The sequence below is a fragment of the Sorex fumeus genome, unplaced genomic scaffold (assembly GCF_029834395.1).
Source record: "Sorex fumeus unplaced genomic scaffold, SorFum_2.1 ptg000002l, whole genome shotgun sequence".
Taxonomy (NCBI): Eukaryota; Metazoa; Chordata; class Mammalia; order Eulipotyphla; family Soricidae; genus Sorex; species Sorex fumeus.
Window position 1 is genome coordinate 21,805,475 of NW_026606059.1, and position 288,358 is coordinate 22,093,832.

A 288,358-nucleotide genomic window follows, 5' to 3' on the forward strand; every position below is an offset into this window, starting at 1 on the left:
ATGGGTTTCTTTAATAATCTCCATTTTTAATTTCCTCTCCTAGCAACTTTCTCTAGATATCACACCCAGCTCAATAGCAGTTACTCACTCTCACATCTCTCCCAAGCGTGGGCTGCTTTTCCTAGGAGTTCAAGGATAGTACATGACCTTTCCATTTTAAGATAACCATTAGAAAAATGTTTTAAGAACTGCTAGTTACCTCTAAAAATTCACATTTTCTGACTTTTCTTGGAATTTTTGTTCAACTCTTGATCTTAGCACTTCAGTTAGTGTTATTGTAAAAGGTCTTTGTTGAGGAAACTCAAATTTATAGTCATCTGTTTGAAAATGTTTTTCACTATTTATTGATTTGGAGGGCGTCCATGCAGTGCTCAGGGTGCCTGGATACCATTCTTTAAATTGTCCTTCAACTGGATTGCCAATTTACTATGAGATGCCAAGGATATGACACTGATGGTCCACCTTGAAATACTTGGGCAACCATGTGGTGTGAGGGATCAATCCCAGATTAGCTGAATATAATGCACATATGCCTTAGCCCCTATACTATCTTGTTGGCTCTCTCTATGCATTCTTTTTATCTTTTCTTTTTTTGTTGTTTTTTGGGGTCTCACGTGGCTATACTAGAGGCTTATTCCTGGCTCTGTACTCATGAATCACTCCTGGCAGTGCTCAAGGGAACATATGGCGTTCTAGGGATTGAACATGGGTAGGTCATGTGAAAGGCAACCACTCGACCCTCTTAAATATTGCTCTGGCTCAATACCAACTCTATTCCATTTCTCCCTATGCATTCTTTTTTTTATATAATTTTTGTTAGTGAGATACCATGAGGTGCAGTTGTAGATTTACAAATTTTTGTCCTTGGGTTTCAATTATACAATGATCAAATACCAATCCCTCCACCAGTGTCCATTTCCCATTGGAAACTTTGTTGTTACTGTGTTTGGCATATCAAATACGTCATGGGGAGCTTGCCGGGCTCTCCCAGAGGGGCGGAGGAATAGAACTCGGGTCGGCCATGTTGGCTGCGTGCAAGGCAAACACCCTACCATTGTGTTATCGCTCCAGCCCAGTAATGATCTTTGCTGGAGTTTAGAAAGGTTCCTGTAAACTTGATTATGATGGTGACCGTTATTTTTTCCAAAGTAGTTATGGTTATTGCAGTAGCCTAATTATAATGCCTTCTTGGCATTCTTTATAGTTTTCTTATTCTTACTGTACTATCTTTCCTATATTGTCTTTTTCCAATTTCATACATGTGCCTGTCAAAGTAATTTTCTTAAAACACAAATACTTGCTAAGTGTCATTACTTCACTAAAGTTCTCATAGACTGTTCTCTGTTGTTCTTAGACTGACATTTAAATACTTAAACTTCACTTTTAAGAATGAATTTTGGGTCCATGGATGTCGCTCAAGTGACAGGACATGTATGGTGTGACAGTGAGGCTGGGAGGTATATCCCTAGCACCTATGGTCTTTGAGTCCAACCTAATGTACATACCTCCAGCCCATCACCACTATTGCTGTTTGGTATAGCCCCAGGTTCACCAGTCCAGTCCAAGAATGCAACAGACTGCATTACTGCATTACAGATACTATATTTTTTACCACAATACTTTGGTGCTTATTTCCATTTGTTTTAGAACTTCTTTGTTGAATCTTTTGTCCAAATCACTCCTTATCACCAACTCAATCTGGATGTGGTTCAATAAGTCACTCCATTTTTACAACCACCTCCAATTTCATTTGATCCTTCAAGTTTCAAATAAAAAATTATATTTTCTTTAAGAAGTTGTTTCTGAATCTGAATGGAGAAATTTGCATAAGATAATATAATAATCTGCTTCCCAGAAATCCTATATTTCGTTTTACAAAGACTTTTTTACCTCCATCTTTCTATTTTTCTTTTTTAAACGTCAGGCATTAGGCTATGATAAACATATGTATGTACATCAACATTTGAAATCTGGAAGGACTCACATGAGCATGTAGTCTGTTACAAAATAAGGCATTATCATGTGCCATCTTAAGAAAAATTAATTAATTTAACCAAGTTAATTTAGAAGCTTCTTCTCTCAAAACACAAACAACATTGAGAAGAAATGGTTAAAAAAATCTTAAAACACTGGTGTAGATATTGGTATAGTAGTTCTTCAATTGTAAAACAACAATATCAATAGTATTACAAACTTTTGCATCTCAATAAATAAATTTGAGATCATAAACAAAAGACAAAAACCGATATTAAAGAATCAAGGTAAACTTGTTTTCAAAATTCATAATTAAGAATTATCTAACAATTAAGAGAAAATAAAGAATGATCAGATTAAGAAGAGAATATTTACTTTCATACCTTGCCATAATTTGACATTAGGTTTTTTAAGAATGCTTAATCGTTTTATAAGACAAGATGCACTAGAGGTTCTGGAGAAACTGTAGGCTATGTGAGAAGTATAGCATAGAGTTATTTAGAGATATAGCTGACTGTAGCAAATAAATACCTCTTAATATTTTATACATTGAGGTACAAGACAGATGGAAAATGTGTATTATTATATTTTGACTACTGGCTATTTTATTGAATTGAACTTATATTGGTTAACAAGGATTTCTGGGTTTCTTTTTTCATTCATTCACATTGTTTACATAAAATGATCTTTCTGTATTGCTATTTTTAACTGCATATTTTATTTATATATAACCTACTATACTAGGCCGAAGATCAGAGGCAGAGCAAAGAAAGAACCTTGGTTTTGTACTGGTTCTTTCAGTGAAGATGAGTTGACAATCTCTCAAAGGGATCAAGACTCAGAACATATAAAATTATTATAGAAGGTTATTACTATTCTATTTTGCTTTAAAAATAGCCATTCAGTAATACAGGTTAACTAATAAAGCACCTAAACTTTTTGTACACTGAATATGCACAGTACTTGATATTTCTAAAACTCCAATAGGATTAAAGAAGGAAGCTATAAAATAAAGCACGTAAGCGAAATCCTTATATCTGGTCAAATATTCACTACAAGGAGAATATTTATAAATATTTTATATAAATTCCATTGAGAAAAAATTTCTGAAGAAAAGAATAGTGTACTCTAAATCAAAATAAATTAAATTTAAAAATGCATAAATTTCTCTGGCCATTCTCCTTATTTTATTTGCTGTTTTCTGCTTTCCTTTAGTAAATATAGAATATTTTTATGCATTTTTATACACATGCACACTTGCTCTCACACTACTTTTTTTTCTAAAATTACAAATAATTTTGGATTTTAATATTACCATTATCCATATCCAGTCCCACAATTTGAAGATTAACAGCTTGTTTGTATTAGCATAATTTTACTGGTGGTGAGGGCTCAAAATTAAAATAATGCATAATCCCTTTAAATCTATTTAATTTTTGTTTGACTGTATGTATGCCTATATTAATGGTCAATCTACCAACGCGCCCACCCCCCAAAAAAAATCGTCTTAACTAATGTGGGAATGGAAATCTGCAGCATTTAATTCAGTCATAAAGCCCTAGATCAGGGTAGTAATTATATCTGTGAAATTATGCCATGTGGTTGGCAGCCACAAGAAAATAACACACACCCTTTATCCTTAGATAGCCTGGAATAGAGTGTCTCTGATGTCTATTTTTTAAGAAAAGTTAATGGGTAAAATCAGAAAGTAAATTTTGGACTGGAAGTTATACTAAGAACTACTAAGTTCTGTTTCTCTCCAAATAATTAACATAAAATAAGAGTCAAGTATCAGTTTTCAAAGCTTATTATTAGCAAGATCAAAAACTCACCCAACTGTCCTTCTAAATGGCTGTTCTCTCTCCTACAGGGCCCTGAAATCCACAGGTCTCTGAATGTTGCTTACATGAGGTACTAAGAGTTTAAATTACTGGCTGAGTCATCAGGTCACACAGACCTCAGACAGAAATTTCTGTTATTTATTTAGGAAATGAAAGAGATTTGTAGAAATATGGAAATTACAGCCTGTCATTTGCAGCAAAATCTCTTTGTTTTAGGCATTCTGGAGAAATATGCATGTGCTATAAACAACCCAACACTAAAATTTTTTTCAATGCCACAATTCAGAGAAATAATAAAATGTAATTGATAGTCTTAGACAACATGAAGGAACTGTTGTTTGTTAAGGTTTTTTTTTTTTTTGTACCACAGTTTTCTATTACTGAAATAATTTACTTTTATTTCTGGTGCTGATATTGGAATCTGTATATTCTTCGGTTCAAAATAACTGTAGGCATTTTAAATATATTTTATGTTCAAGTGAAATCCAGATAAGAAAGCGTTGGTAGTCCTAAGCTACCCTTTATTTCTTGTATTTCCTTCTGCTCAAAGATTATACCACAATCATTCATGAGGCAAGGAAAGAAATCTTGACTCAAACATTGTTAGGCGGTGGTGAGAACACACAGCCAAGCTGAATGGCTTCCCAGATCTGAGTGGTTTGCTGTGCTTCCCGGACTGATGGATAGGAGACACACTGCTCCCTAAATCACCGCTGCTTTAATACTCGGGTCCTGCTGGATAGCCTGGGTTGATGTGAGTCTAAATCTAAGTCTGCCGCTGCTGGAACACATAAAAGTCCCTGGGAATGAGCTCCTGCTTCCTGGGATATCTTGCCAGTCACTGATTTAACTACAATGACTTTTTTCTCCAACACTATAAAGACTGCGAAGAACTTGGCATTGTTGGAATGGGTGGGAAAACAAAAACAAAATGAAAATTTAAAAAATCCCCAAAAAAGTTTTCAGATTTTGGTTACCAAATGCAAGTTACTGAAATCATATGATTTTTACAGCAGTAGGCTAAGGTTCTAATCCTGCTTTCGTAAGAATACTTCTATTCTGACGCATGTGTACCTTTGCGGGGTGGAGAATATTTTTGATCTTGGTCATCACCTGCTAGCATGTTCACACATTTATTCTAAGCCAACACGTCTAAAAACCCCACATTTAACACTGATAGGTACACTTCTCTTTATGATGCTTTCAGGTTGTTGAAGTACGGACTGTTCCGGTTAACCAATTGTTAATCTGTGGTCTTCCAATAGTTTTCAAGTGTATTATCTGTGAAAAAAAGAAAACTTACAAGGAGTTAGCACATAAGTACAAGAATGAATGCTTTCATGCTTGTCTGAACTTTACAACAGAGTACAAACGAAGGCTCGTTTTAACTGGAATTGAGTTCTCATTTGGTTCCTGGTTCACTCTATAGACCATGAAACAAAATCATTATATCCTAAAGCAAATTGAGGATTTGTGTGCAAAAACTGAGATAAGAGACAAGAATATGTATCATTTCTTATCACTATTCTGAAATTTTCAGTTTCGACTGTAATAGTTGAATTTATACAAACATCAGTTTGAGAATCCCCTGTATTTTCAGTTATCTTAAGACCACTAGATAAAATCAAAAAACATTTTTAGAAAAGAGATATTTGCTATTGCTATACCACAAAATAAAAGTCATACCACTTAGAAATGATATAAAAGTCCGGTTGCTATTTTCCTGGGAGGAAGTATTCTATTTCTCAGTATTCATTTATTACAAAATTAGTTTCAATCATTACCTAGAATCCAGAATTATTTGCAATTTCAGGGGAGAATATTTCTTCAAAGAAGTTTGTTCTTCTGTCAGTTTGCTACACAAATGTCTTCTAATCTTGCTTGGTAAGATTTGAAATATCTTTTTACCTGTTGTGGTAGAAAAAGGAGGCATGCTTTCTCATTATTTTATCTGATGGCTCTATTCATGCTCATTTAAGATGCTTTGGGTAGAAAGATGGAATACAATGGTTCTAACATATTTCAGGTGCAGGTTAATTGACAAGTTCATAACATTAGTCTTGATACCACTGTAGAGAAAGCAGTCTCCAGTAATAAGACAATACACAGACTTGCAGATAAATTTATACAATTAAAACACCTATTTTTCTGTCAACTGGGTGATATGTCTCACATAAAGTAGCTAATCAGTTACAAAGTGAATTAAACCTTCAAATATTGCAGATATTTTTCTGCTAACACAACCTAATATCAAGATTATAAAGTATTTCTGAAATGTACCTATATTATTAACCTCCAATAGACGTAGCGATTTTTATTCACATAGGGAAATAGAATCCTCCTAACTCAATGACCAATAAACATTGGTGGACAAATCAATAGGTCAATGGAAACCAGACTCAAAATAGAACAGTCCTCACATCTGTGTAAAAGTCTTAGGTAGATGTTGACAGCAATGCACTTTTCATATAGAAAGCAATATCCTGCCTGATTCCATATCAGACCAGTTTTTAATGATAATGAGTTGACCTGTGATGAAGAATCAAAAATTAATGTGATGGTTTTTACCTTAGGTCCCTTCATGTGACATCTACATGAAAACAGATGAATAATAGTCAAGCACTCTGTATGGGAGGGGAGTTGGATTTAAAAGTGATAATGTCTTAATTGTCAAGATTGAGGACTTAAATTTAGCAATGACAAGCTTAAGAGAGAATAACATTTTAGGATTAATGCTTTAAATGAACAACTCACAACTTTGTAGACTCCACTTCAGTCTATCCTGTTCAAGATAGGCAAAGTTTATATTCAGAATACCTCTTACATTTTCTAGGATTCCTTGGTCTTATTAATTCAAATCTTCCTCTCAATGCATGCATGTAGCCAAGATAATTACTAGAAGGCAAGATCAAAGCCAGCATATTATAGTCCTATTCCATTTTCTGCTGATGTGAGTGATCTGCCTTTCCTTTGATGTTGTATGCTTCTACAGCAAAAGTACAGAGGATAAAAATGCTACACCATGTAATCTGGCATTTATCCCATGAGAGCAGAATTCCAAATTGTGACACATGTCAAGAAGTTAAAAAAATGACTTAAAAGAGTCTTATGCTTTATAAAGTGACATACTCTGCATTTAAACACCATCAAACATCATTTTCTATTATAAATTTAGTTCCTGGTATAAAATTCAAAGAATTTTTGTAACCTTAGTAGAAGAAAATAGTTACCATATTTACTAGCAATTACATTAAACATGTGCCTGAGCCTTTATCCCACCTAATGAGGGCAGCTGAGAGGAAGCAGACACACAGCACACATACACACACACACACACACTCACACACATACTCACACATATGCACACGCACACGCACATGAACACGCACACATCAAGGATGTCTATATTCAGTCAGGGATTTAGAGTTAGTGCAGAGCACACATATATTCAAGTATTTTCTTTTTTTTGTTTTGTTTTGTTTTGGAGGGGGGTCACACCCTGGGTTATTCCTGGCTCTGCACTCAGGAATTACCCCTGGCAGTGTTCAGGGGACCATTTAGGATGCTGGGAATCGAACCTGGGTCAGCCGTGTGTAAGGCAAACGCCTTACCCGCTGTGCTATTGCTCCAGCCCCTCAAGTATTTTCTGTTTGCTATGCATTTTATCTACTTCAGTCACAAAACTGAGAAACTAGATTTCTTAATTGCTTGCTAACTAGAGTTGTTGTCTATCACAATATCTTTAACTTAAGTATATCCCTTTCTATCTATGGTAATACTTTGTTGCATTCTAAATGTTGTTAATCTGATCTTGCTTTGTCTTATTGTAATATTTTCTTCAAGGTTTATCTTTAAGAAAACTGTATCAAATACATATGTGTGCTTGCATGTACTCATGTGTTATGTATGTGTTTGCATATGAGTGTTTTGTCTATGTAAACATGGAGGTTAAAATATTACTGAATTCCTTCTCCTCATGAAACAAATAGAAGTCTTCCCTATCTGAAGAGAAATAATATTTTCTAATCATTCCTATGGCAACTAGTTGTTTCTGATTTGATCCTTTTTTCACTGGTGTTCTCCAAATTACCATGGTCAGACATAAATGTTTTGTCAGAAAAATAGAAAATTATTTGGGCTATATGCTGTCATCTCTAAAGCATAGCACTCAGTGTTGTGAAAGTTGGTCTAACAAACTATGACTTAACCCATACCTTTCCAATAAAAACAAATTTTTTTTGCTTTGTAAAATAATGTTTTTTCTTTTCTCACAAATCAAATTTTCAAGAGCATCCAAGTGTAAGAATAATTGTGATATAAGACTATATCAGTATGTAGAATTTTTAATTTATATTTATGTATTTATTGATTCTGCTTTCAATATTGATAAGAATGCACTTCTAAAAGTAAGGCAAAATACAATAAAGTATAGACAAGTACTAACTGAATGCCTACGTATACATAGAGAAATACTCTAATGATATTTGATATGCTGTAGAAAATAGTGGTATTAGAACACAAAATATGAATTTATGTCACAATGACTTTTTGAAAATATAAAAATGTAACCTTGATGTTGATCTAGGACAAAATTTTAAAGTACACTATCAACAAGAAGCTTTTCACTTGCTGTTAACATTAAGGGTGCCAGTCAAATTTTGCCAATTCAGTTAGTCTGTGTTATTTCGATTTTTTTAACTTGAGTGCTATAGTAAGAAAGACCATTTACTTTATGATTTTAATCTTGTATTTTTTGTTCCTCCACCGGATGCTTTCTGTAATTTTCTTTGAATAGGTTCTTATGCTTTTCATCACTTGTAAACAATAGATTTCTCTAGTTACCAAACAGTTGAACTACTTTGCTTTCTATCTATACTTACTCCTTATGTTAAATCATATATCCCTTCAATTAAATGCTATTCAGACACAAAAGGTTTCCAATTTACTTGCATAGTCTTAAAACTTCCTTTAGATATATTTTTTTTCATTAGCCTGCCCTTCTTTGGACATTTATGTTGTTTCTTCTCATCCTTCTTAATCCTATTAAATTATTACTATGATTTAGACTTCGAACACTGTATATGTTTTTGTCTAATTAAATTCTGAATGATTAAGCTATGTTTGGCATTTATAAGTTTTCAATAAACAGGTGATTGAATAAATTAGCTCATGTAATGGTAGCTTACATGTTGAGAAAATACTTAAAAATACTAATATTTTGTAGGGTAATAATTTTACATTTGCATGTGGTTATTAATATTTGTGAAGCTATTTAATTCTGTATATAGATTTGTTCTGAATTATGGTCTTATTATACTGCTTATAGTCATTTTACTTTTAACACCATTAAGAATGTTTTTTCTTGTGTGTTTTTTTTTTTTTGTAGGAGTACTGCTATTTATTCAGTCACTCATTAGCTGATTGAATTGTGCATGAACTCCACCTTACTACTTTTTTCCTTTTTCCATTTTTTATAATTTTATTTATTGAATCACCATGAGAGCAGTTACAAAGCTTTTGGGTCTAAGTCTCAGTCATACAATGAAACACCCGTACCTTCACCAAAGCCCATTCTCCACCACCAAAAATCCCAGTATACCCCCATCCCACACCCTCCCCCTGACTGTGGGGCAGATGATTTCTACATTACTCTCTCTCTACTTTGATCACATTCACTGTTTCGACACCAGACCCACCATTATTTGAGATTTTACCCCAACACTCAGATCTGCTGAAAAGGCAACAATAGACAATTTGTGTTCTATTGCTGGTTATGAATAACATATGATGTCGTGTCACTGCAGTAAGGCCATGTGGTTTTTGAAATTCTGAAATTTTAACACTTAAATCTGGAGGGATTTCTGCCAAAAGCCACTGGGTTTAGAGATCTGCTCCTGAGTCTCTGGGATCATGGCCATTGAGCAGCTTGATGAGGAGCCAAAGAGGCCGTTCGTGGGCGATGACTTGGGGTCTTGTTAGGATGGGGAGGACAGGCCCGGCTCCACCTCCTCCCCCATCCCGTGAGACCCAACAAGTTTTGTCACTGCAGGCCCAAGCCTGACTGTCCAATGGCCTCTGGAGGATGACAGCCACCAAGTCGCCAAGAGGGAGCAGGCGGAGGGACAGCACCCATTCCCTCCTGGGGTAGCCCGATGACAGTAACCTACTGCGGGATCTTGTGTGTTTTTTAAATTAAAAGTAATATTCCTTGGGACTAGAGCAATAGCACAGCAGGTAGGATGTTTGCCTTGCACGCAGACGACTTTAGGTTTGATTCCCAGCATCCCATATGTTCCTATGAGTACCACCAGGTGTAATTCCTGAGTGCATGAGCAAGCAGTAACTCCTGTGCATCGCCGGGTGTGACCTAAAAAGCAAAAAAAAAAAAGTTACATTCCTTGACATTCATTTTTATAATTTACTGTAAAATAATTTCAAATTTCTTATTCTGTATCTACTAGAATGCAATTTTTTTCTTTAATTTCCTTGTAGCTGTTCTCAAGAGAGGCTGTATTCCTCCATCTCCTTTTAAGTAAGTGAAGGCATATGCATATATGTTCCATTAGACATAAGTAGTATATATGTCTATCATATATGTCTTCATTTTTTATTTTATTGTTTTGGTTTGGAGCCATAGTCAACTGTACTCATGGATTACTCTTAGCTCTGAGTTCAGGAACTCACTCCTGGCAGACCTCAGAGACCATATAAAGTGCTGGAAACCAATCCAGCTTGGTTACATGCTAGGCAACCTTCTTTCCTGCTGTACTATTTCTTCTGCCATTATCATATACGTCTTTTAATCCTGACTTGGAACTTTAAAATACAATCTGAGAGACAATGTTTGGAAAATGCCTCAAAATGCGTTCCAATTTATAATAAATTCCTATAATCACAGTCAAGAAATACATATTATAAATTAAGAGTTGGACTACCCTTATTTTTTAAATGATCTATCAAAAGAAAGATTTTGATTTGTTTCAATAGTATTCAGCAATTATTGAATGACATTTTGAAAATAACTGTGATAATATTGATTTATTACAATAGTTTAACCTAATGTTTAAACAACAGTTTTAATAAATGTATTCTAGCACAAAATAGTTTATTTTGTTTTATATAATTTTGGTCTGGAGCAATAGCACAGCAGGTAAGGCATTTGCCTTGCACGAGGCCAACCCGGCAGACCCAGGTTCGATTCCTCCACCCCTCTTCGAGAGCTGGGCAAGCTACCGAGAGCATCTCACCCGCACGGTAAAGCCTGGAAAGCTACCCATGACATATTTGCTATGCCAAAAACTGCAACAAGTGTCACAATGGAGACGTTACTGGGCCCACTCGAGCAAGTTGATGAACAACGGGAGGACAGTGACAATGATATAATTTTTGATTTTGGGTCCATATCTGGCTGTGCAAGAAATTATTCCTGGCTCTCCAATCAGGGATTATTCCTGGCCCTATTTGGGGGACAGTATTTGGTGCTGGGGATTAAACCCAGGTCAACCACACTGAATTACCTTACCCACTGCACTGTTGCTCCAGCCCAGAAGGAAATTTTAAAAGGGAACTTTGAAGCAACTCGAAAATCACCGCAAATGTATGAAAAATATGTACTTATTTCCTTTTCCTAAGTAAATTGCACAGGGAAACTTACATAAATGGTGCATAAAGCTTTCATGACTTAGGCCCTAGGCAACATATTTAAGTGGTCCCTATTGCATTCACATATAAATATCAGCACTGTATGTTAAGAATAGCAATAATAGCAAAATAACTATAACATTCTTTCTGTGGTGTTATTTTTAATTTTATGGTTTTCTGACTAGTTTGACAACTACCTGGCTTTTAGAAAATTCCTAAAATGCTAGTTACACATGCTTTATGTCAGAGAAGATAGACAGCTTTCATTTTCCTCATGGGATTATCCATGCGAAAATGTCTCAGACAAAATTTTGGAGGCTCATTACAATGAATATTCCATATACAGGCTTCCTTGTTATCAATTAATTCAACTTACTTCTTCATCAATTTTTTTCGCCTTCAGTCTTGATGGTTTTATGACCGAGACACAGGCAATACCCTCCGGCACTCCATGTGATAATTGACACATTTTCTAACACGGTATAGTGATGCCCAAGTCACTGCTTTCAGGCCATGACTTGAGCTTATTGGAGTCTGCAGCAGGGGCTCCTTTTATCCTCATACATCAGAATACACTGACAGCTCTCCCATGCAGGAACCATGCAGATTTCTCCCCAAGGAAAATATATGCAAACACCTCCAGAACATTGTAATGGTTGCTAGGCATCACAATGGTGACATCTTTATGATAAACACAGTATGCAGAAGAAGGCCTAATAAAAGAATAACAAATTATTACATCCAGCGGGCAATTTCACAAGATTAACGGGTATAATAAATTAATACTGGAGTCAGAATGCCATGTTACCTTTTAAGGTATTTCACATGAAGACAAAATGAACTGGCCTATAAAAACCCGGAGAACATAAGGGAGAATGACAAACTGCTTTTGCACATTTGATAGTCATGATACTTTCCTTATAGTGACTGAGTTCAATAAGTAAATATTATACAAATTTAAAAGGATTACGTATGTGTTTCATGCTAATATGTTTACCTTTATACTTCTGATTAAACTGATTATATGTTTTCTAACATTGCAACCTATAAACTCTCAAATTAATTAAAACTTAGTAGTATTTTATTATTTTTGAATGAAAATGAATTTATTTATAAAATTATGGAAGAAAGAGAAAGGGAGAGAGAGAGAGGACAGAGAGAGAGACTGGAGAACAATTTGAACTGTGAGAAGTAAGGAAGGCACTGCAGTTAGTCCAGAAAAATTTATAGTTTATCCTTTTCATGGGGAGAAAAACAAAGAAAAAAGAAGCCAATAAACTCACATAATAATTTATGTCTATTTATGGAGTAATTTTTATATGAGTGCGAGTCATCATTCATTCTTTATTAATATGGATTGCCTTAAAATTATCATGTAGGAAATGCCTTTATATTTATTCCATTTATTTTATTTATTAAGTAGATACAAGTTTTGACTTAGGTTGTAAAACTTTCTACAAAACTGAACTTGCAACTAAGAGACAAACACTAAATTTATCTCAAAAATTTATATTGTTTTTTGTTTGTTTCTTTAGGACTAGACTTGGCACTCTTGGGCTTACTCCTGGCTATATGAGACAATATGAGGTATCAGGCATTGAACCCAGGTCAGCCATATGCATAGTAAGCACCTTGCTTACAATGCTGATCTCTACAGTCACTAAATTTATCTCTATAGTACCTAAATTTATGTTTAATCTTACCTTGATTTGCATATTTCTCTATGAGAGGGCTGTGTGCCTGATCATAAAGGCTCTAACTGGAAAATCCACCTTTTAGGATTCACCTTTAAGAGAAAATTTTTGCTCTATTTTCATATTCATCTTGTGACTTGGGTGAGTTCACTTGGATGTCCTGATTTCCTCATCTGTGAAAGTGGGAATAATAGTTTATTTCTCTAGGATGTGTGAAGATTAAGCACATTGATACATTTCATGAACTTAAACAGCTCTGGGCATATCTTAAGCTTTGTATGACCTAAATATTATCTCCAAAAAGCCCAGAAATGTTCTTTATGACAGTTATATCCTGCCTTCAAATTCAGCTACTATAGCATTGATTTCAAAATTGGGGTCAAAAATTGGCCCATTAATTTATAACATTGTCTACAAGAACAAGAGAACAGTGTCTATAAGAGCAAGAGAAAAGCATTTTTATATAGTAAATGAATATACTGGTAAGACATAAACTTATGCTGATACAGTTTTTGTTGTAATATAACAATTCTATTTAAAAGCGATTTGGCTTAGCGGGAGCAGTCAATATCAAAAAGACTGCCTGTATATACATTTTTTTATTCACTCAAACTTTTGTTCTGGGTATGTCAGTTTATTGATACAACCTCTTATTTTTCTTATGATATATATGTAAGAGGATTAGATGCATAAAATGTTTGTAAGAGGATTAGATACCTCTAATGTATACATTATGTACTTAATCCTCTTACATTGTATGCTAGATGCATATTAATAATTTTGATTACTTATTCATTATAAGTATTTAAAATCATATTTTCCTTCACTTTCTATAATTTATTTAATCATTGTCTTGAATTTCCATTAATTGCCTAGAGACACTGGCCAAAAATAAAGAATTAAAATACATCAATGACTAAATTATGCTTTTGGAGTAACTACTTCTCCTAGATTTAAAATCACCTTTTATTCGGTTGACATGGTTTCAATTTACAATCCATTAAGTCATTCAATTATTTACTCTTCTACATAAATTATCCTGGGCTCTATTCGCTTGGTTTATTAATTTTTTGTTTTGTTTATTTGAGCCACACCTGATGTTGCTCAGGGTTTACTCCTGGCTCTGAACTCAGGAATCACTCCTGGAAGAGTTTAGGGGGCAGTATGGGGTGCTGGCAACCTAACTCAGGTCAGCTGCCTGCAAAGCAAGTGTCCTAACTGCTGTACCATCTTTCCTATGATATGTACTATCCTATGATATGTACTATATACTATCCGCGAAGACTCAGCTTATTTTTTTTTTCAAACTCAATCCTGAGAATCTGCAACAGTACAGACAGTCTTTTACATCCCTCCGTTAAGTTCACTGATGTTAATGACCGTGATTCCCATGGTACTTGCTCTGCTGTTGCAGAGTCGGTCAGCGAACGCTATGCGACTCATTGGGAATACATTCCCTGACTCCACCTTCTTCAATTTTGTTTACTGCAGTTATTGAACTTCAGCTGCATAGATGGAAAAGGCTCTTAGAAAAAAAAAGACCGTGAACTGATACGGTTTTCCTGGGACTCAGAGGAGAGCATTGTTCGCTGAAGTCTATGTCACTATATTCCTCATTAGTCATATACTGAGTTGCCCTCTGTGTAGACTTCTGCCCCCCTGTCACAACCCAGTTTTTTTTTATTGAGTTCAAACATTATTTGAGCAAAAGGAAGGTATATTTGAAGACAGCTCTCACATTACTTCATTATGAGATGAATATTATATAATCTTTCCTAATTTTTTTTTACTGTAGTGTAATAGTTCTACATTTAAAACAAATGGAAGGGGGAGAGAGTGAGAGAGCAAGTGAGAAAAAGAATGAGAAGGAGGGAGAATGAGAGAGAGAGAGAGAGAGAGAGAGAGAGTAAGAGAACTACATGTTTAGGAGAAAATACTGGCTCCTCCAGATGTTTAAAACATTATACAAAAAATTTCTTCACTGATATTTACTAATTACATTCTAATATCTGCTATGTGATTATCTTGTTCTTTGGGCAGGAATCCGTTACATACTGCTGAAGTCTACAGTGTCATGGCATGACATTCTACTTTTTTGTCTTCCACTCTTCCAAATTTCACATTTTGTCTCTTTCCAATGGCACACAGGACTCCTGGAATCATCTGCGTTACCATTTTTGATGTTGCAAAAACAACTGGGATTAAAATTTTTCAGTATAAATCAAGAGAGTGATACTAATCTGTGATAGAAGTTATTTTATTCTTCACCAGAGGAAACTGATATTTTACAAGTGACTACTAATAAAATACAAGATTAAAATTCCCAAATTAGAATAGATCAATTGGTGTAATACCAACACTTAAGAAACTAGTACTTGCTGATTATTTGCATAATATCATAGAGAAATATTTGCCATCATCTTTTAGAACATCAGTCGTCTTAGTGTTATTTAATATCCGAGTGTGCCAGACATCCCTCAATTACAATAATGTATCTTAAAAGATAAATTTTCGACTGGTGGGGTAACAACTGCCGTTGTTCATCGATTTGCTTGAGCAAGAACCAGTAACCTCTCCATTGAGAGACTTGTTGTTACTGTTTTTGGCATATCAAATGCGCCACTGGAAGCTTGTCAGGCTCTGCTGTGCGGGTGGGATACTCTTGGTAGCTTGCCGGGCTCTCTGAGAGTGATGGAGGAATTGAAACCAGGTTGGCTGCGTGTAAGGCAAACACCCTACCTGCTGTGCTATCTCTCCAGCCTGGACTGGTGGGGTAGGCATAGAAAACAAGCTATTCAAACAAGTTAGAAAAATAAAAATCAATAGATCTACTTTTTTGTCTTTATTATATAAATACAATGTTTCTGCAATTTTTGCTCATGTAAGCATTAAACTATTTGTATGAAATTCTAATATAGTATACATATTATCAGAAATATATATGTACATGATGACTTTCTAAATTCTTGTTATTTTTAAAAGTAGAAAGTGAACCTGATATCAAGGAAGAGAAAATCTCTTTTTCAAACACCACACAAGCAGGGGTACTTTTGGTGCTTTCCCAAATAATCTTGGCTAAAATATGCATTTTGTCAATTAATTTCATTCTGTACTTAACAGGCACTCTATTGTCCTAAGAAGTCAAAATATCTTTTGCTTATTAGCATTTTCTTTGATATCCATCTCCAACCCTACACACAAACACACATTTGTAGTTTTAACTCATCTTTTTGTGTTTTCAGGATGCACTCCTCATCTCACTTCCTTGTTTCACAAAGCAGAATACAAGCACGTCTATAATACCTTTTTATATTGTCTGAGAAACAAAATTTTTAAGATTATTAATGTATAAAGTAGTTTTGAAAGTTTACTTTGGAACCTAAATTTAAAAAAGAAACAATGATCTTCATTATTCTGTCATTTCTGCATACTCTCTCTTGGGTAATAGGACTTACACATTCAACCATTCTTAATGGTTGAATAATTAAAGGCGATAAATAAGTCTATGCAAATATTTATACACACAGTTTAAATAAAAAAATTAAATGAGTTTTTTGATACTTAACAATTTTAATCAACAAAAATTGGGTTTTCAATGCATGTTCAATTCAAACACAATTGTACAACAGCTATGATTTTTTTCTCTGTGATAACACATAATTCCTTGATTTATGAAATGTTTTCACTTAAGAATTTTTAGATTGAGCACTATTTTTGGCCATATTTTGTGCCACTATACTTTATGTGTAAATTCCAAAAGTGAAGTACTTCAAAATGTGACTATATATAGTGATAGGGCCTTCAAAAAGTTAGTTAAGGTAAATTAGGATATTAGGGTGAATGTAATATTATATGTTTGTGTCCTAATTAGAAGATAATATCTTTCAAGAAGAGAACTATATTTTCAATACATTGGACCAATATTATCATTGCAAGTAAACGAAGAATTTTGCTTCTTTAATAAAAAATAGCTATTTCAATCATAAAAGGGACACTGTGTTCATGAAAGATGATAAATTTTAATATATGTTCTCTTAATCAATTCTGGGTGAGAAATGCATCTCAATGGTAGAACACATGCCTTGCATGTGTGAAGCTCTTCGTAATATCTGCAGGACTGAAAGAAGAAAAGTCTACATTTTTGATGGAATACTAATTAGTATTCAATAAACCCCTGTGGTTGTTCATTTGTATAGTCGTCTGTCCTTATTACTGTTTTTGATTTATCTACTTTCCAATTTTTGTGAACACAAGTTGTGTAAGTTTTGTTGTTCAACACACAAATTAATTTTTTTTTCTGGTAGAAATGAAAAAATGCTTTAATTTCAACCTCTTAGGTCAGAAAGTAATTTGGAACACTGAAAGTTAAAAATTTCTCTTTATTAAGCATTTGTATATCTACTGTAAATTAACAGCTTTCCTGATTATATATGTTTCCTCAAATTAAAGCAAGTGAATGCATATGCTTTAACATCAAACTAATTTCTTTACTTATTAATGAGCTAAATCTGATATACTTTTAGCTCATTTCTGTAAGAGCATTATATTTACTTTATAAAAATCATTATCTATTGAGGGTTTTATCATGAATGGATAGGCTGGAGCGATAGCACAGCAGGTAGGGCGTTTGCCATGCAAGCAGCCGACATGGCCAACCCGAGTTCGATTCCTCCACCCCTCTCAGAGAGCCCGGCAAGCTACCGAGAGTATTTCGCCTGCATGGCAAAGCCTGGCAAGCTACCTGTGATGTATTCTATATGCCAAACACAGTAACAACAAAGTCTCACAATGGAGACGTTACTGGGCCCGCTCAAGCAAATCGATGAACAATGGGAGGACAGTGACAGTGACAGTAATTATGAATGGATATTGGATTTTGTCAAAAGTTTTCTCTGCAATGATTGCCATGATCATATTATTTTATCCTTTATATAAGGATAAAATATATATTATGTGGTATATTATATTAATTGATTTGTGTATGTTGAACCATCCTTGCATCCCTGGAATGAATCCCACATGCTCATTGTGTGTATGTTTAGACCCCAAAGGGGTCTTTGATGATACAATGCCCCTAACAATGAAAACAACAAAAAGTAAACAGTTGGGATTGCATCCACTTAAATAGTCTCACATAGGAAAATGGGCACTGGTGGAGGGATGGGTACTTGATCATTGTATAATTGAAACCCAAGCACAAAAATTTGTAAGTCTACAACTGTACCTCATGGTGTTTCACTAATAAAAATGTTTAATAAAATGGGATAAAACTAAAAGACACCCAAATGAATTAGAGAAAATATTTGCACTATACACATCAGATGAAGACTTAAATCCAGGATAGATAAAGGACTCACAAAGATCAATAATTTTTAAAAATCCTATAAAAGCGGGGAGAGCAAATGAAATGTAGAGAGGTACATCTTGGAAGAAGACACATAGATGGCCAATAGGCACACAGAAAAATGATCCATATCATTTGTTATTAGGGAAATCCAATTCAAATAATAATGAGAAGTTATCTCTCACCAGCAAGAATAATAGATTAAAAAATTCAGAGAACATCTGTGTTGGCAGGGATGGGGAGAAAGAGGAACTCTTCATCTACTGCTGGTGGAAATGTTGTCTTGTTGAACCCCATGGAAAACCATTCAGAGTTTTCTCCATAAATTATTTTTTGTGTATAAATTTCTGGCAAACCTATGTCTATATTAGCAAATTCCCCTTACTTTTATATTATTCCCTATGGCTATCATATTCCAAGTTTGAGTTTTTCATAATGTTTATAATAGGCAATTATTCTATTGGAACAAATAGTTCATGTGCTATTTAGTAAGTAAACATAATGTGTTAGTCAATTTTCTAATTACTTGTTTGTCTATCGGAAAAATTCTTTCTACAGGTGATAACTATTTGCTCTCTAATCTGAGATTTAATATGCTTGTCATAAAAAATCATTAATTTAGAGAGTATGCTTCTTCATAAGCATCCTCATAAAAGACCTAGATGTTTAAAAGTGCCGAAAGTATTATATATTCTATTCATCTTCAGTCACAGCGGGTAGGGCATTCGCCTTACAAGCGGCCAACATGGCCGACCCGAGTTCGATTCCTCCGCCCCTCTCGGAGAGCCCGGCAAGCTACCGAGAGTATTCCATATGCCAGACACAGTAACAACAAAGTCTCCAATGGAGACGTTACTGGGCCCGCTCGAGCAAATCGACGATCAACGGGAGGGCCTTTACCTTTACCTTTACCTTACCATCTTCAGTCATTAATTATATAATTTTTCTAAAACTTAGTTGGCATCACTGTCAATAGGTATAGCATTTTTCTACTCTTACAAATTCATCTTAGTGTTGTTAAGTGTGATGAAATTCTCTACAAATGATCTATTTTTCTAAACCTAATAAAAGAAACTCTTTGTTTTCCTATTATAACATCAGCCAAGACAATTCTATTTTGAAACACTTTATGTATCTTGTTATTTTAAGTTATGTTTATTTCATAATCAAGTATTATTTTCAGTGTCTCTTATTAATATAATTTATACCATAGAGAAAGTAAGTCTTTATTTTATCATCTAAATAGTCACCATGATCCAAAGATTTGTTAATGTTAAAAATTAGAAAGAACATATCTGGTACCTAGTTTTCAAAACTGCCTAAAGCATGCTCAAACAAATAAACATTGATAGTGGTATTTCAAAGACTCTAGTTTGTAATAAAGTGTAGTGGCTATATAAAATGCAATATGTTACCATTTTTACATTAATATTTAACATAACTATTTCATGTGTTTATAATTTTTTATAATTGGGGTAAAATGACAATATAAACTCAGTTTAACAACTTTGTAAATTGCACTTATGATTGCAGTAATAAATAATGCAACTTGAATTGTAAAAAAAATTAATGATCCTTTTAATGTTTATTTTTAATCTTGCTTATGACTGAGGTCAAAATTTCTGCTCACTATCTTAAAAAATGCCATAAAATATGGGGAAAAATGGTTATACTTTTATTAGACTCCAATGCTAGGGTTTCTTAAAACCAAACTGCTTTAAATTATCAAGTCTTTATTGCATACTTACTGTATAATTAGTTGTCACTATTTTTTTTTTTTTGCTTTTTGGGTCACACCCAGTGATGCACAGGGATTATTTCTGGTTTATCATTCAGGAATTACTCCTAGGAGTGCTCAGGGGAACACATGGGATGCTGGGAATCAAACCCGGGTTTGCCGCGTGTAAGCCAAACACCTTACCCACTGTACTATTGCTCCAGGCCCAAGTTATAAAATATTAAATAATTAAGTGATCATGCTGCTCGCTAAACCAAGGCTCCTGCCCAGTTCCAGCCACAGCTATGCTTAAGACCACTCTCCACATGTTCAGAAGAGCCTCACACATGAAGGAACTGACAGAGAAACCCAGGTGTGTGGGACCTGGGGCGTAGATCTCAAAGCCTGCTCGGTTTGGGACTGGGCTTCTTCCACCCAGACCCCCCATCCTCCAGTATGTAGGCATTGCACCCACCAACTAACCCTGGCGCCATGTAATCCCATCAACGGCCAACACCCAGAGACTATAAAACCCAGCTCCCGGAAGCAACATCTTATTATCTAGTTCTTACTCTGGAGAACCTGGCAGGCTACCAAAATTATCCTGCCCACAGCACATGCCTTGCATGCAGGAGTCCTGGGTTTGATCCCATTCAACTCATGATTCCTGAGGGCCACTGTAAATGTCTGTCCAGCTCAGAGCCAGAAACAACCAGATGTGGTTCTTTCAAACAAGAACAAGACCAAGAACAACATTTCTTCATTATAATAAACACCTTGAATTGTGCATATTTTGAAGAAATATTAATAAGCACTTCTTTAAGAATATTGAATCCTTGTGACAAAAGTTTAATTTTTTTGCCACCTGCATGAGGTCCTCTGAATACTGCCAGGCATGATCTCTGGGCATACAGACAGGGGTAAACACCGAACACCACTGAATTGGCCCACCATCCCCCCAAATAATAATGGTAAAGTTTGGGCAAATAATAATAAAGTTAGGATAAAGCAGAGTTAAGCAAAAATTTTATTTGGGGACAATACATTGAGCAAAAATGTTACTCTAAAATTGTAGGATTAAAGAGGTCGACAGGAGGTAGGATGCTTGCCTTGAGTATGACCCAGATTAGATCCCTGGTGCCAACCACAGTTCCTTGAGTTCTTCCAGAAGTGAGCCCTGCATACAAAGAGAAGAGGAAGTCTTGAGCACTGCCAGCTATGGCTCCAAACCAGTAAGTAAATTAATAAATAATAAAATGACATAGTAAGTCAACATTTTAATTTCTCCTTTCCTCTAGTTTTTGCCTTCAAATTTCTTCTACTTATTCGATAGCATTGCCCAAGTATTCAAGAAAATTGGCAAGGTTTGTACCTTAGTGTCACTGAAGATCCAATGTTTTGTAATTAACAACAGATGTTTGAATTTTTAATTTTCTAAAATATATTGATAAAATTGTAATGCAGTTAGATAGTTAAAATAATAATTAAAATAAAATTAATACTCTCCTAAGGTTTTACACATCGATATATGAACTTTTACAGACTAAAATAAAGGGTAGTATTCAACATTTGTTTTTAATCATTCACTTATATCCAAACTAAATTAACAGCAACCTTTTTATGCAAGAGAAACTCACATGTAAAAAAACTTCAGCAAAATAGTCCTATCCTAGTTTCTTCTTTATTTAAATAACTAAATCCATATATATTATGCATATGTGGTAGAATAGAAAATGAATAAAAGGACTGGAGACTGACAGTGTAAGAATTTACAGTAATACATGTGACAGGTGATGAATCTAAACTAGGACCGTTAGTTGGGTAGATGGAAAAGTGAAGGTGGATTGAGAAAGCTTTAGGAAAAAGTTGACCTGACTTGATTAATTGGATGTAGAGGTTGTAAGAGGAAGTGGATAGACTGACATTGCTTCTAGGGGTGTAACTCAGGTAGTGGCATTAGAGTTGATGATAGACAATGCCAACACAGTAAGGAAATGGGTGCTGGGGGATGTGATGATTTTTAGCTGGAGTGTAATGACTGTTTGGGTAAGAACTTTTGGGGTCTCTAACAGGTAGGATAAATTCTGCAAACTGATGAGTTTTTAAGACCTTACAATGTTGGCAAACCAGAATTATAGACATTTCTCTTTGTGTTGCTTTGGAGGCCATACCTTTGGTATTCAGAAATTTCTCCTGGCTTTGTGTTAAGGATTTATTCCTCAGTGAACCCGCCTGAAAGGGTTCCAGTGACCATCTGTAGTGCTGGAATTGAATCGGGGCTGGTCATGTGCAAGGCAAGTACACTGTTATATCTCTTTGGCCCTTCATTAATACTTCTTTATGGGACTAAATAATGTAAAATATGAATAATCTTCTACATTGACTATGTTGTCAATTTTGGGGCTATGATGAAATGCAGAGGGTGTGTGATTTGAAATTTAAATATCAGTTAACTTGTTCACTGCCATTTTCCTGAAATATGATTTTTAAAATGTTGCTTCCCTCTTAATTTGTTTCCTCACAGGATTATCATAAAGAGTAAATTAATAAATATATCAAAATATTTTGTGAAATATGACAAATGCAATGTAATGTTAGTCTCTATTGAAAACCTTCAATATCCTAATAAAAATGTCTGTCATCTTTTTTCTTTTTATTGCACTTGAACAGTATTTTGACATCATGTTCCCATTTACTCATTTTGTTTACATAAAAACTGCGCTTAGCAAGCCCTTAAATAAACACAGCTTTACACATTGGACATATAGTAGTAATTCCTCCAATTTCCCATTTAAACACAATAGCTATTATTTTAAATGTTAGAGTTGATTTCTGTCACATAATATTAACTAGCTCCTATGTCTCCATAGTGCCTACAAGTTAAAATTTAAATGGCCTTAACTGGATAGAAAAGGTTTCATAATTTGTCTTCAGTCTTTCTGACTGACCTTTTTAGTAACTCATTCTCAAATCTCCAGGTATCATTTCTAAACTTAAGGTATTCTATTCTGTCCTTTGGTGTCATTCTTCAGCTCACAGCTTTTATCTTTTTACTATTCCTTCTGCTGAGCATTTTTGCTATTTTATAGTGTTTCTTTTATTTATAATGTCTGAGATTCCATTAGTTTTCAACATTTATTAGTTCATTTTTAGTGTTCCCTGACATGACTCTTTACTAGGAGTCATTATTTATTTTAGATATGCTTTTGCAGAATATGTAATGCCAAACTCTTGTAGCATATCATCTACCTTGTAAAACAGTATTGAGCAGCAAATGTAAACATTCGCTTCCTGCTGGCAACAAACTTTCTAAGAGAAACAAGAACTGAAGACAGAATTTACATTAAACGATCCAGTTAATGAAGATATTTTCCTTTCTGGAGAATATGTTATGCTAATAGATGTGTCTCCCCTTGGAAATAGCCGTGGTGGTTGAACAAGTATTTTCCCATTGGTATCCAGCTGTAGGTAGCTATTAAAGATTAAGGTACAAATGTTTAGTAGGGGCTCAGAAATGCATTCAATGAGGATATTTGGTAGTCAAATAAGGATCCCATTTGTGTTGATTTGGAAACAATATTTGAAACTAGAAAAGAGTTAATAGAAGAGTAAGAAGGAACTTTCTCTGTTAGGCAAGTTAGTAAAGAAAATAAAAAGAATATTTAGAAACTTAAAAGATCATAGCATCTTAGAAGCTAGACGTGATTTCAAAAGGAAACATGGTCAATATTATTAAATGCTCTGCGAATTATATAGTAATTTATTTAAATGCTCTGTGAATTATATAACAATTTCTTTTGAGTTGTAAACACCACAATATACAATATTACTGATGACAGGTTTTCATATATACAATGTTCCAACACTATATCTCCCAGAGTGCTCGGCCCAAACTATGGTTGCACCCACCTTAAGTCACTCATCATTGTAAGCTTAGTTCTATAGATCAATTCTCGGGATTTTTGTCTTTGATCATTTGTTATCTTTTTCTGTTTCTTTATATTCCATTGTGAGAGAGGTCACTATGTATCTCTGTATCTGTCCCCCTTCTTTTGACTGGAACAATAATAAAATATTACCAGTCTCACATACACACATACACACACTCATACACACAAACAAAAACAACCAGTGATGGTAGTGATGTGGGGAGAAGGAAACTTTATCACTGCTGATAGAAATATCAACTGATTAAAATTTTTTAGAAAATAATATGTACACTTCTTTAAAAAAAGTACGAATTGAGTTTTCATATATGCCTCATTTCCACTTCTTAGGATCGACCTGAAGAGCTCAAAGCTCTGTATCCAGAAAAAGTACTTTACACTCGTATGTTTATTAAGGTGCTGCTCACAGTAGTCAGAAAAACAAAGGGACACAAATTAAATGTCCAAGAACAGATTATTGCATAAAGAAACAAAGGACTTTCATAGTCAAGAGAAAGCAGGCACAAAACTCATTTTAAAGAAAAAGAAAGAGGCATTATAAGAGAAAAGGGGGGAAATATGTATGCCTAATATTAGGAGGCAATAGGAAAGGAGTCTGTATAATCAATTTACTTTGGGAAGGAATAGGAAGACAAGAAATAATTAAACCCAAATGAAGAGATACCAGTGTTTGGCAGGGACCTTAAGAAAGTGCATGTTCTTGTCTGCACTTCCTTTCGCTGTGTCAGTATATGGGTCACATGCTAAGTTAAAGGGTGTTAGACTGAAGAGAGCTTGTGAACAGTCTTGAAACAGCTGTGGTGAATGGAAGAGACAGTCAATGGTACTGAAAGTTTGTGAATGCTGATTGTCAGGTAAACGGGAAGGCTTATATGTCTCCCTATGTCATTTAAATGTTAAGGCAATTTGCAGAAGTGTGATGCTCAGCAACTTCTGTATAAAACAGACCTGGGATTTTCTTTCCTATATTTTTAACCCATATTTTAATAAAGAACAAACAAAAACCTTATTTCTGAATTGTCCCAGTCTTTACCCTTAAAAATCTCTGGGTTCTGCAGAATTTTGTAAGGCTTTAGTCAAACATCTGTTTTTTATTTATCTTTGTTTATTTAAGTACCACTTTATTATTTTATAAACAGTAGCACAGATAACGAAATTATGAATGGTTATTTTTGTTGGAGAATGGTTTTAAACAGTGCTCAGCAAGAATAAAATATTTCAGTTGTCAGGAAAAGATTCAAATTCTCCTCTTTTGAGAAAACACTTTTATTTGCTTCGGTAGAAAAAAATATTTCCAACATTGACTTAGTAATATGTCAGTAGAAAGTTGTGAAATATTTCTTTTAATTAAGCATTTTGTGAGGCATATTTTGTGATAGCATAGTGTAAAAAACATTACTGTGCTGACGTCATGCAAAGACATCAACTACAGTATGGGAAGGGATGCTACTTCTATAAGGCAGTGTTTAAAGGTTTCTAGGAACATACTGGGAGTTCCAGTTAAGTCCATCCACTTCCATTTTCGAAATGTCAACATACCTCTTCCTGGTCCTTTGTTTAAATTTTCTGTTCCTATAGTTTAAACAAAGATGGCTGATCTCCAATATTTCCTAGTCTTTGACTACTTCCCTATTTCTTTCAAGGAGGTTCGAAAAATGACCTCACTGATGAAAATGGAAGAGAAATTAGCATGGGTGCCTTAGCACTTAGTTCTCACTTTTTTTTTTTTTGAGACCTAGCCACACATCCAAGCTATACCTTTTTATTGTTAAGAACAATATATAATCTGGTCACCAGTTTTTCTCTTAGTGCAACTAAGCAAACATGTGAGTCTAATTCTAAGATCTAGTATTAGCATCATTTCTTATCATACACTCTCAAATTTAGAATTTTTCAAGAATAAAAATACATTTTTACTATTATTTACTGATATACGTTTCCCTCTTACTAAACTCAAAACTGAGTTGGAGGGAGATTTGTCAATTGAGGATTGAGGATTACCCTTGAATATGAAAATTCAATGCTCTGGGGATGAACCAGGAAAATGACATTCATATAGTACATACAATAATGTCATAACTGTGGTTTTGAATTACTTTTTCACATATCAACAATATTATTTGTCTCATCAAAATGTTACATTAATTTATTTCCTGTTTATTAGTTTAGTGATATATACAAATTAACAGCTGAGTAAATGTGATAATATTAAGTATTATGGAACTTTTCTGTATAATTTTTCACATCATAAAGGATAAGCATTTTAAATACTTGGTGTGAACCTGAATTCAAAAAAAGGTATATTAATTAGATACATTCCTTATGAAGTTGTATGGATAGAAAAATCATTTTATTAATTCCAAAATAAAAAAAAATCACCAATTGTTGAATTCAAAATGTTAAATAAATCATGAAGCCTTTCTGATTAAAGTCAATCCCTTACTGAAAAACTTTGTTTTGGTTGTAAGATAAGATGAAGTGTGCCTCAGGGGACCAACCTCATTTCTAAAAATGTGCTCCCCAATTCTTTTCTTCTAAAAACTACTTCTTGATGACACTCGCTATAACCATGCCACCAGATGCCATGCCAGGATATTTCACTCAGGCACCCCCAAGGGGGACTGGTGAGACCCCTCCCCACCCCAAGAGACCCACAACCGGCAGCCAAAAACCTCCAGAATGCTGCCATGCTCAAGGCCACTCTCCACATGCTCCGGAAGAGCTTCACCCACGAGTCAATCTATTCCTGGACAGTGTGGTTGCACTTGGAGCCTAGCGACACTTCAAACCACACACCCTACGCATTCTCCAAGATTACCGCACCATATTTACCACATTTGATAGGGCCTAAAGTAGGAGGCAACCGATCTTAGAGGGGGATATACATTTTTCTACATCCATACATACATACATGCATACATGCATACATACATATAGTATATATACACATATATATGAAGCACACAATGTTCAACCTTTAACGACATGTAAATGATCTCTTATAGAAGGTCTTAATGGCCCCTGGTTGAAATACAACCATCTCCACACTCTGTCCTCTACAAAAACATTTTTGTAGCATTTTCATAACAAACAATACAAAATATAATATTTCGGTTGTACTTTGAAGCAGGGTTTGGGGTTCAGATGGAAACATCCTAAATGTGATGGGAAGATGTAATGGCGGTGGGATTGGTGTTTGAATATTAAATGTAATAAAATATTGTGTACTACTTATAAAATAAAAATAAATGAATAAATAAATAAATAAATAAAACTACTTCTATTTCACATGAAGACAAGGTGGTTACTTTGAAGACCTGAGTTCACCAGCTTATACTTGGCAGCCTATTGCCAATAAAGTTCTTTCTTGACCCATCATCATATCTCTCAATTAATGGGCTCATCAAGAGAAAGTAGAATAGTACATTTGCAGATATAAAATTGCATGATCAAGAACCAAAGCATCAGATAGACATAATCATATAACAATCATATAACAATAATAGTAGTAGTAACTTTTCATTATAACTTTTCATCATTTTGACAAAGGCATAATAACTGACAAAATAAGATATTTTAAAATATAGAGTTTTACTCAGATTTATAGATAGAAATTGCCATTGAAATTATAACTATAATATATTTGGAAAAAAAACTCAAAAGATTTACAGTAATTTAAAAACACAAACAGGGGCCGGAGAGATAGCACAGCGGTTAGGGTGTTTGCCTTGCACGCAGCCGACCCAGGTTCAATTCCCAGCATCCCATACGGTCCCCTGAGCACCGCCAGGAGTAACTCCTGAGTGAAGAGCCAGGAGTGACCAAAAATAAAAAAATATATAATTTGTACATTGCCAGGTGTGACCAAAAATCAAAAAATATATAAATAAACAGAAACACAAACAATATGGGGCTGGAGAGGTAGCACAGCAGGTAGGGTGTTTGTTTTGTATACTGCTGACTTGGGTTCAATCTTTGGCACCCACATGGTCCTCCAAGAGCCACCAGAAGTAATTCCTGAGTACAGAGCCAGGGTAAAAATCTGAAACTCCAGCAGCTGTGACTCCCAAACAATAAATAAACAAACAAACAAACAATAAATTTCAAGTCATTTTATTTAGAGGACTAGCTGGCTTTCAATGAAAGCTGCACTTCATACTCACACACTATTTAAACAAGGGGCATCTGAATTTACACACAGATACCTGGGTACTATGTAATTAGCACAAGGCAACTCAATTTGCATATCCTTAAAGTAATGGTAAAGGAAAGGATGTTTTGTATTAGTCAAATATGACACTCATTTTATGCATTACCTTTGAGACATATATACACTAGACAAAGTTTCTCAGTACTAAGATCTAGCATTTAGAGTTTATGTTTTACTAAACTATATCCTTCTCAAAAATCAATGTGAGGAATAAAGGATTAGCTGTACTGTGATCAAGAATTATTGAAGCAATGAATTCTCATCATGAATACAACTTTTGATATATAACAATATTTTATTTTTGGTACTTCGCGAGTGGATCCCAGGGGCTCTGGAGGCAGCTTCCATTGATACCAGACTTGATTGTGCAAGAGGGAGAGTCAATGTTTGCCTTACCACGAAGTCTACTCCAGCTTGTGGTAATGTGAGCAATAAACGGTTCTCAGGGACTATAAGACTGCTCCGGTAGTACTTACAGATTCATGCAGGGCCAGACATTGAGCCTGTGGAATCTGCATGCTAGCCGTGCGCTTTAGTTCGTAATTTATCTCCCCAATCCCACAACTTATTTTTCATGTAACTATTCACAATTCACCTGGCTAGTATTTATTCTAAATGACTTGTTACTGGGCTGGAATGATAGCACAGCAGGTAGGGTGTTTGTTTTGCACACGGTTGACCCAGGTTCTATTCCCAGCATCCCATATTGTCCCCGAAGCACTGCCAGGAATGATTCCTGAGTGCAGAGCCAGGAGTAATCCCTGAGCATTGTCAGGTGTGACCCCCAAAATAATAATAATAATAATAAAAAAATTAATTACTTGTTACTTTTATTAAGGGAAATACTGAGGAGAAAAACATTTAGACACCAAACATGTTATGAATGAGAATATTGTTTTAATATTCAGCATGATTTTGGTGAACTAATAAGGTAAGCTCTTTGGTATGTGCAGTTTACCAGCTTCTCGTATAATACTCATGTCTTTCATATATCAACAAAACATTTAATGGCTTAACTGTATAGCTAAGTTCTACTAAATAGATTTATTCATTTAGTGAAATAGTATGAATATGATCTAGTATCCTTGGTGTCAAATACTTAAGAAGCCGCCAGTGGAATAGTGATTATTTTCCCCCAACACTTCAAATAGCTATTACAACTCATATTGTCAGATTCCAGGAAAAGACTGGACATTTCAAAATCAATTTGCAAGATTAATAACTAAGTGAATTACATCATAAAATATAAAATTACATGGTAAAACAAAAGAGAAAAATGTGACATAGCATTAAGGGCTGTTGAAGGGAATGAATATTTACTTCCAATACTCATAGCAAATCCATGCTTTTATTTTTTATAATATATTGTTCAACCTTTCTGATGTTCAAGAGGCATTCAAAGCATATTGATACAAAGAATTTTTGCAATCTTATTTGGGATGCTGTCTGGATTTGGCAGAGTTTTAAGGTCTGAAGCAGTTTAATCATCTAGTCTTAACCAATGAAATTTGATTGTTTATGTGACAACGTCCATATTGATAGTGTGCTTTGTTTCCCATAATGAAAGCTTCAGATCTACCGTTATCTTCCTTAGCAGTTTAATATTTGATGAAAAAGAGTTACAGAGTTATATTTTGTCTTTAAAAAAGTCAAAACTTCTGAAATTTCAAACTACTATTTTATTTAAAATTCATATATGACATTATGAAAATTTGGTAGCAGAGTATATTTTAATAACAGTTTCACATAGAATTAAAAATGTTATTGTGAATTCTTTAAGACGATTTTACTAAGTCATAGAAAATATTTGTTTATCAACATGTAATCTGGGTGAGTGCTAAGCACATTATCTCTTCTGTAGTTGACATAAGTTAAATAAGAAAAAACATTCAACTTGTTTTCCTTCTTTTATATTTTTTAGTTACAGTAGCATTGTAGCACTGTCCTCCCATTGTTCAATGATTTGCTCAAGTGGGCAACAGTAGTGTCTCCATTGTGAGACTTGTTACTGTTTTTGGCATATCAAATATGTCACGGGGAGCTTGCCAGCTTTGCCATGTGGGTGAAATACTCTTGGTAGCTTGTCAGGCTCTCCGAGAGGAGCGGAGGAATCAAACCTGGGTCAGCCAAGGCAAACGCCCTACCCACTTTAGTTACAGGAGTTGGTAAAATTCAGATTAAAACAATGTGATTGTTTGGGTCTATCTCCTTTAAAAGGTTCCTCTCAGACCAGAGAGACAGCACAGGGTTAAGATGCTTGCTTTGCATAAGGTCAATATTGGTTTGATCCCTGGCAACACATATGGTCTCAAATCACCACCAGTTCTTATCCCTGAATGCAACGTCAGTGTGAGCACAGAACTAGGATTGTCTGAGTATGCCCTCCCTCAAAGACGTAAAAAAGAAAAGAAGTAAATCTATTTTCTATCATTAATATAGATGGAAATCTTCTACAACCTAGAATTATGTTTCTCCAGAAACTGGGACTATCCCTATGAAATAGAATAATAAATAATACTAAATCCCACTTATTAGGGAAATGCAAATCAAAACCATGATGAACTACCACTTCAAGTTTGTGAATGCCCTTTATCAAGAATACTTAAAGCAATAAAAGTTGCTGAGGGTGTAAAGATAAAGAATCCCAGAGAATTATTGGTAGGAATAAATTCATATGACTCTAAGAAATATGAAAACGAGATTGTTTAAAATAATTAGAATGGAAATTCCATATGATCCAATACTATCACAGTAGGCATTGATACAAAAACCACTAATTCAGAAAAGGTATGTGTATTCCTATGTTCATATCAGCATTATTTACAATTGCCAAAAATACGCAATCAACCTAAACGCTGATCAACAGATCACTTGATAAAGAAACCATGGTTTACTCAACTGATTGCTATTCTGCCATTAAGAAGATGAAATGCTGCCCTTTGAGATAACAGAATGGAACTTCAGGTGATTATTCTAAGTAAAGAAAGGGACTAAAGGCCAGTCAGAGGACAGTTCTGCTTATATGTGGAATATGAATAATTGAAACAACAAAACTGGCAAGAAACAACAAAATTAACTCCGACAGTGAAAACTATGGTGATTACAGGAAAGAACGGCTAGCAGGGGCTACAAGATACTAGCAGGGTTCTTTTTGTTTGTGAGATGCCCTGGAACTTTGGTGGTGAGAATAGTGATAGTAACACACAGTGGATTGAAGCTGAACACCTGTATTTCATCATATTATAAACCAAGTGATAAAATAAACAGAAAGAAACCCAAGGTCACTGTTCTTAATCTCTGTGGGAATGTGAAAGCCTTGTTTCCGAAGGCAACAATTAGCAAACACATAAGTCTTATTCACATTGAGAAGCCTGCCCTCTGCGTTCCTACTCTATTTCTCCATCAGCCCACCTTCGGGTTTAAATATCATCAGTCACACTTCAGTTCAATAGAGTTGAAGACTGTGTCTCTATCCTATTGCAATTCCTCTCTCCCTTATTACAACAGTCTTCACTAACATCTTTGCCTATTTAACTGGTTCAACCCGACTTTGCTTTTATACTGATAAACAGACCCGGTGACCTGAAATGCTGTAGGAATTGAGGCTTATTATGATGAGTTAATTTGTTCTCAGTCTCATTTCCTGGAAACTCACATAAGATCTTGTAATTTAGATGTATAATAACTCTACAGATGTTGTTGGGCAAATGAAAGCATCTTATACATATAGAGCTTTGTTTCTAGTTAGTTGTATACCTGGAGAAGAGAGATATAAATAGCTCAGGCTTGAAGAAATATTGCCCAATTGATAACAAAGAAAGTAGAAAGTCTGAGTTCAAAGATAAGAATCAAATTTTCTATCTTTTATCTCTTAGTAAATAGTGAGTTTGGTCATGATGCATTATGAATGGAGCTTTATTTTATCCTTGTAGCCTATGGAAAAAGTGAAGTTTAATTGTGGTGATATGGAAATTGAAAACTAAGAGTACTCCTGCCTCTTTTCACTAGTGTTATTTCTTTTGCCCTTTTATTGAAATTGACTCAATGGATTTCAAAGTTTAGATAGGAATTCAGTATATTATGAATTTGAAAGTATAACGTATCATAGAAAAGAACTTTCAATATATCCTTGTATCTCTGATTTATCATTTCAACTTTTAGAATATGTTTTTAATTTAGGCTTTAGATTTATTTACACACGAGCACTAAGATATATGTCTCAAATTCCTATGACAAGATTCTTTAGAATATATGTTGTTGATGCAAGACTACATCACACAATTCCTTGTATATTACATATCAGAAGCAATAGAGGAACATTTAATTAAAATATAAACTTATAAAATGTTTAGCAGAGAACAAAGTAATAAAATAGATTATATGTGTCATTGTCACAACCAACCCTGTCCTCCCATTGTTCATCAATTTGCTTGAGCCGTCCCAGTAACGTCTACATTGTGACAATTGTTACTGTGTTTGGCATATCAAATACAACACAGGTAGCTTGCCAGGCTTTGCCATATGGTCGAGATACTCTTGGTAGCTTGCCGGGCTCTCTGAGAGGGGTGGAGGAATCGAACTTGGGTAGGCCATGTTGGCCACTTGCAAGGCAAACGTCCTACCTGCTATGCTATTCCTTCAAGATTATATATGATGATATATTTTAAAATAAAAAACAGTGTATTTGTGACCTTGACATTTACATATATGTGTATATAGGACATGTATATGTCCATGAAAAGCTCTGAGAGATATATAACACATATTCATGATATTTCTTCTTGGAGATGTTCTTAGTGAACCAAGAGTTGACATTTTATCTTTATTTTTATATATCCTGCCAAATCGATTTGATAGCAGATGGTGCTGGGTTTACACCCAGTGGTGCTAGGGTCAATCCTAGCTCTTTTCCCAGGGGGTACTTTTAGTGGCACTCAAAGGACCAGAGGCAGGATGAAAGACTGAGCAGAGGTCAGATGCATGAAAGACAATCATCTAAACCCCTGTTTTGTCTATGTACCCCCATTTTGTACTCAGTCAAAAAAGAAAAAGTTTGTGTTTATGTATTGATGGGAGTTAAAACTTGAAATTGTTTATGAAACATATATGACTTTGTCTATGACTTATCAAATGCTGAGATGATGATTTTAGGAGAAACATGTCTATATTTACAAATAGTCTAAGAACAAAAGATAGAACATATTCCTACTAAAATTTTGATAAATTAAAGTCACTACCTTTTCTTATTAGAAAAATTTGAAAGATAGAGATCATTTGGAGTTCATGACAAAGGCAAACCTAGCAGAAAAAAATTCTTACATAATTTAAACTGGGTTCCTGAAATTTCTTCTTCTATCATAATGCATTCATTTTTGAGCCAGGAATACCTACCGAATAATATAAGTGATCTTGAATTTTTAAATTAAATAGAAATATAGATATTCTATTTTCTGGCATTGCTGGAGTAGAGTCCTATTTACATGGAATTGCCAGAAAGTAACAATTAGATAAAGCCAGTTAAATATTCGCATCTTCTATTACTGATTTAAACATTCAGTATGGCTTAAGGCAATTACCTTTGCACATTTGGAGGGAATAGAAAGTGTTGTGTCTTGGGAAGGGCAGTGTGGGCTTGTTAAAGAATCCATGACATATGAAGAGAGTTAACCTAAGTCATATGCACTGAGCGTGAAATAGGAAATGCAGCTCTCAGAGACACCCGTTAAGATCCTCTTATCTCCCTGCAGAAGGAAACTGAACTTTATATGTTACTGGTGCTAGGGAGGCAGCCTACTATGTTTATCACAAATGGGGGCTGGGAGTCTAGTTAAAAGGATTTTATACTCTTTTGGCTTGACAGCAAAACCAGCTGCAGAAGTAACTACCCCCAACACCACCATCACCAAAAAAAAAATCTATTAAGTACCCACATCCACATGGATTCAATCAGAGCCAGGCTAATGGAATCAACCCCAAACCCAGCCAGCACATGGCAAATGAACATTTTATTATTTAATCCTGTGTTCCAATTTTTCTTAAAATATCATATTTTTAATGGATATACTCTATTGTTTGTTCTTATATTTCATTCGGAAATGGTTGCAACTCTCCTAAGGAATTAGGAATATTAAGCCAAATACAGAAAGATTTAGTTATGGTCATCAGCATTTCAAAGTCAAGAGACAAGTCAGCCATCTGTGTGTCTCAGTCAGGTTGGCTTATTTTAGGTGATATTCTATTAAAGTCACAGCAATATCAAAATTTTCTCACCTTTGTCTTCACCTTTCACAGAGATACATCTACTTAATAGAAATATACACGTACTTAATAGAAATATTTTCTTCCTGATGGCAACTTTTTAAAAAAGATTTTCTGGGCGTAGGCAATATGTTTAGGCTGACTCAAATTTGTTTTTCCTACAACTTATAATCCTCTTATTCCAGTGCATCTTAGCCAGGAGCATACTCTTCAAATAGCAAGACTGAAGCTTAAATGTCTATTGTCCCTTTGAAGTATGCTACAGATGGGTGGACACTACAATTAAAATAAAGCCAGATCAATGTCTGCAAGAGGAAGGTCGATTTATACTAAGCTCACTTGACAGTTCATGACATCATATGAGTCATTTCTACTCATTTGCATAATGAGTGGATAACTGTCTTTGAATTATGTACTTCAAGTGTCATTCCAGATGCAACTCCAACTTATTGGGGAAACCTGGTATGTAAGAAACAGACCACTTTCTGTATATTCTTAAGATAATGGGGAAAAACACAGAAAGCTTTTTGCATATTTTTCAGCATATCCATTTCCTTTTTTGTTTCTTTGTTTTTGGTTCACAACTGACTGTGCTCAGGGCTTACTACTGGTGGACTTAGGGGGCCATCTGCAGTGTTGGGGACAAAACCCCATCAGACACATGCAAAGCAAGTGTCCTATATACTACACTATTACTCGGCCCCAATGTAAGCATTTCTAAAATACATGGAGATAACCGAGTATTCTGAGATAATGGTTTTGATATTAGATGATTCTATATAGAAGTACCTTTTAGAAAACAGATTATAATTCTATTAATCAGAGAAGAAAAAGTAGGCAATTCAAATCATTTTAATAAGCATGCCCTATTAGAAAGAAAAATGAATTCAAATTGAGTGAATCCTCCTTCTTTAATGTGCACCGATTTTCACAGACTAAATATTAATCAAAACCCTAGAAAATCAGTTTGCTGAACTTGACACATTTAGATAAATTGTTGGTTTTCAGAATTTTTTTGTGTTTCTTAAAAATGAACTGCCAGAAGTTCTTGAGATTATACTCTTAGAGATTTTGTAACAGTATTTCCCCTTCAGTAATTACTAAGAATTTTGATAAACTCCAGACATTCTAAATTATATAAGTCATGTCTAAGATTGTGAACAATGCTGGTAAAATATTAATTGAATTACATAAGGTAACAGAATGAACTGAGATTAATAATAGGAGATACAGAGTAAGGAAATAATTCACAAGGATCCCCACTATATTTTCATTAACCAAAGATTAAGAGATATCACTGAAAATCCAATAGTCTTGTATAGGAAAGAATGAGAAATTATTGTGGTCCTATCTTTGATCTCTTTTTTTTTTACCCCTGACTCTTTAGCAACTCCACGTGTATTTTTTTTCCTAAAAGTTACTCTACAGTTTAAAAACCTTCTGTGTTTCACACAGAGGAACTTTGACCAGATGTAGGTAACTTTGACCAGATGTACAGATATATCAGTCTTATATATCATCACTGTTTTCAGTTTAAACCTAAACCTCAAATTTAAAATCAGAACAAATAAACGTGTAATTTATCTCTGGAAGACAAAGAGAGCCAGAAGCTAGAAGACTTGATGTTGTCGTAGTTTGGGGGTCACAGACTAGTGGTGCTCAGGGTTTATTTGAAACTTTCTGCTCAGGGCCTTTATGAAGGTCAAACTGGAAGTCAGCTGATTAGAAGGCAAATGCCTTACATCTTCTACTATCTATCCATCTATCTAGACCTTCTTGGTTTAGTCGTTTCCTCCCTGTTAGAACCCAAGTATCAGGGAAACTTCTTTGCTAAAATGACCACGAAGCAAGAAAAGTAAAGCCAAAATGTCATCCCTTCTGAGATGGCACAGGGAAGGCTGCACAGAACAAGACACCTGAAGCTGTCGTGAGCTACTGAATTAATCCTGGCAGAACTGCCCTCCACACTTCCATTGTCCAAAATAAAAATCATCAGACCCACTGATATCTATGTTTTCTGCTTCTTTTAATCAGATACATATTTAACTGACATAAGCAGTTTACAGGCTAAATAAATTAATTGTTTACATGGTAGAGAAGTCTGCCCATGGTAGAGACCTGACTACTGCATTTCCTGCTATTCTTTATATCCAGAAAAACATTGTCTTTTAAAAAAAATCTCTCTTTATAAATGTTATTTCAATGTATGTTATAATCTCATTTTATCAAGTTCATTGCAGCATTGTCTTCTCAATTGTCTAACCAGTCAGTATTAGTTTACATACCCCACATAAGAGGTCATTTATCTTATTATTTTGTATTCGTTTCTTTGATTTTTAAAAGCAGGAATTTAACTCCTGCTTTTTGACCCCTGGAATTTTTACAGCAGTTGTTATATACTTCTGGTCCTTTAGTGATATAGTCCTACACAGTCATTACCATGAGAGCAGGAGAAAGAGAGTGTGTTTTAATTATGTGTGATAGATATAACTGGCTCCAAAACAAGGATTCTGTAGCAGTATCAAGTCCTTGTTGAATATTTGTGCACTAGATAGATCATAACTGTGCTGATTGTGCTTCAAAGTAACACATGCATATACTGTCACTGTCACTGTCACTGTCATCCTGTTGATCATCGAATTACTCGAGCGGGCACCAGTAACATCTCTATTCCTTCCAGACCTGAGATTTTAGCAGCCTCTTCTTACTCGTCTTTTCCCAACAATTGGAGGCTCTTTCAGGGTCAGGGGAATGAGACCTATTAACCTGTTATTGTTATTGTTTTTGGCATATCAAGTATGCCACGGGAAGCTTGCCAGGTTCTTCCCGTGCAGGCAGGATACTCTCAGTAGCTTGCCAGGCTCCCCAAGAGGCATAAATGGGTAGGAAATGTCATATAATGTGTCGTGCACTGTCTGGAAAGTGGCCTGAAGAGTAGTGATGGTTGGACAGTGGAAGTCAGTTGCCTGGGCTGGGTCCCTTGGAGTGGGGAAGGCTCTCACCCACCCCACAGCCTGGCGCAGAGTCCGGTGGCATGATTCTGTGAGTCTTCCCCGATACTCCCGTCTGGGAGGAGCATCTGTGAGTTCTGGATGGTAGCCAATGAGGGCATCATCTGGTGCTGGAAGAGTGTGGCTTATGGGTGTGATCCCTGAGGTACCAGAAACTGGGGGAAGCAGGCAGAGGATCTGGGGAAGGCTCCCAGAATCTGCAACTGTGCCAGGCTGTGGGGTGTGTGGGAGCCCTCCCCACCCCAAGGACCCAGTCCCGGCAGCCGACCTCCACTGCCCAACTACCATCATGCTCCAGGCTGCTTTTTGGATACTCAGACCGAGCCTCACATGCATAGACTGCACCATATAAACTGTTTAGTGTTTTGGAAAAACAGACACCAGGGTAACGAGATATGACTTGAAAGTTGAAGTGAAGAAGCTTAATACTTCTTCCATATTATTGCTTGTGTAATAGCGCTGTAGTTAAATCAGTAAGGTTCTATGACATTAGTATTATGTATTTTTATGTGCTTTGAGCATTTTGATATGTATATATTACTTATACTAGCAAGGGAACTTGAGCCACTATAGCTGATTGAAATTTCCATTTCAATTGTGAGCTGAACAAAGAAGACTGATTCATTTCAGTACCATTGTTGTGAATGTCCCCTTTGTTAATTTGTAATTTTCTTAGGAAGCAGTAGGCTATCTTTTGATTATATTTTATTAAAAAAGGTAAATGCTTTCATAATAATGAGGTGAAAAGAATCATCAGAATTTTCAAAATGGTGTTGTATGAGAAAATTATTCAAGTAACACTATGGAAAAGAACAATATGCAATAAAAGCAGATTTGATGACATTTACAGATTGGATTTCATTATTAAGTATATCAGTTAGAATTCAAATTTAGCTTCAAGTAAAGGAGAAGCAAATATAGTATCACAATCAATCTGAGTTTTATTTTTACCATATAACAAAATATAGATAGCTAGTTTCTATTGATCCAGAGACACATGGATATTTAAGAACAGGATATAGGGTTTCTTTAACCTTTGGCTTATGATGATTTTGTGATCACAGGAAGAATGTTGAAATGCATCTTCACTTCTTAAAAGTAAAGGAGCCACATATAATGCATCATTCTTAGGTTCCTTTTATGATTATATCATTGGCCAAAACTGGACCTTGTGACTTTGTCTTGACACAGGATTTTTTTTTAAAGGCCCTCCCGTTGTTCATCGATTTGCTAGAGCAGGTCCAGTAACGTCTCCACTGGAGATTTTGTTGTTACTGTGTTTGGCATATCGAATACATCGCGGGTGGCTTGCCAGGCTCTGCCGTGCGGGCGAGATACTCTCGGTAGCTTGTCGGGCTCTCCGAGAGGGATGGAGGAATCGAACTCAGGTCGGCCATGTTGGCTGCGTGCAAGGCAAACGCCCTATTTCTTGTGGAATAGCTAGGGAAATCTAGATTATGTTCATTACAAAGAAGGGAAAAAACCTACTTGTTAGATAAATTATAATTTTGTGGAAAGAGTTGCTTCTAGGAATTATAGAATGAGTATGTATTCTTTATGGTCTTTTCACTAGTGCCATATTGAAGTTGGCTCTGCAATGTGAGAATATTTTTCATAATGTAATGTTCAGGTCACATTCTATCCAAGGGATCATTGTACAAAGGAATGGAGAAAGAATTTCCAAATCTACTTCCCACCAAAGAACGCCTTTTTCTATGAAATATATCTAGATAAATTTTTATGGAAGCAAAACCAGGTTTAGAATTTGTCACTTCCATAAACTGCAACTGAAAATAGGAAGAAGTACTTTTATCCAAGACTGAGAATCAAGATTTCACTATTCCTTATTCTTTTGTGTGTGGATATTCATTTGTTCCTGTACTATTTGTTGAAAATACAAAGTTCCCTCACCATTTATGTTAGCTTGGCTTTCTTGCAAAGATTAATTGATCTCAGATGTGCAAGTTTACATCTCGGCTTTCAATTCTAAGCCATTTATCTTTATCTCTATCCTTACACTAGTACCACCATCTTGACTTGTGTAACCTTTAGTAAGATTTGAATTCAAGGAAGGAAACGTATTTCCATTTTCTTTTTTTTTTTTGAAAGCTGATTGGGCTACTTTGAATCTTTTATATTTCCATTAGTATTTAAAATGTTATTTGAGTATCTTGAGAAGTATTTTGTGACTAGAATTGTGTAATGATTTTTTATAGCATGTGATCAGTGTTTCAGAGGCATTATGACAGACATTAGAGAATTCTGTGAAATTTTTGAACATTTAAGTGATAGTTCCTACAACAAAGGGTGAGAGAACCAGATTCAGTTCCCATGATCACATGGAGTCCTCTGGGGAGGACTGTCTTGTGTGCTAGCTGGGGTGGGAAGGATGGAAAAAATATCCTAAAAAAAAATCCAGAACCAAATGATTTTTCCTGTTTTTATTTATGGAATTGAGTCTAATTATCTAATTAAAAATGTCAAATTGGAATCCAAAATACGAGTTATGTGACTTATGATTCAATCTTTAACAGTTATACAGCTTTCAAATCTGGACCTACATTTTCTCATTTACAAAATTCTGCTCTGCTGCCTACTGTGTTCATTTGTGTAAAAATTATAGATTAAGAGCTAGAACAAAGCAAGGTCCTAGTAGTGTTAATGTTAATGTTGTGCTCGTCACAAAACTTGATTGCCAACTTTTGCAAACTTGCCAACTTTTGCCAGATCACTAGCAAGATATTAGTTGATTAATTTAAGGCACTTACACTCTAGAAATTTACATTTTTATTTGGTGAATCCTGAAGTTTAGAAATATTCAATGTATGTCAAAGCGACAGAATAATAGTGTAATTTCAGACACTTTGTATCTGAGCCCAGGAAGATTGTGGGGTTGGTGGAGGGCGGGGTAGCAGGGGGAAAGAGTAGCTATTGTCACCGTTTGCCATGGCTTGCACCTGTTGAATTATTGTGTGTGGATAAACATTCAGCCCATATGTCTTTAATGGAAGTTCAGAAAAAATAATCTAGAGAGGAAACACCACCTGTACTGCGGGTGGAAATGAATCATGACTAGAGAAAGACGAGAGAAATAGTTGTTCATGAAGAGATATATATATATGTGTATATATATATATATACATATACATATTAATCACTTAAATCACTTAACTTCCTGTTAGTCGTCGATTTGCTTGAGCGGGCGCCAGTAACGTCTCCATTTGTCCCTGTCGTGTCTAGTGTAGCGATCTGTTCGCTCTGGGATCATGAAGAGCCTCAAACCGATCGTTCATGATCTTCACGAAGAAGTCTGACCACCTGGTAGGTGGGCGGTCACATGGTCTTTTGACATCCCGTGGAATCCAGTCAGTAACAGCTCTAGTCCAGCGGTCATCTTTAAATCTCATTATATATATTTATATATATATATATATATATATATATATATCTGTCTTGGTGTCTTAGATGCTTAATGGGATGAAGTTGAACTAAAAATATAAAACTGTTAAAATGACCTTGATTTGTAATTCCACATTGGTTCTGTATGATTCAACTTGAAGATATGTAAATGAATGATTCACATTTGGTAAATCTGTGTGTGTGTGTGTGTGTGTGTGTGTGTGTGTGTGTGTGTGTGTAGTGCACTGTAGAGACTTACTGATCTTTGGCTATTTATAAGAAAATTATTTTAATTCATGTGAATAACTAAAACGTCAACAAGTAAAAAATGATAAAAAATTAAGATAAAGCAGCACTTTTATTCCTTCAATATATCTAGAATAGCAAATTTGTGTCTTAATGAATGCTTGCAATTAGAAACAATTAAAAGGAAAATAGAAAGAAGGGTGAGAAGGAAGGAGGAAGCGAATGAGAAGAATGAAAATACAACAGCATTAAAAATACAAAGATTATAGAAAATAAACACATGCATAAGAAAATTATAGTGGGGCTATTAATTAACTCTAAAATTCTGTATTTAAAGCATTTACTTAATCTGATGAAATGACTAAGGTTGGGTCAATCAGAGAGGTAAAGGCTTGACTATTGCTCCTTGCCCTTGGATGGCAAAGGTACTGCCCTCATCTTTTGAATTGTTTCCTGCTATTTTCTCCTGATATATGAGCCATTTTATTCCAATAACTTTGACAGAATCACTATATAAGGATTCCTGCCCAAGTCCCAATTATTGGTCACCATTTTCTTCTTACTTCTCCCTGATAAACCCTTCCTGAATGCCTGAGAGAAACATGCTATCCCCACCTGTAACAGTGCCCATGGCTAGGTCTTAAATAGATATTAAATGTTTTCTCTTTTGTTATTGTTATTTTGATTTGGGGTTCGACCCCAGAGTTGCTCAGAGGCTGCTCTTGGCTCTGCATTCAGGAATCACTTCTGGAGGGTCCAGGGACCATAATGGGATGTCAGGGGTCAAAGATCAAATCTGGATCGGCCACACGCAAGGCCAATGCTGTATCTCTCCAGAACCACAGGTCTTAATATATCTTGGAGTTCAACTTAAACTCATCAGATGTAAAGACACCTTGTTCAAGGGTGCCCCTAATTAGTTTATCATTGACTATTTAGACAAAACATTTGGATTCTCAGTGCCTCGTGGTTATTAAGTGAGCTACTGTTACTGGGATCATGATCACGACCATCCTGTTCGTCAATTGCCTCGAGCAGGCCCCAGTAACGTCTCCTTCCTCCTAGCCCTGAGATTTTTTAAAAAGTGCCATATTCAAGGCTCTTTCATGGTTAGGAGAATGAGACCCATCATTGTTACTGGTATTTGGCATACTAGGTACGCCACAGAGAGTTTGCCAGACTCTGCCGTGTGGGCAGGTTACATTCAGTAGCGTGCCAGTTTGTCCAAAGTTACTGGGAATGAGTGTATTTTTTCTTTGACGTCATTAATGCATTTATTTGTCCTTTTTTAAAATTTATTTTTGGGCCACACCCGGCATTGCGCAGGGGTTACTCCTGGCTCATGCACTCAGGAATTACTTCTGGCGGTGCTCGGGAGACCATATGGGATGCTGGAAATTGAAGCTGGGTTGGCCACATGCAAGGCAAACGCCCTACCGACTGTACTATCACTCCAGCCCCCATTTATTTGTCTTTATAGCAAGCTGTTTCTTATAAAACACAGTTGGGTTTGAGAGAGAGAAGAGATGGCGGGAGAGAGTGGGGGAGTGGGGAGGGGTGAGAGAAGATAGACTTAGGAAAAGAAAGTTTTATATGTATGTACCCCTGTAGTTTATTAAAAGTTTCAGTGGCTGCTCCAAGACCAAGGTGTCTGTGCCTTTAATCATTTTCGTTTTAAAAACAGAGTCTTGCATTTCCACATCTTCAGCTGTCCCACAGGGCAGCAAGGCCAACTTTAACAACATTAATTTCTCTTTATGACAGGACTAGTGCTGCCCCAGGTCCTCAGAACTGCCTAAAATGTCTGGAAAAGTAGATAATGAAGAGGATATTAGAATTGTAAACAAGAACAATTTTGTAATAAAAACCATATATTTTCTCCATTGGACTTTGGGCTTAATACTGCGGCAGCAAAAGTGTCACGAGTCATAATTTGTTGATGGCTACTGAGCATTAGTTCCAGTCAGAGCTTTTGCAGAAAGGGCAAGTCCTCCTGGCATCCCATTAAAGGAGATCTCGGATGGGTAATTGCAATTCCGTTGTTCTAATGTGTCTCTTTTATTTGATTTTTCATTTTGCTACCTGATGAAAAGAACTTATGTGTTACAACTTCCCGGGCTGCTCGTGGAGACTTTTGCCCTTATGCAGAGGTATTTTCCACAAGTTTAAAGGGTTTATTAATAGCGACTGTGAAAGGATCTCTTACTAAAAGTTAAAGCCGACCCATGTCTAGCCCTGGCCTACCTTCAAAAGGTTTGGGGAAGAATTTTGATTGGAACATTGATAAAAGCAGTACTTTCCTCACTGCTCTGCATTTCTCCGCCAGCCCATCCCTATGTCTGTCTATTCATCCTTCTTGCTGACAGGTTTTATGAGTCTGATACAACGGAATAAGACTAGATTTTTCCCTCAGAAACAGAGAGCTTCTCTTTGTCTGCGTGGAACATGGGAGCAGCGGATAAAATGTAAGCATCATTGTCGTAATATCATAACAGGTCTAGCTTCTGGTCACCTGAAGGTGCCTGGCAGCTGAGGAAGTTCATACTGTGCTTCATGTTTTGTTTTTCTCTAATCCTATGCAGACCTGCCTCCCGCAAAAGAAATCTGCACCTAGGACCATTTCTTGCATTTTTCATCTACTTTTGTTATACTCAATGGCCCCTGTTCCATAATCTGTTCAGTGAATAGGTTAGAGATGCAAGACAATGAGGCACAAATCCTCTCCTTCTCTATTGGATCTTATCCGACTGGAGGTAATAATGACACTATTGATGTTTTCAATTAGTTAAGTCTTATTTGTGCACGTTTCTGTGGTGTTTTTGGCCAAATTGACAATGGGGTGATAGCATATGTTTCAAAGAACACAACGCTTATTAATGAGTCAGACCACCAATACTTTAATTTCCAGGTGAAAAGACTAAGGCCCTCTGCTTAACCAACTCCCTTTTAAATATTTCCATGTATTTACAAATAAGGACAGGCAACTTTGATTTGCATAGTTTAGCATCTCATTCTCTGTTTGGGGCCAAGAGATGTAGGGAAGGAACCTGATGCCCTGTAGGGCCATGGGGTTAGTTTGGGGTATCTTTTAGATGAGCTGGTGAGTGGTATCCAGTTGTGCAGTGAGCCTCACTTAGATTTGACACAGAGTAAAAGTCAGAAAGCAGCACTCTTCTCCTACCTAGGCATCCTTCCAGAGGTCGAGGGAAATACATTTCCTTGTGTAGATTTAGCCTAAGAGAACAGAGATAACCACCTTGCCTTCTGTGGTTAATAAGACGTGAAAGGGGGCAGAAATAATGAGTATTACATTGTATTTTTCATGTAAAAGCCCGAGAAACAAAAAGTCCTGAGTACTGGCAGCGATTCCAGTCATTTTCAAATGAAAAGGGCTATTTGTTTCCAAATTACAGCAGCCACTGGAATGCATACGTTTATGGCTCAGAAATCCTCATTTTGTGAAGTAAAATTACCTTTCAGTAATTTAGTCACTGCAGGCTTTCTCCTGCTGACTGGTCAGAAGCTATCAGATAGCTTGCAGCTGCAGGCTGAGGCCGGACCATTTTTTTTTTCCCTAGGACAGGCAGTTAGTTAGTAGAGCCATCAGTGCAGCATCTGTCATCCTGCTAGGCCCAAATTGTTTTCTATGATGGATGTCACAGTCTGTATGATCAAAATAGAAGCCCTGCTGCTTTTAATTGCAAAATCGGAGTACTTGCACATTTGTTATTATGCCGAGGTTATTACCTCACACAAAATGAATTAACAGGTGAAAATAATTGATGAGAGGAGTCTAGGGATTTTTAGCCTCTTCAAAGAGACTTTGTAATTATGGCATAATGAATGTTCTGAGACATATCTGTGGGGGGCAGCATGAGACCACCAAAGATCGCTTCCAATTGATGATAAATTCGACCAATTCCTACTGTAATACTGCCTAAATTTACTTAGCAATTAGTTTAATAGGCCTACATGATTCATGATAACATACTGAGAATTTTTAAATAAGTTTGTCTCATCAATCTATAAATTAAGCTACTTACCTCAATTCTTTCCCCAAGGTGAGAAAATGTGAACGAATCAGACTTTCTGAAACCAAGCTGACACAGGATAGGGGACTGGGACTTCAGAAGGACCTGGCTCAATGCTGCTGGTGTTTGAATTAATTTCTCTTCCCTTTTTCTGATAGCTTGTGAAAAGAGCCTCATCAAATTTTGTCTAAATATAGTTTTAAGAGTTTCCCAGCACATGAAGACTTTGCATTTGTTCTGCGAAGCAAATCGTTTAAACATTTTGCAAGCTGAAGTAATTGCTCTTGGCTTTCTGACCGTTCTTCCATTCAGACTTGGTCATATTTCAAATTCATTCAGCCTCTTGAGTGAATCCAGAGTGATGGAGTCCAGCCATCTTTTCCCTTCCTTGTGACATCCTGAAACTGCAGAGGGGGTATCTCTGTCACCATGAACTCGCTTCCAACATTGCTTACACAGAAGGCACTTTCCCTGAATTCACCCAACACTGCCAACTGGCTGAGATATTGCTTTTTATTTGTGCCTAGCTAGGTACAGCACAGAAGATGTAACCAAGACAACTTAAAGGTTGCAAGGATAGTAAAATATTATGAAATCCTATAGGGAACCACTTAAAGCAAAGAAAAAGAAACTATAACTGGACAAATAAATAATGAGCATACTTCTTTTCCATACACACATATTATCTACATGATATGTGCATTCAAACCTCAAGGCAATTCTTTGACTAAAGCTGAAAATTGCATTAATTGTGAGTTATGGTTTTGAGACATACGCATACAGGAAATCTTGAGACTAAGATAAACTTGAGTTGAATACAACAACAATAAAATTAATGGAGAACAGGATTAACTAAGTTCTGAGGAATTATAAACTCAATAAAGGAGTCAACATGTTTAAAATCATCTATATTCATTTTTTACGTGACAGAGAGCTTTATCACAGTTTCTAACTACATTGATTAATCCATATTTCTACAAGACATGCATTATTTACTACTGTTTTATTTCTTTGACACAAACACACATACGCTTTCCCTGCCCCAAAAGTCAGTAGCATCTTTGTAAACTATTGGAAGTAGTTTACTAATGACTGTTCATTGTTATTCTTAATATGAGTTTAAATAAAATGCATATTTGAGACATGCAGTTGATATTGAAGTATGAAGCTAAGATTGAGGTCACTATGTGTATGCCTTTATATATCAATCATTCTTTCAGTTTTACTGTCAGCATTTTGAATTTAAGATTATGTAACATTAGACTCATACCAGAAAAAAATACATGGCATAAAATTATAATGATTGCAAGGCAAGTACTAGATTTCCCACACATGGGGCAGGTTGCAGTAACTCGTATCAGGCTGCTTGTCATTTGTGGGGCATTTTTCATAAACCTTTCCTTGCCTTGCATTTATCTTCAGTATAAACCCTAAGATGAATTGTCCAAAGACATTAACTCTAGATAAATGTTCTTAGAAAATAGTGTATTTTAAGAATATTTACAAAGTAACGGAGTACTATAAACTTAGACTTCAATTATGTCATAAACTTTTGTACTTTCTTATGATATTACATTATTGCAATCTAAACTTGAATTGAGAACAAATAATCTAAAATTCAGAGATCAGTGGCTATCAAATTTTGATAGCTGTTTCTTTTACATTGAAGTGTATTCCTCTTATAAAACACCAGGAAAAATGCTCAAAAATCTCTAAATAAGAAAAAAAGTACAGGTAGAAAAGCAAATTTCTAAAAAAAAAATGTTTATGCTCCTAGAATTTTGAAATTTGATTATTAAAAAATTAAAAATATATGCACAACACCTACCAAAAGCAATAGATCATGAAATTCAAATTTCATAGTAACCTCTACTCGTACAATTATATGTCTTACATAGAAATTAAGAACAGAGGGATTGAGTGTGCTTTGTGATAGCTTTGTTACAAATGACACATACACAGAGTGCAGTATAACTGACTCTAAAGCAAATTTAGCTGTATTTTTCTCTTCTTTTTTTCTGCATATAATTTTTGTAGAAGTACAGACATTTAGACGGTGTCTATTGCAAAGAAACTCAATGTAGTATATATGTTTACCAAAGAAATTGTGTTCTAGATAAGAAAAATCCAATGTTCTTTTTAATGACTATAAAACGTGAAGTAGTAAAGCTAGGAAGAATATATTTGTTTTATTCATGGGCTGTTGCAAAATAATTCTTGGGTGTCGTAGGTTATGGTGAGCTCATATAGTCTGAATCACTGATTTACCAGACAGATCCTTTCCAGGAAAGATTAAGATTTTGTTGGTAATTTAATAAGAATGCAAATAATTTTTTTTGATGATGCCAGAATTTGGTAATGTTAATCTGCTCCTAGCAGGCTTCAAACTCTTTGTAATTAAATGGAATTGAGTTTTGGACCTGGCTTTATGTATAAGGCACTGTTTCTGAGTAATACTCCATTCAAACACCTCACTCTGATGTATTGCATTAATAGATCATCAGAAGCAGTTGTCATTCCAATGATGTATTAGTGTAATACATGAGAATGAGACTCACTGATGATGTATTTAGTACTCACAAGATGGCAGTGTCCAAAGAAGAAATGGGTCCAGTAAAGAAGCCATTATGATTTCAGGATGAAGTCAGTCTCTACAGCATTATACAAGCTTTGGGAGAGCTAAATTGGCATATTGGTGTTGAAGCTACTTTGAACACTCCTGCTAGTACAATAAGAAATTCCTAATCCCTGTTCAAAATAATTTCCACTGGTGACATGCAAGAAGATATATACATGTCTGATTACTCTTCAATATTTAGTGCATCAAAATGCATGTATTGGCAGAAAGTCTTGTATACTTTTCGGACTGGCTTGTATGGAAAAAAATTCTTAAGAAGGATTTTCTGTGATGATACTCAAATATATTATCGTAACAGCAGTTTTCCAACTGATAGTTTCTGCCAAAGGGGAAGCTTTGCTAGTAAGTGACTATATGCCACCAATCATGGGCACAGCTTCTGGCATTAGCTAGAGAGGCAGATATTTTAAGTAAAACATTAAACTTAGGTCTGACTGTCATACATTTTCTGCTAATAGAGCTTGCAACACCTACTATAAATGTAGATGAATTAGAGACTCCCAGTGACCTCTATCTACCTCCTGCTGTGCTTTTTCCTAAAAGGGTAAAAGAGAGACTTTTAAATGTTTATAACATAGGGATAAAAAGGCTTTTTTATGCAATGGAAGAGCAGTTACTGTTCACCTTCTTAAAGCAGCTGATTGCATCATAAATAAAACAGTAGGACTAGTCATCCCAGTGAAAGAATGAATGCATCCAAATAGCAGTCAAAGGGCTATCTACTGGTGAGGGATAGGCAGTTTGCTTTTCAGGATTTGAACCGGGAAGGATTGTAAGGACATCAGAAGGGACATGAATGTTCCTTACAGGGGTCAATGACAGAGAAAGCAGAGGAGGAAGTAGAAGGGATAGCTATGCAGGGCATATTTCTCCATGAATAAATAATAACTATAGCAGTTTCTAAAAAAAGTTTTCTTACCTATCTAGGATGACAGAGCAATAGAGGAAGAGAAGGATTAACCAGAGAAATAGAAAATGCTAGAGCGATACTTTATTTCCAAGTTTCCTAGCCAGGCTTGTGGGGACTTTCTTAGACTACAATATGCAATTAGGTTAAGCACATAGAATAAATCTGAAGAGAAAGTGGGTTAGTTTTTAAAGTGACGTATCTACTTAGATATACTTTACTTTCTTAAACTTGAAACAGAAATTACTTTATGATTTGAAAAAAAATAGCCTGGAAGGTGAGAATAAAGAGCTGCAGGAGCCTAATTATCTTTCAAAATTTTAATGAAGTAATAACAAAGTCTAATGCTATAAAATTTTCAGGTATAGAATCTTATAATGTGGCATCACTTTATACTACGTTGCTTATCACCAAAAGTCTAGCTTTATCTACCACTGCACAGTTGAATTCCTTTGGGCAATTTACTAAAAATGCAAAACAAAACAAGACAAAGCATTTTTCTTTCTTCTGCATTGACCACCATTTTGATTTTATGGAAAATGATTGCCTTGGTTTTCTTGTTTTGCTTCTTTATTTGTTGAATTTTGGGAGTCACACCCAGCAGTTCTCAAGTTTACTCCTGCTCCGTGCTCAGACATCATTCCTGGTGGTGCTTAGGGAACTGTAGTGATGCCAAGAATCAAAACTGGGTCAGCCATATACAAGAAAGTATTTAACCTCTGTATGCTATATATATATACACATAAATATATATGTATATATAAAGTTGTAGGAGCAAGGTTTTTCATGTTGGCATCCATATACCACATAGACCACATTATGATCATCCCTGGAATTTTATTTTCCGTCCAACATCATACAATTGACCTTCATTACCATTTTACTCAACTGTAACTCCCATATCTTCCCACTTCCCTTATTATAGCCATCAATATTTTGTCAGAATCTAAGGATTTTAAAAACATATTTTTAAGTCTATAAAGCACTAAAAGAATTATTATGAACATAAACTCAAGACTGCTGTACTACTATTAGTTACCAAAATTTTTTATGTGAAATAAAAATAATTTTTCACATTAAGGGATTATAATCTTATTAGACATATATTTTTTCATTACTTCAAACATGTTTGCATAAAAAATGTAATTGTGTAGTTTTAAAATTCTTTACATGGAAATGTACATGATTAATAGAGCAAATGTTTGTTAAAGACTTCCACATTATTAAGTAATGCGTGTTATCCTATTTGCACAAATGTAGCAATAGTGCTAACAACAGCTGAAAGGAAAAACCTACCTTGGGCAGAAAAAAAGTGACTCTATGGCTTTGATTGTTTCTTTCCTTTCCCCTTCCACCACCCTTTCTTTTCCTTCCTCCTTCCCTCCTTCCCTCCCTCCCTCCCTCCCTCCCTCCCTCCCTCCCTCCTTCCCTTCCTTCCTTCCTTCCTCCCTCCCTCCCTCCCTCCCTCCCTCCCTCCCTCCCTTCCTTCCTTCCTTCCTTCCTTCCTTCCTTCCTTCCTTTCTTTTTTCCTTCCTTCCTATGTTAACAGAGATACATTAGAGAACAGGAACATGTAGTATCATTTTCACGATAACTATAAAACAGTCATTAACTCAGTGTGTATACTATATCTAAAATGCTAGAAATAATGCTAAAAGTAGATAAAGGGATATATATGATAAGCCTTCAACACCTGTACTGCAAACTATAATGCTGAGAGAGAGATACAGAGACAGAAAGATAGAGAGAGAGAGAGAGAGAGAGAGAGAGAGAGAGAGAGAGAGATATGTAAGACTGATTTCTGAGTGTGTCTAAGGAGCCAAGCTGGGAACATTGGTGGTGGGAAATGTACATTGGTGAAGGCATTTGGACATTGTAAGTCTGAAACCCAATCATGAACAACTTTGTAATTGTGCACCTCATGATGATTTAATAAAAAAATTTTTAATTTTAAAAAAGTGCTGGGTACAAGGGACTGAAGCTATAGCACAGTGGGGAGGGTGTTTGACTTGCATACGACCGTCCCAGGTTCGATTCCTCTGTCCCTCTTGGAGAGCCTGGCAAGCTACCGAGAATATCCCACCTGCACGGCAGAGCCTGGTAAGCTACCCATGGAATATTGAATTTGCCAAAAACAGTAACTATAAGTCTCACAATGGAGATTTTACTGGTGCCTGCTAGAGCAAATCGATGAACAATGGGACGACAGTACTACTAGTGCTACAGTGCTAGGTACAAGAGTATTTGAATATTTTCCATATGATAGATGTTTCTTTATATATGCTGATATAATTGTAGCAAATGATTAACAGGGCTGTGGATTAATTATATTAGTGATAGGAAATTCACTATTGGAACACAAGACCTCTGAGTAATCCTTTCAATAATACAAACAAAAACAACAAACAAATACTGTCCTCCTGTTGTTCATCGATTTGCTCGAGCAGGTCCAGTAACGTCTCCATTGTGAGACTTATTACTGTGTTTGGCATATTGAATACATCACGGGTAGCTTGCCAGGCTTTGCCATGTGGGCGAGATACTCTCAGTAGCTTGCTGGACTCTTCGAGAGGGGCAGAGGAATCGAACCCGGCTCTGCCGGGCCAGCTGTGCACAAGGCAAACACCCTACCACTATGCTATCGCTCCTTCGGTTCAATAATAGACAAAAAAAAAAAATTCAAAAAAGGTAAGTATTCATTCATTCATTTGAGTGCATAGAGAAACAAGACAAATGAATTTAGCAAAAGAAACATGAGTTTTTCGGTAATAAGACTAAATCAAACTGTTACTGAAGGGGAAGGTTGGCATACCTGCTAAGAAGGTAAAACTGGATTTTTAGTGGTGATCTTAATGTATTTTACATAGATACTGATTTGTAATGATACTCATCTAAAAACTGCTTAATGTTATAAATCAATGATACTTTTTCACACACACACATGCACACACAAAATATTGAAAAGGGTGAGTAGATGAGAATAGAAAAAAAGTAAACTAATCTAGTTATGTTGAAAAGTTTGAGGTTTTGAATCTCTTAGTCTAAGCATGATTTCATCTCAAGTTTAGTAATACAAAAAAACTACAAAATTGTATGTTTTACATTATAATAGGCAAAATCAAGAAACAATTCTAACAAAAGAATTAATTTCTGTCTTTTAAACACTGTGATTGGTTCAACGTTAAGGTAGTATCTAATCTAAGCATAATCTTGATAGATAATATAAGAACTAACAACAGCAAAATCGCTTAAATGCTGTTGGAGGCAAACAGTGATCAAAGTCATTTAAAATATCTTATGTTTTCTTAAAAAAAATTCTATGTAAACAATGTGCATTGAAATGTTTTTTTTTTCCCTAGGTAAAAACTTTAGCACTGTCTGTAGCACTGTCCTCCCATTGTTCATCGATTTGCTCGAGCGGGCCCAGTAAAGTCTCCATTGTGAGACTTGTTACTGTGTTTGGCATATCGAATACATCACGGTAGCTTGCCAGGCTTTGCCATGTGGGCGAGATACTGTTGGTAGCTTGCCTGGCTCTCTGAGAGTGGTGGAATCGAACCTGGGCTGACTATGTCAGGTGTGTGCAAGGCAAACTCCCTACCCACTGTGCTATTGCTCCAGCCTTTAATTATTAATATTGACATGATTGTAGGTAAGGATCCATCACAATTTTACCTAGAGGTCATGGTTTGTGGAAAGTCGCCATACACTCATTCGGGAGGAAGCCAAGTTGTGGTTTAGCAGAATACGCAGCTCACACTTGCACCTAATCTCAAACTGAAACTTCATCAGTGAAGTCATAATTCGAAGGATTTTTCTAAAATTCCAGCTAGTGCTGCAACAGACAGTGCAAGTTTCTTTCTTCTTTTTTTTTTTTTTTAAGTTAAAACCTTGGCATGTTGTTTTGGGTTTTTTAATTGTCTCCAAGGGTATTTTTACTTGTAAACCTATCTCACTATTTCATACTAGCTTAAGAACTATAACTCTTTTTTACTGTGTTATATGTGGCAGTTCTCTGATGATCAAGCTAAGGTCTTAACTCATTTCAGTCCGATACCTTTTCTTGTTTCTGTGTTTTTCTGTTTTACCCTATTTTACCCTCTTTGTCTCTGTTGGTCTGTCTATCTCCCTTATTTACATATAAAAACAATCTAGGTTCCATTCTTTTTTCAGCTACAAAAATGTTGCTCTTTCACTTAATGAAAATTCACTTCACCCACTTCGTCCTTTACTTCGTCTTTTCAAGCTATCTGATCATCTCATTCTAGAAATGACTATTTCTTGCACTTTTTACAGAAGAAGTTATTTTTCCCATTACTATCCTTAACCTTCGCACATAGAAAAAACTTAATTGTGCACTGTGGTACAAATGAAATCCAAAATTATCAAGTGCAAAATTAGCATTAAAAAATCATAAGACAACAAACAATAGGGCTTTTATGCGATTTTTGTAATTGCATGAAACTAGTTACTCTAGCAATAATTGTTTGTGCTTCATTAACATGCAAAATCGTTTTATAGACTAACCCACACACAAAAGAAACCACTTTTGATGAGAACTGTGCTTTGTTTAATGTTAGACACCATTGTATTTGCTTTCCTAATATAACAGTCCTAATTAGTACCTAGCACTCATTCTGAGTTTTTCAGCTTGAACACTCTGAAGGTGACAATCGAGTCACAATTCCATGACATTCTATGTCAGTACCTGTCAAAATATAGCTAAGCCTTTAGGAATTGTGATCTAAATACTGAAAAAAAAGTTAATAGTCCAGAAACAATATGTGTCTAGGTAATTTTTAAAAATAAAATTGCTCATTAGCGTTTGCTTAAAAACATAATGCCATTAATGGTTTCCCATTAGATGTGGCCCTGGCAATGTTAGATCTAGCCTAATCATTTCTTAGCCTTTTAAAAAAATTTATCTGACCTTTATATATCCTCCTGACTAATTTGATTTTTTAACCTACTCGAGGTAACCTAGATAGATAAATAGCAGCACTTCTAATCAATTTATGCATGCACTCTTTTAAGAGGTGATTAGCTGTTCATTTTAAATGCATGTTTTAAATATATATGTATATATATATGTATTTATGGGGGTGTGTGCACACACAGAAAAGAGAGAGAGAGAGAGGGAGAGAGAGAAAGAAAGAGAGAGAGAGAGACTCAATAATTAGATTTTATAGTGGGGAGGTTTGTGGTTTCTCCAGCAAGGACACCTTGTAGATTCAAAGGTTTGGGATTGGATTTTTGTGCTGTAGATGTCTTTCCCCTTGAGTACTGAAACTGGGAGATTACAGGTCTGTAAAGAACTAAGTTAGGTATGGATTCCACCATTCACATTCCTTACCACCAAACCCACAAAAGTTTAAGATTGATACTTTGGGAACAATGGCACAAAACAAATACCAAATAAATAAAATTTTTTCTCATGATTGTACTGTAATAAGTTTGGGAGCTACAGGTGCCAAATTGACATCATTTCCCCCCTCAGATTTCTGAAGTTTATCTATAGATTTTCCAACATAGTTTAGATTTTTTTTAAAAAGTTGAAGTTTTCATTAAAGAACTTCCTTCTCATGCAGCTGAACCTACTTCAATCCTAGACAACATAGGTATACCCAGAGCAATCTTTGAACACAGCGGGAGACAGGGGTAAGCCCTGAGAACTCCAGGGTGTGCACCCACCCCCCAAAAAAGAAACCCAAATAAAAATGAATGAAGATAAAAGTTTATCACTGTATCACTGTCCTCCCATTGTTCATCGATTTGTTCTAGCAGGCCCAGTAACGTCTCCATTGGAGACTTTGTTGTTACTGTGTTTGGCATATCGAATACTCTCGGTAGCTTGCCGGGCTCTCTGAGAGGGGCGGAGGAATCGAACTCAGGTCGGCCATGTTGGCCACTTGTAAGGCGAACGCCCTACCTCATATTTGCAAAATTTGTAAAACTCATTTATTAAATTATTAATTTTGAAGGGTTGACCAATAGAGCAGAGATTATAGGAAATTAGAAAAGGTTTCTTTTATAGTGAAGCAAGATAGTTTTTTTTTAAATTTATTTAGATGTAAGAAAAGGGATGTATTCAAGTGAGAATACAAGCAGCAAAGAAACATTCAAGGAAGCAAGAAGTATGTTCAAGGAGAACATAGGCTTGATGAGCAAGTAAAAAATGTATTTTTCTAGAGTAAAATTGTTTGAATTTTATCATTAAAATCCAAAAGAAGTAGACTGTGTTAAGACCATGGAATCTTTGAAAATGAAAAATAAATATGAATTGACAATTATCCAGTTTCTGATTTATTCAGACCCCCAGGCCACCCCAGGTAGGAATAGGTTTCATGCCTTGGCCTATTTCCCCTGGCAGCTCAGTCACCACCGCCATCTTCCAGAGGCCTAGGGACAGCCAGGGAGGGGCCCACAGTGATGAGGAACTTGGGACCTCACAGGATGGGGGCGGAACTGGCCCTTTCCTCCCACCCAAGATGATGCCCTTTCCCATGACCCTGAGATACTGCCCACGATCAAATCCTCTGGCTACTGATCGAGCTACTTATCAGACATGATCTCAGAGACTCAGAAACAAAGCTCAGAACACAGCGGCTTTGGGCAGAAATCCCTCCAGATTTAATTATTAAAACTTCAGAATTCCAAAATCGCCAATCATCATCATGTACAATTCATAGTCAGCAATAGAAAACAAATTGTCTAATGTTGCTTTTTCGGCAGATCTGAGTGTTGGGGTAAAATCCCCAATCTTTCTTTTTTTTGTTTTGTTTTGTTTTTTGGGTCACACCCAGAGATGTTCAAGGGTTACTCCTGGTTCTGCACTCAGAAATCACTCCTGGCGGTGCTCAGGGCACCATATGGGATGTCAGGGAACCTGGGTCGTCTGCGTGCAAGGCAAATGCCCCCTGTTGTCCTATCACTCTGGCCCCAATGGTTGCATTTTTTGTTTTGTCAGCCTACAGCATGTGCTTCCTTGGGGTAACATGGATTCTCACACAGACCAGAGCCCAGCTGCCTGCTTTTTCCAGGGCAGACTGGAAACCACAGCTTGAGGCTGTCAGACCCACGAGGGCCCATCTTTGTGTGATTCTGCTGACTTGAACTTCCTGGAGAACCCTGTGGCCCTGGGGAGCTGACTGTTCTGGTCTCTTGAGAGACTGAGCAAACCTTTGAACTCTCGGTGGATGGAGTAGTTCTCTCTTCTACAACACCTACCTCATAAAAAGTCTGGACAAATCTATAGTAAGACTTTCACTCATGCTTATTATATAACATGACCGACCCAAGTTCGATTCCTCCGCCCCTCTCGGAGAGCCTGGCAAGCTACCGAGAGTATCTTGCCCCCACGGCAAAGCCTGGCAAGCTACCTGTGACGTATTCGATAGGCCAAACACAGTAACAATTGTCACAGTGGGCCCGCTCAAGCAAATTGATGAACAACGAGAGGACAGTTACAGGACAGGTTTGGTGTCGAATATTGAATGTAATCAAAGTAGAGAGAGAGTAATGTGGAAATCATCTGCCACACAAGTAGGGGGAGGGTGTGAGGTGAGGGGGATACTGGGTTTTATGGTGGTGGAAAACGTGCACTGGAGAAGGGTCAGGTGTTTCATCATTGTATGACCGAGACTTAAACCGAAAACTTTATAACTGCTCTCATGGCGTTTCAATAAATAATAGTAATAATAATAATAATAATAATAATCACGGTCACGGTCCTCCTGTTGTTCATCGATTTGCTTGAGCGGGCCCAGTAATGTCTCCATCATGAGACTTGTTGTTACTGTGTTTGGCATATCGAATACGTCACGGGTAGCTTGCCAGGCTCGGCCGTGTGGGTGAGATACTCTCGGTAGCTTGCCGGGCTCTCCGAGAGGGGCGGAGGAATCGAACTCGGGTCGGCCATGTTGGCCGCTTGTAACGCAAACGCCCTACCACTGTGCTATCGCTCCAGCCCTACCTGTGATGTATTCAATATGCCAAACACAGTAACAACAAAGTCTCCAATGGAGACGTTACTGGGCCCGCTCGAGCAAATCAATGAACAACGGGAGGACCAGATTGTGACAGTGTTTTAAATGCAATAACATTGATTAACATCATGTAGATTTCAGGTGCCCAGACTTAAAAAATCAGCTTCTCTGCTTCTAATAATAATAATAATATATTAAAATATATGATTATTTAAGTAAAAAAATAAGCAAAAAGAAATTCTTAAGAAACATGTAATTCTTCTAGTCTATCTAAGTATCTAACCCCAGTCCTTCAATATTCATACATCACATGTTAACTCTGCTTAGTTATTCATTATCTTGAAATCCACTCTCATGTTCTGGTTTTTATAAACATGATGACACCGAAAGGCTTCATCTCCCCTTTCATGTATTGGAAATATACAACTGTTGAAAATCTTCCAAAGTCTTTTAATTTTTACAACACTGCCCAAAAACACAATTAAGATTAATATCTTGGAATACATTTTTTGGAGCAAAAAATAAAAAATTAGTAAAGTTTTTCTTAGGCAAAAATTGACAAATGGAGACTGATTCCAGAGACTAGAAAGTTGGAAGCTATCTTGCTAGTCTTCTATTCATCTTCTAAATAAAATAATTATCACAAATCACAAATCACAAATCATCCTGTTATTCGTCAATTGCCTCGAGCAAGCCCCAGTAACATCTCCTTCATCCTGGCCCTGAGGTTATGTTCATGGCTCTTTAGGAGAATGAGACCCATCATTGTTACTGGTATTTGGCATATTGGGTACGCCACGGGGAGTTTGCCAGACTCTGCCGTGTGGGCAGAGTAGGAATGAGATGTCATAATAAGATGTCACGCGGCCGCGAATGCTCCTCCGGGAGCTGGTTTTTATAGTCTCAGAGTCTTGGCCGCTGATGGGATTACACGGCGCCAGGGGGCCAGTTGGGGGGTGTGACCCCCGCCTACTGGAATTTGGAGGATCTGGGTGGAGGATGCTCGACTCCAATCCGAGTAGGCTTGGAGATCTCGGCCCCGGAACCCACGTGGCTTTGTCCCTCTGCCGGTACCTTCAGGTGTGCGGAGAGTGGTCTCAGCATGGTGGTGGCTGGTCCTGGAGGTCTTCGGCTGCCAGGGCCCTGGCCAGGGCGGGGAGGAAAGCTCAACCCGATCCCCTCCAAGGGGCCCCGGCGAGGAATAGCCAGGCGCGGGGCAGGAGACTGCGCTCTTCTCCTCCGGGAGCTGGTTTTTATATATTATATAAAATAATTATACGTTCAAGATTATTTGATGGAGAGTTAATATGTCTCTCTTTGAGGAAATCTAAAGATCGGAAGTGTTCCTTTACTTTAAAGAATACTTTAACTTTGTGTCAGAATTTGACAGTTAAGTGTTTTTCACAAAGATCTCTCTGTGCTTTCTACGTATTTCTTCTAATTTGTTTCTTCTAGCAAAATCATTTTCCGTAGCATATTTCACATAGTAAAACTATTTGTGCAAGGGCTGGGGTTTAATCTTTTTTGCTTTCAGATGACTATGCATGCTAAAGAAACATGCAGAATGTGTGCTCTAGTCCTCTGGTCTGTTTGTGGTTAAAAAAAAATTTTTTTTGTTGTTGTTTTAAGCCACACCTACCTGTGCTCAGGTCTTTCTCCTGGCTCTGTACTAAGGAATTATTCCTGGAGGGGTTTAGAGGACCATATGGGGTACCAGGGATTGAACCTGGATTGACAACAGGCAAGGCAATCAATTTATCCTGGAATAACTGCATTAATAAAGTAAAAAGTAAAGGCCCTCCCATTGATCATCGATTTGCTCAAGCAGGCCCAGTAATGTCTCCATTAAAGACTTTGTTGTTACTGTGTCTGGCATATCGAACACGTCACGGGGAGCTTGCCAGGCTCTGCCCTGTGGGCGAGATACTCTCGGTAGCTTGCCGGGCTCTCCGAGAGGGGCGGAGGAATCGAACTCAGGTCGGCCATGTTGGCTGTGTCCAAGGCAAATGCCCTACTGCTGTGCTATTAACTGCATTAATAAAAAGAGGTATTCTAAATATCTGAGGGTATCATCCTCCAACTTCATAAAACCATGCCAATCTGTTATTGAAACATAATGATACAATTACAGAATAGCCCCATTAAGAGTGACTATAAAATCTTCACCTTATGGAGAGTTATGATACCATTTCAGGACATGCAAAATAAGTAAAGGCATGATGACCAACTACTTGTGTGCAAATAATCAAGGACTTCTACAGGCCTTTACATCAAACTTGGAGATTCTCCTTCTATAAAATATTCAGAAAGTCTAATTGGGTCCTGTCTGTTTTCAGAATTTCTTCGTTTGAGTAAACAGCTATTTCAATACGAGCCTTACTTTTGTGCTACATTACTGCTTTATGATTTCCATTCTTAGAAAGCATAATAAGTTTTGAGTCTTGGGGCACCCTTAGAGTTTCTGGTCTGCAATAATATGATTCCCAATATTTTCTTTTATTATTTTCTTCTACATATTTCATAGCTTTTCAAATACTCTGTTTTAAAAAGTGACATCTATCTCTAGATAGCTCTCATCTAATATATGCCATATCTCTCAGTTTGTTACTTTCTCTCTAATCTCTCTTTCCTCTCTCTCTCTCACACACACACACAAATACACACACACATCTGTCCTCCAACTAACTATCATACTTCGTTGGATGTAAAAAATACTGGAATCATTGCTGATATATTATTATAGACTTGAGCCTATATTATAGAAATTTTAACTGAAGAAACCTAAAGTAATAATTTCACTAACAAAGATGAATAAAAACTCTATTGTTTAATTATAGTGGTGAGCAATAGATTGTTAAATCAATTTTTTAAGCAGAAATCTGACCAATGGTAGTGAAAAAGAGAATTAGGGGAAATTAGGGTAAAGAAAATGGTTCCTCTTTAAAAGAAATTTTTTAGGACTGAATTATTTAAGGATTAAGGTAAAGGCCCTCCCGTTGATCATCGATTTGCTCGAGAGGGCCCAGTAACGTCTCCATCGGAGACTTTGTTGTTACTGTGTCTGGCATATCGAATACGTCACGGGGAACTTGCCAGGCTCTACCGTGCGGGCGAGATACTCTCGGTAGCTTGCCAGGCTCTCCGAGAGGGGCGGAGGAATCGAACTCAGGTCGGCCATGTTGGCTGCATGCAAGGCAAATGCCCTACCGCTGTGCTATTGCTCCAGCCCATTTGAGGATTAAAACAAATTATACAATATTGTATGTAGAACTATGAGTTAAGTTGTAGCATTCTTAGTATAAGAGATTCACCTCAAGCTGTCTAATAGAATTGGGATTTAGAACTTCTTTTTACCTTTTTTCCCCACTCTTTCCTTATTTCAGTGTGTACTCATTAGATCCTTTAGAGTTTCTAAAATCCTTAAGAGCAAATAATATAGTGTTATCAGAACATATTCTAAAATGTGTATATAAGAACATCTTCAAAAACAAGATGAAAACATATAGTTGCTTCTATTGGAATAGATTATACTCAGTCACTAATAACATTCTCTTCTCAAAATTTGTATTCCAATTTCACAACATGGCAAAAGACACTGAATAGTTTTTAGATGATAAGGAGGAGGAATCAGAGCTAACTTAGTCCTCCTGGAACCCACTGACAAAAATAATGACATTCAAACAGCCTTCTATTCCTCATTCCAGCAATATTCAGACCGCGTCATTAACTAAATCCAAGCAATGTCTGTGTTTGGGCAGGGGAGGTGGTTTGCAACCGGGCAAATAATCAAAGCAGAGGAATGAATACAACCATCAGTATGGAAATTGGTAAAGTGCAAATTGGTCCCCTAACTGGGATTAGGGAAAATACATGTTTTCCCCAGCTCTGTTTCTTTCTCAGAATTTCACATACATCAATAACAATGGCTTTAACTTCCTTCAGCTGAAGATGGAAAGAGAGATGCTTTAAAGTTATCAATGTCAGAGAGGGTTTGCCCTGCATAGTTATAAGCCCATTATTTAAAAGTATGAAATGAAGGCTCATTTCCTACAGTGAGTTTAATACTTTTCTGCTCTATATTATGGTGACAGTGCTGAAAAGTAGAATAAGAAAAAAATTTTAAAGAAAAACCAGAATGAATTTTTTAAACTTAAAATCCAACTGTAACCCTTTCTTCTGTGACGATTGTGCTGAAACAGATAATATTAACATTTAAAGGTACTGTTTTATTTAAAGAGTATTTAATAGTATTCTTTCTTCTTATATTTAGAAAAGTCGGTTTTGGGGGGTTTCCAAGCACAAAAAAAATAGGTATTATATGTGCACTGACATTGAGGATGCATTGTTAACATCCATGAAAAGATAAATAAAAAAAGAAGCAAAAAAACCAAAACAGAACAACAAATAATCTAGTCTGAAAGACTAAAATTAATTATTAAAATTGTTACATATTTTAACCTCAAACTTTGAGTTTGCTTCTGAGATCAGAAAAGTTTTACAGCTGTTAATCGTGAACAGCACCAGACACAATATAAAATAATCCAAAAAGGTGAATTTGTCTATTTAATAATTTAAAATGTGTGTATTTAAAAAATCTCCAAATATGTTTTTTGGTCATTTCTCATTATAAAGTATGGGCTTGGGTAGGAAAGATAGATTTTTGAGTAGTACATTTGATTCCCTGAGTACCCCAGGAGTAATTCCTGAGCACTGAGTGCCGCTTGGTGTGCCACCCCTAACACAACTGCATACACACACACACACACACAAATACATGCACACACACACAAAATATATATATAATTTAAAAAAAGAAAAGAGTCAGGAAAATTATTAGTATTTCAATTTTTTTTCTTCCCACAAGTGTGGATGTCTCTGAAATCATTAGAGTAATATATGGACATCATATTGTGGGACACCATGTTAATACTCATTGTGGTGTGTTGAATAGTGACTTCTCAAAAAAGACACTTCTAAATTTTAGGCCTGTGAATGTAGTTTTTGTATAAAAAAATAGGAAAAAAAGTTTATAGATACGAGAAGTTCCCAAATTGAATCAGAAGGGTCCAAGTAGGAAAGAAAAACAGAAACATACAAAAAAGGCCATGAGAAACTGAAAGAAATATTGAAGGAAACATATCCCCAACATGTCAAAATCGGCAGAAGAAAGAATAAATTATCTTTTGGTATCTCCAAAAGGAACCAACCCAGCTATCAAGACTTACTTACTTATGGCTTTTGGCTTCTGGAACCTTTAAGAAAAAAATATTATGTTGATTTAAATGATCAAGTTTGTGGCAATTTGTCGTCTCACACCTAGAAAATTAAAACACTCATTTACAAAATACTAACATTCAGGTATCATAGTATCATGCACAGCTTTCAATGTACAAATTAAGAACAGTCATTTTTCATTACCTTACGTGTTACTGAAAACAACAGAGCAAAACTGTAAAGGAAAACAAAACTAACAAGCAAAATGATAGCTCCATCTGCATAATTAGAGTGAGGCATAGAGAGGAATGAAAAAGGAGCCAGAATACATAAATTTTCTCTGACACTTGAGTTCTGATTATCTTTTAAAAAATAGACATTTTATGAAAAGTTTTCGGTTCATAATTTCAGAGATAATAACCAAAAGTTACATAGATTTATCACATATGCCCTAATCCCACATTTATATAGCATCTTTGCTTACTAACATCAACGCCACGCAAATCTATTCCTTATAACCCATTAACTTACATCCACATGCCATTTTCATATACACTGTGTAGTTTATATTAGGGTTCAATTGTTGGTGTGTAGTCTATGGGTTTTGACTATTGCATAATGATCTGTATCCATCATTATAGGATCATAGGAAGTATAATAGAAATTCTCCATATTGTATCCATCCTTCCTGTCTCCCCACTCAATCCTAGAAACTACTGATAGTTTACTATTTGCATAAATTTGCCTTTTTGAGAATGTCAGGTAGTTAAGTGATATAGTAGGTACCATTTTTCAAATTATCTACTTTTATTTAGCATATATACTGGAGTGCATTCTCTGATTGTGCAAAAAATTATGACTTATTTGTTTTAATTACTTTTTCATCTTCACTGTCTGAATATTATATATTCCCTATGTACTACGGTTTTCTTATTCACATACTAAAAATCATTTCAGTTGTTCCCAATTTTTGATACTTATGAGTAAGACAACGAAAAAGTTTTGACTTTTTCAAATACGGTTAATTTTATTAAATTTTAATAGATACGGGCTTTATTATTTGGATCAATATAAGAGAAATTAAGAATCTAAGCTTATTTTGTAAATTCCTTCTTGCCATATTCGAAATAACAAATCTTATGGATTGTAGAGGTAGTACAGTGGGTAAACACTTGCCTTGCATGTGGCAAATCCTAGTTCAATCTTTGAAGGCACATATGGGTCCCTGGGCCTCCCTGAGCTAGGAGCAAGCCCCAAGAATTGCTCTCTCCTTCAATAAACTGTGCATAGACACATGCATAGACACATGCCTATCTTTTTAGATGAGTTAAAATTTTGTAACAGGAAATAACAGTAGTTTGGAACTCTCCATCATTAAAAATAATAAGCATAAAAATAAAATTTCTCTATTTTTACAAGGACTTTCATCTGTTCTATTTTTTAAAGGCTTATGAGCCCTATGTGATTGCTTAGTGAATTTTTTGAATCATTACAACAAATTTAGTCCCTATATACTTCTTTTTATCTGAAGCAACAAGTTAGAAATGCTAAACTGAAATGCAAAATATAAACCACATTTTTTTCTTTCACTGGGTAGCTATACCCAGTTATATAGTGAAGAAAATACCTATTCATAAAGCATAAACCAATTGCTTCACTGATAGCAAATGTCAGTTAAGCATGTAACTTTAAGGTAACTTTAATATTTTTGCATATTTGAACATTAGGAAAAAGATAATCAAGCTCTCTTTCTGAAATAAAATAAAAATAGTTAGTGAATCTAGGTCCATTATTCCTTACATACCATTTTGGGTTAAATATATATTATATATAAAATATAATAATTATTAAATATAATAACTATTTAATAGTTAACTATAGTTAACTAGTTAAATATAATTTATCATCAAATAGTTAAATAAAGCCATTTGCAATACATCATTAAATATTTATATTAATATCATATATTGAATACACAACGGATAGCTTGCCAGGCTCTGCCGTGCGGGCAAAATACTCTCGGTATCTTGCCAGTCTTTCCGAGAGGGATAGAGGCTTTTGGGGCAACCTCTAATCGCCCTCGTAGGTGTTACCATATTTGGACCCTATAAAATATGGTATGACCATTTGGAAGATGGGCATTTAGTGTCTTATGATATGTTGCTTTGCGGCCGCGCGGGTCCGGAAAGCATCCTGGAGTGTGGCAGCAGCTGGGTAGTGGAGGTAGTGTTGGTAGTGGAGGTCTGCCAGTGGGGTATTTACCAGATGGTCAGACTTCTTCATCAAGATCATGAAAGATTGGTTTGAGGCTCTTCATGTTCCTAGAGTGAACAGACGCCATTGGACTACACTAGCACGCGACAGGGGAAAATGGAGACATTACTGGCGCCCGCTCGAGCAAATCGACGATTAACGGGAAGTTAAGTGATTAAGTGATCATATCGGGCAGGAGCGATAGCACAGAGGCTACGGTGTTTGCCTTGCATGTGGCTAACCTGGGTTCAATTCCTCGGCCCCTCTCAGAGAGCCCAGCAAGCTACCGAGAGTATCCTGCCTGGCAAGCTCCCCGTGGCGTATTTGATTTGCCAAAACAGTAGCAATAAGTCTCACAATGGAGACGTTACTGGTGTCCGCTAGAGCAAGTAGATGAACAACGGGAGGACAGTGCTACAGTGTGGTGCTACAATATCATATGGGCCTGAAACTGTGAAGGAGGTGTTATTAGGACTTGTTCATATAGGGGCCAGGGAGGGAGTACAGTAGGGAAGGTTTTTGCCTTGTAGACAAGCCATCTGGGTGTGACTATCAGCAACATTTACAGTCTTCGGAAACCCTACCAGGAGTGATCACTGAGTGCAGAGCACTGCCAGGTGAGGTCTCCCAAATACCAAAACAAACCAAAAGAAATTAATATGGACACATGGAACTTCAGTTTAGTAGAAACATTTCTGAAAATATCATATAAGTAAATTTTTGTTGTTGTTTTTTGTTTGTTCATTTGTTTGTTTGTTTTTTGGGTCACACCTGGCGATGCACAGGGGTTACTCCTGGCTCTGCACTCAAGAATTACTCCTGGCGGTGCTCAGGCTACCATATGGGATGCTGGGAATCGAACCTCGGTCAGCGGCGTGCAAGGCAAACGCCCTATCCACTGTGCTATTGCTCCAGACCCATATACATAAATTTTTGTTACTAGATATAGACGTTACTAGATATAGATATAGACATTTTCACTACACATGAAGATGTAGAGATTATTCCCATGAGGAAATAAAGTTTTCTAAAGAATCGCAACACCTTCAGAGTGTGGTGCTGGTAATATTTTCTCCAGGTTTTTTTACAGAAGCTATAGCATAGAGAAAATTTACTCATGGTATTAAAATTTGAGGAGACCAAAAAAGAAACACAAAATATTAATGTTTAAGGCTCTGAGTTTCTCAGAGAAGAAATTTAGGGGGAAAAAATGAGCCTTGGGTCACATACTGAGCCTGAGTCAAGTCCCTTGCATATTTTAGAAAGCAACAGAAGTCCAAGAGTGTGTAGAGAGGCAGGACAATAGGTATAGTCAGAGAGGTGAGAAGAGTACCAGAAGTCTCTTCGGACTATTATGAAGAACTTTTCTTTTTCTCTGTTGATGTAGGCAGACTCTTAACAAGAAATGAATAAAGTACAAAACTGATTGGATTTGTGATGCGATCGGATGGCTCAAATTTGGATTTAAAATATAGTACAATTCTTTGTTGCAATGTAATATCTGTGACTCCCTGAGAAATTAGATGTCAGTGAATGACTAGTTCTCATGCTTTGTAGATAAGTGAGACTGAGGTGCAATCAGGACTTGCTGAATAGAGCTGATGGGTTGCAACAACCACTCTGGTGGTGCGCATGGCCTGCTTTACCACCCAGATACTCCTCAAATTACTTAGGTGGGTATAAAGGAACGTGGTAAACTTCAAGAACCAGTCTACTCTCTCTCTTCTCCAAAATTTTCATATATCACCCACAAAATGTCCTTAATTGCTTTCTCTGATGACCTGCTCATAGACTTCCCTTGTATGGCTTTCATTCTTACTTTACCTATTTCTTGCTTTTCTTGGCATAATTTTCCAATTGATTAACTTGTTTTAATAATTTAATTCTGTGAGAATTTGCACAAGAATAAAAGTTCATATAATAAAGATTTCATTAATTCATTCAGCCACCATTTGTTAAATAGTTTCAGTCCCCTAGGCAGTTTGCACAAGATAAACATGTTGTTTGTCCCCAGTAAACTAACACTTCAGTTGAGAGAATTGATGTTTAAGTGTAAATTCTTTGTTAACAGACCAACAACAAACTATGAATTCTGAAAGATAGGAATTGTTGTTTGTCTCTACTATAAAATGTCCAACATCAAGAAACTTTTGTGGCATGTGGTTGTGAAATAATGAATGAATACTTGGAAATATTTAAACAATCACAATCACAACAGACTGACTTCATGGGAAGGAATCACAAGTGGAAGAGATTAGGAAATTGAATTGGAAAGTCAGTTTAATTTTCCTATATGTTGCTGACCCAAGGGAAGAAATGTACACAATGTGAGGAATTAACTTTTCAGGAGGGGAGACTATGATGTGGTAAAGGTAAAGGTAAAGGCCCTCCCGTTGATCGTCGATTTGCTCGAGCGGGCCCAGTAATGTCTCCATTGGAGACTTTGTTGTTACTGGAATAAAATTAAGGGATTTTAAGAGAAAGGAAAAGTCATTTTTTAAGTATGGTAGGAGTCCTAAGGCATGTGTCATATGTGTGTGAAGAACAAAAGTGTGTGTGAATGCAGGAGTTTGAGAATTACTTAATGTGAGAAAGTCTATGCATATGCAACTGTAGAAACTGGTCTCGAGGTGTCCTCCAGAGTTGTTATCAAGTAAGGTCCAGGTCCACTGTTGCTGAATAGACTACTCAAGTGTCAAGAGGCAAGGTCAAGAAAGAGCTTTAATTCATTAATAAGTTGCATGTCAGAAGAAAGTACACTCAGATTCTCAAGGGAACAATCCTATCTATGTAGTTGTAGACAGTTTACATCTGAAGACAACAGAGAATCATCTTTAGAAAGTGTTGTTTCGGAGCTAGTTCAGTAGAAATGTATCTGATTTGCAGTGTGAGATTGAGTTTGAAACCAGGTAAACCCACATACCCTGAGTTTGGACATCAGTAGTGCTAGAGCATCCCACCATAGTGAGACATTGGTGCCATGACAGTGCACAATCTACAGAGTATCAGAGCCATTTGTGTATAAACACTACATTGAAAAGTATACAACCTCTAATGAACATCATAGCAGAGTGTCTGAACTGGAACCAAGTATGTTTGTGCATGTGCTTGCGTGAATGTGTGTGTGTGTGTGTGTGTGTGTGTGTGTGTGTGTGTGTGTGTACCAGATACTACAATAACAAAGATAACCACAGCAAAAGGAAGACAAAGAGGTAAGAACAAAGGTTATATTGTGGGCTGGTTACTACTAGAGTGATGAATAAATTCCCTCTGCCTTGACCCCCTGAGACATATTCCATTTTATGCAACGCCAAACAAAGAGCTCCCTTTTTTTGCCAAGGACCTCAGATAAGGGGGTCATCAGGAACAACTTTTGTATGCTGTACTGGGGTTTAAGCTCATGGCCTCACATTTGCTCTGAGAACTTCCTAAAGCCACTAAGCCATTTTTTAAGAACCCTTTCTTGTTAGGGATCTTTTTAAGGCTCTTTAAGGCACTGAACTATCTTTCTAGCCACCAAAGATTTCTGATTAAGAATTCATCCACATATTCTCTTTTTTCCCTTCTTTCTTTCTAATTTTTTGACCAGACTCAGCAGTGCTCAGGGATTATACGTGGTTCCATGCTAGACATCACTCTTGGCAGTGCAAAAGGAGTGACATGCAATGCTAGGTATTAAACTGAGGTCAGCAGTATGCAAACCAAATGCTTTAATCTCTGTACTGGCTCTCTTGCCCTGCACATTATCGAAGGGTCCAGCATCCAGGTCCACTGTTCTTTATCGAAGATAAAGAATTCTTTCTCTGCATTTTGAACAATCCCTGCCTAGGGAGTTTCTGGCATTTTAATTTAGAATTCACCTCAATTTTCTTTTCAGTTTTCAAGATTCGCTAAAAATTTGCTGGGATCTCATAAATGATGTATTCTGGAAAGAGAAAAAGTAGAGAAAACTTTGATCCCTGAGTAGACTTATGGTGGCCTGTGGGATAAAACTGAAATGACACTAAAATCAGTGAACTAAACTCAATTAAAGTTACCAACAAAATTTAGAGGTGAAACTATTGGGATACAGACAAAGGAAATCATCCTGTACTTGCTCCAGAGTTTCAGAGTCTCGATGATTGAATGTTAAAAAATGCATAATACAATTTGAAAAGAGAAAAACTTCAAGTTTAATGATAGCATGGATGTAGGTGGGCCCCACTGATGACTTATGTGAAGTGGGGAGAAGTAAGATGATAACTTTCTCCTGAAGTGCCTCGGCCACCTGGGACCCCGGGTTACTGGGTTCTTGTCTCACCTCATAGAATAGAATTTCAGGAGTAGACAAGCAGTAAATAAAAAAAGATTTTACTTGGAGGGTTTTTGAAGGTATGGAGGGAGAGGGAGAGAGAGAGAGAAAGAGAGAGAGAGATAGAGAAAGAGGAGAAAGAGAGAGAAACAGACAGAGACAGAGGAAGAGAGAAAGAGAGGAGAGAGAGAGAGAAAGAGAAAGAGAGAGAGAGAGAGTGTTAGGAAGCGGATCGTGATCTCCCTTTAACGACAAAGAAACTCCAGAGACTGCAAACAGCAAGCAAGGTTTATTGTAAGACTGGCTAGCCAGGGTCAAGCCATCAGGCAAGACCCCGAACTTCTTCAAAGGGGATCTTATATAGGCCTTCACTGGCCGTTACAGCAAAGCCGGCACATTTCATAGCCAATAGATTTGTAACAGCATATACTTTCTTAACCAATCCATTTAAAAGTACATCACTCCTTAGCCTATAGATTCAAAGATCAGCATTTACGTACATAGGCATTGTGGCTACTGGGTATCTGGTAACTCAGACATTTGGTAATCTTCTATGTTTACCTGGCTCCCTTTGAATCTCAGCTCAAGGCTCCTGCATTCAGGTGAAGGTGGATAAGGGAAAAGTTCCTAACAGAGCTAATAGATAAGGAAAGGCCAACAAATGGTTTCAGAATTTACATCCCAATAAGGAAGGGTCAACAAATGGAGACAGAATTTACATCTCAAGGCTTTACCAGGGAGGAGACAGGTAAGGAAGAGATACTAATTAGCAGAGTTTAGCTCTGGAATTTCCCTGGCATCCCAGGAGACCTTACAAGAGCGATGCAAGCTTCTCCAAGGGTGGAGAGAGCCCCTACACATATCCCAGTATTAGATATGGCAGCATGAAAGTACACATCTCAAGAGGGGAAATGCAGGCGAGACGTGCTCAGGAACCACATGTGCTGAGCCACATGGGCGCACACAGCACAGGGGCTCAGGCAGAATATGTGCTCCCTTCTTTTGTTCAAGGTGGCTTTTATAGGAATTCTCCAACCTACATCCCCCTACCCCCCGGGTGGGGTTTCTACCTAGGTCAAAATCCATTGCTAAGGAGGTTACCAAGATGGCTTGGGAATGATGATGGTCTTCTTTGAAATTCCTTTCCTGGCCTTTTGTTTCTGCAGGAGCTTCTCTGGGTCTGTAGCTATAGATAGGTGAGGGTCTTACCTGGGCTAAATTCCTGTTTTTCTGCAAGGTTGACCTTTGCAACTTCAGAGCTATTACTTCCCAGGAAATTTACTGCCATTGCTTGGGGCGGAGGCCTTCCCCACCTGCCTGCCTGCCTACATCTGCATGAGTATCTTCTGAATGCCTGGAAGAGACCCTGAATACAGCACCTTGACATTTGGTTGAGTTGTGGGTAGAGGGTCCTGGGATAACTTATGTGAAATGGGGCCAAGTGAAGTGGCAGCCCTGAGAAAGAAATCCTCCACTTTCTGTCTATCCACCTCTGTCTTCTGGGGAAGCCTGGGATATGTAGGACTGGTGAAAGTTTGCTGAGAGCTCTTGCTTGCACGGATAACCCAATTTTATGGGGAAAACTGTGGATTCAGGTTGGAGTGAAGAATTGTCCTTTGCAGAAAAGCAAAGGCAGTTTCTGGGTCACCTTACCCAGGCTGTCTAGGTAGGGTTTCTTTGCCCCTCCCAGAAAAGAATTTCAAGAGTAGATGAATAGTGAAGGATAACAAGTTTATCAGGAAATAAAGGGAAGTAGGGAAGGATGAGTTCTTAATGTGCTCAAGAGAGAATACAGGCTTCTCCAGAGTGGAGAGAGCCCAAAGTGCTTATCTCCAAAGGGGTGATGCGGGCAGCTTATGCATGGGAAGCATGTGCTGGGCAGCAGGTCTCTGCCAACACATGTGCAAGTGGCACTTGTGCTCAGGTAGCACTTGTGTTGGCAATGCCTGCTTGAATTTTCTTTATCAAAGTAATTTATACTCACTTTCCCAAACTGCCCTGCAACCCCATTCTTCTGTCAGTTCTGTAGCCAAGGGGGAGAGCTGGGAGCCATTGATGGCTTCTTTTGATATTCTTTCTGCAGTCTTTGTTCTAGCCATAGAGCCTTTGCTCCAAGGGAATCCAGCTGCCTCTCCTCTTTGGAAGCCTCCTTGCTCTTGGCCTGTTCTGCATCTCAATAGCTTTCCAGGCTCCTGAGATGGGTCCCTTGTGTCCAAGGCCCCCATGCCTTCTGGCTGGTTAAGAATGTTTTGTAATAAAAGAACAGGAAATTAGATCTTTCCTTCCTAAGTCTTTATGTAGAGGACTTTATACATAAATTATTTCTTCAATGGCCACTTCCATTCTATATTCAAGGTCCCGTAACATAAAATTAATGTATTTCCAAAGGATATTTTGATGGAACTGGAGATGTGCTCAGATGAGTTGTAACAGAGACCTGGGTTTGTTGCCCTGCATAAAATACACACACACACACACACACACACACACACACACACACACACACACACACACATAGAGACACACACACACACCATTACCACCACCATCACCACCACAGATTTTTTCAGAGTTTTTGAAGGGGAACAGGGAGAGAAAGTGGGAACACAAGTCAAGAGATAGTGGCTTCCCCAAAGATGAGAAGTCTTGAATGATCCTGAAGGCTGATTTTTATATGCATAATCTCAGGGATACCTTGTTCTGAAATTTTCTGCCTGAGCTGGGGGTTTGATCAGATATCATCACAATGGGACAGCTTTGAAGTTTTCTGTGAATCTCCTCTAAGACTTTCATTGCAGTTTTTGTCCCTGGTGAAGTCTGTCACCTCTGTAGTTGTCAGGCCTTCTCTGGATCTGCTACTGACACCAGATGAGGCAGGTGACACCTCAGATCCTGTTCTCAGCAAAGTTGGCTTTTGTGACTTCAGAGCTATCAGATATTATTTCCCAGGAAATTCACTGCCATTGCCTTGGTAGGGGGCCTTCCTGCCGCCTCCACCAATACCACTACCATCACCAACAACAAAAGCACAGCGACATATTTTGGGATGACATACTTTTGCTTCTGTATAAGCTAGTTCCAACTCTGAGAATTAGCTGATTTGAGAAATTAGAAAAAATGCATATTAGTCAAAGAAAAGCTAATATGCACTGCCCATTCTTCTCCCCTGTTATTTCTATTTGTTAAAAATAAAGTCCCGAGACAGATCATGATGCTGAATCAGGCACAGGTCAAAGTAGAAAGAGACAAAGAGAATATATCTAAGACCTGTGGTCACTAGGAAAAAAAATCTTTATGGGCAAAGAGCAAGTCTTAGAAACTACCTAAACCAGAGGATAAGTGACTTAATTCCCATTTCTAAAATCATTTCTGATAGTCACTAGTGTGTAGACAGTCTTGGTTCGGCTTAGTGTAGAATGACAAAGGTTGTTTAGGACAATGCAGGATGAGCAATCAGAGATGGGAATAATAGATTCAGGCACTGAGGTGGTCATTCCAGATGGAACAGCCAGCTTGGTGGCCTAGGAAATCAGCCATTGTGTTTATCCCGAAAAGGGAACTGTTTGAATCCTACCTTAAAATTGAGGAACATTCCAATTTAAACAGTTGCATTTCAAAGCAAGCCCTATTGAATTTTAACTTTATGATGACTGGCTGTTTGCTCCTTGGATTCACACATAAATCAGATCATTGTAAATGATGTGATTGAATTCCTTGTTTACAGAATACTCCATGTAACTTTATTGTTGTTAAGTAGAAAAAACTATATGGGAAGCCATATCCAGGATATATATTGCTTTCCCTCATGGGTCTCACTAATGTTAATAAAAACATCAAGTTAATTAACAAAATAATGGAAAGAGGCCATGGGCAAGAGTCCAGGGACTTTTCCCAAAAAAGGTGGAGACATGCAAATGACTGTTGAGAAAAGAGGCAAATAAGGCAAATATGAAAAGAGGAAAAACAAGGAGCATTCAGAATGGAGTCATAAAACTTATCCCAGGAGGGTGGAAATCTCTAGGTGGTTATGAAAAGATGAAATGACAGTACAGTGAGTAAGCTGTTTGCCTTGCAAACAACTGAGCAAGGTTTGATCCACAGCACTCTATAAGGTTTTCCACATAATCTCAAGATGACCTCTGAACACAGAGTGAGGATGAAGCTCTGACCACTATTGGGTGTGGCCCAAAATGTAAGAAAGGAAAAAAAATAAAAAAGAAAGATGAATTGAAAATAATGGACATTGTTGGTGCTAAAGGAAGGTTATAACAACATTACTAAGTGCCAAGGCAACTAGAAGCTGCCTAATTATCCTTGACTATTAGAGGACCTCAAATAATGCTGCTCTATTAAAGACTGTTTTGGGAAATTAAAAAAAAACAATTATAGGTAGATAATTGAGAAATCTAAGCAGTGACTGTCTGATTGACCATTTAATCAGACTGCAGACTGACAGAAAACTGGGTTCCATGGCTTCACCACTCTCTGGGACCTAAAGTTTTTTGCTCTGGCGTGGATAAAATAGTCAGGAGGTAGAGAAAATGAGTTGCAGGACTCCTAAATATAGGATTCTTATGACAAACATAGTGCCAAAGTCTGTCAGTAAAGCTAGAATTACACCAGCTGTTATTAAATTTTTAAAAATTGAAAATACAGATTAGGGGTAGAGGTGATAGCTCAATAGTAGATCATAACTTGTGTTCAATCCCCAGGACTGTGGGGGAGAAAAAAAGAAAACAGGATGTAAGAATTGATTGCATGCAAACTGAGATATTTAAGCAGGTATTATATATAGAAGCCGTATAAACTTTACCTGACTACATTATGACGATGGGAATAGCTTCAACTGGAGAACATTTTCTCAACCCTGTATTATAAAAGAAAAGGCATGCAAATCTATCTTTCAAGCAATATTTGCAGGACATGCTAAGTGTGAATTAATAAGAGTGCCTGAGTCTACATAGAAAGGAATAAAACTAGAATTACTGTGAGAGAAAAATTCTTTGTGCAATATCCCAATATGGTGTATAAATTGGAATTTATGGGAGAATCTGCACATGCCTCCTGGTGATAAATGCTATTTTTTTAACCAGAGACTTAAACATTCTAATGTACATAATATTTTCCAGAACAGTTCCATGAACAAAAAGAAATTTTTATATATACCACACTGCTTGGGCAATGCAAGAAGGAGATATTCAAGAACAAACACTATCTTTTCCCTTAGAATTGACTTTGGAATTGCATGAGGGGTTGCTACATTATTCTCATATGCAGAGTTTTCTCTGAATAGCTCTCAACTGACCAACAACGTTCTGTGGTTTGTAGACAGCAAGGTTTTTGGGTTGTTGTTTTGTTTAATTTTTTTTCTGGTTTTGGTTTGGGGATAAACACTTGGCAGTGCTCCCACTTATTTGTGGCTCTCTGCTCAGGAATCAATCTTGGTGGAGCTTAGGGTATTATAATCAGCACCACTGATCCAGCACGGCTTGGAAACTTGCAAGGCAAGCACTGAAACCCCTGTACCATCCCTCTAGGCCCACTGGATATCACTTTGATGGTGAGTAAACAATATGCTGTTAAAAAGCCACCACTGGGGTGGGAGAAGATAAAAACAAATCTTTGTTCTGGGCATGCTGTTCCACTCGAGTCACAGGTAAATGTTAGAGCCTTCTGTCTGCTTTTCCTCTGATTCATAGACAATCATAATGTCAGAATAATTTATAGACAGATTGGATAGACAGAATTTTGTGCTGAAAGGAATCCTAGACTCCTGGTTGGGCATTCTGGTCTATAGAGGGAAGCTTCACAGGGGAGCTCACTTCTGCAGCTATCCTTCTCATCATTACTGCCTAAAAAATTGTATCCATACATCCCTGATGACACTTCTTTGTTTTCTGTTTAAGCAATGTATAATTAAGCATGTTCAATTCTGCATTCCTCAACCACCTTCCCCACTCATAAATATTCTTTTACTTGAAAAATTTATAAATATGCAAAAATTGTTACATCACCCCAGCTCCAGTTGGAATAAAGCCACACCCTCAGTTCCCTTTGCTGAGCCTTGCTCTACAGCCAGGGCTGATTAGACATACTTTCCAATGTAAGATACTTTCTAGCCACTAATGCCCTTTTTCCTGTTTTAGTCTTCCTGCGGTTTTTGTATGATAGAGCAAACCCACAGAAGCTAAGATAGAAGCCTGGAACACGTTACTTACCCCTTGCACCTTCTGAAGGAAATAGGCCACTGATACTTTGATTTTGGACTTAATCTTAGTCTAGTCTCCAGGAACTTGAACTGATTAATTATTGTGGTGTAAGCTATTCAGTTTGTGATATTTTTAATAGTAGTTCTTAGGAAACACACAAGGGGATATTATCCCTAGTAAATCATAAAAATACCCACTGGAAGTATTTTGTGCCAACAAAACTTATTTTCTGAATGGACCCACTCTAATTTCCTTTCCCAAGGCCAACGAATGTACAGAAGTTTCCTCAAAGATACATAAATTTTTTTTGGGGGGGAGATGGGGTGTTTTGGACCCACACCCTCTGGGGTTGTTCCTGGTTCTGCACTTAAGAATCACTCCTGGCAGGCTTAGGGAACCGTATAGAATGCCAGCGATTGAATCAGGGCTAGTGAATTCTAGGACAATGCCCTAGCAACTATACGAATGCTTCAGCCCACCAAAGCATTTCTAAAATATCATCATTATGTCCAGGATTTCAGTTAAACTATAACACTGTTTACTCAGAGAGAGGTTGATTTCTGAGATCCAAGGCTTAGTTTCCAAAGATGGCTCTCCACTTCAGAATCCTATAAATCCCAGCAGTTACTTGTGATTCTGGCTCCTGATTGGAAGTATTCATGTATAACCTCAGTCTTCAGGAACCAGTCACAAACATGGGATGGGACCAGTGCTTCTGACTGAATAGCTGCAAATCAGAGGGTTCCATTTTTAGATATTAGTTGTAGAATGACTTTCAGAACCATAAAACTAATTTATTCACTGCATTACCTTATGTTAAGATCAAGTGCTCAAGCACTTGAAGGATAGTGTCAAGAGACAAGTAAGAAAGTAAGTAAAGGCCCTCTCGTTGATCATCGATTTGCTCAAGCAGGCCCAGTAACGTTTCCATTGGAGACTTTGTTGTTACTGTGTCTGGCATATCGAATACTCTCGGTAGCTTGCCGGGCTCTCCGAGAGGGGTGGAGGAATCGAACTCGGGTCAGCCATATTGGCTGCGTGCAAGGCAGACGCCCTACCCGCTGTGCTATCAAGAATAAACACAAAAACAGAAACAAACAAAACTATGTTTTTCATGTTCTACTAGCAACTTGAAAAGATGGCATATTCATGACCCCTTTCTAACCCCACATCCCTGCAAAAAATAAAAAATAAAAACAAAAACCCCCCACAAAGTCCTCCATCTTATCTGCATGGTCACAGAAGCTAATATATATAGAGTCTCTGCCCCCGCCCTTAGCTGTCCTCACCGGGGCCCCTTGGAGGAGGGCGGGTTGAGTTTCCCTCCCCACTCTGAGCAGAGCCCCAGCAGCCGAAGACCTCTAGAACCAGCCACACCCATTCTGAGACTACTCTCCACACGTCCATATAAGCCTCATGCATGAAGAAACTTGCAGAGGAACCCAGGCATGCGGGTCCCAGGGCTGAGATCTCCAAGCCTGCTCGGATCGGGACTGGGCTTTCACCACCCAGATCCCCCATCTTCCAGTAGGTAGGCATTACAGCAACCAGCTGTTGCTGGCAACAGATGGTCCCATCAACGGCCAAGACCCAGAGACTATAAAACCCAGCTCCCGGAAGCACGTGGCCGCATTCTTATTATCTTGTTTTTACTTTGGAGAACCTGGCAGGCTACTGAAATTATCCTGCCCACATGGCAGAGTCTGACAAACTTCCCGTATGCCAATATGCCAAATAGCAGTAATGATGATAGGTCTCATTCTCCTAGCCCTGAAAGAGCATTGAATATGGCTCTTTTTAAATCTCAAAGGGCTAGGAAGAAGGAGACGTTACTGGTGCCTACTTGAGGCTTGTGATATAATATATATATATATGTTTATATGTATATATGAACTCTCTAATCTTTCCCTAAAGAGATCATATGTATATATTTATTTATGTATCTCTCTCTCTTTCTCTCTCTCTCTCTCTCTCTCTCTCTCTCTCTGGGAAGGGTCATCTACAAACTTGTGGGCACTAGTTGATCAATAAATTCCTCAATGGGTTATTCCATTGAGGCACTCTGTTGGTGTAACTGCAAAAAAAAAATTCTGATTATCTTTCTGTTCTCATCATATTCAATAAAATAATGAGACATTCTCAACATTTTCAACCACCCTGGCCAGACATGCTTTCTGTTTTCTAATATTCAACTTCATCTTCTTACTCACATATTTTACCTATGTTTTACTCCAAACTTACCTTTAATTATAAGAACATTAATCATTTGGGATTCTTGAACTGTCCTATGCCAGACTGACCTTATTTTTAATGAATTACATCAGTTACAACCCCATTTCCAAATTAGGTCATGTTCTATAGTACTGGGAATGAATACTTCAATATATGTATTTGAGGAAATACAATTTAACACAGAGCATGCCTATTTACTCCAACCTTTGAACCTGTTAAGAGAAGAGTATATGGTGCATAGCAGATGAGATGAGATTGCTATTACTAAACATAGTTTCATCATGTTGATGTGGCTTCTGGGTATTTTTTTTCTATATGGGTATGTGTAATAGCAATAAAGAGACAATATTTACTGAAGCAGAGTCATGAATGGCTCTTACTATTCTGTGGAAGACAGTTTGCATAACAAAGAAGCCTATATTAAGCTTCTAAATTATCCAGTATCCAAAATTCCAGACACCTGAATAATATTAAATTTATGACAAGTAAAACTCATGTACTCTTAGAGTCTAGTTACAAATAGAGAAAGTTTTCATTCCATGACTAGCAAAATTAAAATATGGTGTTAATTCAGTTCCTCACTGTATTCTACATTCATTTTTCATCAGTTTGCTTTTAGTATTCTTTTATCTACCTTTATTTTAACATTTGCTTCCATAGAATTTTGGAAATATCATTTGTTGCACCAATTTTCAACCAAAATTAAATGTTCTAGAACAGAGTACAAGGGCCAGTCAAGTTAAAATTACAGATGCTCTTCCAGACATTTAAAAACTAGCAAATAATAAATGTAAATAAAAAGAGGACAATAGAAGCTAAATATTGCAAAATTATATACATGAATATGATATTGATAAGAATTTAAAAACATTGTATCTATTCTACAAATCAAAATCAAAGTAAACTCTTGCATACAATTTGTTCTTTATTACTAAAATATGATTAGATATATCAAATTAACTGATAATTGGCTATAGTATTTTTTAAAAAATATTTCCCTTTTTAGGGAGAGAGCTATACATCCAAGAATATATAATATGATTAATTACAAAGATTTTTGATATTTCACTTTTAGACAAATACTTATTTTGATTTTTTTCTTTACAATTCTTTCAAACAATACTTATTAAAAGAAAGTGACTTGTTGAAACAATGTCCCAGAAAGCAGTTCATTATAAAAACTTCAGAAATTGCGGTGCTCTTGAGAATGATTTTTTTGACCTAGAATCAGTTGAAAATCAAAGTACGAATCAGCATAAATTAAAAAAAAAGAAAGTCACAGAAAATGATATTTGTAGCAACAACAAGATGAAGAAGAGTCCTATGACAGTACGCAAAGGACAGGATCCAGACTTAAGGTCTCCTAGTCTTGGCCTCTCTCTGATCTATTGTACTCCATTCCGTGTTCAATTATCTAAGCCTTAGAAGAAGGGTCATTTTTATCCCCTTAAAATTTAGACTCTTAAACCTCAGTCTATCTTCATTTTTGTTCACGTTGTAGTCTCAATTTATCTCTCCTGGTCTATTGTCATCCAACATTCACAACGTAGTGATGGGTAGACAAATAATTCTTTGCAGGAAAACCAAGTCAAAGACTTATTGTTCATTGTCATTGTCATTGTTCAAACTTTCATGGATATTGCAGCATGCAGAGAATATTTCCATTCCCAACTTCATCTCTATTTAACTCAATGACTATTTAATAGCTTAACTTTTCTTTAGCTTTAATATATGAAACTTAATATGCAAAGTCTTTATTTTGTATTATGCATGGTATTCTTCCTCATTACTAACGAGTAGGTGCTGTGGAATACCTATGGAAGCTACTATGATTTTGATAATCGAAAGGAAAATAGCCATGCTTCTTTACATATTAGGTTTATATTGAGATGATGTTTATATCATCTTTTATAAATACAGCTCATATTTAGTTAGCAAATAAATGTTTCTACATGTGCAGTCGGTGTGAATTGAAACTTGATAAAATACTCTAACAATGAACATATGCATTTTCTGACATTAACTCTTGTGGTGAATAGACAGAACTAGGCCTACATATGTTGTCTAATCAGTAGTAATGAAATACATTGTTAAAAAAAGATATAAATGAGAAACCATTAATACCAAAAGGGAGGATTAAATGACGGTTAAACAAAAAGTGGCCGTCTATTGAAAGTAGGTTTTGGAAATAGTTCTCACCTATTTCTTTCTTTCCCCCATTCACACACATATTCATACCCACACACATTCCACACACACTCCACAACACATGCGTGCGTGCACACACACATACACACACACATATACTCAATCCAAGTGTGTATTTCTTTGTTTTCCCACAAAGTAAAATAGAGATGAAAGTGAGAGTGATATGAACTAGATAATGGCCCAGAATGGAAATAAAGTTCAAATTTTCAGCTAGCAAAAAAAAAGAGAGACAGAGAAAGAAAAAGAAAATAACACTAAATGGCATAATATGACCATGGCAATTTACAACAATTGAAATGGTGGAAGAAGTAAAAAAAATGTAAGATTTAGTACCATGGTACCATGGAGGCAGCTATTATGTTGAGTTGACACAATTTTTATCCAATTTCTTGTCAAAGGACTTCTGCAGTTTCCCCTGAATGAATTACTTTCAATAATTTTTAAGTACCAACCAACTTGTTACATTTTGGATGTATTTTGAGATTGATAAAAATGTCTTTTCATCACTTGTCATCTTGTCCCTTCAGCTCTCTTGCTTGTATTTTCAGCCCTGAAAGTCTCAAATTACTTCTAATTCCCAGAAGATATCTTACTCTCTAAAATATTATTATTTTGCATTCCTCTCTGAAATATTTTAGATTAGCCTTAAAATTCTGTTTAAAGACTGGATCCATGTATAAAGTTATTTTAATTTCTTCAGGTAGATCAAATACTTATCTCTTTATATGTAAGTACATGCACCTATAAATCTGTAATTTATTATATTATAATTGAAGTTTATTGCTCCTGCAATATACCTCTCATCTCCTTTATAATCTACAAATTAACATATTGCTTTGATACAGTGTTTACTAAATGATGACTAGAGAAGGGAGATAATTGTCAATCTTGACTGGACATCATTTTTGGTTATGATAAACATTCATTTCATGCATAATATTGCAGAGCACAAAGCAAGTCACCCATAGAAGTGACTTTGCTTCCACCCCCAAAACCCAGGCTGTGATCCTTTAGCAATAAATATATAACTAAATGTAACTCAATATGAAAAGAAAATACATTATAATGCCTTGCACTGAAGTATTCCATAACTGTCTTTCGCCTGATCCATGACATGAATACATAAAAATGAATTAATGAAGAATTCATTGTCTCATCCGTAAAAAGCAAATGGCTTTTACTTTCCTTTCAGTCCTGAGTTTAAATTGTAAATCCTGGAGTCATAGAACTACTAAAAGTAATTTTAAGCCTGCAATCCTATTAATTTGGGGTGCTTTACTTTGCACAGATAATCTTTAAAAAATATTCCTGATCTGTTGATAAGAAAACATTTTCTGTGTGATAGCATTTTTTTTTTTTTTGCAAATTTCCATAGAAGCTTCCACCTGAACTCTCAATCTTAATCTCCTTTTCTTTTTTCCCTCCAGGGAGGCATTCTTCTTAAAGACCTACTTCTTGGAAAGAACAATTACATTTAACAAAGGACAAGGACTAATGCTATTACTATGTATATCCCTATGCATTGGCAACTAAAAAAAATCATAGTAGATAGATTTATAAAAATTATTGCTATTTTATATTGTAGGAAAGTTGCATTTGGTGAAGATCTGCATTTAATTCCTGTCTTTATGTTTCAATCTCAGTTTTATTTTCTCCTTGGCATTGATAAAAGCTCTTTTACACTAAAATCTTCTATTACTAAAGAATCTATCAGCTTTTATAGTTTACATTGCTTTAGATAGGTAAAGAGGTAGGAAACACCATAGATAAATAAAAGATATAATAGCATTTTATCACATTATTTGTTATTACATTGAAGATTATATTTTGTAATTTATTAGAGTGAAGTTTAAATGACTTCCAAGGTTATAACCTATGCTGATAAAAATTATACCCAATGCAAGTGTTCTCACTCTGTTTCTGTAATAAAATATTCTTTTATGACAATAAAATATTAACTTATGCCTCTTATATTTTTAAAAAGCCTGCTATGATTATTTATATGTACATTGAGCAGAATGCTTGCATGAATAATATATATTTCTTTTTTCACTACTGGATGTTATATTCAAACATCTTGATGAATGATTAAACTTTTGAACATACGTACTTTTCTGTCAGAAGTAGTTCGAAAGCACAGTTGATGAAGTGAATTTTTATAAAAACACTTTCATTTAGTGATGCACAACTTTCAGTCTATAAATATAGACTTACAGCACATTCAAGGAATCAAAAGTTGTTATACAGAAAACCCAAGAGTCACCATTGTGAAAACTACAGAATGCTATAAGAAATCTAAATTTAATTTGTTGCCTCAAATTATAAATAAATATGCATCCTTGTATAATAAGCGTCAGATGGAGCGATAGCACAGCGGGTAGGGCGTTCGCCTTACAAGCGGCCAACATGGCCGACCCGAGTTCGATTCCTCCGCCCCTCTCGGAGAGCCCGGCAAGCTACCGAGAGTATTCGATATGCCAGACACAGTAACAACAAAGGCTCCAATGGAGACGTTACTGGGCCCGCTCGAGCAAATTGACGATCAACGGGAGGGCCTTTACCTTTACCTTTACCTATGGAGGTGCGAATACAGAAGATTTATAGATTGCCTTCTTGCTTTTTTTAAAATTTTGTTTGGGATGGACACATTTAGTGGTGCTCAGGGATGATTATTGCCTCTAAACTCAGGGATCACTCCTGTGGTGTTCAGGGGATCAAATGGAGTGCTAGATACCCAGCAGTTGTGCTGTCTCTCAGATCCCTTTCTTGGTATTTTACAATGTGATCTAGTCCTTAGAGTCTACGCTTTGGTATATTCCTCAACAGGGATTGTAAATAGTTGTCTACTATCTAATGAAAAATGGGTCAAAGCAATGATGTTCAAGTCTTGATTTTTGCTGAAAAAAAAAAACTTATAAAACTTCTCCATCCCTGCCAAATGACACTCCAATCATTTTATTTTTTTATTTTATTTTATTTTATTTTATTTTGCTTTTTGAGTCACACCCAGCGATAATCAAGGATTACTCCTGGTTTTGCACTCAGAATTTACTCCTGGTAGTGCTTGGGAGTAATATGTCATCTAAGCTGGTTTATTAGAAGAATTTTCTAATAGTTTGGGGCTGGAAAGACAGTACTGGGTTAGATGCTTGCATTGTATACATCTGGCCCTGGTTTGAGTCCCTAATACTGCTTACTGTCCCAGAGCACTGCCATAGTGGGTCGTGAGCCAAGGGAGTAATCCATGAGCACTGCTGAGTATGGTCCCGAGCACCTCTCCACCCCTGCCAAATGACACTCCAATTATTTTTTTTATTTATTTAATTTTATTTTTTGAATCACACCCAGCGATGCTCAGGGATTACTCCTGGCGGTTCTTGGGGGAGCTCATGGAATGCCGAGTATTGAACCCTGGTCAGCTGCATGCAAGGCAAACACCCTAACCCCTGTGCTATCGCTCTGGCCCCAGAAACTCCAATCATTTAAAGCATTCTTTTATTCTTATTTTGCCTTGCTTGTCTAGAAGCTGAAGAAAATTCTGTACTGAATGTTGTTAATAGTGTTTGAGTTCCAGGATAAAAATCATATATTAGCCATTTCCCATTTTATGGTTGAAATTAAAAGTTTTAGGTAATAGGGGAATGTGGAATTCCTGAGGGAGCTAACACAGATAATGCACCACAACAGGAAGTGAAAAGGTCTATGATGAGACGACTTATGGCTTACACCTCAAAGAAATGATAATCTACGGCAATGACAGAATAGGTACACGCTGATAAAACTCCACCCCTCAACATCTCATTCCAATTCTGTCTCAATTGCCACTTAGCTTGAAACTTCTAAGAAAAAGCCTCCAATTAGTGACCAAGAAGTTGCAGATAACAAGCTATGCAAGGCCAGTGGAAACCTGTTTGAGTGTCTCAAGGCTGGTAATGTGTTGAAGAATTATTGGTTAATCCTTGCTTTGTCCCCAGGAAGTTTCCTGATTAACCAAATTTGCTGGTGAAAGGGGCACGCTTCAGCTTTTTAACTGTGACAGTAGCTGGCAGCATGCTACAAAGGACCTATGCAGTAATCACCAACTTGCTCTGTGAAGGCCAAAGGAAAAGTCTTTAGATGGAGCCCTGGAGGGTTCTGTGCCTCAGAACTGCTGAGATTTTTGCAGTTGGAATGATTTTAGAGAAATTTACAAGGAAAACTTCATTATGAATCTCTCATACACAATGTCCCCTGAGAAGCTTATCACTGTTTGTCAACTGAAACAGAAGTCAGAATGCTTTTTTATTAATAGGGTTCACTTTTTTTCCAAAGGGATTGTTGTAAAATACCATGATTAATTGAAGATTTCTTCTTTCTTCTGATTTGCCTGATTGACACAAGTAACCCTTATTAATTTCCCCAGATGCCTTACAGCAGCAGTGGCAAAGAAACACAAGATGATGCATTATTTATGGTGATATTCAATGGTCATTTTAATCCTTATCACAAGTATTAATTTAATGAGGTCATATTACCATGTTGCTATGCTGGCATGTGGAGTATTGGTAAAACTCATTAGGGTCTCTACATTAAGATGTTTATTATGTTGTCACCGTAGTCAGATACCTAAAACTATTTCTATGTATTATATGCTGTGTAGAATATGTCTACACTACTATAATTGCACTCAAATTTATGGAACCAAATAACTTATTTCAAAAGTTAAAAAGCCATCCCAAATATGCCATATCTCCATAAAAAATATAAAAAAGGGTTTTAAGTGTAATGGCCTTGAGATTTTCCTTCACTCATCTGTTTAGATAAAGCACCTAGTAACACTTATTATTTCTTAGAGAAATTAGCCCTGTGATACTCAGAATCATAAAACTGTAGAGTATTTTGTAACATATCTGTCAATGTTGTAAGTCCTAGTTAATGCTATTTACCTTAAATATATGGTTATTTTAACTTCTGTGACATAATTTCTAGATCTCTTTCATCATTCACACAAGCCTTCATTTTCAATTAATGTTTTAATACACGAATAAGATAGTTTTACAGCGATCATAAATACTTGTGAAAAAATAAACTAAATATTTTATAAAAGATATACACTGTTGAAATATGAAGACTAAAATATTTTTTACTTATTCCTTTTCATTGTTCAAGTAAAAGCTTGAAAATACGTGTTTCAAATTGTCAGAATTATTAATGATAAATGAATATTCTCAGAAAGTTTAAAGTTATTGTAAGAGTTTATTCTCATCGTAATAAATGCATAACATATCTTAAGTAATTATAATACTTTACATAAATAATATACTAACAACATTATATATTGTTTTGAGGCCACATATTTTGGTGCTGAGGGGATATCTCTGGCTCAGTGCTAGGGGTTGCTCCTTCCATGCTTGGCTGACCATTTGGTGACAGGGATCAAACTGGGCCTTATGTTTAAAAAGCAGTGAACCCACTGGGCTCTTTCTCTGGACCCTGATTCTTTTATTTTCAGAAAATTGGAAATATCACCTGTAATACTTTAACTGTATACTTCCTTCATGGGCTGGAACAACAGCACAGCAGGTAGGGTGTTTGCCTTGCATGCGGCCGACCCAGATTTGATTTCTCCACCCCTTTTGGAGAGCCTGGCAAGCTACCGAGAGTATCCCGCCTGCATGGCAAAGCCTAGGAAGCTACCCGTGATGTATTCGATATGCCAAAAACAGTAACAAGTCTCACAATGGACTGGTGCCCATTTGAGCAAATCGATGAACAATGGGAGGACAGTGCTACAGTGCTACATATTTCTTTCATGTAACTCACAAAAGTGCTTGCTTAATATATTCAAACATACTGCTTAGTTCTTATACAATATTAATAGAATTTTTGCCTATAAAATAATTCCTTCCAGATATAACTTTTTCATATGACATTGTTTGTGCAATTTTAGTTTACTCTCTGAACAGAGCTGGGTTTTTTAGCTTTTGTGAATCAGCTGAGGATAGCTCATTTATAACCTTATAACCTCTTTTGTGACCTCCCACGTTCTTATCTCTGATCAGAGCTTTACAAACATTGAATATAGCTTTAAATTATATAACATGCCATTGTAATATGATTCTTTGTTGGTTAACTGACACTGGGATTTTCCTCATTGCAGTACTTGATGTCTTAAAGAATTATTTCTGCTGTTATCAAAACTTAGCCCAATACAGGTGGACATATGCATAAAATACATATATAATTTACATATGTATATAAGCATATTTTATTTGTATATATAAATAAATTTGTCTACGCCACTGAGTTTTAACAAAAATAATGATACCTCTGAGAGTAGGTACTAGAATTTGGTAAAATATCGTCAGAATAGCACACAATGTACGGAATGAAAAGCCTGGTCATCAGTATGAGTTAGCAGTCAACAACTGCTTCATCTAGAAAGCTGTAACCTACCCATTATTAAAAAAAAAATTGGTTTTAAACTTCCTTGAATAGTCCAGATAAGAGAAACCCTAGGCTGTCAATCAGTAAGGAAGAACAAGTCAAGAGGGATATTGAGGCCAGGGGTCTGGAACTATGAGCTACACTGGAAAATCCACTGAGACCCCAAAGCTCAAAGGCAGAGTAAAAGTGCAAGATTTCTTTGCTCCCACAACTATATGCTTTAGCTTTCTCTTTGAGAGCTCAATGAAATCGAACAGGACCCTAGCTTTACAAGTGTGCCTGTCTCACTACACTTCACACGCCATAAAGACCAGAAGCATGTTTCTTTCCATAACTATTTCTCTGACCCTAGATAGAATCCTTATGTACAACAGGGACTCATGAGCTTGCTGAAAAGTTATACGTGGAACATTCTCTAAGTGCTAGGCACTGATAATATTCTCCTTTACACAATCCTCATAACTCACAAGCAGCATTTGGAATGACCACCTTTTCCTGGTCTTTGTATGAAACTACGGTGTGTGTGTGTGTGTGTGTGTGTGTGTGTGTGTGTGTGTGTGTGTGTGTTTGTGTCTCACACCCCTAGCTCTAGGTTTGGAGGGCCACACAGTACCAACAAGATCATACCAGAGTCTGCTATATTCAAGGTAAGCACCTTAATACCCTACATAACCTAGCCAGTCTTAGAACTTGAGTGAAGGGAAGAAAGAACGAGAATCTTGTCATTGTATTCTCTGTATTTTCTCAACTCAATAGCCGTGCTTTAAGATCTTGGAGTTGAAACTGAAGAAAATTTTATCAAACCTTTACAGAAAATCTTAAGCCTGTTTTTCTCAGGCTTTTACCAAAAATGGAGGAAGTAACACTTACAAAAACATTTTAAAGATAAATATTAGTGATACCAAACTTAGAAAATAACAGCACACGCAAAAGAAACTAGAGGTTAATACCTCTGGTAAGGATAGATGAAAATATTATTAATAAAGTATTAGCAAATCAAATTCAATAATGCCGCTAAAGAATCACACATTTAAAATCAAATGAGGTTTATTTTAGGCACACAAATGTGGTTTAACGGATGCAAACAAATTAATGTACAATCACTCTATATGAGGAAATAAAGAAATCATATAAAAACCATTGCATTAAATAAAGTTTATCACCTTCTTATACTTCTGATACAAGCTTTCTAATAAAATAAGGATTGAAGGAATGTATTTTAACATAATAAAATCCATATAATTTAAATATATGTAACTCATATACAAATGACAAAATAGTTTTTTCATGCAAATTCTGTCATTTCTATTTATTATAACTATTAGCTAAATATTGTAGACAAGAGCAAGGTAAAGGCCCTCCCGTTGATCGTCGATTTGCTCGAGCGGGCCCAGTAACGTCTCCATTGGAGACTTTGTTGTTACTGTGTCTGGCATATCCAATACTCTCGGTAGCTTGCCGGGCTCTCCGAGAGGGGCGGAGGAATTGAACTCGGGTCAGCCATTTTGGCCGCATATTTGAAAATAAATGAAACTCATTATTTTTAGATGTAAGATAAGATAGATGGGGGGATTACTGGGGACATTGGTGGAGGAAAATATGCACTGGCGGAGGGATAGATGGAGGAGTGTTTGATCATTGTATGACTGAAACTCAAATATGAAAGCTTTGTAGCTATCTCATAGTGATTCAATATAAAAATTCAATTAAAAAAGATAAAATAGGAAACTAAGTTCTCCATTAAAGTATACTAAAAATTATAACAGCAAGATGCCAAATTATAAATGTAGCACAGAAATCTGTTGCACTTTCATATACAAAAAATGAACAAAAATAAGAATAAATTAAGAAATCAATACTGTTTATAATTGCACTCAAAGTATTTAAATATTTTATTAATAAAAAATAAGGTAAAAGGTCCATATGAACTGTATAATACACCATTAAAAGACATAGACCAATATATTGAGAAATAGAGCCATCTCATGCACATGAACACAGTGAATTAATATGGTGAATGTGTCCATTTTACCAAAAGGTAAATGCAAACTTATTAGGGCCAATGCAATCCTAATCAAATTCGAAGACATTTTAAAAGAACTAGAACAAAAATTTTTACCACTTAGAGTTATAAAATACTTTGAATAGCTAAGAAAGTGTTGAAGGAGAGAAAGATCAAGAAAAGAACCATGTTATCTGACTCAAAGTATAGGACAAAACAGAATTAGTAAAAAGAATATGGCATCAGTATAAAAATAGAAGCAAAAACACACCAATGAAATAGAACTTAAATCCCAGAACTAGATATCAAAATTTACAACAAAAGATTATAATATACAATGGATAATGGAGAGTCAAACATGTTGAAGCAACTGTACCACTAGCCACATGAAAAACAAAACAAAAGAAATAACAGAAGAAGAACAAAAGAAGAAACTTTAAGTATTTCTACAGAGTTATACCAAGTTACAGAAGAAAGTCCTGCAACTTAACAACAAAAGAACATATTTTAAAAATAGGTAAATTTGACATACATTTCTCCTACAAGAACATACAGATGGCATATAGGAAAAATGTTCATCATCAGGGAAATTCAAACTGAACCACAGCAAGATATTTACTACCTGACTTCTGAAAGAGTGGCTTACATTAAAAGTTGCAATATCAAGTGTCAAGGAGTATATGGAACAGCCAGAGAGATAGTTTATTGGGCTTGACCTTGTATTGCATAGGGACCAAGCAGGGTTTGACCCCTGAGGCTTTATATGGTTCTCCATGATCCCTAAACAGAGTCAAGTGTAAGCCCTGAGCACCACTGTCTGTGGTAGCAAAAGAAAATAAAATAAAGCAAACAACAACCAAAAAAAGAACACAGGGTGGAAAAGGAACAATACGTTTTGTGAATGAAAATTAGTGCAGGTTTTAGAAAAGGCTCTGGGACTTTCATAGATAGAGATACCATACAATCCAGTTGTTTCACTTTGGGCATTTTTCCAAAGAACACAGAAACATTAATATAAAAAAATCACATCCACTTCTATACTTATTGTAGAAATGTTTATGATAATTAATATAACAAAACAACCAAAGTGTCTTTGACATATGATTGGATAAAAATGGAACATACATTACTATACAACTCATAAAAGATGGAATTTTACCATTTGTCACAAAATGGATTTTTTTCCCCATATTAGGGAATCCCTGGTGCATATCAGCATCAAAAGTTGCAATATCACCAATTTTCAAAGATCAGGATCAAGGAGTGAGCTCATGATCTCATGCTTGCCCGGTACAATGTTCAAGCCACTGAACTATCTTCTGAGAGCCCTCAAAATGGAAATTTCTTGATGAATTAATGCAAATGCACAAAGTAAAAAGGAAAAATAATAGTGTCAGATAATTTTCTTATGAGACCAATATTAGAATATAAAATACTATAAAAATAAAAAATTGTAGATATTTAATAATAGAACTAAAGTTACATAAGGAGGTGGAAGAACAAGATAAAGTTTTGGGGTGGAAATGTAAGGTTATAGGGGAATAAAATTTAGAAATACTAAAAATGTTTTTGTTTTCCAAATATAGTCACTTATCAATAGCAGTGATAACAGATCCTTATATAACTTTGTACATTAAAATGTAGACACATATAGATATATATGCAGATACAGATATAGCTACAGATAAGATAAAGACATAAAATATATAAAATCATACAAATACTATTAACTGATTTTTAACATGAAAGAGAGGTGACATATATATCCTGTTTCTTTTGAACCAAAATGAAAAATAGTTGCCCAAAGTATATCAACTGACTTTGTCAAAAGTCAGTGTACACACACACACAAAAGAGAATATATGGATTCTGAGCATTGAGATTCAAGTCCTAAAGTCTATAAAACAGTTTTTGACCTTGAGCCATCTAATCTATTTCTTGGTGTGTAATATAGATAATTAAGTACAAAGATTTCTTTGCAATGGCCATTTAATCTTTAAAATATTCAGTCTCTTCATATGTATAATATGATAAATATTGAGATGCTATTTATATTTAGTTCATTTTATTCAATAAAATAATTTGAGGTGGCTTTACATTTGTAATTAAATTATAATTAAAGTTATAAATATTCATTGTGTTATAAATGGAAAATAGAAAAGAAAAGTTAAACACACAATCCAAAAGGAGGTAATAGGTAGGAAAAAATGAACCACCCCTATTTAATAGCTACTTAATATCTCATAAATATGATAATGCAGGTAAGAGTAATAATTTTCACATGTTACACATACTTTTTCAGAATGAGTAATATAGAGTAAATTAATTTATGAGAAAGGACATTTGAAAGAGAAAACACTATTGCTAGCATTACATAATGTTTTCTTGGAAGGTCTTCCCATATATTTTGTTTTCTTACATTATATTATCAATAGTTATCTATATTTTTATTTTTCTTACTGTGTGATCATTTTAAGGAAATTTTGAATCTCTTGAGAAAGTGGGATTCCCATTTATTTACTCCCAGCATATCTTTAAAGAAGTTTTTCTCTTATAAGACAATTCTCATGTTAAGATGTGGTAGACAAAAACCTAAGAGGTATCTATAATTACATTTACAATCAAAATGACTGAGAATTATGAAAGGATCTTGGACAATTTAAGATATTAAAGACATAATTTATGGCTCAGAGATCCTTGGCTTTTCAGAATTGACTCCTCCCTCTGGTTTGGTGGAATATATTAATTTTTTGTTTCAATTTTGTAAGCTATCTGACAGTACTGTGATGAGCCCGAGGCTCACACATCTGCACAAGAACACATTCCTGTTATCAAAAAAGGTCATTTTTTCATAGTCTTCCCTTTTGGATCTGATCAATGGATCTTGTGACTCAGAAAACCGTCAATAGTATGAGGACAAAAACAAAACAAACAATAAAAAAGAGACACATTTTCATAATGAATTCTACATGTAGAACATTGAATACTTTTATCTCAATTATCTGGTTAAAAGGAAATGGAAAAAATTCTGTCATAAATTTTCCCATAAAATAAATGAGTTTTTATATCTACAAACCATGGTTTTAGGAAAAGTAGTCAAACAGATTTAAGATAATTTCTTCTATTATAAAGCAATGAATCTTAAATCTATTTGAGTACTAAAATGATTGCCATAACAAAAACTGAAAAGAAAATTTTAGAAAATAAGTTAGAAAGTCAGTTCTGTTGTGAGCAGAAAGTGTCATTCAAGATGCAAAATACCTTTCTTTATTTTTTGCCAGTGGCAATCAATCTTCACTGTACAAACTAAGATATCTCTGTGGAATTTTCTTCAATATTCCCCAGCAGGAAACATCATTCTCTATAGATATATTATAAACCAGTTAATGAAATATTTATCAAAAAGCTTATAAAGGTAGACCTGGTAAAATGACTGATGTAAAATAAGAATAATCCAACATATTGTAGCAACATAAATAAATCCTAAACATGCTTCTTTGCATCAATTTTTTAAAAGGAGAAAATTTCCTATTTGAAGCAATTATGGGGGACACAGTTTTAGAAAAACGTTATTAAAATCAACTAGCAACCCAGGCTAAAATTGTAGATATACTGTTAAATACATCTAAGTAATAGATTTCTTGTAATGTCTCCAAACTTTATTTTTTATTTGCTTAGACAAACCTGTTTTTTTTAATTCATATTCAATTTTTTACTGGAGACAATTGTGTCCAATATACTTAACTGTTTTCATTATATGTAAACAGAACTTTTGCATATTTTGGAGGATATCGTAATGGTTCGAAATACTAAGCACTGCAGCCCAAAGTAATTTAGGTTGAGCTTCCTTTGGGGGCATTGGGAATATCCTAACCCCCCCACAAAATTCTTTCTTTTACAATTACAATTAGTTTGTGATTTTACAAAGATATAATTTTTCCCCAAGCAGTCAGTATAAACATCTGGAGGAAAAAATTATAAAATAATCATGCTTCTCCCATTTTCTTCGACTTGAGATATTGTTTGTGACATGCTGTGAGTGCCTTACTCACTGTTGTCCATGAAGGTTAGCCTTGTTTACATGGAGTAGGTTTGAGAAACAATGGAATGTGTATTCAATGTTGACTAATTAATATGCAATAGACAATCCTATAGTAACTACAATAGGGCAAAACATATAAATATCTTGCCTCAGTAATACCTCCATTGGGTGAGCATATAATGCAATACTTGAACTGGAACCTTTCAGTGGTGACTGAAAGAGGCTTGAATCAGCATTATCTCAGACCAAATGGAATACATATTCACCTTGTTCTATGAACACTTTTGGACCATTTTCTCTCTTGCCCCTACATCACCCCTTTCTCTCTCATTATCGTAACTTCTAAGTTGTACTATGATTTTTATGGTTTTCTTTTATCCAGTTGTTGATTTTTCACTTTTATTTTGCTTTATACCAGTTGAATTTAAAATACATTTATTTTCTAGGTATGTTCAGATAAAGTTAATTTATGATTTGCAGTTAAACTGACTGCAGAGCACAGTGATCTTCCTCGGAGTAATTACCATCCAAGATTACCAATTGCAGAAAAGGGGTCATAAGAAGCTTTATTACAGTACCATATAAGATATGGACCTTTTGATCCTTTTATCTCTAAAGCACATAATGTACTTTTTTTTTACATTAAGGACTGAAATTGCAGCCCATTAAAATTAAGCATTTAAAATAATCATTTGTAGTCATTTGTAAAGGATAACAGTACCTACATGCATTTCAAGACTATTTGATTTATGAATTTTGTCATACATTCACTGCATGTAGAAAGTGAATATATTTAGTGATTAAACTATAAGAAAACTAACAAAAAATATATTTCTTGAAATTCAACATGGCTATATTATCCTTTTGTTACTAAATATTTATTCTTGGATGGGTCCCTCAAATTTCACATAATTTTGCCTTTTTTGTTTTTTTCAATTTTAGCTTATATCTTTTATTCATCTTTTAAAGTTTTGCTTTTTTAATTTTACTTTATTGAGATTATTGATATTTAACAATGTGTAAACTTAAGAGAGCAGCCTGGTTATTTGATGCACTATGTATTGTGAAATGATTGTAATAAAGGGTTTACTAATACATTATTATCTTTTGAGGGGGTGATGAGAATGTATTTCAAATTTCAAGATATAATACAGTACAATAAAAATACTCATTCTGATGTACATTATCTCCCAATATTTTATGACTCGTTCTCTAGTATTATTTTAATCCTTAAAACATCATATAAATTCTTAAGTACTTATAAAGATAAGTTCTCAAGTGGGTAGTGATGTGTGCACTCAATGTTTTACAGGGATATCAGTATGTAGCCAATTATAAATAAAATAAAATTTTGTTCATGGATATCTTGATAAATAAAAACATACTATTCCTTTATTTCTAAAGGATAACTAAAAATTGAGGTATTTTAATACCCAGAATCCATTTTAATACAACAAACATATTTTTATTTCTAAAAAAATCTTATTCCTAAATAAAACTTAATGATAGCTAAAGTCTTTCTGAGAGCTATGAAGATGGAAACATAGTATTCTTTGAATTCCAATTATTCTGTAAAGTTGTATTCATCGAAGTCATGTTGAATAAAAAACATACTTTTAGATCTGTAGCACTGTAGCACTGTCCTCGCATCGTTCATTCATAGATTTGCTCTAGTGGGCCCAGTAATGTCTCCATTGTGAGATTTGTTGTTACTGTGTTTGGCATCTCGAATACGTCATGGGGAGCTTGCCAGGCTTTGCCATGCAGGAAAGATACTCTCAGTAGCTTGCCAGACTCTTCGAGAGGGACGAAAGAATTGAACCTGGGCCGACTGGGTTGACCGTGTGCAAAGCAAATGCCCTACTTGCTGTGCTATCACTCCAGATCAGTGGAATAAAATTGAGAATCAGAACTCAGCTAGATGGACAGTTAGTAAATCTATATCAATGGAGCAAATAAAGGGCTTTGTAGCAACTAGTCAGAAAAATGGATAGCATATAGAGGAAGGAAGGAAGGAAGGAAGGAAGGAAGGAAGGAAGGAAGGAGGGAGGGAGGGAGGGAGGGAGGGAGGGAGGGAGGGAAGGAAGGAGAGGGCCTCTCTTCACACCACACACAAAAGATAATTAAAGGTGGAATAAAAACCATTACCTGAATCAGGGAAAAACTTAAACAGAACTCTCCAATATTTGTACAAAATAAGCAAATGGATATCAGGCAAGTAAAATATTTTCAATGGTAGGGTAGTGGTCAATATATATTCATACATTTGTCACATACATTTGGGATGTACAGCACAACAAAATGAGCCCTATATGATCTATTGACTTTAGTAAATAATATGTCGGTATGGAATCATTTCTTAAAAAAATTGTCTAACTAAATTTTTACTTGTATACTAAAATATAAGATTTTAGCATAGAAGAAATGTAGAGGAATTTGCTTGTGGGAAAGCAATTTTGTTCAATTCTTCTATTAACCACATACAAAATTTAGTGTGCATATGTTCCGGGTTATGTAAACACATATATCCATACATTTGTATACACATACACATATACATTATGTTTTGTGAAAGGAGATCAAATTGATCATTAAGTGATTTTAGTGAAGAGAAAAATCAGTGTTTATTCTGAAAATTATTCCAAGGTACAGGCCACAGTTGCTTTTAGGGCTGGAGCGATAGCACAGTGGTAGGGCATTTGCCTTGCACGCAGCCAACATGGCTGACCCGAGTTCGATTCCTCCGTCCCTCTCGGAGAGCCCGGCAAGCTACCGAGAGTATTCGATATGCCAGACACAGTAACAACAAAGTCTCCTATGGAGACGTTACTGGGCCCGCTCGAGCAAATCGATGATCAACGGGAGGGCCTTTACTTTAGTAATATGAAACTGAATATATGTTATCTCATATTACTTCTATTTTTAAATTTTTATTACTGTGGCTTAAGTCACACGTCTTCAACACTGTTCCTGCTTATTATTTTGTTTTATAGAGTGACTCACCTTGCCACCAACTTAAGTGTCCAAGACCCTCCTTCCGTGTTGTTATGTCGCTTCTACTCCATATAAGGATTTTTCCCTACATATCACCCCACTCTCACTTAATATTCTTAGTTCTGTACTCCAGGACCAAAGGTTTGTAATATACAAAGCACACACAAATCTTTGTAACAAAAACACTAACAACCATTAAAATTTGGAAAGGAAGGGACCAGAGAGATAGTACACCTAGTAAGACACTTGTCTTGCTTGTGGCTGATCTAGAGTCAATCCCTGGCATCCCACATGATGTATTGAGCGCCACTAGGAGTTATTCCTGAATGCAGTGATAGGATTAACCCTTGAGCACTTCAGGTTTTGAGGGCTAGAGTGATAGTGAGGGCTGGAGCGATAGCTCAGGGATAGGGCGCTTGCCTTGCATGTGGCCCACCCGGCCGACATGGGTTCAATTCCTCCGCCCCTCTCGGAGAGCCTGGCAAGCTACTGAGAGTATCTCGTCTGCACGGCAAAGCCTGGCAAGCTACCCATGGTGTATTCGATTTACCAAACACAGTAACAATAAGTCTCACAATGGAGATGTTACTGGGCCCCCTCGAGCAAATGGATGAACAATGGGAGGACAGTGCTACAGTGCTACAAAGCAGAAAAAACTGAAGATGATATGAACAGAAAATTCCACAATGAGTATATACGGGGGATTGAGGGGGCTGATAGCATATAAGAAAATGTTCACTATTACTTTCAGGGAAACCCACAAATCAAAATGACAATAAGATACCACCTTCCATCAGTGAGTATGGAACACACCAGAAAGACTGGAAACAATCAGTATTGGTGAGGATGTGGTGAAAAGGGAATTCTTTCACTGTTGGTAAAAATGTCTGGTTCAGATTTAGTGGAAAACAACATGGACATTTCTCACTACAGAAAAACCAGGGTTCCCATATGACTCACTGATACCACTTTTGGCATCTACTTCCAAAACACTAAAACTTTAATTTGAAAAAATATGTGCATTGTTTTATTCTTTGCAGTGCTATGTATATAAGATAGGATGTGGAAACAACATAACTATCAAAGCATAGATTAATGAGCAAAGAAATTGTCATACATATACATAATAGAATATTATATGACCACAAACTACTATATAAAGAAGAAAGTTGTATAAGTCTGGAGAATATCATATTCAGTGAAATGACCCAGAGAAAGAAGAACAACCACTAGGTTCACTCACTCATAAGTAGCATGTGATTTCTATTTTCCCATTATTTTTTAAGACCAGGAACTACAAAGAAGCTTAACTTGGTAATTGTAGATCAGTGTATCTTGTGACGTAGTCTAGCTGTCAGTCAGAGTGTCTCCCTGAAAATTAAAACAAAAAGCCAACATAGAATCCATTTCCTAAGAGAATCTTCCTGCAAGGATCACTCAAATGGATTTAGTTGTGGACTTTCATTCTTTGCTGGTATTAGTGTGAAGTTCAGCTCTCCACTACATATTTTCACCCTTTAAGGTAACTCAGTATAGGACAATTTGTTTTATTTAGAATAAGTGATTCAAGAGAGAGGAAGAAAAACCAAGATGGAAACCACAATATTCTCTCCATGTTAATTGCGGAAGTGGCATATTATCAATTAAAAATATACTAGTCACACACACCAAACTTGATTCACTCAATATATTTTTAAATACTATGGCACAGTATTATAAAAGAACACCCTGGAAGATGATCACCAGAGTCCAGAGGGAGAGTAGACTCTCTTTAAAACAAACAGCATAAGAGTATATTAAATGGGGCTGGAACTATAGTACTGCAGGTAGGGTGTGTGCCTTGCATGTGGCCAACCTGGGTTCTATCCACAGCATACCATATGGTCCCCCGAGAACTGCCAGGAGTAATTCCTGAGTGCAGAGTCAAGAGTAACCCTGAGCATCACCGTGTGTGACCCCAAATAGGAAAAAAAAATTAAAAAGAGCATATTAAATATGCTAGGATGGGCTATGAGCTAAATTATGCCCACCTTCCATCAATTCATAGGTTCAAACTCTAATTTCCAGTGAATTGTTATTTAGTAATAGGCTCTTAGATGAAGTAATAGAGACGAAATGAAGTAATAAGAATCTAGAATCCCACAGAGGTGGTATTTTTACAGAAAGACACTCTCTCTGCTGTTTGTAGACAGTGGGAAGGGAGCCATCTGTATTGGAGGATATAATCCTCACCAGATACAATTCCTATCGGTGGCATTTTTATCTTGGATCTTGATAATATTACTCTAATTTGAGTGGTTCTTTGTGACTTCAGCCCAGGCCACTTGACTTGATCTCAGATGGAGCTCAATACTGAAAGATTGCCGAGAGGGATGTCATGAACACAAAATAGGAAGAAAAAAAATTTCCAGAGAAAGAGAACCATGTCAATTGAATTCTGAAGTGACTATGGAGCTTGGGTGATAGAATCCTTGACTTGCATGAAGATAACACCCCCAGTTCAATTCTTGGCATCACATATGGTCCCTGGAGACCTGCAAGGAGTGATCCCTGAGTGCAGAGCCAGAAGTATGCCCTAAATATAGTCATCTGAAGCCCCCAAATATAAAAAATAATAAATAAAAGAGAAGTGAATAAATACATTACTTAAATAAAATTACAATTTTGGTATTGTAGTCACAGTCTTTGTTACTCAAAGATACAAGTATTTTGTAAATGGTAGACCCATTTGATTTCTTACAAAAATGTGGGATTCCTTGAATCTTTTTCTCCAGATCTTATGTTCTTTTCCCCTTTACTACATAATGAGCTTATACTAAATCTGAAATTCTTATTTATTCATACAAACAGTATCTTCTCTGGAAATCTATAGCTCTATTAAGATTGTTAATTTTCTCTCATTTATTCTGGCAGAAACGATCTTAATCATTTATCAGTTTAATGAAACATTCTCTTCACATATTATTCAGTGAATATATTAGCCAGATTTTTAATTATAAACAACAGGATACCTTTTGAAAATGAGATCTAAATATTAAGCCTATACAGCATTTCTTTGATTACCTTTTTTCAAACTGATAAAAATGGCCAATTTTACACATTATAAAGTCTTCAAACACCCTAGTTGAAAAGTTTAAACACTTTGATTATAATTAGATAGTTTTATTCTTCAGCTTACTGAAAAGAGGAAAAAGCTACAAACCATGTCACTCTGCTTAACAGCAGGTGTCATTCTAAGAGTTTTTGATAATAGTTTATGTTTTTAGTTAATAAAAGTCTTTAGAAAATATTTGAATCCTACTGATTTGTTTTGTGAAGCACCTCCTGTATTTCTATTTACTGCCATGAATTACCTTCCAAGAGAAAACTATTTCCCAATTTCCCTGGCATCCCAGTAATTCAATGTTAACCTTTCCTAGTTTTTCATTCACAATAAATAAGCGTTCTGTTTCCTGACTCAGGAATTACATCATTTGAAACATCCTGAAATTAGCTTGGCTGCTTTGTAAATTTCACTTATCTCAAAGTAACAGCATATCTCAAAGATACAGCATATCTCAAAGATACAGCATATCAAATATCCTAATGCTTCATACACAGGTCTACATCAAATATAATCGTGATTTTTTTCTCAGAAATATATTAAGTTGTGTAAATTGAACTGAATGAAGAATTAAATGCTATGAATTTTATCTGCAACAATGTACACAAAAACAGTGGAGGTGACTAAATCTTGTCTTGTGTAAATCCAACTAGACACGAATTTCTAAAGGTAATTTGCTTAAGGTGTACATTGAACCTAATGTTTTCTTATGCCACATTCTTAGCCCTTTCTAAAAGAAATGAACAAAAGATGAAATAACGACCAGACTTTCATGTGGGTGTTTGGCTGTTGTGCTCAAGTTGATACCTGTACTGGTATCTCAACTTTAAATTAATTACTTAATTGGGCTGGAGCGATAGCCCAGCAGGTAGGGTGTTTGCCTTGTATGCGGCCGACCCAGCTGGCCTGGGTTTGATTCCTCCACCCCTCTCGGAGATCCTGGCAAGCTACCAAGACTATTTCACCTACATGGCAAAGCCTGGCAAGCTACCCATGACGTATTCGATATGCCAAACATAGTAATAACAAGTCTCTCAATGGAGATGTTACTGTGCCTGCTCGAGCAAATCGATGAACAACAGGAGGACAGTACTACAGTGCTACTCAGTTAATTTTATTTTTGATCTATAACTGGTGGTGCTTAGGCTTATACCTGGCTCTGCACCTTGGCATATACTATATGAAAGTGAATTTGTGGCAGGGATGTTTAACTTGTATTAAAAATTGAAAAATTTAGGGCCATGTGACATACAGCAGGTTGGGTCCTTGGCACTACGTATGGTCCCAACAGTGCACCAGGAGTGATTCCTGAGTGCAGCACCAGGAGTAAGTCCTGAGAAGTGCTGAATGGGACCCAACAATGATACTACAAAACAACAACAAACTCAAAGTTTTAATAATAATTTTGAAATTTTAGGTAAATCACATAAATTCTTCAATTAGAAGAGTTGAGGCTTCAGGTCTAACCAATCACTCTTCTCATAGGTGAAAAATGTAATGAAACCTTTGGACAATCAAAGTATAGGGCCAGAGAGATAGTTCATGCAGGTGGCTGGATTCCAACCCCCATATGTCCTCTGAAACCAGCAAGAGTGACCCCTAAGCAAAGAGCCAAGAGTAAGCCCTGAGCACAGCCAGGCGTGCCCTTCTCCAAAAATTTAAATGAAAAGTATGATAATAAAACTCCGGTAATATTTTTGAACAAAACATGTCCTCCTCTAACCAGCTCATTCCCAACTAATTTATATTTTCCATACAAATAATGGAAATTAAGGTGGGGAAACTTTATTGATTAATTTACTTTGGTTTTCGAAGGGGTTGGTGTCCAATTGGAAGAACTCAAAGATTATTTGAAGGGTGTTCAAAGCACCAAGTGGTGCCTGAGAGTTGAACTGCCTTAAGCACCTTTATAATGTAGCACTGAATCTGGGCTTGAACGATATCACAGCCGGTAAGGCGTTTGCCTTGCACGTGGCCGATCCGGGTTCGAGTCCTCTGCCCCTCTCAGAGAGCCCTGCAAGCTACTGAGAGTAGCCCACCCACACAGCAAAGCCTGAAAAGTTACTCATGATATATTTGATATGCCAAAAAACAGTAATAACAAGTCTCACAATGGAGACATAACTGGTGCCCACTCAAGCAAATAGATGAACAACGGGAGGACAGTGCTATAGTGCACTGGATCTTAAAATTTCATCATTCTTAGCTCATTCTTATGGGTTTTGAAAGACTTCTTGAGGCAAGGTGAAAATAGAAATGGTTCATTGGTTAAAACAATTAAGAAGCAGGAACCTGAGAGAAAACGCAGGTGTCAAGGTGCCTTGCATACTGACAACTCTGGTTCAACTATCATTACTGCATATGGGCTCTCTAAGCACTGTCATGAGTCATCTCCAAACACAGAGCAATGAATTAGCTCTGAACACCACAGGACTCTGAAACAAAATGACACCTAAAAGCCTCAGGAAACTAAAGTTTTCTGAAAGACCAAAATTCTGCTCGATATTAGTTGACTAAAGTTTTAACTTAGAATATAAGTATGAGATACAGACATCGGCCTGCCTATTCCTACCTCAATTGACACAGCAAAGTTAGAGCGACAAAAGCCAACTTTCTGGTTTATGAAAAGTACACTTGATTCTTATTCATATGAAGTTTCATGTGGTCACATTTTTGCTATATACTTGTTATAAATTAGAATTATTTTTATCATCCCTTCTATCCTTTTATATTTTCTACATTCTCTCCCTCCTTAGATGATAGCACTTACTTTTGTCATAAGGTAAAAAGGTAAAGGCCCTCCCGTTGATCGTCGATTTGCTCGAGCGGGCCCAGTAACGTCTCCATTGGAGACTTTGTTGTTACTGTGTCTGGCATATCGAATACTCTCGGTAGCTTGCCGGGCTCTCCGAGAGGGGCGGAGGAATCGAACTCGGGTCGGCCATGTTGGCCGCTTGTAAGGCAAACGCCCTACCCGCTGTGCTATCGCTCCAGCTCCAGTCATATACATATTAAATATAAATGCTTATTTCTCTTCTACACAACTTTAGCTCATATAAGAAATATCAATAGGATATATTTGCCATAGTCAAGGGAAAAAACCAAGGGACTTGCAATTGCTTATTATAGCATCTGAAAAAGTTCAGTGAATTTTGTAGCTCAGGAAGCTGAAGATTTGGAGGAATGTACAATACACAATCCTACAGGCAAGAAAAATAGAAAATGGAGGACGATATCTAAATACACTTGCTGAGATACAGGTTCTTTCTTATAGGCTTTTGGAACATTTCAATGATTAAAACATACTAATGAGACTAGCGAAAATAAGAAAACACATAGACTATTTCAGACATATAGCCAATTAATTTTCACTCATACACACAGTTTGCTCCTCCAATAGATGATTAAGCCACTGCTTGATCCAAAAGCAACAATTTTTCTCTGAAATTCCACACACATATTTTAGAATATGTTTCTGTCTTATCTTGAGGAATTGCCTTGCAACATCTTTTCTGCCATCATCAAAACACTTAGTTTTCCAAAACTTAATTTCCTTTCCTGAATTAATTGGTAAGTTCTTTGAGAGTGAGCTTTTGTTCTTTTTAATTTCTTTAACCCATTTATTTTATTAAAACCAGCTGGTATTTATTTGCTGTGAATAAAATTTATGGTATTCTTTTCATGTACTCATAATTTGATAATACAAGTAAACTTATATAAAATAATATATTATTATAATATATTATAATACATGAACATTATATTAGTTATAGTTTACATAGAGTACTGAGTATTAAAAATATGGACTTAAGTATATCTTACTTAACATGATACCTGACACATAATGGAAGCTCAGTCAAAGTTTTGCTTAATCTCACATTCCAAATATTTGCAGGTAATAAAGAAATAACAATGAATCAGTGCATATGTTGCCTGAGCCCATGTGCTGCTTGTGCCTACATGGCCGAGCACATGTGGTGCCTGAGTAAAGTGTTGCCCGTATCTCTTCTCTTGAGATGTGTACTTTCATGCTTTCATGTCTAATGCTGGGATGTGTGTCGGGGCTCTCACTTGCCCTTGGAGAAGACGGGGTTCTCTCTTGAGCACATTACTCTCCACTCTCTCCCACTTTCTCTTCCTCCTTCCCTTCAAAACCTCCAAATAAAATATGTTTTACTTAAAAAAAAAGAAAAGAAATAACAATGAATCAAGGTGTGCTTCTCACATGTGACATACCTTTTTTGGCTTGATTATCATTTTGTTCAGAAGGAACAACCCTGGTGGGAGGACAAGTTCATGTTCATCTGAAAAAGTTTTTTACTAAAGATAGTTTACACTCTTTTTAATCATTTCCTAAATTCCATCCCCATTATCAGGATAATGCTGTATCTTTCTGGTGTCATTTATAGCCCCTGTGACTGGGGTATTGACAATTTCCAATGGTAATGTATGGTTTTGTAAGACAAAAATAAAATAAATTATTTTTATTTTTAAAACAAAATTTAAGAAAAGAAAGATATGGGTCAGAGAGATATTAGCAGGCATAGTGCTTATCTTTCATGCTCCTGACCTTGTTTGGGTCCCTACCCACACATGGTCCTTGGAGCACTGCTGTGAGTGATCCCTAATAATAGTTTCAGGAGTAAGAGTTAAGCACTGCTGAGTGTGACCTAAAAACAAAACAAAGAAACAACAACAAAAAAAAAAAGAGAAGAAGAAAGGAGAGATATTATGAAAGCACCTTACTAACATGAGGAACCAGTAGTTCAAAGTAATTATGGAACAAAGCTTTATCCGGCAATTTTACTCACAGTTGAGAAAATTGCACCTAAATAGGTTATGTAAGTTGTGTAAGGTCCCACTAAGAATGAGTACATAGGTACAGTAAAATTAGATATCTTCAAGTCCGGTGATATTTAAGCTGCATTAAGCTGTCATTTTATTTAATTAACCACAACCCAAATTTTGCATGGTTAAGAAAGTTATTTAAAACAGCATCCACCTGAAACAGAGTAAATGTCAAAAGAACTATATGTCATAGATTTTTAAAATATTTTACCTCTTCCTCATTACTGGGAAAAAAGGAAAGGATAAGGTGTTCAACATAAATCTTGATGCATAATTTTATTTGATTTTACACTAGGTATGTGGCAAGTATGTGAAATTAATATGAGCCTTAATTTTACCTGGGTGTTGATTAAAACTAGGAAATGGAACAAATATATTTGGAACATAGTATATTTAGAACTCTTCTTAATATAGGATTGATACAACTATATTTGGCTTCCAAAATATTCATTGGCATTTATTTTAAACTAATAACTGCAATTTGACTAAGAATTATTTCCACTATTAATTTTAAACTGGAATACTGTTGATAGTATTTAATATTAAAATTCTCTGTGCTTCAGATTCATAAGAAACAAATAAAATGTGCAGTTCTGTTTCCAAGACAGTTTCATTTGCATTTCATTACACTTTTAACCCTCAATTTTTATTCTTTTAGAGGCTATTATAGAAACTGGTAATCATACCTTATATATTATAAACAACACTTGGGTCATCAGAAAGATCATGTGATTCATTCCTCTGATTCTAACCATGACAACCTTAGATCATTCAAAACTACACTTATGCCTCTAATTTTTTCTGATACCAGGTGTGAAGCTTAAATCCAATACATTTCTTAAAATGTATATCTCCTTAGAGGCTGATATGTAAAAGAAATTGAACTATATTGTGGTAGGAATAAAATAATTAGTATTTGATATCCAGCTCACAATCAAAGAATGAACTAAAAACACAATATAAGATGCAAAATAGCATTTTAATAAAGCAATAGCGAAGTCATAAAGTGATGTTCAATTTATTCTCCAATGATTGATTCAGGCATTACATGCTGTTAGAGTTCAGAGAAGAGAGAAATACATCCTGACATTCAATAGAAATTCTCTCTTGCTGTAACTAAAGGCAATTTTATTTGACTTAGTCTTTTGTGATTACTGGAACTGACAAGTTGTAAGTATTCCTTTTTAATTCTTATGTTAGACGTTAGTCATGACTTCTAAGACTTCTTTTAAACTTTTTCTCCAGGTTTCAGTCAGCTATCTGCTAAATAATCTATATTCATTGATAATTATTCTTTCCATAAATTTCTGTGATATATCAACTTTAATGGAAAGCTTACTTTCTTTCTCCTATGAATACACAGCAGAGTTAAATCCATACTGTCATCTTCTTTATGATTTCCAAATCAGTTTCAGTTTTACTCGAGTTTAGTAGGACTTTCTCATCTTAAATATATGAAGTACTTTCTCGAAATAATATGTGCTCTGACCTTATAACTGTATCTTTTTTTAAAGCAACTTGATTTGATTTTGCTCAAGTATATTAATATTGTCATTGCAAATAACTCACTTGCAGGGACAAAAAAGTTCACATGTCAATGTGATTAGAAAAAAGGGTGAAGCTCTAGAATAAGTGAGAGGCATTTTGGAATTAATCAAGATAAGAGTACCAACAGCTCATATTTTACTTAAACAAAAGCACATCTTATGTGCAATGTAGATTTTACTTTGGCCTTATTATTTTTCTTTGCCCTGTTATTTATAAATCATTCATTCAATTAGTGGATTCTATTAAGGTAAATGTTTTTATTCAATATTTTAGCCTAAATTTCTAAATATAAATTCTGTTCTATCAGAAATAAAAATGATTAAGTTCTGGGTAGAAGGCAAATACTAAAATTGGAGTATAAACAATATATTTTATCAACATTTTATCATTATATATATATATACATACAGTATTCACTATAAAATCTTTAATACAGCAATCACAAACCTGAAAGAAATGTCTGTGTTATGATTTGAAGTGATTCTCTAGTGTTAAAATACTTATAGATTCAGAGATGTATACCATTGTTTTAATGACTAGTAGATGAGATTGCCTTTATTTTTATAACACTCTAACTAACTTCAGTAAAATTGTCGTCAGTAGCACAACCAAATTTTCTCTGGCTATTCTTCCTAGCAAAGAATATTATTGAAAGTTCTCTGTCAGGACATGCACAGAAGGGAATTCACACTTGAAAAATGTTGTTCTCTAAATAAACTCTATTTCTTGTTTCTTGTTTCTCACAAAGGAGATCTGGTGTGGAACAGAGAAGTCTAGCAAAGCTGCATAAGGAGAGACTTATATGCTCTCTTCTCACAGGGCTGATATTTAGTCTCCCCAGAAGAAATGGTAGTTCTTTTGAGGACACTGTAAAGACTATCTAGCTGTTTACATAAGAGATAGTTAATTAAAAAAATGACATCAATATTTAGATAATATTTCATTTTAATTAAACCTCCTCTATGTTTTTAAATAACTCTCAAAATAGAATGTGTGCCAGGAAAATAAAATGGTAGTTGATATTATTAACTACTAAATACTTGGGTGCCAATGGTCAAAAAAGTGACTACATACCTGTCTTATGTCATAGATAATTTTTTTGATTTTAACATTCCTGAAAGAAGAACAGGTCCTAGGAAAGTTCTCAGGACCATAATCTGTAGTTATGTCTGGGAAAATCAGAAGTTGACCCATCCATTCTCACCGATGTTAATATTGACTTATATTCAAATTGTCTATGTACTTCTAATGTGTTACACGATAGTAGGGCATTTAGTCTCTCAGTCAATAGTTAACTAGCATTGATTTAATTCTCTTCATGTCACAGATAATAAAATATAAATTTCAGTGTAAATGTCAATTCTCTTCTTTTCTCTATTCTTTTCATTTCAGAGAAATAGACAAGTTTTAGACCTATCAAATGTATATCTAAACTATGGCTCTCTGCCACCACTACCATAACACAAATGAAATTAAAGCAAAATTTTGCAAAAGATATGCTATTTACCACAAGAACATAAAATAGTCATTTCCATAAATGCTGCCTTAAAAACCATAAGACCATTTTTTTCTACATTGCAGTTAAATGACTGCAGTAAAGATTCCTTGAAGTTGGGAGGGGGAAAGAGAGATTCCTTGAAAATAATTCATGACCTCCTTAGTGTTTAACAATTGACACTGGTAATTTGATCAGAGTATAATGACATATTATTGATATTCTTCACAAATCATATTATCATATCTCAAAACATTATGAGTATACAAACTATGAGCATAGTTTTATATGCAGAAAAGCTATAGAAATATATTTTATATTCATACCTATGCATATATTTAGAAAATGTACTATCCATAATTTTAAAAAGAATAAAATGGGCATTAATGAGTAAATTATATACTTTATCAAATGCAAACATTTTATTATAAACCCAGTTATCAGAAAATTCCACATGTTGAGGATATATTTTGAAAGCATATTGCCAGAATCATAAGCTTTCCTCTTAGCATTACTCTTAGACCAAGGAGCTTATGAGTCATTTCCTTGGGTTCCATTTTAGGAAGGTTTCAATTTTTCAGTCAAAAAGCATAATGGCAGTTGGAAAATGAAAGTTCTTTGTCACCACTACCACATTCTTGCAAGAAAACTAAAAATATTTGAGTAGGTCTTCTTAATCTAGAAATAAACTTTGTGCCTTTCACTTTTCTAGACCTATGGAAAGTTGCCTTCATTTACTTGAATAATTCTCATTGATTCCAAGAAAATATTTAATTGTATAATAAAAATAAGAAGCTATTTCTCTGGTTATGTTCTAGGAGGATTATTTCTTCTCCTTAAAATGCAAGACCTTTACCTAGTATGACTCTACTACAATGAATGGCATAATTTGACATAGACATAACAATTTTCTAAATGGATTTGCTTATAAGGAAATGTTTTAATCAGAGATAAAAAACTTAGGAATCATCATAATGCATACTCTCATTCACACACATACTAGCACACACAAACATACTAACCTAGTTTTCCATATGCTTCTTTGAGTGATTGATCCCAACCACATATACTGAATGACTGCGCTGATTAAATTCTGTGATCTTTTCTCAACATTTAATTCATCTTGTCAGGTACAGAAGACCAATGGCTTCATTTCAAAAGAAAAAAAAACTTACAGAGCTTTGTTCCTTGACCTTTTAGTTCTGTGAAAAAATACTAAAATACTGAAACACACCCATTCAAGTGAAAAACATTGATAGCTAATTTCTACGTTATGAAGGAGAGTAAGGCATTTTCAAGTTTTAAAATGAGCCTGTGTTTTGGAGTCAAGGCGTTTTTTCTCCTATACCTTGGACAATTGTAGGGGAAGTGGTCTTCCATATTGTCAGATATATCCCCACCACACCACCACCACCAAATACGGCCTATTCTAGTGTCCCTTGGTCCAGACTGGTTATCTTACAATCAGTAAGAGCGCCAATGACTAATTTATACCTGGCATGAGGGGATAAGAGAAACACACCCATTTTGTCTAAAATACTATGAAGGAATCAAGATGGCCAAGCTGCAGGGTAAGGGATAGCTCGGCTGTTGGGAACCAAAGTGTGTCTGAAAAGAAGCTGCTGTAAAGAAAATGAAATGTAATGAGATACTCTTTCATGCATAATTCATCGCCAAAAACATGACTGCATAAAAAGCCATGGATTTTAACAAGGCAAGCCTGCAATCATGCACATTATCTTCCCAGAGGAACTTTATATAATACTGGTCAAAAAAGGAGAGAATTCTGAATACCTGTACAAAATAAAGCTGACAGATTTTCAAAGGCAGCAGAATTTACTTTAATGTGAAATGCCTGTAAGAGAAACTATTCCTATTTACAACTAAAATACTGCTTAGTCAAAATTTTATTTTAAAACATTTGCTATCCTTTACATGAAAAAGAGAGTAAGAGAAGAATACAAGAAGCATTTTGATAAATATAACTAAAACGTATAAGCAGTTATGGTTTTCTAACCTCTAACCTGAACTTGGCAGGCATTTTCACTCTTCGGGTAATAAAAGTTTTCATAGAAATGTAGCCAATGGAGACACTTAAAAATGATAATACGTTATCTACTGTCAACATAAAATTTAATTTGCTTATGTTTGTAAGATCAAATATTATAATGTAGCTCTGAAGACAAGTTTAGGGGCTAATGCATGCCTGATTTGAAATGGTGTTTAGCACATTAGGTTTTTCATGGATGGATTAAAGAGGAATGTTGATTAAAGCTTGGGGTGTCTTAAATTTATCACCACTGAATTCTAACATAGCCTCAGTTTGAAAGAATTGGTAGGGTAGAGGGGTTGGGGTGGGGTAGTGTGGTGTGGTTTAGGGAAGACTTTGTTCACATTTAGGAGGTACGTGGGTCTACCGGGAAAACAAAAGGAGTGAAAGCATATGCAGAACATACAAAATGGAGCTTGTAAAAGTGTGGGCTTGTCTGTTTGGTCTATGATATGTAATGTCTATATTTGAAGGTAAAGCATAGCTACACTGCTATCCCATTACAATTTTGTGTCACTAGTGTCCAGTTGAAGAAACAGATGAAGTGTTTAGAAAGAATAACACATTAGGATCAAAGAGATTGACTACCACAGGACTTTATTTATTTGTTTTGTTTACTTGATTTAAGAAACATATGTTATAAAGAACATCAGGTTGCAGTGATTTAGATGCTAAATAATCTATTGCATATTAAAAATATTGCTAAAGCTTCTTTTTGATTTTGCTTAGTTGTACTTCAAATGTGTAAAGCAGTTTAATAATGTGAACTTTGTATATTAGATCATGCTATAATTATGAAATATGAACTTTTAAGTTTTATGATTTAGTGGCAGAAACAAGCATAACTGTGCATGGGGCCTGGTCATAAGAAGTTCTTCTAATACTATAGGACTTTAACCCAAGGTGATTGGTTAGTTGATTGGCTCAAAGGACTGGAGTATTTGCTTTGTGCGCTGAAATACTGGTTTAATACCCTGCACCCTCAAGCATATTAGTCCAGGACAGTGCTCAGAGATAGGCCCCCAAACAAAGCCATAACCAAATTCACTTTCTAGTATTATATATGGCGACTTGGGGCAACTCAGATTCTGTCTACTTATATTCACCTTAATATGACTGTGATAATTTCTTGACCTTGTTTTTGCTTTTGAAGATATTTATAGTCCTTTGTACTCTTACAGCCTTGGTCGCAAGAAGCTACAGTTCCTAGGCATCCAGAATTAGCAAGCTAGTTTCACTTATTGAACTCTAACAATAGAGTTTAATACTCTATTTCATCTACCTTTCTTCCCTTTGCTCCTTCTCATCTGTCTTCCCTCCCTCCCTTCCTCCCTTCCTTCCTTCCTTCCTTCCTTCCTTCCTTCCTTCCTTCCTTCCTTCCTTCCTTCCTTCCTCCCTCCCTCCCTCCCTCTCTCCCTCCTTCCTTTCTTCTTTACCTACCTTCCTTCTTCCTTCCTTCCTTCCTTCCTTCCTTCCTTCCTTCCTTCCTTCCTTCTTTCTTTCCATCCTCTCCTCCTCCTCCATTTTTTCTGTGTTAGCCCCCATTTAAAAATAGGACTGATATATTTATGCTTTTACTAAATCCAAGTTGTAATGTAGCTTCAAAAAAGACAGTCCAGGCTGACAATATGTATGTGCCCTAGTGTTTCTAGATGGAGAGAAAAGGTGCTTACATCTGTTTTCCTCCACCTGACAGATGTGAGTTCTTCCACCTCTTCTTGCCAGTACAGCCTGCCGCTGAGAAGTTTGCTATAGTGAAGGATCAATTTTCAAACACTGAAAGAATTTGTTTGCTTGTACACCTGTGCTCTAAAGGAAGTTTTCCTATTGCTTCTGCCAGTTGGATGACTCGCTGAATTCTTTAGCATATATAAAAATGCAAAGTGCCTGAAATGGGAATCAAATGATAACATTATTAGAATTCTCTCTTGGGGTCAGATGAGACAGACAGCTGCATTAGAAGGATGTGCCTGGGTACAGATTCTCTAGTATAAATTTGTTTCCTATTTGTTTCCCTTTCTGTGAAAACCATGCACACACTAAATATATAGAATACAAAGCACATTTGAAATAATGGGACTGCAGAATGATCCATGCATATCAAGACTCCCTGACTTTTATGTGCTGCATGGGTAAAGGCCTTCACAAGTCTTTGAGACTCCACATTTCCTCTGATTATGTTCTCTTATATAATCTCAATATGATTAATGTTTGTCATGATTGTCTTCTATAAATCAATCTGATTGAATGAGTTGCTCAACCTTCTTTGCACTTTCTAACCTTTCACATCATTCAACTGGTTATACAATTACACGGCTGTTCTGTAACTTTTTTTAGGTATTGAAAATTTTTTCCTTATATAGAATTGATATATATTCCTTACATAGAATTGATTTTTTCCTTATATAAAATTGTCTTGCATCTTACAGCACACAGAAGTGAAGAAGAAAACCAGCTGGTTGGATCCTCAACTCCCGGAGAATTCTCCGGGCCTCGTACTGAGCCGATATCACCAGGAAGTCCCAGATGGGGTAGGTGCTGTCTCCCCGCATTCTCCCGATGGAATCCCAGTGACCATGAGCTTCTATAAGCATGGTTCTCTATGTGGGCACCAAGGCAATTTTCTGAACCGTGTGGCCGCTTACACAACTGTGAGACATTTCCTGATATGCAAAGTGATCGATGGAAAGTAAATGATCTAGTGTTTGTCCCTGAAAAACAGGCTTGAATGGTGGTGGGAAAATCTGAGCAAAACATAATGCCCAATCGAAATGCATCTGGACTGTGCATTTAACGATGGTGCTATGCTGCCCTGGGAGGGAAAAGGTGTCTGTCTCTCCGCCTGTCCACCCTTGTGGCAGCGGTATGGTGGCCTGCATCTTTTAGAGCCTAATGAACAGCCAGGTATGAGAATGCATTGATGAGGCACATGGGGCCTCGTGGGATGGGGGGGGGTGGAATCAGCCCTGCTCCCTGCCATGATAATGGCCCGGGTTGCCACCCTCAAACGCCTCCTCTGGCTTCTGAACGACCATGATCCCAGAGGCATACAAAACAATCTTGAACCCAGGGACTTTTGACAGTAAAAGTAAAGTAAGGCCCTCCCGTTGATCATCGATTTGCTCGAGCGGGCCCAGTAACGTCTCCATTGGAGACTTTGATGTTACTGTGTCTGGCATATCGAATACTCTCGGTAGCTTGCCGGGCTCTCCAAGAGGGGTGGAGGAATCGAACTCGGGTCGGCCATGTTGGCTGCGTGCAAGGCAGACGCCCTATCCGCTGTGCTATCGCTCCAGCGATAGCACAGCGGTAGGGCGTCGGCCTTACAAGCGGCCAACATGGCCGACCCGAGTTCGATTCCTCCACCCCTCTCGGAGAGCCCAGCAAGCTACTGAGAGTATTCAATATGCCAGACACAGTAACAACAAATTTGACAGTAATACCTCAAATTTATTAGTAAAATATTCACGATCATGATCACGATCACGACCATCCTGTTGTTCGTTTGCCAGACTCTGCTGTGTGGGCAGGTTACATTCGGAAGCCTGCAGGTTTATCCAAAGTAAGAATAATAAGATGTCGCATGGCCGCAAATGTGGCCATGTGCTTCCTGGAGCTGGGTTTTATAGTCTCTGGGTCTTGGCTGTTGATGGGATTACACGGCGCCAGGGTGCCAGTTGGTGAGTGTGACCCCTGCCTACTGGAAGGTGGAGGATCTGGGTGGAGTAAAATATTAGAAATCCAAATTCGCATGGCTGCTATTGTAGCCACACGACATCTTATGATCTTCATAATCTGTAATAGAAAACAAATTATCTAATCACTTTTTGGCAGGTCTGAATGTTGGGGAAAATGCCAAATAATAATGTTTGGTCTTTTGTCGTAATATTGTATGTGATCAACGTAGAGAGAGTAAAGTGGAAATATGCCACAAAGGTGGGGGGTGGTTGGGAGGGGGCGTATACTGGGGTTCTTGTGGTGGAATATGTGTACTGATGAAGGGACAGTGTTTCATCATTCTATGATTGACCAAGACTTGAACTGAAAGGCTTTATGACTGTTCTCACAGTGATTCAATTAAAAAATAAATTTAAAAAAAAGCACTCGGTACTTTGACACTTAGAAAGCTCTCAGCTAATGGTGACTCAGTAATGGTGGCAGTTGCAGTATTACATCTAATGGGAAAGTTAAAAAAGAAAAAAGAAATAAAATTGTCCTGGGTTCTGGGACAGGGGAAGGCAAAGGATCGGAGTCTAGGGTCTCCCACTAGCAATCTACCAATGAGTCAGGGGAAGAAGCAGACATCGCACAGACTCTGTTCCAGGCTGTTTCCACTCGGGGCATCCCAGAGATGGGTGGATGAGAGCCCTCCATGCCCCACGGGACCCAGCTCCGATAGCCAACCTCCAGTACCAAACTGCTGCCACTCTCCAGGCCACTTTCCAGACTGTGTGGCCGCTTCTTGGCTGAATGACACATCATTAGACCATTTTCCATAATCACCATACCATATTTGACGGTATGCAACAAAATCATAGAGAGAGAGAGAAAATACTCTCTGTAGTTTACCGGGCTTTCTGAGAGGCTTTCATATATGCCTCTCAGAAAGCCCGGTAGCTACCGAAGTATACCACCCACACAGGCACAGCCTAGCAAGCTCCCCATGGTGTATTCAATATGCCCAAAACAGTAACAATAACAGGTCTCATTCCCATGATCCTGAAAGAGCCTCCAATCGTTGGGAAAGATGAGTAAGGAGAGGATGCTAAAAGCTAAGGCTGGGAGGAATAGAGAAGTTACTGGTGCCCGCTCGAGTAAATCGGCGAACAAGGGGATAACAATGATATAGTGATGCATTGACATAATCTAAAAAAAAGATCATATAAAAAGGAAGCTACAATCCTTGAATTAAGGAAGGTATATTTTCATCATCAAATCAAGCAAAATCTGATTATATCACTACTTGCTTACTTTTTAAAGTCTCTTTTGTGACACTAAGCAATAGTTCACTTTAGAGACTGACTTTGAAATGTATATCAAATTTGACTTCTTGCAACTACACTTTCTCATTTGGCATCAGTCACTCTGGATTCCATCACACTAAGAAAGAGGAAGAAATTTAGAAGCAAATGTAAAGAAGTAGAATTCAAAGAAAAAAATTATTTGTTAAAGTTTAGGCTACATTTTTACAATAATGCTAACATTTTTGGTTTTGGTGTACACAGCTACCATACTTTAACCACCACCAAAATTTCCAGGACCCTCCACCAGTTTTTCTCTGTTAACAAATTAGATGCTTAAGGTAAGAATGATATTCTATTGTATGCATCAATAAATCTAGGTATAGAACCAGTAGAAAACTTAGGAAACGCTCTTATGATATCTTTTTAGAGTTAACACAAAAGAAAAAGAAAACTTTAAAGAAATGTTTTATATTTTCTCCTAAAATGATGTAGATATATCAGCATCATTACTTTCATCAAGAAAAGGAAGTGATAACTAGAAACCTGCATGGGTTGATTAGTAATAACAGTTTTTAGAAAATTTAATTTCTTTCTAGAAGGTATTATTAGATGAGGAGATTAAGGTATAGTAATAGTATTTGGCAAGATTCATTGTGATGAAAATCCTGAAATTCATGGTTAAAATTTGATAGATTGGGAACAGTGAAAATGATTTTATCTAAAGCTGCTGACCAATAGCAATCTAGAAAGAGGAATCCAATTGTAAGTCACAATATTTTAACATCCTGACTTCCATTCAAAATGCGTGAATAATTTGTATGAAAAACCAACTGCAAGGTCCTTTGGTCAAATCTGTGGGTAACTTGAAGGGGATATAGAAGAAGATAAATTGAATACAAAGTGAGTACCAAAAATTAAAAAGCCAAAGCATTTGCTTGAATCTTAAATTATTAATTTTGCTTCTGTTTAATTTTATTTAAAAAACCTAAAATTAAAATGTAAATGAATTATTTTAATAACGAGGGTTGTGGTGTGACTGGGTAAAATAATTCTAAATGACTGTAAAGTAGTACAATGTGATAGTATTTTTAAAAATATGAAAACAGAGATGGTCAAAACTAGTTCCTTTCTGTAAGAGAGAGGTCTAATTGTCTGTGGTGCTCATTTGGCTGGAATGTATTTCAAATTAGCATTTACAACCACTTCATGATTGTTTCTGTTTTAATTCTGTCCCAGAGACCAATATTATCTAAGAGAGTAACAACTGATCTGAACATTTTAGATTACTCCTAGAAGGATCTAATGATTTGCGAGGGAGGGATCAGATATATTTAGAGCAATTTTGAAGAAACTGAGCTCATTTGCCACAAATAGACTCTTTTAAAAAATAATTTAGAAATATATACATTTATCACATTTTTCTCAGTTCAAAAGACAAGTTTCTATCAATTGACCTGTGCTCTGAAAATTTATAATTACTATTCACAATAATAGATTATATAATGCATTTTTAATGCTACTGAATTTATTTTGCAATGGTACCTTATAACCATTGCCAATTTATGGGATACTTAAATTAAGATGAACAAGAATGGGATGGTAGTTGTGTGCTGAAAGTAGATAAAGGACCAAACACAATGGCTGCTCGGTATCTGTATTGCAAGCCACAATGCCAAAAAGCAAAGAGATCCAAAGAAGGAAATTGTCTGTTTTAGAGGCAGGGGTTGGGGTCAGGTAGGGGAGGCAGGAGGGATACTGGGGACATTGGTGGTGGAAAATGTGCACGGGTAGAGGGATGGGTGTTCGATTATTTTATGACTGAAATCAACCATGAAAGCTTTGTTATTGTATCTCACAGTGATTCAATTAAAAAAAGAAAAAGAGTGGCCCCTTAACCCTCTGAGTACTGCTTCCAAAATACCCACAAATTTAAAGGTATCTTGATACATCAAATGAAAATAATAAAGTTCAGATTATAGAAAGAGAAGGAAGTACAAGTTTTGATTCAATCCACTAAAATCCCATATATTTGAAGTATAGAACTGTGATTTTACTTTCAGGTTGTGTAGTCTGGATAAATTCCATAATATGAAATATACATATATATAATGTGTGTATATACATATATACCCATATGTACGTGCATGTATATGTATGTACGTGTATATGTATGAAAGTTTATACTTTCACTTTGTTTTTGAATAATCTGTTATGTTACAATCCCACTCAGCTTGATTAAACAAAATAAAATTAGGGATAAACATAATAAAGATTTCTTGTTACTAAAGTTCAAAATGTTAAGCTTAATTTCTAAATCTTAGATTTACTTTTGTAAATGTTTTTGATCAACAATATATTATGATTTCACTATAGTTTTCTTTGAAGTTCTCTATTGCTAACTTATTCAACTTTTTCTTTATTCACCCAAGGGGATAATTGAGACCAACATTTGAAACATGTATAAAGAACAAAAGTTCCCTAGGAGTTAAAGAATCATATCTATGATCGTGTTAAAAATAAGCAAAGGGGGGCTAGAGCAACAGCACAGCGGGCAGGGCATTTGCCTTGCACGCGGCCAACCCAGGTTTGATTCCCAGCATCCCATATGGTCCCCTGAGCACTGCCAGGAGTAATTCCTGAGTGCGTGAGCCAAGAGTAACCCCTGTGCATCATTGGGTGTGACCCAAAAAGCATAAACAAAACAAAAGAAGAATAAGCAAAGGCTAGTTAGTAAACACCAAATAACTATACTCTTACGAGCACATAAGATGTTGGGATGTTAATTCTGGATCTCTCTTCTCTCCGTCATGTTTGGCAAAATTTCTTTATCCAGTCATCTGTTCTTCTCAATAGGTTTGTTTCCAACATTGACTATTTTGAATAGTGCTGCATTGAACATAGTGACACAAATGTCTTTTCAAAATAGTGTTTTTGCATTCTTGGTGTAGATGCCAAGAAGTGAAATTGTTAGGTTGTATGGAAGTTCAGTTGATTGTTTTAGGGGGTGGACACACCTTCTGTTGTTTGAAATTTACTCCTGGCTCTTTATTCTGAGGTCACTCCTGATGGTGCTCAGGAGGTCTTATGTGGTGCTTGGGATTGAACCGAGGCATGCCTCATGCAAAGTAAGCTTCTTACCCTCATGCTATCTGTCACGTCAATTAATTTTTTTTCAGTTGAGGGTGGGGGCAAGGGGCATGGCAGGGTTGAGGTGCTCAGGGATTACTCCAGGGTGTGCGTGCACTCAGGAATCATTCCTGGCAGTGATCAGGGAAACATCTGGGTGTGACAGAGACCAAACCTGGTTGACCATGTACAAGGCAACTGTCCTACTTGCTCTTCTAGGACTCTGGCCTTTTCTAAGGGGGCTGGAACAATAGAACATCCTTTCCTGAAAGATAAAGGTCAACAATTGCATGCATCACTTTATATGTATAAATATGTCATTGCAGAGCCTGGCAAGCTACCCTTGGCGTATTCGATATGCCAAAAATTGTAACAATAATGGGTCTCATTTTCCTGATCCTGAAAGAGCCTTCACTATGGCAATGTTGGGAAAGACGAGTAAGGAGAGGCTGCTAAAATCTCAGAGCTGGGATGAATGGATTCATTACTGGTGCCCGCTCAAGTAAATCAATTAACAATGGTATGACAGTGATACAGTGATACAGTGATACAGTATAACTATGTAAATCATATGAGGTTTAGGTTTGATTTACTAGCATGTAGAAATAACTAAATTCTAACAAAAATAAAGTTTAATCTTTTGTTTTAAAGTAGCATTAGCAGAGTTTGGTTCTTGTTTTGAACTAATTGGTAACATTTAAAAAATATTTATAACTTTTTACATAAATTAAATCCATTTATTATAGCCTAGCAATGCTTCAGATGGCAGATCTACTGGTCTTTCAATTCCTTCAGTCTTCTGATGGCAGATTTGACTGTGGTGTTGTAGTTCCAGGCGCCCCCGTCCCCCCATGACGGTTTTCATGCAGGAACCACAGTGCCAAATGCCCACCGCCCGTCTCTTCATCTTGGTCTTTCTGCAGAAAAAGCATGTGTACTTGGCATACTGGCTGATCTTGATTTTCTTCACCATCTTCCGGAGGGAGGTGCGTTAAAGTGTCCCGTGTTTACCCACATTCCCACCTTCTTGGTGAGTTTAGCCATCACGTCATCACTCAGCTCAGGACACAGAGAGACTAACTGGTAACTTTTTTTTTTTAAATTTTTTTTTATTAGTGAAACACCATGAGGTACAGTTGTAGATTTACAATTTTTTGTGCTTGGGTTTGATTATACAATGATCAGATACCCATCCCTCCGCCAGTGCCCATTTTCCACCACCATGGATAATATCCCCCCCACCCCCATCCCCCCATCCCCCCCTGCCTCTGTGGCAGGGCAATCCCCTGTGTTCTCTCTCTCCTTTTGGGTGTTGTGGTCTGCAAAAGAGGCATTGAGTGGCAAACATGTTCAGTCCATAGTCTACTTTCGACATGCATCTCCTCTCCTGGGAGGATCCTCCAAACACCCTTTATTTGGTGCTCCCTTCTCTATCTGAGCTGCCCTTTCCTCTAGAATGCCCGACTGGCCACTAAGCTATGGAGTAATCCTCCTGGTGCTGATCTCAGCTATTCTTGGGTATTAATCTCATATTTTGTTACTTTATGTCCCCCAGATGAATGCAATCTTTCTATGTCTATCCCTCTCTTTCTGACTCATTTCGCTTAGCATGATACTTTCCATGTTGTACCACTTGTATGTAAATTTCATGACTTCATCTTTTCTAACAGCTACATAGTACTCCATTGTGTAGATGTACCAAAGTTTCTTTAACCAGTCATCTGTTCTTGGGCATTCAGGTTTCTTTTAACTGGTAACTTTTAATAAATTAGGTAAAATAGTCTGTAGTTCCTTTTTCAGAAAATAAAAGAAATAGAATGTTACTTGGATTAAAATGAAATTATTTTGTAATATATTTTTGGGCTTGGGGCTCCATAGCGAGTGATTCCCACGCATACCCTGCATCTCCCAGTATGATTCGCAAATGCACAAAAGTGTGTGACCAACTGCACAACACAATCAAGTGTGTAAGATAGGTGTGTAATTGAGCATGCAACCCCCAGCACTCATACAAGAATATGAGCGCCTTAGGGTTCATAAGGTGATTCAGAGGGTGACTCCCACAATAAGAAGTGTAGCCCTATGTATAATCCAGGCTCACCATAATGACAACTATGCCAGAAAAATATACCAGTAGCACCAAGGTTTAAAACCAAAGAGACACAGGCCTATAGTCCAGTGACTAATTGACAGAATAAATTCTGAAAAATTGTATAACCATGTGTTAGATTTGTAATGGTCTATGTCACAGTGGTTCAACAACAAAAAATATTTATATAGTGGTAAGGGCAAGTATGATATTATTACAGCATATGTTCATTTTAGTTTTTCTTTTTTTTTTCTTTTCGGGTCACACGCAGCGATGCACAGGGGTTACTCCTGGCTTTGCACTCAGGAATTACTCCTGGTAGTGCTCGGGGCACCATATGGGATGCTGGGAATTGAACCTGGGTCAGCTGCATGCAAGGCAAACACTGTACCTGCTGTGCTATCGCTCCATCCCCCATCTGTTCATTTTGTATGGCTACCTTCAAATTGTTTTTTTTTTTGAATGACTCTTTAAGAAGATTAAATTTAACAATTTTTGGTCATACATAAACTGTTTTAAACCCCTTAGAGAATATTAAAAATCTGAGAATAACACATGGAAATCATATGTATTGATGTTTCTTATGGATGTACTCAAGGTAAATGGCCTGGGCATTGGTATTATTGTTGTTTCAGTTACCTGGTATGATGTGTACCAATGTACTTTTAAAATACTTCAGTTTTCAATTTATTGTGTTTCATTATTCTTGAGATGTTATCTTTGTTGATAAGTTAATAGCAAATGTGGGAAACAATTACCCTTGTATCATTTAATTTAAATCTTAATGAAAATGGGCTCATAAGGTCTCTTGAGCATATCAGGGTCATCATTGAGTCTGTGTAATTCAAAAGAAGGTATTTAATCAGCACTGGATTTGTTATGAGGAATAGGATGGTTCTCTGCAATTTTGCAATTCTCTGCAATTTATTTGCAAAATTATGCTCTTTTTAACTTTCAATATTTTAGTTGATCAATTGGCAGGATTAAATGGAGACAAAATATTTGATGCATAATTTTAGTCATATGTAAAGTATCTGGAAATTAATCTGTATTAAGAAAAATTATTTTATAAAATATAATTTAATTTATGACAGTTTTATTTTTTTCAACTCTTAATTTCTTTTTGAATTACAATAAATATGTTTATATGAAAAGGTTTGATCTTATATTGAACCAAAAGGAAGAAAGTTCAAGTATTCCTTTACAAGTATTCATTACATTTGTATCATTTAAATATTTTTCTACAATTCTATATGCTCTTTTGTTCAGAAATTGAAACATTAAAAATATATGTATTATAAAAGTCACAGTAATTCCAGTCTTTTTGTTATACTGCTGCTGAAGTAAGGCTATATTACTAAATCATAAAATATGGGAGGGAAAAATAAATCCAATAATTGGGAGTAAGAGAATAGAAGATGATGAATAAAGGAATTTTATAAAAAAAAAAGAAAAAAGAAATGAAAGAGCATTCTGAGTATATAAATTCAGAGCTACAAATTTAAATATGTGTTGAAGAGCAAGACTAATGCTAGCCTGTGAAAACCTGAGAAGTTGCCACATTTAAAAGGAGGTTGATTATAGGCAAGTAGGCAAGCCTTTGCAAAGCTTTGAAATAACTAGAAATAACTCTTTTAAAGACAGAAATATAAACTTTTAGAAATCTCTCTTTTTATAGAATACTTTAATGATATATAATTAACACATCATAGAATTAATTCTTTTAAAGCGTAAGATTCAATGCTTTATGGTATATTCACTGTACATCCATCAGCACCAATTTTAATACATTTTTACCATAACTAAAGAAACCTTGTACTTATTAGCAATCAAACTCATTTCTCTATTCATACAATGATTACCACTAATTTACTATATGTCGGTGTATTTGCATACTATGGGGGCATTTTATATAGTGAAATGCTATAAGATGGAGTTTTTTGCCACTGAGTCCTATCCTAGTGTAACATAAAATAGCCCCAAGTGCAATCCGTATGACTAGTATTAATTTGCTTAATGAATAGTTACTAACTGCTAGATCCAAAACTTATCGACCGCTGCTAGGTCCAGAAATTATTGGCTGCAAACTCAAATTGTTATGTATTTATTTGTACATGTAGTTGTGTGTACATATTTATGTATGTGTATAGGTAGGTAGAAGAGAGAGAGAGAGAGAGAGAGAGAGAGAGATTTAATTATTTAATTTTCAGTCATTTAGAGCTAAATAAATGTCTGTCTGCTTTGCATACCTGGTGAAACAATATATTATATCTGCTAGTCATAGTTTCAATAAGTTCTTGGTTCATCTTGAGCCCTCAAGTCACTGTTTTTTTCTCTTACCCCATTTTAATTTTTTTACATTTCTCATATGAATGAAATCACTATGTTCATTGAAGAGTGAGCTTATATTTCATTTGCCATTCATTTTGTTTTCTGTTAAGAAATGTGGTATCCCTGCATTTCTATGAACTTCCCCTTTAGTAGAGCCTTTGTTCCACCCCATATGTGCTAAAGTGATTATATCTTCACTTTCATTAATCTCAGATGACTTTTTGTTTCACTTTAGTTTTCCTAATTCACACAATTCAGTAGTAGGCTATTTATCCTCCACAAGTTAGTAGTTCCCCTCCCATTTTCTTTTGGTTAATTTCTAGGTTTGCAGTATTCTGGTTTTTTTGTGGGTTTTTTCTTTTGGGGTCACACCTGGTGGTGCACAGGGGTTACTCCTGGCTCATGCACTCAGGAATTACTCTTGGCAGTACTCAGGGGGACCATATGGGATGTTTGGAATCGAACCTGGGTCGGCCGCATGCAGGGCAAACTCCCTACCTGCTGTGCTGTCACTCCAGCCTCTGCAGTATTCTGATGTGAAAAGATGCTAGAGATAGTTTCAGTTCATGGATTGTGTTCCAATATGGACTATCCTGGAGAATTTTCTATGACCATCTGAAAAATGCATATTTTCTCTTTTGAGATGGGAAGTGAAATGTAATTTTCTCTTAAGTCTATTAAGATCATATAATCTAGGGGATAGAGAGATAGTAAAGCAGATAGGGTGCTTGTCTTGCAGCCAAATTGATTCAAAATTTTGTGTCCCAAATGATCCCTGAGCCTACAAGGAATAATTCTTGCATTGTACAGCCAGAAGTAATCTCTGAGAATTGCCAGGTATGCCAATCCCTCCAAACAAAACAAAACAAAACAAAACAAAAAAAAACACATCATATCATCTTTTTTTTGGTTGTTATTTAAAACCTTTGTTTCCTGGTTTTCTCCGGAAGATGTGCTTACAGCTCTAAGTGGTACATCAAAACTTTGTAGTCCTTTTTTGTGGCTGTCAATGTCTCCTTCCAGGTCTGCCATGTTTTCTTTATAGACTTCTGAGTTCCCACATTAGGTGCATAAGCATTAAAAATTGATATTTGTTATTATTTAATTTATCCCTTTATCATCATATAATGTCCATCTTTGCTTTTTTTGCCAGTTGTCTATTTTAATCTACATGAGTAAGTCTTTAGCACTTTTAAAAATATTTCTGAGAACATCTGTGGAGGTATACTGAAATGGGTGTTAGGGTTGGAGGTGGAACATTATATGTCTGAAATTCTGTTGCTGACAACTTTGTAAGTCATGGTGCTTAAACTTTTAAAAAATATGTTTTTATAACTAGTTTTTATTCCATTATTTTGTCTATATCTATCTCTATTTTTAATGGCTTTCTTATAAACAGATTGTTGTTGGTTTTTGAGTTTTAACACATGTAGTTATTCTTTGTTTTTCACTGATGATTTTCAGTATTTTTTAATTAAGGGTGATTATTTGTTATGAGATTTGCTACTGTAATTATGACTTTTGTGTTTTTGTGACTATTATCTTGCTTGATATTTTCATAACTTTACTTTTGTACTTTAGTTTTAATTAATAGGGAACTTTTTGTAACATTACTAAGAATATCTAATTGTTAAGTATCTAACACACCAAATTCCTTCATCAGTTGTTTTTGCTTGACTTATATTTACTTTTTAAGTGACAAAATCATTTAATCAATTTTTAGAATTCTAAAATATTAATTTCAAAATTTTTCCATAAGTCTATTTCAATGGTTTTGACATTTTTGACCAAATGAACAGTTCTTAGTCTATCATAATAATAAGGTAAAAAGGTAAAGGCCCTCCCGTTGATCGTCGATTTGCTCGAGCGGGCCCAGTAACATCTCCATTGGAGACTTTGTTGTTACTGTGTCTGGCATATCAAATACTCTCGGTAGCTTGCCGGGCTCTCCGAGAGGGGCGGAGGAATCTAACTCGGGTCGGCCATGTTGGCCGCTTGTAAGGCGGACGCCCTACCCGCTGTGCTATCGCTCCAGCCCTATAATAATGCTTTTTTATTTAAAATGTTGTATAACATAGTTATTTTAAAAAATTTAATGTGCTTCAAACTTAACATCTTTGAGGATACAACATAAGCACATGAAAAACAGCAATTTCTAATATAAATTTATGCAATTTTAGTCAATGTTAGTAAATAAAAAATACAAGATGATAGAAATATTAGTAAGGAATCTATGAATTATAGCATTTTACTATAGTAATAACAATAAGATATTTTATAAACAGTAAATATTAAAATTATAATTACTTAATAAATTCAGAAAAAATAGATTTTGTGAAAATAGTAAAGAAAGCAGAGAGTAAAGAATTTATACCCATAGAGTTTAGGGTCATATTTCATTCTACATATATTTTGGTATTAAATAGTTTTGGGTTTTTTTTGCATTTTGGGTCACACCCGGCGATGCTCAGGGGTTACTCCTAGCTTTGCACTCAGGAATCATTCGTGGCGGTGCTCAGGGGACCATATGGGATGCTGGGAATCGAACCTGGGTTGGCTGCATGCAAGGCAAACGCCCTACCCGCTGTGCTATTGCTCCAGCACCTTGAATAGTTATTGAATAGTTTTGTGGTCTATATTATCTTTCTTGAAGATGTGACACTATTCTGGAATCACAAAACACTTTTATGACATCCTATTAACTAATGTAGATTTCCAGCTTCTTTCAAAGAAGTGGGAGAATTTTTTAAATATATAAATAGTTCCATATCTGATTATGTATTAGAAATACTGTGAATACTTCATACAACAGCACACTGGGTTTACATACTGACTAATCCATTGTGTGGTGGTGAACTGGTACTTTCTATTGACTTTGCTAAGAAAGTCTGGAGACAAATAACAGAAAGAATATGAGAGAAAATTTAAGTAGTCAATGTATGTTGATTACACTCTGAGAAATAACTAAGCAAATATTTGTAGAGACAGTGTGTCTGTTTTAAATAGGCTTAATATTTCAAGCCTATAACCCTATAGGCTACCTTGACACTTTAATTTCTTTTCATTCTGATGAACTTGTAGGGGGTCTACTGCTTCATCCAACCTTCAGTTTTCTTCAATCTTTAGTTTCATATCTGCCATCATGGCAATGTAAACTAACTCCTTGGTATGAAGATTACACACTGTCTACTTCAAGGATACATTGCAGCATACGATGCAAATAGACCATAGTAATCAGGCTGACATTGTCAAAATACACCTGAAGCAGTTTATTTGTTAGAACTGATTTATTGTTTGAAGCATATATGTTTCTGAAAGTTCTGTTTACTGTTCCCTCCATAAAATAGTCTTGTCCATAGGTGAATTGCTTATCTAAATAACTGGCCCACTGATTCTCGAAGATGTTTTGATCATCAATTAGAGGAAATCTGGCCAGTATCTACTGATTTAGTTCGACATGTACACTACTTCACACAAAGTTATACTGGTAGATTCAGCTTCTCTCCTTAAAATTTCTTACAAAGATTAGAAAAATTTTAAGCTTATTCCTGTGATGAGTTTCAACTAAATATGCATAGAAGCAGCACAGGATATTTTCTGCTTGAAATAAAAACTTTAGAGTTTGTTTCTGTTTCTATTCCATCAACCAACAATTTGTACTAGTCATTATGTTCTTCTATTTCAAAGTGTTTATAATAAAGTTTGTAATGACTTTTTAACATTTATATGATAAATTATTTTCCTTCCCTCTCACTAATACTTCACTCTCTCTTGTGTGTATATCTCTCTCTATATGCATTATATGTATATATACACATGATATATATAACATTTTTGATCTGTGATACCTTTGGGAAAAAAAAGGTATAACAGAAATATTAGCAATTTTTAATAGACTAGTAGAGTAGGTGGAGCACATTAAAATCTTTATTTTGGTCACCTATTCTAAAAGATTAGGTAAAGATAAAAGACCAAATATTTATCACATAGTATCAATTATGCCAAAATGTAATAACTATTTGGTCTCTTATCTTCATTATAGAAACTTAGTATTCTATCATTTTTTCATTCTCCTCCTAATTCCATCATTGAATTGTCACAAATATTTTGTCATCTGTGCTTATCACATTGCTTATAAGAAAAAATAAGTTTTTAAACTTGTTAAAGTTTTTTAAGATTATAATATAGATGTTTTATGGGAGAAAATAAAGCATATTGAATACAATCAGAAATCTAACTAGACTTCCTTTAAAATAAGACGTGTCAGCATTTTGTGATGTTGAGCAAATGATTAAATTTATATGTGTTATTGCTATTATTACCACAGTTATGAGAAAACCAAATTTCTTGCTTTTATTGAGAACATATGTTTTAACCCAGTATAATACAGTGATTTTTAATTGGAATTGACTTGCAATAATCACATTTTACTTTGTAACACAGTGAATATTCTAGCATTCATTAAACAATCGGTTCATTACACAAACAAAACTGATGGCTTATTTCATAGTAGCCTCTTCAGGCACAGTATATTTAATTTCTGAATGATCTCATAAAACCCACCTAAGTGCTGTGATAAACCAGATTTAACTAGATGGTCTTCTGAGTTCCATTCTGGATTAGAAACCTGCAAGATTGATAATTGGTCTGAGAAAATGAGTACCACATAAAATTTAAATATACTAATATGATTCACTGCACAAATATTATGAAGTTGAAAGGAGATAATATTAGCATTAGTGACTCTGACATTCCATATTGATGGGGAAATTAATTCACAGTCGACTTAGTTTTCCTGCCACTCTTCATTCTCTGCAGACTAATATCTAACTCTCTACTTCTGCTAACCTACCACCTGTTCCCTAGTCATTGTGCAAGTAGAACATTGTGGTTCTCAGCCATGGCTGGATTTCAGGACTTTTTTGCTCATTCACATATTTGTTAATATATATTTTTAGATGATTTATATACTTTGCAATTCTCAGGTAACACTTGCTTGAGATCTCTCTATGAAATGATACTATTACTAAAAATCAGATTAATGGTTCTCATATTTGGGCAGCTTTACATGTCTCTTACCAAATCCCCATTTAAAGTAAATTTTTGTTCCAAAAATCAAAGAATCAAATAGAATTACAGTAAAACACTTTAGCATATAGAGATCTTTTAATATTGTATTAATGTTAGAATTAGCATTAATTTAGTAAATAGGACTATGCATGTAATCTTCAATTTCAAGTTGAGCAGATTGAATCTACCACTTGTCTCTCTGATACCCTGGAAATAATGTTTCTTTTTTTAACTTTGATTTTAACTGGACAGCAACTGCTCTCCCTAGGGAAATATTCTCAGCAGAAAATCCAGGAGTCTGATAGTCAATAATAAAAGAAAAAAATATGAGAAATGGGAAAAAGATCTTCTGAATAAATACATAGGTCAAAAAAGAATGATATACTTAGCAGCGTTTTTATGGTATCAGTACATCCTCTTTTCATAGCTGGGTTTATCAGGGAAATGTCCTGCAATGCATGACTTGGTGTGATGCTCTGGCATTCAAAAGGATACAAATTTTTGAGCAAGGTTGTAAATGATATAAAATATCTCCTTTTAAATCTGAGCTTATACAGTTATATCAACTCTGTAGTTGTAGCACATGGTAAAGTAACTATAAACAATAATGTTTTCAACTAATAATATCTGGAATAGTATTTTTTTATCTTGTAATAGGTAAGTTCAGATCACCTCATAACCAGAGTGTAATGAAATTGTCAACATTTTCTTCATTTCTTCTTTTCCTGACAAATGGTGTGAACATATCACCTTTTTCTCTTAATGGAAAACCTAACTGGAATACATCAAAATGCTATTAGGTTTTTCATTTTCTTCTACAATGCAATGCTGGAGAATGCATACAGCCTTCATCTGGGCACCACTGTGGAATATTCCTTGTCCCTGATAAAATGACTGCAAAAGAAAATCAAGTCGAATTGTTCTCTGGTTTGTATTGCTGCTCCTTTGTTACAGTCTTTCTGAGAATGTGTGCAGGGGGATTATCTGTGCTGCAGAAATACACATGGGTTATGTTAACCAAAATGTGTTTAAAATTTTACCCAAGTAATTTTAATGTGCAAACATGTTTAATGAAAAAGTCTTCATGTCCAACACTACTTATGCATATGCTGTATTTTGGAATAAAAGAAAGAAAAGCTACATAGACTGTCTGCCATAAGTTTCAAAGACGCTTATTGCAATATTATGTAGGAAACGGGGAAAATAAAATCAAGTGCCCCTACCCCCTGGGAAATATCCATAGCCTATTCATTGTTTAATTTATTTTGTCTTGAACTAAACCAATAATGGGATATAAAATAAATCCAAGCAACATACATGAAACATGGAAGTCAGTATAGAAACCATTTCCATTTCTTCCACCTATAAAATTTTACTTATGGATTATAATGATTAAAATATAAAGTAGCATTTTGTTCTACTGGAAACCAAACATTAAGAAAACATGAAGTAAGGTTTTTTTTTGTTGACCTCAGAAACAATTTGATTACTTTGAGACAAATTAAATTAAATATTACTTAAAATGGAGTGTGCATCTATATACTTTCCTTTATGATATAAATTTCTGAAGAAGTAATCATATGGCATATTGACCTACAGCATTTTGGGTAATTAAACTAAATTCCAGTGTTATTCTTAGAAAGGTTTTCTGGTGTGACACAAGTAATCTTATAACTTAAGAAAATATAATTGGCAGGAGAATCATTTACAGTTAATTTGAACACAATATTAAGTTCAAAAAACAATTTCTTCATACTTTTAAAAACCAATTCTAAATATCCTAAATCATTCTTAAATTAAAAAAATTAAATTTTTTCCAGGTATATTACCCTGGATAATGCTTTAATGATTCTTCCTGTGGTATCTGAGCAGTAGTATCTTGATTCACTCTGAATGACAGTTCAGACCAAGCATTTCTCCTAATGCTTGGAAGGAACAATAAATATTTTCTTGGAGTTCTTGTTGTGATTTATTTTTAAAATCCTAACGAGAGTTATGAGAAGACTTCATAGTGAAACATTTTCATTTTATTTTTACTTCAACAAGAATGCACCAGCTGTGTAGTGAAACTCATTTCAACTACAGAAATGATGCCACAATATTCAATAACTGAACTTCCTAGAACAAATGGCTATTAAGAATACACAATGCAGTCATTTCAATCACCAAATAATTTACTACTAAATGTGGGATGGACACGCTAGCGTATTTATGCCTACCTCTTTTTTCTTTTCAGTGTCTAAATAATTTAATGGCCCAAACTAAATATTTATATACCCCATTTTCTTAGATGGATGATTTTAAGCAAATTTATCTTAAAATTGAACTAATAATTTAATATTGTACTGATATACACCCAGTATATATTATGTATATATCATTTAGAATGATCTGGGGACTGCACATCTGCTATATCCAAATTTAGTTGATTTAATGTACAATAGTTACTATGGAGAACTTCACACTTTATTCAGACTCATCAGTGTGGTAAAGCTACAGTTTCAGAAAGATATATTTTCAAATCAGGGAAAAATAAAATAAAATGCACCTAGAAATCAAATGTCCATGTCATTAACTACTACCATTTGGTATTGCTGTAATAACATCCCAATTGTATGCATGGCAATTTACATCGCAATACCCATTATGCTCTGTTCTGCAATTTGGCTTTCAGAGGTCACTGTACCTTGATTTACTTTGTTAAAAGAGAACATTTCCTAGGCATCAAAGCCGTGCTGTTTAGGGCCCACTATATCTTTGCTGGCAGCTTCCTTACAGGGGAGAGGGATTGCAATGATGAGTTAAACTGGAAATCCTGAAATTTAACCACAAAAATCCTTCGCAAAAAATAATTTCATCATTTTCCATGTTTTAAAAAATATCAAAAAAAGAGGAAAGCTGAAATTGAACTAGTGCAAGTTTTATCCTCTGGTGCATTTTGTAACCATGACATCGTTTTCCCAGGCTTCCATGATTTGTATGGCATTTATTTCTTTTATTTTTAATTATAGGTGTGAAGTAGCTGCCTTGCTGATTCATTTACTTCAGTATTAGCTGCTCATGGTAGATGCTCGATTCACTAGATATCTGTCACAATTTTGGATTGGATACCCATTATCGAGATTGATAGCAGTTATCAAACCTCAAAATACGTGTGTGTTCTCTTTTAAATATTAGCTGTCAGAGTGTGATAAGTTGTGTTGGGTTGTATGGAATGAGGTTGAGCATACGACACAGTGAGGCTTAGTTTTAAAGACGAACACACTTTATAGCTGAAATCCATGACAAAAGAGAAAGGCAGGCAGAATGCCAATGTATGTAGAAGACAAATGCCAGGGTTCAGTGACCATTCCAGATAAAGGAAAACTATCTGACCTTCCTACTTTTGTCTTACAAAATGATTTGTTTAACTTTTAGCTTTAAAAAGCAGAAAGAGAGAGAAGAGCATAAAATGGCTCTGGTGCAATGGAGAATGTGAGCTTTATTGTGACATCTCAGGGAGGTAGTTCTGCCAAAGAATTACAAAATTTTTGAAATAGGTATTCCTTATAAAGCTACACTTCATAAAAATACTTCCATTTTGGAAAACTAATTGAAATGGATACATGGAATTTTTTTTAGGTCATTCAAAAAAAAAGGTTCTAGAGTATATTTTAGTTCATATATTTAGTATCTCTGTGTTAAACACTACCAGCTTAGATACACCACAGAGTGACATTATCAAGGCTAGAGCATATTCATTGTTTGACCAATTTCATTTTTCCCATTGCTAAATTGTCTTCAAACATTTTGCCTACATATTTTTTTCTGCAAAATTTTGTACGTTAATTCTATCTAATTGGCTAGTAGATCGCCTTTATGGCATCCTTGCTGTAGACGAAAGCTCTGACACCGTGTTTTCTCTTTAATGGGTACTTTTAAAGTACATAATTGTGTCTTTGTCCATATGGTCTAACAAATATGGTTTTCTTCTAACAAAGGCTTACTGCTAATTTTATTACTATTGTGTTTTATATCTTTAAAATACACTAGCGAAGCATTCACTTTTAACCAACTCAATGCAGGGTTTTAATTAAGCGGAAACCTTGAAAAAGACGGCTTTTGCAAAGAGGCTCAATGGCTTCCTCAACCTTTTTGAAAAGGGCAGGGTGTTAAAACAAACCTGCCACTTGTATTTTCAAAGGCAAAAAAAAATCAGAGCTAAAGATAATCTCTCCATTAGTATTATTAATTCTGTTCCGTTTTCTTGACATGCTTTAAAAGCAGACAGACTTGTCATGAGCATCACATTTGCAAGCACTGTCACAGCTCCTGAAGGCTCTGGTGGAAGCACGAAGTGTGTTAACAGTAACTGCGAACGGCCTTTGGGGAACAATAGGTTTACCTGAGACCGTGCCTGGCTTTGCAAAGAACAAGTTGCTATATTATACTCCATCCTCACGTTAGTGCTCATATAATACTTGACCCAGCATCATTTTCTGAAGTACCGTTTCCAATTTTAAATTCCTTTCTCATCCCTTTTGGATCATCTAATTTGAGTGTTACACCATTTACCGACAAAACAGTGATTCCAGCATGCATGTCCAATGGTTTCCTGCGCCAGGGCCTCGGTATTCAATTGCTTGATAAATGTCTTCTATTCTCTCCAAAATATTTGACTTTCTTAGTTCAGCTATATTTCCTAGCACTCAGGTGTCATAAATAATTATCTAATAAAACTTATTGCATTCAGCTAGTGGCTATAGTTGATCCCAAGATTTTCAGAACAATTGTGCCATGAAACCCTTCAAGCATATCAGAAGCACCCAGAACAATATAAAATTCCTTCAGAAATCTGTGTAAGTCGCAGATGATTTCTGTTTTAGTATTTTGCCTTATAATTAATCTGCTCTATGTTGCTGGTATCATTGAAGAAAACTACTTTGTAGTGGCAATTTCTTACTGCAGGCTGACCAAGAGAATGGCTAAGTTCATATCACTGCATTTTCTTGCAATAGAACAGTGGCTACAGCATAATCATTTTGAATAAGTAATCGGAATGGATATTGTTTTGATATTTGTTTTTTCCTTAGGTCAAGTAAGTCCGCAACTGACATACTTTTATAGAATTAGGCAAGGACTAACTGAATTTGGCATCTAATCTGTTTTAGCCAGAAGTTCATTTTATCCATTGTCTACATCCATTGGGAGTTCAAGCTGCCCATCACATAAACAATGTAGGTTCTATTTCTTTGGTATAAAATTCTGTTAAAAAATTAAATGCAGTGAAATGTTTCTTCTAGTCACATGAAATAAACAAACTACAAAAGAATCTCTAAGGAGAAAAGAGGTGCCCAAAACTATCAAATAGACATATATCGAAATAGCAATACATGAAAACATACATCTATTGTAGTTTTAAAGGGTGCTGTATAATACCTTTTAATTTCTGATACTTGGAAGGTACATTTAGTATATATTACAATATACCATGGGTATGCATTTTTCCCTTAAAGTTTTTAAACTCACAGTATATAAATTTACTGTAAAATAGGGTTTTTACCAGGTATATTTTTATTTAGCTTAGCTAAGACTATCATAGACATGTATGTAATTCATCCAAAATGTGGATTTTTACTTTAACTATGACATTAGAATGTTGCAATCCTAACATATTGTGGGATACATAGAAATAAGTAGATCCACTATTATGGTCATCAAAATCTGACTATGTTAAAAATTATATCAGAAGATAAAATAGAAAATATGCTTGGACTATTATTTTCTATATACATAAAGGGGTAAAATAAATTCTGAGTTGTTATAATCTTGCAATTATAAAAAATTGCAATTATGTCAATCTAGGATAAAAATGTATGCAATATATTACAGATTAAATTTATATAAAATTATATCTGAAGATATACACATGCAAACAAAAACATGCATATGTTCAACTTATATGCAGTTGTGAGTACTTTTATATGTACATTAATATGTCACTATGTAACTTTTTCTTCAGTCATGAATTTGTTATTTCTTTTTACATTTATTAAATATAAAGATATTTTTAAATAATAAACATTAAATCAGTCATATCTATGATAAAATGGATGTCGGATAAATACACAGCTATTGAGGGAATTAGAAAATGTAACTTTTCATCCTTAAAAAAATACAGAGGTGTACTATGGCTTCCTCTGTTATTTTTCTCCCACTGAGCAGACCTCTTCAACTCTCAGTTCTTATGTTCAAGGAAAGCAAAGCACAGAAGCTGAATTTCACCCACTCACACTCCACCTGACTTGTGGATAAAGATAACAGTTCTGGTCCTTGTTGCTTTCAGTTCTTTCTTCAGGATGATTTAATTCATCACTAACAAAATCAAGAAGTTAAAAATAAGGTTGAAGCCTCGGCATTAGTATGAACATAAGTTGTGCCTTATATATGTATTCAAATTCATTCCTTGTTGGAGGAAATTTTCATGATTAATATTAAACTAAGGCTAGAATTAGCCAAAATGCAACAGACATATATTGAAGTGAGCATTTTATTATGTGCCACGTCAGTCAGATTAAAGAAAAGACTGCATGACACTGAGAGGATATTGCATGTATATCAAGCAATCTATTTATATGTGACAGGGAAGGTTTGATTTCTGGAAAGAATGACAACCCAGTGAAATAACTACTCGCCTTCAAAATTACTATAGTACAAATGTACATCTTTTAAGATGGAATTTTAAATTGCAATTAAAAATGTAGATAAATATGTTTAGGAATGAATAGTGACATATAGGAAAAAATAATGTGATGAAGAAATCAAAATAAATGCAAAGCTTTTCAGGCCATCACTATTAGTATACCAACTCAGAATATTGGTACAATAATGCCTTGTTTCTCACAACCTAAGATGCAAGAAATTTCAAACAAGATATTATTTTTCCTATTCTGAGGAGGGTACAGCACGATTAGTTGAAGAAGGCTATAATGCAAACTATAAATATGCCTGGTATTGGTAATAGCTAAGCATCAGGAAATTGCCAGATTTATGTGTTAGTGTGCGTCTGATATTGGCATATTTTTAAGTAAAAAAATCCGAATTTTACTCTGTAGGAAGGATGCTTTTCATTCTCTAATCCTTGCTCTTATTTTTTTTTATTAAGTGCTAAGGACTAAACGGAGGCAGAAAATTGATTAGTATACAGTAATTACTCTTTGTCTTCCAAAGAAGTAGCTTTTGAAGAGGGAGAGAAAGAGACAGTGTAAGAGAGAGAGACTGAGTCTAAAACCACTAACTTCATTACCAGCAAAGATAAAGTGCAGTGAAACAGAAACTCTTTGAGTTCACATCATTACACTTGGATGCTCTTACCAGGTACTGGGATAAGAGGAAAGAACAATCAATGGTCAATTGACTTTATTTCCTTTCTTAAATTATAATTTGTATGACTTATACATGTTTCTCGGATTAGCTAAGCAAACCGCCCAGAGACCACCTGACAAGCAGTCCATAAAGCACATGAAATGAGAAAAACAGAGGATGGTTGCGATGTTCCTCAAGCCTGGTTCACAAAACAGCTGCAGGAAGAACTCCGACTCAAGCTCCTTTTCAATTTCAGCGATTTAGGCAATATCCAGGCAGTGCGTGTGGGGGAGCTACAGGACAGATGCAATCAGAGCTGGCTTTGTACATCAATAATGGCAAACTGTATTTTCTCATAACCCTTCCTTCTTTGTTCGAAAGGGGGCTTCCATTTTCAACTGTAATCTGCGACTTTTGAAACGGACATTAAGGGATCTTGCCGACAAATAGTTCTGGCTGATTTTCTTTTTCTCTTTTCCCTGGCTGTTTTTAAAAGAAAATCATCATGGCAGCCTGATGTGCAGGCCTTCAGGAGAAAAACTCTCCTCATGCCAAGATTTCTGTTGAAATGATATTTTTAGGTAATGTGAAGAGAGTTGTTGATCAGTATTACAGTACCCTGAATTTAGGACGCAAATACTCAGAGAAGTCATTTCCACAATACGCAACTCAGATCTCGTTTTAAGTATTTTTATGCTCAATTCATATTTTACTTTTCTGTAACTTTTCAATGTCTTGCTAATTTCATCCTGAATATACTTAAACATTTGTCAGTGTCACAACTCAAACAACAAAGGATTATCAGAAACTAAAACAGAAAGGCAGACATAAGGCAATTTTGTCATCAGGGAATTAGTGTTACATAGTCCTTAAAATCTCAATTTGGACAATTTTTACAGTGATAATTTAGCCCCACCCCGTGTTTTATCTCCTTCCTGTTCCTGAGATCATGAACTGCAGCACAGATAGTTGTGTAGCACAAAGGGGAAAGCAAGTCTTGCAGAAAAAAACTCCCATTGTCAGGAAAGGTAGCACATTTTGACCCTATGCGATGCGTCACCTGCCATTAAAAAGATATATATCTTACATGAACACTTTTTATCAGTCAACTCCAAATAACTCTAATCTCAAACCCTTTGGGGAAATATCAATAACTTCAAATTTTATTAAATACAGAAAAGAAGGAGAAATAAACAGTTTTATTCTTTGAGGTTGAATTCTGAATTGGTCCTCACTACTTTCTGTTGGATAGGTTTACAGTTTTCAATGCCATGTGCTATGGTCACAGTTTAACCACATCCGGTGTGTGTACTTTTTAAATGAAAAGCAGGAGGCAGTTAGTCATCTGGTGAAGCAATTTCAGTGTATTGCATTTACAATTAATTGCCGGGCAAAGCATCTTTGAGTAAGAAACAGAAAAGTGGTTGGTTTTACAAAGTTTTCCTTGCAAATTAGAAGATAAGGAAATCTTTAAAGTTGAAAATTATTATAAATTTCCCAAAAAGCCACACACATCTGCAATGCTGGGGGTTGTGAAAGAGCAACCAGATCATCTGTTCCAATAACTTGGTTAGTTTAGGGGAATGAGCAAATGTTTGTGAGCACTATGAACAAATTCTAAGTGCGTTTATGCTGCTATTGCTACCCGTCTTCCCATGTTATACTATTGCAGTCAGAAGAAAAGCTTTCCCTGAGTTTTGTTCCTTTGTCTTCTCAATATGTTGAAGTCTGACTTCTGAAGAAGTGATTACTATTCAGAGCTCTGCCTCTGTGCTTCTCCGTATGTACAGATGCATAGGTGCTATCCGTTATCTTATAGGAATTGGATGTGCAGGGTGGGGTAGGAAGTAGTACATGTAAGAATATATTACTGCAGAAGCAACATCAAAAGTTCTTATTAAAATAAATGCCTTTTGTTGTTTGTATAAGGTACCAGTCATTGGACAATAAGAATGTCTAAAAACTAATGGAAAGGAAAGAAAGCTATGTAGTTGCATGGAAATTTGGTCATTAAGTCTAGTGATTCCTAAAAAATACTGATATGAAAGTTTTAGCTAGTTTTCCCCCTGATATGCTCTAATAATGTTTTATATACTATTTATGTTCTAATTTATTTTCAATTTATGTGCTAATTGTATATGTCACTGAATTTGCTAAGAGCTTTACAATGTTTGCAATCATTTTGAACCACATAGGAATTAAATGACTAGACCAAAAAATGAAGAAAATGTGGCAAAATATTAGTTCGCATTTGTCTTCCAATAATCAAAACATTGTTCAATTCTTGTTTCACAGAAATGTTTCAAAAATTGTTTAGTAGATGAGTGAAGAAATAAATAACTACACAAATGGATGAACATGGTAACTTCAATTGCAAGTGAATAAAATAAAATGTCAAAATCTAACTTAACTCACAGTAAATATTAAATGATCATATCAATTATTATTATTGTTACTATTATCATTATTATTTCTAAAAGCAAAGTACTATGTGGCCAAATAAGTTTTTTGCGAATTGTTTGATGTTTTGTTTATGTTGAAATTATACAAAGTGAAGTCTAGCACTGTAGCACTGTCCTCCCGTTGTTCATTGATTGCTCAGGTGGGCACCAGTAATGTCTCCATTGTAAGACTTGTTGTTACTGTGTTTGGCATATTGAATACGTCCTGGGGAGCTTGCCAGCTTTGCTGTGCAGGCAAGATACTCTCAGTCGCTTGCAAAGTGAAAGTATAAACAAAACATTTTCTAAGATGTTTAATTATGTTATTCCTACTGCAGCGTTCCAATAAATACCCTATGTGCAAATGGTGTAATGTATTCTACGGTCCTGCATTTGAACATATAAACCACTGTACCTAACTCTGCTTTCTTAGCTACATGTAACCTTCCTACCTGTAACACACAGTACATGCATTATTCTATGTAATGATGAAAGATGTAGCATTTGAAAACATTACCTCCCCTCTAGTTGGCAATATTTAAGTAACTTCCCAAATACTCAAAGAATAATACACATATCTCTGTTATATGTTCAGAATGATGGATTCAGTATGGTTGTGAATTCCAACCGTATACTCTTGAGTTGGTGCAGTTTTATTCATTTTTTAAACATTTAACATAGGTAAAGGTAAAGGTAAAGGCCCTCCCGTTGATCGTCGATTTGCTCGAGCGGGCCCAGTAACGTCTCCATTGGAGACTTTGTTGTTACTGTGTCTGGCATATCGAATACTCTCGGTAGCTTGCCGGGCTCTCCGAGAGGGGTGGAGGAATCATAGAGGCTGATAAAAATCGGCACTCAGTACATGTTTGGTTAATACTGGTAGGATTATGTGGACAATAAATATAGAACAATCCTGACAATATGACACAAAATCTACTTTTAGGAATGCAAGATAATAGGTGTTATGCTAGTAAGTAAGTCAGAAATAAATTAATTATATTGATAAATGCACTTGAAGAGAATAGGGACATAAAAACAAAATGGACTTATCCATACTTGAGGAATTGATTGTTAAATTCATATAAACAAATATTGTTTTCCAATTTGAAGACAATTTGAGTATTCTCACTAATAAATTACATATATTAACCTATAATCCTCACCTTTTGGGGGATGTGGGCAGCAGATCCAGCTATGCACAGGACTTACTCCTGACTCTGTGCTCAGGGATCACTCCTACTGGGGCTCGGGGGACCACATGGGATATCAGGAATAGAACCTGTGTCATCTGCATGCAAGCGAGGCAAGTGCCCTAGCTACTTCAGTCCCATAGAGCCTCACTTCTTAAAAATACCCTGAAATGATCATGTTTGACAAGAAGTGTTAAAAGTAGATAAAGCCATATACCAGGTCACATTTCCGTATACGTATTGCCAACCACAATGCCCAAAATGGGGTGGGGGGGAAAGAAAGAGAGAGACAGACAGGCAGAGATAGAGAGAAACAGAGACAGAGACAGAGAGAAACAGAGGCAGAGAGACAGAGAGACAGAAAGAGAAAAAGAGAGAGAAGAAAAGCACCAGCCATAGAGCCAGGCTGGGAGTAAGGAGTGGGGAGTGATGGGAGGAGAACGGAGGACTTTGGTGCTGGGAAATGTACACTGGTGGAGGAATGAGTGTTGGAGCACTGTATGACTTAAACTTAATCATGGACAATGTTGAAGGTCTATCTCACAGTGATTCAATTAAAAATATCAATAATAAAATTAATTAAGTAAGTAAATAATGTTATCTTATGCATTGCATAAAGAAAGACCTGGACATTAAAGAAATGTTTTTGTTTTATGTGTGAAAAATGTTACTGACGCCAGTGATAATTTAAAAAGTGTGATAGAATCAAGAACATAAAAATAAAACCTGAACCACATGGTCAATTAATTTACCTCTAGTGATCTAAAAGCATAAGATTGAAAACAAAATTTCTTCAATAGAAGATACTATGAAAGACAGATAATACACATTCAAAAGAATAAAATGACTTTTCACACAAGGTACAACAATTAATTCAAAGTGGATTTAAGACTTAGATTCCATTATATAAGATATTTTATTTTATTTTATTATATACAATATTTTATTAAAATGATGCATCAGAACGTGATTAAATTTACTATAGTAATAATGAATGCTGCAATCATTGTGAAACCATCTAGAAGTGTTTTGTTGATATTTTGATTTTATGCACCATAACATTATCTATAAAACATTATATATAAATATTGTTTAATCTATTAATTTCCTATGTATACCTTTAATATTATTATTATGTTAACTAGAACTTCCCTTACAATGTTAAAATGAGATTTAAAATGCCATTAAAATTAATATTATATTATATTAATGCTTGAATTATTAAAAAATCTGAAGTATGACGTTAGCTACAGAATTCTTTCTAGATAATTAAATTGGGGAAGATTTTATTCATACTTTACTGAGTTTTAATAAAACATCAAATGAAAGAGCACTGTATTTTGCATATAGTTAACTTAGTTAATGACATTAACTTATTTATTAAATCACCATTATTTATAATAGAATTAATATTAATATTTTAGGCATATACTGTTACTGAACACCCATCACCAGAGTTTCTATCTCTAACAACCTGTATTTCTTATAAGACCCCTTCTTATTCACTGACACCCCATCTTAATTTGGCAAGCTCAGTTATGTAAACAGAATTGGATATATTGATTTCATTCATCTTTTCAAGATGACACTTTATCCAGGTTTTATCTATTGATTTCCTGTTTTTATTATTTTTTTTTTAGTCAATGTATGTTCTTGTTTTTACCTTGCTTTGTTTGGATCTTATTTTGATGCTTTTTTGAGTAAAATTTTGAATCATTAATTTTACATGTATTTTCTTGTCCATTTGGTAACCCTTTCCCCTATTATGTCTTTTTATATTCCTCATCAAATCACTTAATCTGCCACTAAGTGGAAAGAAATAAAAGGTATCATGTTGAGTAATGTCAATCACAGAAATGGGACGGATCCAAAACAATCACATTCATTTGTATTATAAATAAAACATAGTAGAGGAGTAAGAAATAGTCGAAGATGACAGATCCTTGGAATAAGTCTACAGAACTGAGCTTTCCAAGGGTAGAGGAAGCGGGAGAGGGAAGGAGACCCTGAGACAATGTTGGAAGGAATAGAAAGAATAATCTAGTGAAGGATGTGGTCTTGGGACATGTATGCAAAAAACCCTATCATTTATGATATTCTAAATTACAGTAATTCAAGTACAATAGTATGCTTTAATGCACTGTAGCACTGTTCTCCCGTTGTTCATTGGTTTGCTTGAGTGGGCACCGGTAACATCTCCATTGTGAGACTTGTTACTGTTTTTGGCATATCCAATATACCACGGGGAGCTTGCCAGGCTCTGCCATGTGGGCAGGATACTCTCGGTACCTTGCCGGGATCTCTGAGAGGGATGGAGAAATTGAACCCGGGTCAGCTGCATGCAAGGTAGATGCCCTATCTGCGTCTCATTCCCCTGACCCCTTAATAGAATTAAAGCATAGTGCTATTGCTCCAGCCCTATGCTTTAACACTACGAATTTTCCTATGAACACTGATTTTCAGACGCTTATATTTTAGTAAGTTGGATTTTAATTTAGTTCAAGCTATTTTTAAGTTTCCTGAGATTTTTAATTGATATATACATATATATATATTCCTTCTCATATATTATGAACACAGGTGAGCATATATGTGTGTGAGATGACATTGCAAGAAATATTGTAATCCCTATAGACACATATAAAATTATATAAACCTTTACAGTATCACTGTATCCCTGTCATCCCATTGTTCATCGATTTCCTTGAGCAGGCACCAGTGATGTCACCGTTCGTTCTAGTCCTGAGACTTTAGCAAGAGTCACATTGGAGGCTCTTTCAGGGGAATGACACCCATCATTGTTACTAGGTTTTGGCATATCGAATATGCCACGGGGAGCTTGCCAAACTCTGCTATGCGGGCAGGATACTCTCAGTAACCTGCTGGGTTCTCTGAGAGTGAGAACTAGACAATAAGAGGTTGCGTAGCCGCAAATGTGGCCGAGCACTATCAGGAGCTTGGTTTTCTAGTCTCTGGAACTTGGTCGGAAGTCACACTCAGCTATGCTTAAAACCACTCTCCACACGCTCAGACGAGTCTCACACATGGAGGAACTGGCAGAGGAACCCAGGTGTGTGGGACCCGGGGCTGAAATCTCCAAGCATACTCGAATTGGGACTGGGCCTCCTCCACCCATATCGCCCATCTTCCAGTAGCTAGACAGTTACACCCACCAACTGCCCCTGGTGCTGTGTAATCCAGAGACTATATAAACCTTAATCTATGTAATTACATCTCTAGAGAAATATTTCTTGCAATTCTATCATGTTAATAATAAATTATATCATTTTTCACTTTCTTTAAAAATATTTATTTTTTCTCAATATTTGAATGATAGCTTCCAAGAAAAAATAACTTGATGATGTGCATTTTTTTCTCTCAAACTTCTAAATATTTCAATCATTCTTTTCTTATTTACATGGCTTCTAAGAAGTCCAATTGGATAGCTAGTTTCAGTTATTTAACTGACTAGTCTAAAACTTTAGAACTTTAAAATGATCTTAGCATTTAAGAAAAACAACAATCTAAAAAAATTGATTATTAGAAGTTTATCAGTGTGAACAGAAAGGTTATTTATTGAAATCTCTCTTTTCCCTAATGAACTCCTGACTCAAACTTGTCGCTCCCTACTATACTTTGGGTAAGAAGTACTATCTGTATAACTAAAATTTAATTTTGGACATTTAGTGTACAAAATTTTAAGCAACTACTTAAAACTTCCTTTGCTTTTTGTATCTACAATTCAACAAATCAGGATTATGTCTGGAAACTATCACTGTTAGATTGTTTTTCTCAAAAGCGTTATCTTGCTTATGCCAGAGGTCTTTTAAAATTCTCTTCATGTCTTTTCCCCATGTTCTATAGGCGTATGTATGTGTGTGTGTTTGTGTGTATGTGTTAACTTTTAACATTGCTTTACATATTTTAAATATTAATCCTTTATCCAGTAGTTGGTAGGCAATTATTTTATTTCAGTCTATGTGATGTCTTTCTAGTCTGGGAAACATTTCTTTTGTGGTATGAAAACTTCTAAATTTGATATCACTTTACTTATTCATATTTGCCTCCATTTGCACGGTCAATGGCATTGAATCATAGAAAACACCTCTAGATTCAATGTTATAGAGGGTTCTGCCAATATTTCAAAATAATTTATAGATTCAAGCCTGATCATCAAATTTTTAACCTATTTGAGTTGACTTTTCTATATGGCATGAGGTTTTAGTTCACTTTTTCACTTTTGTGTGTGCGCTATGTATGTTTTACATGTTTTTCCAGCACCGTTGGTGAAGAGGCTTCTCTTGATCTGCTTCATGCTTTAATCTCTTCTGTCAAAGATTAGCTGACTGTATACTTAAGGATCTGCATCTGCCCTCTAAATTCTTTTCCATTGGTCTGAGAGTCTCTCTTTATTCCAGTACCACACTTTCTTGATTAACATAGCTTTATAGTATAATTTCAAATTAATTTGAGTGCCTGTTTCTTTGGCTTTCTAAAAGAGATGAAAACTAATTGGAAGTAGGTTTTCTTTCGTCTTAAGGCTTTATTAAATGAATGTTGTTTCTTATAAATGCCAGTCTCCAATATTAAACCAAGTTAATCTCCAGATTCAATTTATTAAAGGAATGTAAATGTTAGTCATTCTGGAACTAACAATTATATGAAAAACTCTAAGAAACAGAAAAAAATTTGTTACTGTATTATATTTTTCTTACACTTAAAGGTTGATATATCCTCTTTTTTTCAGAGTATGGATAAACTTTGTTTTACAAACAAAACTTTGGAAAAAGCAAGAAATTATTTTTTCATTAAAATATTTAGAGAGCCTATTTTTATAAAGCACGTTTATCTGCCCAAATTGTTGTTAATATAAATAATATTTATAATATGACATTTCAATACTATAAGTAGCATGTTTTCCATTGTGTTAGTCTGTATGGTTGTAATGTACACATGTACACAAGTACTGCAACTCAATGCCATTATAGTTCCAAAATTCCGAAGACCTTCCACCACTATCCTATGTTGCTCTTAGTCCACCTCTCCCAGAGTCATATCATCTTCCCCCCAGTACTTGATAACCTGAGTTTTTTTAATCCAAGGTCAATGGTTTGTTGTTTACAGTTATCTATCTCCCACCTTTTTTCCCTACATAGCAGGGACAAATTATATTTTCCAATATTTTTACTTATTCTTCTGATTTAAATTGCTTAACATGACTGTCCAGACTCAAGTTTCAGAAATCAGCAAGATTTGATCTATTTATATAGTTACATAGCATTCATTATGTATATATGACACAACATTGTTTAGACTGCATGTATAAAACCTTCGGACAAGTTTCTCTTCTATTTGTCTATCACTTGATCACTTGATTACTTGACTTCCTGCTAATCGTTGATTTGCTTGAGCGGGTGCTAGTAACATCTCCATTTGTCCCTGTCTCGTGATAGTGTAGCCCAATGGCGTCTGTTTGCTCTAGGAATATGAAGAGCCAATCGTTCATGATCTGGATGAATAAGTCTGAACATTTGGTAGGAGGGTGGCCATGCGGTCTTTTGACATCTCGTGGAATCCAGTCCGTAACAGCTCTAGTCCAGCGGTCGTCTTTAAATCTCACTACGTGACTAGCCCATCTGATTTTTGATGCCTTGGCAAACAAGATAGCGTCCCTGATTCTTGATTGTCGACAGAGGTCGGAACTCCAGGTTTCTTTCTCTCATTTCAATGAAACGTGATATTCCAAGTATAGCTCTTTCAGTTCCTCTTTGAGAGACCCCAATAGCATTCTCATCCTGTTTGCATATGTCCCTGGTCTCTGAGGCATATGTTAATGCGGGAAGAACAGTGGAATCAAAGAGATGTGCCCGGAGCTGGAGGTTCTTTGTCTACTTAGCTATTTCTTTGACACTCTTGAAGGCATTCCAAGCTGCTCTCTTCCTCCTGCACAGCTCGGGTACCAGGTCATTTGTCATGTTGACTTCTCGACCTAAGGTACACATAGCTGTTGCATTCGGAGATTGAGAGCGAATGAGGCATCAGGAACGAGGCTGTTTCTCATAAACATTGTCTTCGTAAGATTCAGCTGTAGTCCGACCTTTCCACACTCACGATCAAAGTCGGCCAGCATTTGTGCCGCTTGGCTAATGTTTGGTGTTATTAGAACAATGTCATCAACTAGAGGAGGTGGAGTAGTTGGCGACCATCTATCTTCACTCCCATTCCTTCCCATTCCAGTTGCCTCATGATGTTCTCGAGGGTGGCACTGAAGAGTTTTTGTGAAATGGTATCACCCTGCTGAACCCCACTCTTGACATCAATGATTACTTCTTTGTAGAATGGTGAGATCCTGGTAGTGAATCCATAATATAGCTCACGGAGGACCTTGATGTATTGAGCTTGAATGCCCTGATTGGCTAGAGCTTCAGTGACCACTTCCGTCTCAACAGAATCAAAGGCCTTCTTTAAATCAATGAACATTAGACAGAACGGCATCTTGATCTCCCTAGAAATCTCAAAGAACTTGGTTATCGTGTGGATATGGTTGATGGTGCTGAATCCTTTGTGGAACCTGGCTTGCTCGCATGGTTGTTCTTCATCTAGTGTTCTGCCAATCCTATTTAGGATGACTCGAGTGAACAACCTGTAGATGACAGACAATAGGCAGATTGGGCGACAGTTACCAATGTCATGGATGTCTCCCTTCTTGAACAGTAGTACAGTCCTGCTGGTTTTCCATTGGGACAGAATCTTGTATTCAAACAGGTAGCATGTGAAGAGCCGAGCCAATGTATTGATGAGTACTGACCGCAGGTTCTTCAGGTGTTCAGGTCTGACATTGTCTGGGCCGGGTGCTTTTCGTTTCTTTACTGACGAAATGGCGTGTGGGATTTTGGAAGGGAGAACATTGGGAACGACATATCCATCCTGTGGAATTTGGTATGTCGGCAAGTGGACATGGTTATCAAAGAGATTTGAGTAGAAGTCATGGATAATCTTCTCCATTGCCCTTCTGGAGGATGTGATAGGTCCATCAGGACATCAGAGAGCAGTCATCTTGGTCTTGTAGTTGGCGAAGGACAGGCAGGCGTTATGAATACTTTTCTGGACCACTGTGTCCTTCGTGCAAAATTCTACTTCACAGAGCAGGGAGAAAGTGCTACAAAGTTTAAAAAGAGAACTCCCAGAACGACCACCAACTGGGAGCTCTTTGGCACTATTGTGGCAACATGGGAAGATGCCGCTGTTGACAACATTAACGAGGAATACGATCGACTGGTTCAGCACCTCCATGATTGTGCAAGGAATGCCAAGAGAGAGATAGCTACAAAAAAAAAGGCCTCTCTTCGAAAACTCTTGAGCTTATTCGCCAATGTGGTTTGGTGCATGCCTCAGGCAACCGCAAGCGAACGTCTGAGCTCGCAAAGCAGTGCAGAGATGTGATCCAGGAAGACCTCAAAGAGAGAAAGTATTTGTCTATAAGGAAAAGTTTTATTTTAGCCTTATCATATAAAATTTCTATAATTATAAGGTCAGAGTTGTAATACAGTGGGTAAGATGCTTGTTTTTCACTCAGAAAATGCAGTTTCAACTACTGGCACCGTATATGGTTTCCCAAGCTTATCCGAAGTTATCCATGAGCACCAAGATTAAGTCTTGAGCATACCTGGAGTACTGCCCCCAAACAAATATACTAAACTCATTCTGTAATTCTAAATACATTGATTTTCTAAGTGAAAAAAATTACACAAACATAAGATATTTTGCAACCCCAAAAATTAGAATAATAAAGATTAAAATAATGTAAACATTAACAAGTCAGGAGGTATACGTTAAAGATCAACAGGAACAAAGTACTGATATATAATTGTGGCACTCATTGTAAGAGAAATTATTGACATTAGATTCTTGGTTTGGAGTGAAAGTACAGTCACGAGTAAACCTGCCTTACATGTAGATCACTGTAGTTCTGTCCCTGGAACCACCAAGGGTCACTTGAGCCTTATAAGAAGTGATTTCTGAACATAGGGCTAGAAATAAGTCTTCAGTACAGCTGAATGTGGTCCCAAATTTTATATACGCATATATATATTATTGATGTTTCCATTCCTATGATGAACAAATTGAAGATAAAACTTTGAGTAAAGTGTTTCAACATGGGAACAAAAGTCAACACTTTATGAGCAGTAAGTCATATGCACATGTTGTCTTTTCTATAGTGCTATAGAAAGTAGAGACTAGAAAATGTTTATCAGAACATAATAACAAAAACTATATAACAAAAATAATAAAAAGCAATATAAGGTGGTTCAACTAATTTCTAAAATATCCTAAACACAGACACACAAAATATTTTCACATGGAGAGGAATAATTTGTCCTCCCAGAAGGGACTAAATAAAATAGTTTTATTACAATGAACATTTTAATGTCCTTGCTTATATATTTCATTATGTATAAAATATATCAGGATGCACACATTTATATTCATGGCCAGATGCATACACACACTGACCATATACATATAGTAAATATGCATGTAAATATGTACAAATAGATTTATTGTATACATATTTTATAGTGATAGAGATAGTTATAGATAAAACCTATTCACTTATCAGTATTGTCTAATTTTTTTAAATTAAAACTTCAGCAGTTATTTTTTATGTGTTTAGAGTGGCCTATTCCTCTATCACAAGAGATAAAATTTGTATTCTTAAAGCAGAAGAGTTTCATATCAGTATATTATAAATTTCCTATAATTTAGAGATTCACTTCTTTCTTCTTAAATATAGAACTTGTATAACTTCTCAAACCTGTAACAGATTCTCTGTCATAATAATAAGCATTTGATGATTATAGTTTCTATTTTCTCATGATCAAAAATCAGCTCATTTTTCTGTAGATGATCTGTGATAGGTTATTAGGACAATAAAAAATGATGGACTCAATTTTTTCCATAAAGACTACACTAAAAACACAATGTGATATAATGAAGGATGAACACATTTGTTATGTGGCATCACACATAGATAATTTGTAAATCCAAGTTTTGAATCTTTTTTAAGATTACATATACATATTCCTATTTCTAGAAGGACCATACTTTCATATCTATTATGCATATTTTTGTGTTTTTGAATACACAGTTTTCATTAGAAGCAAGGAGAAATAACACTTAAATGGATTGAATGAATATGAAGACATTATTTCTCACTGAACATATGTTTAACTTGTTTGAATTCCAACATCTTTATACAGAAGTTGGATCAACTGTGTAAAGCCCTGCCTTGAATATTGCCTAAACTGTCTGCATTTTATTAATATGTGATCAAATAAATGGTGACTGACCTAGGACTGACTGGAAGAATTTCAGTGAAATGAAAAGGACACCAAATATGGTGTAAGTAACAGAACTAAACTAAACACATTTAGTTTTCTAGAGGTTAATGCACAGGATTTTGAAGAAGAAAGCCATCTAATAGTGTAAGGCCTACTTCCTGGTTTTATTATAAATTGAAATTGCCCTGGATAGATTCAGTATTCAAAGAATTTCCTGTGACATGAACATGACTGGAAAAATAATTTTCAACATTGAATTTGGTGAACTACTGAACTTTGTTAATATTTTTTGCAGTGTTCAATTTAATTTTAATAAATTGCATAGCTCTGGCAGCACAGTGGAGTCAAAAGATTGAAAGCTTGAATAGGTCAAAGGAAAAGTTGCCAATGCAAGCCTGTTAAAACACTAACTAGAAAATTAGGCAGGAAAAACAGTCTAAAAAAATATTGTGAGTATCTTTGATCATCAGCTGGTTGAAAAGAAGTAATATGACAAACAGGAAATTGCAAAGAATAACTATTTTGACTATAGTGGAAATAGCAACTTAGGTAACCACATTTCAAACCAAATGCAGAGTATTTTCCTGGAATTTAAAGAAAAAGTATCCAGATGTCTAAACATTCTAGTCAATGCAGCTTTTATTTGGAATTTGGCAGACCTTCAGAAAACTAGTAGTCAAGTTGGGAAAACTTTTCCCAACCTATTTACATAATTTCATATGTGTTTTATGATTTTGCTTTAAATTTTTCTAACAGTGGTGTATTTATGTTTATGTTTTCTGCAAATGTTTTATTTGTTGGACTTATTTTTATTACTTCCCAACTAAATGTGTTGTGAATAAATGCAATGCTGTGAACAATTATTGTAAGACATGATGAAGATAAACTGTCATAATGTTATTGTTAATTCTTCAAATCTCTCATGTACTTGTATGCTTCATTTTGCTCTCTCATATAGGAATAGTTGTATCCTAAAAATGAAAACACACGTTTTTTATTTATATATTTTATAGAAATTGTGTCTCTTTTAAGATTAAGATTATTTTTAAATAAAATTTGTATTATGTATGCATCATAGCATATTGGACATTTTGTTTAGTGTAATTGCATAAATAAATATCCTCTATAAAATTTGAAATTTGAGCATGAAAATTTGAGCATGAGTATTTTCAGAAGCTCAAAAATATTTTGTGTATTATTTGATTAAAGTATAATAACTGGTTGACCTTTGTACTAGATGCTACGATTATGCTGAGTTTTAATATGAAAATGATTGAACATAAGGCGTTTTTGGCCGTGTGCCTAAGTTCAGAAAGAAATAATAATTGGGCACAAATATTTAAATCCATATTGTATAAAGCTTTATATTTTATCAGTCTACTCAAATATAAAGCAATCAATAAAACCAGTTGAAAATAAGTAAATAAAAATATCAGCAAGCAAGCTAAATTACTGAGGGATATGATATCAACCATAGGAACTGTATGTAATATATACTAAAGGATGCATGCAAGAAGTATTTCTTCACTAATAATAGAAAGGGACCCCCAAATAGCAGAACAATAGTTTCTTATCTTAAGGAATTGAATCTGAGTGGCAAGGATACCAGTCTGCATTCTTAACCATAAGCAGTAGAAACTTATGGTCTATTTAGTAAGAAGAGAAATTATGTTAAAAGTATATATCAGGCAGTTCACTGATACTTTCAGAACATTAGAGTACTGGGTGGAAAATGGTGAAGAACAAAAAAATGTCCAAGTACAGATATTCCACAGAACAACCACACTGAGTACATTTCTTTCTTCACTCTACACCCATTAAGCTGCATCATACATCTTACATTAAAAGAGTACTGGATGCTGGATTCATGCTCAGACTCTACTAAATTCGAGGGTTTCTAGTGTCCATGCTAAAAAAAAGAAACTCCACTGAATCTGTTTCTTTGAATCACTACTCTAATGCATATGACTAGATATCTGATCCTTGCTATCATGCAAATATTAGATATTTACAAAGAAATCAGGAAATTGAATATATCAAGCATACATTTCAGTCAGGGCTTCACTATAGAATCAGAATTAGTAGCCGATATATGCTGTATGTACACATGTATGTAAACGTATGTATATACACAGATATATATACATATATATGCATATGTATATATAATATGTGTGTTCTGTTAGGCTGGAGCAATAGCATAGCAGGTAGGGCATTTGCCTTGCATGTGGCTGACCCAGCAGGTTAGATTCCTCTGCCTCTCTTGGAGAGTATTTCGACCGCATGGCAAAGCCTGGCAAGCTACCCGTGACATATTCAATATGCCAAACATAGTAACAAGTGTCACAATGGAGACTTTGCTGGGCCAGCTCTAGCAAATCGATGAGCAATGGGAGGACAGTGACAGTGACAGTGTTTTGTTAATTTATCACAGGTTTGCAAGCTAAGTAAACCAAAAATTTATAGGCAAGCACTTAGATGGGAAGTACAAGGTATCTAAGGAAGAAATATTAGTTGTCTCAATTGTGTTTGAAGTCCCAAATTTTCAGAGGAGCCACAATTTTCCTTTTAAAGATTCATAACAAATTTATTCAAATTCGTCCATCATGTTTTTCTTATTTTTTGTTATTTCAAAATCAAGCAACTCAAACCTTTATATCTATATATTTTCCCCACTGAAACATGGACTCTAATGAATGATGAAGTAGCTTTGAAAATCTGCATAGATGCTATAGTGTCTATTTGCTTCCAACATTCACATTTTTTTTTCTTTTTTGGGTCACACCCGACAATGTACAGGGGTAACTCCTGGCTCTGCACTCAGGATTTACCCTTGGCGGTGCTCATGGGACCATATGGGATGCTGGGAATTAAGCCCAGGTGGGCCGCATGCAAAGCAAATGCCCTACCTGCTGTTCTATCACTCCAGTCCCCAACATTCACATTTTTACTGATAAAAATTCTATATTCTACTTCGACTGGAAACAAATTGAAAAAAAAAATTTGAGAAAAAAATTCAGTCTACCCATGTTAACATATCACTACGTGTCTACGGTTCTATCTTTGTGAACCTGGTAAAAGTGTATGTTTTTTAATCAGATTTAGTATTCAAATAAAATGTGACAAAAACATTATCACTTAATATACCTTCTCTATATGCAACTAATAACACACTGAATTTAACTGCAGAAAATATGAAAAGTCCTTGATAAAAATATTCATTCGCTTTTTTCATTAATTTAATAACACTCCCTTGATATTTTATAACACGTACTGAAAAATAAAAATAGTATCTTATTAACAGTGTTTTAAGTCAAGAGTAAGAGCAGTGAAATGTAAAATAGTTGTCTAACACATACATATAATTGCAACTATTGCATATGCCTAAGCAATATATATGCTTATGTTTCATAGAGCAATGAAACACTTCTAAGCAATAACTAGCAATTGCTGCCAATCTTGCAGAAAATTTACTCCTCAGCCAGGATCAGGAATCAGCAAATGTGTATGCTGAGTGGCACCACTGATCTGTCCATCCTCAGCATTATAGCTGACACAGTAAGCTTGTCATGACAAAGTCCCGCAGGGTCTAGAGCAACAGAAAATTAGTGTGACGTATCTGAATGGAATTTCTTGTGAGAGTGATACACAAGCATCCAGGCTTGCATAAAGCCAAACCCTCTCTCTTAACTCTCATGCTGTTCCAGAAAGTGAAGAAACAGGAGCTTAACCTGCACTAATACACAAATTAAAAAGGCTGGTAGTGCTTACAAGCACACAAGATATCTCTAATCTCTGCCTTAAAACATCAAAGTGACAAAGGGAAGGATGTGGCCCTAATTGATAAACAACAGAAGGAAAGTCTATCCAGAAAACAAAGTGTAAGTAATGTTCAACTAAAGTAAACTGAGAGCACAGTAGGTGCACCAAAAAACAATGGATGGAGAAGTTTAGCTGCAGAATGACTGAAACCAAGCGATGGAGCAATGAATTAGTAATACATGTGCCTGAGGATTATGTACCTAAACTCATTAAAAAATACAGTAAAAAAATCAAGAAACTGGAAAAATCACATGGAATTGATTGGACAAGAGAAATAAAGTACACTTTGACCAGTTTCAGAAGAGAGAATTGACAGCAATTCTCAGTGAAAGAAATTCCAACCAAGAACTTTCCCAGTCTATGGATGCCATCATAGAGCCAGATCTAAAAATCAACGAGTTCTGAACAAAATAAATCCAAATTAAAGGACACCAAAATATAATGCATTCAAAATTGTAATATAATAATAACACAAATGATGATACATTTGTATTAATTAAAATAAATGATAGGAACAAATAACACACTACTGAATGTGAGAAAATGGTGTAAAATAATAATCAAACATTCAAATATTCTATCAAGCTTGAATGTTTCCTCAAATTCGAATATATGACTCAATTTATAGATCAGCAACAGCTAAATGAGTTCATGGTCACTAGAGATCTGCAAGACACACTAAATGATCTCCACAAAAGACAATGAAGCACTACTCAGAAATAATCAGTGATTTTAAACACAAATGTGGGGAAGGAGTAGTCTAACCATGGAGTTCCAGGCAGGCACTCAATTTACTTGCTTTGAAATTTAAAGTTGATGTAGTTTTAGAGGTAAATTGCTCTGTATTCTCAAGACAAACACAGGTATGAGACAGAAATAAGAAACAAATGAAACCTGATTACTTCCTAAAAGGCAGATATCAAAGAACAGGAGTGAAAGTGGGAGAGACAGGGCAGCAGGTATGGTGATCACCTTGCACACCGTGCTGCTGATAAGTATGTGATTCCAGGCACCCCCAGATTTCCCCTTGAGCACTATCAGAAGTGATTGCTGAATGCAGAGCAAGGAGTAAACCCTGAGCACCTAAGGGTGTGCCCCGAGGCCACCAAAATGCATAAATGAAATTGGGACTGGGCAAAGTACAGTGGCAAAGATGAATTTAAGTAAATAAAATTTTAAGAGTACATGGTGGGGACAAAGAAAATAAAACTAATTTCATAGACTCAGAATCCTATGAATCCATGGCAATGATTATTTTATTTCAATATTTTTTCTTTTGTGAATGACCTACACTCACTAATCACATGACAATTTTATTAGGTGAATCAGAAAACTAAATAGAGTCTTTTGCTGCTTACAAAACCACACTTGAACATCATTATTAATTTGGATTCAAAGTAAAATGCTGGAAAACAATCATATTGGCAGATAGTTGTCCAAAAATGTACTGCAACAGTAATAGTTGTGTATATAGACAATATGTCATGATTAAAGGATCTCTGCGTAAAAAAGGTTTACTTTCATTAAGGTAAAAATATAAAGTGAAAACCAAATGAAGGCATAAAAGTATTTTTTTAAAAAACCAAATAAGATTACTGTAGAAACATATCAACGATGCCACAATTTGTAGTAAATTTTAATATTTCACTTTCATCTTGGATTGAATAGTCAGAATATTAATAAGAAAATAGCCTTAAAGAGAAAAAAACTGAGCATAATAGACATGTATAGGGTTCTCCATTTCCTAAAAGTTGAGCACATATTTTTTCTCCAATACAGATATGCCAATTTCTAAGTTAGATTCATGCTGGGACACTAAAAGAAGTGTTCACAAAAAATAAGAAAACAGAAAACATAAGTATCAAGTATATCTCCAGATCACATTTCTTTGGAGGTAGATATAAATTTTTAAAAAAAGGCAAGTGCATGGAAAAGCAAACAAAATGTTTTTGAATAATCTGTGGTTCAAAATAAAATCATAAAACTAATAAAATGATCACTGGACACAAGGGAGAAAATAAAGATATAATCTAACAGAACACATGGAACCCAGCAAAAACTACACTAAGAGGGAAGTTTATAGCAAGATAAGTATTAATCTAGAAAAAAAAAGAAAAAAGACTGAAATAAATATCCTTATCTTAAAGCTTGGGCTGGAGCAATAGCACAGTGGGTAAGGCGTTTGCCTTGCATGCGGCCGACATGATCGGCCTAGGTTCAATTCCTTCATCCCTCTCAGAAAGCCCAGCAAGCTACCGAGAGTATCTCACCCGCATGGCAAAGCCTGGCAAGATACCCATAATGTATTTGATATGACAAACACAGTAACAAGTCTCACAATGGAGACCTTACTGGGCCCGCTCGAGCAAATCGATGAACAACAGGAGGACAGTGCTACTGTGCAGTGCAATCTTGAAGCTTAAGAAACAAACAAAAGTCAATGGAAACCTAATATTGGAAAAAAAAAAGATCTATAAGAAGTAAACTCTTAAACATGCTTTACCTAATAATGTAATCTTTTAAACAGAATTTAAGATATAAACTAATTATTTTTCTTCTGCATTGAACTTTAATAAATTAGCCCGGCCTTATTCATTTATTTAACAAAGACCATAACATTTAGACTAGCATATCCTGAGAGTAGAAAAAAGGTAAGAAAAGAAAAGAAAGTGAATAAAAGGGATGTACTTAAAAATTAGAACAGAAGTTAGTGACAGAAGCCGTTTAAAATATCAGGACCGAACTGATAGTACAGTTTGTAGAGAACTTGCCTTGCATACAACTGACCAGAGTTCAATTCCCGATTTTCCATATCGCACCTCAAGCACCACCAGGTGTGATCCCTGAGTGCAAAGCCAGAAGTAAACCCTAAGTATTGCTGGATGTAAACAAAACAAAACAAAATAAGCAAAAAAAATTGTTTATAAACATACTAAAGATCAATAAAACCAAGAGATTTATTTCTTTTTTTTTTAATTTATTTCTTTTTTTAAAAATTTTTTAAAAATTTTTTTCTTTTTTTATTAGTGAAAAACCATGAGGTACAGTTATAGGCTTACAAATTTTGTGCTTGGGTTTCAGTTATACAATGATCAAGTGCCCATCCCTCCACCAGTGCCCGTCATCCATCCCCACGGGTCCCAGCATCCCCCCCCAACCCTCATCCGCGCCCCCCGTCCCATCCTGCCTCTGTGGCAGGGTATTCCCCCTTGTTCTCTCTCTCTTCTTTTGGGTACTGTGTTTTGCAAGAGAGGCTTTAAGTGGCAATCATGTTTGGTCTATCGACTACTTTTAGCATGCTTCTCCCACCGTGGGAGGGCCCTCACAACACCCTTCATTTGGTACTCTCTTCTCTATCTGAGCTTCCTTTTCACCTAGAGCCTGTGGCTGGCCTTCCATTCATGGAGCAAAATTCCTGGTACTAATCTCAGCCATTCCTGGGTGTTAATCTCCCTTTTTGTTGCTTTATGTTCCCCAGGTGAATGCAATCTTTCTGTGTCTATCCCGCTCTTTCTGACTCATTTCGCTTAACATGATACTTTCCATGTAGTACCACTTGTATGTAAATTTCATAACTTCATCTTTTCTAACAGCTACATAGTACTCCATTGTGTAAATGTACCAAAGTTTCTTTAACCAGTCATCTGTTCTTGGGCACTCAGGTTTTTTCCAGATTCTGGCTATTGTAAAGAGTGCTGCAATGAACAAACAATTGCAGATGTCACTTCGACTATACCTTTTTGCCTCTCTGGGATATATTCCCAGGAGTGCTATAGCTGGGTCAAATGGCAGATCAAATTCTAATTTTTTGAGAGTCGTCCATACTGTTTTCCAAAAGGGTTGGACCAGCTGGCATTCCCACCAGCAGTGAAGGAGGGTCCCTTTCTCGCCACATCTGCGCCAGCACCGGTTGCTTTTGTTCCTGTGGATGTGGGCCAGTCTCTGTGGTGTGAAATGATATCTCATTGTGGTTTTGATCTGCATCTCTCTGATGATTAGTGATGTAGAGCATTTTCTCATGTGCCTTTTTGCCATTCGAATTTCTTCTTTGCGAAAGTTTCTGTTCATTTCCTCACCCCATTTTTTGATGGGGTTGGGTGATTTCTTCTTGTGGACTTTAACCAGTACCTTGTATATCCTTGATATCAACCCCTTGTCGGATGTGTACTTGGTGAATATCCTTTCCCATTCTGTAGGCTGTCTTTGTATTTTGGTCAATGTTTCTTTTGAGGTGCAGAAGCTTCTTAGTTTAAGATAGTCCCATTTGTCTATCTCTGTTTTCACTTGCTCGGCCAGTGGCGTGACATCTTTGAAGATACCATTAGCTTCAATATCATGGAGAGTTCTGCCGACTTTGTCTTCAATAAACATTATGGATTCTGGTCTGATGTTGAGGTCATAAATCCATTTTGATCTTACTTTTGTGCGTGGTGTTAGGCAGAGATCTGAGCCCACTTTTTTGCATGTAGCCGTCCAATTTTGCCAGCACAGCTTATTGAAGAGGCTTTCCCTGCTCCATTTCACTTTTCTTGCCCCCTTATCAAAAATTAGATGATTATATGTTTGGGAGGAAATGTCAGTATATTCAACTCTGTTCCATTGGTCTGCAGCTCTGCTTTTGTTCCAGTACCATGCTGTTTTAATTATTACTGCCTTGTAGTAGAGTTTGAAGTTAAGGAGGTTGATTCCTCCCATTTTCTTTTTCCCAAGAATTGCTTTAGCTATTCGTGGGGGCTTATTGTTCCATATAAATTTCAGGAGTGTTTGCTCCATTTCTTTGAAGAATGTCATGGGTATCCTTATAGGGATTGCATTGAATTTGTACAGTGCTTTGGGAAGTATTGCCATTTTAATGATGTTGATTCTCCCCATCCATGAACAGGGGATATTTTTCCATTTCCTCGTGTCCTCTTTTATTTCCTGAAGTAGCGTTTTGTAGTTTTCTTTGTACAGGTCCTTTACTTCCTTAGTTAAGCTGATTCCTAGATACTTGATTTTCTGGGGCACAATTGTGAATGGGATTGTTTTCTTGATGTCACTTGCTTCTCTTTCACTATTTGCGTATAGAAATGCCATGGATTTTTGTGTATTGATTTTATAGCCTGCCACTTTACTATACAAGCCTATTGTTTCTAGGAGTTTCCTGGTAGAGGTTTTAGGGTTCTCTAAGTATAGTATCATGTCATCTGCGAATAGTGAGAGCTTAATTTCTTCTTTCCCTCTCTGGATGCCCTTAATATCTTTTTCTTGCCTAATCGCTATTGCATGTACTTCCAGTACTATATTGAACAGTAGTGGAGAGAGTGGGCATCCTTGTCTCGTCCCTGACCTTAGGGGGAAGGGTCTCAGTTTTTCCCCATTGAGGATGATGTTTGCTGTAGGTTTGTGGTAGATGGCTTTAACTATATTGAGGAAAGTCCCCTCTATCCCCATTTTGGCAAGGGTTTTCATCATGAATGGGTACTGGATCTTGTCAAAAGCTTTCTCTGCGTCTATTGATATGATCATATGATTTTTATCTTTTCTTTTGTTGATATGATGGATTATGTTGATTGATTTCCGAATGTTGAACCATCCTTGCATCCCTGGGATGAATCCCACTTGGTCATGATGTATAATCTTTTTGATGAGTTGTTGTATTCTATTGGCTAGTATTTTGTTGAGAATCTTCGCATCCGTGTTCATCAGGGATACTGGCCTGTAGTTTTCTTTTCTTGTGGTGTCTTTGTTTCCTTTTGGTATTAGAGAGATATGGGCTTCATAGAAGCTGTTTGGGAGAGTTTCTGTTTTTTCAATTTCCTTGAAAAGCTTGAGAAAAATTGGCAATAGGTCCTGTTTAAATGTTTGGAAAAATTCGCTAGTAAATCCGTCTGGGCCTGGGCTTTTGTTTTTGGGAAGACTTTTGATTACAGTTTCAATTTCCTTGATGTAAATAGGTCTATTCAGGTACTCTATGTCTTCTTGATTCATCTTTGGGAGATGGTAGGAATCCAGGAATTTTTCCATTTCTTCCAGGTTCTCGTGTTTCGTGGCATATAGACTTTCAAAGTAGTCTCTGATGATCTCTTGAATTTCTTTAGTTTCTGTTGTGATATCCCCATTCTTATTTCTGATTCGATTTATTAGGGTTCTCTCTCTCTGTTTCTTTGTGAGTGTTGCTAGTGGTTTATCTATCTTATTTATTTTTAAAGAACCAGCTCTTGGTTTCATTGATCTTTCGGATTGTTTCTTTGTTTTCCATGTCGTTGATTTCTGCTCTAAGTTTTATGATCTCTTTCCTTCTGCCTGATTTAGGCTCTTTCTGTTGATCCTTTTCTAAGGTCTTGAGCTGTGAGGTCAAATTGTTTATGTGCATTGTTTCTATCGACTTAAGATAGGCTTGCAGAGCTATAAATTTTCCCCTAAATACAGCTTTCGCTGCATCCCATAAGTTCTGGTAGTTTGTGTCTTCATTCTCATTTGTTTCCAGGTATCTTTTGATTTCATCCTTGACTTCGTTCCTGACCCACTCATTGTTCAGCATCGAGTTGTTTAATTTCCAGGTGTTTGATTTGGTTCTCCGTGTCTGTGTGTGATTCACTTCTATCCTCAGTGCATCATGGTCTGAAAAGATGGCTGATACTATTTCTATCTTCTTGATTCTGTTGAGGTATGTTTTGTGTCCTAGCACATGGTCTATTTTGGAAAATGTTCCGTGCGCGCTGGAGAAGAATGTGTATTCTTTCTTTTTGGGGTGTAAAGCCCTGTATATGTCCATAAGCCCTTTCACTTCTATTACTTCTTTCAAAGCCAATAATTCCTTGCTGGGGTTTGTTCTTGTTGATCTATCCAGAGGTGATAAGGCGATGTTGAAGTCCCCAAGTACTATTGTGTTGGTAGTGATGTCCTCCTTAAAATCTGTTAGCAGTTGTTTTAAATATTTAGCTGTTCCCTCATTAGGTGCGTATACATTTAAGAGTGTGATTTCTTCCTGTTGTACGTATCCCTTGATGAAGAGAAAATAGCCTTCACTGTCCCTTCTAATTTTTTTCAAGGTGAAATTAATGTTGTCAGATACTAGTATGGCCACCCCAGCGTTTTTGAGGGAGTTGTGTGCTTGCAGGATTGTTTTCCATCCTTTGACTTTGAGTCTGTGTTTGCTCTGGCTGTTGAGGTGAGTTTCTTGTAGGCAGCAGAATGTTGGATTCTGTCTCTGTATCCATTCTGCCACTCCGTGTCTCTTAACTGGTGAATTTAGACCGTTGACATTGAGAGAGAGAATGGTTATGGGGTTTTGTGTCATCTTTCTGTGCGGGTGTGTTGTGGTTGTAGGGTTTGTCTTTTCTTATAGTAGCCCCTTTAGGCCTTGCTTTAGGTTTGGTTTTGAGTCTATGAAGTTCCTGAGCTGCTGTTTATCTATAAAATAGTGTATTGTTCCTTCGATTTTGAGGGAGAGTTTAGCCGGGTAGTGTATTCTTGGGGAAGCATTCATTTCCGTGAGTTTTTTTTACTATATCTCGCCACTGCCTTCGGGCTTGTAGGGTTTCCTCTGATAGGTCTGCTGTGAATCTAAGGGATGCTCCTTTGTATGTGATTTCCTTCTTTGCTATTGCTGCTTGCAGTATTGTGTCTCTATCGGCAGTATCGATCATTCTAACTATGATATGACTTGGAGTGTTTTTGTTGGGGTCTCTTTTAGCCGGCACCCTTCGGGCTCCTTGAACCTGAATGGCTGCATTGTGCAGCTCTGGGAAGTTTTCAGCAATGATTTGTTTGACGGTGTTTTTTTCGTTGGGATTGTTTCCCTGAGGTTCAGGTAGTCCCATGATTCTAATATTGTTCCTCTTGGAATCATCTGCTAGGACTCTGATTCTCTGTAGAGCCATTTTGAGGTCCCTTGCCACTGTTTGTTGTTGCGTGTTGGCTTGTTGCAGCTGATCTTCCAGGTCACTGATTCTCTCTTCAGCTGCGGTCATTCTATTTTTAAGAGAAGAAACTGAGTTTCTCATTTCATCTATGGAATCTTTTAATAGTGACATTTCTGCCCTCATTTCTTGTAATTTGTCGATTTTTTCTGTGGTGTTACTGGCTGTCTGTCTGACTGTTTCATTGAGTTGATTGAACATCTTGATGACTTCGTATCTGAATTCTATGTCAGAGAGGTCCCTTAGGTGAGCTGTATTGACAGAATGGTCTAGATTGTTTTCGTTGTTCTCCCCTTGTGTTGGAGATTTTCTTTGTTTCTTCATATTGCTGAGTAGGTTGGGTTACTAGATTCCTTGGGGACTAGGTTCCTTAGTATGGGAAAACAACCTGCAGCCGCACGCGGCTGCCCACCGGAAATTAAGCCACGCCCACTTTGAGGCCACGCCCACTTTTGAGGAGGCCACGCTTCTACAGAACCCTGGGTTTGGGATGAGATGGGTGCCGTGGTCAGGTCAGGAGTGAAGAGGGCAGGGCAGACGCTCAAAACTGCTTCTCTTCAGGCATCTCGGGGGACACCTGGGGTCCTGCAGGGAAAGATGGAGGTCCCAGGGTCGCGAGCCGGCAGCTGTGCTGACCTGGAATTCGAGATTTATTTCTTAAAAAAAAAAGAGGATAGATATGTATGGTAAACAATTATATAGAATACAAAGGACAAAGAGGGGGGAAAAACTAATCAATCAGCCAAAATTAAAAGGGGAGAGTAAAATAAAGCAATACAAAATATTGCACAAGATTTTTGAATAATTCTATTTCAGTAAATTAGAGAAGCTAGAAGAAATTGATAATTTCCTTAGGTTCCTAAAGTCTCCCAAGATTGGATCAGGAGGAAATTGAAAACCACAATAAATCAAATAGTAACTTGAAGATCAAAACGGTAATCAAGTCTGCACAAAAGCAAATGCCTAGGTAGAGACAGGATTACTCGAGAATTATTTCCACCCCTCAGTGTGATACCAATCAAAATCACCTTGCACATTTCAAAAACAGAACAAACACTGCTAAAATTATATAGAACCATACAATTCTGTAAATAATATGGCAATTCTGAGAAAAATAAAGGTGGGAAGCAACAAAGTGAATGATTTTAAAGTATACTATAAAACAATAATAACCAAAACTGTATGGAATTAGCCCAAAGGAAGATTCTTAGGTAAATGGAATAGATTTGCACTAGTCAAAAATTTTTAAGTATGGTATTGCTTTAATATCACGATCACGATCATCTTGTTGTTCGTCGATTTCCTCGAGCATGCACCAGTAACGTCTCCTTCTTCCTAGCGCTGAGATTTTAAAAGAGCCATTTCAATGCTCTTTCAGGATTAGGAGAATGAGACCCATCATTGTTACTGGTATTTGGCATATTGAGTATGACACGTGAAGTTTGCCAGACTCTGCCGTGCGGGCAGGATACTTTTGGTAGCCTATCAGGTTCTCCAAAGGGAAAATAAGATAATAAGATGTCTGGGAGCTAGGTTTTATAGTCTCTGCGTCTTGGCCATTGATGGGACCAACCTGGCGCTGGCAGCAGTTGGTGGGTGTGACGCCTACCTACTGGAAGATGGGGGGGGGTCTGGTTGGAGTAGGCCCAGTCCCAATCCGAGTAGGCTTGGAGACCTCATCCCCAGGACTCGCATGCCTGGGTTCTTCTGCCAATTCTTTCATGCATTAATATAATAAGTATTTTTTAGGGAAGTTATAACTAAATGGAGAAATATTCAAAATGGAGGACTTGGGGTCTTGAGCGATAGTACAGTGGTTAGGACTTTTGTCTTGCAAGTGACCAACCTGGGTTTGATTCCTGGCATCCCATATAGTCCTCCAAGCACTGCCAGGAATAATTCCTGAGTGCAGAGCCAGGAGCAACCCATGATCATTGATGGGTGTGACTTAAAGCGAGGAGAGAGTGAGAGAGAGAGAGAGAGAGGCAGAGACAGAGACAGAGAGACAGAGAGAGACAGAGAGTTTTATATTTTGAGAGACTCTCTGAAACTTATTTTCTTATATAGTGGAATCTGAAAAAAGTCTTTTGCCTTTTCCCCTCCTGCTTTCTACTTGATTGCTTCTTAGAAATTAAGCGTGTTTTTTCCCTAATTTTAACTTTCTTTTTAATTAATTAATTTATTTTTAATTTAAGCACCATGATTCACAAAGTTATTCACAGTTAGGCTTTAGACATACAGTATTCCAGCACTGATCCACTACCAGTACCAAGTGTTCTCCACTAACATCCCAGTTTCCCACCCATATGCCCATAACAACCCAGCCTGCCATCTTGATGGGCATCTTTTTTTTTAAGTCTGATCACTAAAGTTTAGGTCTCATGATTTCAGTTTTGTTGATTCTGGATAGTTAGCTCTGTCATTCCTTAATGCCATCAATGTACCTAGATCTTTTTGAACCCTGCCCTTATTGTTTCTCATCTGTCTCCTCTATTTCTTTCCTTATCCTCCTTATATTCTGGAGCTAAGAGTGACCTAGGCATCATTAACCTTTTAGGCCATTGAATTCCCTCATTCAGCTATTCCAAATTCCACATATAAGTGATGCCATCCAGTGAAAATCCTTCTTTTTCTAGCTTACTTCATTTAACATGCTATTTTCCAGCCTGACCCATGTTATTGCAAATTGCATGATTCCATCTTATAGTTGCATAATACTCTACTGTGTATATATGCCACATATTCAAGATCCATTTATCTGCCCTAGGAATGCTAGGATATTTCCAAATCTTAGCTATTTTACTGAGTGCTGCAATGAAGTATGGTGTGTGTAGGTCCTTTTGAATGAATGTTTTATGTCCTGGGCATAGATACCCAAAAGTGAAATTCCTGGGTCATCTGGAAGCTCAATACTGAGTTTACTGAGAAGCCTCATACTGTTTTTCATAGAGGTTGGACCAGACAATATTCCTCTAGCAGTGGACGAGGTTTTCTTTTTCACCACATCTCACCAGCGCAGAATATTCTTAGTATTTTTGATATGTGCCATTCTTACTGGTGTAAGGTGATATCTCTCTATCATCTTGATTTGGATTTCCCCAGTAGTAATTAATGAGTTTTTTTCCCATGTGTCTGTTGGCCATCCATTGGTCTTCCTCAGAGAAGTGTTTGTTCATTTCCTCATCATGTTTCTTGATAGGAATTTTAGATTTTTTTTGGTTTATTTTTGAGAGTACTTTACATTTGCCTGATATTCATTCTTTATCTTATGTGTTGAGTCGATTTTAACTTTTTATCGGGTTCATAATGTAATATAGTCCAGGAAAACCAAGAGAAACTAGAGAAATTCATCACCATCAAATACAGAGTACCTTTTCATTTTTATTATGTCAGGATATCTTATGTGTATCAACAGATTTTCTTTAAAATGGGAGCACTCAAATTAGTTACATCTACCAAATCCTTTATCTGTGACACTTCGTTTTGTAGCTTTTTTGTTTCTGCTCTCATTTCTTCCTGTATTTTCCTCTAATAACCTTTCTATTGTTTCTTTCATTTCTTCTTTTAGTTTTCTGGATATCTTTTCCATTGATTCTTTGAGTAGCTCCTTGAACATCCTCTGCATTTCGTCCGGAGTTCTTCATCGGAGAGAGCATATTTGTAGGTGACCCTGGTTGAGGGTTCGGGAGTCTTTTCTTCATCTTCATCTTGTATTGGAGATTTGTGTTGTTTCTTCATGTTGTTTTGTTTGTCTAGTGGCAAAACCCTGGAATTCACTAGCACTGTTCACTCTTATTGTGGGAAAGGATTCTGGATAATGCCAGTCGATGGTGGACACCCTTCTCTCTTTATAGGGTCTGAGCATCTTTTCTGGCATTTTTTCTTTGGCTTATGGCAGGCATCTAGTGAAGGTTTGTAGGAGTTGTTCTCTTAGTATTGGGTTTATACAGCTTCTATTGCGTATTGGTCTTTTGTTAGAATTGGAGTAGGCCAGTGGATTATTATTGTAGTGCAGGTGGCCGGAATTTTTTCCCACAGAATAGATGGCAAGGGCTGGGGGGAGGGTCCAGATTGCTGGGGGTGGGAAATATAAGTGTGGCTGTCTTCGCGTTTGCCTGCACCGGAGGAGACCATGCCCACATTGGGGAGACCACACCCATTTTCAATGGAGGCTATGCCCCTACAGTAATGTCCACATCCCCAGCCAGTCCAGATGCTAGTCCACAGACCTGTTGGGTGGTGGGGGGGGGCGATTACATGGACCGGTGCTCCCTGCAGAAGTGGCTGAAGCTGCTGGAGCTGCCCCTGTCCGGGGGGGTTGGCCAGGAGCACTCAAATCAGTAATGGTATTAAAATATATGTGACACCAAGGAATTAGTTTATAACAAATTAAAAACACTAACATATTCAAATTCTCATCTATAAACCTATGAATAATATTTTTCAGGCTTTTACAGTTTGAAAGTTCAAAGCTGTATGGTTTTCTGGTTCAAATTTTTGTTGTTCTCTTTCCTTAATATCAACAAAATAATGTTAATTTCATGATTTGTTGGGCAAGTTATGACTTTTTCTTGGGGGGGGGCTTTTTATTTCACACTCTGCAATGCACAGGCGTTACTCCTGGCTCTGCACTCAGGAATTACTCCTGATAGTTCCCAGGGGACCATATGGGATGCTGGGAATTGAACCCTGGTCGGCCACCTGGAAGGCAAATGCTCTACCTGCCATGCTCCAGCCCTGGTTATGTCTTTTTTAAATTAATGTTTGTTAAGTAAAGTGTAGAAAGTAAAATATACTTGAGCGTGAGTCACAGTTTAGGACCTAAAGAATGCAAGTCTTGAAGTTCGCAACAGCGTACTGAGGAGGGCAAGGCAGATGAGGCAGAGGGAGAGACTGGACTTGAAGACACATTTTTATTAGGTTCCTAGGTAGAACACTTTGGTATTCTGGCTGTAGCTTATCAAAATAAAATTTAAAATGTAGAAACTGAGGTTTGTCCCCAATACTGTGCCCAGTCTTCTTCTATCCACAGTTCAGTCACTCAAACCCCGGACTTGGCTTTTGCTGCTAACCTCCCTCAGGTGTCCTCCAGTACCCTGGGATGCTCATCATCCCTGAGCCTCTTTCTGTTCATCCCCAATGCTGTGCCTGGTCTTCAGTCATCCCTGGGTCAGTCACTCGAACCTGGGACTTGGCTCCTCCCAACCCCCCGGAAAAAGCCCCGGACGTCCTCTAGGATGTCCTCTAGGACCTGGGACACTCACCATCCCTGAGCCTCTTCCTGTTCGTCCCCAACGCTGAGCCAGATCTTCTTTCACCCTCAGACAACAGGTACCCACATTCTTCAGAAGTGGGCGAGGCCTCTGTAGAAGTGGGCATGGTCTAATTATGGGCTGGCCAACACTCACGAGACAGCAGGTAGTTTACCCATACCCAGAAATCTCGCGTAACATCTCAGTCTCAATACATCCACACCAACATGAAGAAACAATGGAAATCCTCACCATGAGGGAAGGACAAACAAAAAGATTCCTGAAGCATCAGTAGGTACTAATCACCTTAGGGATCTCTCTGAGAAAAAAATTCAGATATGAAGTAATGAAGATGTTCAATGAACACAATGAAACAGTGAGACCATTATCCAGTAAATTAAAGGAGGACATGAGAGAAATAATTGAGAAATTACGGGAAGAAATGAGAGCAGAACTTGGAAAGCTACCCACAGAAATGTGAAGAATAAAAGGTTCGGTAGATGAAATAAAAAACTCAGTCTGCACCCTCAACAGCAGAATGGCCATAGCTGAATACAGAATCAGTGTGATGAAGGATAAGCTGCACCAAGCCTACAGGAATCAACAAACAATGGCAAAGAACCTCAAAATAGCTCTAGAATGAATCAAAGTCCTAGGATATGATTCCTAGAGGAGCAACATTAGAATCATTGGAGTACCAGAAGGTCAAGGATACAATCCTAATGAAAAAGCCACAGTTAAACAAATAATTGCTGAAAAGTTCCCAGGGCTGGACAATGTAGCCATCCAGATTCAAGGAGCCTGAAGGGTGCCAGCTAAAAGAGACCCTAACAAAAACACTCTAAGACATATCATAGAATGATGGATGCAGCGAATAGAGACACAATACTGAAAGCAGCAATGTCAAAGAAGGGAATCACATACAAAGGATCACCCCTTAGATTCACAGCAGACCTATCAGAGGAAACCCTCCAAGCCCAAAAGTAATGGTGGGATATAGTGAAAACACCCACTGAAATAAATGCTTCACTAAGAATACTGTATCTGTCTAGACTCTCAGTCAAACTTAATGGAACAGTACAAATTTTGTGGATAAAAGCAGCTCAGGAACTTCATAGACTCAAAACCAAACCCTAAAGAAGGGCTAAAGGGGCTACTATGAGACAAAACAAACCCTACAAGCACAACAAACCCTTACAGACAGATGACACAAAACCCCATAACAATAATCTCTCTCAACGTCAACGGTCTAAATTCACCAATTAAGAGACACAGAGTGGCAAAATGGATTCAGAGACAGAACCCACCACTCTGCTGCCTACAAGAAACTCATCTCAACAGTTAGAGCAAACACAGACTCAAAGTTAAAGGATAGAAAACAATCCTGCATGCAAACAGCTCCTTCAAAAAAAGCTGGGGTAGCCATACTAGTATCTGAAAACATAAATTTCAGGTTGAAAAATATTAGAAGGGCCAGAAAAGGCCATTTTCTGATCATCAAAGGATACGTACAACATGAAGAAATCACACACTTAAATATATACACACGTAATAGGGAATAGCTAAATATTTAAAACAACTGCTAACAGATTATAAGGAGAACATTTCTAGTAACACAATAATAGCTGGAGACTTCAACATCACCTTATCACCTCTGGGTAGATCTACAAGAACAAAAATCAGCAAGAAAACATTGGCTTTGAAGGAAGAAATAGAAGAGAGAGGGCTTATAGACCTATACAGGGCTTTACAGCCAAAACAGAAAGAATAGACATTCTTCTCCAGTGCACATGAAACATTTTTCAAAATAGACTATGTGCTAGGCAAAAGAAATACATCAATAGAATAAGGAAGATAGAAATAGTATCAACAATCTTTTCAGACCTTGATGCACTGAAGATAGAAGTGAATCACAAACAGACACAGAGAACCAAATCAAACACCTGGAAATTAAACAAATCCATGTTGAACAACGAGTGGGTCAGTAAAAAAGTCAAGAATAAAATCAAAAGATTCCTGGAAACAAATGAAAATGAAGACACAAGCTACCAGAACCTACGGGATGCAGCTAAAGTCATGGTAAGGGGAAAATTTATAGCTCTGCATGTATTTCTAAGGAAGGAAGAAAGGACCCACATAAACAACTTCACTTCACAGCTCAAGATCTTAGAAAAGGACCAACAAAAGGACCTTCTTCCCAAACTAAGCAGAAGGAAAGAGATCATAAAACTTAGAGCATACTGTTTTCCAGAAGGGCTGAACCAGTGGACATTCCCACCAACAGTGAAGGAGTGTCCCTTTCTCGCCACATCCACGCCAGCATCGGTTGCTTTTGTTCTTTTGAATGTGGGCCAGTCTCTGAGGTGTGAGATGGTATCTCATTGTGGTTTTGATCTGCATCTCCCTGATGATTAATGATGTAGAGCATTTTCTCATGTGCTTTTTTGCCATTCGGATTTCTTCTTTGAGAAAGTTTCTGTTCATTTCATTGCCCCATTTTTGGATGGGGTTGGATGTTTTCTTCTTGTGGAGTTTAACCAGTATTTTGTATATCCTGGATATCAAGCCCTTGGCAGATGTGTATTCGGTGAATATCCTTTCCCATTCTGTAGACTGTCTTTGTATTTTGGTCACTGTTTCTTTGGAGGTGCAGAAGCTTCTTAGTTTAAGATAGTCCCATTTATCTATCTCTGTTTTCACTTGCTCGGCCAGTGGCGTGGCATCTTTGCGATTCTCAAAAAATTAGAAATTGAGCTCCCATTTGACCCAGCAATACCACTCCTGGGAATATATCCCAGAGAGGCAAAAATGTATAGTCGAAGTGACATCTGCACTTGATTGTTCATTGCAGCACTCTTTACAATAGCCAGAAACTGGAAGAAACCTGAATGCCCAAGAACAGATGACTGGTTAAAGAAACTTTGGTACATCTACACAATGGAGTACTATGTAGCTCTTAGAAAAGATGAAGTCATGAAATTTAGTGGTACAATATGGAAAGTATCATGCTAAGCGAAATGAGTCAGAAAGAGAGGGATAGACATAGAAAGATTGCATTCATCTGGGGGATATAAAGTAACAAAGTATGAGATTAATACCCAAGAATAGCTGAGATCAGCACCAGGAGGATTACTCCATAACTTAGAGGCCAGCCGGGTATCCTAGAGGAAAGGGCTGTTCAGATAGAGAAGGGAGCACCAAATAAAGGATGTTTGGAGGATCCTCCCAGGAGGGGAGATGCATGTCGAAAGTAGACTATGGACTGAACATGTTTGCCACTCAATGCCTCTTTTGCAGACCACAACACCCAAAAGGAGAGAGAGAACACAGGGGATTGCCCTGCCACAGAGACAGGGGGGATGGGGGGATGGGGGTGGGAGGGATATTATCCATGGTGGTGGAAAATGGGCACTGGTGGAGGGATGGGTATCTGATCATTGTATAATTGAAACCAAAGCACAAAAAAATGTAAATCTACAACTTTAAAAAAAAAATAAAATAAAATAAAGGGAAAAAAAAAAACTTAGAGCAGAAATCAATGACATGGAAACCCAAAAAACAATCCAAAAGATCAATGAAACCAAGAGCTGGTTTTTTGAGAAAATAAACAAGATAGATAAACCACTAGCAACACTCACAAATAAAGAGAGAGCGAACCCTAATATACAGAATCAGAAATGAGAAGGGGGATATCACAACAGAAACCAAAGACATTCAAAAGATCATCAGAGACTACTTTGAAAGTCTGTATGCCATAAAACAAGAGAATCTAGAAGAAATGGATAAATTCCTGGATTCCTATAGTCTCCCAAGGCTGAATCAAGAAGATTTAGAGTACCTGCATAGTCCTATTAACGTCAAGGAAATTGAAACTGTAATCAAAAGTCTTCCCAAAAACAAAAGCCCAGGTCCAGATGGATTCACTACCGAATTTTTCCAAACATTTAAAGAGGACCTATTGCCAGTTCTTCACAAGCTTTCCTAGGAAATTGAAGAAACAGAAACTCTCTCAGTTTTTATGAAGCTCATATCTCTCTAATACCAAAAGGAAACAAAGACAACACATGAAAAAAAAACTGGAGGCCGATATCCCTGATGAAGATGGATGAGGAGATTATCAACAAAATACTAGCAAATAGAATTCAACAACTCACAAAAATGTCATACAACATGACCAAGTGGGATTCATCCCAGGGATGGAAGGATGATTTAACATTCAGAAACCAGTCAACATAATTCATTATATCAACAAAAGAAAAAATAAAAACCATATGATCATATCAATAGATGCAGAGAAAGCTTTTGACAAGATCCAGCAACCGTTTATAATAAAACCCTCGCCAAAATGGGTATAGGAGGGACTTTCCTCAATATAACTAAAGCCATCTACCACAAGAATATGGCTAACATCATCCTCAATGGGGAAAACATGAGAGCCTTCCTCTAAGATCAGGGATGAGACAAGGATGCCCTCTCTCTCCACTGCTGTTCAGTATAATACTGGAAGTACTTGCAATAGTGGTTAGGCAGGAAAAAGTTATTAAGGGCATTCAGGTAGGAAAGGAAGAAATCAATCTCTCACTATTCACAGATGACATGATACTATACTTAGAGAACCCTAAAACCTCTACCAGGAAACTCCTAGAGACAATAGACTTGTATAGTAAAGTTGCAGGCTATAAAATCAATACCCAAAATTCCATGACTTTCCTATACGCAAATAATGAGAGAGAAGAAAGTGACACACACAAAAAAATCCCGTGCACAATTGTACCCCAGAAAATCAAGTACCTAGGAATCAGCTTAACTAAGGATGTAAAAGACCTGTATAAAGAAAACTACAAGATACTACTTCAGGAAATAAAAGAGGACAGGAGGAAATGGAAAGATATCCCCGTGCTCATGAATTGGGAGAATTAACATTGTCAAAATGACAATATTTCCCAAAGCAGTGTACAAATTCAGTGCAATTTCTATAACGATGCCCATGACATTCTTCAAAGAAATGGAGCAAACACTCCTTAAATTCATATGAAACAATAAGCCCCAACGAATAGCTAAAGCAATTCTTGGGAAAAAGAAAATGAGAGGAATCAACCTCCTTAACTTCAAATTCTACTACAAAGCAGTAAAATTAAAACAGAATGGCACTGCAACAGGATTAAATGTACTGACATCGCCCCCCAAACATATGATCATCTAATATTTGATAAGGGAGCAAGTATTTGTGAAGTGGATCAAGAAAAGCCTCTTTATTTAGACAGGAAATCAAAGAGGAAATCAAAAGATTCCTACAAACGAATGAAAATGAGGAAACGAGTTACCGAAACTTATGGGACACAGCAAAAGCTGTCTTAAGAGGTAAGTTTATAGCTCTACAAGCATTGCTCAGAAAGGAGGAGCGATCCCACATAAATAAACTCACCTCACAGCTTAAGAGCTTGGAGAAGGACCAACAAAAGGAGCACAACCCGAACAGGAGGAAGGAAATAATAAAACTCAGAGCAGAGATTAACGAGATGGAAACCCAAAAAACAATCCGAAAGATCAATGAAACCAAGAGCTGGTTCTTTGAGAAAATTAACAAGATTGATAAGCCTCTAGCAAAACTCACAAAGAAAGGGAGAGAGAAAACCCTAATAAAACGAATCAGAAATGAAAAGGGGGTCATCACAACAGAAACTACAGAAATTCGAATGATCCTCAGGGAGTACTTTGAGAAGCTTTATGCCACGGAACATCAAAATCTCGAGGAAATGGATAAATTCCTAGACTCCTACAGACTCCCAAGGCTGAACCAAGAAGACCTGGAATACCTGAACAGACCTATCACCACCAAGGAAATTGAAATGGTAATAAAAAGTCTCCCCAAGCACAAAAGCCCTGGCCCGGATGGATTCAATAGTGAATTCTTCCAAATCTTTAAAGAAGACTTACTCCCAATCCTCTTTAAGCTTTTCCATGAAATTGAAATATCAAAAACACTTCCGAATAGTTTCTACGAAGCGAATATCACACTGATACCAAAAGCAGACAGAGATAACACAAAGAAAGAGAATTACAGGCCGATATCCCTGATGAACACAGATGCAAAGATCCTCAACAAACTACTAGCAAATAGAATCCAACTACTCATCAAAAAGATCATACACCATGACCAAGTAGGATTCATCCCAGGGATGCAAGGATGGTTTAACATTCGGAAATCAATCAACATAATCCATCATATCAACAAAAGAAAAGATAAAAAGCATATGATCATATCAAAAGATGCAGAGAAAGCATTTGACAAGATCCAACACCCCTTTATGATGAAAACCCTAGCCAAATTGGGTATAGAGGGGACTTTCCTCAACATAGTTAAAGCCATCTACCACAAGCCTACAGCAAGCATCATCCTCAATGGTGAAAAACTGAGAGCCTTCCCTCTAAGTTCAGGGACGAGATAAGGATGCCCACTCTCTCCACTGCTGTTCAATATAGTACTGGAAGTACTTGCAATAGCGATTAGGCAAGAAAAAGATATTAAGGGAGCGATAGCACAGCGGGTAGGGCGTTTGCCTTGCACGCAGCCAACATGGCCGACCCGAGTTCGATTCCTCCACCTCTCCCGGAGAGCCCGGCAAGCTACTGAGAGTATTCGATATGCCAGACACAGTAACAACAAAGTCTCCAATGGAGACATTACTGGGCCTGCTCGAGCAAATCGATGATCAACGGGAGGACCTTTACCTTTACCTTTACCAGGAAGGAAAGGAAGAAATCAAGCTCTCACTATTCGCAGATGATATGATTCTATACTTAGAGAACCCAATAACCTCCACCAAAAATCTCCTAGAAACAATAGACTCGTATAGTAAAGTTGCAGGCTATAAATTCAATACCCAAAAGTCCATGGCTTTCCTATACGCAAACAGTGAGAGAGAAGAAAGCGACATGAAAATACAATCCTGTTCACAATTGTGCCCCAGAAAATCAAGTACCTAAGAATCAGCTTAACTAAGGAAGTAAAGGACCTGTACAAAGAAAACTACAAAACACTACTTCAGGAAATAAAAGAGGACATGAGGAAATGGAAAGATATCCCCTGCTCATGGGTCGGGAGACTTAACATTGTCAAAATGGCAATACTACCGAAAGCATTGTATAAATTCAATGCAATGCCTATAAGGATACCCATGACATTCTTCAAAGAAATGGAGCAAACACTCCTGAAATTTATATGGAATAATAAGCCCCCACGAATAGCTAAAGCAATTCTTGGGAAAAAGAAAATGGGAGGAATCAACCTCCCTAACTTCAAACTGTACTACAAAGCAGTAATAATTAAAACAGCATGGTACTGGAACAAAGGCAGAACTGCAGACCAATGGAACAGGATTGAATACACTGACATCTCCCCTCAATCATATGATCATCTAATCTTTGATAAAGTTGCAAGTAATGTGAAGTGGAGTAAGGAAAGCCTCTTTAACAAATTCTGTTGGCATCACTGGACAGGTACATGCAAAAAAATGGGCTCAGAACTCTGCCTAACACCATGTACAAAAGTAAGATCAAAATGGATTAAAGACCTCAACATCAGACCAGAAACCATAAGGTACATTGAAGACAAAGTCGGCAAAACCCTCCATGATATTGAGGCTAATGGTACTTTCAAAGATGCCACGCCACTGGCCGAGCAAGTAAAACAGAGATAGATAAATGGGACTATCTTAAACTAAGAAGCTTCTGCACCTCCAAAGAAACAGTGACCAAAATACAAAGACAGTCTACAGAATGGGAAAGGATATTCACCGAGTACACATCTGACAAGGGGTTGATATCAAGGATATACAAAGTACTGGCTGAACTCCACAGGAAGAAAACATCCAACCCCATCAAAAAATGGGGCAATGAAATGAACAGAAGCTTTCTCAAAGAATAAATCCGAATGGCAAAAAGCACATGAGAAAATGCTCTACATCATTAATCATCAGGGAGATGCAGATCAAAACCACAATGAGGTACTATCTCACACCTCAGAGACTGGCCCACATTCAAAAGAACAAAAGCAACCGATGCTGGCGTGGATGTGGCGAGAAAGGGACACTCCTTCACTGTTCGTGGGAATGCCGACTAGTTCAGCCCTTTTGGAAAACAGTATGGACGTTTCTCAAAAAACTAGAAATTGAGCTCCCATTTGACCCAGCGATACCACTCCTGGGAATATATACCAGAAAGGCAAAAATGTGTAGTCGAAGTGACATCTGCACTTGTTTGTTCATTGCAGCACTCTTTACAATAGCCAGAAGCTGGAAGAAACCTGAGTGCCCAAGAACAGATGACTGGTTAATGAAACTTTGGTACATCTACACAATGGAGTACTATGTAGCTCTTAGAAAAGATGAAGTCATGAAATTTACATACAAGTGGTAAAATATGGAAAGTATCATGCTAAGCGAAATGAGTCAGAAAGAGAGGGATAGACATAGAAAGATTGCATTCATCTGGGGGATATAAAGCAACAAAATATGAGATTAATATCCAAGAATAGCTGAGATCAACACCAGGAGGATTACTCCATAGCTTAGAGGCCAGCGGGGTATTCTAGGGGAAAGGGCAGTTCAGATAGAGAAGGGAGCACCAAATAAAGGGTGTTTGGAGGATCGTCCCAGGAGGGGAGATGCAGGTTGAAAGTAGACTGGACTGAACATATTTGCCACTCAATGCCTCTTTTGCTGACCACGGCACCCAAAAGGAGAGAGAGAACAAAAGGGAATGCCCTGCCACAAAAGCAGGGTGGGAGGGGGGGTGGGGTGGGGATATTATCCATTGTGGTGGAAAATTGGCACTGGTTGAGGGATGGGTATTTGATCATTGTATGACCGAAACCCAAGCACAAAGATTTGTAAATCTACAACTGTACCTCATGGTGCTTCACTAATAAAATTTAAAAAAAAAACAGCCAATTGAAAGAAAAATAAAAAAAAAAATAAGAAAAGCCTCTTTAACAAATTTGCCAGGAAAAACTGGACAGCTACATGAAAAAAAGTGGACTCAGATCTCTACCTAACACCAGGTACAAAAGTAAGATCAAAATGGATTAAAGACCTCAACATCCGGCCAGAATCCATAAGGTGCATTGAAAACAAGGTTGGCAAAACCCTCCGTGAAACTGAAGTGAATAGTATCTTCAAAGCTGTGACACCACTGGCCAAGCAAGTGAAAACAGAGATAGACAAATAGGACTATCTTAAACTAAGAAGCTTCTGCACCTCAAAAGAAACAGTGACCAAAATACAAAAACAGTCTACAGAATGGGAAAGGATATCCGCCCAATACCCATCTGAGAAGGGGTTGATATCAAGGATATACAAAGTAATTTTTGAACTCCACAAGAAGAAAACATCCAGCCCCATCAAAAAATGGGGCAACAAAATGAACAGAAACTTTTTCAAACAAAAAATCCGAACGGCAAAACGGCACATGAGAAAATGCTCTACATCATTACTCATCAGGGAGATGCAGATCAAAACGACAATGAGATATCATCTCATACCACAGAGACTGGCCCACATCCAAAAGAACAAAAGCAACCAGTGTTGACGCAGATGTGGTAAGAAAGGGACTCTTCTTCACTGTTGGTGGGAGTGGTGGCTGGTTCAACCCTTTTGTAAAACAGCATAGACGATTCTCAAAAAATTAGAAATTGAGCTCCCATTTGACCCAGCAATACCACTCCTGGGAATATATGCCAGAGAGGCAAAAAGTATAGTCGAAATGACATCAGCACTTCTATGTTCATTACTGCACTATTCACAATAGCCAAAATCTGGAAAACAGCCAAGTGCCCGAGAGCATATGACTGGTTAAAGAAACTTTGGTATATCTACACAATGGAGTACTATGAAGCTGTTAGAAAAGATGAAGTCATGAAATTTATATACAAGTGTTACTACATGGAAAGTATCATGCTAAGTGAAATGAGTCAGAAAGAGAGGGATAGACATAGAAAGATTGCATTCATCTGGGGAATTTACAGTAACAAAATAGGAATCTAACATCCAAGAATAGTCGAGATAAGTACCAGGAGGTTCACTCCATGGCTTGAAGGCCAGCTGCACATGTTAAGGGAAAAGGCAGCTCAGATAGCGAAGGAAACACCAAGTAAAGGGTGTTGGGAGGATCCTCCCAGGGTGGCAGACACATGCAGAAAGTAGACTATAGATCAAACATGATTGCCACTCAATGCCTCTTTTGCAAACCTCAGCAACCAAAAGGAGAGAGAGAACAAAAGGGAATGCCGTATGTCCTACCACAGAAGCGGGGATGAGATGGGGGCAATGGGGGGTGGTGGGAGGGATACTGGGCTCATTGTTGGTGGAAAATGGGCACTGGCGGAGGGATGCATACTCGATCATTCTATAACTGAAACCCAAGCACAAAAGCTTGTAAGTCTACAACTGTACTTCATGGTGTTTCATTAATAAAAGTTAAAAAAAAGAATTCTTAAAAAAAAACAGAGTAGAAACTGAAATGAGATTTTATCTAAAGAATATGCAGAAGCGGGTCTTGGAGTATGGGAAAGCGATAATTACAAACGTTGCTTAAGTAGGTAATATTAGGCACTTATTTCTGATGGCCAGTCATACTATATTACTTATACTCTTGGTTAGATAGGGATGTAGTATGAATTTAAGGTGTTGACAAGTTTCATGACCAAGAAAAATGATTGCTAAGTCATCAATATCACGATGTGACTTACCTAACTTTTAAAATAAGATAGTAAGTTCCTGGAATATTTTCTGTATCACATTGAAATACGTTACAACTTGAAGATGATAATCTCCCTGAGGTATTCCTCATCCTTCATGATACTTAACATCTTCACATCTTTATCTTCACTACAACCACCATCACCAACATCCCTACCACACTGGCATGTATTATGAACATTTCTGTCAACAAATAGCTGTTTAATTCTTTCAGGATATCTTGTTATCTAATTGTTACTTGCTATCTTTGACTATGATTAAATTGTTGCCTGCATCATATTTAGTCTAAGTAGAAACATTTTTTCTACATTAGTTCTCATGAACCTTTTGAATTTTGTGTATCTGAGTAGAAAATACTTCTTAAAAAGAGAGAGAAAAATAGCTACCTTTTCTTGAGGATATTGAAACAGAAGTGCATGTTTTATTCTTACTATAAATTTATGAGACCACATTGTAATTATACCTATTCCATTTACAGAAATTGAGCTTTTAAGAAACCTAAAAGCTAGCCCAAGATAGCTCAGTAACCTACCCCTAGACCCCTTTATTTATAAAACCAGACTGTTAAGTAGTTCATATTTGGGATTTTGCTTATTTAAAATATGCTGATATTTGAGAGTAATGAAGGAAAGGGAAATGGTAAGTAGAGATTCTTTTAAAATTTTGAATGTGAGTTATACTTGCAGTTAGGTTGTGGAATTTAATATGAGTATATTTTCTTAAAAAGACACACAGGGGGCTGGAGCAATAGCACAGCGGGTAGGGCATTTGCCTTGCACGTGGCCGACCCAGATTCGATTCCTAGCATTCCATATGGTCCCCTGAGCACCGCCAGGAGTGATTCCTGAGTGCATGAGCCAGGAGGAACCGCTGTGCATCGCCAGGTGTGACCCAAAAACCAAAAAAAAAAAAAAAAAAAGAAGACATAGGCAAAGAGTATTTGACTTTATAAAGGGATATTTTTGATAGCTTTATCAGCTTATATATCACTGATATTAACATTTATCAACTGTCCTCCCATTGTTCATTGATTTGCTCAAGCAGGTCCAATAACGTCTCCATTGTGAGACTTGTTGTTACTGTGTTTGGCATATGGAATACACCACGGGGAGCTTGCTGTAGTATTTGTATTATCAGAATAAATAAACAATGTAGGGAACTTTCTATATAAGTGATGTGGACATTTAATGGCAGCTGAGCCCTAGATATGTTGACACATATTTAATATATAAATTTTTGTATCCATCTTTTCTACTTGCTTATAAAAATTTAGTTTATGATAAAGAGAAAAATTAAATTTTATAATTTAATTTAAAGTTATTTTCAGTATGATATAGTTACTTTTTTTATACCTTTTCCTCCTTAACATTGATATCACTGTTTGCTGAGTATCACTGGAGCCAATAGAAGATCTCCTATTGTGCAATGACTTACCTTATTTTCCTCTATATAAACTTTGGTTTCATATGCATATTCAAGTCTTAAATTCATTTAAGATTAACATTTATGTGTGACTTTTATATGCTGTATGTCAATTCTAGATCATAGTGATCTAGAATTAAGTATTTATAAAAGAAGACAATGTACTAATGAGAGAAAATATTTGCAAAATGTACATTTAATTGGGTTGGAGCGATAGCACAGCAGGTAAGGCATTTGTCTTGCACACAGCCTACTGGGCCATCCTGAATGCGATTCCTCCGCCCCTCTTGGATTGTCCGGGAAGCTATCTCTTCCACATGGCAAAGCCTGGCAAGCTACATGATATGCCAAACACAGTAACAACAATTCTCACAATATTACTGGGCCCGCTTGAGCAAATTGATGAACAACAGGAGGACAGTGACAGTGGCAGTGACATGTAATGGTTTAAAGGGGGAATTCCAAGGTCACTTTTGACCTCAGAGTCTAGGGAGGAGAGGGAAAGAAACAAAGTGAAGGGAAAGAGGAGAAGAGATAGATGAGAAGCAACAGATCAGAAGTCAGGGCAACTCGGGTCCATTGGTGGTGTTAAGGACTGATACAGCTAAATATCCAAACCACAGAGCCAACAACACTGAAGTCATGAGACCCAAACTTTCATAACCAAATTTAAAAGGTGACTATCAAGATGGTAGGCTGGTTCTGGCACGGGGTGGGGTAGGAGACCCCCTTGGGACGCTGCTGGAGAGGAGATGACACTGGTGACAGGATTGGTAATTGAATGCTATATGTCAAAAACAACTCATGATGATTAATAAAATAAAATTTGGGGAAAGATATACATTTCAGAACATTAAAAATACATTTAGGAAAAAGCAAGATAGTTAAAAATGTGACTTTAAAGGGCTGGAGCGATAGCATAGGGCGCTTGCCTTACACACGGTCTACCGACCCGAATTTGATCCCTCTGCCCGTCTCAGAGAGCCCAGCAAGCTACTGAGAGTATCTCACCCGCATGGCAAAGCCTGGAAAGCTACCCGTGACGTATTCAATATGCCAAACACAGTAACAAGTCTCACAATGTTACTGGGCCTGCTCGAGCAAATGTATGAACAACAGGAGGACAGTGACAGTGACAGTGCCTCTAAAGATGCATTGATATACAAGATAGCTAAATAACTCCTAAGACTCTATAACAGCAATATGATGTAATCAAAACATGGGTAGAGGAGCCAGATAGACATTTCTTCAAAGAAGACATACAGATGGAAAAGCTGAACCAGAGAGATAGTACATGAGATAAGATGGGTGTCTTGCATCCAGACGTCCCAAATATGGTGTTTTACTCGAAATATGATCTACACAAGCTCTACCAGAAGTATACTGAGGATGGAGCTAGGAGGAAGCTCTGAGCACCAGTGAACAAAGCCCTACACCACCCCCTAAGCAAACCTACACATATATTACATATATAGAGATAAAGATTTATATAGAGTAGAAAACTACTACATAAAAATACTAGCCATTTTTTATCAAGAAAATGCAAGTAAAAACACAAAGTATCATCACATATATGAGCTACCTTTCTATGTCCAAAAGACCATAAACAACAAATGTTGGCCACTGTGTGGAGGAAAAGGAAATTTCAAAACTATTTTGTGGATGTAAACCAGTGCAGCTTATATGGAAAAAAAATGAAGTTTCCTCAGAACATTGAAAATATATCTAATATTATCTAATATATATTTCAGTAGTACTGTCTATGCAATTTCACATTTACATTAAATATACAGAAAAAATACATAGACCCATAAAAACAAAAATAAAAGAAAACTTTGTGGGGCATCCTAGAGAGTTACTCCAGCAGGTAAGGCTTTTGGCTTGTGGGGTACCCAGGTTTAATTGTTGGCATCACATATAGTCTCTTAAGCACTGACAGGAGTTATCTCTGAGTGCAGAGCCAGAAATAAGCCCTAAAAACACTGGATGTGGCGCAAACATATAAATACAAACACACACACACTCACACTCACACACACACAAATAAATAAATAAATTGAGAAAGACAAGGAAAGAAAGAAAGAAATAAAGAAAGAAAGAAAGAAAGAGAAAGAAAGAAAGAGAGAGAGAGAGGGAGGGAGGGAGGGAGGAAGGAAGGGTAAGGGAAAGAAAGGAAGATAGAAATAATAATAAATGAAAAGAAAAGAAAAAAGTACCCTTGGACTATGACAAGAAATGTGACGTTAAGAATGATGGGGACAGTCTGGAAACAAAGGACAGAGAGACTCCTTTGGACTATGGCAGAGTATTTTTTCAAATTTAGTTGGTAAGAGTCTGATATTATAATCACTTTCACTGTCACTGTCACTGTCCTCCCGTTGGTCATTGATTTGCTCGAGCAGGCACCAGTAATGTCTCCAGTGTGAGACTTGTTGTTACTGTGTTTGGCATATCGAATATGTTACAGGTAGCTTGCCAGACTTTGCCGTGCGGGTGAGATACTCTCAGTAGCTTGCCGGGCTCTCTGAGAGGGCCGGAGGAATAGACATTTTAAAACACAGAATATTGTAGTCCCAAATATATACAGTGTTTAAAACAAATGTAACCTCAATAGCAATAACAAAATGCTGGAAGGTATTTTGTTTTATCAATATGAAATCACAACTGTCTAGTCAAAACTATTAAAATTGAAATTGTTTTTACTCTTAGTCAGCAATCAATTCAAAAATGTCAGAAAAACTCAAGATTTGGTTCACTTTTACACACTTGTAATGAGTCACAGGAAGAGTTCTTGTTTGAAAATTATAATTTACACTAGAGATAAAACCCTCTTCATAACAGGTGTAGATTATTGGGTATCTATGAACATCGAAACATATCACCCTCAAAAGGAGTACGTTTTTAACCTAAAGACAACAATATTTCAAGTTGCTTGTTTTGGTTGACTAATTCACCAATATCTGTAAGAGTGTGACACGTTTTGTAATTGGCATTTTTATTACAGCCACATCTTAAAGTATGTTAACTGAATAATAAAAAACAAAAATTTCAACAACAATTTCAGGGTTAGTTTCCTTGAAAGAAACAATATATTAGTGATTTTTAATATTTTATATAATCATGACTACTTTTAAAATAGAGAACATTTTCAATCTATCTTATTAATTTAAAAGATCTGCTAAGAAGCAAGAGGGCACTAGTTAAGAGTAAGAAGGAAAAATGCAAAAAACACTGTAGAAAATTGATACACCAAGACACATACATGGAGAGGTGAATGATATTTGAGAACAAAGACTCAAAGGGCAAAATGAGCTTGTGAAGCAGTGCCAGAAATTAGCACAATGCAGCTTCAAACAAAGAACTCCCAAAGAAATCGAAATCACCATGATCTAGAAATAGAGACAGGTCTCTTTCCTAAATCCTTTAGGAAAAAAACAAGCAAAGAAAAAAAAAAAACACCAACTCCTTGATTTTTGAACATCTAAGCATGAACACTGCATGAATAAATTTCAGTTCTTGAAGATGTTCCTGCAGTTGTAACCTGACTCAGATTTCAAAATCCCATTCCCTTAAAAAGATTTCATTGAATTCAGAAATAGTCCCAAGCAATCTTCGCCTAAGGACTTTAGTTAGAAAGCATGCCGCTCTTTTAATTTAACGCTGTATAAACTAGAGCAGAAAATTGCCAGATCGCAATTTGGTTCCTCATTCTAGTGCATCAGAGAAATGTATTTCATCACCTAAACATTATATTAAACTTTGCATGGCAATGAGACCTCATGAAAAATGAATAAATTGAGATATATGGGTATCTTGAAAATGGTATGCACCTTTCTGAGGTCTCCTATCCCCTAGGCACTGATTACAGCAATAATTATAAGGCAGTTGTACATGATCGCTGAGTTTCAACTCAAACTTCTCTTTAGGGACTTATGTTTCTAGACCTTGTCTATTACCATATCAGTTTCTCTACATAAATGACAATGCAAAATAATTCCAGAATTGAAGTGCTCTTATAAATTATTAAATTCAATCTTTACAATCACGGATCAAAAATTATTCAGTGCCCTGGGATGTTTCTCCAGAAGTTCCAACTTCAGATACCCTGAGTTATTCTCTTTTTCAGAGGGCTTTATAAAATTTATTTGAAAGAACATTTCCAACACAAAAACACAGAATTTGAAAAAATTCTACTAAAAACTAGTAGAACAGAAAAATACTACTACTCTAGCATTCTCACATTCTCTCTTCAGACTTTAATGAATAATGTGATTAAAAGGGGGTGGGGGAAATTCATGATAGTAATTCTAAATTAAGTAAACAAATTAAAGATGTTGGCTAGAGTGATAATATATTCATAGCTCTCTTCACCAAATATCAGTTTCTCTACTTGTTTAGAAAGAAACCAAGGTGGATTTAGCTCAGCAGTAGAGCATTTTTCTTATATTTGTGACCTGGGGCCAACTCTCAATGCCACCAAATACAAGGTAAGGTAAAGGTAAAGGCCCTCCCATTGATCGTCGATTTGCTCGAGCGGGCCCAGTAACGTCTCCATTGGAGACTTTGTTGTTACTGTGTTTGGCATATCGAATACGTCACGGGGAGCTTGCCAGGCTTTGCCATGTGGGCGAGATACTCTTGGTAGCTTGCCGGGCTCTCCGAGAGGGGCGGAGGAATCGAACTTGGGTCGGCCATGTTGGCCGCTTGTAAGGCGAACGCCTTACCGCTGTGCTATCGCTCCAGCCCAATGCCACCAAATAAATTAAATAAATAAATAAAATGTAGTTACATGTTTTGCAACAGTCTTCAGTTAGCTTTTTAAGAACTGCTTCAGCTGCATAGAGAAATGTTGATTATTTCACACTACGAATTGTATCTTCTCATTTCTTTGTGGTTTTCACTTACTTCCACAATGTCTTATAGATTTCTGCACAGAGGTCTTTTACTATGGTTATATTTGTTCCAAGGTAGTTATTTAAAAAAAAATTTAAGTAGAATTATTTTGCTAATTTATTTTTTATGGTTCATTAGTTTTTTACAGAAACATATATTTGTATATCATTTAGGTCATTTACACCCTTATTCATTTATTATTGTGGTTCCTTATTGGATTACATAGTATTTTCTAAGTATCTGAACATGTTCATCAGTAATTACTGACAAATATATTTTCATTCCTTATTTGGACATGTTTCATATGAGTGTATTGTATAAGTTCTCTACTATAACCTTCAACAATATATGTCCAGTTCCTCATCTTACAAAATCACTTCTTAATTTAGCAAAGATGAATGTGTTGTTTGTGGCATTGTCATACATGATTGTTTTAAATTATGTTTTTAAAGCTAGATTTCTTCCATATCCATTTTGTTGAATTTTGTGTTATTATTAAAGAACATCATCTATTCTCAACCACTTTTCTTACTATTGAGATGCCAATAACAGTAAGAACAAGTCTCACAATGGAGATATTACTGGTGCCCGCTCGAGCAAATCGATGAACAGTAGGAGTACAGTGATACAATGCTACAAATTACTGAATTAACCAATAAAAATACACAAGAGTAGCTAGATGAATTAAAAAACAAAATACAATTACACTGAAAACTTCTTATAGGGAGTTCATAGAGCTTCATCCAGGAATGCAGGTAAATTCTTCCATTTCTTTATGTCTGATACTATAATATTTAAGGTTCATGGTCTCTGTTCAAGAGAACTGAAAAACAACAATATGTTTATTACTTTAAATTCTAGCAGTAACGATGTCTCTTTGTAACCTTGGTCACCACTATGAGTTTAAGGTCTGCAGCAGTGAAAACATTAAGTCTGATTAAATCTCAATGGTGGACACACCTTGACCATCAGTATCAGAATGAAGCAGGTCTGAGAAATGACTAAAATTCTTGGTTGCAATTACTGAAAAGTAACAATAGCTCTGAGTGAGATTGGGGGAAAAACTTATAGCATTTTTGAACTTTTGTTATCTAGTAGGTAGATAAATTGTAAACTATCAACTATAAGTTGATAACTTTTGTTATCTAGTAGGTAGATAAGTTGTAAACTACCAAGTTTTTGAGATTGCATTCTGGAGAATTTTCTCTGCCTGTGATGTCATACTTGTGATGTCATAAGATCTCAGCTTGCCAAATGTTATAGATTTTATCTTCTATTTCTTTACATATATTTTACTGCTATTCATTTTTCTTTTATCTACTTGGGTCATTAACTTAGACAAATTTTTCTTATTTTTCTAGCAGGTAGTCCTATATTTGATTTATTTAAACACTGTGGTTTACAAAGTTGTTTATAATATAGTTATTGTGGGCTTTTGATGTTCCAATACCAACCCCACCATCTGAGTGACCTTCCCTCCACCATTGTCCCCATTTTCCTGGCCAGGCTACCTTAGCAGACACAGAGTAATTTGTTTAATGCTGCTTGTTAACAACTAAATAGTTATCAGAATTACCAATGATGTTTGCTCAGGTCTGAGATAAACCAGCTTTTGATATCTTTTAAGATTTACTTCTGGGTCTCTAAAACAAAACCAATGAATGAGCTTGTATAGATGTGCCAGTGGTGGTTTGTTGGCATGACTCTCACATTTCTAACTTTTGGACATTTAGTTTCTCGGGAAACTTGGTCCTGAGTTGCCGGGGTCTGGCCAGAGGCACAGGTGTAATTTTGGGGTATCAGGGAGCCGAAGGCAGCATCAGGTTGCTGATTCACTCACCCCAGGGGTACAGATTGACCTGCTGGAAGTATCAACCCCCCAGATATGACTTTCTGTTCTAAATTATAGCTGCCTTAATAATGAGACCTTTGGAGACTGTGCTATTGATTCTGTTGAACTCTCAAGCTTTTCTATTATGTCTCCATTCAGCAATTTTAAGATTGAATCAGTCATGTTGTTTTCAATCATTTCCCCATACAAGGTAGAATTTTTTTCTCCTCCTCTTCCACTACCTCCTCCTCTTCCTCCCCACTACCTCCTCCACCTCCTCTTCCTTCCTTCTCCTTCTACTCCCTCCTGCTTGCCTCCCTCCTCCTCTGTCTCCCTCCTCCTCCTATCTCCTCCTCCTCTCTTCTTCTTCTTCTTCTTCTTCTTCTTCTTCTTCTTCTTCTTCTTCTTCTTCTTCTTCTTCTTCTTCTTCTTCTTCTCCTTCTCCTTCTTCTCCTCCTCCTCTTCCTCCTCCTCCTCCTTCTCCGTTTCCTTCTCCTTCTCCTTCTCTTCTCCTTCTCCTTCTCCTTCTTGTTCTCCTCCTTCTCCTCCTCCTCCACCCCTCCTCCTCCTTTTTCTTCTCCTTCTCCTTCTCCTTCTTCTCCACTACCTCCTCCTCCTCCTCCTCTTCCTTTTCCTCCCCTTCCTCCATTTTTTCTTCTTTTTTTAAAATTTTTTCTTCCTCCTCCATTTTTTCTTCTTTTTTTTCATTTTTCCTTCTTCCTCCATGTTTTTCTTCTGTTAAATATGGTTTTCTTTCTCTCCATTTTTTCTTCTGTTTCTTTCTCTCCAATTTTTCTCTCCATTTTTTTCTCCATTTTTTTCTTCTGTTAAATATAGTTTTCTTTCTCTTCAGCTATTTCTGTGATACTATTCTATACTGTGATACTATTCTATACACTGTCATTTTAGTTACTATCAGATACTATCAGATACTATCATTTAGTTACTATTAGATACTATTGTCTTTTTGGTTATAAACTCTCAGAGTAACTAAAGTGTTTCAAAGTGTTTATTTTCCATACATGTTTGGAGAAAGGGTAAAGGATTGTTATTTCTGAGTCTTTAATTATTTAATTTATGACCATTATTATTATTTTTTTTCTTTTTGGGTCACACCTGGCGATGCACAGGAGTTACTCCTGGTTCATGCACTCAGGAATTACTCCTGGCGGTGCTCGGGGGATCATACGGGATGCGGGGAATTGAACCTAGGTCGGCTGCGTGCAAGGCAAACGCCCTACCCGCTGTGCTATTGTTCCAGCACCTGTGACCATTATTTTTAATTGAAACTTTAGGTGTGTTGTAGGCTATCTAGGAGAGACTGAACCCCCATATCAGAGTTTTTATTTGAAGACATATTGAGTCACCATTTATTCATATTTGCTTTTCTTCTACCTATAATACTTAGCTATGTAAAAATTAGTTTTCTTATTGTGCTAAAGTATTTTATTGTCATTTTATTATACTATTTTACATTGTTTGGTCTGAATTTGCGGATAAGCAGTTCTGCAAATTTCATCTGCATATTTATTTAATAAAATTATATTTTATAGATTTTTATTAGTTTTAATATTTTTACTTATTTCCTTTGTTTTAATTCCTTTGAAAGCATATAACTTATAAAATTTATTTACATCATTTCCTGTTTTTATAATTCATGTTTTATCTTCTAAATCCTTTTATTGAAACACTCAGAACTGAATTTAATTATGGACATGAATGTAAATATTGTTTCAGAACTCCTCATAATGAAATTAGTCATATAATTTTACTAGTGTGCATAATGTTTGTTAATATTTTATATGAATATATTTCATTATATTAGATAATTATCCTATTCATATTTTAATAATTTTCTTTTCTTAACTGAAAGTTAAATCCAATCAAATATCTTCAGTATGCATAAAATCAGTTACCATTATAGAATCATTGACACTATTTGAGGGAATAAAAAATTTGACTGCAATAAAAACCCATTACTGTGACACAGGGCAATGTGAAGTTACTGTAAGTAGAAAAATCTAATTATTTGTTCTGCAAAAACCTGTAAAAATCAGGTTCAGGAGTCAGCTCCAAGCCTCAAAGGAAGATAATACTGAACAGGCAAAAGAGCAACATATCTTTTGCAACATCACAGAATTAAGTTCACAAGAGCAAATCAAAAGGAAGATGGATAGAATGACCATAACTCATCAGAATTCAGGAGCAAAATCTTTCATGCTATCCAGTGCTATTGTAGAAAAAAAAAAGCCTAACTTATAATTACTAAATTGCTGGAAGTGAGCTTCCAATAGAAACAAATTTGAAAGGAAAAACAAAATGAAACATACACAGCTCCATGAGCCACGGTCATAGAGGGCCCCAAATCATTGCTAATTGTTTACTTTTAAGAATATAGGAAGTAGGGTGTTCCAATAAAGATCTTAAATTGATTTTTAGAGATGAAGAGGAAAACATATCTTAAAAAATAAACTCAGAGATGGCTGTGGGGTTAGTAAAGCAGTAAGGCGTTTTCCTTCATGCAGCTCAACAGGATTCAAATCCCCACCACCCCCCCAGCCCCACCGCCAGTACCCTATATTGTACCCAAGAACTGCTAGGAGTGATCCCTAACCACAGACCCAGGAGTAAGTCTTGAACAAATGCCGGCTGTGGCCCAAATACACACACACACACACACACACACACACACACACACACACACACACCAGAAGTTGTTAATAACTCCCATCAAAACAATTTTATCAGAAATTTATCAGGAATACCACTCCTGGGAATATATCCCAGAGAGGCAAAAAAGTAAAGTGAAATGACATCTGCACTTGTATGTTCATTGCTGCACTGTTTACAATACCCAAAATCTGGAAAAAAAAAAACCGAGTGCCCTAGAACAGATGACTGGTTAAAGAAACTTTGGTACACCTACACAATGGAATACTATGAATCTGTTAGAAAATATGAAGTCATGAAATTTGCATACAAGTGGTTCTAAGTGGAAAGTATCGTGCTAAGTGAAATGAGTCATGAAGAGAGGGACAGACATAGAAAGACTGCACTCAATGGGAGACTAATACCCAAGAATAGTTGAGGTAAGTACCAGGAGGTTTGCTTCATGGCTTGGAAGGTGGCAGCTCATGCTGGGGGAAAAGGCAGCTTAGGTAGAGAAGGGAACACCAAGTAAAGGGAACAGCATGCTCGAGATGGGAGATGTGTGCTGAGAGTAGACTATAGGTCGAACACGATGGCCACTCAATACCTCTATCGCAACCCCCCCCCCCCCAACATCCTAAAGGAAAGAGAGAGCACATTGGAATGCCCTGCCACAGAGGTGGGGCGAGGGGGGGATGATTTGAGGGTGGGGTGGGAGGGTTACTGGAATCATTGGTGGTGGAGAATGGGCACTGGTGGAGGGATGGGTACTCGATCTTTGTATAACTGAAATCCAAGCACGAAAGTTTGTATGTCTACAACTGTACCCCATGGTGTCTCACTAATAAAAAAATAAATAAATAAATAAATAAACAAACAAACAATTTTATCAGGAAAATGTGGAACTGGTCAATAACTGAAGTAACCACACTCTTACTTACCTGAGGGAATTAGAGTATAATACTCAAGTTCTCTTTAGCCGTTACCTAAAACAGATGGGAAAATAGTCAGAAATAGTTTTTATAATCACAGCCTAGCAGCTAAAGTTCACTGTAAGATCTAACATTGGATTTTGTAAGCCATATCTTTATTTTCTCTAACCTTACCACCATAACGTGGTCCTTTGTTATAACGGGATTGCAGGCTAAATAACTCTGACATTACTTAATAAAAAATAATAATTGCTAAGAAAAAGTAAGAAGAGAGAGGAAAGCAAGGATAGTGGAATATGTTTTAACTACATATGATAGGAAATATAGTCCAGTATTACCCAAATTCATGTTGACTTACGTTTCAGTCAAATATTACAAGGCATACTAAAAGATTCAGTTCAAGCAGACAAAGCAAACAGTAGAATCAGACCCATATATGGCAGATTGGCAGATATGTTGGAAATATCAAACTGGAAATTTAACCCAAGTACGATGAGAATATGAGATAACTAATGGGTAACGAGTGAATGTAATGTGATGTCAATAGAAAATTCAATAACTCAAATATAGTTATGAAAAATGAGAAAAGACTGAAAATTATACTATAAAGAAATCACAGAAAATAGTTAATTTGTATGATGGGCTACTCCCAAATTCTGAAGTCTGCTGTATGACCCGGGTTGTTTTCAGAGTCTCAGGTTTGCAACCAGGGTGTTCACGGCATGAGGTAGTACCAGGTCAAACCAGGACCAACTGCATGCAAGGCTTGCATCTTAATGCCTGTGCTATCTTTCAAGCTCCAGAAAAGTAGTGATTCTTTGGCATTCCCAATTGGAATAAAAAATTACAGAAGCTAATTCATAGGATAATTTTAAAAGGTAACAAATTTGCAATAGTAAACCAGAAATAAGAATAAGAAATAGAGAAAAAGATCAGATACTTAAAGACATAATGACTGAGATTTCCCCCAAATTCAAGAAATGCCAAAACTCTTTAGTCTGTCTCTACTAATAGGTTCCACTCCACCTAGCTACAGTTATGTTTCACTAAGCACTATATAATTATCATCTGAAGTTACTATTTTTACCCAAAATGAAAACTGTGTCTGCTTTATTCTTTAAAAAGAGGGTGTTAAGTACATTTGTTGGAGGTGTTTATTAGATATGTCTATAAGTTTAAGTTTAGCATAAGTACATTGACGATGTAATTTTATCAGGTTATCTATTGATTAATATCAAAGTTGATTCTATGTTTGAAGTAAAGTAAGTAAAGGTAAAGGAAAGACCCTCCCGTTGATCATCGATTTGCTTGAGCGGGCCCAGTAACATCTCCATTGGAGACTTTGTTGTTACTGTGTTTGGCATATCGAATACGTCACGGGGAGCTTGCCAGGCTCTGCTGTGCGGGCGAGATACTCTTGGTAGCTTGCCGGGCTCTCTGAAAGGGGTGGAGGAATCGAACTCGGGGTCGGCCATGTTGACCGCTAGTAAGGCAAACACCCTACCGCTGTGCTATCGCTCCAGTCCTCAAGCATGTTTGAAGAGAAAATATATTTTGAATTAGTGTTTGATACTATGAAAAAATGACAATCATAGACTTTTGAATAGACCATATGGTATTTCATTTTCAATATTTTTTCAGAAAATTTTGTACCAGCTTCCATAGAGATGGCAACAATTTATATTCCCATTCACAGTGTACCAATTTAGATTTTCCCCATGTACTTGTTAGCACTTGTTTTCAATCTTTATATATAGACATTCTCATTGGTATGAAGTAAAAGCCTACTTTGGTACTAATTTACATTTCCTTAATAATAAGATAGGCTAAGCATCTTCTTATGTGTGTGAAACATTATATGTTTCATTTGGAAAAAAATGTCTATTCAAATCTTTTGCCCATCTTTTAAATTGTGGCTTCTTTCTTGTTGTCTTATGTACATTTATGTATATTTTGGATCCAATCGTTGTTGGATAAATAATGTGTAAAAAGTATCTCCCAATTGACAGGCTAGTTATTTTATTATATTTTGCATAAGTTTCAATTTGTATAAACCTTTTGATTGGAAGTAGCTCAAATTTCTTCTTAGTTTTCTTTATTTTTCCAAATAAAGTTCAATCTCCAAATATATTTCTGAAGTTGAGGTTGAATGTACCATCTACTATTTTATGGCATCATATTCAACTTCTTGGGGGACGAAACTGAATCTCACAGTGTCTGGGAACTACTTTAGGTTCTATGCTAAGGGGGTTTGCTCCCTGTGACGCTCATGGACCATGTGGTATCAACATTAAATAGGGTTTATCACAAGTAAGACAAGCACTTTAACCTCTGAATAATCTCTCTGATTCATCAATATTAGAAATTTTAACCTATTTCAGTAATTTATAATAAGTGGTATTAAATTGTGATCTATTTTGATTCTTTTACATACACCTATTCAGATTCCTCAGTACCATTTGTGAAGTTTTCTTTTCTGTTTTATGGTTTTGATTTTCTTTTAATAGATTTTATATTGAGTTTCATCTGAACTCATGTTCAATTCTACTTGTACATTCATTTTTATTACTATACTGTTTGTGTTGCTATTGCTTTGTGGTATGATCTGAAATCAGACTACAGATTTTTTTTCTGTAAGAATTACTTTGAAGTAATTTGTGGTTTACATCCAAATATGAAAACTGAATTTCATCCTTTTCCTAAACAAAATGCCGCAGGCATTTCCATAGATATTGCATTGAATTTGTAAATTGCTTTTAGTACAATGGGCATTCTAGCAATGTCTAATTTATCTAATTCATAAACACGAGAGGGATTCTGAGTTTTTTGTTTCTACTTGTTTTAACAATGTTTTATAGCATGTTTTATAGATCTTTCAACTTGTTAGGTTTAATATAGGTAGTTTGTCTTTTTGGATGCAATCATAATTTTTTATGACACAATATTTTGATCTCCTTTCATAAAACTTATTGTATACTGTAGCACTATCCTCCTATTGTTCATCAATTTGCTCGAGCAGGACCAGTAACGTCTCCATTGTGAGATTTATTGTTACTGTGTTTGGCATATTAATACTTGAAAGTCACAGGTAGCTTGCCAGGCTTTGCCGTGCAGGCGAAATACTCTCAGTAGCTTGCTGGGCTCTCTGAGAGGGGCGGAGGAATTGAACCCGGCTCGTCTGGGCCAGCGGCTTGCAAGGCAAACACCCTACCGCTGTATATAGAAATAAAACTTATTTTTGTTTAGTGTATCCTGCAACTTCACCAAACTCACTATTTTTAGTAATGAGTGAATTCTTTAAGATTTTCTAAGTAAGTGTTATATCATCTGAAAATAGTGAGGTTACCATTTTCTAATTCGTATTTCTTTAGTAAGTTTCGTGCCAAATTTCTCTGTTCAAGACTTCCAAAACTCCTTTGAGCAGTATAGTGAGAGCGACTTTGTGATAGTTAGTTCATGTGCCAAATTTGAGGATGTTTTTAGAAGAGATAGACATTTAAATCTGAGAACTTTCAGTAAACAAATTGCTCTTCATATTGTGGCTGTATCTCCTTCAATCAGTTAAAAGCCCGATAGGAAAACAAACAAACAAATAAACCAATGGACTCTAGGAAAAGGAAATAAATTTTTTAAATTGTCTTTTTTCTTCACTAGTGGTCCTGTTGAGTTTTTACTTGCTAGTCTTTGGGAATGAAACAAAATTATTCGTTCTTCTGTATCCCAGTCTGCTTGTTTACATTGTATATTTTGTATCCAACAGCCTTCTTGATTGCCTGGTGGGTTTTCTGAGAACCCTGACTAAGAGAGGGATCAAGAGCTCTAATCCTGCAGGGTTGTGCTTATGGGCAGACCAAGGAGTGCAGTAATTCACATTTGGAATAATAGGTGGAATTTTTCTGTTTAGTCCACTTTTGATATTGCTATCTCTTATTTTTCAAGGAAACACAGTGCCATGTAAATATGTTTTATGAAAGGATAATTCCCAGCTTTACTATTATATCTAACCTAGAACTTAAATGGAACTCAGAAATACTTTTCCAATAACCCATCGAAACAGAAGATTTCATATTATGTGGCATAGAATGTAGTCAGTAGAATTTTGATCATGAGTTTGCAATTGTCTTTCATCTTTTTTTGTAAAAATGCTCATTTCATTTTAACGTAAATTTTCCTGGAGATAATTTATGATAAATTATAAAACAATATGCTAACCAACTAGATGAGATCTTATCACATAGTTTGATTCATATTAATTTTTTTAAATTTATTTATTTATTGAATCACCTAGGGAAAAGTTACAAAGCTTTCAGGTTTAAGTCTCGGTCATGCAAATATCCAGGGCTGAGATCTCCAAGCCTGTTAGAATTGGGGCTGAGCATCCTCCTCCCAGATCCTCCATCTTCCAGTAGGCAGGGGTCACAACCACCAACTGCCTGCCCCCCAGCACCGTGTAATCCCATCAATGGCCAAGACCCAGAGACTATAAAACCCAGCTCCCATTTTTACTTTGGACAACCTGGCAGGCTACCGAATGCAACCTGCCCACACGGCAGAGTCTGGCAAACTCCCCGTGGCGTACCCAATATGCCAAATACCAGTATCAATGATGGGTCTCATTCTCCTAACCCTGAAAGAACCTTGAATATGGCACGTTTTAAAATCTCAGGGCTGGGACCAAGGAAACGTTACTGGTGCCTGCTCGAGGCAATCGACGAACAACAGGATGATCCTGATCGTGATCATGCAAATATCAAACACATTTCCCTTTACCAATACTTATTTTTCACCACAAAGAACCCCAATAACCCCCACTCCCAACCCTCCAAATGCCAGTGAGGCAGATGAATTCTAGTTAACACTCTATCTACTTTGATTAGATTCATTGTTTCGACAAAAGATGCATCATTGTTATTTAGAGTTTACACCCCCAAATCAGACATGCTGAAAAGGCATTGTGAAATAATTTGTTTTCTACAGCTGGTCACAAGAATCAAATGATTTTGGATTTTTGGTATTTTACTTATTAAGCCTGGAAGTATTTCTGCTGAGAGTCAGATAATTATGAGATTGGTTTCTGTGCTCTGGAGGCATGGCCGTGCCGGAGAGCCGCTCGTGGGGGGCAACTCGTGACCTCGGTAGGGCATGAAGAATGAGCCGGGAGCGCCCCCCTTCCCATGAGGTTTCAGTCGCCCCATCACGATCATATTAATTTTACGTAGGAGGATGTGGCATCTACTACAGAGCAAGCAATATATAGTTACTAGGGATATGAGTAGCAACCTTTTTCTCTAGAATTTATTTATTTTTTTCAAGTCCACATGGAGAACTAAGGTCAGTGCAAATGTTTAATTATTTCTATAATACTATCTTCATTTTCATTTACTATTTTGGGAGAATAGATTTTTATAGAGTTACACTTACCATTTTCAATGTGCTAGTTAACGTTTTATGGGCAGGAGAGCCATTGGAGTCATATCCAACTACATTCAGGGATCCAACTTTGGTGGTGTTTGTAGGATCATCAATGTCACTGGGGAAATAACCAGAATTTTCCATGAGCAAGGCAAGTACCTTTAACCCTGTACGCTCCTTCCAGTCTTGTGATAGTTAATTTTATATGTCAAGTTTTCAAGGTCAGAAAGTGCCCAGATAGTTGATCTCACATTATTTTGAATATGTCTGTGAGGCAATTTTTTCTAATGATATTAATATTTGAATCAGTAAATCGAATGAAATTGTCTTCCCTGAGGTGATGTCCCTCTTAATAGGATAAAACCAGAATGGAACAAAGAAACTGACAAAGCTCCCTGACTCGGGCAACTCCTGTCTGACTGTGTGAACTGAGAAGTCAGTCCCTTTCTTACATTTTCAGTGAGTATCAGTACCTGATGAAGCTGCCAAAAATTTTACTGGAACATTTACCATTAGACTTCCCCAAACTTTCACAGATTACTCCTAAATCATCAACTCTAATAGATCACCAGTACTGACTATAGACTTTTTAGTCTGCTAAATTAATCAATTCTTAACTCCTTATAATATATGATCTTATATAACTTATTGATTCTGTTTCTCTGGGGAATCTCTAGATAATGCATTTACATTTTTCCAAAGGTCAAATAGTATATGTGTTAATTGTACTAGTATTTAGCTATTAAGTATATCAATCTCCAACAACCATAAAGATCCAATGGCCTTATGTGAAGTAAACCTAGAATTGATTTACTACCCAGGGTTCCTGTGACCTAATCTCATAAAAAGTATTATGTTTCAAGGTATCTTGATGCTGTGTCAATTCCTGAGCACAAGAACTCTTCAACAAATATTTGAATATTTATATTTCCCCAATGCATGCAAGAAAATAATGATGGATCCCTTAGCAGAAACTAAAGTATTATTATTTTTTATAGTCATAATAATGCCATAAAACTCCTAAATATTATGGACTTTGTCTCTTCTTAAACTGTGAGTTCTAGATAGGAATACCTGTTCAGGTCTGGAAATGGAGCAGAACTGAGTGTTCTTATGTATTGAATGCCAACATCTTGGCATCTATCTTTGATTTCTGATCATAGTTCAAGCTGAATATTACCTTCTGTAGCCATCTGTCTAGTTTTGTAAAATGTAGGCTAAGTTCTAATAAGAATCCTCTTCCTTCTTTGGGTCAAGTACTCCTTACTGTCTTTGATCCCAAGGCTCATAGGCTTAATTTAATCCCAGTTTCTAGTTTTTAAGTGTAGCTGCAGTCTCTGTTTCAGGGTCCTATTATTGTCATGTCTATTAGTGCGTCTTTTCTACTGTTAAATTCATTGCAGAACAGAATCCCCAACAATCTTTTCAGTGCTGTTGTTACATTCTTTAACATTTTAGCAGTACCATAACCTTTGTTCACGCAGTGGTGAATATTCTTGCCTACAATGGTTTATTTGCTTCAGCGTGTTCAGATTTCTGAGCCTTTAAATTCTATTTTCTACAGTCTGCCATGCAATTCTGGCATTTTAATTTCAATTATCATGGTCCATTGCATTTTTTTCCTCCTCCTAGAAGCCATGCTAACAGTGAGTTCCCTACATCTTATGGGGTCATTGCTAGAACATTTAAGTCTATGTCTAAGAATAATTTTCCTAAATAAAGACATGCTCCTTGATTCTGTATTATGTTCCATTCTCTTATACCGACTATTGTTAAATTCCCAAGTATTTCATGCAATTGCTCCAGATCCCTGCTTGTATGTGTTGTTTAGGTCTTGTTATTTTGGGAGCATACGTTCCTGGATTTTTCCCCTTATTAAATGTAGTTCCAGTTTATGACATTACTGAAGTTCTAATTATTGTCCTAGTGAGAAAGACAGTAGAGGAGGCCAACACCTTTTCAAAAAATTGCCTTCAATCTTGTGTAAGTGTGGAATATTAAGTGTTATGAGGAAGAGTCAAAAGGCCTGGTGGGGGGGTTGTTAAATAATTTACAATTTCCTAGGTAACTTGTACTTATATATCTATGGGATATTAATGGCCTTTAACAATAGCCATTAGAGTCCATTCTTTTACGAAAATGTTTACTTCCAAATTCCTTGGGTTACCTCATAAATCACAATTAATTCTTTCCTCACGACCACGATCATGACCATCCTGTTGTTCGTCGATTGCCTCGAGCAGGCCCCAGTAACGTCTCCTTCATCCTAGCTCTGAGATTCCACATTCAAGGCTCTTTCAGGGTTAGGAGAATGAGATCCATCATTGTTACTGGTATTTGGCATATTGGGTACGCCACGGGGAGTTTGCCAGACTCTACCGTGCGGGCAGGTTACATTTGGTAGCCTGCCAGTTTGTCCACAGTAGGAATGAGATAGTCCAAAGTAGGAATGAGATAGTCCAAAGTAGGAATGAGATAAATCGTTTCCTGCCACATTTAAATTCACTACTAGTTAGAGTTTTAACATGAGACAGCCATTTTGTTTCAGGTACCTACTGGGCTCATAGTGCCATTTGCAGGATACTAATTACAAGGTGAGGAGAAACAGTTTCAAAAATAATTTATTCTTGTTTTCTAAAATAGCTTCCTGGGGTTTGAGAGATAGCACAGCGGGTAGGGAGTTTGCCTTGCACGTGGCAGACCCAGGTTCGATTCCCAGCATCCCATATGGTCCCCTGAGCACTGCCAGGAGTAACTCCTGAATGCAGAGCCAGGAGTAACCCCTGTGCATCGTCAGGTGTGAACCAAAAAGCAAAAAAAAAAAAAAAGTAAAATAGCTTCCTATACCAAACATCAAGAATGATTTTTTTCAAAGGAAGATGAAAAGTCAACTATAAGATCAACCCACAATGCTTTTATCAGTCATACATAAAATTGTAAAGTGTATATGACACCTCAGAATTATTGCTCAATTGTTACCCAATTCTTGTCTGGATGTGGCTTTTTTGTTCCTTCCTTGATTGATCATTAGATGTGGGTCATTATAAGAAGGGCACGATTTTGCATAATGGCTTTTGATAGTTGAACCAAAACATGAAGACACTGGGGAAAAGGGGTCTTGTTTGATCTGAGAAGACAAGTTCAGTCTTGGGAAAGGAAGATTTGGACAATGCATCTTGGCATCCACCACAGCAATCCAGTTATAATGCTGATTTACACGGTTAGTTAACATTGGTCTTGGTGTGCTCTATTCATTTAATTAAATTATGTGTTTCCTGGAGATAGAATGCACATTTTCTTTGTCTTACAAGAGTAAATAAACAATGGCTTATGTGATTATTAATACTGTGCATACACCAAACATTTGATAATACTAAACTTAATATCTCCTTTGTTTGCTGTTATTCAATCCTCAATGAGTAAAAATGATTTTTTTACTACATACTAGATAAGCAACAAATAATTATAAATAAATAAGTACTAAAAGAAATGCATCATAAGTCTTTATGGAACTTTTTAATGAGTTTTTTATCAATGACAAAGATTCAAACATGACATTTTAAAATAAAGAACATAATTTAGCACATAAAACATCTTGTTTATATTTACTCTTACCTCATATCCATTATATCTGTTGATATAATAAATAGCATTAATGCTCAAATTCATATAAATTAAAAATTAATATAAATGTTAAGATATACTAAATATCTAATGTTATGTTAATAAAATAGTTTTATATGTTTATACTAAAAGTCTTTATTATCATTTCTTAATAAAATACCAGTGAAGAAAAGGAAATGCTAACAGCTTCCAACATACACTAGAATGATAATCAGTATAACTCTAGGAACTGATAGCATGTATGCTGATTATAAAGTGGTTAGCTAGCAAGTCAAATTGAAAAGTTATGCTTTTTCTCATCCTATAGCTCTGTGACATTTTTTGAGCTAATAAATAGGTACGATCTAAAGATATAATTCAAAAGGCTAAAACTCCTAGTTTGCTTCATGATTTTTCAATGTGTTTTAGAGTGTTGTGTTGTTACATTCACACAGAAAAATACACATACACACACACACACAAACTGTCCTCTCTTTTAAATTCAGCATTTTAAACTTTTTTCTTAGGTTTCTGCTATTATATTTTCATTCTTTATTTTTCTTATCTGGGCTTGGCATACATTGATACTAAATTTAATTAAATAATGATAATATCATTGACTGTGCCTTCCTATCTGAACAAAGTCTAAGTATGATTTAATAGAATTTCTTAGCTGTGGCAATAAAAGACAATGAGTGAACAAATCATCTTCCTGGACAACATAACCTGGAAACGGGAATGACCCAGTATAATTAACAGAGGATAACAGTTACAAGATAGAAGAAAGATTAAAAATTTGTCTAGCAGCTCAGCCACAGGCATAGCATCTAAACTCTAAAAATCACTATAAAGATGCAAGTATATTGAGAACTGTCTTTATTTCTCATAATTTAATGATTTTTAAATACATGATTATCAAATGTAAGAATTATAGCGTTCACAATCTTTGTGTTCTTTGTTAGTGTGTTAACTGGAGTAAAATATCACTGTTGCCATAGGAAAGGAAGAAAACTTTTTTTTGAGTTCCAATTTAGAACTGCCTAGAGGAAGCAGTTAAGAGGGGGAGTTATGATTAACTCCTTCCCATCCCATCCTCCCCACAGCTATAGAAGGTGTCCCAACTTATGTACTCTTGGGATAGATGGATGATTCTCAACATGAAGAATCACCCTTTAAGTCAAACCATTTGTCTTCACTGACCATATAACAATTTTCTGACACTTTGAGTGGATAAGAAACTATATATTTTGAACTTGATATCCTTTACTCTGAAGATGGAACCATTTTAACTTTTAAGAAAAAAAAACATTGAAAGATAACAAATTTTTTATTTTGCTTTGGTAGATGGGCTGGAGCGATAGCACAGTGGTAGAGCATTTGCCTTGCAGGAGGCTGACTCAGCTGACCCAGGTTCAATTCCTCCACCCCTCTCGGAGAGCCCGGCAAGCTCCCAAGAGTATCTCGCCCGCACTGCAAAGCTTGGTAAGCTATCCATGACGTATTCAACATGCCAAACACAGTAACAAGAAGTCTCACAATGGAGACGTTACTGGGCCCCTTTGAGCAAATCTATGAACAACGAAAGGACCATGCTACAGGACCGTGCTACAGATGGCCCTCATCTTTATTTATTTATTATTGTTATTGTACATTTCTGTCCAATAACTGGCCTTTTCAGATAGTCATAGCAATGATTTGGAATGGAGACAAACAGGTGTTGCAAGATTTTTCACAACCTAACAGGAACATTATTATAGCTCTTTAAAAAACTGCCTTAACACTCACCTCCCTTGTATCCAGATTTGTTCCACAGTTTCTGTAATACAGAAATCCTCTTGAATCACAGACTGAACTTCCACAAATCAATAAATTGATTGATTCATTGAAAGTCTGCCTCATATCAAGTCTATGCATTTATTCATTTTATGTTTTGTCCTATTCATACACATCTATGACAAAATTGTATTCAAAATGTAGGCTCAGTGGGAGATTAATTAATAGCCAAGTACAACTTGGTTCTGCACTCAGTATCATTTCTAGCGGGTTGGGTCAGCTACGTGCAAGTCAAGGGCATTGCCTATCTCTCTAGATCCAATTTCATTTTATTTTTGGATCACACTCAAAGTGCACAAGGCATACTCCTAGCTCTCTGTTCAGGGATAATTCCTCAAAGTGCTCAGGGGACCACATGTAATTCTGGGGACTACAAAAGGGGTCAGCTGCATGCAACTGAAGCATATTAACCCCTGTGCTGTCTTTATTATCCTAAACATTTATGTAACAGATGTAATTGTATGAGTCTCTTAGACTAATTGTAAGAGTTAAGAAAATACGCTCTCTCTTTCCACCTACCCCTCCAACATACATACTTGTAATATTTTCAATTGCAATAGGTATTTCTGGTATAGACACTCCAAGTGTCTTACCTGATGTACTCTCTCCCTGGCCCTATATATAGTTTTTCCTCTCCTGAGTTAATTCTGATGAGCTTAGAGAAATCCATTACTAAACTTTCCAAATTTTGCTTTACTGATTAAAAATTAGTATATACCAAAGCATCTCACTTTAATAATAGATTAAAATATCTGTTATTAAGCCAATACTCTTGTATTTTAAGCTACAAAGGACAAAAAATAAAGATTATCATTTTGTACTCTGTTTTTTTCCAAATATGTTTATAAATTTAGGTTAACCTAAGTCTAATTTCTTAAGATGGATATTTTATTACTGATTTTGACCTTTTAAAAACCTATGTATTCAATACTATACTTTGCCTGTAAGCCTAATAATTTTCATATTTCCTATTTTATATCCATCTAATAGGGACTATACTCAAAAACTACCTTTTTGTAGTTATACTCATTGATGTATTTGTTTAAATTCAGCCATAATTTTACCACTTATTTTGCTCACTATCATTTCTTTAACTTTACTTTTTTTGCAAATATAATTTATTAGTTTGTCAAAATAATATTGTCGAACTTCACTCAACAGGAACTTTTACTTACCTTTGAAAAGCCTTACATGTGTATTTATTTTACATATATGCTATCTGCTGAATGATAATTCTCATATTAAAGAAACAACAAGGTGAATATTTCCCTAATTTTAAAAAGGAATGGGAGCACTAATCCAAGAGGCTTTCATATTCTGCATATGGAAGCTGTTTTTAGTTTGTATTATTTATGATATACTTTGGCGCCTTTTGTAAGTATACTTTTTCTTTGGTCTATTTAATTAGTCTACTTATTATTTAGGTGGTATATTTATTGTCTCTGGCTAGTTTTAGTATGACCTCTTTGGACTTATTCTGATTTATATAATAATTTGCCTAGATATATGAATGGTATTCTTTTCAGGACATATTATGCTTGTTTTTGTCTGAGTTATGTGCTTTACTAAATATGTGAAATTATTAGCTATGTAAGTCACCTTAGGATATTGCTTTTCTTCAAGTCTCTCAATTTTCATTATTTGGGATGTATATAAATATTTTTGCATTCTTGTTGCAACTTTTTCTGTTTCAAATGTGGCAATCCTGTATAGGATTTAAAATTTGCTTTTCATATCTATTTTCACATTTTTATTGCTTAGTGTTTACATTAAAATGTGTTTTTTAAAAAACATTTTATTAGTAAGACACCATGAGGTACAGTTGTAGACTTACAAATTGTTGTGCTTGGGTTTCAATTATACAATGATCAAATACCCATCCCTCCACCAGTGCCCATTTCCTACCACCACGGATCCCAGTATCCCTCCCACCCCTCATCCCCCCCATCCCACCCTGTCTCTGTGGCAGGGCATTCCCTTTTGTTCTCTCTCTCCTTTTGGGTGTTGTGGTTTGCAAAAGAGGCAATGAGTGGCAATCATCTATAGTCTACTTTCAGCATGCTTCTCCCATTCTGGGAGAATCCTCCAAACACCCTTTATTAAAAACGTATCTTATTTAATTGAAACAAATAGCAAGCTGAGGTTACCTTAGAAATAAATTTTAGGATAACACCAAAAAAAGTTTTAAAATGACGAGGAGCTCCTACTCCCAACCTAGAACTCAGACTACAGAAGAAACCAAAAGTCAGGACCCATCAAGAGATCCATGAGGAGATGCTTAGCAGGGTTCTTGACATAAGAGACTCCATCTTTATTCCTCTCCTAGCCAATCAGCAGGAAGGGAACTCCTCTCCATTATTTCAGGGATCAGGTGTAACCCATTAAAAAATATCACCCATAAACAACTCCTGAATCACCACTCACCAATTATGATTATCTCCCATAATCATCAGTCAATTGTTCTATGTAACCTCGGTTCTGCTGGGTCATCACCTAGTTTATTTTGCTGACCATAGCTCCTGGAGCTGCTTACTCATCAGTGGATTCACTGTCTGACTAGGATGTGATTTTTGCTTTATAAAATTATCCCTGGTGGTCCTCAGGCCTGTGAGTCCTTTGAGAAGATGATCTACTTGTAGTTACAGGATTCTATGATAAATACTCCCAATTCAGCCTTACTGAGTGATGTTCATCTGTCCCTTACTCCTTACAAAAATACAGAATCAAAATTCCGTATAAGACTACATGAAGAGGACCATAAGAACTCAATCATATTTTTTTTACAATGCCCTAACAAAGAACTCATCTGCATGGTGGAAAATGTACACTGGTGGAGAGATGGGTGTTTGATCATTGTATGACTGAAATTCAATCATGAAATCTTTGTAACTGTGTCACACGGTGATTCAAAAAATCTTGCTTAAAAATTCCTATAAAATAAGCATCCAAATATACTGTGTATACTCCAGTTTGGAATCTTAGAATCATTGAACATCCCAATTGTGGGAGCCTAATTTATTTCCTTGACCTCAGCATTCTTTAGCCTTTGTATGCCTGGAAGCAAGCACCTATATCGCAAACTGTTCCATGCACTGTCAGTTAGAATCCAAATCTCTAGACCAGTGGTTTCGACTCTGCACCTGCAGACAACACTGGCCCACAGATTAACGGTTGAAGACCACTGCTCTATGTCTGAATTTCTTTTTTCTTTCTGGAGAAGGCTTACTCTCTTTTAAAATGTTTCTCTATACTTCTTGTCACTCTCCCTAATTAAATAGTCAAAATGCTTTGCTTTACTTTAATCTCCTGAAGTTCTTTTCTATGCTAATAGCAATAAAACCTAGAATAAGGGTGGAGTAATAATGTCAAAACTGACATTATTTTCCCCGTCAACAAAGAGGATGACATTGGTTCAGCCAGAGAATTATGATTCCTTTGAAATTTCAAGTGGTAAGGACCAACTCTATATCTGCACAGATCCAAAAGTCTGGGGTATAGCTTGATGGTTGCATTGTGAAGTTGGTCTGACTTTAAAGCCCAGACTCATACAGAATTTCTAGTACTAACCTCCATGGAAAGCTTCACTAGCAGGTTTGCACTAGGCTAAGTAGAAAGATGGCACACCTCTGTTGTAATTACTTCCTCCACTCTATGTCATACCACATACTGCACTGGCAGCAGCAGATTTATTTATCTACTTTTTATTCATTAGTATTTTTTATTAGTCCCTTCTAATAATGTGATCTCAAGTTCTACTTTTAGATTCCCCTACTTCTGTAACACTTATCACTGTTAATAATTTATGTATAACTTATTAATCAATTCTTTTTAATGATATTTTGTCCTGTTCATGAAGTCTGACATAGTCAATAAACCACATGCCTTTTATAATATTTTCTGTCCTGAATTGAGGTAAAGATAGTTACCTTTTGTGCAAGTGTATTTTATAGTTTGTGTTTTATTCCTTTTTTTTAGATTTTATAATGCCAAGAAACCCCATATGCCATGACTCCATCTGTAGACCAAAAGTGTACACATTCAATTTAATCTAGTATCACAAAGATAAATAGACACATTCTGTTTCTTCCCTTCTGTTGTTTCATGTTGTAGATGAAATAAGAAATTAGCCACAAAACAGTGTTTCTACATCTCTGTATCATCATGACTACCTGGATAAAGGCTGCTGGTGTGAGCTGGGACTGGTAGAGTCTATTAGGAATAACTATGAAGCATAGACACAAGTGCCCCACCAACCTGAAGAGGCATCAGTCAAGCTGAGCCTAAAATTCACTTGTCTGTTCTGTGTGGAAATTTATACCCACTGACTTTGGAGGATGAACTGCCAGGTGAATTTAGCTGGTCAGTTTAAGACCTGTTCATAGAAAAGTATCCAATCAAAATAGATAATTGGGTGGCTGGAGGTGAAAGAGAAGAGCAGACGAAAGGAATCCACCAGCCAGTCTCTCCATTCTTCGTTCTCTATGCTCTTGCCCAGGTGGACTGCAGCATCAGTAGGTCTTGGACGCTAGTCAGATGCTGGAGGACAGGCAGACCTCAGAGCAACAGAAAGGAACGCTTAAATGTTGGGATAGCTTTTTTTTTCAATAGTAGGCTTTTTTTCAATGAGAATCAACTTGTATGTGGAATCAGGTCGTGATTCTGAAGGCCACAGGATAAAGTCTATAACCATTGCCTAAAGAGGAGAGATTTTTTTAAGATCATTAAAGGCCCTAGAAATTCATCTTCATTTCAGTTCTTTGTTTATTTATTAATTTAATAAATAATCATGATTTCTCTACTTTATAGAAAAGAACAGTATAGTTTGGGAGGATATAAGTGCTGCAGATAAAGAGACAAAAAGACCCTGGATTAAGGAAAACACACTGTTTGAAACCCAAAATAGCCCAAAAGGCTTGATGAGAGTTGAAATACACGATTCACTCAAATGGCCAGAAAACCTTCAGACCAAAATTTGGCTGGACTCCAGGGAAAAGTGGTTTCACTGTAAAACAATGAACACTTAGAGCATCAATGATGACCAAAGACAGTTCTAAACTCTACCCCTAGAAAACACCCTTTGCCACTTTGGGAGATCCCAACAGTTTGCAGAAACTGTCTAAAAATTAACTTGACAGGAATAATCACACATTTCCCAGTTCCTGTGGCTTGTCCCCCTCTTTGCCTGATAATGCACAAACCATCTCTTTTATTTTATGATACTCATTGTCCACTTTGAACTGCCCTTAGCTCTACAGTGGCTCTTTGAACTCTGGAAATATGGCCTTGGCTCTCCCCACTCTGGAGAAGCCCCTATCCCCTATCCCTGCTTGACCTCAAACTCCTCCTTTTCTTTCCCCTCTTCCTTTCCAAGTATATGTGTCTTACTTCGCTCTCCCTCTTCCTTCTGAAATGTTTCTTTCCGTGGGTTAGGTGTAAGACTCTCTAGTACTGTTTTCCACTTCCTTCAAAGGCCAGTTGTCTGCTCCAGGTTGAGTTCCACAGCTTCCCAAGAAAAGGTGTCAGGGATTAAGTCACAGCTGTATAGCTTACGTGGGACTTGGATTCAATGCAATAATGATCGCTGTGTTGAGTTGATGAGATGAAAAGTCTATGCAGCGCAGGTGCTCATAGCTGACCTTAGCATTTCTCATTCTGAGGCATTTCCCCAGATGACCAAGGTGGATAAAGAAATGGGAGGGGACGAAGGGGACCCTCACTTCCCTCTTGAAACTGCTACCTTGCTTCTCCCCACTTTACATGAATCACCTGCAAGATAGGTTATAAAAATACATTGCCTTTCTCTCTGAGAAATCCATCTTTTTACGACCAAGATAAAAGATGAAGTCAACCCTTTCTTATGACATGAAGTCTTCAATTTCTTTGCTCTTAATGTTTCAGGTCCCTGTGTTAACAGAATATGTATTTCAATTCCTCCATCTCTCTCGAATAGTCCAGCAAACTACTGAGAGTGTCCCACCTGCAAGGCAAGAGCCTGCCAAGCTCCCCATGTCATATTCTATATGCCAAAAACAGTAACGAGTCTCACAATGAAGACGTTACTGGTGCTTGCTTGAGCAAATCGACGAACAATGGGAGGGCATTGCTACAGTGCAGTATTTCTGGTTTAGCCCATGCCATTTAAAAAAATTACAGTCATAAAAATCCTTCCTAAGTATATTATTTAATCAGTATCCATTTGCTACCTCATCTGATACTGTTTAGATTACTCATTTGAGATCAAGAAAGTTTCAAAAGGGTGGGATTTCTTCCTGTGCCCCATTATGTCTAGCAAGTAATTTCCCAGCATTTACTCAAAATAATAAAAATCGATTAATTGTCAGTAACTTAATTTCTTTTAGTAAATGTGAGGAAATTGAGAGATAATAGAACAAAGATTTGAAAAGAAAGATGATTATTATGTGTTATTTATAATAAAATTATAAATGTAAATAAACTAAGTAATTGTCCATAGTTGGTTAAGCAATTTATGATACTTCAAAGAATTATTAAGTTAGAAAGCCTCTAGCTTGTTATTGAAAGCTACTTATTATGTAGAACAATAAAAAAGTGCAAACTTCAATTTATATAAAATAGAAATCTTCATTTATTCTCTGAAAATGTTTTAGAATGAAAATCAATTAAGATACTAATTGCTTCTTAGGATTTTATGCTAATTAATTTGTATTTTGTTCTACTATAAAATCTTGTTCCTACTTACCAAGGGAGAAAACAAAACATTTAACAATTAATGCTCAATAATAACTAGTAAGTCTTTCCTAACCAAATTGTCATTGTATTAGCAGAAAATAAAAACATATTTAGTTTAAACGGAAAGTTACAATCCTACTGTTTAACTTAATAGATGTTTCTGAACATTATGTTCAAATTTCTCATTTTATCAGTTACCAGGAAAGAAAATGTATAATTTTAATAGTAAAGTTGTATTATTTCATTGGTAGCAAATTAGCAGCAGTGAAAGGAATTGAACAAACATTTTACTATTTACCTGAAATTTTAGTTGCTTTCTTAATTGTTTGCACACTTCAAACAGCATAATAGGGGTATAGTTTTATTATTGTAAAACTGATATAAGAAAATAATTAATTTGCAGATATGTAACCATACCCTTAAATTCAGTTTTTAATGTCTCGCACACATATATAATTATTTTGGGAACCACTTTCTACTTATCTGAGAATTAATGTATTGTTGGAAAAAGTGTATGAGAAGACAATGCATTTATTAATATACACATAAGCCATTCTCAAACGTTTCTTTATTTTTTGTTTGTTATAAATTGCGCCATAATTTTTTTTATGTGTAGCTGTTATAATAACATTGATCACTAGCATTGATCAACAATTGTGACAAGGAGCACTAAACTTGAATATAAAAGATATTTTTCACAATAGTGGGCTGTCTTTTGTTTTTAGTTACTAATGCTTTTAATTTCTCACTTTGTTAATTTTTTTCTTTGTACTAATTAGCAAATAAAATTCTTATATGAAGCATCCAAAGATAGCTTAAAGTTGGAGTAATTTAAAATCTAAGAAAATTGTAGTTAATAAAAAATCTTTAAGATAAGAAGAAATTGGGGTGGAACATTAATAATTAAGGATAGATTCAATCATGAAAGCAAGTAAGTTAAACTCTGAAAACTTAAAGGTGGGAAGCGTTCATGAAAAGATTTAAGTGGGTGTCTGAGGTTTGATGAGACTCTGACTTTATGTGTCCAAGAACTTTGATATAGCTATCTATATGTTTCTTTCTTTTTTCTTTTTTTATTTTTTAGAAAATGGTCATACTAGCCTGAGACCTAAGATTTTATAATAGTTTATTTTTAAGTAATGCAATTGATTTTTAAAAATTTATTTTAGTTGTGGTTTTTTTAAAAAAAATTTTATTTATTTAGAAGAGAAGGGCCACATGGAGGGCGGGATCCACAGCTCCCAGAGAAAAAGAAAAAAACTGGTTCCAAAAAGAGCCGAGATCATCGGGAAGTCCCAGATGGGGTAGGTACTGCATCCCGCCTCCCCCAGATGGAACCCTGGTGACCAGAAGCCTCTACAAGCACAGCTCGAGTATGCGGGAACTAGGACTTTTCCTCAAAACCGCGCGGTCGCTTACGCGGTCGCACGACATCTCTCTATATACAAAGTGATCAATGGGAAGTAAACCACCCAACGTTTCTCCCTGAAAATCAGAGTTAAGTTTGGAGCACAGCCACAGCCCCAGAAACACAAGGACTTAATGCAGAAACCAGCAGCTTGGAGCAGAAAAGTGAACAGACTATGCGTTAATCCAGGCCATCATGTCTGCCCGGAGGGGAAAGGGTGTTGCCCCATTCGCCCTCTCTTCTCTGGAAAGAAGGATGGCGGCCTCATAGGAGCTTTGTGGACAGCAGGTATGAGCCGGGGGTGTGGGGGCGACTAAAACCTCATGGGAAGGGGGACGTTCCGGTCTGTCCTTCACGCCCTACCGAGGTCACCAGTTGCCCCCCACAGGCGGCTCTCCAGCATAGCCACGGCCCCAGAATCACAAGGACTTAATGCAGAACCCGGCAGCTTGGAGAAGAAAAGTGAACGGACTATGCATTAATCCAGGCCATTAGGTCTGTCCGGAGGGGAAAGGATGTTGCGCCATTCGCCCTCTCCTCTCTGAAAAGAAAGATGGCGGCCGCATGGGAGCCTTGTGGACAGCAAGTATGAGCTGGTGGTGTGGGGGTGACTAAAACCTCATGGGAAGGGGGGCGTTTCAGTCTGTCCTTCACGCCCTACCGAGGTCACCAGTTGCCCCCGACAGACGGCTCTCCAGCACGGCCACAGCCCCAGAAGCACAAGGACTTAATGCAGAACCCAGCAGCTTGGAGCAGAAAAGTGAATGGACTATGCGTTAATCCAGGCCATCAAGTCTGCCGGAGGGGAAAGGGTGTTGCCCCATTCGCCCTCTCTTCTCTGGAAAGAAGGATGGCGGCCACATGGGAGCATTGTGGACAGCAGGTATGAGCCAGGGGTGTGGGCGACTAAAACCTCATGGGAAGGGGGGCGTTTCAGCTTTGTAACCTTTCCCACAGTGATTCAATAAATAAATAAATAAATTTAAAAAAATTTTATTTATTTAATTTTTAATTGAATTGCATTGATATACACACTTATAAAGCTGTTCATGGGTTTCAGTTGGGGGGAAGGGGGTAGGAGGAATATTGGAATCAGTGGTGATGGAAAATGGGCACTGGTGGAGGGATAGGTATTTGATCATTGTATAATTGAAATTTAAGTACAAAAATTTGTAAGTCTACAACTGTACCTCATGGTGTTTCACTAATAAAAATTAAAAAATAAATAAAATAAAATGTTCCAACTTCCATCCCTTCACCAGTATACATTTCCACATTATTTTTATTCCGATTTTTATCCTTATTTTTCTTTCAAGAAACTACTGATTGCTGAAATTCTTTGGAATCTACTTGAACCTGCAAACTGAAAATTAGCTAAACTAGCTAAACTTTCAATTTTCTAATTTAGTGCACTCAGTTCGCAAACAAGGGCTGTGAATGTATGCGTTATTTCTACATTAGCTTGCAAAAAAGAAATTGAGCACTTTGCTTCTGAATATTTTTATTCTGACTATAAAACATCTGAATCTGTATTTCTATCTATAGGAATTGGGAAAGAAGATAGAAGATGATGAGACTATGGTACATTTTAATTTCTACATACTATACACTACAATTTCCATAATTCCACACTGGAATTTTTATACGCAAATCAGAAACATTCTTTTGAATCACTAATTTTCAGCTTTCTCTAAAACTAATGTGTGTGTACTTTGTGTGGGTGTATGTGTGTGTGTGTGGGGGGGTGTAAATCTGCATACAAGGGCCTTAAATTTTCCCTTCATTACTTTAAAACTAAACTAAACTCTTTTATTTGCCTTAAACATTCATGTGTAATTTCAGGTAAGAGTTGCCCCAAAGGAACAAAAATGTATCACCCATTCCTTAAAAGTATACTATTGACCAAACATAAATTTTCCCAGGTCTCTTCTGCTATAAAAGAACTTGCTAAAAGGGACTTAATCAACCACTCTATTGTTTGACAAGTTTAAACCTAATGCCCTTTTGCAGCGTTTTAGCATGCATCTTCTAGTCTTCCCTTGAGGGCAAATTGCAAACATCTGGTTAGCATTTCAGAGTAAGAGGATTTGATAGTTCTTAGAGGCTGGTAGTAAAAGGACAAATTCTTTAGCTAGGCGTCAATATGTTTTCAAAGACGTACTGAATGTATTATAACTTGTCTTAAAGGCTTAGCTGGAAATTTAAAAATATAATAGTTCTATATTGTGGATTGTCTGGCTAATTATTTAATTAATTCTTTTAAAGCAATTTCACAACAAAAGAATTTCCTCAAAGAGTAGCAACAAGGGAGAAGGAAGGGTAGGCAATAAAGAGAAGTGAATTGATGACAAAAAGCACTGGCATCATTAGCAGACAGAGATAAATAGAATGTTTGCTGCAAGAGTCTGCAGATGGCAGTTTTAATCGTATATATCTTAACAGAAGTAATGAAAAAGAGAATATTTTTGATAAGTTAGTTTTAATATCTAGAGCACAAAGCTTTTCCATCATTATTTTCATAACTTCTGTATTCTTGATGTTTCACTTTACTCAGATGTCATTTCGATAATCATGGTAGTTTAAGAGAACACAAACGTGCAGGAGATAGTTGAAAGACTATACACATGAATGATTCAAACAGCCCATTGATTAAATTTTTGTGTGCAAATAGGTGCTTTAATTCATTTTGCTTTTTAATTGGGGTTTCATGATTTGTTTTCAGTAATGTTTAGGCAGACAGTGTTATTGTCTCACAACCACCACTATCATGCCAATTTCCTCCACCATTACCCTTGGGTTCCTTTTCACCCCATTCTTATTCCTACTTCTTTCTTTCTCCTTACTGTCATCTATTAGAGTATGTCTTTTAAAGACAGAATCTCCGGGTTTGTTTTCATTAGTCACTGGTGTGTGTGTGTGTGTGTGTGTGTGTGTGTGTGTGTGTGTGTGTTTGTACCCCACAGATGAGTGAAGTCATTCAGTATTTGTCTTACTCCTTCTGACTCATTTCACTTACCAGGATACCATATTGCTTTACGCAAGTTGACAACTATAGAATTTCATTTGTTCTTATAATCGAGTAGCCCTCCACGTCATTATGTATATACACTACAATTCTTTTGTCAACTCATTTGTTGCTTACCATTCATTCATCGCAATGCAAATAGCACTACAATGAACACAGGTGTGTATATATAATTAAAAAAATCGTGTTCTGGGATAGAGACCAGCAAGTAGAATATTTGAATCATATAGTATTTATGGGTAACCATATGCGGTGCCGACAATGGAAACTGCATCAGCCGTGTACAAGACAAGCAACCTCCCCACTGTATGATTCCTCTGGCACTGTATCTAATATTTTGAGGATTCTCCCTATTTTCTCCCTATTGTTTTCCTTAGAAGCTTAACTTATCAGCAATCATGATTTCAGTGAAGCAGCATTTATTTTTCACAACTCCACCATAGATATTTAACAATAGATATGGAAGAGATATTTAATGAAAACTATAACTCATTGTTAAAATAGGGAGCCAAAGAGATAGTTAAGGAGTTAAGGTGCTTACCTTGCATATGGTTAACCTCATTCAATCTCCAGCACTGTATATGGTACCTGGAACATAGCCAGGAATCATCCTTGAGCACCATTATAACCTTAAAAAATATTTTTAATTAAAAATACATATTAAGACTTTTTGAATGGACTATGCATTAAACTACATCACCATGCCTCCCCGGGAGGGAAAGGGTGTTGCTCCCTTCCCCCCCACACACACTTTGGCAGCAAGGTGGCCGCCACCTCAGAGCTTATTGGAAAGCCAGGTATGAGCTGGCGATGATGGGGCAACTTCAGTCTCATGGGAAGGGAGGGTGGTGGTACCAGCTTGTCCTTCATACCCTACCGAGGTCACGAGTTGCCCCCCATGAAAGGCTCTCCGGCATGGCCATGGCTCCAGAGGCAAAAGGATTTAATCCAGAGCCTGACAGGTTGCAGCAGAAAAGTGAATGGACCATGTGTTAAACTAATGGTGCCATGCCTCCTCAGGAGGGAAAGGGTGTTGCTCCCTTCCACATCCCCCCAACCCCCAGCAGCAAGGTGGCTACCACCTCAGAGCTTATTGGAAAGCCAGGTATGAGCTGGCGGTGATGGGGCAACTGCAGTCTCATGGGAAGGGGGGCAGTACCGGCTTATCCATTACACCCTACTGAGGTCATGAGTTGCCCCCCACTAGCGGCTCTCTGGCATGACCATAACACCAGATGCACCAAAACCAATCTCGTAATTATCTGGCTCTTGGCAGAAATCCCTCCAGACTCATCAAATAAAATATCAGAAATCCAAAATCTTGCGGCCACTATAGCAGCCTGCAACATCATATGATTCTCATAACCAGCTATAAAAAAATTATTTCACAATGCCTTTTCAGCAATTCTGATTGTTGGCGGGGGGGAATTCTAAACAATAATGGTTCATCTTTTGTCGAAATAGTGAATGCAATCAAAGTAGAGAATGAGTTAAGTAGAAATCATCTGCCTCACAGGCATTAGAAAGTGTGGGAAGGGGGTATATTGGGGTTCTTGATGGTGAAAAATAAGTCCTGGTGAAGGGAAAGGTTTTGACCATTGTATGACCGAGACTTAATCTTGAAAGCTTTGTAACTTTTCCCACAGTGATTCAACAAATAAATATAACAACTCTCTCTCTCTCTCTCTATATATATATATATATATGTATATATATATATATATACTTTTAAAAATAAAATAAATAGAAGACTTGGGTAGAGCGATAGCACAGCCAAAGGGCATTTGCCTTGCACTCAGCCAGCCGATTCCTCTGTCCCTCTCACAGAGCCTGGCAAGCTACCAAGAGTATCTTGCCCTCACAGCAAAGCCTGGCAAGCTACCCCTGATGTATTCAATATGCCAAACACAGTAACAACAAGTCTCTAAAAAAATGGAGAGGTTACTGCACCTGCTCGAGCAAATCAATGAACAACGGAAGGACAGTGTTTTAAATAAAAGAATGGAAGTGGAAACATACTATGTTCATGAAGTAAAAGAAATAATATAGATAGGGTGATAGGTATATGAAATTGAACTAGGTTTTTCTACCCTAATGAAAAATCTTTCTTTGTGCTATTTTATATATTTTTCCTTTGTCATAAATCAACTGCATTTATATATGAATGTTACTATCCACTCTCAATTTTACTCCATTAGCCTGTGAGTTTGCTTTTATTCACTGGAATAAAGTTTTATAGCATAATTAAAGAAGAATGCAATTTTCTCTTTCTTCTCAGAATTACTTTGGTTATTCAATAACTTTTTAGTAAGTTTTTAATTTGTTTTAATTTTAACCATGTTACTTTTCTTATTTATAATCTTTGCGGCAATCTTTTAAGATATTTTATTTTATCTTATAAAACAGTATATATACCACTATATCAAAGTCTAAAAACAATTCCTGTTTGTTAAATGGGTAACATTCCAATTTTTCTGCTATTCATTATTATTAAACACAAATTCAGGTTTTTCTTTTTTTTTTTAACTCCAGTAAGTTTACAGAGCTACTTTATCTGTAAAATGAACAGATTTTATTTATTTATTTATTTATTTATTTAATTTTGGGGCCAAACCCTCCAGTTCTCAGTGTTTACCCCTGGCTCTGTGCTAAGGATCATTCCTGACGGGCTGTGCGGTTCATATTGAATCTGAGGGATCAAACTAGGTTGGCCGCATGCAAGGCAAATGCCCTTCCTGCTTTGCCTCCAAAGAGAAGATTGTAGGCCAGAATTTAAATGTAAAGGAATGAAATCTTAGGAGCGCAAAGGCAAAGAATATAAAATAGCACAGCTTGTAGGAGGTAGATTTTGTTAAGAGCAGAAAGTCAGGATTTCAAGTAAGAATACCAAGGAAGCAGAAATGCCAGAGCATATCAGAGGATATTCCAATGATATTGAGCTCTTGGTACTGCTATTTGTGAAGTAGCAGGGTAGAAACTTTGCAAATGGCAGCAGTGGTGGTATTATGATAGCAACAATTTCGGCAAGTTGAGACAATAATACAGTGGAAAGAGTGTTTTGATCCCTGGCAACCCATATGGTTCCCCAAACCTCACCAGGAGTGCCAGGAGTTATCCTTGAGTGCACAGCCAGGAGTAAGCCCTGAGCACCACTGGGTGTGGCTGCCAAACAGGTCAAACAAATGCACAAAAAGATAGCAATTGATGTAGTGCTTATCACAATAGTCAGGATATGAAGAAATAATAACTAGTCCAGTTACAGATGAATGGCAAAGAGACTGTGTATGTATGCATAATATATATGCATATAGATGCAATGCATTATATATATGAAGCTATGAGAAAAATGAAATCATAGTTTGCTGCAGTTTGTATGGAACTGTAGGGCATCATGTTAGACAAAGTAAATCTGAAGGAGTTCAAATACTAGGTGATCTCAGTCAGTTTTGTTATATAAAGAGACAATATGTGGGACTGTACAGTAATGAAAATGACAAACCTTTGTCCTTCAATTACAAAACTCAGAATAGCAGTCAGAGGAGGGAATGGGGGACTGAAAGAGACAGACTAGAGGTGACATAATAAGGGGGGAATTATCTTGGAAACGTTGCTGGTGTTGAAGTACAACATGTTACTGACTTTGAATATCAATAGCATAAACTATTGCAATCACGTTGCCTAAACTGTAATAAAAATAATTATTACTTTAAAATAGTAACAAAAGAAGAAAAATCATCCCGATACTGAATGATTTCTCTCACATATGGGCTACAAATAAACACTGGAAGAGAATAAATAATTTTAGACCCAGAGAGTGAGTCTGTTCAGGCAAGCCCAATAAAGGGGTGTGGTCAGGAGGGGTTCAAGTGATTTTGACAATCTGATGGTGGATGTGGTATTAGAATATTATATGCAGGGCTGGAGGGATAGTCCAGCAGGGAAGGTGTTTGCCTTACACAGGGCCATCTCAGGTTCAATCCCCGGTGTCCCATATGGTCCCCCAAGCACTGCCAGGAATAACTCCTGAGTGCAGAGCCAGAAGTAACCCCTGAACATCGCTGGATGTGACCCCCCCAAAAAATAGAATATTATGTGCCTAAAATATCAATTATCAACTGTATATAAATCTGTATCTAATTAGTAATTAAAGCAATCATAAAAAGTTTAATGAAAAATAAAGTTACCAAACTAAAAAACAAAGTAGTAATGATTCTGTTTTGTCTGTAGTGGGTGGAATTGAATTCAATTCCTTCTGAACTAACTTTATTTCTATGTACACTACAATTATTGAGGTAAATTAAATTTATGCTATTCACTTGTGTTGAAAAGGAATATAGAAGGGATGATAAAATTTATTCTGGTGGATGGAGGGAAGGAAAGAGTGTAGCAATAAGAGAACACAATATCAGTGCTTTCTCTCTTAAGACAAATTTACTTTTACATGATTTTTGCAATGAATATATGCCCCTCTGACCAGGTACTTCAATAGACATACTGTTGTTTAATAATATTTTAAAAACTGTTTTCATCCTTTTAAATTTAAAATGTTTTATTTAGTTATAATTTGACTAATCTCCCAATTATTCTGAAGAAAAATTTTTAAATTTGTCTTTTACTGATGACAGACAACAAACCATAGCATTTGAGAAAAGTTGTAAACATAATTATATATTTGTATGTTATAGTTATTTACAATTTTGATTACCAACAGAAATGCAGTATATTTATATAGCATAATATAATTATAGTATAATATAACATAGCATAATGTAATATACTACAAAAATATAACCCATGTAAGGTTAAGGTTTGAGCAATAATTTATAATCTATTTTTCCAAAAGAATTGTAAGAAACAATACACCAACCGATTAAAAGCAATCTGTGTTTTCATGCATCTTCTTTTTGTGTTACCTACTGCTTAGTACAAAAAAAAAGATAATGTTTCTGGGGAGGTATATAATCCTTTAATGCTCAGAGTTTTTCTCTGAATCAGGCAGGTCTGAGACACTAAATTCAGAGAATTCTTAGTCTCTACAGGCATTTGTTGAAAAAAATTAAACTTTAACTATATTTAATCTACTTTGCTACTCAGATAACTTTGTTACATGATCTATTGTGCTGAAGTTAATTCTTTATTATGTAAATGTTATCTCAATATAGTATTGTTGCGAAATTTTTTTCTTTATGATTCTCTCATATTTCTTCCCAACTAGCTGAGTATTCCAGTAATGTAAGTTTCTGGTTCATCTTCTTCTGGTCATTTCTCTGTATTATATATGCCAAGAGAAAATTTGAGGGATGAAATTGTGTTACAACCTGGAATGGAGGGGAACCGTGCATATTGCCTGCTCTAAAACAGTGCTTTCTTTATGCTGGCTGTAGACGTGTGGAGTGCACATGTACAGAACCTGTTTGGGTAGTTCTACAGATGTGGGTGCTTTTAGGCCAGGAGAACTAACAAAATGTGAACCCCATTCAATGGTTGGTCAGTGATGTGGGAGATGGAGGGTAATTAGAGGAAGACAATACGACTTGGAAATGATCACTCTGGATAAGACTGTGCGACTGAGTGTTGAAAACAGGTAAAGGGATATACACGATAAACTTTCAGCATCTGTATCGCAAACTATAAGGCAGAGAGAGAGAGAGAGAGAAGAAGAGAAGACAGTAGACAGTTGCCTGCCATAGAGACAGGCTAGGGTGGCTTGAAGGGGTGGGAGGAAACCTGGGGACACTAGTGCTGGGAAATTACACTGGTGGAGGAATGGGTGTTGGAACATTGTATGACTGAAATGCAATCATGACCAATTTTGTAATGCACTACCTCACCGTGATTTAATAAAAAAAAAAAACCTAAAAAATTATTGAAGCAAAAAAAATGTGAACCCTATGTTGTTTGCTATAAATACTAAAATCATTTTATTTCTCTTTTCTCTCAGATTCTATGAAAAATATAACAGTCTAACTTTACTCTTGGGAATTGAAAAATCAAATCCTACTCTATGATACTTACCAATCCCTTATATGGTGGGAGATTTTCTTTTATTTTTTCAGGGCACTAAAAATTGCTTGGCAATCAAAAGTATTTTAAGGGTTAAAATTGCCTGTTATTCAAAAGTACTAAGGGGTCTGGAGAAATAGTATATTGAGTAGAACACTTGCCTTGAGTGTGGCTGACCCAGGATCAACCCCCAGAACACCATACGGTCCCGCTAACCCTGCTAGAAGTGATCCCTGAACACAGAGCCATGAATAAGCCTTGAGCACCACTGTGTGTTGTCCCCAAACCAAAAATGTAAAAGTCACTTGATCACTTGACATCCCGTTACTCATCGATTTACTCATCGAGCGGGCCCCAGTAATGTCTTTATTCATCCCTATTGCATGCTAGTGTAGCCCAGTGGCATCTGTCTGTTCTAGGAACACAAAGAGCCTCAAACCGATCTTTCAGGGTCTTGACGAAGAAGTCTGACCATCTCCTAGGTGGGCGACCATGGGATCTTTTGACATCCTGTGGAATCCAGTTGGTAATGGCTCTAATCCAGCAGTCATCTCCAAATCTCATTACATGTCCAGCCCATCTGATTTTCAACGCCTATAGCAAATGAGACAGCATCCCTGATTTTTTTTGGGGGGGGTGTTATTGTTCCATATGCATTTGAGGAATGTTTGATCTATTTATTTGAAAAATGATGTGGGTGGTTTTATAGGAGTGAGATTGAACCTGTACAATGCTTTGGGGAGTGTTGGGTAACTTTGGGTTGTCCTTGCTCCTCCCGCAGGGAGCTTAAGGTTCATTTAGTTACTCCCACAACAATGCCCCTGAGGCACACCCAATTCCATCAGGCACTAATAATCCTATATTGCTTTTCTCTTTCCTTTATGTCATTTGCATGGTTTAGCAATGTCCTTCTTTTTGTATAGAGACAGGAAGACAGTTGATGTTATGCTTTGTAACATGGGAGTTAATTGACTCCAAAATAATATTTGCTCCTGGGCATTTATATTTACTTGACTTAAGCCTTAATTGCCTTTAGTTCCTAGTACCCCCCTAGCAGGGTCCTGAAAAAGGGACTGGATAGACCCAGGGCAAGCTGTAAGCTACCCTGACCCTTCATCCATCTGTCACTGTAGGCTGGCTAGGGGAACAGTTCTTGGTCACCAAACGCTCTCATGCCTTGCCTGCACATGGGATTTTCTTTGAAACTCACAAGGAGTATTGCCATTTTAATAATATTAATCCTCCTAATCTATGAGAGAGGTTGTATTTTTATTTCCTCGTGTCCTCTTTTATTTATTGAGGCAGTGTTTTGTAGTTTTCTTTATATATGTCCTTCACCTCTTCAGTTAAGCTTTTTCCAAGGTACTTGATTTTTCTTTATATTTTTATTAGTGAAACACCATGAGATACAGTTGTAGACTTACAAATTTTTTTGCTTGGGTTTCAATTACAAAATGATCAAGTACCCATCCCTGATTCTTGGTCGTTGACAGAGGTCGGAATTCCAGATTCTTTCTCTCATTTGAGTGAAGTGTGATACTCTAAGCACAGCTCTTTCGATGCCTCTTTGAGAGACCCGAATAACATTCTCTTCCTGTTTTCATAGGGCCCAGGTCTTGAGGCATGTGTTAATGCAGGAAGAACAGTTGAATTGAAGAGATGTGCCCAGAGCTTGAGATTCTTTGTCCTCTTAGCTATTTCTTCGATGCTCTTGAAGGAGTTCCAAGCCGCTCTCTTCCTCCCGCGCAAATCAGGTGCCAGGTCATTCGTCATCTTGACTTCTTGACTTAGGTACCATAACTGTTGCATTTGGAGATGTTCGTCCTGTTGAGAGCGAATGCAAAGTCAGGAATGAGACTGCTTCTAATAAACATTGTCTTCATGAGATTCAGCTGTAGTCTGACCTTTCTGCACTCATGGTCGAAGTCAGCCAGCATTTGTGCTGCTTGGCTGATGTTTGGTGTTATTAGCGCAATGTCATCAGTGAAGCGGAGGTGGTGTAGTTGACAACCATCTATCTTCAATCTCATACCTTCCCATTCTAGTCATTGCATGACGTTCTTGAGGGTGGCACTGAAGAGTTTTGGTGAAATGGTATCACCCTGCCAAACCCCTCTCTTGACATCAATGATCACCTCCCTGCAGGATGGTGAGATCCTGGTAGTGAATCCACAATACAGCTCACGGAGGATCCTGATGTAATGAGTTTGAACCCCCTATTTAGCTAGGGCTTCGATGATCGCTTCAGTCTCAACAGAATCAAAGGCCTTCTTTAAATCAATGAACATTAGACAGAGCAGCATCTTGAACTCCCGAGAAACCTCAATGAGTTTGGTTATCGTGTAGATATGGCCGATCGTGCTGAATCCTTGCTTGCATGGTTGTCCTTCATCTAATTTTCTGCCAATCCTATTCAGGATGACTTGAGTGAACAGCTTGTAGACAAGAGACAACAGGCAGATAAGGCAATAGTTGCCAATGTCGTGGATATTTCCCTTCTTGTACAGTAGTAGGGTCCTGCTGGATTTCCATTGGGATGGAAACTTGCATTCAGGAGGTAGCATGTGACGAGCCGAGCCAGTGTATTGATGAGTACTGATAGCAGGTTCTTCAGGTGTTCGGATCTGACCTTGTCTGGGCCAGGCACTGTTCGTTTCTTTACCTATGAAATGTCATGTCGGATTTTGGAAGGGAGAACATTGGGAATGACATATCCATCCTGCAAAATTTGGTATGTGGGCAGGTAAACATGGCTATCGAAGAGATCTGAGTTGAAGTTATGGATAATCTTCTCCATTGCCCTTCTGGAAGATGTGATAGATTCATCAGGACGTCGGAGTCTTGCAGTCATCTTGGTCTTGTAGTTGGTGAAGGACAGGTGGGCTTTGCAAATGATTTCCCCAGCTTCTGCCACATCTGCCAGCACTGCTGCACTTCTTCTCTTCCTTTATCGCTTCTCTGCACTGCTTTGCAAGCTCAGACATTTGCTTGCGGCTGCCTGAGGCTTGTGTCAAGCCACGTTGGCGAATAAGCCTGAGCGTTTTCGAAGACATTCTTCTTTTTGTGGCTATCTCTCTCGGCGTTCTTTGCACAATAATGGAGGTGCTGAACCAGTCAATCATATTCCTCGTCAATGTTGTCAATGATGGCATCTTCCCATGTTGCCGCAATAGTGCCAAAGAGCTCCCAGTTGGTGTTCGTTCTGAGAGTTCTCCTCTTAAACTTTGCAGCCCTTTCTCCCCGTTCTGTGAAGTAGAATTTTTCACGAAGGAGACGGTGGTCCGATCCCGTTTGGAATTTTGAGACAACAGCAACATCGGTCAGGCAAAACCATCGATTGAATATGACGTGGTCTATTTCATTGTGGAATTGTCCACTGGGAGACTCCCATGTCCAATGTTTAGATTCGGCCATCTGAAACTGTGAGTTACCATGGATGATCTTGGTCGACATGATGAACTCAGACAGTCTCTCACCCTCTTCTTTCCATTCTAGGCAATGGGTCCTGATGTGGAGTTCTTCAGCTGATCTTCTCATTACTATCTACACATTAAAACCACCTACAAGGATCTTGTAGAAGGTGTGGTCTTCTTTATATAGAACTTCTCCAGCTCCTTCTCAATTTCTCCTTCATCATAATTGGATGTTGTTGCATAGACAATGAAGATAGAAACTGCCAGCAGTGAGCCACATCTATTCAAGTGTAATAGTCTGGTTTGGGTTGTTAGGATTTCGAGTGAATCAATGTTTATGGCTAAGTTCGTGTTGACAAGGACACCGACACCACCAATGCCTCTTTTGTCGCATGTTCCAAGGAACAGTTCTTCCCCAGTGTCGAAAACGGTGTGATGTGACAGTCCTCTTAACCCTGCTAGAAGTGATCCCTGAACACAGAGCCAGGAGTAATCTCTGAGCACCACTGTTTGTTGTCCCCAAACCAAAAATTAAAAAATGAAATAATTATTAAAGTGTTTTAAAAATTTTAAATAACAATTGCATGTTGCTGTTATAAAACAAAGACATAATCACTATATTTGAGACTTTATTGATATTTACAATAATAAACCTAAAAAAAATCATTATTTTTCAATGGTATGTTAAGGAACACAATGTGCTGCTAATCAGCATGAATATATTCTTTGTAAAAGCACTGATGTATATTTAATGGCTCCTAATTTTGGTTGAAAAAAAAACACATTTTAGCAACACATGGAGAAAGACGCAAATTCTGTAAATGTATTTCCATATGGATTATATCCATTGCTTCATTGTTAATCATGTCATCTCTACTCTTTGACATGCATAGAAGGGAGGATGGGAATATAATTACTGCACTCTTTCACATGATTCAATAAGAGCAGATATCTTAAGGATTAGTGCAATTTTTCCATTCTTTACCATATATAACTTAGCTGAAAAGCTTGATTTTGATGACTTCTTTTTTTTCCTGGCAAAACCAACATTAAAAGGTCTTCTATCACTTCTTTCTTCTCTCATTTCTTTCCCCATAATTCAGGTGTTATTTTTCACTAGTCATAACACGTTCAAGCCTAAAACATTTCATGACTCCTTATAGCTAAGAGGTTTAGCTAAACTTCTCTCTGGAAATTAAACTGACCAAGAGAAACTCATAGCTAAAAGCATGTCCTTTTACTAACTGGACTGGTAGAGCTATTCGATTGGTACCAAGGTAAAGGTACAATGATCACTATGACAATGAAGAACATCATTCAGAAGTAGCTAGTATATATATATAACACTTCAGAGTTCTATGTGGAGTTTGTTAAGTCTGATCTTGTGACTGCATCGTAGTTCCACTTACTTTGCTTAATTTTACATACCTCCTAGTCACAGATCTCCCTGACAGTCTATTTTCAGGTAACTTAAAATAAGATATTTGGTGCTTGGGGAGCTCCTAAGTTGTAAGTCCCTCGATATGTTTTATAGAGGAATGTTTGATAATATTTGACATTCTAAAGCTAAGTTTTTATTAGGATTTTTAAAAGGTTAGATTAGATACTAATGTAAAATAATGCATGGATATCCTTGAAATTATTATTTTTTTAATTTGCAGAAATGTAAAAATACCAGAACCAGATGCTCCTGATGAATCCTATGAAGACAGAAAAAAAAGGCCATGACAGTCAACAGTCACTGTAACTGTCACTGTCCTCCTGTTGTTCATTGATTTGCTTGAGCGAGCACCAGTAACGTCTCCATTGTGAGACTTGTTGTTACTGTTTTTGGCATATCGAATACACCACGGGTAGCTTGCCAGGCTCTGCTGTCAGGCAGGATACTCTCGGTATCTTGCCGGGCTCTCTGAGTCGGGCGGAGGAATCGAACATCGGTGGGCTGTGTGCAAGGCGGATGCCCTACCCTGCTGTGCTATCGCTCCAGCCCATAGTCAACAGTAATTAACTAATTTTTAGTCCAAATGTGAAAGTTAGAAATATTTCTTAATAGCATGTAAAAATAGTTTCAAGTTCTGTAAGCTCAAAATACACAAAACAAAGTATCAAGTGCAGATTTTGCTTATGAGTTGTAGGGCTTAGAAAAAGTTTCACTTTTAACTATTAACTATTAACCCAAAATCATATATTTTGCTATAACAAGATTGATTTGTCCAGAACAAAATCAAGAATATAATTTAGATAGACTTAGAGTCAGTGTATGATGAGAAATTCTGTTATATTTGCCAAAAAATATTGAAATATAAACTCCCATAAACTCCCTTCATTCCAAAGAGTTCGGAAAGTGAAGAAAAGTCCAATATTTTCTGTTAAAATCCAGGTTCTCTTTTACGATGTGCATAATGCAAAAACTCCTTCCTTCATGAAGAAAAAAATCTCACTCTAGGATTTAGTATACCTTTTATTTCCATGGCCAAAATGATAATTAAGTTCAACTATAGCTTAAGGTGTTCAGAAAAACTGTTTTGAAACACAAGTAAACTGTAAAACTTTCAAGAGCATAAAAATAATTTATATGAAAAGTAAATATATTAGAAAATCTTCCCTAATTTAAATAAAAACTAATCAATTAAAACCTCTACACTTATGAGCATTTGGAAAAAATAGTGCATTTCTTCCATTTCCTTTTATATTTATATTTTATAAATATAAAATCATAATGAAAATATCAAAAAGTACAGAAATATTTGCACCAAATAATGAATGTTTTCTTTCTTTTGGTTTATGCTCTCCACAGATGTAATCACAATTTACTGTTTTCAAATACATATTATATATTTCATTTGTTTTGATTAATGGCCACACCTAGCATAGCATTGGGAGGAGAATCATTCCCAGCAGTGTTCTGGGATCATGTTATCTCAGAAATTGACCCATGATTCCTGCATGCAGAGCATACATTCCAACACTTTAAGTTGTCTCTCAAGAGCCTAGACTTCCTATAACTTAGCTAAGTCTTCAACAGATCCCTGTGAAATGTATGTAATCTTTTATGTAGATCATGGGGACCATACTTATATTCAGTAAAATAGTCGAAATAAACATGTAAATTAAAATAGGAATTTCTAGTCGTATATAATTCAGTTTAACTAAAGCAACAAACAAACAAAAAACTGCAAAAATGAGACTATTCTAGTTAGCCCTCGGTCTCCCCTTTTTTTCACGCTATTTCTTTCTTGGTCATTGCTGTCAATCATGTATAATTGTGAAATTGCCTTGTAGAGGATATAAATTGAGACTAGTTTTGAAACTCATTTTCTCTTTTGAGCTCAGTCTGAGAATTCAACTCTATGCCATTTCTTGGACATACAATGGATAACAACCCTTTATTTTAAAGGACATCTGGTCATCAATATAATTTGATTCTCATCTACAGAAGGCTATCACTGTGTGAGTGTGTGTGTGTGTGTGTGTTCAGATTAATATTGAAGACCTAAGCGCATATGAATGATCATCAGCAGGGATAGTAAAAGAAGTTTAACAAGGAGATTATAATCAGAAAATGCAATAATGGGAAACTTGCTTAATGAGGACATTGGTGCCAAACTACATTATTCATGGGACATTCTGATTATAGACAAATGCAAAATGAAACATACATTCTTTGGGGGAAGTCTTCATTTACATTTCAAATAAATACTATTACTGTAACCTTTGACTGAAAAAAAATGAGCCTTTGTGCTGAATAACTAAAGACTCCCCCAAAGATGATATTGTACCAAATATATTGTTAAATAATAAAATTAGAATTCAAGTACATTTTCTTGAGTTTGAGTCACATTTCATTGTCTATTCAGGGCAAGGCACATTTTTCATCCCACTAGTAAATGTACTAAATTTACAATCTCTGTTCATGCAATAAAATACGGCCATAAATGGATTTAAACATTTCAACATTTTATTACAGCCTAATAGTTTCCCTTCTCTTTCTAAGAGTCAATCAGTTAAACTTATTAAAACAAAGTGATAATAAGACTTGGATTATGGATCACTACTTTCTCATTAGTTTCTTTGCCTATGAAATGAGATTCTGACTTTAATTGGCCATATCACAAATACTACAAATGAAGATAAATTATCCCAAACAATATTCTAATAAGTGCATGTATAAAGCAGAATGCTGATCACGATCCTCTGTGAAAATTTTATGTGTTATAATGGACATGGATATGGGATATAAACTGATAGCAGTTACTTCAGGATGAGAAATTCCTACAGGAGTTCTGAAAATAGTAATTGAGTACAACTGGTGGACAAGAAGCTTCAGCATAAACTATCAAACAGGAAAAATAATTCTGATGATAAAAATGTCATTGAAATTCTTTGGTACTTAAAACAGTTTAGGGTAATTTGAGTTTATTCTTTTTTCTAGAAGAGTAAGTGGTTATATGAGATTTGCCCAGGAAGTTTGAAAAACCTTTCAATGTCCTTTCCATAATCCTCACCCTCAAAACCATAACAATAGCTTTTAAATAACATAAAATGTAGTCTTCCTGTTATCAAGTATCTTACACAGCACGTGACTTCACTAAGGATGCACACAGTAGTTGACATAGAGAATATACGTGGCTTATGGGACTTACCATGCACACAATAGACCTGGGTTCAAACCCCCTTGCCATATCTGATCTAAGCATCACCAGGAATAATGTCTGAGCACAGAGTAAGGAATAAGCCCTGGGAAATGGCAGGCCAAAACATGAAACAGAAACATGAAAGTTGTACACAAAATAAGGAAAAATCAGGAAATGTAAGGGAAAAAACATCATGTTTCATTGAGCATCAACATTGAATCTTGATGTTCTCTTTTTGAAAAAAGACAGGGTTGCAAAGAGGTTTCAGATTGGTTTCCAAAATCACTGTTACTGTCCTCCTGTTTTGTTTTTTTTATCAATTTGCTTGAGCGGGCCCAGTAACAACTCCATCGTGAGGCTTGTTGTTACTGTGCTTGGCATATCGAATACATCATGGGTAACTTGCCAGGCTTTGCGTGCGGGCGAGTTACTCTCGGTAGCTTGCCGGGCTCTCTGAGAGATGTAAAGATAAATTCAGTTTTTGTTAGTATCTCCATTTCATATCACTGCATGCTATACCATGTCTATACTTTACCTGATTCTTCTACAAATTGTGGTCTAGAAGTTCAGGTCAGAGATGTTTTACAGGCAATCCCAAATCAGAGTCGTCTTCTATCAGAATTCTCCTAGCAAATATTATTAGTCTATAGACGAGGAGTTCATATTAGTAAAGAGTGCAGTTATTGACTTTCTTTTATTCCATAGAAATGACTCCCAGTGCTTAGTATAATATTTCTTACAAGTTATTTTTAATCATGGGTCCCTGCTTTCCCAGGAGGTTAAGATTTGAAAGAATAGTGTTTTTCACCTTTATTTGTTGGTGATGAATACAGTGTTAACACCCAAATACTTCATTGGTTTTTATTTATTTTAAATTATTTTTTATTGACTCACCATGAGATACAGAGTTACAAAGCTGATTATGGCCCAGTTTCCATATAGTGTTCCAACACCCATCCCTTCACCAGTGTACATTTCCCACCACCAAAGTCCTCAGTTTTCCCCCTGCCACTCTCCGCCAAGCCTATCCTTGTGTTAGACACTTTCATTCTTTTTATTTATTTTCTAATGTACTTAAAAATTATTGAATTGTTGTGAGATAGTTACAAGCTTTCATGTTTAGGTTACAACCACACAATGATCAAACACCCATCCCTCCACCAGTGCACACTCCCCACCACCAATATCCCTGGTATACCCCCCCTTTCCCACCTTCCCCCTATCTACATGACAGACATGATTCTTCATAATCTCTCTCTACTTTTGGGCATTATGGTTTGCAATACAGACATAGAGAGGTCATCATGTTTGGTCCTTTATCTACTTCCTGCACATATCTCCCATCCCAACCGATTCCTACAGCCATCTTTTTCTTAGTGATCCCTTCTCTCTTCCATCTGCCTTCTCCCCTTTGCTCATGAGGCAGGCTTCCAGCTATGGAGCAATTTATCTGTCTCGTGCATCCATAGGTGTTCAGCCTCATGTTATGTTGTCTTATACTCCACAAATGAGTGAAGTCCTTCTATGTCTGTTTCTGTTTCTGACTCATTTCACTTAGCATGATACTCTCCATGTCTATCCATGTATAAGTAAAGTTCATGACTTCATCTCTCCTGATAGCTGCATAGTATTCTACTGTGTAGATGTACTGAAGTTTCTTTAACCAGTCATCTGTTCTAGGGCACTTGGGTTGTTTCCAGATTTTGGCTATTGTGAACAGTGCTGCAATGAACAGTTAGGTACATATGCCATTTCTACTGTGCTTTTTTGCATCCTCAGGATATATTCCCAGAAGTGGTATTGCGAGGTCATATGGAAGTTCAATTTCTAGTTTTTGTAGGACTATCCATATTGTTTTCCAGAGGGCTAGACTAGTGGGCATTACCAACAACAGTGAAAGAGTGTCCCTTTTTTCCCCACATCCATGCCAGCACTGGTTGTTTCTGTTCTTTTGAATGTGAGGCACTTTTGTTCTTTCTCTGTCTCTATCTCTCTCTTTCCCCTTTGGGGCATTATAGTTTGCAATACAGGTTCTGAGAGGTTATCATATTTGCTCCTTTATGTGTTTCAACATGAAGTTTTTATCCAGAACAATCATTTTCAACTCTTAGCCATGATGGTCAATTCTTTATTCCAGATGCCTTCTCTCCCAGCATTTGGGACAGAATTCCCACTGTGGACCAATCCTCCTGGTCTTGTTTCTATTGTCCTTGGGTATTGGTCTTATATTATAATTTTTATATGCCAATCATCCTATGTCATCCCTCTCTTTTGACTAGCTACATTCAGCACAATATTCTTCAATTCCATCCATATTAAGTGAATTTCATGACTTGATTTTCCCTAACAACTGCATAGGATTCCATTGTGTAGATGTACTATAGTTTCCTTATAAAGTCATCTGTTCAAGTAGTTTCCAGATCCTGGCTATTGTGAATAGTGCTGCAATGAACATAGAAGTGCAGGTGGCATTTCTGGTGTGTGTTTTTGGGTCCCTAGAGTCTATTTCCAGAAGTGGTATTGCCGGATCACATGGAAGCTCAATTTCTAGCTTGAGAGGAATGCCCATATTGTTTTCCCAAAAATCCCTTTCTCTCTGCATCCACGACAGCTTTGGTTGCTCTTTTTCTTTTTGTTGTGTACCAGTCTCTGTAGTGTGAGATAACAATTAATTGTTGTTTTTATTTGAATGTCCCTGATGATTAGCAACATAGAACATTAAACTCGGATTACCTCTAATATAGTTGGGATGTTGCAAGGAAGCTGCGAAATTTTCAACACAACTAGCTTATGACCTTTCAAATGTGAAGATGGTAAATTGGTACACTGTATATTTAGATTTCTCTATGATTTGAGGGCAATAATTACATATATGCCCATCTTTGAAGCTTTCAATTTTCTATTATTGTTTTGGTGGTTGGGCTAAATAGGTCTGAACATGCATGAATTACAGAAATAATATGAACTTGGTTTAAATAATTATGCTGTTTCTTCTCTCCCCCTATTAAAACATCCTTTTTATGTTTCAAATCCTTAAAGACAGGAGCTAGATTTATGTCATTTGGTTTGTTAAAATGTTAATGACTAAAGCAAGTTAATGTTTACATCTCCCAGACAATACTTTTTAGAACCACAGATCGTTTTACCTAAGTAATGTAATGCATACTTGATTTTAGTGGACAAACATATCCAATTTAATAGTCATCTTTCTGCATATTAGTTAAACTCATTCTAACTGAATATGAATAAGTTTTAAATAATTTTAAATAATACACAGAAAAATTCTGAGGACTGAAGCAATAGCACAGTGGGTGGGGCGTTTTCCTTGCACACAGCTGACTTGGGTTCGATTCCTCCTTCCCTCTCAGAGAGCTCGGCAAGCTACTGAGAGTATCCCGCCCACATGGCAGAGCCTGGGAAGCTCCCTGTGGTGTATTCAATATGCCAAAAACAGTAACAAGTCTCACAATGGAGGCGTTATTGATGCCCGCTCGAGCGAATCAATGAACAGCAGGAAGACAGTGCTACAGTGCTGTTCTAACTGACTACAACTTGTATTTACTTCTCAGTAAACAAATACTAAATGTTTTCTAGCAAAACAAAAGCTATACATTGAAACATTTATTTATTATGCATTTATAATACTTTAAAAATGTATTTATTTTTCCAATCATCCAGTAGATAAGACATCTGCTTTCTTGAGCTACAACTACATGAGAATAATGCAGGCATTTTGTACAAATTATATTTTAGTACTTCAGAAAAAGATATAAATAGAATTAAAATAAACGTTTAGTCTTTTAGTCTAGAACACACAATACCCACAGCCATAATTTGATATGAATAATGGTGATATTAATTATTAGTGCTGTTGTTTTAATTGAGTACAGAATATTATGGCACTTATTTAAACTCATCAACTACATATAATAATTGTTTGACAACATGCTAGAGTAAGTGACACAATCTTTGTTAATTCTGTGGTATTCATTGTTATGAATCATACTGTTTTGGAATTCATGTAGATGTAAAATACAATTCCACAAAAATCCTATTGTAATCTGCCAGAGCATTAATTAAAATTACTGTGCAAATATGAGCAGATAAGTTACATACAGAAATGAAGCAAGGAAAACCATGAATTTAAAGTTCCAAATTATACCATCTTCCATTTTATCACTACTAATTTTAATGTATGGGAAGAGCTGCCAAATACATAAATGATTCAATTAATTCATCCATACTGTGACACTCAATGGATATATTTTTTAAAGATTATAAACAGGGCTGGGTATGGAGCAAAAGCACAGCTAGTAGGGTGTTTGCCTTCCACATGGCCAACTCTGGTTCAATCGTTGGCATCCCATATGGTCCCCTGAACAGTGCCAGGAGTTTCCTGAGTCCAGAGCCAGGACTAACACTTGAACATTGCTGGGTGTGACCCCCAAACAATCAAACAAATAAAAAGAATCACATGACTAGAGAGAGTGCAGTGGGTAGGGAGCTTGTCTTGTATATGTCTCACCCAGGTTTAATCCCTGGCACCACATATGGTCCCTCAAAGCCCACCAGGAGTGATCCTTGAGGGAAGCCAGGTCAGTAGTGGATTGAGTAAATTCTGAGCTCCTTTGTGTTTGGCTTCCAAAGAAACAAAAATAATTACAAAGAGACAGGCTTTAAAATTTATGTTAATAGTAATCTTTGCAAGTTTATTTATACCAGATGATTTTTTCTTTACCAAGATTTAGTATGCTTTGTATTTAAAATAGCTCAGGAAATAGTCATTCACTTTTGTGTTCCTTATAATGAGGGACTTCTACAATCATGTTTTGCAACAGCTAGGCAAGTATAGGGTAGTAATATGAAGAGTTCTGAGATGCAGCTTAGGTGAGGAAAATGGCTAGTTTAGGATGCAAGTTCTTTTAAAATGAGCATGACTTTACAGAAATACCAAAGACTGTCAACCTCACGTCTGAGTTTATCAAGGCCTGAAGGAGGACGTTGACAAAATGGTGGAGGGAAGAAAACTTTCTAATGATGGATGAGATGTTGTTACACCTTACGCATGAATCCTGTCATCAGCAGTATTGTAATTGATGTTGCACTTCACACACACAACACACACATACACACATCTGAAGTTCTTACTTCCCTAGTTGTTGACTATAACAGTTTGGTAAATTTAGCAAATCTCTTTGCATTTCACTTGTTTCATTTTTCAAACAAATATAACACATCATTCCTACTATGAAAGGAAATCTTTATTTCTCTGTCTGAGAGTGTATATGCATGTGTATGCATGAATGTTTACCCAATCTTAATTACTAATGTAATCAGGCATTTGCATTCTTTTATTATCTTCTAAAATGAGGATTTTTTCTGGCTTCTCATAGTGAAAGTTAAAGTCTTTCTTTGGTCATATATGCAAAATATAATCCATAGTTCTCACTGTCACTGTCCTCCTGTTGTTTATCGATTTGCTCGAGTGGGCCCAGTAACATTATGAGACTTGTTGTTGTGTTTGGCATATCAAATACGTCACGGGGAGCTTGCCAGGCTTTGCCGTGCGGGAGAGATACTCTTGGTAGCTTGCCGGGCTCTCCAAGAGGGGTGGAGGAATCAAACCCGGCTTGGGCTGGCTACGCGCAAGGCAAACGCCGTACTGCTGTGCTGTCGCACCAGCCCTAACAATAATTAATCTCATTAAAAAAATTTAGTAGCTTTATTTAGGAAATGAAAAAAGAGAGAAAATTCTATAATTTAGTATGAAAAATGTATTTCAAGTTAGTGAGTTTGAGTTCTGAATGAAGTTTGCCTTACTAATTTGAATTATAAATAATCAGTTTTTAATTTTCTTTGTATTGTATTGTTTTCTGACACTCACAGAAAAATACATTTATAGACACTTTAAACTGTCTTGATTCTCCATATTACTGGAACATTTTCTGAAAGCATGTTTGGTCATCAATTCTCTCATTTATTTTCTACTTCATGAGATCATCTACTTCCTCCACTATTGTGCTCTACTAAAATCATTATCCTGAACATACCTAGTGACTAGTTTGTGCCAAATTTATGTTTCAGTTATTTTATCATCTTCTTGTCTTTGTAATATCAATATCTCATCAAGTATATATGTTTATATACACGTAGACAGACGTTTTATAGATTATATCTATACGTGTAAAATAATATGCTATATGACATACATATGTATTACCTGATGCATAGATATCACATATTCTTTCTTTTTTGCAACATTTATTCTTGGTTTCAAATAAACTTTAAATGGAGCTTTAGACTTTGCTTTACTCTCAATTAGTTTATTTCCCAGGAAAAAACTATTTGCTAAATTCTCCCAATGACTCAGTCAATAATATGGATGAATTGAATCAATAGGTTGAGAATGCTTTGCTACCATAGAACTGGAAAGACACTCCATTTCTATTCCTATCACTCATGCCATTATTTGAAATTCATTCTTTCTTATTCAGTTTACTGTAAAGATGTCTTTACATCTTAATGCCTTTAATTATTTTGTCTGTTATTGTTTTTAAGTTATTTAATACAACTTTTCTTTCCATTTCCCTCTGGATTTTCTTTCGCACATTACTGTCCTGAAACACATCAATACCATAATTCTTGTTAACAGGCTACTGTATGTTCTTCCTATGAGCAAAATTTACATTATAATAAAATTAAATATGTAGATATGTTGTGTTACATCATTTAAAAAATGAGGATATGCACCAAATAAAGGGTGTTGGGAATATCCGCCCACGGTGGGAGATGCATGCTGAAAGTAGACTATAGACCAAACATGATTGCCACTCAATGCCTCTTTTGCAAATCACAGCACCCAAAAGGAGAGAGAGAGAACAAAAGGGAATGCCCTGACACAGAGGCAGGGTGGGATGGGGGGGATGAGAGGGGGAAGGATACTGGGATCAGTGGTGGTGAAGAATGAGCACTGGTGGAGGGATGGGTACTCGAACATTGTATAACTGAAACTCAAACACAAAATTTTTAAGCCTACAACTGTACTTTATGGTTTTTCACTGATAAAAATTTAAAAAAATAAAATAAAATGATAAAAGCATAAAAAATGAGGATATGTTCTACCTTTTTTTTTTTCGCTCTTTGGGTCACACCTGGTGATGCACAGGGGTTATTCCTGGCTTTGCACTCAGGAATTACTGCTGGCAGTGCTTGGGGGACCATATGGAATGCTGGGGATTGAGCCCAGGACAGCCGCATGCAAAGCGAATGCCCTACCCATTGTGCTATCACTCCAGCCCTGTTCTACCATTTGTAATGTTAATATTTTCGCCAAAATATTCTCATGTGTTAGGGCTGAAAGATAATACAGTGGGGAAGGTGTGTGTCTTTTATAATGCAGAACCAGATGCTATTCTTTTTGACCATTGTCCTATTAATAGACATTCAATCAATTTAGTTTAGCACCACACATGACTTTTAAATGTATCTGATGTTTTAATTATGTTACATTTTTCTCACCTAATTGTCACTAGGATTTCCATTATCATATTGAATAATTGTGATGAAGGTGTGTAACCTTGCTTTGTGTCAGATCTTAGAGGCAAGGCTTTCAGTTGTTTGCCATTGAGTATGATTTTAGTTTTGGGTTTCTTGTATCTAAAACATATCACCTTCATTGCAAATGAAGATTTTCTGTTATCATTGTTATCTGTTAAAAAATATCATATTTAGTATTCACTGTATAAGTTTTCTGTTGAAAAATAGTAGAAAATTGTGTAGGGGTTCCTAATATATAACTTAGTTTTGTATATATGCTTGTTGTCTGTTCTTTGATTTTTAATTAATTATGTTTAACCTGGGCTGGAGAGATAGCACAGCAGTATGATATTTGCCTTGCACACGCCAACCCAGGTTTGATTCCTCCACCCCTCTCGAAGAGCCCGGCAAGCTACCGAGAGTATCTCGCCCACATGGCAAAGCTTGGTAAGCTCTCTGTGACGTATTAGATATGCCCAAAACAGTAACAAGTGTCACAGTTTGTTGTGAGACGTTACTGGTGCCCGCTAGAGCAAATTGATGAACAACGGGAGGATAGTGCTACAGTGCAGTGCTATGTATAACCTGTCAGTTTTTTTTTTTATGATTGAGTTTATTTGAGGGTAGTTAACTCTTAGTATCCTTTGTACTTGGATATTAAGTTCTTTTCTCCAGAAAAATTTTCAACTTTGATTTTTTCCAAATAGCAGTTCTACCCCAATCCCTCACTCTCATTTCATTCTATGGTATCTTTTTAAGTTAAATATCATCTTATCAATTATTATTCTTATTTAGGGGTCATTATTATAGCTGTCTTAAGCACTTCCCCAGTGAAACCACCAAGTTTCATAAAATTTGAACTTTTCCTTAATATTTTGCTTTGTTCCACCATTTGCAGCATATTTCTTTATGTTTAGAAAAATATTTCGATTTTAGAGTATTGAATTGATAAATTGACTTTCCTTAGTTTACTACATATGCCTTAGCTCAGGACTGCTGAGAACATGATGTAATCTCTGGTTATTAAGCCATATGGTGTGGTTTTGAAGCTGACGGATGAAGACCTTCATCCAACCTTCTCCCACAGTCAATCCATGAGTTTTGACTGCTCCAGTCAATTTAGTTATTCCCATCCAGTGATTTTTTACATTGTTTCTAGTACTATTCTATAGATACTGCTGCTCAAATATTTCACAAGATCAGAGAAGTAAATCATCTAAGAGTGCAGGATTGGAATTCTGTCAGGTCACATTCTCAATAGCAATCAGAGATTGGTATTGTGAAAGTGATTTTCATATACATTGGTGATAATCATTTAAAAAAATGAGACTCCAAGTGCTCTAGGCTCTGAATATTGACAAAGGTAAATATAATCACTCATATCTTGAGGTGTGACTAGTGCCAAATCGTTGCTTTAAGGAAAGAAATTTGCAGAACCCTATGGGCAGGTCATATTAAGAAAAATGTTGTCTGATAAAATATTTTCTCCTTCCCTCCCCAAAAGAGCGGGTGTACTCTGATGTTGGTTGGAAGAATCTGGAAGCTCGTGGAACTCAACTCATCCAACAATGTGAATCCCAAATCCTAGTTAGTTAAATGGAGTTTCCGAGTTTTAGAGTGTTCTTACTCTGACTTCAGAAATCTACACTTTTCACACCCTGGCATTATTTCCAATGTGTTTCTACGATAGAGTCTCTTCTTTGATGAGATAAGGCTCCCTGCATTTTTCTGTCTGCTCATCAACGTTGGGCACTACTTTATACCATGTCCTCACCCCTCCTGCAGGATAAAAAGGGGTATGTTATTTTAGTGTATTCACCCTTTTACTTGGTAGGCCAGAATGGCACAATGTCATCATCTAGTTTCCCTATATGGGGGACAAGAAACTCTTAGTATCAGTATGTGTTATCTATTTTATTTTAGGACTTAAAAAGGAGGTTGTTAAATAACATTTAGCAGTTCATATAAGAATAAAATAATATTTTATTAAATTAAAACTCTGCCATTTACTTTGTCAGGAAGCCAGTCATGGTCACTCTAGTTGGTGCCTTGGGCTATAGGCTTACTATTTTATTTTCCCACTCTACAGTTCCTCCTTTTTGAAAGAGTATCTGAAGATATTTTACTCATAGTATATGTTATTTTCTTTGCAGTTTAATTGCTTATCAACTACTTCGTGTTTATAAACTAATGATTTTAAATTATCATCATAAATACTGTTTGTTTTTACTCAAAATTCTGTACTGGTAAATGTTTTCAATCTTATTTCCTACTGATTAATTTTCTTTTGCTTCCCTTTATTCTCTTTGACTTCATTGGCTTAGTGTCTCCCTGCCCAAATCTCTATTTTACCTTACTTACCATACTCATGGTTTGTAATATCTTTCTTTCAAACATCTCCTGTTATTTGCATAATAATGTTTCATAATCTCCCCTCTCGGAGAGCCCGGCAAGCTACCGAGAGTATTCGATATGCCAGACACAGTAACAACAAAGTCTCCAATTGAGACGTTACTGGGCCCGCTCGAGCAAATCGACGATCAACGGGAGGGCCTTTACCTTTACCTTTACCTTAATGTTTCATAATAAGAATCACAAAAACCCAAAGCTTTACAATAACAATTAATTCATGACTTACTAGTTTTGTGGCAGAATTCCACTATTCTGCTAGATCATTATCTGTGCCCAGCTAGATTTTCTTTAAGTTTCTATAGCTATATGCATTTGAGTGGAAACCAGAAATCGTATCTGCTTTCTTTTACTTCCCTAGCATCTGCTTTGTCTTCATCGATCTTGTATGGTCTATATTAGGACAAATTTCATATGTCATCCTATAGCATATAATCTTGGTTATCACTTAATCACTTAATCACTTAACTTCACGTTAATCGTCTATTTGCTCGAGCGGGCGCCAGTAACATCTCCATTTGTCCCTGTCGCATGCTAGTGTAGCCCAATGGCGTCTGTTGGCTCTAGGAACATGAAGAGCCTCAAACCCATCGTTCATGATCTTGATGAAGAAGTCTGACCATCTGGTAAGTGGGCGGCCACGTGGTCTTTTGACATCCCGTGGAATCTAGTCGGTAACAGCTCTAGTCCAGCGGTCGTCTTTAAATCTCATTACGTGACCAGCCCATCTGATTTTTGACACCTTGGCAAACGAGACAGCGTCCCTGATTCTTGATCGTAGACGGATGTCAGAACTCTGGATTCTTTCTCTCATTTGAGTGAAACGTGATATTCCAAGCATAGCTCTTTCAATTCCATCTTGGTTATGACACAGGAATAACAACAATCTAAGGCATTACAATACCCTTTCATACTGTCTCAGACCTAGGTACACTGAAACCTAAATGAATTTACTCAATCAAGCAGATGGAGAGACAGTTATGTCTCTGGCAGAGATACAAGAAAGAGCAAAGAAGTTGAATGATTTTTATAATATATAGCACCATATACTAAGATTTTTCTACTTCTTGAATGTCTCCACATTTCTGTTATATATTTATGTTTTCAGTCTTGTTATATTTGTTCTTATCTGTTATTTACTTTAATTTCATTCTCTATTATTTTTGTTTTTTATTTTTCTGCCTACCATTGAACACATTTATTTGCTTTCCACTTAATAATTTGTAAAATACAATGTATTTGTGTATCAATTTTATAATCTTACTTTTTATAATTGAACATTTATTTAGAATAGTGTAGAAAAATAGAATGCTTTCTTTTGCCATCAAAACATTTTTCCATGCCTCGCTGTTTATCTTTATTTTTCTGATTTTATGTTATTTGTTCAATATTTTCACTTTCGACTTTTATAATTTTTTGTGTCTTTTCTCTTTTGTTTAAAAATCTTATTAATACTTATTTTACTGATTGTGTTGATTATAATCAGCTTTGTTGTAATTATAGTGATAGATGGTTTAAAAGTGAACATAATGATAAAGAACTATAAGGGAGATGTATTTCTTTTTTTCTTTTTTTTTCTTTTTGGGTCACACCAGGCGATGCACAGGGGTTACTCCTGATTTGGCACTCAAGAATTACCCCTGGCAGTGCTCAGGTGACCATATAGGATGCTGGGAATCAAATCAGGGTTGGCCATGTGCAAGGCAAAGCCCTATCTGCTGTAGCTCCAGGTACACTCCAGCCCCAGGACTGTGTTTCTAATAAGAATTAAGTTTCTAAACCTGAGAGATAGTATAGCCTACTAAAGTGCTTGCCTAGCAAGGCTTAGTCCCTTGTGCCTCGCCAGTTCTGCGTGCAGAGCTAAGATAAGCACTAAGTATCACATGTTATTAAATTGTTTTAAAAGTAATTAAATTTATGGCTCCCTCTCTATTTTTTCTTCTCTATGAGTATTTGCTCGAGCGGGCCCAGTAACATCTCCATTGGAGACTTTGTTGTTACTGTGTTTGGCATATCGAATACTCTCGGTAGCTTGCCGGGCTCTCCGAGAGGGGTGGAGGAATCGAACTTGGGTCGGCCATGTTGGCTGCGTGCAAGGCAAACGCCCTACCACTGTGCTATCGCGAGTATTATGGTATCTTTTCCAATCCCCTGAAGGTATTGATAGACACATTTGTGTGATATACTTTTCTCAGATGTTAAAAAAATGCTCTTATTTGAGGAATATGTACCTGCTTATAATTTGTTGAGAGTTAAATGATAGCACTGTTAAGGACTTCACAATTTGATTCTCTCCATAGATAAGAAACATTATCTTAGTGTCTTTAAGCCTATAGAGTTGCAAATGAAATGTCATTGATTTTTTCTCTTGAATAAGCAATTTGATATCAGTTTGAAATCTTGTGATTTTTTTTCTTGGTTTGAGGATTAAGGATTCTAAGAATTTGGTTTTCTTTCTCTTTCCCATTACTACCTATTGAAATTGTTAAAACTCATTAATTCTGCAAATTTAGTTCTTTATATTCATTAGAATGATTTTTTCTTTCACTAATTGGCAACTTTTAATTGGTTTTTTCAATGTCTTAAGCATAAGCTTAATGTTGATCTTTTACAAATTTTTCAATGATTTTATTCAGCTTGTAAATTTACCCTTTAATTTCATAAATATTTTATTTTATTACATGTACTGGACATGTAAGAAAATTCTTTAATGTTATTATCATTTATGCTATACAAATATATATATTCTTCAAGCAGGTCTACATTTTGACTTGAATTTTTCTAACTTTTGTTTGTTCTTCATCTTTCTAGTAAGGTGTTCTTTTCTTGTTATTTTTCTTAACTGCTTCAGTGAATCTCAAAGTCAGTTGCTTGGGCAACCAAAAAATAAAATCTGTGTAGAAGACTGAGTAACAAAGATGATCTAATCTACTTGATACAAGTTTATACTAGTATTTTAGCAGTTTTATTAGTTAGTTAAGAAAAGAATTGTAAGTTATTCCCGATGTAAAGGGTAAAATTTTCCAAACACAAAAGTATCAATACAACACAATTAATGCACACCGATGTTCATCACAACTTTTAGTTCACTAGCCAGAATATAGAAGCACCCCAAATGTCCAAACGTCCAACAACAGATGAATATATATGTGTGTGTGTGTTTCTATATGCACACACATGTATGTATGTGTTTATATAAAAAAGGTCAGATGAAGAATTATCATATATATATATATATATCCAGTGGAACATTATGAGTCATTAGGAAAACCTAAGGCCATGTTGTTTTTGGTAGCTTGGATGAGTATCATGTTGAGTAATATAAGGCAGTGGCAGACATATAATATGAGATGATATCACTCAACTGTGGTATATAGAGAAACACATACTAAGGCTATGGACAATGTATTGAATTTGCATAAAAGTATGGTTTATATCTAAAAATGTTGCACACGCCTGTGACTTCAAAGCTGTCTTATCATAACTGAAAAGGACTTATGTTATTGACCAATAAAGATCATTATGTTATAAAAGTGTAGTAATAGATCTTAAAGTAGTAAAGACCTGACATCATTTGTAAGAAAACACAAGTGTGGCACAGGTGCACAGACATCTCTACACATGTGCATGTAAAATACACATGCCTGCTTGAATTGAAAATTGAAAACTAAATTTTAATGAAAAATTAAAAACTCTTGCAGTTAGTCACAGAACTGTACGTGTAAGGTTTGGGCAGTAAAGTCATTCTCTAAGGAACATGGATTCATGAACGGAGAAAACCTGACTTGAATAGTTAAGAACGGTCACTCAATTCTGTTAACTTTCAGTTTTAATATAAAAAATTTAAGGGAAGAAAAAAACAGCTAAGTGTAAAAAAGGTCAAATGAAGAATTATCTTAAAATGGCATTTTTATGATTATAGCCATCTTTAATAACTTCAAATGAGAAATTATCCCCCATTTGATGTTTTTAAGACTGAGACAGTGTAAAAACGTCATTTTAAAATGACACTTTTACAATCAAAGCAATCTGCAAAAATGTCAGGTGAACAACTCTATGAATTAAATGTTTCTAAGGATATAAAATAGGCTAAAATGTCCAGTGGGATATTTTATTGACTTTTTTTTTTATAGTTTTATAATGTTGTAGAAAGTGATGACCATAAAAAACGAATGCTTAGTAAGTTTGTAACTTTAATTATGTTAGTGAGCAAGTAAATAATAACTAAATGTTTTTGGTTGAACATAAGAATTATAGTTATTTGAACAATATATATAAGCATGTATATGTATATACTGAAATGGACACAAAAAAAAATCATGAACACCGTCCTCCCGTTGTACCTCGATTTGCTCAAGTGGGCCCATTTTGAGACTTGTTACTGTGTTTGGCATATTGAGTACATCATGGGTAGTTTGCCAGGCTTTGCTCTGCAGGAAAGATACTCTCGGTAGCTTGCCAGGTTCTCTGAGAGGGGTGAAGGAATCGAACCCGGCTTGGCCGGGCCAGCTGCGCACAAGGCAAAAATCCTACTGCTGTGCTATTGCCCAGCCCACTGAAATGGAAAGTGTTTTAAAATTACTTTTACAGGATAAAATCAAATGTTAAAGAATATACTAAAATATGCAATTTTGTTACTTTGTGTATTTTGTAATTTTATGTTTTATATGTGCAAGAAAAAATGAGGCAGATGTCACATCTTTCTTAGAGAAAATTGGACAAATAATTCATAGACTTAAAATTTTATACAAAATCCCCTCCTTTTCTTAATATGAGTGCAGTATAGACATATAAATGGAATTAATTTGTATGCCCATTATCATTGAAGCATTCACCTTTAGTAGCACCTGGAGTAAAACTTTTGGCATTTATAGGAATTCCTGTATCTGTGCTTTCCACAGAGCTATTTGTAGCTATTTGTGGCTACCATGTACATAAAATATTTCCTATAAGATCTAGAGATTCACTTTTAATTAACCTATAATGTTAATTTATATATCTATGTGCACACAATTTACAGATATTAATATTTAGTCTTTCAGATTATGATAAAGATAAATCTCTAAACTCCCTTCGATTATGGAGTCCCCAGTGATATATTAAGTTGCAGAAAATGTCTATTATATGAAATAATAGCAAATATTGGCTTTATGTATATTTTTTATGTAAAGGTAAGTCCAATGAAGTAAATTAGTTGCCTAAAATTACAGGCTATTAGGATTAAACATGTAAAGTACAGTACTTTCAAAGTGATTGCGACAATGTTTTCATACCTTTTCACAGATACAAATGTGATTAAATGTATGAATTTTTGTTCAGCATCAAGAAAAAACTCGAAATTTATCATAAAAACTCCTAACCAGGCATGTAAGAAGACTTCCGCTTCCTGCCAGAGGAGCTTGGGACCACCGCAGTCTAGTTCATGGATATTGGCATCAACCTGTATTCAGAGGAATTTATAGAGGAGTTCAAAAGCATCAAGATGACTTAAGGGACGTAGTACAGAAAGCTGTCCAGATTGGTTTAAAAAGTTTATGATTACAGGTGGAAATCTCCAAGACAGTAATGACGCTCTGCATTTGGCACAAACAAATAGTATCCACATATTATTTTTATGAAAAAATACAAATTAAATTATTTTGAAGAAGTCTATCTGAAAACTGCTTTCAGGTACAATACAGTGGGTCGTGATTATAGCAGCAACAGGAAAATAAACTAATTTTATTTGGATTTGATTAAGATGAAAATAATATAAGTTCCCATTCGTATATTAGTTGCTTGATTTTAGTTGATGAGAAGTTCACCAGGTAATTTAACCTCACATATTCTTGATGTAGAATTGTGTATGTGTGTTTATGTGTTTAATATATATATATGTGTGTGTGTATACATATTATATATTGCTTCTTATTTTTTATTTAAATATTAAAAGTAACTTTCTTTTTGGGGGATTTGAGCTATACCTGGAAGTGCTCAGGTCTTACCCCTGGCTATGTGCTCAGGGATCGATCATTCCTGGTGAGCTCAAGGGACCATATGGGAGGCCTCAGATCAGACTGAGCTCAGCCACATGCAAGGCCTCACCTACTGTACTATCTCTATGACCTTTTATCTATTTTTAAAACAGCATTTATTAAATATTATGCAGATCATAAACTGTACAAGACCTAAGAATTAAAGTAAGGGAAAGAGCCCCTTATATACTTGTTTTAAAATGAGGCCCCTATTACTATTCCACTGGACTCTGTGCTAGGCTGTTTTCAAGTGGGGTGCCCCAGAGGGGGCGGGTAAGACCCAGCCCTGGCAGACAACCTCCACTACCCAACCACCTCCATGCTCCAGGCCGCTTTACACATGCTTGGGCCGAGCCTCATATATGAGTGAACATATCCCTGGAACATCATAATATACTCCCTACCCATTTTCCATAATTTCCATATCATATTTCATGGGGTTCAGACAGTAGGCAATAAGTCATAGGAATATATATATATATATATATATATATATATATAGAGCCCGGCAAGCTACCGAGAGTATTCGATATGCCAGACACAGTAACAACAAAGTCTCCAATGGAGACGTTACTGGGCCCGCTCGAGCAAATCGACGATCAACGGGAGGGCCTTTACCTTTACCTTTACCTATATATATATATATATATATATATATATATATATATATCAGAGAGCACAGCAAGCTACCGAGAGTATCCTGCCTGCACGGCAGAACCTGGCAAGCTACCCATGGGGTATTCAATATGCAAAAAACAGTAACAATAACGGATCTTATTCCCCTGACCCTGAAAGAGCCTCTAATATGGTCATTGGGAAAGATGAGTAAGGAGAGGCTACTAAAATGTCAGGGCTGGGAGGAGTGGAGACATTACTGGTGTCTGCTCAAGTAAATAGATGAACAATGGGATGACAGTGATACAGTGAACTAGGGATGTGATTGTGAACATTGTAAAGACATGTGCACATGTACACACATACACAAAACTGGGGTCATCATTTAGCTTTTTGCATTGAAAAATTTGCTTTTAGTAGTTATTTTTCAATATGATATTTCTATTAAAATTATTAAAACAACTGGCTCTGTTCACTAATGAATTTTACATTTTAGAAAACATTTACTCTTGCTTTATTGTTTTTAAGACAAAATAATGTATAGGTTAGGATTTTTTTAAAAAATAAAAAATCAGACTGCAAAATACCATTATAAAAATTTACCTTGGAGATGGTGAAAATGTAATTACTGACACTTTATAGGAATTCTACTCTGTTATAATATCTAAAGCATATGCTATTCCAAAGATTAGACTTTCTTGATTAATATACCTGTTTAATAGGTCAGAATAAAACATACTGTAGTTCAAACCACTGGTGGTTGAGGTTAAAACCTAACTTTCATAACTCATGCCAACTAGTTCTTCTAAGAACTGGGCAGAGATCATTTGGAGATAAGCAGTACTAGACCAAAAAAAAAAAAAAAGAGTGTGTTTGTCTGATTGATCGCAAATGAGTTGCAAATGATTTCCTTAAATCAGATATGACTGATAGATCAATGCTTTGATAAGTAGAGGAGAATAATGGAGTGTCTGTGATAATGGGAAATTTAACACAAGGGAGTAGTTAGGTAGCGTATAAGTGTTCTGCCTATGTCATCTTGAATTGTAGCTATACCAAATCATCCAGGCTTTTAATACTCTATCAACTGCACCATGATCCTTATTTTGGTCCACCTCAGAGAAACTGGATGGTCTTCTAGACTGCTGTTGAGGCGTGTATTACTTGACTCTAATGGTTATTTTGCTCTCTTCTCTACCCCATGTCTTCTCTTTTACAATTCTCCTTTACTATTTTCTTCTGACAGAGCAGACCAAATACCATTTTTTGAGTTGTCATTACTGACCAAGCAGTGCAACTCAAGCACATTTTGCATATGATTTAGTTCCCAGCTACCAAAACTTTGTGAAAATCGTCATTTACATTTTTATGCTTCTTTAAATAAAAACTGTGAAAACAAATTTCTACTATATTATACAAATGAAGAAACAGATGAGGACTGTAATATGACTCACTCAGAGGTAACTCTTAAATTCCAAAACTAGAATTTTAAACCTATTTACAAATTCTTTGTCTATAAAAATAAGATTTCAAATTACTTGATAAAAAATAATACGTTACCCTTAATTTCCCCAGATTCTACTAGATTTATACATACCTTAGACAAAGTTAGCAGAAAAATATTTTTAAAATATGCAATGCACTAGAGAGACAGTACAGTGGATAGGATGCTTACTTTGCATGCAACCAACTGGGGTTCAATCCATCGCACCTCTTATAGATCCACAAGCCCAAGTAGAAATTTCTGAGCACAGAGCCAGGAGCAACCTCTGAACACTGTCAGGTGTGACCCCAAAACAAAAATAATTTTTTAAAAATAAAATGATAGTGCTCATTTATGGGATATAAAAAATATATGAGACTATTACCCAGGGACAGTAGAAACATGAATCAGGATGACTGACCCACACCTGGAAGCTCACCATAAGTTGGGGGGAAGAGGGCAGGGGAATAGAGAAAGGACCAGTCTAACAATAATAGTTGGAAATGATCACTCTGGTCAAGAATTGAATGCTGAAAGTAGGTAAAGGGATATACATGGTAACCTATCAGTACCTATATTACAACCCATAATTCCCAAATGTTGGTAGGAAAAGAGAGAGAGAGAGAGAGAGAGAGAGAGATGTCTGATTGAAAGTTTGAAAGTCAAATATTTATATATCAGGAAATTAGCAAAACTATGAAATTCATAGAAAATGAATTAATAGAAGAATACAAAATTTTCAGTAGTTCTTGTTTCATACATAAATTTGATCCACAAAAGAGGACACATAGTAAATTTCCTAAGTGCCAAATATACTAAGGGCACATATTAGGTGCTATTTGTAAGGCACTAAAGTAGCAAAATATCAGTGAACTTGGCTTCCAGTTGCAGGAAGCTAAGGAGAGAGTTATCACTAGCTCATTCATGTTTTTATTTTGCTTTCTGTTTATAAATTTTTACGATAAAAAGAACTTTGAGTATAATCTGCACTAAATTCATTTAAAGAATAAAATACTGAAGTCTATTGCGGCTGGAGAGGTAGCATAGCAGGTAGGGCGTTTGCCTTGCACGCCGCCAACCTGGTTCAATTCCCAGCATCCCATATGGTCCCCTGAGCACCGCCAGGAGTAACTCCTGAGTGCAGAGCCAGGAGTAATCCCTGTGCATCGCCAGGTGTGACCCGAAAAAGCAAAAAAAAATTAAATTAAATTAAATTAAATACTGAAATCTATCTGGGCAAATTTATAAGATTCTGTCATTTAACCACTCACTAACATTGATAATAGAGTTTAGGGTTTGAATATATATATATATGTATTATATGTATATATTTAATTTCTACTCAATCCTATTTTCATATCAGTTTATCAGTTCAATTAAACTCTCCAATATCTCTATGAGAATAACTAAAAACCAAGAATGTTCATTCATTTTTTAAAAAACATGTATTAACTGGGATGACAAATAGAGATGTGCTAGCAAGAACTCATCAAATCCTGACCAATATTTTTTCTTTTCAAAATAAATGTTAGTGTTGTGGATATGTTTCATTTATTTGTAAAATAAAAGTTTTGTTTAAAACAGTTTTTTGTGCTCAATCACTCAAAAATAATCTTTTTTTTTGGTTGCAGTAAACAAATGAAAGAAAAAAAAAACACACCTTAATGAGAAACCAGATCAGTTGACAGAAATGACAGTGAACTTTTATCAGTAATTCTAGCAGTCTAGATGACTGTTGGCTGAAACCTACCAGAGAATTACATAATTAATTTATACTACTTCAATGAAAGCAGTAGATCTTAGCAATCAATTGATAATTATGACTTTGAGTTTTCTATATCTTCTGTTTTGAAAAATATTCTCTATTTTGGCAGAAAAAAATCATTTAATGTACATCTGGTGCTCTGCTTCCAAACCAAGATACAATAACAGTGATAAGATTTATCCTCTTACCCAAAAAGTTGTAAAAACAAAACGTGTTTGTACATATACAAATATACACATATGTTAGTAATTAACATTTTAAGATACCAATAGGAAAGCAATAATCATATTTACTTAGATAAGATATACGTGACACTAATCAAAATTCCAGAATATAAAAACAAAAATGTTTGAAATAAAATATATACTGGGAAATCAAAACAGATTAGACATTGCAATTTTAAGAAAAGAGGGCTACAACAGGCTTTGGACAGGGCTTACTCCTGGTTCTATACTCGGGCATCTTTCCTGGCAGGTCTTAGGGTACTCTGTGGGGTACTGGGAATCTAACCTTGATTGTCTGTGTGCAAGGCATTTTACACACTATGCTATCTCTCCAGCCCCAAAAGTTTTTTTTTAAGACCTGGAAAGAATCACAATATTTACAAACCATAATGAAAATGTAGAACAATAATGATAAATTAGTAAAATGGAACCTGTGGTTTATGGATTTCTTCCTGCATTTAATATAGTTGTGTCTGGAGTTCGTAGAAAATAGAGGTTAAAAAGTGCTTACTTTACTTGAAGAAATTATGTTATGTGAGTAATATTAGAAAAGTCTCCAGTTCTGAGAATTCAAAGTAATCTTCTGAGTAAGACATATCTATTTAAACATGTAGTGACGTATTTCCTATAGCCCATATGTTACAGTGATCAAGAGAAAATCTTATTGGGATACAGAATATTTGTCAGTGGGAAAATTTACCTGGCTGGTTCCTGCTTTACAATATGAACATAAAATAAAATAAAGCATGTTTGAAGTTGATTTTTGTTGATGGTTTTTTCGTACTTGGGTTATTTGCTGCCTTTTGTTTGTTTTGGGGTATATCTGGCAGAGCTCAATTACTGAATGTTCTGCGCCTGGGAGATTCTCCTGCCTTTCTCAGGGAACTATGCATTGAGAGGGATTTATCTAATTTAACACACGAATTCTGGCACTATGACATATTAATGCTTGATCACTTGATCACTTGACTTCCCGTTAATTGTCGATTTGCTGGAGCAGGTGCCAGTAATATATCCGTTTGTCCCTGTCACGTGCTAGTGTAGCCCAATGGCGTCTGTTCGTTCTAGGAACACAAAGAGCCTCAAACCAATGGTTCATGATCTTGATGAAGAAGTCTGACCATCTGGTAGGTGGGGGCCACGCGGTCTTTTGACATCCCATGGAATCCAGTCGGTAATGGCTCTAGTTCAGCGGTCCTCTCTAAATCTCATTACGTGACCAGCCCATCTGATTTTTGACACCTTGGCAAATGAGACAGCGTCCCGGATTCTTGATTGTCGATGGAGGTCGGAACTCCAGATTCTTTCTCTCATTTGAGTGAAACGTGATATTCCAAGCATAGGTCTTTCAATTCCGCCTGCACGGCAGAGCCTCGCAAGCTATCCGTTGTGTATTCAATATGCCAAAACCAGTAATTTCAACTCCATATTATGTGGAGAATAATGAAATCAAAGGTTACCTTATAAAAATATTTGCGTATTTTAACTTTGCTCTCAATATAGGTAGAATAGATTAGAATATCCCAAACAGAATATATGAACACTAAAAATACACCAAATAAACACCTATGGAACACTATAATGAATAATAAAAGAATATACTGTCCTCCCATTGTTCATCGATTTGCTTGAGCGGTAACATTTCCATTGTGAGACTTGTTGTTACTGTGTTTGGCGTATCAAATATGTCACGAGGAGCTTGCCAGGCTTTGCCGGATGGGCAAGATACTCTCGGTAGCTTTACCGGGCTCTCCAAGAGGGAGGGAGGAATCAAACTCGGGTTGGCCCGCAAGGCAAACGCTCTAACCATTGTGCTAGACATTTTTAGTTTTTCCTTCATTTGTTTTTTTTTTTGGGTCATACCCAGCAATGCTCAAGGGTTACTCCTGGCTTTGTACTAAGGAATTACTCCAGGCAGTGCTTGAGGGACTATATGAGATGCTGGGATAAATCTCTGGGTTGATAGCGTGCAATGCAAACACCCTGACCCCTTTGGCCTGAGAAATACACATTCTTAAAGTCCACATAAGATACTTTTCTCAATAGATCAATCACTGTATATGCTAGTGCCATTTAAAAAGTCTTAATAAGAGTGAAATGTATCGAAAATCGAAAATATGTTCTCCTATTTCAATGAAATTAAAAACAATAACAGAAGGGAATGCAAGAAATTTTCAGTGATTCCCAAAGTAAAATGTAATTATTTTTATATGGGATAAGGGTCTCCCAAGCACAGGAGGTATTTCAACAAAAGGGGCAGAGGATAGGATGCTCAAGGGACCCTGAGGTATCAGGGATCACCTGAGTCACCCACTCAATGCCCAGGGCCCTTCAGAGCTGTGGGAAAGCCCAAGGACCACATGACACTGCATGACGAGGGTGGGGGGGGGGGTTGGGAATGAGGGGGAGGGGATGAACTAAAGCTGGCCACAGAAAGGTGTAAGCTCTAACTCTGTACTCTCTCCGGAGACGGTAATGTTTTCACCGATGCAAAAGTGTTTTTAAAAGTAAGAGCCACAATTGTCAAAAAGTCAGAAAATGTATAATGAATTCAAAATGATATGCCACATATTCCTTAGAGGATTATTATTCTTAACCTCCACCCTCCTCGCTTTCCTTCACTTTTCTTTGCAATGACTGGATCACATACCCAATTATTATACTCACACCCTTTGCTAACAGTGTTTGTGTGTTTGCTGGGGTAACAATTTGCTGACCAAGTAAAGTCTATCCAGAAAATTCAATGTTTGTCAACTATTTAAAAATTAATATAATTCACTGTATTAAAAGACTTAACATTTTACCTTTGTCAATATGTGCCTCCAAAAGCATTTTTTTAAAATCCAGCATTTATTCTTCATAAATATTAAATGTAGCACATCCTCTGCCTCATGGTGGACCAATGAAGACCACTGCTTAGCATTAAAATATTGTAATAGACATTTCACTTACAGCCAATTGGAATATAATACATAAGACGATATTCAAAATTATAATTAGTAAAGAAATGTAAATTAAAAGTTCAAGAAAATATTATCACATTTATTGATGAATTTAAAAGACAGTGTATGTCAGGCATTGACAAATGTGTGACAGAATTGGTATTTTTGTATGTTAAATTAAGACTGTAAGTAGTAAAATCGCTTTGGGATAAGGTTTATAGCTTGTAAGTGTTTTTCTGTTTGTTTTAAAAATATTTGTCGGTGCTGGAGCAATAGCACAGTGGGTAGGGCGTCTGCCTTGAATGCGGCCAACCCGGGTTCGATTCCCAGCATCCCATATGGTCCCCCGAGCACCAACAGGGGTAATTCCTGAGCGCAGAGCCAGGAGTAACCCCTGTGCATTACCGGCTGTGACCCAAAAAGCAAAAACATAAAAATAAAAAAATAATTAAAATATTTGTCATAAGATCTATCGTCTCAATCATAGATGTATACTTGAAAAAAGAAATTATGTCAATGCAGAATTGCAAGAAAATGTTCATATCTGCTTTATTTGTGATACATAGAATCTTAAAGGCACAGAAATACCTCAACAAAAGACATCATAGAAACAAATGTTGATATTTCCAAACAGTGGGAAACAAATGAGATGTTAAAATAATTAAGCATGACCCTCAAAATTATACTCAAAAGCAGAAATCTGCGTGAAAATTTTACTATTTCATTTACATTTAACTGTGTAAAAAAATGTAAACTAATTCTTGGAGTCGCACTTCAGTGTGGAGGTTGCCTAGAACTGAGTAGAGAATTAGTGAGGAGAGCAAAAGAGAGAATTTACAAACAGAGGAGGAAATTTGGAAGGATAAGGGAAATGTTCATCTTAATCATAGTGATACTTAAATTAAATATATCTATATTTTAACTTGTCATTTTATTGCATTAAATATATTTTTGCATTAATTATACCTCAGGATAAACATTAAATGTGATTGATGAATAAGATTATATCTTTTTGTGATCTGATCTTTTTAGAACAGTCCTTATCAAGGTATGTCAAAAAGACCGAAAATTAGTCTAAGGTAGTAGGATCATAAAAGTTTTCCCCTGTGAAAAATCATCTGATCTACAGAACTGGGACTGGGAACTTTGGAAGCTGGAGAAAGTGAGACAAGGAAGAGGCCCAGGGACCATGGTGGAGCAATTTGCACATTACATCACTGCTGTAAAAGAAAGACAAATGCCTTTATCAACTACAATAACTGGTGAGGAATTGAAAGAAATATTAAAACTTTTATTTTGCATCCAAAAATAATTGGAGAGTTATTATCAAAACCTACATCAGATGTTTGAAAGAATAAGAGTTTTTATTTTTCTGATGATTAGTGGTACTACATGGAAAGTATCATGCTAAGTGAAATGAGTCAGAGAGGGGCAGTCATAGAAAGATTGCATTCATGGGGGGAATATAAAGTAACAAAATAGGAGACTAACACCCAAGAATAGCAGAGATAAGTACCAGGAGATTCACTCCATGGCTTGAAGGACAGCTGCACATGCTAGGAGAAAAGGCAACTCAGATAGAGAAGGGAGCACAAAATAAAGGGTGTTGGGAGTATCCTCCCACGATGAGAGATGCATGCTGAAAGTAGACTATAGACCGAACATGATTGTCACTCAATGCCTCTTTTGCAAACCCACAGTACCCAAAAGGAGAGGGAAAACAAAAGGGAATACCGTGCCACAGGGGTGGGCTGGGATGAGGGGTTGGGGAGTGGGAGGGACACTGGGAGCACTGGAGGTGGAGAATGGGCACTGGTGGAGGGACGGGTACTCGATCATTGTGTAACTAAAACCTAAGCACAAAAATTTGTAAATCTACAACTGTACCTCAAGGTGTTTCACTGACATTTTTTTTTTTAAAAAAAGAGCTTTTATTTTTGTTTTTGTTAACTCTGCTGAGGGTAGGGATTGGGCTACACAAAGTATGTTCATGGTTTACTCCTGACTCTTATTTAGGATCACTCCTGGCAGATCTTGTGGAGTTATTTGTGTGTGCACACATTTAAGGATTGTGCATGTAAGGCAAAAGCCTTAACTCTGTGTTATCTCTCCAAGCCTAAAGTTTTCGTCCTTATAACAAATATGTACGTTCATCATTATAATGAATTGAAAATGCTTATGCTGTTTTATAAAAGTGAACAAAGTCTATGACACATATAAATTTTGTCCAAGTAATAGAGAAAATAAACTTTGTTGAACATGTTTGTTTTCGGATTTTTTTCATAGCTGACTTATTTTTAAATATTCTTCTAAGTTCTAGTATTGACAATGTATAAAGAGGGCATGAATGCATTCCACGTATAAAGAAGATAATGTATAAAGAAGGTATGAGTATATTTCTTCTTTCCCCTACCATAATGAGTCTTTGATTCCCATATTCCAGAAGGAGAAAAGGTGCTGTATACTCTAAGTAGAGAAATCAAGCCATTTGAGATTGATTCCAGGAGGGTTCTCAAATGAAAAATGAGTACCTAAAGTTGTACCCCTTATTATAATGGAAGTACATTAAACATAAACTCTGACAAGAGTTGAAACAGCCAGACTGCACTTACATTGTATAATCGCTATACAAAAGGCCAATAATCACTTTGTTCAAAAGAGATAATGCAGCATAATATAAGTAGTAGTTTAAGCAATTATCCAGTAGAACAGTTAATCATCACCCTTAGTTCACAGCCCTTTGTTTCTCTGGAACACACATGTCAGATTGTAATTAAATGCACTCACACTGTTCAGGGCAGAGTGAGCATCCTGGGTTGAAATGCTGGAACCAAGCTGAAAAACACAATGCAGACAAGTTTAGACACAGCTTCTTGACGGTGTCTGCCTGGTATGGGGTCTTGGTTGACAAATTGACTTTATAAGGGTGAAACCACACTAGAGTAAATTATTTTTAGAAAAGAATAATTTATGCCTTTGGAAAAGTTATGCTTATAAAGTCTACAAATTTTCTAAACATTGATTTTGGTGTGAAGTATCTGCCAGGTATAAATTTGTTTCAAATCAACTTCACAGGAAAAGAGACTTTTAAAATGTAGCAACTAGTTTAATTTGTTCAAGGATAGATTTCAAATCTCTAGAAAATATATCTGTCTTCATACATCTTTTATATTGCTAATATAGAACTTAACACTTTGTCAGTTAGAGTAGTCAAGGATTATAGTGTCATATATTAGAGATGGATAAAATAAAGAAAAATAAAATTATCTATACTTCTGATGGATTGACCTCATAACTTTATAGTTGTGTTAGGCAATTACAAGTCATAATTATTGAAAATTTAAATGTTTAGCATCAAATAAAATATATCACCACAATGACATGAATAGTGAACTTTTGTTGATATCATAGCTTTAATCATATTTATTATTTTATTTGTGTTGATACATCAAATCCTTAACTCCAACCCAATTACTGCAACTGAAATCTGAATCTCTTAGTCTTTAATTTATTTAACTTAGTCACCCTGAAATTACAAATTTATTCATGATTGAGATTCAGGCATACAATATTTCAACACTAATCCCTTCACCAGGGTCTGTATGCCTTCATCAATATCTACCTTCAACTACCATGTCTCCCACCCACCAACTAGTTGGCTTTTAGGAAAGACTCTTTAAAAATCTCTTCAAGTCAAACTGAATAAAAGGCAAGTGTTTCAACCACTGTTCTATTCCTCAATCCCAAGGTTCTAGATTTCTCACAAGCCCTAATGTGATACTAATATTGTAAGATTGCCCTTGGCAGAAGGTACTAAATAATCTCTATTAAATTCATGTCACATGTTTTAAACTCAAAATTTGAATGGTATATAGCAAATGAAAAATTAAACATTAATATTCAAATTAGTCTTTCTTTGATGTTCTCCACCAAGTTTATTTTAACCCATTATTTATTTGGTGACAAGGTTGAAACCTAGGAGTTATGACAGAATTTGTCAAATTTATAACTGATTATATTCAATTTATCAAGGACTCTGATTGCCTCCACTGACATTTATCAATTATTATTTCTTTCACTTCCACTACAGTAACCTAATTCAGGTTGACTTTAAGAGCCTTTAATTGATCTTCCTTCAATTTTATTATCTAACCATCCTTCAATTCTAGCCAAGAAGTGCTTCATAAATGAAATTCTGCTCACATATAACCTGTTTTAAAAACACGTCAATGCCTTTATGATTTCCAAAAGTCATTATCTCCTCTTAATTTAATTTATATTTGACTTTAAAAGACTTTCCATCAATCCATTTAAAACTCAATATGGTTGCACTAGACTTCCTTGGCTTTCAAGAGCTCTGCTTTCTATCAAATTTTGCCAATTTATATTATTCTCTCTCTCTCTCTCTCTCTCTCTCTCTCTCTCTTTCTCTCTTACTGTCTCCCCTCTCATTATCTCCTCCTCCTCCCTTATTTCTTTCTCTTCCTCTATTTCATTTAGTTCTTTCATATTTCCTCCAGCACATCATGTTGAAGTTGAAGAAGTTACTATCAACTTTAAATTTAAGTTCTCTATTTTTTGTTTGTTTGGGGGACACATCCAGTTATGCTTAGTACTTATTCCTGTCTTGGTTCAGGGATCACTCCTGGTGGGGCTTGGGGAAGTACGGATGACGATATTTGGTGTCAAAAATAAAAACCCAGGTCAGTTATTTGAAAGAGAAAGTATCCTGGCTACTCAAATATTTTTCTGCTCCTGAGTGTTCTATTCTAATCCATTATCATCTTTATGTTAGAAATATCCTAGATAATTTGCACATACACATTCTTCTGTTTAATTGAGAATGTATTTCTTTAGTTTCCATGTGAAAATCATCCCTTATTTCATTCTTATACCTTTGTATAAAAGTTTTTTCAAATATTATGCACATATATGCAATTCAGATAATGTGGTGATTCTTCTTTTAAGATGTAACCAACATTACAATCAATTGAAAATATTTTCTTTATACAAAATCTTATATAATAGCAGTTAATCTTCTTTTCCTTTCAATATTCCTGACCCATCTTCTAAACAACCACTAAAATGCTATACTAATCAATAAATATGTTTCTTTTTCTAGATATTCTATATATGGGATCAAACAATAAATGGTTCATCATGCATTTCATCTGACATATTTTTCAAATTTATATGCTTTATAAATATGGCTATACTTTATTCTATTGCATTGATGAAAATGTTTTTTTGTACACTTTATCACACTCAGATAATGTATTAACTATATAAACTGAATATAAATTTATTTAAGGTGTCCATTTTTCTGATGAATATTTGTTTTTTAAAACATTGTGGTCTTGGGGCTGGAGCAATAGCACAGTGGATAGGGCATTTGCCTTGCACGTGACTGACCCGGGTTTGATTTCCTGCACCTAATATGGTTCCCCGAGCACCGCCAGGAGTAATTCCTGAATGCAGAGCCAGGAGGAACCCCTGAGCATCGCTGGATATGACCCCCAAAAAAGCAAAAGTTAAAAAATAAAAGAAACCCTTGCGGTCTTCTCTGATATAAAGATTCTAACTTTTGTGCCTGGCTTTAAAGATGATTTTTTTTTTTTGCATGTAGCTACCCATCTTTCCCACCACCACTCTCCATAAGGTAGATAAAGAGAAACACAGATTGAAGCTAAAGCATCTTCAAAGATTAAACACCACAGACCAATCAAGCAGAACTGATGATAAACAAATGGGAGCATATTAAACTAAGAAACTTTTGCACCTCAAAAGAAACAGCGCACAAAACACAGAAACGGCCCACAGAATGGGAAAATTGAGATACAATAAGGCTTAGCCCCTTGCTTTAAATTATGTTAGAGTCCTTCTGATAAGTGTAACGAGTACAAGATATTATAAAAGAGCTGTTTTCATAGTTCCACTTATATAATTATTGAAGCTGCAAATTCTAAAATCTGCATGGTTGGCTTGTAATACAGATCTCTTTATGAAGATCAAGGAGAGTTAATGAGTTGATGCTGTATGTTTAGTCTAAGTGCTGATTGGTAGAGATACTAAAGACACGGATAATACAGATGAAATAGGAAGACTGTCAGCTAAGAGGAGCAGATCTTTTTTTTTCTTCTTCCCAGTAACCCCGCCCCTGAACCCCTTCCCCTGCCAACCCTGCAATGGTGTGCTCAGGAGAGACCTCTGGCAGAATAAATGGCGCCAGGCAGATGAAAGAGGGACTACATTGTTCTATACTTACTGATGATTTGATCTGGGCAACTCTCCTTTCAAACCTCTGAGTAGCCAGAAGTTTCTATTAATCTTCGCAGAAGTTTAATAAAAAACAAGCATGTAAATTAGAGAAGCAATAAAATCAAGAGTGTTTTGCTAATGGGTGTTGATTCAAGCATGAAACCCCTGCATGAGCTCTAGAACCCAGTTTCATCATGTTCTCCTGAGAAGATCTGGGCAAGGAATAATGGAAGGATTTCTAGTATGCAATCTGGCAAGTGGTGAATATAGTAGAACAAAAATACACTATTTGCACGCAACTCTCAGATTAGCAGAGGCCCAGGATATCAGGTAAAGGAAAGTGAAAAAAAGTAAGTAATCCATATTATAGATAATAAGAATACATTTAGAGAAGATTATTCATTCCTGGGCTGGAGTGATAGCACAGTGGGTAGGGTATTTGCCCTGAACGTGGCCAACCCGGGTTTGATTCCTCCATCCTTCTCTCAGAGCCCGGCAAGCTACCGAGAGTATCCCGCCCCCATGCAGAGCCTAGAAAGCTTCCAGTGGCATATTCAATATGCCAAAAACAGTAATAACAAGTCTCACAATGGAGATGTTAATGGTGCCTGCTCTAGCAAATTGATGAACAATGGGACAATAGTGTTACAGTACTATTTATTCCTGTTTCAGGCTTTCATACCCCTAACCTCTAAAAATAATGCACTGGCAAAGGTGAAAGGTTTAGAGGGTGAGGTGCTAGAATCAAACGAGCAACCCCTCTACTATTTTAAGAGTAATAGTTCAAAGGACAGTTTTAAATTAAGTTTGATATTAAAATTTTAAAATAAATCACAATTAATTTCAAATGTTATAATGGGATGACAGTTAACTATGAAAACTGAATTGCAAGCACTTTATTAGAGAACAATACAATCATATGGAATCTGATCTATTTCAATTTGGCTTCTGTATTATGATTATGATTACTTATGTTTTAATTTTATCTTTGTAGTTATTAGAATTATTTTTTAAAAATTTAATTAAAAATTATATGTACTTAGTATTACACAAAAGTAAGAAACCAAAAAAAGAATCCTCATTTACACAATGCTTAGAGACCACTGCAATAGAAAAATAAGCATTGTTTTAAAGTAAACAATAAAAATATGAATATTATGTTTCATTTCAAATTTCTTGTTTCATTGTTAAAGTTTATATATTTTATGATAAGTTTGTACCAGGTAAGTTCTAGACAAAAAAACCGCAATTTTGAGTTGATTAAGAACTTTGAAAAAACATGGGATAGTAAAAAACCTTTTTGAGTTTTGGGGAGAGCCATACCTGGCAGTGCTCAGGACTTACTCTTATCTCTGTGTCTGAGATTGCCTCTGATGGGCGTCAGTTCAGGCTTCATCCCATATAGGATGCTGTACATCTAATCAGGGTAAGCTACTGTGCTATCACTCTGGCTCCAGCAACAATGTTAATGGCCACATTTTCATGTTAATAAGTCTATGAGTTCTATGTTATAATTCTATGATATAATAATTACTTTTAAAACTTAGAATGAAAATGTCCTAAATATTCAATCTATTGAATTTGTTCATTGTCATATTTCACATGAAATGTGCTATTATGTAATGGAAAACAGTATAAGCTGATATTAAATTTTATTTTTCTTCAGTCATTTTTGTATATTTTGTAAGAGGGTGTTCTGGCATCATTTCACTTGATCACTTGACATCCTGCTACTCATCGATTTGCTCAAGCGGGTGCCAGTAACGTCTCCATCCATCCTTGTTGCATGCTAGTGTAGCCCAATGGGGTTTGCTTGTCCTAGGAACCTGAAGAGCCTCAAACCGATCCTCCCGGGTCTTGACGAAGAAACCTGACCATCTCGTAGGTGGGTGACCATGCAATCTTTTGATGGCCCGTGGAATCCAGTCAGTAATGGTTCTAGTCCAGCGGTCATCTCCAAATCTGATTACGTGTCCAGCCCATCTGATTTTTGATGCCTTGGCAAACGAGACAGCATCCATGATTCTTGACCATCGATGGAGGTCGAAACTCCAAATTCTTTCTCTCACTTGAGTGAAGCGTGATACTCCAAGCATAGCTGGCTCGATTCGTCTTTAGGAGACCCGAATAGCGTTCTCATCCTGTTTTTGTAGGGCCCAGGTCACTGAGGCGTATGTTAATGCAGGAAGAATAGTGGAATCGAAGAGGTTCTTCATTCTCTAAGTTATTTCTTCGATGCTCTTGAAGGCATGTCAAGACACTCTTTTCCTCCTGTGCAACTCAGGTGCCAGGTCATTCATTATGTTGACTTCTCGACCTAGGTACACATAACTGTTGCATTCAGAGATGTTCGTTCTGTTGAGAGCAAAGGGAATGTAAGGAGCTAGACTGTTCCTCATAAACATTGAGCTCAAGAGTTTTCGAAGACAGGTGTCTTTTTGTGGCTATCACTCTCTTGGCATTCCTCGCACAATCATGGTGGTGCTGAACCAGTTGATCATAGTCTTCGTCAAAGTTGATAATGACAGCATCATCCCATATTTCTCTAATAGTGCCAAAGAGCTCCCCGTTGGTGGTCGTTCTGGGTGTTCTCTTCTTAAACTTTGCAGGCCTTTCCCCCTGCTATGTGAAGTAGAATTTTGCACAAAGGAGACGGTGGTTGAACTTGTTTGGAATTTGGGGACAACAGCGACATCTGTCAGGCAAAACCATCAATTGAATATGAGGTGACCAAATTCGTTGTGGAACCATCCACGGGGAGACTGTCATGTCCAAATTTTAGATTCAGCCTTCTGGAACTGTGAGTCACCATTGATGGTCTTGGTCGATATGATGAACTCAGACTGTCTCTCACCCAGTTCATTCATTCTAGGCCATGGGTCCCAATATGGAGTTCTTCGGCTGATTTTCTCGGTCCTATCTTGGCAATAAATCACTGACAATGTTCTTGTAGAAGGTGTGGTCTTCTTTATAGAACTTCTCCAGCTCCAAATAGAACTCCTCAATTTCTCCTTCATCATAATTGGATGTTGGTGCATAGACAACGAAGATAGAAACTGCCAGCATTGAGCCACATCTATTCAAGTGTAATTGTCTGATTCGGGTTGTCAGGTATTTGAATGAATCAATACTCATGGCCAAGTTTGTGTTGACAAGGACACTGACACCACCAATGCCTCTTTTGTCTGATGTTCTGAGGAACAGTTCTCCAGTGTTGAAAACTGTGTGATGTGATTGATGCCTTCTTGTCACGGTCAGACCAATGATTTTATACTTGATCTTTTGTGATTGTACCATCATGTCTTGTTGTATGCATCCAATACCAGTGTACGTGCATTAAAAGTACATACAATAATTTTTGTCCTTCTTCATTTTGGCAGCCTAGTTTGACCTTGAGATTTTATCAGCCTATCCTTCCTCATCCTTCTTAATGCTGCCGTATTGGGGGTTCTTTCAGGGTCAGGGGAGTGAGACCTATTGTATTTACTCTTTTGGGCATATCGAATACACCATGGATAGCTTGCCAGGCTCTGCCATGTGGGCGGGATATTCTCAGTAGCTTGCCAGACTCTCCGAGAGGGATAGAGGCTTTTAGCGCAGCCTCTAATTGCCCTTGCAGGTATTCCCATGGTTCAAATCATATTTGAACCCCGTCAAATATAGTGCAGTAATCTTGGAAGATAAATATTAAGTGTCTTATGATGTGTTTGAAAGCTACCTTGAGCATGGCGGTGGCTGGGTAGAGGAGGTAGTAGAGGTAGTGGAGTTCTGCTGATGAGGTATTTATCTGGTATCAGTAGGGTGGGGCTTCTGGGTGTGATCCCTGGGTAGCTGGAGATTGGTGGGAACAAGCAGAAGTTCTCTGTTTCCGGGTCCTGTTGAGCCTGAGTCCAAGGTCACAGAGTTCCGCTTTCCTGGTTTTGTGGGTCTTCACTCATGGGTGAATCTCGGCCCGATGTCCTGCCATCACAAAAAATAAATCTAGTTTGTGTCTGAAAACTGGAATTAAAAAACAAATGAATATTTAAAGTTAAAGTTGACTCAATATAATTGTAATTGTAGTTGCATTGAGCGTGGTATTAAAATAATGAGACTGTTAGTTTGTTTTTAAACTTTAGTGCATTAGTATATTACTGGCTATTTTGTTCTTTGATTTTATACCACAATTTATTTCACATAAAAATTGGATTTTTTTCCTTTATTAGTGAGAAAATCAATTATTTTATATAAATGTCTAAAAAATTAGTATCAGAAGCACAGTTACAGTCTTTTGAATATATATTCTATTATCTGATATGCATGTAATTATCTGAGATTAAGGACATTTTCTCTATAGTTTCTATATATGGAAGTATGAAAACTGTATACTTCACAGTCTGATATCTAAATATTACATATTTTCATAGGAAAATAATTAGATATTTAATGTTCAAATTATTTTGTTTAAGTGGTCTTGATCTCATTAGTTTTTAATTCACCTATTAAGAATTTGAAATAATTTGTAATGATCATTAGTTACTTTGAAGTTTGTTAGTATTTTAAATCTATACATATTTAATTATACAATAGTAGAAATAATTGAGGACGAAATAACTTGTTTGGAAATAATGGATCTGTTTAGTGCCTAGTGAGGGTTAATAGAAAAATCTGAAGTGAATGGATAATATTATTTCCTAAAATCAGATGATTATGAATACTGTATATGAGTTTATGTTTCCAAACATGGTAAAATGTTACTTTCTTCATCTGTATTTGACATTTTTGTATAGATTCTGTTTATATTTGTTTATAAGTACATAAATGTTTTCAAAATCATCCTTCACAGATATTTTACTTCTCTTATATACATGTTTTTCTAGACTGTATCTGTGTGTACTTAATATATACATGTATATACTTGTATATTTGTATATTTATATACTCTGGGGACTATATATCCATCCAAATAGATAGCATATAACATTCAGGAAATACAGACCTGCAGTGCATATTTACAAAAGAAGGTACATTTTTCTTTTACGTATAAGGATGCTGTACTACAAATGACAACCTTTTTGAAAATTTAGTGTTTTTAAAATGTGGTGAAATAAAAAAAGAACATAGGCAGCTATATTAAATCTGAGGTTGAAAATAATCAGGAAAAGGCAGTAAAGGCCGTTTTGGTTTACGGTCATCTTTTTAGTAGCTGCAAACCTGCAATTAATTTGATCTTCAGTCTAAGAAGCATTTTATAATTAATTTCTCAGCATTTACCATATACAAGCCATCACTTTAAAGTGCTATGTCATTAACAAAATCCCATTTTTTTTTCATACAGAATAGTCATACTGATCTACATTTTTCCATGCTGCCAAGGCAGAATGGGCTCGAGGGATATTATCTTATTCAGAAAGAACCTTTCAAGGTTGAATAAAAGAAATGGTGCAGGGTCCCTGGGAGAGGGAAGTGATCATCATTTTCACCTTCAACTCCTCTTTGATGTGGCAGAGTCAATTTTTAATCAGCAGCCATCAGACTGGGCTTCATTTCGCCTTACAAAGTCCTATTACTCTGCCACTTTCTGGAAGGAGGTGATAAGGACAATGCTCTTCTTTTTCTCTTCATAGAGCCCTGCATATGATGAGTCCCTTTGGAGAGGCTTGATAAAAAAATAAAATAAAATAAAAAAAGAGTATGTAGGAATAAAGGTCACCCCTCTGTCAGAATTAACTCTTCAAGACAACAAACTTTGATTTTCCTGGGTTTGTTTTTTAGGGACTCCTATTGTCATTGGTGGCGAAGGCAGTGATAAGTAAGTTGCAGTGGAAGGAAGAGGTTAAATGCATACAGTTTTCCACAAAAATATTTAGGATTATCTCCCAGCCGAACAACATAGTGTGTATAAGGTAATGAACATTAAATGTGTCAGTGCCGTGTAGGAAAAACATACAATTAAAATTGAGCTCTTTTAGCAGTAGACCTTAAAGAAATCATTTATTTCCAGAGTGCGCATAAGTGCTACCTGGCACAGTAAGAGAAAATCATTTCTTTGCATTCATCTAAATTGAAAAATGAAAAGAAAAGAAGAACACAATTTCCCCCCTCTGGAAGTGTTTTTTTATGTTAAGTAAACCTAAATTATGTTTTAAACTACACACTCATGCAGAAAAAAAGCTCCGTAATCTCTTAGTATCATTTATTGTAGTTAGCAGTCTTAATTGCCTTACTGAAATGGATCAGAGTTCTGGGAATTGCCCAATAAAATGATGTTACTACTCTCCAACCTCCACATCCTTTGATATAATCTCATTAAAAATATCAGGCCTCTAGGTGAGGGAATACATATGGATAGTAAATGCATGTTAAGCAGGCACACCCAAACTGATGACCTAGTTATTACAGAACAGAGCAGCAAAAGATGAATTTTAATTTTGAAGTACAGCAGTTTCTTTCTTGGTTAATACCATAATTATTAACATATTTTTGGAATGAATCTGCTTGTTACCCTTGAAAAAGATAATAATATTGAACCAACCAAAATATTGAAATGACATTTTTTTGGAATAAAATAAACTCTTATTTTCCAGAAGACCACACAAGTGAAAAAACACACGTACTTTCATTAACTATAATTACTGAAAGGAGATGGGAAAAGTTGTATGCCAAATCCCCTTTTTTGTGTGTGTTCTTAAAATGTAGCTCGGCTGAAAAAAAAATGTAAACCCTAGAGGAAACACACTCATCACCCAGCCAAATAACAGGGTAGGATGGAGGGGAAAGTCATGCTGAGTCCACCATATGAAATAATTAGATTTTTATAGAATTGGGTTTCCTGTTATAAATTGGAAAGTATAGCTCCACAAATGCTAAGAGTGCACAGAACATAAAACCTAGCCTGTATTATATAGTTCAATGTGTTGTAATAGCAAATCATTCTCACTAGAAACTAATGTGGCTGTAGAGACAGTTTTATTTTTCATTTTGGCTTGCTTGGCTTTTGAAAAGAAAATAAATAATTCATTGTAATGATTCATAATTTTTGGTCACCTAATTGTGTTAAAACATCTATTATTGGGCAAGAGAGGTGGTCCAGAGGGTCAGATGTTTGCTTTGCAAATGGCCAACCCAGGTTCAATCCAAGGCACCCAATTTGATCCCCTGAGTCTGACCAGAATTGACCCCCTGAGCAGAGAGCCAGGAGTAAGCCCTGAGCACTGCTGAGTGTGGCCCCCAAACAAACAAAACAATTTATTATAGAAACACTGTGACTCACAATGCTATTTACGATACGTTAGGATATAGACTTCTATTACCACACTCGCCACTGGAGTACCTGCACCGTTCTACTTATAGCAATGTTCCCTCAAAACTCATAATTTTAGAGCTATTATAAGTTCAGATATCTACTTTACTAGTGATTTATGATAAAGTGGGTTAGAGTTGCATGTTAACTGTTACCCAGATATACATTGTCTGGTATGAAGGTAAAATAATATAATTGTGGTATTATCTTTTCTCCCTGACTTAAGAATAACTTGAGTGAATATTTTTTTCTTAATTTATCCTGATTCTTTCTTTTAATTTCTCTTTGGTCTCACCTTTTTTTTATCCTTAATCCAGTCTTTAGTTCGTTTACTGAAATTTGTTTTGCGTTTAAGTAGCGGAAATTGTATTTAACGAAACACTTTCAATATTTTGATATTAGTGAAAAGTCAATTGGCTAGCAGATATTATTTTTTTCTTTTTTGGCAGTGCTCAGGGGACCATATGGGAAGCTGGAAATCGAACCCGGGTAGGCCACATGCAAGGCAAATACCCTACCCACTGTGCTATTGCTCCAGCCCCTCGATTGGCTAATAGAAAAAAGGTCAAGTAATTCATCCTGCAGCAGGCAGGCATATTCCAAATAAATACTTATTGATAAAGTCTGAAAATCGTTATCATTTGGCACCAGTAAAATTAAGAAAGCATTATTTTATTTCACTGTTACTTTATTTTACCTTACATGCCGCTGACCTGGGTTCGATTCCTCCATTCTTCTCAGAATGCCCAGCTAGCAACCAAGAGTATCCTGCCCACAAGGCAGAGCTTGGTAAGCTGCCCGTGGCATATCAGATGTGCCAAAAACAGTAAAAACAAGTCCCACAATGGAGATGTTACTGGTGCCCTCTCGAGCAAATCGATGAACAATGGGAGGAGAGTGCTACAGTGCTACTTTGTTTTGTTTCTGTTCTGGGGGCACACCCAGCAGTTTTGGGGACTTACTCCTGGCTCTAAGCTCAAGAATTACTCCTGGGGGAGGATAGGGGACCATATGGAATTCAGGAGATTGAATCCATGTCTGCCACATGCAAGGCAAATGCTGTACTAGCTATACTATTACTCTGACTTCACCGCTATTTCAAGAGGTAGTGGTGTCATTTGAGCTTTGTCAGTTCTATTGTTCTTAGAAGACAGTGAATTATTTTTAAACTTCTGCGGAGTTTACCAAGAGAAAAATCAATTGCAAATGCCACATTTGTCAATAGCTGGTTGGGAAAGTGGGAGAGATTATTCTATTAGAGTAATTATCTCATGGTATATTTTAAAGCACCTTTCCCTTTAACATTTGGGGTCAAATAGAAATAATACCTAGGACTTGTGCATTTTTGTCTCCTACTTTTAGTTCTGTTTTTCACACGTCTGAACTGATCTTATAGAAACTAGAGTTTTGTAAAACCATTTTGCTTATTTAACACCCTTGCTATCCAACGAGTGCAGTTGACTTTCAAAATGTCAACCTTATTTGAAAAAGTGTGGGAAAAGAGGCATTCTACTTATGATATAATTTTATTAATTTATTTTTTGTTTGGTGCTATGAGGTCATACCTAGCTGTGCTCAGGGCTGACTCCTGGCCCTGTGCTTCAGAACCATTCGTGGTCCTGAACACCCAAGGCAAACTGAAAGGTCATCCCCTTAACCCATATACTGCATATCTGATTCTTCATAAACTTTTCTAAATATTTTGTGAACTACTATACTTATCAATGTAAAAAAATGCAGAAAAGGCCATTAGCTAGGGTAGTTTTAAAGCAAATGAACTCTGAAATTAAAAAGATGAAAACAAATTTGCAGGATCAAAGTCATTTTTTTAAAAGAAATCTCTTTTTGTTGTGTATGATGATGGTATTTGTTACATTTGTTACCTTTACTTACAAATTCTAAAGTCACCTACACCTCTCTTTCACCAATAAGAAGTAGTTAGTTCAAGTAACTGCATTTTCATTTTGCCTTAGTCTCAACTTAAACACAAGCAGAGAGCCACTTACTTCAAATTCACATTCAATACACTAAATAGATTTTTACAGATGTAAAATGCATTCTAAGCCTAATACCTGTGGTGGTGGAGTGAAGACAGAGATTTTCCTGTAGAATTATTTGGCTTCGGAATCTGTCTTCCTTCCCTCTTTCCTTCCTTCCTTCCTTCCTTCCTTCCTTCCTTCCTTCCTTCCTTCCTTCCTTCCTTCCTTCCCTTTTAAATATTCCAATGGCACATTTTAAAGGGATATGATAAGACTGGAGTGATAGCACAGCAGGTAGGGCATTTTCCTTCCATGTGGGCAACCCGGATTTGATTTCTCTGTCCCTCTTAGAGAGCCTGGCAAGCTACTGAGAGCATCCTGCCCACATGGAAGACCCTGGCAAGCTCCCCGTGGCATAATGGATATGCCAAAAACAGTAACAAGTCTCAAAATGGAGACGTTACTGGTGCCCACTTGAGCAAATCAATAAACAACAGGAGGATAGTGCTACAGTGCTACATGATAAAACAATGTGGTGACAAATATTGAACTTACTTAAAATTTTGTGTGCTTTCACACTAGAAATCTAAATATAGAATTAATCCAAGAGGCTTAGAAGTTGTGTGCCATTTTCTACTGACTTTCTTTTCATTTTTTTTATAAAGTGTGACAATTTTTCTTTTTCTTGAATTTGAGGGATCTAAGGCCACATGGTATAAATGTTTTTGGTAAACAATGTTACAACACCATGCCTACCAGTGAATTGCAAATATCTATTACCATTGTCCATAAGATCTATGATCCATACCATCTCCCCCTTTTGCTAAACTCCTAACCTCTGTTCTTTCATTACAGTATGAGTTTTTTCCAAACTGGAGCAATAGCACAGCAGGTAGGGCGTTTGCCTTGCACATGGCCAACCCAGCCGGCCAAAGTTCGATTCCTCTGCCCCTCTCGGAGAGCCGGGCAAGCTACCGAGAGTATCTTGCCCGCACGGCAAAGCCTGGCAGGCTACCCATGACGTATTCGATATGCCAAAAACAGTAAAACAAGTCTCACAATGGACACGTTACTGGGCCCGCTCAAACAAATTGATTAACAACAGGAGGACAGTACAGTACAGTATAAGTTTTTTCCATGGGAGATTGGTTTTTTTCTTAATTTGTTTCTTCCTGTGAGTAAGATCATCTGGTATTTGTCTTTTCCTTCTGACTAATTTCACTTGTCATGACAATCTACAGTTAAGTGATGTGTTGAATCAAATGGCAAGGTTACTGATTATGACTGAATAGTATTTAATTTTATTTATATATTACAATGTACCTATCTACTCATATGTTGTTGAACCCTTCAAGTTGTCTGCTAATCTTATCTATTATAAATAACATTCTGATGAATATAGGTGTGCACATATCTTTCCTATTAGTTTGTTTGAGCTTTATATCCAAACCATGCTCGGTGCTTACCCTCCTCTCTACTCTCAGGTATTATTCGTGGTGGCGCTCCAAGGACCATATGTAATGCCAGGGATCCAACTCAGGTTCATTGCACACAAGATCAGCGTCGTATATATTGTAATATCCCTCTGACCTGCATTACATTTTTTACTTAGTTTTTGAATTCTTGAGAGAGAAACCTAGAAGTGGAAATTTGCCATTGCTAGCTAAAGGGAATGTTGTTTCTAGGAAAACAATTTAGGTCTACATTTTTCATAAAAGTTTTTCAAAATTTTAATTTTTTCTTTCTGTAATTATTAATGTTTAAAATTTATTGAGCACTACATGTCAGGCACTTTGCTAAGTAATAAACCGACTTTATCTCATTTGTTCCTTGCAACAACATTGTGGGATGACAGTCATTAATTTATGATAACCATGGAAATTATGGCTTTGATACAGTAAATAATGGGACGTAAACCAATTTTCCCTCAGCGAATATATTTTCTGAATAATATAATGCATTTTTGCCTCAAGTAATCTGACTCCAAAGCTTGCACTTTTAACCACAAACCATAAAATAAGTGTTTTTTATTTCTGAGAAAGGAAAGGAAAGGGAAATGAAGAGAAAAGGAAGAAATTAAATGAAGGAAGGTTAAGGAGGTAAAGGCAGAAAATGAAAATTCTATTTGACATTAATAAAATTTTCAAGGGGCAAAATGTAAAATGATGTATTTCTTAATGTTCAAATATTTGTTTTATAACAAAGTCTACGGAAAACAATTAATTTTCTATCCAATTTCTTTTGTCGTTTGTGCACAGTATTAATCACATTTTAAATAATTCAGGTTGAATGGAAAAAAATATTGCTTACCTGATCTCAATACTCTACCCCTCCTATAGCACACTTTACTAAGGAATTATAAGGAAGTTTTCTTCCCAAATCTACTAATATTAAACTTAGTCACGTATTTTTTTGTAGCCAATAATAAGAATGTGCATGAGTCATGACACAACATAAAAGGGAAATAGACATTAAAAATATATATCTATATGTATATTAGAGGTATTTGTTAACTGTGACACATATCTTCCATCTTTAAAAAAATACGATTTAATATATTTTTTAAAAATGTGGCTACTTTATCATAGATTTTGTAGTTTTAAGTAAAAAAGTTTTTAAAAATCTACTTTTTAAAAGAAGTATGTGATTGCTCCATAGTTGGAAGCCTGCCTCATGAGCACGGGTGGAGGGTGGTGGGGGTGGGGAGGTGGGGAGAAGTCAAATAGAATAGAAAAGGGATCAATAAGAAAATGATGATTGGAGGAATTGGTCAGGATGGCAGATGTGTGTTGAAAGTTGATAAAAGACCAAACATGATAACCTCTCAGTATCTATATTGCAAACCATGATGCCCAAAAGTAGAGAGAGAGTATGAGGAATATTGTCTGCCATGGAGGCAATGGGCGGGTGGGAAAGGGGGGGTATACAGGGAATATTGGTGGTGGGGAATCTGCACTGGTGGAGGGATGGGTGTTTGATAAGTGTGTGACTTAACTCAGACATGAAAGCTTGTAACTTTATCTCCTGGTGATTCAATAAAATTAAAAAATTTTAAAAATTTTAAAAAGTGTTTGCTTATCAATGTATTATTTATTTCCTTTATGTATGTATGATTTTATATATTTATTGATCATACATTTATACACTATATAATCCTATTTTATATTCTATGAATTTAGATATACGTAGAACTTTTTCCTTTCCATTTAATAAGTACTGTTTTGCAAAATAAAGTATGTAGCAAAACTGACAAATATACAAACAGATGAGGTAGTTCAATTCTAATTTTATTCCAGGCCTATATTTGAATAAATAATTTCTAAATATATGTACATTTAAAAAATATATAATTAACATCTTTTAGCCTTAATCACTTCACTTAATCACTTAATCCCCATTATTCATCGATTTATTCGAGTGGGTGCCAGTAACGTCTCCATTCATCCTGGTTGCGTGCTAGCGTAGCCCAATGGTATCTGTTCGTTCTAGGAATATGCAGAGCCTCAAAACGATCATTTAGGGTCTTGACGAAGAAGTCTGACCATCTTATAGGTGGGCGTCCACGTGATCTTTTGATGTCCCGTGGAATCCAATCAGTAAAGGCTCTAGCCCAGCGGTTGTCTGTAAACCTCATTATGTGTCCAGCCCATCTGATTTTTGATGCCTTGGCAAATGAGACAGCATCCCTGATTCTTGAGCATTGACGAAGATCAGAACTCCGGATTCTATCTCTCATTTGAGTGAATCGTGATATTCCAAGCATAGTTCTTTCGATTCCTCTTTGAGAGACTCGAATAGCGTTCTCATCCTGTTTTCGTAGGGTCCAGGACTCTGAGGCATATGTTAATGCAGGAAGAATAGTGGAATCAAAGAGATGTGCTCGTAGCTGGAGGTTCTTTGTCCTTTTAGTTATTTCTTCAATGCTCTTGAAGGCATTCCAAGCCGCTCTCTTCCTCCTGCGCAACTCAGGTGCCAGGTCATTCATCATGTTGATTTCTCGACCTAGGTATATATAACTGTTGCATTCGGAGATGGTGGTTCCATTGAAAGCGAATGGAGCGTCAGGAACAAGGCTGTTTCTCATAAACATTGTCTTCGTAAGATTCAGCTGTAGTCCGACCTTTCCACACTCACGGTCAAAGTCGTTCAGCATTTGTGCCGCTTGGCTGATGTTTGGTGTTATTAGAACGATGTCATCAGCAAAGCGAAGGTGGTGTAGTTGCCGACCATCTATCTTCACTCCCATTCCTTCCCATTCCAGTCATCGCATGATGTTCTTGAGGGTGGCACTGAAGAGTTTTGGTGAAATGGTATCACCCTGCCGAACCCCTCTCTTGATATGGATGATAACTTCTTTGTAGAATGGTGAGATCTTGGTAGTGAATCCGCAATAGAGCTCACGAAGGATCCTGATGTATTGAGTTTGTACGCCCTGATTGGCTAGGGCTTCCATGACCGCTTCTGTCTCAACAGAATCAAAGGCCTTCTTTAAATCAATGAACGTTAGACAGAGCGGCATCTTGAACTCCCGAGATACCTCAATGAGCTTGGTTATTGTGTAGATATGGTCGATGGTACTGAATCCTTTTCGGAATCCAGCTTGTTCACATGGTTGTCCTTCATCTAGTGTTCTGCTAATCCTATTCAGGATGACTCGAGTGAATAGTTTGTAGATGACAGACAATAGGCAGATTGGGCGATAGTTGCCAATGTCGTGGATGTCTCTTTTCTTTTATAGTAGTACAGTCCTGCTGGTTTTCCATTGGGATGGAACCTTACATTCAGACAGGTAGCGTGTGAAGAGTCGAGCCAATGTATTGATGAGTACTGATGGTAAGTTCTTCAAGTGTTCAGGTCTGATCTTGTCTGGGCCAGGTGCTCTTTGTTTCTTTACCGACGAGATGGCATATTGGATTTCGGAAGGGAGAACATTTGGAACGACATATCCATCATGTGGTATGTGGTATGTGGGCAAGTGGATGTGGCTATTAAAGAGATCTGAGTAGAACTCATGAATAATCTTCTCCATTGCCCTTCTGGAAGATGTGATAGATCCATCATGATGTCAGAGGGCAGTCATCTTGGTTTTGTAGTTGGTGAAGGACAGGTGGGCATTACGAATGTTTTTCCCAGCTTCTGCTGCATCTACCAGTACTGCTGCTCTCCTGTTTTTGAGGTCATCCTTGATGGCTTCTCTGCACTGTTTTGCCAGTTCGGATGTTCGCTTGTGGTTGCCTGAGGCACGTGCCAAGCCACGTTGGCGAATAAGTTCAAGAGTGTTCGAAGAAAGATGGTTTTTTGTGGTTATCTCTCTCGGCATTCCTTGCACAATCATGGAGGTGCTGAATCATTCAATCGTATTCCTTATCAATGTTGTCAATGACGGCATCTTCCCATGTTGCCGCAATAGAGCCAAAGAGCTCCCAGTTGGTGGTTGTTCTGGGAGTCCTCTTCTTAAACCTTGCATTCTTTTCTTTTAGGCTTAGTTAGAATTATTTCAAACCTATCACCTGATTGAACATAAAAGGGAAATGCCCTAGCCAATCAGGGCATTCAAACTCAAAACATCAGGATCCTCCGTGAGCTGTATTATGGATTCACTACCAGGATCTCACCATTCTAAAAAGAAGTAATCATTGATATCAAGAGAAGGTTTCGGCAGGGTGATACCATTTCACCCAAACTCTTCAGTGCCACCCTCGAGAACATCATGCGACGACTGGAATGGGAAGGAATGGGAGTGAAGATAGATGGTCGGCAACTACACCACCCCCGCTTTGCTGATAACATTGTTTTAATATCACCAAACATTAGCCAAGCGGCACAAATGCTGGCCGACTTTGGCCGTGAGTGTGGAAAGGTCGGACTACGGCTGAATCTTACAAAGACAAAGTTTATGAGAAACAGCCTCATTCCTGACGCCCCATTCACTCAACGGAATGACCATCTCCGAATGCAACAGCTATGTGTACCTAGGTCGAGAAGTCAACATGACAAATGACCTGGCACCCGAGCTGCGCAGGAGGAAGAGAGCGGCTTGGAACGCCTTCAAGAACGTCGAAGAAATAGCTAAGAGGACGAAGAACCTCCGGCTCCGGGCACATCTCTTTGATTCCACTGTTCTTCCTGCATTAACATATGCCTCAGAGACCTGGGCCCTACGGAAACAGGATGAGAACGCTATTTGGGTCTCCCAAAGAGGAATTGAAAGAGCTATGCTTGGAATATCACGTTTCACTCAAATGAGAGAAAGAATCCGGAGTTTCGACCTCCGTTGACGATTAAGAATCAGGAACGCTGTCTCATTTGCCAAGGTGTCAAAAATCAGGTGGGCTGGTCACGTAATGAGATTTAGAGATTACCCCTGGACTAGAGACGTTACCGACTGGATTCCATGGGATGTCAAAATACTGCATGGCCATTCACCTACCAAATGGTCAGACTTCTTCATCAAGATCATGAATGATGGGTTTGAGGTTCTTCGTGTTCCTAGAATGAACAGACGCCATTGGGCTACACTAGCACGCGGCAGGGACTAATGGCGACCTTACTGGCGCCTGCTTGAGCAAATCGACGATTAATGGGAAATCAAGTGATTAAGTGATCAAGTGATCACCTGATTTGATTGATATTCATACACCTGATCATCATTCGTAACCTAGACCAAAGTAATAATTGTTATTACCAATGATTAAAAAATAAAATCTGATTGTATTCCACTTTATATATCATAATTAATATTGAACAAGCTAGTTTCTTGTAAATCTCAGGGGACTCTTTGCGTAAAAACAAGTTTAAAAAAACTTGAAATAGTATATTATCAGTATGATAAAACTATTAATTTTAGCAATGTTTCTGTTTTTCCCACACATAAAGAACACCACTTATATATACACATACACTTTCTTTTGTACATTAATCCAACACACTCTTAAGTAGGCATCCACGATGAAGCCATGTCTTGTTTATAAAGAGCAGGACTCTAGCTTTTTTTCCTTCGGAGAGATAAAGGGTTCTTTGGAGATACCAATTCTCTGAGAATAGCTTGTGGCCATGCACATGCAAAATTATGACAAATGCGCATGTCTATTGCAAAAAGAGATCCTCTTTCTCTCAAATTATTGGGGCATTTCTAAAGTTTTTGCTTGTGTGGTCAAAATAAGCATGTAGTGGAAAATGCAATATTTTTAAACTTCAGAGATCGAACCTTTCACAATTATTCTAAATTAGCATGATTTAGAAACAGCATTCTCTAGTGTTTATTTATTTAGTTTTCGTTTTTTAGGTTATACCAGTGGTTATACCAGTGTTCAGGGTTTGCTCCTGGCTCTGCACTTCCAAATCACTCCTGGTGGGGTTCAAGGGACCATAATGGGTGCCAGGGATTGATCCTGGGTCAGCCACTTAGAAGGCAAGTGTCATCTCTCTAGATTCAGGAGTATAATTGTTTAGGTTATTAATGTTAGGAGCTAGTACTTTTCCTAGAGTAGAAATAGAATAGAATGGAAATTAATAGGATAGAAGTATAGAAGTTAATAGGTAGGAAAGAAGTTAATAATCTCTAGTCCTGACAAAAAATCAGGAAATTTAGTTGTATCCAACATTTTTTTCCTGCATGTGCTGCTCATTCACTTAATCACTTAAACCACTTAACTTCCCGTTAGTCGTCGATTTGCTCGAGCGGGCGCCAGTAACGTCTCCATTTGTCCCTGTCGCGTGCTAGTGTAGCCCAATGGCATCTCTTCGCTCCGGGAACATGGAGGGCCTCAAACCGATCGTTCATGACCTTGACAAAGAAGTCTGACCATCTGGTAGGTGGGCGGCCACGCGGTCTCTTGACATCCCGTGGAATCCAATCAGTAACAGCTCTAGTCCAACGGTCGTCTTTAAATCTCATTACGTGACCAGCCCATCTGATTTTCGACACCTTGGCAAATGAGACAGCGTCCCTGATCCTTGATCATCGACGGATGTCAGAACTCCGGATTCGTTCTCTCATTTGAGTGAAACGTGATATTCCAAGCATAGCTCTTTCTATTCTTCTTTGGGAGACCTGAATGGCGTTCTCATCTTGTTTGCGTAGGGCCCAGGTCTCTGAGGCATATGTTAATGCAGGAAGAACAGTGGAATCAAAGAGATGTGCCCGGAGCCGGAGGTTCTTCGTCCTCTTAGCTATTTCTTCGACGTTCTTGAAGGCGTTCCAAGCCGCTCTCTTCCTCCTGCGCAGCTCGGGTGCCAGGTCATTTGTCATGTTGACCTCTCGACCTAGGTACACATAGCTGTTGTATTCGGAGATGGTTGTTCCATTGAGAGCGAATGGGGCGTCAGGAACAAGGCTGTTTCTCATAAACATTGTCTTCGTAAGATTCAGCTGTAGTCCTACCTTTCCACACTCACGGTCAAAATCGGCCAGCATTTGTGCCGCTTGGCTGATGTTTGGTGTTATTAAAACAATGTCATCAGCAAAGCGGAGGTGGTGTAGTTGCCGACCATCTATCTTCACTCCCATTCCTTCCCATTCCAGTCGTCGCATGATGTTCTCGAGGGTGGCACTGAAGAGTTTTGGTGAAATGGTATCACCCTGCCGCACCCCTCTCTTGACATCAACGATCACTTCTTTGTAGAATGGTGAGATCCTGGTAGTGAATCCGCAATACAGCTCACGGAAGATCCTGATGTATTGGGCTTGAATGCCCTGATTGGCTAGGGCTTCAATGACCGCTTCCGTCTCAACAGAATCAAAGGCCTTCTTTAAATCAATGAACGTTAAGCAGAGCGGCATCTTGAACTCCCGAGAAACCTCAATGAGTTTGGTTATCGTGTGGATATGGTCGATGGTGCTGAATCCTTTGCGGAACCCTGCTTGCTCACATGGTTGTCCTTCATCTAGTGTTCTGCCAATCCTATTCAGGATGACTCGAGTGAACAACTTGTAGATGACAGACAATAGGCAGATCGGGCGATAGTTGCCAATGTCATGGATGTCTCCCTTCTTGAACAGTAGTACGGTCCTGCTGGTTTTCCATTGATATGGAACCTTGCATTCAGACAGGTAGCGAGTGAAGAGCCGAGCCAGTGTATTGATGAGTACTGACGGCAGGTTCTTCAGGTGTTCAGGTCTGACCTTGTCTGGGCCGGGTGCTGTTTGCTTCTTTACTGACGAAATGGCGTGTCGGATTTCGGAAGGGAGAAAGTTGGGAATGACATACCCATCCTGTGGAATTTGGTATGTCGGCAAGTGGACATGGCTATCAAAGAGATTTGAGTAGAAGTCATGGATAATCTTCTCCATTGCCGTTCTGGAGGATGTGATGGATCCATCAGGACGTCGGAGGGCAGTCATCTTGGTCTTATAGTTGGCGAAGGACAGGCGGGCGTTACGAATACTTTTCCCGGCTTCTGCCGCATCTACCAGTACTTCTGCTCTTCTCTCTTTGAGGTCTTCCTTGATCGCATCTCTGCACTGCTTTGCAAGCTCGGACGTTAGATTGCGGTTACCTGAGGCATGCGCCAAACCACGCTGGCGAATTAGCTCAAGAGTTTTCGAAGATAGGCGACTTTTTGTGGCTATCTCTCTCTTGGCGTTCCTCGCACATTCATGGAGGTGCTGAACCAGTCGATCGTATTCCTCGTCAATGTTGTCAACAATGGCATCTTCCCATGTTGCCGCAATAGTACCAAAGAGTTCCCAGTTGGTGGTCGTTCTGGGAGTTCTCTTTTTGAACTTTGCAGCCCTTTCTCCCCGCTCTGTGAAGTAGAATTTTGCACGAAGGAGACGGTGGTCCGATCCCGTTCGAAATTTTGGGACAACAGCGACATCAGTCAGGCAAAACCGTCGATTGAATATGATGTGGTCTCTTTCGTTGTGGAATCGTCCACCGGGAGACTCCCATGTCCATCGTTTAGATTCTGCCTTCTGGAACTGTGAGTTACCATGAATGGTCTTGGTCGACATGATGAACTCAGACAGTCTCTCACCCTGTTCGTTCCATTCTAGGCCATGGGTTCCGATGTGAAGTTCTTCAGCTGATCTTCTCGGTCCTATCTTGGAATTAAAATCACCCACAATGATCTTGTAGAAGGTGTGGTCTTCTTTATAGAACTTCTCTAGCTCCATGTAGAACTTCTCGATTTCTCTTTCATCATAATGAGATGTTGGTGCGTAGACAACGAAGATAGAAACTGCAGGCAGTGAGCCACATCTATTCAAATGTAAACGTCCGATTTGGGTTGTTAGGCATTCGAATGAATCAATGCTCTTGGCCAAGTTTGTGTTGACAAGGACACCGACGCCTCCAACACCTCTTTTATCGCATGTTCCGAGGAACAATTCTTCTCCAGTGTCGAAAACGGCATGGTGAGATTCGTGTCTTCTTGTCTCGGTCAGACCAATGATGTCGTACTTGATCATTCGCGCTTGTACCATCAGGTCCTCGATGGATGCATCTGATGCTAGCGTACGTGCATTGAAAGTACAGACGATCATTTTTGTCTTCCTTCGTTGTGGCAGCCTAGGTCGGCCTTGAGATTTTGTCGGCCTCTCCTTTCTCATCCTTCTCAGTGCTGCCATGTCGGTGAAGCCTTCAGGGTCAGGTGAATGAGACCAGTTGTAGTTACTGGTTTTGGCATATCGAATACACAGCGGATAGCTTGCCAGGCTCTTCCGTGCGGGCGGAATACTCTCGGTAGCTTGCCAGTCTTTCCGAGAGGTATAGAGGCTTTTGGGGTGACCTCTAATCACCCTTGTAGGTGTTACCATATTTGAACCCTATCAAATATGGTACGACAATTCCAGAAGACGGGTATTTAGTGTCTTATGATGTGTCGCGCGGCCGCTTGCGGCCGCGCGGGTCCGGAAAGCATCCTGGAGTGTGGCGACGGCTAGGTAGTGGAAGTAGTGTCGAGAGTGGAAGTCTGCCAGTGGGGTATTTATCTGGGTAGGGTGGGTCTCCTGTGCACAATTCGATCCCTGGGTGGTTGATGGAAGCAGACAGGGCAGGGTAGGGTGGGGCTCCTGATTAGAATCCCTTTGTCACCTGTGGTGGTGGGAGCAAGCAGAGAAGCTCTGTCCCTGGGTCCGCCAAGCCTGGAGTCCAAGGTCTCAGAGAGTTCCGCTTACCTTGTTCTGTGGGTCTTCAGTTGTGCGTGGGTCTCGGCCGGAGCGGCCGCGCGGGTCCGGAAAGCGTCCTGGAGTGTGGCGACGGCTGGGTAGTGGAAGCAGACTCCCTGCTGTCGCACGTGGAACAGCTGCTCCGCGCCTTCATCCTGAAGATCAGCATGTGCGATGCCGTCCTGGACCATAACCCCCCAGGGTGCACATTCACGGTCTTGGTGCACACGAGAGAAGCAGCTGCCCGGAACATGGAGAAAATCCAAGTCATCAAGGACTTCCCCTGGATCCTGGCCGACGAGCAGGACGTGCACATGCATGACCCCCGGCTGATCCCCCTGAAAACCATGACATCAGACATCCTGAAGATGCAGCTCTACGTGCTGCTCATTAATTTGAAAAAAATAAAGCAGGGAGATAGCACTGCACTGTAGCACTGTCGTCCCCTTGTTCCTCAACTTGCTTGAGCAGGCACCATTAATGTCTCCATTGTGAGACTTCTTGCTACTGTATTTGGCATATTGAATATGCCAGGGGAAGCTTGCCAGGCTCTGCTGTGCTGGTGGAATACTGTCAGTAGCTTTCCGGGATTTCTGAAATCTATCTATCTATCTATTTATCTATCTATCTATCTATCTATCTATCTATCTATCTGATCCCTTGGTCTCTGGAGATTGGTGGGAGAAGGCAGTGACAGAGGACCTCTGTTCCGGGTCCGTTGAGCCTGGAGTCCAAGGTCTCAAACTTCCACTAACCTGGTTTTGCGGGGGTTCACTCTAGCGTGATTCTCGGCCCAAGCGTCCGGAGAGTGTCCTAGAGCATGGCGTTGGCTAGGTAGTGGAGGTAGTGGAGGTAGTTCAGGTCTGCTGATGAGGTATTTATCTGGTATTGTTAGGGTGGATCTTCTATGTGTAATCGCACTGAAGCGGTCATTGAAGCTAGGGTCATTGAACATCCAAAAAGGACATTCAAACTCAATACATCAGGATCCTCCCTGAGCTGTATTGTGGATTCACTACCAGGATCTCACCATTCTACAAGGAAGTGATCATCGATGTCAAGAGAGGGGTTCGACAGGGTGATACCATTTCACCGAATCTCTTCAGTGCCACCCTCAAGAACATCATGCGATGACTAGAATGGGAAGGAATGGGAGTGAAGTTAGTCGGTCGGCAACTACACCCCCTCTGCTTTGCTGATGACATCGTTCTAATAACACCAAACATTAGCCAAGCGGCAAAAATGCTGGTCACCTGAGTTGCACAGAAGGAAGAGAGCAGCTTGGAATTTCAAGAGCATCGAAGAAAGAGCTAAGAGGATCAAGAACCTCTGGCTCCAGGCATATCTCTTCGATTCCACTATTGTTCCTGCATTAACATACGCCTCAGAGACCTGGGCCCTAGGAAAGCAGGATGAGAACGCTCTTTGGGTCTCCCAGAGAGGAATCAAAACAGCTATGCCTAGAGTATCCCATTTCACTCAAGTCAGAGAAGGATCCGGAGTTCCGACCTCTGTTGACAATTGAGAATCAGGGATGCTGTCACATTTGTCAAAGTGTCAAAAATCAGATGGGCTGGACACATTATGAGATTTGGAGACAACCTGCTGGACTTGAGGTATTACCAACTGGATAGTTTTGAGGCTCTTTGTGTTCCTAGAACAAGCAGATGCCATTGGGCTACACTAGCACACAGCAGGGATGAATGGAGATGTTACTGGCGCCCACTTGAGCTAATCAATGAGAATCGGAATGTCAAGTGATGATATTAATATATATATATATATATTTCTCTCTAAGATTTGTTAGCTACTGTCTGAACTCCATCAAACATGGTGTGGTAATTACGGAAAATGGGTAGGAAATGTCTTTTCTGGCCATGTGGTCTGGATAGCAGCCTGGAGCGTGGTGCCGGTTGGGTAGTTGAGGTCGGCTGTCAGGGCTCAGTCCCTTAGGGTAGGGAGGGCTCTTGCCTGCCCTCTCTGGGGCGCCCGAGTGAAAACAGCCTGGCACTGTTTATATATATAAAATATATATTATACATTTATACATAAAATATATTTAAAATATATTTTAATGTATTTTAAATTTCAATAGTCACCATATTTTAAAATTTAGGGTAAGCTTAGCTTTTCTACTTTAAAGATATTTTGTTCTCCCTATTTTTTTCACTCTTTCCCATTTCTCCACACATGCTGTTAGAAGTAACATTCTAAAAAGTTAAAAATATATGTTTCATTGAAAGGAAGGTAGTTTTAATTTGGAAATAAGATTGGAGTGAGAGAGAGGAACGGGGACAGGAGAGGAGAGCGGAAGGAGGGGACAAAGGGGAAAGAGAGAGAGAGAAATGAGAGAGAAGACACAGAAAGAGTACCCCATAAAATAACAAGATTAGTTTTGCATTCCAAATGGGGGTGCAGGCAGCTATAGAATGAAGTTGCACCAATATGCTCATGTTTCTCTTTTGCTTGGTAATTTTAGGTATATTGATACTAAGAACAAACTTGTGATCAGTTCTATATCATGCGTGTCGTGTTCTTCCTGATTTAACCTTCAGGCAAAGTTTTGACTTCTTCTTCTCCCATCCTCTCCCCCACCAGGCTTATGTTCATTTATAGTTTGCAATTATGAATTCCTCAAGGCTTTTATGGATCTGTCATGATGTAGCTTCTATGTTGTCTTTAAACATTTTCTCTCTAATGTTTCATTGGATCTCTTCTAATTTTTTATGAACACTCATTTAAATTACACAGAATTTTATGAGAAACAATTAAAATAATAAGTGTTGGTGCTTAGAATATGTTCTGTACTCATAGAAATTAACTCAGTGCTATTCACAAACAGCGATAATTATAACATAATCATTGCATAAAAACAAGGTTTTTTTTTTTAAGGAAATTAGTGTGCATATCAAAATCATGTAAATTATTCTATAAAATATCAGCAGGTACACATATTTCTCCTGTCTGAGTAAATTATATTGAACAATATAATTTTCCTAAACCAACTTAATTTTTCAGGACGAGCATCATGAAATATGTCACCTAGATTTGGAAGTTGTTTATCTCTGTAGCAGTCATATGCTAAAGATCACAAAGATGACCTCTCAGCTTTTCCCTGGAATTTCCCTACATCACACAGTAGAAATACTTGTATCCCATTTGAGGTCTCTAAAATTAATAAATCCCTGTGACAAAAGTCTGAACGAGTTTCATTAGTGTAAGCCTATTTCTTTTTAAAATTCCTAGGAGATTTACTAATCATCACGATCACGATCATCCTGTTGATTGTCGATTGCCTCGAGCAGGCACCAGTAACATCTCCTTAGCCCTGAGATTTAAAAAAGTGCCATATTCAAGGCTCTTTCAGGGTTAGGAGAATAAGACCCATCATTGTTACTGGTATTTGGCGTATTGGGTACACCACGGGGAGTTTGGCAGACTCCGCCGTGGGGGCAGGTTACATTCGGTAGCCTGCCAGGTTCCCCAAAGGAAAAATAAGATAATAAGATGTCGAGCAACTGCGATTGTGGCCACACACTTCCGGGAGCTGAGTTTTATAGTCTCTGGGTCTTGGCCCGTTGATGGAATTACACAGTGCCAGGGGGCCAGTTGGTGGGTGTGACCCCTGCCTACTGGAATTTGGAGGATCTGGGTGAAGGATGCTCAGCCCCGATCCGAGCAGACTTGGAGATCTCAGCCCCAGGACCCACATGCCTTTGTTCCTCTGCCTGTACCTTTATGCGTGTGGAGAGTGGTCTCAGCATGGTTTTGGCTGGTTCTGGGTCTCCTGCCCCCGCGCCTGGCTGTCCACACCGGGGCCCCTTGGAGGGGGGTGGGTTGAGTTTCCCTCCCGCCCTGAGCAGAGCCCCACAGCCAAAGACCTCCAGAACCAGCCACAACCATTACTAATCATATGTAGTCTATAATTAGTGGATTTTTATCTTGCATATATTCTATAGAATATTTTTATTGACTTAGGAGGATACTGCCTCCTCTATTATTATTAGTCACTGAATATCATATTCCTTAATTTTATGCAGTTTTCTAACTCTCCTTTTTTCACTCAGCATCCACACATGTAAATAAACTCAACTTAGTATGGATTTGTGTTAACTTTGGTATCTTCTCAAACTAAATCAGGGACAGCTGCATGCAAAACAAGTTCCCATCCAGTATATAAACTCTCTGAGACCCTCAAATTATACTTTCATATGAGAAGATGACAGTTATATAATAATGATTTTAAATAAATTTTTCAAATATAAGATGCAAAAGAAAATTAATTTTGAGAAAGACACTGAGTTTGCATTTTCTTTTTTTTTAGTTTTATGTGATATAATTTTTAAATAATATTTTTAAATAATTGTACTTTTAAAATCAATCTCCAATGTAAAACATGTATTTCTATCACAGATAGGAGAATGCTTATATTTGTTATGGTTACACACTAAATTTGCAACAACTCTAGTCCTAGAAAGTATTATTATTCTCAAGAATATGATTTTGAGTCTAAATAAGCCACCTCAAAATTTATATTTTATAGATTGAAGAGATAAAGAGCTTCCCTTTCATGTGGGTGACCTGGATTAGTCCCCTGCAACACTTATGGTCTTGGAGGCCCTGCCAAAAGAGATTCCTGAGCACAGAGCCAGGAGTAAGCCAGGAGCACTGCTCAGAGTGTCTCTTTGAATAAAAAACAAAAATAAAAAACTTAAATTTTATAAAAGTAAGGAAAAAATGTTGTAATTCTAAGCAATGATTTCTTTGGTTAATGGAAAATGAAGTGCTTTCACTAAATTCACAATTTTCTCTTAAAGTTTGTGAGTAATATTTATAACTGAATGAAAAAGAAGGTATTCTGAAGAAAGAGTCTTTTTGTCTAGAAAAATAGTGCAAATTTTTCAAATATTATGTTAACCTGAAAGGGAGATAGATTACCTATTGCTCTTAAATATAAACTGACACTATAAAAAGCAAGTTGTGTAAGAAATAGCACTGATTTTTAATCAGTGGAAAGTAATCTAATCTGCTAAATTGATAATCAGGAAAAGAAAATGTTATGGTTTTCTATAGTCAAACTCAATAAAACAATTAAGTACAGTGCTATGACTCATGCTCTAGGAATAAATGCATCATAAAAATAGCATTTTTAATGAAAATGTTGCCTTTCTTTCCTCTTTTAAAAATTAGCTAAATATAAATGCATATTTTCATCACACCTAATGTGAGTGCCATAGCCTCCTTGAAGAAAAATGTAATAATGTGATTGAGGCTTTACTATATAAAGTGGAAAGACAATCACTTATGCTACCTGGTCATATTGACTGTCCCCTAGAATAATCTGAGATTCAAGTGTGTGTATGAATGTGTGTGTGTGTGTGTGTGTGTGTGTGCAAGTGAGAGAGATAGAAACTGACAAAATGACAGTAATAGTGAATTGCATACTTTCTATTATATATTTGGTTTGGTTATTGTTCTTTAAAATTGTTGGAACAATGAACGAAAACTTTAACATTTAGAAAGGCAATCAACTTTTTGAAAGCATGATATGGACAGACAAGTTAAAATTTAAAAAAATGTTTTTCTCAAAAAACAACTATGACAAAGCAATCAGTTGCCTTTCTTTAACTCTATGGGATTGAAACCCAAAAAGAAAGCAAGTAGCTTAGCAAAATACAAGATAAGAATTTCCTCTGGTATCACAGTATTCTTTTCTTCTTGATAGAACATAGGTCATATTTTTGTAATAAACCATATTTTGTAATCATATTTTGTAATCTTTTATAATAGATTCAAATTTGTTAGTTTTACTGTATTCAAAGAAATTTAAACAGTCTTAATATTAAAGTTTTAGAACAGTTTTTTTATTAGTAACTTTTTTTATCTAAATGCACTCAAAATCAGTATGCTACTACTAAAAACAATGTCAACCAATGATTATGATAATGATAATAAATATCTTTATATCAGTACACAGAACATTTTAACATTTCTTATTAGAAAATCTTTACCAAATATATTTACCAAAATTTAGCCAAATTACATATGCATATATACAAAATAATACCTGAAAATTTGCTTACTTTGTTTTATTACAATTTACTCATTGAAACAATACAAAATGTAAGTCTTATCTTGTGCTTAGAAGTATATTAACCAATATTCTTTATCAATATGGAAATATGTGTATATCACTGTATCACTGTATCACTGTCATCCTGTTGTTCATCGATTTACTCAAGCGGGCACAAGTAACATCTCTGTCCCAGCCCTGAGATTTTAGCAGCCTCTCCTTACTCATCTTTCCCATTGATTAGAGGCAATTTCAGGGTCAGAGGAATGATATCTATTATACTTACTGATTTTGGCATATCAAATATGTCATAAGTAGCTTGCCAGGCTCTGCCTTTGTGGGCGGGATACTCTCTGTAGCTTGCTGTGATCTCTGATATATATATATATACTTTCTATGATTTCTTGCCTACTGTCTGAACTTCATCAAACATGGTGCATGGAAAGTGATCTGGAGTATGGCGGCGGTTGGGTAGTGAAGGTTGTCTGCCAGGGCTGGGTCCCTTGGGACACGGAGGGCTCTCGCCGGATCCCCTCTGGGGCGTCCCGAGTTGAAACAGTCCCATGTGTACATAGGTTGTTTAATTTTCAAAAGAAATGAAATCTGTGTGCAAAAAAATATCAGAAGTATATATTGTTTTTGCTTCTAAGGGCATTGAACTGGAACTGGAGTGATAGTACAAGAGGTAGTAATATATTTACCTTACATGCAGCTGGTCCCCAGTTTGAATCATTATGTCAGTCTTGGCCCTGAAGCACTGTTAAGAGTATTCCCTGAGCACAGGGCCTGGAACAAACTCTGTGCAGAACTGTTTGTGCCACAAACAAACAAAGGAACATAGAAATGCCTGAAGGGATATCAGCTAATTTCTTCTAGCCTCTGACCCGAAATTCTTGATGCAAGTATCAGAGAGAAAAATTTAGACAAATATATGAAGTAAACCAAACACAAAGCTGTCAGTTTTAGGTTAATTAAAAGTAAGCTGTTTTAAATTCTCTTGTGCTACTGATGGAAATACAAATAAAAAGCTCCAACAAAATGGTAGGCTAACAAGTTTCTATGAGAAACATATTTCCCCACACCCTAAAATGTGTTAAAAAGTACAGATGTGCCTTCAGATTGGAAATATGAAGTTATATTTCAACATATGTAAGCATACTATGAGAAATTCATTTTTGTCACCTCCATTCTTTTAAACATCTAATAAATATTTGAAGGGTTTGATGTGGATATCTAAAGGTCTCTAATGTATGATTTTACTGTTTAGTATTAGGAAGGTTCAAACAAATCCATAGAGACAGTACTGAGTGGTGTATAATACAGCATATAAAATTTCTTCAGTTTTTAATAAATATCTGCTGTTATTTTTTTTACTCATCTAAAACTTTTCTTTACATGTGTGTGTATCTCTGAATTAATGCTCAGATTCTAGTTTATAATAACCTTCTTTAAAAAAATCGAATCCCTGTGAGATATAAAGTTAGAAAGCTGTTCATAATTAAGTTTCATTTAATACAATGTTCCAAAATCCATCCCTTCACAAGAGGACATTTCCAGCCATTAATGTTTTTTGGCTAATTTAGTCTATCCCATAAATTCAGTTCTTTTCCAAGAATATTTATGCTTATAAGTTTTGTTTTTTCATTTTTATTCTAAAGATGTTTTTCCTAAAATGTAGCACTGTAGCACTCTCCTCCTGTTGTTCATCGATATACCTGAGTGGGCACCAGTAACTTCTCCACTGTGAGACTTCTTGTTACTATTTTTGGCATATCAAATACACCACTGGGGAGCTTGCCAGGCTCTGCCGTGCTGGCAGGACACACTCAGCAGCTTGCCAGGATCTTCGAGAGGGGTGGAGGAATCGAACCCAGATCGGTGGTGTGCAAGACAAACAACCTACCCACTGTGCTTTCACTCCACCCAAACTTGCAAAACAACTAAAATCCTCTGGTCTCTGCATTTAAACATACCAGGTACTCAGTTCCCCCATTTTTTCTGGAGATGTGGTGTGTGGGAGAGACATATCACCTTAAAGTAGAAGCATTTCCTAAAATATATATCAGAAAAATAAGTATGCTAAAATTTACATTGAAATTAAAGAAAAACATTTTATTAATTTTTTTATCTTCATAACTTCTCTGATGTTCCTAATTTAGTATAGTTTTAAAAACTTTCATTTAAATTGCTTACACATTAGCACTTTCAAGTAAAATCTTATTTGTATATCATTTCATCTATTAATTTAAATATATCATCCTATTACCTTTTTGTTGCTAAAGTTTCACTGGACAAATCTGATGAGACTCTAGTGTTTTCATTTTTCTTTCCTTTTTTTTTTTTGATCAGTTGTTTATTCTTTGCTGCTTTAAGATGTCTATTACTCTTGCTATTTTACTTATAATGTGTTTTGGCACTGTTCTGTTTGGCCCTCTTTTCCCTCCTGAATTAGTACACCCTTCTCCCTCTTTGATTTGGGAAAGTTCTGAGCAAGTATTTCTTCAACCAGCCATTATTTCTCTTTTTCTCTTTTTTCTCCTTTCTGTAATTCTGATGTCATCCCTCCCGGTTTTATCAACAATATCCCTTAAAGAGGCCTCATTTTCCTTCAATATCGTTCCTATTATCTCATGTTTATTGGAGGAATTGTGTGCCCCGTTGCAAGGTTTGTGGGTTCAATTTTCAGCTTCATTTATTCTGCTGAGACCTGCCACTAAGCGCTTTAGCTATCTCCTTTAGGTGAGGGGTATTGGGCGACATCCATCATTAAACAGGAGCAGTTCTTATAAACTGTACCAGCATCTTCCCTTGATGCACACTCTCAGCTCTCTTTTCACTTCCTGTCGACCTGGGATCTACCTGCCCACAAATACTCAGGCTTCCACCTGTGTTGGGAGTAACACCAGTCTGTTTCTCTGTTCTGAGCCGCATGTTTACCACTTGACGACTACATTCAAGTGCAGGACCGCTTTTCTCTTTCCTGTCTGTACCAGGGCCCAGAAGAATATGCACCTGCATTTCACAGAGTACCTGCCTGTTCTGCGTGTTCAAAACGATCTCAGGAAATGTATTGTGATCTGTACTCCCTCAGGGAACTGGCCGAGTCACCATTTCAAGCCCCTGTGTCACCTTTGGTGCTTTGTGTTGCTCCAGAATTACAAGCAAGCCTCCAAGCTCCTCTGTTAGAAATAGGTGTGAGGGACGAAGCAGCAGCTGCAAATACTGACGCTGTGGCTCCTCTGTCCCCAGTCTGTCTTGGTCACGTGAACACCAAAACTGTGGCACAGGAAATCTCCAAGTTTCCCTTGTGCTTTGAGTTCAACCTCAGCTGAGTTTCCGCATCAGTTCCCCACAAGCCTCCCTTGTATTAATGGAGCTTCAGACTCAGCACAGAAGCTCTTTGGTCCAGCATGACCTTTCCCTGTACCTGGGAGATGCTGTCGTCACTTTTCCCTGCGGCTTCAATTTCACTACTTTTCTAACACAGAGTTTCAAGCTGATGACTGATCTTTCTGATTCGTCTTCAGGGCAGAGCTCTTCAAAAACTTCAGTCCATTAACCTGGTTCCCAAGGAGCTTTATTATTTTGTGCCCTTTTCTATCCGCTCTAGTTTTTTTTCCTTTTTTTTTATTATAAGAAAGAGGTTGAATCCACATTTTTATTTGGTGTCATTCGCATCTTTTTTTTAAATTTTGTTTTATTAGTGAAACACCATGAGGTACAGTTGTAGATTTACAATTTTTTGTGCTTGGGTTTGATTATACAATGATCAGATACCTATCCCGCCACCAGTGCCCATTTTCCACCACCATGGATAATATCCCCCCCACCCCCATCCCCCCATCCCCCCCTGCCTCTGTGGCAGGGCAATCCCCTGTGTTCTCTCTCTCTTTTTGGGTGTTGTGGTCTGCAAAAGAGGCATTGAGTGGCAAAAATGTTCAGTCCATAGTCCACTTTCGACATGCATCTCCCCTCCTGGGAGGATCCTCCAAACACCCTTTATTTGGTGTTCCCTTCTCTATCTGAGCTGCCCTTTCCTCTAGAATGCCCGACTGGACACTAAGCTATGGAGTAATCCTCCTGGTGCTGATCTCAGCTATTCTTGGGTATTAATCTCATATTTTGTTACTTTATATCCCCCAGATGAATGCAATCTTTCTATGTCTATCCCTCTCTTTCTGACTCATTTCGCTTAGCATGATACTTTCCATGTTGTACTACTTGTATGTAAATTTCATGACTTCATCTTTTCTAAGAGCTACATAGTAGTCCATAGTGTAGATGTACCAAAGTTTCTTTAACCAGTCATCTGTTCTTGGGCATTCAGGTTTCTTCCAGTTTCTGGCTATTGTAAAGAGTGCTGCAATGAACAAACAAGTGCAGATGTCACTTTGACTATACATTTTTGCCTCTCTGGGATATATTCCCAGGAGTGGTATTGCTGGGTCAAATGGGAGCTCAATTTCTAATTTTTTGAGAGTCATCCATACTGTTTTCCAGCAGGGCTGAACCAGTGAACATTCCCACCAACAGTGAAGGAGTGTCCCTTTCTTGCCACATCCGTGCCAGCATTGGTTGCTTTTGTTCTTTTGAGTGTGGGCCAGTCTCTGAGGTGTGAGATGGTATCTCATTGTGGTTTTGATCTGCATCTCCCTGATGATTAATGATGTAGAGCATTTTCTCATGTGCTTTTTTGCCATTCGGATTTCTTCTTTGAGAAAGTTTCTGTTCATTTCATTGCCCCATTTTTGGATTGGGTTGGATGTTTTCTTCTTGTGGAGTTTAACCAGTATTTTGTATATCCTGGATATCAACCCCTTGTCAGATGTGTATTCGGTGAATATCCTTTCCCATTCTGTAGACTGTCTTTGTATTTTGGTCACTGTTTCTTTGGAGGTGCAGAAGCTTCTTAGTTTAAGATAGTCCCATTTATCTATCTCTGTTTTCACTTGCTCAGTCAGTTGCGTGGCATCTTTGAAGATACCATTAGCTTCAATGTCATGGAGGGTTTTGCCAACTTTGTCTTCAATGTACCTTATGGTTTCTGGTCTGATGTTGAGGTCTTTAATCCATTTTGATCTTACTTTTGTACATGGTGTTAGGCAGAGTTCTGAGGCCATTTTTTTCCATGTAGCCGTCCAGTGATGCCAGCACAATTTGTTAAAGAGGCTTTCCTTACTCCACTTCACATTACTTGCACCTTTATCAAAGATTAGATGAGCATATGATTGAGGAGAGATGTCAGTGTATTCAACCCTGATCCATTGGTCTGCAGTCCTGCCTTTGTTCCAGTACCATGCTGTTTTAATTATTACTGGTTTGTGGTACAGTTTGAAGTTCGGGAAGTTGATTCCTCCCATTTTCTTTTTCCTAAGAATTGCTTTAGCTATTTGTGGGGGCTTATTGTTCCATATAAATTTCAGGAGTGTTTGCTGCATTTCTTTGAAGAATGTCATGGGTATCCTTATAGGGATTGCATTGAATTTATATAATGCTTTCGGTAGTATTGCCATTTTGACAATGTTAAGTCTCCCAACCCATGAGCAGGGGATAACTTTCCATTTCCTCATGTCCTCTTTTATTTCCTGAAGTAGCGTTTTGTAGTTTTCTTTGTACAGGTCCTTTACTTCCTTAGTTAAGCTGATTCCTAAGTACTTGATTTTCTGGGGCACAATTGTTTTTTTCATGTTGCTTTCTTCTCTCTCACTGTTTGCATATAGGAAAGCCATGGACTTTTGGGTATTGATTTTATAGCCTGCAACTTTACTATATGAGTCTATTGTTTCTAGGAATTTTTTGGTGGAGGTTATTGGGTTCTCTAAGTATAGTATCATATCATCTACGAATAGTGAGAGCTTGATTTCTTCCTTTCCTACCTGAATGCCCTTAATATCTTTTTCTTGCCTGATCGCTATTGCAAGTACTTCCAGTACTATATTGAACAGCAGTGGAGAGAGTGGGCATCCTTGTCTCGTCCCTGATCTTAGAGGGAAGGCTCTCAGTTTTTCCCCATTGAGGATGATGCTTGCTGTAGGCTTGTGATAGATGGCTTTAATTATGTTGAGGAAGGTCCCCTCTATACCCATTTTGGCTAGGGTTTTCATCAAAAAGTGGTGCTGGATCTTGTCAAATGATTTCTCTGCATCTATTGATATATTCACATGCTTTTTATCTTTTCTTTTGTTGATATGATGGATTATGTTGATTGATTTCCGAATGTTGAACCATCCTTGCATCCCTGGGATGAATCCTACTTGGTCATGGTGTATGATCTTTTTGATGAGTAGTTGGATTCTATTTGCTAGTAGTTTGTTGAGGATCTTTGCATCTGTGTTCATCAGGGATATCGGTCTGTAATTCTCTTTCTTTGTGGTATCTCTGTCTGCTTTTGGTATCAGTGTGATATTTGCTTCGTAGAAACTGTTTGGAAGTGTTTTTGATATTTCAATTTTGTGGAAAAACTTAAAGAGGATTGGGAGTAAGTCCTCTTTAAAGATTTGGAAGAATTCACTAGTGAATCCATCCGGGCCAGGACTTTTGTGCTTGGGGAGACTTTTTATTACCATTTCAATTTCCTTGATGGTGATAGGTCTGTTCAGGTATTCCAGGTCTTCTTGGTTCAGCCTTGGGAGTCTGTAGGAGTCTAGGAATTTATCCATTTCCTCGAGGTTTTGATGTTCCGTGGCATACAGTTTCTCAAAGTACTCCCTGAGGATACTTTGAATTTCTGTAGTTTCTGTTGTAGTGACCCCCTTTTCATTTCTGATTCGGTTTATTATGGTTTTCTCTCTCCCTTTCTTTGTGAGTTTTGCTAGTGGCTTATCAATCTTGTTAATTTTCTCGAAGAACCAGCTCTTGGTTTCATTGATCTTTCGGATTGTTTTTTGTGTTTCCATCTCGTTAATCTCTGCTCTGAGTTTTATTATTTCCTTTCTCCTGTTCGGGTTGTGCTCCTTTTTTTGGTCCTTCTCCAAGCTCTCAAGCTGTGAGGTTAGGTTACTTATGTGTGCTCGCTCCTCCTTCCTGAGGAATGCTTGTAGAGCTATAAAGTTTCCTCTTAACACAGCTTTTGCTGTGTCCCATAAGTTTTGGTAACTCGTGTTCTCATTTTCATTCGTTTCTAGAAATCTTTTGATTTCCTCTTTGATTTCCTGTCTAAGCCACTCGTTGTTCAATAGTGTACTGTTTAATTTCCAGGTGTTTGATTTAGTTTTCTGTTTTTGTGTGTGATTTACTTCTAATTTCAGCGCATTATGGTCTGAGAAGATTGTTGATACAATCTCTATCTTCTTAATTTTATGGAGGCAAGTTTTGTGGCTCAGCATGTGGTCTATCTTGGAGAATGTTCCATGTACGCTTGAGAAGAATGTGTATTCAGCTTTTTGTGGATGAAGTGTCCTGTATATATCTACTAAGTCCCTTTCTTCCATTGTTTTTCTCAAATGAAGTATGTCTTTGCTAAGCTTGAGTCTGGTTGATCTATCAAGAGGTGACAAAGCAGTGTTGATGTCTCCCACTAGTATTGTGTTGCTATTGATGTCTTTTTCCAAATCTATGAGTAGTTGTTTTAAGTCCTTTGCTGGTTTCTCATTAGGTGCATATACATTTATTATTGTAAGTTCTTCATGTTGTACAGATCCTTTGATCAATAAGAAATGGCCTTCACTGTCTCTTATGACCTTCCTCACTCTGAAATCGATGTGGTCTGATATTAGGATGGCTACCCCAGCTTTTTTATGGGAGCTGTTTGCCTGTAGGATTGTTTTCCAGCCTTTGACTCTGAGTCTGTGTTTGCTTTGACTATTGAGATGCGTTTCTTGCAGGCAGCAGAATGTTGGGTTCAATTTTCTAATCCATCCTGCCACTCTATGTCTTTTAATTTGTGCGTTTAGCCCATTGACATTGAGAGAGATTTTTGTTATGGCATTTTGTCCCATTGTTCTGTTGAAATTTGGTGTATTTGAGTGGCCTTTCTTGCCTTAAAGTAGCCCATTTAGTTGTTCTTGTAACCACGGTTTTGAGTCTATGAAGTTCCCGAGCTGTTGTTTGTCTCTGAAACTGTGTGTTGTTCCTTCTATTATGAATGAGAGTCTCGCTGGGTAAAGTATTTTTGGGGAGGCATTTATTTCATTGAGTTTTTTTACTATGTCCCACCACTGTTTTCGGGCCATGAGGGTTTCATTAGAAAAATCAGCTGTGAATTTTAAGGATGCTCCTTTGTAAGAGATTTCTTTCTTCTATCTTGCTGCTTTCAGAATTTTGTCTCTGTCTAAGGCTTTGGTCATTTTGATCAGAATGTGTCTTGGGGTATTTTTACTCGCATTTCTTCTAGCTGGTACCCTTCGGGCCTCCTGAATATGGTCACAAGTTTTCTTCAGCTCTGGAAACATTGTAGCAATGATGTCTTTGACAGTTTCTTCTTCATCAAGGTTTTCTTCCTGTACCTCTGGGACTCCAACAATTCTTATGTTACCCCTCTTGGCTTCATCACAATCTTCTCTTGTCATCTGTTCCCGAATTGTGAGTCTGTTTTCCATTTTCTGCTCTTTTCTGGAGAGTCTCTGAACTTCATCTTCGAGCTCACTGATTCTGTTCTCAGCAGCTGTTACTCTGCTGCTGAGGCCTTCCACTGAGTTTTTCAATTCGCCTACGAGATTTTTCAGGTCTGACATTTCTGATTGCATTTTCCTCATTTCTGCCTTCAAATCCTCTTGTCTTCTATTGGCATTGCTTTCCATTTTTTCTTTTAGTTCCCTAAGCATCCTAAGTAGCTCCCTTCTGAATTCCTTGTCAGAGAGGTTGTCTAACACTACAGTACTGTTGGTGACATCTGGGCTAGACTCTTCAATAAGAAACTTTGGTGGGCTTTTGCGTTGCTTTACCATTGTGACAAGTGTGGTTTAGTCCTTCACGTTCACTGTTACTATTCTGCTTGATATGCAGTGTGAGTTAAGATAGGCTTATGAGTTATTGGCTACTGTGTTTCTAGTGACTGAGCTAAACTAGAGAAGTTTCCATCTAAGAAGGTAGCTTATGGTTCCTATGGCATATGTAGTGGGAAAATATTTCGTGGCCGCGTTAGCAGCCATGGCTCCGGAAAGAGTCCCTGGCACTGAGCGAGGAGTTGGGAACGTCTACGGTTGGAATGAGGAGCCGTTCAGCTTGGTTGCCCAGAGCTGGGTCTCCGTGCCCATCCCGCGCAGATCACGGGAGAAAACCGGCTTTCTAGGAGATGGAGCTTGCTGTGCATGCGCAGAGAGGGTCCCAGGCCCTTGGGGGCGGGCTGTACCTGGTTGGAATAGGAGCCATTCAGCTTGGTTGCCCAGAGCTGGGCCTCCGTGCTTGTCCCGCGCAGATCCCCTCTCTAGTGTTTAATATTAGAAAGTTTCTACATGAGGGTTGGGTGAGATGGTAAATTGCACTGTCAACTTTTGTTTTCTTCCTTGGTAGTAGAGCTTCCCCTTGGGTTTTTTTGTTTGTTTGTTTGAATTATTTTGTCCACCAGAGATTAAATCCTGTGGATAGAAAGTTCCTCAGAGGTACAGATTTTATGAAATGAGTACTATAAATAAATAATATAAGTAACCCAGAATACAATTTGAATTATTTCTAATGCAAATAATGCTTACTCTTTTCTATGGTACAATATTGATCTCACCTAAATCTTGCCATCATGGACAGGTGCATGGAAACTTCCAGATCATGGGAACAAATGCTGAGGAGTTTAAATTTGTCACCTAATTATAGAATAATTGTTAAAACACAATTATTCCATCACTTGATCGCTTGACTTCCCATTAATCGTCGATTTGCTCGAGCAGGCGCCAGTAACCTCTCCATTTGTCCCTGTCACGTGCTAGTGTAGCCCAATGGTGTCTGTTCCGTCTAGGAACACAAAGAGCCTCAAACCAATCGTTCATGATCTTGATGAAGAAGTCTGATTGATGACCTTGGTAGGTGGGCAGCCATGCAGTCTTTTGACATCCCATGGAATCCAGTCGGTAACAGCTCTAGTCCAGCCGTCGTCTCTAAATCTCATTACGTGACCAGCCCATCTGATTTTCGATGACTTGGAAAAATTATTTCATAATTAAGTAAAGTAACTTAAGTTTTAATATATTGAAATTTATAATTTTATTTAGGAATTAAAAGAGCTCTGCTTGGAGTAACCCGCTTCACTCAAATGAGAGAAAGAATCCAGAGTTCCGATCTCCATCGACAATCCAGTATCAGGGATGCTGTCTCTTTTGCCAAGGCGTGAAAATCAGCTGAGCTAGACATGTAATGAGATTTGGAGAGGACTGTTGGACTAGAGCTGTTACCCACTGGATTCCATGGGAAGTCAAAAGATCGCATGGCCACCCACCTACGAGATGGTCAGACTTCTTCATCAAAACACTGAATGATCGATTTGAGGCTGTTCGTGTCCCTAGAATGAGCAGACATCATTGGGCTATCCTAGCACACGACAAGGACGAATGGAGACTTTACTGGCGCCCGCTCGAGCAAATCGATGAGTAATGAGATATCAAGTGATCAAGTAATAATTTTATTTGTAAAATAACAGTTTAAAAGTTATTAGCACTTTAGCGCTGTAGCACTGCCCTCCCTTTGTTGATCAATTTGCTCTAGCGGGCACCAGTAACATCTCACAACAAATTGTGAGACTTGTTACTGTTTTTGTCATATTGAATACGTCATGGGGAGCTTGCCAGGCTCTTCCATGTGGGTGAGATACTCTCGGTAGCTTGCCAGGCTCTCTAAGAGGGGCAGAGGAATTGAACTTAGGTTGCCGTGTCGGCTGTATGCAAGGCAAACGCCCTACCCGCTGTGCTATCTCTCCAGCCCAAAGAGAAAAGAAAGGTAGTGAAATTTAGCAGAATTGGCAAGGAAGATCTTGCTGAAGAAACGATACATAGATAAATAAAGAAATGAGGAGGTGCATTTACACAGATCTTAAGTGAAACTGTTTCAAGGTTCAGGAATAGAAATTCCAGGTATCTTTAGGGGGAATTTGATATTTATGTTTAACATGCTACAAGAGAAACTAGACCTATTAGAAGGAGTGAGCATTAAAGAGCAGTAAAATGTAAGGCCTCAACAGTCCCTTGAAGAATAGATCATGTGACATATTATAGATTCTTGAGAGACATCGAAAACTCTAGGCTACTGATAATAAGAGTAACATATTTTATAATTATGAACAGTATTATTGTGGAATGATTGTGGAAAATAAAGAGCTGCAATCCAAGAATCAGGAAGAACATTGGAGACAATTATAGAAACTCTAAACAAGAATTGATGGTGGTTTGATTTTGAGTTCCACTCATAGAAGTGACTTGAAATAGTATATATTGAGAATATAGGTCTTATAATATTTGAGAACTGAAATACTTTGGAGAATGTTTTTGCTTATCTACCAGAAAAGGAGAAAATAAAAGAAAATTCAAAGTTGTTAGGAGATATTTAAGAGAAGACTAGGAATATGACCTTGAATTTCTCATTTTGTGATA

General features: G+C 36.6%; 1 pseudogene; it reads right to left on the bottom strand.

Annotated features, from left to right (window-relative positions):
* Positions 1-116,619: 116,619 nt before the first annotated feature.
* Positions 116,620-116,892, bottom strand: LOC130022100 (60S ribosomal protein L37a-like; annotated as a pseudogene).
* Positions 116,893-288,358: the final 171,466 nt, after the last annotated feature.